General features: G+C 52.5%; 6 protein-coding genes across 27 annotated transcripts in view; 2 read left to right on the top strand and 4 right to left on the bottom strand.

The window, feature by feature from the left end:
• The window catches only part of SND1 (staphylococcal nuclease and tudor domain containing 1), a 242,458-nt gene extending 201,491 nt beyond the window's left edge, over positions 1–40,967 (bottom strand). Inside the window, exons 1-10 of the mRNA XM_048499490.1 lie at positions 40,761–40,967; positions 37,386–37,535; positions 34,258–34,378; positions 33,255–33,333; positions 32,156–32,316; positions 31,882–31,973; positions 31,204–31,362; positions 29,765–29,871; positions 29,198–29,288; positions 9,902–10,015 (exon numbers count right to left, since the gene is read on the bottom strand). Of these exons, the coding sequence (XP_048355447.1) occupies positions 9,902–10,015; positions 29,198–29,288; positions 29,765–29,871; positions 31,204–31,362; positions 31,882–31,973; positions 32,156–32,316; positions 33,255–33,333; positions 34,258–34,378; positions 37,386–37,535; positions 40,761–40,865 (1,179 nt within the window). The 5' untranslated portion in view covers positions 40,866–40,967. The remainder of the gene's footprint in view (positions 1–9,901; positions 10,016–29,197; positions 29,289–29,764; positions 29,872–31,203; positions 31,363–31,881; positions 31,974–32,155; positions 32,317–33,254; positions 33,334–34,257; positions 34,379–37,385; positions 37,536–40,760) is intronic.
• Positions 40,968–78,752: 37,785 nt separating this feature from the next.
• FSCN3 (fascin actin-bundling protein 3) lies at positions 78,753–94,052 on the bottom strand. 10 transcript variants are annotated; one of them, XM_048501270.1, is made up of 6 exons: positions 94,012–94,052; positions 92,304–93,410; positions 90,498–90,616; positions 87,751–87,910; positions 87,037–87,207; positions 85,626–86,106 (listed from the first exon to the last, which is right to left on the bottom strand). In XM_048501270.1, exons 2-6 carry the CDS (start codon positions 93,055–93,057, stop codon positions 85,901–85,903), a joined length of 1,410 nt encoding a protein of 469 aa, XP_048357227.1. In that variant the 5' UTR covers positions 93,058–93,410; positions 94,012–94,052; the 3' UTR covers positions 85,626–85,900. The 10 variants fall into 10 exon arrangements, with proteins under 10 accessions (XP_048357220.1, XP_048357225.1, XP_048357219.1 ...); XM_048501264.1 differs by lacking the exon at positions 94,012–94,052 and adding an exon at positions 93,819–93,999 and having other exon boundaries at positions 92,304–93,000; XM_048501260.1 differs by lacking the exon at positions 94,012–94,052 and having other exon boundaries at positions 92,304–93,000; positions 93,094–93,510.
• Positions 94,053–94,173: 121 nt separating this feature from the next.
• Positions 94,174–100,408, top strand: GCC1 (GRIP and coiled-coil domain containing 1). Its single transcript, XM_048502186.1, is given in 6 exon segments — positions 94,174–94,304; positions 94,654–94,812; positions 94,814–95,065; positions 95,067–95,405; positions 95,408–95,719; positions 98,331–100,408. Coding segments are annotated over 5 exon segments (2,355 nt in total). The 5' UTR covers positions 94,174–94,304; positions 94,654–94,674; the 3' UTR covers positions 99,645–100,408.
• A 7,044-nt stretch (positions 100,409–107,452) lies between these two features.
• On the bottom strand, positions 107,453–125,640 carry DENND6B (DENN domain containing 6B). Its single transcript, XM_048502233.1, has 20 exons — positions 125,472–125,640; positions 125,253–125,291; positions 125,117–125,159; positions 124,756–124,868; positions 124,423–124,503; positions 122,784–122,889; positions 121,993–122,072; positions 121,813–121,875; positions 120,669–120,724; positions 119,373–119,495; positions 119,085–119,180; positions 118,898–118,992; positions 118,587–118,652; positions 117,799–117,863; positions 110,243–110,332; positions 109,870–109,923; positions 109,349–109,458; positions 109,025–109,127; positions 108,799–108,873; positions 107,453–107,870 (listed from the first exon to the last, which is right to left on the bottom strand). The coding sequence occupies exons 1-20, from the start codon at positions 125,604–125,606 to the stop codon at positions 107,748–107,750; spliced, it is 1,716 nt and encodes a 571-aa protein (XP_048358190.1). The 5' UTR covers positions 125,607–125,640; the 3' UTR covers positions 107,453–107,747.
• A 2,804-nt stretch (positions 125,641–128,444) lies between these two features.
• Positions 128,445–202,390, top strand: PPP6R2 (protein phosphatase 6 regulatory subunit 2). 5 transcript variants are annotated; one of them, XM_048499449.1, is made up of 24 exons: positions 128,445–128,578; positions 133,463–133,588; positions 135,535–135,780; positions 137,143–137,329; positions 138,319–138,456; positions 139,622–139,687; positions 141,868–141,980; positions 146,084–146,197; positions 146,772–146,898; positions 147,480–147,632; positions 148,910–149,110; positions 153,794–153,858; positions 164,500–164,615; positions 167,813–167,898; positions 168,189–168,269; positions 171,935–172,032; positions 173,744–173,801; positions 177,845–177,978; positions 178,548–178,717; positions 183,109–183,271; positions 186,375–186,466; positions 187,865–188,075; positions 197,156–197,272; positions 198,978–202,390. In XM_048499449.1, exons 3-24 carry the CDS (start codon positions 135,554–135,556, stop codon positions 199,027–199,029), a joined length of 2,769 nt encoding a protein of 922 aa, XP_048355406.1. In that variant the 5' UTR covers positions 128,445–128,578; positions 133,463–133,588; positions 135,535–135,553; the 3' UTR covers positions 199,030–202,390. The 5 variants fall into 5 exon arrangements, with proteins under 5 accessions (XP_048355406.1, XP_048355407.1, XP_048355405.1 ...); XM_048499448.1 differs by lacking the exon at positions 128,445–128,578 and adding an exon at positions 129,100–129,582; XM_048499450.1 differs by lacking the exons at positions 128,445–128,578; positions 198,978–202,390 and adding an exon at positions 129,099–129,582 and having other exon boundaries at positions 187,869–188,075; positions 197,156–197,273.
• Positions 202,391–206,872: 4,482 nt separating this feature from the next.
• On the bottom strand, positions 206,873–281,347 carry SBF1 (SET binding factor 1). 9 transcript variants are annotated; one of them, XM_048499747.1, is made up of 43 exons: positions 281,160–281,347; positions 259,051–259,136; positions 248,451–248,588; positions 248,161–248,286; positions 246,344–246,454; positions 245,464–245,487; positions 244,802–244,907; positions 244,361–244,493; positions 244,132–244,240; positions 240,911–241,024; positions 238,718–238,795; positions 236,246–236,359; positions 235,624–235,752; positions 235,411–235,509; positions 235,009–235,213; positions 234,192–234,304; positions 232,257–232,406; positions 232,077–232,145; positions 231,756–231,914; positions 231,411–231,670; positions 230,941–231,113; positions 230,758–230,831; positions 230,328–230,523; positions 228,923–229,059; positions 228,568–228,743; positions 220,447–220,589; positions 219,926–220,133; positions 215,908–216,104; positions 215,664–215,801; positions 214,967–215,059; positions 214,704–214,781; positions 214,147–214,331; positions 213,838–214,014; positions 213,509–213,610; positions 213,222–213,407; positions 213,001–213,127; positions 212,784–212,917; positions 212,400–212,633; positions 210,467–210,580; positions 210,148–210,362; positions 209,933–210,020; positions 209,705–209,836; positions 206,873–208,112 (listed from the first exon to the last, which is right to left on the bottom strand). In XM_048499747.1, exons 1-43 carry the CDS (start codon positions 281,212–281,214, stop codon positions 208,014–208,016), a joined length of 5,784 nt encoding a protein of 1,927 aa, XP_048355704.1. In that variant the 5' UTR covers positions 281,215–281,347; the 3' UTR covers positions 206,873–208,013. The 9 variants fall into 9 exon arrangements, with proteins under 9 accessions (XP_048355704.1, XP_048355706.1, XP_048355707.1 ...); XM_048499749.1 differs by lacking the exon at positions 214,704–214,781; XM_048499750.1 differs by lacking the exon at positions 214,967–215,059.
• Between the last annotated feature and the right edge of the window lie 686 nt (positions 281,348–282,033).

Here is a 282,033-nt window from a genome sequence, read left to right as displayed (position 1 = left end):
AAGGACCCTTCATGGCACGTGTCCAATGAGCTTTCTTCCCTGAGCTGAAGGTCATTTTTTGGGACCTCCTAGAGTGATGTCCCTAACGTAAGGGTGGATTGTCATGTCTATAGATATAGAATGTGCTGTAATGCTCTACAGCTGAAGGCTGCGTCAGCAGAACTAAACCTATCAATCTTGTAGGGTCTAGCAAATGTGGATATCGAGGACCAGGTGGCCGATCAGCATATTTCTTCAACAGATGTGTTCTTGGTCATCACAGTGTTAGTGGCCGCTCCCCTGACCAAATGAGCTGAGATTCCTTCTGGAGATGTGAGTTTTAGCACTCTGTATGCCTCCGCTATGCAATCCCTACGGTCTGAGGTGAGATTTTTGCCCTAGTCTAAGTGGTGAAATGGATATGAATAGAGTTTCTGAACATCTCATGTTTGAAGTATGGAGAAGGTTAGGACTTGAGGGTCCTTCAGAAATCGAAAGTGTGCCAACCCTATTCTGTTGGATGCTTTGTGTTAGGACAGAAGGAGGGTAGGTAGATCTCTTCCTGCTTGTGAAACCTGGATTTTACTTTAGGACAGAAGAGAGGGTTAGTTCTAAGAACGACTTTGTCCTGATGAAAGATACAAATAGAAGAATCTACAGATAGGGCCCCAGCTTGGAGATCCTTCTGGCTAAAGTTACTGCCACCAGGAAAATAGACTTTAGCCTCAGTATTTCAGTGAGACATCCCTCAGGGGCTCGAAGGGTGATTTGGCGAGGTCTGTAAGAACTGTGTTCAGTTTCCAAGAGGGGAATCTGTGGCAAACACGTTTATCCTTCAGGATTGCACCCCTCAGGAAACAAATGAGGTGCGGGTATCTTGATGGCCAGTCATCGATTGTGGGTACCACTAAGGCAGTAGCGGCTAATTGTCTTCGTAGGGTCCAGGCTCTCAAACTGCAGAAAATGCAAAAATCGCCAGTTGCCGAATTGATGGTGTCCACAGACTTCTGGTGGCACCGTCCAATAAATGCCTTCCAGGCCATGTTGTAGACCCTGTTAGTTGATTGTTTTCTAGATCCCAGAATCATACTGGTGATTTTGCCAGCATAGCCTAGTCTGGAGAAAACGGTCTCTCAATTTCCATGTGGCAAGTTTCCACCATTCTGGTTCTGGATGTGACGCTGGACCTTGTTGCAGAAGGTCCCAACAGATTGGCAGACTGAAGGGAGGCCCCACCACCATCTCCTGCAGCGCTGAGAACCAGGGCCCCCTGGGCCACACGGGGGCCACAATTATAATCTCCGCTTGCTGTTCCTGCATTTTCCTCAGTAGTTTTGGTAGTACAGGTACTGGGGAGAACATGTACAAGAGACCCTTCAGCCAGTCCAAGGACAGGGCATCTGTGGTTTCTGCTCTTGGATGGTAGAACCTTGAATAGAACCGTGAAAGTTGATAGTTCATGTAGGAGGCAAACAGGTCCATCTCAGGAGTCCCCACCTATCTGCATAACAGGCAGAATAATTCCTACTTCAGGCCCCATTCTCCATCTTGTATCTGCTGGCGACCGAGCCAGTCAGCATGAATGCTAGATGTTCCCTTTACGTGTTCCACCCTGAGCGAGAGATGTTTCTCCACCCTTGATAGTCGGAGGATGGTCTCAGACACCCATGGCAGCATTGGATGTGGGGGTGAAAAGCTAGAAGGGTCGGTCAAATTGTCCTCAATTCTAGGCAACTGATGGGAAGTTTGGCTGACCAGCCTCCCTGGACTGGAACTCCACCTAACAGGGCTTCCCAGTGGAGGAGACTGGCATTCGTGAAGATTTGTTTCAGGTTCAGGGTCCAGTAGTATTTGCCCTGCTTCATGTTCTTGGACTTGGTCTACCAAAGGAGACTGACTTTAACTGGGATTGGTACTGTCAGATGGATCTTGGCAGCAATCCTGAACTGGTAAGGTTGGAGAAAGGAGAACAGTTTGGATTTATACCCTCTTTTCTCTCCTGTAAGGAGACTCAAAGGGGCTCGCAATCTCCTTCCTCTCCCCACAATAGACATCTTGTGTGGTCGGTGGGGCTGAGAGAGTTCTGAAGTGGCAGCCAAGAGAGCATCCCAGAGATTTCCCAGATTTGCAAATGAATTCCAGAGATCTCTCCCTGCCCCCAAGAGAATATGGCTACAGTGGAGGATAGTCTGTAAAATATCCAGGAATTTCCCAACCTGGAGCTGGCATGCCAGGTCTAGTCCCAAAATGGAAGTGGGAAGGTCCCTGCCACCTTTCTCTCTCTTTAATGACAGAACCAAGCCTTGGAAAGCTGTGGTTGTCTAGCAATGGCCACTGAGGGAATCCACTGCTTAAAGCTACAGACGTTCTTTTATAATTTTTTCTTTTTTTTATTTTTAAATCCCCGGGCCTTATTCTGCCCCCCACCAAAGGCCTTGTAGGGGACATGCCAGACTTGGCTGCCAGTGCCAATGGCCACATTTCCTTAGTTTTTTTAAAATTCAACTTTTTTTTAAGATTTCAGATTTTTCAGTAAACTCAGGACTTTTTCAGGTTTGTACAAAGATCCATCTTGCCTGCTTACTGCTCATCACTGGGTTTAAGATTTGGCCCCCTTACACGGAGATTTTCTTTTTGGGAACCACCCCATAAACACGGCCTGCCTAGTGAACATCAAGAGGAGACATCACTCCTGTAACAACCTGGTGCTTTGAAGCCGCCCTTCCTCGCCCTCCGCATCTTCTTCAACACACAAGTCCTGGCAAAGCTCCGGACTCAATTAACTCTGCCTCACGTTTTGCTGCGCCAATTAAATAGCAAAAGGAGAGAAAGGTGGGGCATAAATCCAAACTCCTCCTCCTCTTCTTCTTCAAAAACAGAGCCCCCTCTCATCAGCCAGGCGACAGAACTATCACACCTTCACATGGGCTTCACAACACCTCCCCCTCCCAGGCCTTCGGAGACCAAATGGACGGGGGCTCTTCAGAGGAGAGCGGGGCTGGATTTCTTCAGGGTGCAAAGACCAGCTCTTGAGCAACATACCCCCTCCTGCCCTCTCCCCACCTCTCCTGGGCTTCCTTCCGAGAACAGGCAGCCGGTGCAGAGAGGCTTTTCCTGGCATCCACAGGGTTTTCTGTGAAGAGGCCAAGAACCAGAGCAAAAAATTTCAGCATGCCAACTTCTACCACTGATCTATTGAGGCGGGGTGTGTGTGTGTGTGTGTGTGTGTGTTTTTTCCAGAAACCACGAACTGTCCTCAGATCACCTAACTGTGGAAGGGCCAGATGGAGCTGCCAGACACTGAGTTTGCTGGGTGACCTTGGCCCAGGTACTCTCTAAACTTAACCTACCTTGCAGGGTGGTGGTTGTTAGGGTACAGAATGATATCAGAAGCTGCTTTGGATCTGACAAGCAAAGTATAAATGCAAAAATAAATGCCTCCAGCCACAGCCTTGTTCAGTGAACAGTTGACCTGTCTGCGCAGCAACAGCCTCCCCGGGCCTTATCCTGCCCCCCACCAAAGGCCTTGCAGGGGACATGCTGGACTTGGCTAAGCTGCCAGTGCCAATGGCCACATTTCCTTAGTTTACCACACCATGGGAGCCCCAGAGGTGTGTGGCATGCCACTGGTACAGCAGCCCTGGGCTGGCAAGGCACAGAAAGAGAGACAGCCCTCTCTGTCACCAGCAGCAGCCTCTGGTCCCAGGTGAAGCCGATGACCAGGATGTCCCAACTGCAAGGGCCGGGCAGTGCACGAAGGGGAGCCCGAAGCCAATCCGAGCACTGGCAGCATTTTCCACAGAACCATCTCCAGTGAGCAGCAGGGAGAAGCCCCACAGAGTTGGGGTAAAGTATCACTGAGATCTGCTCACACGTGGAGGGCCAGTCTGGGAAACCACAGCCTCTGCGGAAGGCAGGCGGCTCCCCTGTTCCAAAGCAGTGGGCACACCGGGCATCTTTGGCACAGAACCAGTGCCAGGACCTCCTGCCCTCAGAGATGCCCTGATGCCCGCTGGATCTTCAGACAGGGGGGCAAGGCAGATAGTGCTGTAGCAAGCAGCAGTGGCGTAGGAGGTTAAGAGCTCGTGTATCTAATCTGGAGGAACCGGGTTTGATTCCCCGCTCTGCCGCCTGAGCTGTGGAGGCTTATCTGGGGAATTCAGATTAGCCTGTGCACTCTCACACACGCCAGCTGGGTGTCCTTGGGCTAGTCACAGCTTCTCGGAGCTCTCTCAACCCCCACCCACCTCACGGGGTGTTTGTTGTGAGGGGGGAAGGGCAAGGAGATTGTAGGCCCCTTTGAGTCTCCTACAGGAGAGAAAGGGGGGGGGGTATAAATCCAAACTCTCTCTCTCTCCCCTGACTCCAGTAACCAGCCAGCCCTGCAGGGCCCACAGATCTCTCTGGACACATGTCAAATGCAAGTCTGTTGACTTAGCCAGGGGAGGAAAGGGGAGCAATAAAAACAAACACCCCTCCAAACTTTTCAGTTTCTCCACTGGAAACATTGAAACGGTGCTTGGTAAAAATGGAGAAAACATTTAATTTTCCCAGTTTTCTAGCATTATTTCATGGCTGGCCGTCATCGTGGCTCGGACCAGCCAAGCGTGGCGGCTGAAGGCCAGCCAGGGCCCAACACCAGACACAAGTTCAAAGGCAGCCCCTGCCAGAGCTGGCCAGGTTCAAGCACGGCCACTCACAGATGCAGGGAAGAACCGGCTTGCATTTCTCCAGCAGCCAAAAAGAGAATTTACTCCATATTTGGTACTGTTTAATTATGCAAGCAGCGTGTTAATTCTCTGCTAATACTGCTAAGGGAAGTTTAGATTTTAAACCTTTTCCATCCTAATGCAAGCAGGATTACGCACAATCGGTGCAACGCCTCATCTCCTCCTCGTCTTTCCAGGGAGCCAAGAGGCGGCGGCTGCTGCTGATGATACGACTCAGTGACGTGAGACCCACTGAAAAGCCGTTCCAAAGAGAACGTAAGAACATAGAGCCTGCTGGATCAGACCAGAGTCCATCTAGTCCAGCACTCTGCTACTCGCAGTGGCCCACCAGGTGCCTTTGGGAGCTCACAGGCAGGAGGTGAAAGCAATGGCCTTCTGCGGCTGCTGCTGCTCCCGATCACCTGGTCTGTTGAGGCATTTGCAATCTGAGACCAAGGAGGATCAAGATTGGTAGCCATAGATCTCCTCCATCAATCTGTCCAAGAGGGCAGGCACTGCCCTTCCCCAGGCCTTCGCCAGACGCGGAGGATCCCTCAGACATCTCACAGCCCCGTCTCAGAGTTCAGCTCCACTTCAGCTCCCAGACAAAAGCGCGAGGAGATGCTCCTAGCTGAGCTGGCCCACAAGGGTCCCAGGGCCCCTCTTCCAGGCAGGCATCCTGGCGAATGCCCACAAACCAGGGGCAGCTGGCTACACCCCCCCTCCCAGTTCTAAGAAGGCAAAGCTTCTCCTCCCTAGCCAGCCAACCATTCAAAACTGGCTTGGTCTTACTGCTGCTTGACATTCGGGGGGGGGGGGGAGAGAAAAGAGTGTTTCAGGGGGAGGGAGGATTGTTTTATGCTGATTTATACTGGGGGGGGGGGGGGACCCAGCATCTTCCATAGCGCCCGCTCTCCAACCCAAGGTTTTCCTTCTGCTTGGCGAAGATCCACCCCCTTCCTTGCATGCACATTCTGTTGTGAACACTCCCGCCCCACAGCTCAGTGGGTTCTTAGGGCAGCCTACAGAATGCAGAAAAGAGACTGAACCACAACATGTGTTGTATTTGGGCTGCCAGATCAGGGAGGATCCCAGAGCAGCTTTTTCAAACGGCAGCAGGAGCACACGCGGCTCCTCCCTTAAGCAGCAGGCAGCTCAGGCAGGCGGCAGGCGGACCTTGGCTGGGAAAGCTGACGGGGGCCAAGGAGGACAGGAAGGATTGGAGGCCGGCCTCCCCATCTCCCTTTCTTGGCACCTGGATCCACCTGCCCTTGATCCATCTCCGGCTGCCTGGATCCCAGCCCAGATTGACACTGGAGGCAACTCTGGTTCAGCCAGAGAACAGTTTCTATCACAGCAAGAAGGGGGGGGGGGGGCGCTTCTGTTTTAGTCCAACTGGCACAGGTATTAAAGGGACGGCTCAAAACTTCATTGCCACCTTGGTTCTTTTCTGCTGTGCGTGTCTTGGGAGCAGCAGTGGCGTAGGAGGTTAAGAGCTCGTGTATCTAATCTGGAGGAACCGGGTTTGATTCCCCGCTCTGCCGCCTGAGATGTGGAGGCTTCTCTGGGGAATTCAGATTAGCCTGTGCACTCCCACACACGCCAGCTGGGTGACCTTGGGCTAGTCACAGCTTCTCGGAGCTCTCTCAGCCCCACCTACCTCACAGGGTGTTTGTTGTGAGGGGGGAAGGGCAAGGAGATTGTCAGCCCCTTTGAGTCTCCTGCAGGAGAGAAAGGGGGGATATCAATCCAAACTCTTCTTCTCTTTTTTTGTCTGGACGGACAAAAGATTTTCCGCCAGAGAAGCTGAGTGGGGCATTTGGGCCCCCATTTGTGCAGCAAGTCCGATTGCCGGACACTGACGCAGACACTGCCAGGTCTCTCTTTGCGGATTGACAATGCTGGGCCCCTTTCCATTGAAGGCACCACCTGCTGGACCGCTGGTACGTCCTCATCTGACCTGCTGATGTTGTGGGTTTTATATCACGGTTCCGTTTATTCATCTTAAAATCCTCTGAGCACACAGACACAGGAGCCAATCAGAGCAGAGCTCTAAGGAATGACAGGCTGGCCTAACAGGACCACGGACAGAGGACCTGAAAACAGAGGACCTGAGTAAAGATGCCCCCACGGGGGAGTCGAGGACACAACGGCCTCCCTCCCAGCAGGGCTTTGCTGGGTCTGGCATGTAACTTGGAGGCGGCAGCAGGCCGTGCTTACGCTGAGAGGAGTTCTTCCTCAGGCATGCCCAGTTTGAAGCTTAGCATGAAGCAATTCCTGCTTAAGTGGAAAGCTCTGCCTCCGTGGCATGCAGTTTTCTTGCCCTCACCGTCAGCTGCTCTTCGTTGTCAGCCTTCGCTCAGATGGGTTTCCTCTCAGGCCCAGATCCTGTCCTGTCAGACCTTTTCTGCTGGGAATTCTGGAGCAGTGCAGCAACCAGGAAACTGTGCTGAACAGAGGGGGAGACCCTGCAGGGTTCTCCCCTCAAGAAATCCCCCCATACTAGCCTTTCTCTCAAGGAGCCCGAGACTGCTCATAGCCGGCCACATGTAACCAACATGACATTAAAGGACACTGGCTTTAGATAACCTCAACAGGAATAACCAACAAGACGCTCACTGCAGAAAAGACGTCAACACTCAAAAGCTCCCACAGGCCTGAAGCTGACTCCTAAAAAGCACAACAAAGAAACAGGTGCCAAACAAGGTCACAGAAACCAGGAAGTGCACCCCACAAACGAGAATTACACCAAGTAAATATTGTCCGTTTCATTTAAACCACAGGAATTCCTCACTAGCAGGAGGAACTTCTTGGGGCATTTCATTCATTCAGCCAGCCGGAGTGAGACCCAACAGAGCCACGGGCTGGGCAGATGAAGCCCCCGCACACTGCCCAGGAGGCAGAGATGTTCCGAGAGAAACGGCTGGCATGCGGGGACTCGGTGGGGGACGGGCAGCTGGCCTGGGCACCCTGAAGTAGCCCTACTGAGCGTGTGCCAGCCAGCTTCCCGTGAGGCTACTGTTGCATGGATCAATGCAGCCGGGTCCATTTCTGATTAGCATCGGAGATCCAGCTGAAGCAGCACTCCTCGCAACAACACCGTTTCTCCAGCCAGGCGACACCAAGCAAAGCTGGAAGAGCCGTCCTCAGTGTTTCCAGAGATCTGCATTCCAGAACGAGCCGGCAGCCACGGCCTCCTCAAGCATGCCTGGCAGCACCTCTGTCCCGCCCGGACTGAGCCCCAGATGGCTCCGCCTCAGTCCGCTGCCCAGCACACCCAGTCCAGGCTCCCAGAGGCTTTGTAACCAAATGGCAGAGGTGCCTGACGTTGGCATAGGGAGGATTCCCCAACCCCAAAGTGGAGGCATTTTCAGCAAGCACCAAAAACGCCCACGGTCCAGTGCTGGGTGGACTGCTGAAGGGAAGAGGCCATGCAGTCTCAGGGTGCAAGGGCCAAGGTGCCCCCTTGTCCCACTACAGCCCCCACCCCCACCCCAGAAACAGGAAGGAGGCAGGATCCTCAGGGCCAAGACAGACAGCCTGCTGGGTCACTCAGCCCCAGGCTGCTTGTAGCTTCAAGGGCAAGAAGGAGGCCTTTGAGCATAAGGAGGCAGCAAACGCGGCTCTTCCGAGCCTGGCAAACTACGGGGCTCTTATAAGAGGCACCGCCCAGCAGCCCAACAGACACGCTGAAGCTGCCACACAGCCTGGCCTCTGGGGCACAGAACAGCCAGAACCTCATTCATTCCGCTCAGCCAGTCCAGAGGGAGACGACAAGAGAGGGCAAGAGCCAAGAGAAACAGGACCATGCTCCCCTGCCCCACTGCCAGCACAGGGTGGGTGCCCATTAGACGGACCAAAGGAGGCTGCCCCACATTCAGGACACGGCCAGGCTGAAACGGCCAAGAACACAACTGATCTCGCCCACGATTCAGATGCGGTTCCAGCTGCCCTCAAGCCAAACGGAGAAGGCAGAGGAGCCTTCTGTCAAGTTATGGGATGCTTCAAGAACAGAGAGAAAGAACGGAGGAGGACCCCCCCCCCAAGCTCACAATCTGTCCCACCTGCTCCGATTCTGTTTGTGACCTGTCTGTGCACACAACCCTCAAGCATACGAAACGCAGCAGCTCAGTCTACCAATGGTGCTGAACTGGCCATTCTCCCTACAATTTCCTTTGACAAGGAACAAAGATGAAAACATTGTGTGTGTGTGTGTGTGTGTGTGTGTGTGTGTGTGTGTGTGTGTGTGTGTGTGTGTGTGTGTGTGTGTGTGTGTGTGTGTGTGTGTGTGTGTGTGTGTGTGTGTGTGTGTGTGTGTGTGTGTGTGTGTGTGTGTGTGTGTGTGTGTGTGTGTGTGTGTGTGTGTGTGTGTGTGTGTGTCCCCAATCAGGTGGGCAATCTGAGCTCGAGAGCACACAACACGAAGTCACATCTTGGGGCCACATCGGTCGGGCACAGTCTGTTTCAGCTGAAACAAATGAAAACGGAACCAGAGGTGTTCCACACCTGCAGCGGCTGGTTATCAGCAGGGCCCCCAGGTACGACTATCCCGTTTGCTAAGGTGCCCCAATCAAACACTTCAAAATCTTGCAGCCCGCCCCCCCCCCAAAAAAAACCTTATTTTCAAACTCAACTTCTCATCCCCCAGAACATCACACAAACCACTGAATGGCAGATCAGTTCCTTGAAATGTCTATCAGAGCAGGTGCCACGTTACTTCTCCTCCACGGGAAAGGCAGGACTGAATATTCACCGTCTTCCTACCTGCCCTCCCCCCCGCCCCCGACAGACAGAACCACAAGTGGTCTCCCACACTCTCGGTTTGTGCCAACGCAGCACACAAGAGCATTCCTCTTTGGAACGACACTGCTGTGATCCAAAGGATTCTGCAGGTTACCATGGAAAAGGCTGCCCTGAGCCCTTGAAGGACAAGCGGGGACTGAAGACGATAAAGGAACCAGGTGGCACAAAGACGGCTGCCCGTCTCCAAGTATTCAGCTCAAGCCCACAACCAGCAGCCTTCACACAGAGAGGGAGGGGGAAGGCAGAGGAGGCACTCACTGACCAGCCCAGGCCCTTGGGGGGGGCTCACACCAAGGCCCACCCCGGTGCAAAAAGGGGATTTTGAACCAGCCAACGGCCATTACAACTGGGTCCCGCCATTCCCACCATCCGCCACACATTCAAACCACACATCACTGCCAGTGCCTTACCTGAGTGCCTTCGCCTTCGAGTCGAGGTGGGCGGATGCTGGAAAGGTGAACTGTCTTGTAGTCCCCAGAGTTGAGCTTCACCACAATGGCGTCTGCGTTGAGTACCTGCATCACCTGAGAACACAGGGGACAGGGATCAAAGGTAAAGACCTGCTCCCAGTGCCAGAGGCCATTCAGCATCTAATAGTTGTGCCAGAACTGCCTCCCCCTCACCCCAACCACCGGAGCCAACAAGACCCGCTTGTCACAAGTGTCAGGCAGCGACCAACCTGCCCGCCTTCCATCCATTCTGTCAACAACATTAAGAACATAAGAACTAGCCTGCTGGGTCAGACCAGAGTCCATCTAGTCCAGCACTCTGCTACTCAGTAGTGGCCCACCAGGTGCCTCTGGGAGCTCACGTGCAGGAGGTGAAAGCAATGGCCTTCTGCAGCTGCTGCTCCTCCTGAGCACCTGGTCTGCTAAGGCATTTGCAACCTCAGATCAAGAAGGATTAGCCCAGTAGAAGCAGCCGGCTGCCGCTTCAGCAACAGGCCTTCTCAACCAGCCGTGCTCCCTCTTAGCACCACCCTCCCCTCCTGCAGAGGAGCACATGCCGGGTTCTGACCCATGAAGGCCAGGAGGACCACGGACTGCTCCCAAAAGACTCAGGACAGACAAGTCTCGCCCACCCCTGCGTCAGACTCTTGCCAACGACGCACACGTGCCGGCATAAACCTTGACCTTCTTGGGCTTTTCCAGACCGTGACCTGCCCCTTCCACCTGGAAAGCATATCCTAAAAGGTCCAAACATCTGCACAAGTTGAGGGAAAAGCCAGCCAGCAGAGCCAGCCAGTCCCAGCAGCTGTGGAGCTCGGGAACGCTGGGAAGCCTCGCAGGGGGGAAAGCAGAGACAGCGCCAGGCAGCGGTAAGGTTGCTTCAGTTTCTTGACAGGCCCAAAGTTAACCTTGAGTCTACATTCCTTCCGCCGGGCGTTGTGCCCAGGTCAGTCTTTATCTCTGTCTCAACATAGTTGCATGCTTGCCATCTTTGGCTTCTGTTCTGTGTGAATCTCTATCTTGGTGGGAAAGCTGGGTTGTTTTGGATTTGGTTTTTAGCGGGAAAGGTTTCGCCCATAAAAGCGGCGGCTGCGGGGGGGAGTCTGGTCAGATTTCGCATTGTCCGTAGAAGATCATGATTGCCGACCAATAAATGAACTGTTACGGTCACTATTGGTCTGGACTGTACTGATTCCTTACAGCAGCAGAGGTAGGAAATCCAAGGGCAGGCCAATTGCCTGGGCAGCGACGCTACATCCTCGGACACCTCTGCTGTGGGGAATCTCCAAGGGCAGTCTGAGCTCTGTGGACTGGATGGTTCTCTCATTAACAGGCAGAACACCAAGGAGGCCCCCAAGAGCCCCCGTGTCCTGCACACACCTCAGGGCCCCAGATTCACTCCCTCCCTCCCAGCTGCCATTTTCTCCGCCACCCCTAGAATTTGGCTCTCCCTTGGGGCAGCACGGCCAGCCAGACACCCTCCGTGAGCCAGGTCAGCCAGCTGCTCAACACCCACCCTCTTGCCCCGTCCCTGGCAGCGCACCTCAGCCCCTTCCCCCTCCTCTCCAGAAAAGCTCTGTCCTCCTTCACCACCAGCTCAAATATCTGCAGCCTGGAGGGCCTGTTGCCCATGAGGAAGGAGCTCCCAGCCCCTGCAGCCCCCGGCGGCATCTGACTGCCAGCAGCCACACACAGGCATCGACAGGCCCAGGATGCACATGTGGGGCCCACAGCGAGAGAGACCTTCCTGTGGCAGGCTCCTGTGGGGCTCTGGAAAACACTGCCAGGCAGAGCTGCCACTCTGAGATGCTGCTGCCACCCCCGCCCCCCACCCCCTTTCCCACCATATGTCTGGTGGATCCAATACAGATTAAATGACGGGAACTGCTCTGGGTAGCCACCAGGGAGAAAGGGGGGGTATAAACAAGGGAAGTAGAGCATTTTTTTTAGTGAATTCCATCTCTGAGCCACTTAAACAAATTCTGCCACAGAACGGCCACCTGGTACCAGTGGGAGTCACCTCCATAGCAGGAAGTGCCAGAATTTGTTTAAGGGGCTCAGAGATGGAATTCACTAAAGAAAATGTTCCACTTCCCTCGTACAAGGTTGGGGGGGGGGGGGGAGCATCTCCCAAACAGGCCTCCAGGCTGCTGTGATGCTCTGCTGAAGTGGCCGGCCCCCACGGCAGCTCCTCCAGAAGAGTGGCTCAGCTCCTTCCGGGCCAGGCTGCAAGCGGAGCCATAGAACGGGAGGCCCTGCTGCCGCACTTGGCTGGAGATGTGATGTTCGGCATTTCAAAACAGCTCTCCGCGCTCTCCTGTCGGTTCTTGTTATGGCATCCTCTACAAATACCTATGAAATGTTTTCCTTTGAGAACGACTCCCTTAACGTAAAGGAGTACAGTAATTGAATACTTCAAAGTGCTCTGTTCAAAGCACAGCCAGGAATTCCTGCCGTTCTTAACAGTGCAGATCTGTCAAAGCACCAACAGACAGCTCGGGCAAGAGGAAAACTCTCCAGCACCAATCTGGGCAGCCCCCTCTGGCCACCGCCCAATCGTGAGGGGTCTCGCGTCTCTCTTCCCGCCCACACATCCTGACTTCTACTGGAAAGGCTCCAGACGCGCTTCACCCACCCCCCATCCAACCCCAAAATTCCCGAAGGACGAAGTGGACGGTGTGACCCACAAAAGCCCTCCTTATGCAACACACGTCATTCTCCAAGGCTCTGCTAGATTTTTGTCTGACGTGGCCCCTGAGCCCCATCGGGTCCAGGAGCACGTCTTGGGAGGAGTCACGACCTAGGCCAGTGATGGCGAGCCTTTTCGAGACCGAGTGCCCAAACTGCAACCCAAAACCCACTTATGTATCGCAAAGTGCCAACATGGCAATTTAACCTGAATACTGAGGTTTTCGCTTAGAAAAAACAGTTGGCTCCGAGGCGTGCATTACTCGGGAGTAAGCTTGGTGGTAGTCAGTGGCTTTGCTTTGAAGCAACCGTGCAACTCTTCCAACGGGTGAATCACGACCCTAGGAGGGTTTACTCAGAAGCAAGCCCCATTGACAGCAACCGAGCTTACTCCCAGGTAAAGGATTGCACTTTAGTTCTTCCCATGGAAATCAGAGGGGTTTAACAGCGCTTAACAGGGTGACCTACACTGCTTACCCAAAACTAGGCCTTAGGTTTAATGCTAATAATCAAACCCAGCGGCCCAGGCCAGCCTAGATGTGTGTGTGTGGGGAGAGGGCGATTTTTCCTCCACACGACGAACTCTGTTTGTGCGTGCCCATAGAGAGGGCTCTGAGTGCCACCTCTGGCACCCGTGCCATAGGTTCGCCACCACTGACCTAGGCCATTCAACTCTGTCACATAGGGGACCTACTTGGCTGCCCCTTCCCCCCCCCCCCACGCCCCCATGCCCCCGTCTCCACTCAACCCACCATCTGGCCCGGATGCAGTCTTGGGGGTGCAGTCTTGGGGATAACTGAGGGCACAATTTATGGCGGCACAATATCAGGTCTTGCCCCAGGCACCATTTTCTCTTGGTTCACCACTGATCAGGTCAAGACAAGAGGGGACAGCAGAACCAAGACAGAGCACCAGTCCAACTGGGACAGTCTGGCTGGGCAGGGCTGCTCCAAGGGCGTGGATTGAGAAAGGTAGTCTTCCTCAGCACCTGCTACTCGAGATCTTGCCTTGACTGGAGACGCCTGCATTCAGCAAGAAACGGACCGGCATGTGGACTGGACTGCCGGCAGAGCCTGACCAGCTCGCTGGGCACCAACAGCTTCATCGGACTCTATCAGAACACACTGGGGCAGGAAACCCATTCCCTGCTCTCTCCTGGAGAGAGAGGGTATGGTGCAGTGGTTAGAGCATAGGTGTCAAACTTGCGGCCCTCCAGATATTATGGACTACAGTTCCCATACACCTGTGGGTTAGAGTGTCAGGCTGGGGTCTGGGAGTCTCCAGTTCAAATCCCCGCTCTGCCATGGAAGCCTGCAGGGAGATCTTGGGCCAAACCCCACAATCTCAGCCTCACAAACTCCACAGGGGTGTTACAAGAATAAAAAGGAGGGGAGGAGGGAAGAAAGATGTCAGGCGCTTTGGGTCTCCACTGAGGGGGAAGAAATACTGAAATTAAATTAAAAATATATTCCTTCTTCCCTCCCTCCCCCACCCACCCCACCCCGGCCATAATATTAGGATGTCTCATTAAGGGGCAAACATTAAAAAGGGTGTAGATTCTCACCTTTTCAGTTACTGACACCAGGGGACTGCAATGCACATTCAACTGCAGAATGGATTGGGGGGGGGGGGTGTCCCCAAGCTAACAGGGAGGTTTTGCTTTATTTATTAATGCACTCACATTCGCCTTGCCTTTGTGGCTGAAGGCAGCCAACAATTACAGATTAAAAACCCAAAATACCATAAAACATCTCCAAGCCCTCTCTCTTCCCAAGAAAACGCTGACCATTTAGCTTCTCCTTCCTTGCCAATAAAAGGACTTCACGGTGCCAACGTCTGAAAATGCTGCCCTCCTCACCCACCCACCCCTCCCTTCTGGGCACCCAGCAGCACAAGCTGGGAGTTACTACAAGAAAGGGCTGGGGCTCCTTGATGCCAAACAGGCCACGTTCAACAAGGGAACAGCCAGCAAGTGAGCATGACCCTGCAGTGGCGTAGGAGGTTAAGAGCTTGTGTATCTAATCTGGAGGAACCGGGTTGGATTCCCCGCTCTGCTGCCTGAGATGTGGAGGCTGATCTGGGGAATTCAGATTAGCCTGTGCACTCCCACACACGCCAGCTGGGTGACCTTGGGCGAGTCACAGCTTCTCGGAGCTCTCTCAGCCCCACCCACCTCACGGGGTGTTTGTTGTGAGGGGGGAAGGGCAAGGAGACTGTAAGCCCCTTTGAGTCTCCTGCAGGAGAGAAAGTGGGGATATAAATCCAAGCTCTTCTTCTTATGTGGGCAATTATACAGATCAGAACCCCCAATTTGTGCACAGACAGACTGTGAGACCTTTGCCACCAGAGCTAAGAGTCACAGACCCTCTGGAGCGGAGTGTGGGGAGGGGACCCCCGCCCCCTTCTCCACGGCTTGCCAAGAACAGCAACAAGCCCTCCGTTTGTGCTGCACGCGCTTGCCCGGTCACAACAGCCTAACGTGCCGACACAGCAATTCGCATCCACCCCCCACCTGCACCAGCCCCACTGTCGGCCAGAGCCGAGGCTCCTGCCGGGCCCAAATTCCGGCCCCCTCCTTGCCCTCCTCGGAGGCGAAGGGTCTTTGGAGCGCATCACGCAGACGGATTCACGCTGATGGAGTCCCCTCCGCGGGAGGCTTCCAGAGAGCGGCGGCTGAGTGTGTGCTCATTTGCTCTCTCAGGCACTCAGACATTCCTCCTGGTTTTCCCTGTCGCTGGCAATTCAGCGTGAAGCAGAGAGGGACCCAAAATTGACGCGCAGAAATTAGGCCACCCAAGGGCTTCGCGGCGTCTCCTTCAGCTGCCGGCCTTGCCGGTTCGCTGCAAGCAGCTTTGAAAGTCAAGGCAGGCAGGCAGGCAGCCCCCGCCCCCAAGGGGGAGAACGGGGCAGGCGTGATGCTCCACGGCCCAGCCATGGACCCCTCCCTCCTTTCCCAGAGCAGCCTCCCACAGCAAGGCATGCATCGACACACTCGAGGAATCCAGGTACACAGAGGCCCCTCGGCAACCCACAGGACTGCCCCCCCGCACCCCCCAGTCAGCTGCACAACTCGGCCCAGGCTGACCCATGGCCAGCCACACACAAGGCCAGGCGAGGGGGGGGGGGTATCTCAGGGTAAGGAAAAGGCCTGCATGGAATTCTGGGGGCACCTGACAGAGGGACAGACCCTGCGCCACAAGCTCTCCAAGCCCACCAGCCCCAGTAATTGAGAACGATGGTCATGTGGGGGGGGAGAAGATGCGGACATGACAGCTGCATCAGGGACCATGGCAGGGAGGGGGGTCCTCAGAGGACAACCCACAGAGGTTGGGGCCCACCCCACCCGCCACAGAGCAGCCTGGCCCGGGGTCAGAAGGGGCTGCGGCCGGCTCTCCTCCCCTCCCGGGCGGGGCACTCCTGCCAGCCATTTGAGCAGCGGTGGGGGGGAGGAAGCCCTCCCCTTTGCCTGAGGGACCATATGGCAGAAAAGAGCTGTCCTCAGCAGAAGCGACAGGGAGAAGGAAGCGGAGCAGGCACACCGTAGCAGGAAGCAGAGCCCGAGACAAAAGTTCAGCTAATCGTTCTGAAGGTTACAGGCTGCCTGGCTAAGCTGAGAAGACAGGAGGGCCTCTCGGCTGGTGCGGAGTTCACCCAGACTGCTGGCTAAGCACAGCCGGTGCCCGCTGCAGCAGCCTCTGCCCGCCTGCCCGCCCGCCCACCCACCCAGCACAGCAGGCTCCTCAAGAGCCCCGGCACCTACACAAACGTCTGGGGAAGCAGAGGGCCCGTTTCCCTCGACCGCAGGCAGTGCCCCCCGGCCCAAGACTCAGAATGGCCAGGGGGGAGGGCAGGAAAGAGCCCCCCCCCCCCGTGGAAGCTGCGCAGGGCAGCAAATGGGAACGCCTATCAGGGTGCACATCAGCACGAGCGAAGTCCTGTGCAGGCCAGCCCCACTCCGGGGGTGGGGGGGAACAGCTCCCCTTCTCCTGAGGCAAGCTTAGGAGAAGGGGAGCTGCAGTCCAAGATGGAAACTCCGGAGGCCCGAGTTCCCTTGTCCTTGCGCCTGGCGCCTCCTGAGCTCCAGCCAAAGGAAGAGGAGGAGAAAGAGGGAGCAAGCGCCAACAGCCCCGTGGGGCCACGCCTCCAAGGCCACTTCATGCCAACCTGCTGGCCGAACAGCCAGAGAGACCCGGCCCAGCCCTTGCCGGAATCCCGAGGCACAGCCAACCCTGGAGCAAATGTGTAACAGCTCAGGTGGGCTGGGAACAAGCCAGCTCCCAGAGATGCCCGATTGCTGGAGGCATCTGAAGACTGCAAGCAACGCAGTTCTGCTGCATTTCACAAAAGGAGGCCATCGCCTCTGCCCCCCCCCCCAGCCTTCAGTCCCCCCATCTGACCCACCTCCTCACACCCCATTTGGCTCTTGCGTCTCCTGCAGATACACGCATAGAACAAATTCCCGCCACCCAAAAGGCTGAGAATGTGGAAAACCAACTCTCCGGGAGTGGGGGAGGGGGAAGAGGAAGAGGAGGAAGAGGAGGAAGAGGAGGAAGAGGAGGAAGCATGAGCGGACTCTGCTGAGCTCAGACCCGCCGTCCTGTCACGCATGCAAAAGGAAGCCATCCCAACCCACCCGACTGGCCAGTTAACACCTCCCTCCTCCTGGATAGAAGTGAGGGTAAAAATTAAGGTGCCAAATGTGCAGATCTAAAGCCACAGAGTAGCCCCACAAGACCAAACGAAGGATCCATCTAGCCTGGCCTCCCATTTCAAACAGCAAACGGCCAGATGTCTCACTGCATAGCCATGCCCACTGTCAGAGCAAGACGGATCCCCTGAATTAACCATGCGAGTGCCAGGGGTTCTGGCCCGACTCTACTGCGCACAAACTTCATGACACAAACCCACATTCAAAGGTTCTCACAAAGAAACTTCCATCACCTTCCATGCCCCCCCGCCCCGTGAGTGGCCTTTTTTCCTTAGAAGGCCCCAACGCTTCCGCCCTTCGCGTAGGGAAAGTACAACCGTTCCTTCCAGCACCTTTTTGCGTTCGACGCTGTCTTTTTGAGCTGGGGAGCCCAAGAGTATCCACAGGCACCATGACGGTTGCGAACACCTTTCGGCGTGGCCGCCAAGTGTTTTCAGAATATGGGTGGAGCCTCTGACCAGCAGGACTTCTGAATGGCGACAGGATGTCCAATGGCTGGCAGGTCAAAACAATGCTCTTCCAGTAGCAGCTGCCACCAGTGCTCTCTCCCGCACCCTTCCCAGGGTATTTTCCACATTGCCCTCTTCTTGCCTGCACTCAAGTTTCCTTGGGGTGTGTGGCTCTGCCTTCTGTGGCAGCCATTTTGTGGTTTCACCCACCACGGTGACAGAATGCCACAGATACCCCCAGGTGCAAAAAGGGAGAACCAGAACCTGACGCAGATTTCTGAATGTAGCTGCACCAAAAGCCACGATGCCAGGACCCGTTTCCTTGTCAATCGTGGAACTCGACTCGGGGAGCTGCATCACCACTGTTCTCAATGGACCAAATCCTGGGGGTTTCCTCCTGCAGTGAGCCCACAACCACCCCAGAGATCCATCTGCCTGGGGCAGCGACCACAGCTGGCAGCCTGGCCCAAGGGGAAAGCAGCCTGCTCTGCCCTCCCCTGCAGCTACTGGAGAAGAGTTTGGATTTATATCCCCCCCTTTCTCTCCTGCAGGAGACTCAAAGGGGCCTACAATCTCCTTGCCCTTCCCCCCTCCCAACAAACACCCTGTGAGGTAGGTGGGGCTGAGAGAGCTCCGAGAAGCTGTGACTAGCCCAAGGTTACCCAGCTGGCGTGTGTGGGAGTGCACAGGCTAATCTGAATTCCCCAGAGAAGCCTCCACAGCTCAGGCGGCAGAGCTGGGAATCAAACCCGGTTCCTCCAGATCAGAGTGCACCTGCTCTTAACCTCCTACGCCACTGCTGCTCCACTGAGAGGGATCCCCGCTGCCAAAGGCCCCACGGTTTGGCGGATGAGTCTGGCCAAGCCGCCACACAGCAAACATGTGGACTCCGGAAGAGGCATGGGCCCTGGGGACTACCCCCTGCTGCAGCCAAGCGGCTCTGAGTCACGTGGAGTCAAGACACAGCAACGGGCAGAAGAGGCCTCAGGAACGAGCAGCTTTCCAGGATGAATGAGCTGCCCAGAGAGAGGGAACCAGCCCCACCAGGCAGGGAAAGGGCAGGCACGGGGACAGCGGCCGTCTGGCACTCACCCACCCTAGTATGGAGAGTCACTCTTGGCACGGCACCATGACAGACCCGTGGCCTGCCCTGCCATGCTGGGCTTACAAGAGGAGAGCAGAAGCCCCTGCCCTGCCCAGCATCCCAGACCAGATTGCAAAGGCGTCGTGGGAGGCACCCGTGCCCTTCGGGGAAGGGGGGAGAGATCTGCCTGGAAGCCCCAGGCTAGGCCAGCCCCATCAGATCTCGGGAGTTAGGCAGGGCAAGCCCCAGATGACTTGACCACGAAGGAAGTGCAGGATCTGCACACAGAGGCAGGCGATGCCAACGTCTCTGGCCTTGAAAAGCCCAGGAGGGCCACCCTAAGCAGCAGCTGCCACTTGATAGCCAAAAAACGCTCTCAGAAAGGCAGGGGGGGCGGGGGGAGCACCTCCCAAACAGCCCCACTTCGCATTTCTTGAGTGCTTCAAACCAAGCCTCTCTTCCCACGGGTGCAGCAGGCGGGAGTGTCCTGACAGTCCAACAGCGCCATCTCGTGGCCATCCGGGAGGCAATCTTTGGGGCCATCATCACCCCTCTCAGAATCCGGAGCGCTCTGCGGCTTCAGGCACTCGCTGCTGCTGCTGCAACACCCAAAGGGAAACCTGCACAGCAGCGGAGACTCGGGGGGCTGGAAGCACACGTGCAGGACCCCCACTTTCCCAGGCTGCCCTGTGAAGGCTCCTACCTGGGCTGTTGCCAACATTCGCAGCTGTGCCAAGATGCCAAGCCTGGCAAGGCAGGGGAGTGACCCACAGTCCTGCTTCAGCCACACAGAATGAGCAGGGTGGAGTTTTGAGAAGCTAAATTCTCTCACACACACACACACACACACACGTGCAACCACCCCCAAGGACACAGGCAGGCCTCCAGGAGCCGCAGTGGCGTAGGAGGTTAAGAGCTCGTGTATCTAATCTGGAGGAACTGGGTTTGATTCCCAGCTCTGCCGCCTGAGCTGTGGAGGCTTATCTGGGGAATTCAGATTAGCCTGTGCACTCCCACACACGGCAGCTGGGTGACCTTGGGCTAGTCACAGCTTCTCGGAGCTCTCTCAGCCCCACCCACCTCACAGGGTGTTTGTTGTGAGGGGGGAAGGGCAAGGAGATTGTAAGCCCCTTTGAGTCTCCTGCAGGAGAGAAAGGGGGGATATAAATCCAAACTCTTCTTCTTCTTCCTCAGACACCCAGTGTTGCCACTGGAGATGCCGAGGCATGAACCCGAACCGTCTGCACGCAAAGCAGACGCGCAATCAGTGACCAAGAGCAACGCTCTGTGGGTTCTCCTCTACAAGGGAAACAGTGAGGAATCGATGCGCCTGGCCTGCCATGTGCAGAAAAGGCAGGCTTCCCTGTTTGTCCAAGTCAAAGCACTGATTCTCTCCTCATAGGAAACATCAGGCCAAAAGAAAGGCCACGCAGAACTGGTGAGAAAGTATCTCCAGCCCCCAGCCAGCCAAGTCGGGGCAGGAAATACATGCTGAGGTCAGACAGCCATTCGGGTTCCTGCCACCTCTTGCCCACCCGCCCGCAGCAGTAGACCAGCCACGGCCCAGTGACCTGCAGCTGGTCTCGGTGGTCCTGCAGTCAGAGACTCTCCGTTCAAACTGTTATTTATTGATGGTGTTTAAAACTAAAACAGATTGTGAAGAGCTCCTAAAGGACCTCTCCACACTGGAGGGAAGGGCAATAAGATGGCAAACGAGATTCAATGTGGCCAAGTGCAAAATGATGCCTATTGGGGCACACAACCCCAGTTTCACACATACTCTGAGGGGATGAGTGCCGGCAGCGCCAGACCAAGAGAGGGACTTGGGGGTGACCGTGGGCAGCTCTAGGAAGAGTGTCAGCCCAGGGCCCGGCTGCTGCAGGAAAGGCAAACTCCACGCTGGCCAGAATCAGGCGAGGAACCTGCTGCTATCGTACTGCCCTTACACAAATCTGTGGGGAGGGCGCACTTGGCGTACTATTGATGGTTCTGGCCACCACACCTAAAAAGAAATATTGCAAAGCTTGAGGAGGTGCAGGGAAAAGCAACCAAAATGATCAAAGAGCTCAAGCAACTAAAATGTGCTGCCTCTGAACAGCGTCCTTCCCTGGAGGTTTTTAAGCAGAGGCTGGGCGGCCGCCTGTCTGTCAGGAGTGCTTCGACTGTGTGTTCCTGCATGGCAGGGGGCTGGACTGGATGGCCCTTCTGGTCTCTTCCAACTGTGTGATTCTATGAGCTGCCCTAGGACCGTGATGGCGAACCCTTGGCACGGGTGCCCGAGGTGGCACACAGAGCCCTCTCTGTGGGCACGCGAGCGGCCATCTCCCCCTCCCCCTTCTCCTCGCAGGGAAGGGAAGCAGCAGAGGCAGCCCCTCCCCTTCCCTGCGAGGAGGCAGCCAGGAGTCCGGCCACGAAGAGTGTGGCCATGGTGTTGGGGCTGCTGCTGCTGCTACTGGAGTTCCTGCTGGGCGGGTGGCCGGCCAGCTGAGGAATGCAGGAAGGCGCACGCAAGGCACCGGGAGGGCAGGCTCTGCAGGTCGTGCAGGCGAGGAGATGCCCCCTGAAAAGGGGAAAGTCTCGCAAAAGTCTTCTCTGCTTTCTGTTTCTTGGACGGCGTTTCTGGCCGGGGGGGGGGGGCGGCTTTTTCATGTTGCGTTTGGGACGGACGTGGCTGGCAGCACCAAAACAATCACGCATCCCACGTTCCGTGGCAACGCAGTGGCCCAAAAATATGCTTCAAAAACATGGATCCTCATGATTTTTTCCCTTGGTCACCCCAAAATGACCACATCACAGCTCAAGCCCACTGACACGTGCCTGAACACGAGAATCACTCCTCCCACGCTCCGTGGCACCACAGTGGCCCAAAAATATGCTTCAAAAACATGGATCCTCATGATTTTTTCCCTTGGTCACCCCAAAATGACCACAACATCACAGCTCAAGCCCACTGACACGTGCCTGAACACGAGAACCACTCCTCCCACGCTCCGTGGCACAACAGTGGCCCAAAAACATGCTTCAAAAACATGGATCCTCATGATTTTTTCCCTTGGTCACCCCAAAATGACCACCACATCACAGCTCAAGCCCACTGACACGTGCCTGAACACGAGAATCACTCCTCCCACGCTCCGTGGCACCACAGTGGCCCAAAAACATGCTTCAAAAACATGGATCCTCATGATTTTTTCCCTTGGTCACCCCAAAATGACCACAACATCACAGCTCAAGCCCACTGACACGTGCCTGAACACGAGAATCACTCCTCCCATGCTCCGTGGCACCACAGTGGCCCAAAAACATGCTTCAAAAACATGGATCCTCATGATTTTTTCCCTTGGTCACCCCAAAATGACCACATCACAGCTCAAGCCCACTGACACGTGCCTGAACACGAGAATCACTCCTCCCATGCTCCGTGGCACCACAGTGGCCCAAAAACATGCTTCAAAAACATGGATCCTCATGATTTTTTCCCTTGGTCACCCCAAAATGACCACAACATCACAGCTCAAGCCCACTGACACGTGCCTGAACACGAGAATCACTCCTCCCACGCTCCGTGGCACCACAGTGGCCCAAAAACATGCTTCAAAGACATGGATCCTCATGATTTTTTCCCTTGGTCACCCCAAAATGACCACAACATCACAGCTCAAGCCCACTGACACGTGCCTGAACACGAGAATCACTCCTCCCACGCTCCGTGGCACAACAGTGGCCCAAAAACATGCTTCAAAAACATGGATCCTCATGATTTTTTCCCTTGGTCACCCCAAAATGACCACAACATCACAGCTCAAGCCCACTGACACGTGCCTGAACATGAGAATCACTCCTCCCACGCTCCGTGGCACCACAGTGGCCCAAAAACATGCTTCAAAAACATGGATCCTCATGATTTTTTCCCTTGGTCACCCCAAAATGACCACAACATCACAGCTCAAGCCCACTGACACGTGCCTGAACACGAGAATCACTCCTCCCACGCTCCGTGGCACAACAGTGGCCCAAAAACATGCTTCAAAAACATGGATCCTCATGATTTTTTCCCTTGGTCACCCCAAAATGACCACAACATCACAGCTCAAGCCCACTGACACGTGCCTAAACACGAGAATCACTCCTCCCACGCTCCGTGGCACCACAGTGGCCCAAAAACATGCTTGACAAACATGGATACTCATGATTTTTCCCTTGGTCACCCCAAAACCACAACCACATGATAGCTCAAGCCCACTGAACCGGGGCGCCTGTGCCTGGAACTCCAGAGGTGGGCCCTTAAGAACATAAGAACAAGCCAGCTGGATCAGACCAGAGTCCATCTAGTCCAGCTCTCTGCTACTCGCAGTGGCCCACCAGGTGCCTTGGGGAGTTCACATGTAGGATGTGAAAGCAATGGCCTTCTGCGGCTGTTGCTCCCGAGCACCTGGACTGTTAAGGCATTTGCAATCTCAGATCAAAGAGGATCAAGATTGGTAGCCATAAATTGACTTCTCCTCCATAAATCTGTCCAAGCCCCTTTTAAAGCTATCCAGGTTAGTGGCCATCACCACCTCCTGTGGCAGCATATTCCAAACACCAATCACACGTTGCATGAAGAAGTGTTTCCTTTTATTAGTCCTAATTCTTCCCCCCAGCATTTTCAACAAATGCCCCCTGGTTCTAGTATTGTGAGAAAGAGAGAAAAATGTCTCTCTGTCAACATTTTCTACCCCATGCATAATTTTGTAGACTTCAATCATATCCCCCCTCAGCCGCCTCCTCTCCAAACTAAAGAGTCCCAAACGCTGCAGCCTCTCCTCATAGGGAAGGTGCTCCAGTCCCTCAATCATCCTCGTTGCCCTTCTCTGCACTTTTTCTATCTCTTCAATATCCTTTTTGAGATGTGGTGACCAGAACTGAACACAGTACTCCAAGTGTGGTCGCACCACGGCTTTATATAAGGGCATGACAATCTTTGCAGTTTTATTATCAATTCCTTTCCTGATTATCCCCAGCATAGAGTTCGCCTTTTTCACAGCTGCCATACATTGAGTTGACATTCCCATGGAACTATCAATTAAGATCCCTTTCCTGGTCTGTGACTGATAGCACTGACCCCTGTAGCGTGTATGTGAAGTTTGGATTTTTTGCCCCTATGTGCATCACTTTGCATTTTGCTACATTGAACTGCATTTGCCATTTCTTAGCCCACTCACCTAATTTATCAAGGTCCGCTTGGAGCTCCTCGCAATCCTTTGTGGTTCTCACCACCCTACATAATTTGGTATCATCTGCAAACTTGGCCACCACGCTACCCACCCCTACTTCCAGGTCATTTATGAATAGGTTAAAGAGCACTGGTCCCAATCACGGATCCTTGGGGGACACCACTCCCCACATCTCTCCATTGTGAGAATTTCCCATTTACACCCACTCTTTGCTTCCTGTTTCTCAACCAGTTTTAATCCATAGGAGGGACTTCCCCTCTTATTCCTTCATTGCTGAGTTTTCTCAATAGTCTCTGGTGAGGAACTTTTGTCAAAAGCCTTTTGGGTATCCAAGTAGACAGTGTCGACTGATTCGCCCTTATCCACATGCCTATTTACATCCTCAAAGAACTCTAGTAAGTTTGTAAGACAGGATTTGCCTCTGCAAAAGCCATGCTGACTCCTTTCTCAGCAGGGTTTTGCTTTGTACACGCGTTTTATAATTTTATCTTTAATGACAGATTCTACTAATTTACCAGGAACAGATGTCAAACTGACTGGCCTGTAATTTCGGGTCCCCTAGATCCTTTCTTAAAGATTGGTGTGACATTGGCCATCTTCCAGTCTTCAGGGATGGAGCCTGATTTCAGGGATAAGTTGCATATTAAAGTGAGAACATCAGCAATTTCATGCTTGAGCTCTTTAAGAACTCTTGGGTGAATGCAATCTGGGCCAGGGGATTTGGTAACATTTAGTTTATCAATGGCTGCCAGAACTTCTTCCTTGTCTACCACTATCTTTGTTAGTTCCTCCGGATTAAGCTTCTCCTAAAGAAGCTTGGTTCAGGTGCAGGAATTTTCCTCACCTCCTCTTGGAGGTGAACCGACAGATGCAAAAGAATTCATCTCAGCTTTCTGGCAATCTCCTGCCATCTTTTAGCACACCCTTTGTTTCCTTTGTCATCTAACGGGCCTACCCGCGCTTCCCTTGCTTTGAGCTTCCCTAGCTTTTGATGTATGCTTGAAGAACTTTGTTTGTTGCTGGTTTTGATGTTTCACAGCCATGCGTTCCTCATAATCCTTTTTGCCTCCCCTTACAGCTAACTTTGCTTCTCTCTTTGCCACCATTTTGTGATTGTTCTCCTCTGGTATTCTTTATCAGTTAAGTTGGACTTCCATTTTCTAAAAGACATCTTTTTTTCCTCTCCCTAATAATTTCCTCAAGCGTCCCACTTGTTAACCACTTGGTGGCTTTCTTTTTTGGACTGGGCGCTGCCTTTTCCTAACCTGTGGAACACATTCCAGCTTCGAGCTTTTAAGACTGTGTTTTAAATAACCCTTATCAAGCATCTTGGACATTTTTTTGACTCCTCTCTTTGGATTTTCCTTTCAGCTTCCTGCGCACTATCCCCCTCATCTTTGAGAAATTTCCCTTTCTGAAGAAGCCGAGATGTAACTACATTAGTAGTTGTCACTTCTTCAACGCATGCAGAGATACTGAATCTGACAGCATTGTGGTCGCTGTTCCCTATCAGCTCAACAACACTGACTCTCCGCAAGCACCAGGTCCTGGGTCCCACATAGAATTAGATCTAGGATCACATCTCCCCTGGTTGGATTTCCTACAACCATTCTGCTGCTCCTTAAGCCACAGTCATTTTAGCATATCCAGGAATGTTTCTCTCCCTTACTATGACCTGAACATGCATTTTTCCAGTTTATATATGGGGATAGTTAAAATGCGCCCATTACCGCGACATTTTTTGCTTTTGTTGGCCTCTCTAATTTCTTTTTCCATCTCCAGAATCCTCTTGTGCGCTTTGGTCAGGGGGATCGATAATATATATTCCTAATGTTAAACTATGTTTCACCCCTGGTATTTATGATATCCACACGTGCTTCTGTAGAGGAATCAGCTCCCATTGTCTATTTTATGTGACACTATGCTCTCTTTGATGTAGAGGGCCACCCCACCCCCAATACGCCCTGTCCTATCCTTCCTGTAGAGCCTGTAACCTGGGATAACAGCATCCCACTGGTTCTCCTCATTCCACCATGTCTCTGTGATGCCCACTATATCAATGTCCTCCTTCAAAACTCTTGTACTCCAGCTCCCCCATTTTAGGTCGAATGCTTCTACTATTAGCATAGAGACACTTGTATACTCTGTCTCTGTCCCTAACCTGGGATTTATGTGTTTTGCCCTCTAGCCTTTTGTAGACACTATCACTTATCACATTGCTATGTTCCTCACTTGTATGTGGTTGATTTAAAAACCCTCCTTCTCTGTCTGCATCCCCATGGACTCTGTATTCCGAACCGAAGTCACCTCAGCTCCTGTCGGCTTTCCCCCATGAATCAGTTTAAGAGCTGGTCTGCCACCTTTTTACTGTTGGGGGCCAGCAGCCTGGGTCCTCTTTGGTTAAGATGAAGCCCGTCCCTTTTGTACAGGCCTGCCTTATCCCAAAAGGTTCCCCAGTTCCTGACAAATCTGAAACCCTTGCACCACCTTCTCATCCACGCATTGAGACCCTGTATCTCCGCTTGCCTAGCTCGCCCTGCGCGTGGAACAGGTAGCATTTCGGAGAATGCCACCTTGGGGGTCCTGGATTTTAACCTTTTTCCTAGCAGCCTAAATTTAGCTTCCAGAACCTCCCGGCTACATTTCCCAATGTCATTGGTACCAATGTGGACCACAACTGCTGACTCCACCCCAGCACTGTCTAACAGCCTATCTAGATGTAGCGTGACATCCGCAACCTTCGCACCAGGCAGGCAAGTCACCATGCGGTCATCACGCCTGTCACAAACCCAACTCTCTATATTCCTGATGATCGAATCACCCACTACAAGGAGCCCCCCACCTCCCCGAGGGGTATCCTCAGTGCGAGAGGATAGCTGATCACCAGTTAAGGAAGGGATCCCATCTAAGGGAGCATCTTCCCCCACCTCAGACTGGCACCCTCTGTCACCCAGACTCTCATTCTCCATGACATCTGAAGAGATGTCACCTTGGGAGTGGGACCCGGCTGCTAGGTCCCTGAAAGCCTTGTTTGTTGCCCTCTCTGCCTCTCTCAGCTTCTCCAGGTCTGCCACCTTGGCTTCAAGAGAACGGACACGTTCCTTGAGTGCCAGGAGCTTCCCTTCCCTGTGAGGAGGCAGGAGGCAGCCAGTCTCCTCACAGGGAAGGGAAGTGAGGTGCCTGGTGGGGGGTTTACTGGGTTTTGGAAAGCAACTTCCCTCTCCCAGCACACCCCTCCCCCTTCCCCCACCAGCCCCCAGTGTGATAATAATTTCATTATTTCAGGGAGATTATTAGCATTAAACCTAAAACCTAGTTTTGGGGAAGCAGTGTAGGTAACCCTTTTAAGCGCTGTTAAACCCCACTGATTTCCATGGGAAGAACTAAAGTGCTATCCTTTACCTGGAAGTAAGCTCGGTTGCTGGCAATGGGTCTTGCTTCTAAGTAAACCCTCCTAGGGTCATGATTCACCCGTTCGACAGGTTGCATGGTTGCTTCAAAGCAAAGCCACCAACTACAACCAAGCTTACTCCCAAGTAACCACGCCTCAGAGCCAGCCGTTTTTTCTAAACTAAAACATCAGTATTCAGGTTAAATTGCCGTGTTGGCACTTTGCGATAAATAAGTGGGTTGTGGGTTGCAATTTGGGCACTCGGTCTCAAAAAGGTTCGCCATCACTGCCCTAGGAGGAGCCATTAAAACGCTTGGGCTGCTTAGCATAGAAAAGAGGCAGGTGAGGGGAGACCTGACAGAAGTCCACATTGTGGAGAAAGTAGAGACTCTCGTGACACTAGAACGTGACAGCCATCTGCCGGCTGAAGGGCGAGACTTCAAAACAGACAAAAGGAAGTATTTCTTCACACAGCACAAACTCTGGAACTTCCTTTAGGAGGGGAGTGGGCAGGTTCATGGCGGAGAGGGCTCTCCATGAGCACTGGCCAAAGTGGCTACTAGTCATGATGCAGACCTCTCATCTCTAGTATCAGAGGAGCCATGATCATAACCAATAGTCATAGTCATGACTATTATATCAGGTGCTGTGGTAGACAGGCGGCAGAATGCTGCTGCGGTTGTCCTGCTTGTGGACTTTAGGTTGGCCACTGTGTGAACAGACTGCTGGACTTTGTGGGGCTTGGTCTGATCCAACAGGGGGATCACATAGGGGCAAAAAATCCAAACTTCACATACAAGCTACAGGGGTCAGTGCTATCAGTCACAGACCAGGAAAGGGATTTGGGCGTCTTAGTTGATAGTTCCATGGGAATGTCAACTCAATGCATGGCAGCTGTAAAAAAGGCAAACTTTATGCTGGGGATAATTAGGAAAGGAGTTGATCATAAAACTGCAAAGATTGTCATGCCCTTATATAAAGCAGTGGTGCGACCGCACTTGGAGTCCTGTGTTCAGTTCTGGTCGCCACATCTCAAAGACGTCTGAGGGAGGATATGATTGACGTCTACAAAATTATGCCTGGGGTAGAAAATGTTGACAGAGAGAAATTTTTCTCTCTTTCTCACAATACTAGAACCAGGGGGCATCCATTGAAAATGCTGGGGGGAAGAATTAGGACGAATAAAAGGAAACACTTCTTCACGCAACGTGTGATTGGTGTTTGCAATATGCTGCCACAGGAGGTGGTGATGGCCACTCACCTGGATAGCTTTAAAAAGGGGCTTGGACAGGTTTATGGAGGAGAAGTCGATCTATGGCTCCCAATCTTGATCCTCTTTGATCTGAGATTGCAAAAGCCTTAACAGACCAGGTGCTCGGGGGCAGCAGCAGCAGAAGGCCATTGCTTTCACATCCTGCATGTGAGCTCCCCAAGGCACCTGGTGGGCCACTGCGAGTAGCAGAGTGCTGGACTAGATGGACTCTGGTCTGATCCAGCAGGCTAGTTCTTATGTTCCTGATGTTCTCACATTCTCGTAACCTCTGAAGGGCACGGCACAACGGCCCAAGCGAGCACCAGTCACGGCTTTGGCAGAACTTGAGTGTCCCAGAAGTCTTCCAGTCCCGCGTCCACAGCGGCTCTGACTCACCAAGGGCAGTAGCTGGCAGACCGCAGCCCCGCCTGGGAGTCTCTCAGGTGACCTTCATCCGCACATGACTCACCTTGGCCACAAACTGCTTGTCCTTCTGGTCCAAGTTGGCCGTCGGAGCCACGTAGTCCCTCCAGATCCTCAGCTTGCGCTCTTTGGCATACCTGGCATCAGATGGGCACACAGAAAGAGAGAGGGCTTAACACAGGGACCACCACGGTCCCTTGAGGCTCAGGGATCCAACTGATGTCAGAAGTCCTCATCAGTCACCCCATCCCACCCGCCCCTCTAATCTTATCAGGAGCTCTTCCCAGCCTCACCCTTTGGGGCACAGAGTGGTGGCATTTTAAGTATCTACACAATTGGTGAATCTGAGCTCTGAAACAGAGAGGGCCTCTTGTGAGGGTAAGACAGCTACCAAAAGAAAACTCTGCTCCATGACCTCCTTCCTTTCCAACTGGGCAAGCTGGAAAAGGGCTGTATTGCAGCATCGTTCTCTAGAGCCGCCACCCCCCACCCCCCGAGGGGCCACAAGCCAAGTCTCACACAGGCTGTTAATGGAGGCATGCACACACACGCACAAACGGCTATCCCTCCTCCAAAACACTCAGGAAAGGGCAGCCAGCCAGCCAAGGGCTACCTTTCTGCAGCGCGCAGTTTCTCAGCTCCTCGGGTGTAGACGGCGATGGACCAGTCAACGCAGCGAGCAAAGCCTTCCTTCAGGAGCAGCTCCGTGATGTTCCCATTCTGAAGACAGGAGAACAGCAGTTCCTATCAACACTGGCCCCTTAAGAGCCCCTGGCACCTCCTACAGAGGACTCAGCGAACTGCACTCCCCACCCACCAGGCACAGGGAAAAGGTCCGTCAGCTAAACATTCAACACAGCTGGAATGGAAAGCGGGGGGGTGGGGGGGGGGTGGGATTTCTATGAAGGGCTGAGCTTGGCCCGTTGGGCTCTCCTCTCACGCCAGAACTGGGCCACTCAGCGAGAGTCCTGGCAGCGTCCTGTGCAGCAACCACACTCTGCACACAGCCTTCCCCTCAGGAGGACTGGCCACGGGCTTCTCGGAGGCAGGCCCACGCCTCCCAAATGGCCTCCCGGAGCAGGTGCTGAGCCCCCTCCGCTTCATCATTGAGTAAGGAATGGGGGGAAAGGGCTCTGGGGAAAGGGAAATTGTCTCGGCAGATCTGGTGGCCCCTGCAGTTTGTGCGCCTCTTCCAGCTCGCTCGTGGGCTGCCACGCTTGGTGTTGGTGCAGCCTGCCACATTAGGCACCCGCAGTCTGTACATTTGGTTCCCTGGCTGAAGAGACCTCAAAAATATGGACTGACCATATACATGTTGGGGCACCTGTGGAACGGGGGCACTGGAGCCCCTCCCTTCCCAGCCCTACCCAGGACCCTTGGCAGAATCCACATGATAAGGGCCAGCCCCTGAGGAGTTAAATTCCAACAGTAAGGAGGGGAGAAAGGCCCACGCTGCCCTGCACTGGACACAATGACGGGTGGCCCCGGTCCACAGGCCAAGCAGGGAAGGAGGGGAGGGCCTCAGAGCCAACGGTGGGGACAGTGGCTTGTCCTTGGTCCTTCTGGACATCCCACCCAGCGAGCCTCTCCCAGGACGGCCAAAGAAGGGCAGGGGTCCTTCCTGTCCACCCCATACAGCCAGCACGACTGCAGGAAGCACTGAACAAGAAGCAGTTTGAGGTGCTTCTAGAGAGTGCAGAGGCAGTGTGGGCGACTGTAGGTGTGCTGGCTGTATGGGGTAGACAGGAAGGACATGGACATGATGCCCCCTCCCCGGCTGCGGATCCCTCCTGAAACGCCCCCCCCCCCCACCTCCCTGGCAGAAAGGCTCGGCCTGAACCCCTGAAAGCCCAGAGGCCACAGGTAGCCTTCCTGCCTCCCCTCCACCCAGAGGGAAGGTGAGTCCCTGATTTCTCTTGCCAGACTCCCGGTGCCAAGAACACCAGTCAGCTGCATTCAGACGGTATAAGCTCAGGGTCATGTATAGGCTCCGGAGCGGCCCCCAGCCCTCCCCCAGCCCAGCCCAGCCCTCCCCCAGCCCTGCCCGCCTACCGGGTGCAGGATGGTGCCCAGGATGTTCTGGTTGTGGCAGCTCTCCAGGATTATCTGCACATCTCTTTGCAGCAGCCGGGACTCCGTGAAGAACTTGGCCTCTGCCGCAAAAGGCTCCGGGGTCTCTGTGCCGTCCGCTTCCCGCTTGAACGTGGGGCACTAGCGGAAGACCGGCCAGGTCAGGGAAGGGCCTCCCCAACACAGCCGCCGGCAGGAAGGGGCATCGCTGGGGGCTTCCCCCAGCCACCCGCCCCCTCGTGGCTGGAGCAGCATTCGGACAAATGCAGCTGGGCACATGTGCCACTAACACCACACACTCACACCTAATCGCCGCTAGTGAATGCATGAGCCCAGTCAGCAGGAAAGGCGGCCCCTGCCAGCCAGAGGGGTGGCCTCTGACACACAGGCACCTCGTTCTGCAGCGGGGCCAGAGAGGTCCTTTGCTTGGAAACTGGAATCAGGGTCAGCACCAGAAGTTTCCTCAGTGGCCTGAGCTGCCGGGTCCTTTGGGCACTGCCGAGTGGGTCCATCGTGCAGCAGAACCAGGAACTGAAGCAGCCCAGACCGCCCTCCCCACCCCCCATGGAGACGAGGACCCCCCCCTTTCCCCTACGAGGCAGTAGGCAGCGCCAGTCCAAAGAGCCACAGGAGAACAGAGCTTGCCCACGGGAACCTCACCTTGATGCCGGACAGCATGACTGTGACCAGGTAGTAGTCAGGCAGGAGGAGGGCTCGCACCACGCTGCCGTCCCGTACGTGTTCAATGATGGCTGCGGAAGAGGACCAAGCCGATCACCGCTCTGCTTTCATGGGGCTTTCCACCATCGCGCCACATCTCAGACCACGGGAAAAGCACCCACGGAGCGCCCGCATCTCACCGGGCCCGACCCCAACCACAGCCCACCAGTGCTGCCGCCCACCCCCCCCACCCCGGCCAGAGCAAACCACTCACCGTTGACAGGCTTCTGGTGCAAGGCATCGACAAAGTGCCGGGGGTTCTCAAGGGTGTATTTGAGGTCCCGGACGGTGTGTGAGCCGGTCCCGCCACTCCACATGCCCTTCTTGGCCACCCGGGCCTGATCCTCCTGCTCCGCCAGTCTGCTCTGTTCAGGGCTGGAGGAAGTCAGCTTTGGTTAGGTGGGGGATCCAAGCACACGGGGGAGGGGGGGAGGACACATTCCAAGCAAGCCGCCACAGGCCCCCACCTGCACCCGGAGACCTTCCTACCAGGAACTGAGCCCCAACAGCCAGCAGACCTCCACCCCACAGCAACAGCCCAGCCCCAGAAACCTAATACCTTCATCAAAGGAGTCCTACTCATGAATTCCCAAGGAAAAGGCAAGACCATGACAGAACGGCTGACCATTCCTGCAGGGAACCAGGCGGGGGGCCACCCCACCCCTCCCCCAGAGCTCAAGGCGGCTTACATGACAGAATCGCCCCCTCCCCATAAAAACCTGTCCCCTCTCGGCCATTCAACACCCAGGTGAAACAAAGCAGCCGTGCAGAGCCTCCAAAAATGTCCCCCACCCCTTCCCAGGCAACCCAGTCCTTCAAGCAGAAGCAGAGCAGGCGCAGGGCCTCAGGGTGCCCGGCTGAAGAGATCCATGTAGGAGCCAGAAGGCAGCTCTCTGAAGACAGCCAGTCAGCGCATTAGCATCCCTGGGAACAACTGAGCCACCCACTTCTGTGGTCCCCGGACCACGAAGGGCTCTGGTCAGAAATGGCGCCTTGAACCCAACTCAGTTATAAACTAGCAGCCAACGAAGCTGTTCTGAAATTGTCCCAGACGAGCCCCCAACCAAGACTGGGCTGCTGCCTTCTGGAAGAACCAGAACAGGCCGCACTGGAGCGCCGCAACCTACTCCAGGCCAGCCCCACTGCCAAGCCAACATCCCCTGGGGGTCGAAGTGGGAGAATTTCCACAGCCCAGAGATACCTAAGGAAGCGCACCACCTGCCTCAATGCAGGATCTTCAAGTCCCTCCCACCCATCCACCCCCACCACAGAACCCCCCCCCCCAGCCTGCTCCCAGCAGAAGAGGAACATACTTATTGGCACGGATTCCTTCTCTGCGATTGGCCAAGCCTTCCGCCACCAGCGACTCAGCAATGTTCTCCCCAGTCGTATCTGGCAAGAAAAGACAGAAGTGTTCACAGGGCAGTCGAAGGAGAATGGAGCAGTGGGACACCAGCAGCCACAATCCCACAACAGCAGAGGAAGCTCTTCAGCCAGCTCTTCAGCCTGCCCCTGGGGAGCCCTTGGAGGAGGCAGCCCCTTTCTCACCCCTGTCTGGAGTCCATGATGAAAGGGAGCCATGAGCTGCGACTCTGTGCAAAACCAAAACGCGGCTCTCCAAAAAGCAACAAACAGTTTTAAGGAAAGGAACAGCGGGGGAGGTGGGATGCTAGAGGCCCCCGCAGGCCAAGCCACCAGCAGGCAAAGGTTTGCACGGACGAAGAGGTTCCTACAAGAGGCTTTACGGAGCAGGAAATGATAGCAATCCCAGCACAAACCACGTGCAGACTCACGCCAGTGCCCTGAAACAATTGTGCAAGGTGTTCCTGTTTGTTTGTCCCGTATTGTGCAATCACACGGGGTGTTAAGCTGTGTACTTTCAGTTGCGCAAAGAGGCTCGCTAATGCCGGCAATCAGAGGAACTCTTTGCTCCGAATGTTTACAGAAGGCAGCTCTTCCATTAGATGCTGCTGCCAACCCCTGATCTAGAGGGAGGAGGGCTGGGAAGAGCTTCCTAAGGGAAAGGTGTCCACAACAGCCCCCCCCCTTCTCAAGGTACCTTGTGAGGTTAAGTCGGGCTGAGAGAGTTCAGAGACCACTGAGACTGGCCCAAGGTCACCCAGCAGGCTTCATGTGGAGGAGCGGGGAAACAAGCCCGGTTCACTAGACGAGAGTCCACTGCTCATGCGGAGGAGGGGGAATCAAACCCAGTTTTCCCCTGCTCTTGTCCGCTACGCCACACTGGCTCTCTCGAGGGAGGGGATCACAGCCAGACCGACGGAGCTCTGCTTCTCCCACCTGCCCAGCCACTCTCACCTTTCCCCAGGTACACCATTCCATATTCCCGGCCTTGGGCAGTCTTGTACTCGACTGTGAAGCAGACCTCCTTCCCAATGAGCTTCTTCCGCAGGAATTCACGGGCTGGGAAGCCCCAGGGCTGCGAAGGGAAGCAACAAGGCACGGATCAGTTGTGGCTGAAGTCACCGCCATGCTTGGACCAGACCTGGCTGCTGCTGCTGCAGAAAGACCCCCTGTGCCCCCCGGGGGCAGCATCCCCACCAGGAAGTCTGACTCTGGATCTGGGAGGGCCGACCTCCAGTGCAACCAACCCCTCCTTTCGAATCACCTGCTTCATAGGGTGGCTCGGCTATTACCCGACTGCCCAAACATCACCAGCACACACATACCCCACATACAAAAACACACAGAGTCATGCAGCAGAGGAGGAAGAGATGGATCCCCCCCTCCTGCACAGACAGATGGGCCCCTGCAGCATCCATAGGGATGAATGGGCCTGGCGTCACGCAGAATGTAGGGCCACGGAAGGTGCCTGTGCTGGAGAGTGCTGCGGGTTCAAAAAGAGCCAGACTCCCCCAGGGCAGGGCCATGGCCAGGAACAGCAAAATCAGCTCTTGAGTATCACTCGATTCCCAAACTGGTTCAGGGCAAAGGCTACTCCAAAGAGGAAGGCTCATCCTGCATTGAGCAGAGGATTGGACTAGATCAGTGATGGCGAATCTATGGCACGGGTGCCAGAGGTGGCACTCAGAGCCCTATCTGTGGGCACATGCACACAGAGTTCATCATGTGGGGGGGAAATTGCCCCCCCACACACACACACACCTATAGGCTGGCCTGGGCCGCTGGGCTTGATTATTAGCATTAAACCTAAGACCTAGTTTTGGGAAGCAGTGTAGGTAACCCTGTTAAGCACTGTTAAACCCCACTGATTTTCATGCAAAGAACTAAAGCGTGATCCTTTACCTGGGAGTAAGCTCGGTTGCTGGCAATGTGTCGTGATTCACCCATTCAAAGAGTTGCATGGTTACTTCAAAGCAAAGCCACCGACTACCACCAAGCTTACTCCCGAGTAACGCACGCCTCAGAGCCAACCGTTTTTTCTAAACTAAAAACCCTCAGTATTCAGGTTAAATGGCCGTGTTGGCACTTTGCGATAAATAAGTGGGTTTTGGGTTGCAGTTTGGGCCCTCGGTCTCAAAAATGTTCACCATCACTGGACTAGATGGCCTCTAGGACCCCTTCCAACTCAATAATTCTAAAGCCCAAGACAACTTTACTTTGCTAGACTGTGTAAATGCTTATTCATGTTCCTTTTTATGAGGTTGTGATTATTGATGTAATGGATGCTTAATTCTGTTTACCTTTATAATGTTATGATTACTGATGCTTTCCATATTGCCTGGATGTGATGTTATGATTACTGTCATTTATCTATGCTATTATTGTTATGCTATGATTACTGATGTTTATTCATGCCAGTTATTCATGATGTCATGATTATTGCTATTATGGTGATATTATTACTGATGTTTTGTTGTTCATGATTGCTGTTGTTCGCCGCCCTGAGTCCTTCAGGGAGGGCGGGATATAAATCGAAGAATAAAATAAAATAAATAAACAAAATAAACTACAGCTGGAAAAGCTAGATTGCAACTTGGCAAATGCACCCTCTCTGGGCTCTGGACTACCATGCTTGGCCACCAAGCCACAGGGCACATCACCGGTTAGGAGGGAGTCTGTCAAGCAAGACAAGAGACACCTCTGGCTCTGTCGCTACTAGCTTATTGCCTTCATCTCTGGCCCACCCACCTCCGTGAGAGTCAAGGCAGTACAGGATAACCTACAGGATAAGCTACAAGGGTCAGTGCTATCAGTCACAGACCAGGAAAGGGATCTTAGTTGATAGTTCCATGGGAATGTCAACTCAATGCATGGCAGCTGTGAAAAAGGCAAACTCTATGCTGGGGATAATTAGGAAAGGAATTGAGAATAAAACTGCAAAGACTGTCATGCCCTTATATAAAGCAGTGGTGCGACTGCACTTGGAGTACTGTGTCCAGCTCTGGTTGCCACATCTCAAAAAGGATATCAAAGAGATAGAAAAAGTGCAGAGAAGGGCAACAAGGATGATTGAGGGACTGGAGCACCTTCCCTATGAGGAGAGGCTGCAGCCGCTTGGGGACCTCCTTCCTTAGTTTGGAGAGGAGACGTCTGAGGGGGGATATGATTGAAGTCTATAAAATTATGCAGGGGTAGAGAAAATGCTGACAGGAGAGAAATTTTTTTCTCTTCCTCAGCAATACTTTGGAACCAGGGGGCATCAACTGAAAATGCTGGGGGGAAGAATTAGGACTAATAAAAGGAAACACTTCTTCACGCAACAACGTGTGATTGGTGTTTGGAATATGCTGCCACAGGAGGTAGTGATGGCCACTAACCTGGATAGCTTTAAAAGGGGCTTGGACAGATTTATGGAGGAGAAGTCGATCTCTGGCTACCAATCTTGATCCTCTTTGATCTGAGGTTGCAAATGCCTTAGCAGACCAGGTGATCGGGAGCATCAGCCACAGGAGGCCATTGCTTTCACCTCCTGCACGTGAGCTCCCAAAGGCACCTGGTGGGCCCCTGCAAGTAGCAGAGAGCTGGACTAGATGGACTCTGGTCTGATCCAGCAGGCTCTTTCTTATGTTCTTATGTTCTAACCGTTTGGTTCCTTAGATGCCCCCTACTCACCGCCACAAGCAGCCTTGTGCCAGAAACGATGGCATGTTATGAGCAGAATGCTCAGAGCTAAGGGGGTGTGTGGCAGGGAGTGACTACAAAGGATAGAATCCTCTAGCGGTGGTGTCAGGGGAGAGGGTCCCTCTATCTGCCATCTCTGCAGAAGCTAACAGCACTAAGCTTCTGCTTCTGGCAGGTGCTGCTAAACTCAGCAGCCCCCAACACACCCACCAGCACTGGGCGGGTCTTGCCACAAAATCCTTCTAGGATGCCACCTGTGCCCAGGTCACCTGTGCCTCGTGATGCTTGCCCATCTGAGTGACTTTTGCCCACAGAGAAAAGGCCACATGAGCCCAGCCAAAGCAGCTTCCTCTCTTGCATCAAAGGGTCAGTGACCGCTACCTGCACAGCCAAACGCCTACCTCATCCGGGGTATCCTTGGCCTCTGGCTGACCTGCAGCTGCCCGGCGGGCAAGGTTTCCAGCTCGTATGTTGCTGAGGTTGATCTGTCTCTCGGGAGGCGGTCCTCCACGGGGTTGGCCTCGGACTATGATGGCACAGCCTGAGAGGACCTGGAGATGAGATCGGGAGAGGGTCAGCTCCTGAGTCCGTTGCCAGCCCTGCCCTGCCCTGGGGGCAGCCTCCCACCAGTCAACAAGCCCCAGAGCCAAGAGCAACAGCGGCCCGTCCTGCTGCGACAGGAGACACTTCTCCTCTGGCCCAAGGACCAGTCAGAATCCCACAAGGAGGGCCGGAAGGCCATCAGGAAAACCTCCAGGGGCAGGAGCCCTTGGCTGGGAATACCCAGCAGCAGCAGCACCACCACCACACACTGGACACCGGCACTGCTGTCAAGGATGCAGTGTAACGGCCACCCCCACACCATTTCAGGACTTGGGCACAGCCCCCACCCCACTGACTCCCACCCCCTTCTGTCCCACATGCCAAGCTCCCCCTCAACACAGCTGCAACTAGGGTGTCCTGCCCCAGGACAGCCCTCCCATGGCTGAATGCAGCATGCCAACGGACGCAGGCAGCCATGCTCAGCAAAGTTCTGGATTAGACCCAAGGTCAACAGACAGCAGGTTTTTAAAGAGAAACAAAAGTGGTAAACAGAGGAACACTTGAGGCACTCGCACAGTGCTGCTGCTGCTGCTTCCGCTCCCACGGTTCTGAGGATTCAGTTAAAATACAGGCAACAGACCAGGCACTAGGTCTGCCACAAAAAATGACCCTACTTCGGAGGAGAACAAACCAGGGACTACGCAGAATGGTCACGTCCAGCCACGGAGGCACCACGCCAGGAGCTCAGCCTGGCCACAGACCCAGATGCCAACTCGGCCCCCACATACCGACTGCATTTTACAAAACGTACACCTTACTTTTCTGAGCTCATCAGGGCGGACACGATTGACATAAATAACGAATCCACACCTTAAAAACCATTAAAACCAACACAAAATATTACTAGTAAAACAATCACAATCAAAGCTAGAATACACACAAAATGTTCAAGGATCGATTAAATCAGTGGGCAGGAGAGAGGGATCCCTGAGGGAAGGCCAAAGAAGAAGAAGAAGCAGCCGTCTTCTCCCGCTGGCAGACAGATTTGGCAACAGAAGGAGACAGATGAGTCTCCCTAAGGAGAGGGTTCCAGACCGAGAAGGCCTTCTTTGTGGTTGCCACTGCCAGATCTCAGACGGGGGGGGGGGGGGGGGACCCAAAGCCGGTCCTCCAAAGATGACTATAATGGTTGGGAGAGTTCACAGGTGGCTTTGAAGATCAGCCCCAGATCTTAAATTGAACCCAAAAACAAACTGGTACCCAGTGCAAATATGCAAGGACGAGAGTGAGATGGAAAGCCAGCAGGGCATAGTGGTTACGAGTAGCGGATTTTAACCTGGAGAACCAGATTCTGTTCACCACTCCTTTGAAGGGTAGCAGGTATATTCGCCTCCACCAGGAAGAAAGGTGGGGCATGAATGAAGCAGAGAAAGTCAAAACCATCACTAGAAAGTGGGCAGGCTTAATACGCAGCTGAGCTGAGTGGCTAGTGGGTGAGGCCGGCCACAGCAGGAGCTGGCGGCAAGGAGGGGTACGGTCCTGCTTCAAGATCTGTGGGGGCTGCAGCAGGCCGGGGGGGGGGGGAGCTCTCATTCCTGCTCTTGTTAAGTCGTTGCTGCTGCTGCTGCTGCCGCCACCGCCGCCGCTGCACAGACGCCTCCTTGGAATATGGACTATACCCCACAACCACGGACTTCAGGCCCAAATTCATAAGAGTCAAATCAGGGGGAGGTACACGATGCTCGGCCTCAGCTCTCCATGTGCCTCTCCACAGTGCCTGGAAGTCAGGCCAGGACTCTGCCGCTGCATCTTTGCCTCAGGGCAACAGTCAGCGCAGGTGAACATAGTCTTGGGTCGGGGGGGGGGGGGGGGTGGACTTCACCAGAGACAGGAGGACGCACTTTGGCAACAGGGAGACGATGCACACACTGCGGGACAGGAGACCCAGCAGCATCACAACAGGCTCAGCCCTCACAGTCCTGAAGTTGCGGCTCCAGAGAGCTTTCGGGTCACAGGCAAAACCTCTCAGCCACCGTCCAGGGAGACTCCAGGGGACGTCTCCCCTTGTGGGCCCCCCCCCCCCCGAACATTCAGCAGGCCTCTCTGGCTCTGACCTGGCCCACGGGCTCCAGCAAGGATGCTTTGCTGATGGGGAGGGTCTCCTCATGGCTCACCTCCCCCCCCACACACACACAACCCCCCCTTTGGCAGAGCCCTCCTCTGACCTCTTCCTGCTGAGCCCATGGAATGGAGTCAGAAGAGGCCCGGCCTCAGACAAGCGCTGCCCTCTTGTGAAGCAAGACTACCGGGGGTGGTCTGCCCCACGCTGAATGAGACCCCTCCACCTCACCTGGACACCCACTGTCACTTGCTTTGGTCACTCAGGGAACAGGACGTCTGCACTGCTGCCAGAGAGTGCATTTCCTTTGCTCGGAGGGGTCTTGGGGACAGAGTCCACCATGCCGGGGAGGGGGGCTCGCAGCCCGGGCAAAAAAGGCACCCCTTCCCAGACACAGGCACACGCCCCCCTCCCCAAATGGCTGACAGCGGGAAATCACAGCCCCCCCCCCGGAACGACGCCAAGAGCAGAGCAGGGGCACAGTCCTAAGGGAAAGCCCACCGGGGCCCCCACCCAGGAAGGGGAGGCACACCCACCCTCCCACGCCCCAACAGATGCGGCGCCTCCCTGCGGCCGCCTTCCCCACCCTCCTCTCCCGCAGCCTGCCCGAAGGCCTGGGGGTCCCGGGGGCGCGGTCCCAAGAACCCCAGCCCCGCCCCCGCTAGCGGCCACCCCAGCTCCGTGCAGAGAGACGCTCTTGGTGGGTTCTGCTGGGCTAATGGGCAGCACTGGGGGGGGGGGATTGGGGAGGGGGCGTCTGGCGGGCCTGGCCAGCTCCCCCGCCCCCCCTCACCGCCTGCGCGGACCCCCGGTGCGGGGAGGGGCCTCCTGCCTGGGTCTCAGAGCCCCCAGAGAAGACCCCTCCCACACTCCGTCCCACCGAGCTCCCCCGGGCTCCCCTTCCAGGCGGCTCCGGTAGGTGAGACCCGGGCGGGGGGGAGCAGGGAGGGAGGCCAGCGCGCAGCTGCTGCATGCCAAGGGGGGCCCTACAGGCGACCCCCCCCACCACCACCACCACCGCCCTGCCGGGCCAGGAGAGCCCCAGGAAAAGAGCAGCTGGCCCGGGAAGAGCGAGGCACTCTGCACGCGCCCAGAGGCACGCCTGCGCGCTCACCATCTTGACGATGCCGCGCTGCAGAGCCACGGGGGCGGCGGCGGCGGCGCCCGCAGAGAAGGCGGCACCGGTGGAGGCGGCGGCGGCGGCGGCGGAGGCGGCCATGGCGAGGCGGGTCTGAGTCCGTCGCAGGACGCGGCGAGGGCTGGGAGCGCGGAGGGGAAGGGGGAGGAGTGGCGGCGCGCGGGCATTTATTCCGGGCTCCGTCGTGCGCACGCGCAGCAACCGCAGAAGCCCCGCCCCGAAGAGTCTCTCGACCAATCCGAGGCCGGCTCTGCGAGCCGCGCCCACCACGCCGCCGCCCGGCCAATGGGAGCTCTGGGCGGCCGCGGTGGAGGGAAGGCAGCGCGTTCAAACCACGACGTCGTGGCGGCAGGGGCGGGACTTCCGGGGCGCGTTGGCAGAAGGACACGTCGGCAAAGGGCCGCTCGCCTGGCCGACCCACGTGGGAGGAGGGGCGTGCGCTGCCTCGGGGCTCAGCGCGCATGCGCCCCGGAGGGGAGGGAATCCCTGGGAAATCCCCCGGCCAGCGCGCAGGCGGCACAGAGGCGGGGCCGCCCCTGACTGTGCCACGCCCCGTTGGAGCCCCGCCCTTGATTTCCCCCTCCCCCGCATGGCGGCTCCGGCGGGGTCTTCAACGGAAGCCGGGAGGCGCCTCTGGGCAAACCGGAGCCCTGGGACAGAACCCGGGTTTGCCCCTCCCCGCCCCCCCCCTGGGCGGCCACCCTCCCCCATCAGGACCTCCCACTCCCAGCAAAACACGCGCGGCTCTTGTCACCCGCGGATTCCCGGAAATCCGTGTCCTCTGGAAGATGCCTGGCTAAGCCTCGAATAGAGATATGTGGTTTTGTACCATTGAGAAGAATGCGTGTGAAGTTTGTGCTTCCCTCCTTTCCTCCTTGCACCATTTGTGAGCTCCCATCTGGAGTAGAATTGCATTAACTTTTGAATACGAACCCCTGAATGTGACCTAGTCAGACCTCTTATCCCACCTTTGCAGCACATGGTGTATTCCAAAAAGTTTAGTGACGTCATAGATTCTTTGATTTTGTATTAACCCTTAGCTATGTGAAAGCACACTTAGGTACGATGTAGATTTTCTGTTGTGCCATTATGGCCCCGTACGTGATATTGTTGCGGAAAAGGGAGAAAGGAAGAAAGTCAAAATATACTGTTCTTAATATACTCGTTTATTAGAAACTAGCGGGGCCCGGCCACGCGTTGCTGTGGCAATTGTCCTTCTCATCACAGTCCGCAACCCACACAGATGTCCATCCAGATCCAATGATCCGCAGCATAGCCTTTTGGGGTGGTCAAATGGAATCTCTCTTTCCCTTTTCAATGCACATTGTTATATGGTGGTGTCTTGCGTTTTTAGTATAAGGTAACCCTTTCCATTCCGCAACGGAACTGTCCAGAGTGCGAATCCCGCTGCCCATGAGGCTGGTTGACACGCACAGTCCTGGCTTGGGTAAGGCAGAACTGGGACGAGGAGGCTATCCCAGTCAGGCAGCAGAGGCAGGGTGGTGAGGCACTCAGATCGAGGCCAGCTCCCTAGGTTCTTAAAGGGCCACGTGCAAAAGAAGCGGAGCCAGTAGTGTTGGTTCGCCCCCACCCCATGGATTTTCTTAGAAGAAAAAGGCAAACTCCAGCTCACTTTTAGTAAAAGAGAGCAGTGGTGAATATGGGTGAGGAAGTGGGTAAGTGGTGGTTGGATGTGAGGGAGGGCAGAGCAAGGTGTGTGAGGATGAGCAGGATGTGTATGAAAGTATGTGTGTTATGTGGTAGCAGTGGGTGAGGCACAGAGAGTAAAAGTTCCCTGCGTGTGGGGAGGAACCCCACCTGGCGTCTCACGGCAAAGTGTGCATGTGTTTCACTTCCACTCGTATTACCTAACAGTATTACCTATTTACTATTTTCACTGCTCATCTCTGCCCATCTGCACGGACATCCTAAGCCCTCAGGCCACAGACAGACAGGCTGCATGAACATTCTAAGGGTGACAGTTGAACACAGGCAGCTGGCTCAGGTATGGACTTTCGGCGATTTGAACGTCCCATTACCTGCCTGCAACAGGGAGGAATGTCATGTGAAAATTTGGGGGTGATCCGTCCAGCCGTTTCGGCGTTAGGGAGTGACTAACAAAGTCACTGTTTGCTTTTTATATTTATAGATAATTAAGTTTTTTTGTAGAATAATGTCAAAGTAAAGGAAACAGAGAAAGCAAAGGTCCACTCCCCCATTCCACCGAATGAAGTCATTGACAAGAAAGCCAAGCCTTCGGACATGCAAAATTATTTTGACAAAGAAGATATCAGCCCGCCTCACCCAAATCCCATCAGGATGTTTTGTTTGAATGTTGGACACCAGCCCCAGGACACGGGTTGGTTTCATAAGAACATAAGAACTATCCTGCTGGATCAGTCCAGAGTCCATCTAGTCCAGCTCTCTGCTACTCGCAGTGGCCCACCAGGTGCCTTTGGGAGCTCACATGCAGGAAGTGAAAGCAATGGCCTTCTGCTGCTGCTGCTGCTGCTCCTGAACACCTGGTCTGCTAAGGCATTTGCAATCTGAGATCAAGGAGGATCAAGATTGGTAGCCATAGATCAACTACTTCATAAATCTGTCCAAGCCCCTTTTAAAGCTATCCAGGTGAGTGGCCATCACCACCTCCTGAGCCAGCATATTCCAAACACCAATCACACGTTGCGTGAAGAAGTGTTTCCTTTTATTAGTCCTAATTCTTCCCCCCAGCATTTTCAATGGATGCCCCCTGGTTCCAGTATTGTGAGAAAGAGAGAAAAATGTCTCTCTGTCAACATTTTCTACCCCACGCATAATTTTATAGACTTCGATTCCTTGGTGTGACATCAAATACTATGAATTCTTTGAATGAACTGTGTTCCCCGCCAAACCCCAAAGTCGCAAGAAGACATCCGGCAGCGAGATTTCCTATTCCATTCATAAAATTTAAACTAGGATGTTTTCTTTGTATTGTAAATGTTTCCTTTTGTTCTAAAGGTTCAGGGACCTGCCCCCTTTACCTTACTTTTGATGTTTCTGTATAAAAGGAGCCGACACACAGCCATGCGCGTGGCTCTTCTTGGAGAACTTTTGAATGCACAATAAAGAATCCACTTGCCTTTGAAGAACCCCGACTCCTGCTGTCTCCCTGTTCACTGCTTTTGCTGAAATCACTTAGAAATCACTTTTTGTTACCTGGGCAGTGGGTAACACTCTCCTCATCAACTCTCTTTCCCAATTTTGTCCACACACCAACCCTATGAGGTAGGTTGTTAGCCTGAGAAACAGGTCCAAGCCAGAGCAAGTGGGTATTAAACATGTAAATCTCTCACAAATCACCCCCAGCAAAACAGTTACCAAACAAATGTCAGCATCATCTGTCACGAAACACCTCCAATGGGGGGTGGCCGGGTACGTAACTGCCTCACGCACCTCCACAGGCCCCGCCCCATTCCCCAGGAGCGGCTGAGCAATGGGGTCATTGTCCGCATGTGGCTCTTCCGCCCCAAATCCCATCTCCATCACATTCAAGACGCACGTTGTTGTGTTGCCCATTTCAAAACTCTCCCCGCGGCCCATGGGAAGACCCGTCACCGGAACCGCCCCTCAACCGCCGCCGCTGCCTCCTCCTCCCAGCATAAGATCTGAGCTGCCGCAACCTGCAGCCCGTTTCTCTCCAACCTTCCCCATCCCTCAAAGGCCTCGTGCGGTGGGAGCTTCCCGGTGCCTCCAGATGGTGTAACAGGTGAACCCCCACAATTTATTAAAATATATTTTAGTTGACCCTGACCCTTCTCACATATAGAAATGTGTAGGCATTTGTATTAATAAAGGATTTGTTTAAGTTTCCCATGAAGCCAATCCACGCATCTGCCAGGGAGAATGTAAGTGTTTAGATATAGAAATAAGAATATTTTATTGATTGATTGATTGATTGAACTGATTGAATTGATTGATCGATTGATCGTAATTAACGTAATCGTAACTAACGGTAACGTAACGGCAATCCAGTAACTAACGAATCTTAACGGTAATTTAACTAACGAACGAATCTAACGGAATCAGAATCCAACTAACTAATCGGTTCCAGGTAGGTCAGCTCTCATCCCCCCGGCTGACTCGTGAGGCGTGCTCACACACGGGCTTGTTCTTATTTATTCAAAATAACTTTTTTTTCTTTGTCTTTATTTCTTTGATATATATGTATACCTCTAGAAAACGCTTTGTAGATCCCTTTGGCATTAAAATTGATATTGCTTCTTGTTTTGTATTATTACTCCTTTGCTTTGAGATATGAGCTCTTTTAGAAGTCAGCCAGGATATGTAACTGGACAACACCCTCCTGCCACTTGCCTGGCAGGTAAACCCATCAATATAAACAAAAGACTTTTTGTACTTACAAGTGATGGGATTAAGGTGTGCCTTGGCCGTCTGGAAGACGTCACCCTACTTCCCATTGGACTATTTGAACTTTCCACTGACAGAATCTCAAGACCTATTGGATAATTTTAATTTTCCTTTGACAGAATCCCAAGGAACCAGCCTCAGGCAAGAAGGTGCAGCCTTTTCCTTTGGGACTTCATCCCATCAGCAAAAGCAAAAGACTGACTTCCTCCTCTTTGTTTTAGATTGTTTCTGTACTTTGTGGCAGGGGACTGCCCCCTTCCTTGTTTGTACTATGGGGATGGGGACTGCCCACTTTCCCCTCTGATTGGGTAAAGAACTAATTAAAAGGTCTGTGCTTTGCTCTGTCCAGGGCGGTCTTGCCTGGAAAGAGCTTGAAATCCCAATAAAGAACCTCTGCTCTGAAGGCAGCCTGCCTCTGCATTCGCTCATTGCCGCCAAAGCTGAAATCACTATAAAAGTTACTGGGGCAGCAGGTAACAACGGCATCTCGGTTCCCCCGCAGTCCCACATGAGGGTCACCGAAGGCCTCGGCAGCCTTTGTCGCACCGCCCAAACTCTGAATCAAGCCCAGCCGACCCTTTAACCACCTGAAAGGGCATGAGCGACGATGGTTCCCGTCTTCGTGCTCCCACCCACCCTCACCCTGGTCACTTCGGATGGTGGCAGCTGGCGATTGAAAACTCCATGGCTCAGCCCTATAATTCCACAGAGGGTGAAGGAAGCCTGTTCGTTGACCTATGGCCACCAACCCCCCCCCCCACACCTTAACAAGGCACCAAAAAAATAACGAGGCAGTTTCAATAAACAGAAGTAACGCTTAGTAAACAGATGGGACAGAATAGGATAAAATGTCAATGGTGAAAAGAATACAGGAGATTAAATATATACAACTTCTGCTTAGATTTCAGTTTCTCGGGCCCTGGCACAGGTCTTGGTTTGGCTTGAACACAATGGTCCGGTGTGATATTTCCAATGTTACTAGCTAATGGATGACCACAGGCTGTGGGTCCTTGCAGGCTGGGAAACAGACAATCAAAGCACCCCTGACATATGATCATCCATTCTCTGTTTAAAAAACTCCAACGAAGAAGACTCCACCACTCTCCGAGGCAGTGAATTCCACTGTCGAACAGCCCTGACGGTCAGGAAGTTCTTCCTAATGTTTTGGTGGAATCTCTTTTCCTGCACCTTGAACCCATCACTCCTGGTCTTAGTCCCTGGAGCCGCAGAAAACAAGCCTGCTCCCTCTTCGACATGGCATCCCTTCAAATATTTAAACATAGCTATCATGTCAAGTAACATATCTATACCTTAACCTTCACTTCTCCAGACTAAACATCCCCAGCTCCCTGAGTCTCTCCTCTTGGGCATGGACTCCAGACCTTTTACCATTTTGGTTGCCCTCCTCTGGACCCGTTCCAGCTTGTCAGTATCCTTCTTGAATTGCAGTGCTCAGAACTGAACACAGTATTCCAGGTGTGGTCTGACCAATGCAGAATACAGCCATACAATTGCTTATCTCAATCTAGATACTGTACTGTTATTGATGCATCCCAGAATTGCATTGGCTTTCTTGGCTGCCATATCACACTGCTGACTCATGTTCAGTTTGTGGTCTAATAAGACTCCCAGATCCTTTTCGCATGTAGTGTTGTCAAGCCAGGTGTCACCCATCCTATCTGTACATTTCATTTTCTCTGGAAAGCACATATACTGGATGAGCTACCTCCAGAAAAACACTCGCCCAAAACAGGGAAGTACAACAAACTGATTTATAGCATGAGTAGCAAGTCTAAACACATCAATAGTATTGTAAACACATTCTTATTCAATAAATTGAATTACAGTGGAATCAAGTTCATTCATAATTCCCACAGACAGGGGACCATTCATGAGTAGAAGCAGCACTTCAATAGTCAGTTTGTGATGGTTTAGATAAATCACGTAGGCAAGACATGCGGGAGCCGGTCACTCACCAGCCGCCTGAAGAAGGTCATAAATAAGACGTGCTGGAGAAGTCGCATCACACCAACACCCAAAGGACAAAGTTTGATATATTCTTCTGCCATTGTTTAAATTTTAAATAAAGTATTTTTAACAGTATCAGTACTGCTTGAAATAAAAATAGTAATGTATTGTCGAAGGCTTTCACGGCCGGAATCACTTGGGTGCTGTGTGGTTTCTGGGCTGTATGGCCGTGTTCTAGCAGCATTCTCTCCTGACGTTTCGCCTGCATCTGTGGCTGGCATGATCCTCTGAAGATGCCAGCCACAGATGCAGGCGAAACGTCAGGAGAGAATGCTGCTAGAACACGGCCATACAGCCCGGAAACCACACAGCACCCAAAAAATAGTAATGTTGGTAAAACACTCATCTAAATCACTGAACTTCTTCCCAGAAGTGATAATTGAATATTATTCCATGTTGTTTAATTCCTTTTGACATAATTCCATATTTTAACATACTTGTTTTGAAATAACATACAATTCTTATTTATAATACCGCCACCAGTTATGTTTACCTTCTTTTCCACCATGAATCCTATTTCACTCATCAATTCTGTTTCCTCCTGTGTACTCGTATTTTAGTTGACTCAGCCCCCTTTGTAGAGTTCTCCAAAATCACAACCAATTCATCTGCAAATGCTCTTAATTCATGTGCGTTTTTTAATTCTTATACTCTCAATCCTCTCATCAGTTCTTATTTCTCTAATAATACATTCTTGTCCCTTTCAGTATCTCACATGTTTTTGTTAAATCTCCATTGATAATTATTTGTGCTGTTTGTGATGTATGTATAGATCGCTTTCACCCATTTCATAAAATTTCCTCCAATGTCCATTTTTTCCTAGAGCCTTAAAGATCAGTTCACATTGTCAAATGCTTTCTCTGCATCCAAGAACATCAGAGCCACCTTCCCTTTCATTATGTTTCCCAAGTATTCTAGCATATTTAATACAGGTCTAACATTCTATCTTGCCTATTATGCAAAACAAAAGATAACAATCTTCATGAATAACATTCTGCACCACAATTCCAATCTTTCTATTAAAATTGTAGCAAATGTTTTATAATCATTGTTCAATAATGATTATAGTTCTTAATTATAGTTCTTGACTTTCTTTAGGTATCAAAGCAATGTTGGCTCCCTTCCAAGACTCTTTCCTCCTTGTAGGATAGAGTTCAATGTGCTTTTTATACATTGTAAAATCTCATTTTCAAAACATTTGTAGTATGTATCTGAGAAACCATCTGAATCAGAAACCTTTCCTAGTTTATTTTTTTTAAATTGCATCTAATACCTCCTTTGTTGTAATAATCCCATGCATAATACACCTCTGCTCTTAGTGGCATTTACTAAGATACTCCTCTATTTTTACAGCTGGGGTTTCCTGTTCTTTATATAAATCCACACAGTAGTTATAGAAAACTTTTTGTATTTGCATGTTATCAGTCCAAAGATTGTTCCCTTCCTGTATTTTCAAAATCACCCTTTTTGCCATGAGCCAGTCCCCAGCCGGTGAGGACTCTGACATCGAGCCTGAAGACACCATGAGGCCAAACTGGTTCCTTGCAAGAAGATTCAAGCAGTAGAGCCAGCTCCAAGCTCTTTTCTGCCAGCTGAGGCTAAGCCAGATGTGGAGCAGCTGGGAGAGTCCTCTATCATGGCCCTGGACTGTTCAATAACAAGACTCTATTCAGCTGATTTCTTTATTATGAAACAGCATCAGGAATAAGCATTTAGACTTCTATTGCCAGAACGTGGGCCCACTCCACACGGGCATTAAGAGCAGCGGATTGGCATACTTGATGCCGGTACACCCCCAGGGCCGTTAGCACGCTTTTGTGTGCGCGACCCTTGAGCTGCTGCGGCCGGCAGAGGCACCTTCACATGAAGGGGCCTCTGTTTTGTCTGTAAACTTCTTCCCTTCCCCTGCAGAACTCTGCATGAATGAGGGGACACACCCCTGTGGCCATGGCAACGCCTCAGGGGACGGAGGCCAGGAGGCGTGTCCCCTCATCCATGCAGAGCTCCACAGGAGAAGGGAAGGGAAGTTTACAGACAAAACAGAGGTGCCCAAAAGTGGTGCCTCTGACCCTGTGCCGTTCTCTCGGCCCCAGGTGCAAAACAGTGTTTCCAAAAAGACTCACCAGTTTAGCGAGTCACAGAAACACCATTGTAACACCGGTTGGGGGGAGAAAGCATGGGGCTGCCTTGTTTCAGAAGCAGCGGCCGTGCAAATTTCTCCCGCCAACTGGTGTTTTTACTGGCCCCACACCTTGATTTGGGCCCATGCAGAGTGGACCTAAGTATAGCCAGTATTGCTGCCACCATTATACCCCACATAATCCCCCATGTCATGTGACCTCGCCCCAGCCTACCAGTTCCCAAGTGGGGATGGCACCAAGGACGTAGGTAAGGGGGGGTTCTCAGGTTCAAACCCCCGCATTGCATGTCCGAAACTCCGCCCCCGTTTGTGGATTTTTGTATTTTAAAGGGGTTTTTTTGTCCTTCAGCGGGTGCATTTTTTAGGCTAGCAGCACCAAAAATTCAGGCTATCGTCAGGTGACACTCCTTATGATATCAGCCAAGTTTGGTTCAGTTTGGTTCAGGGGGTCCAAAACTCAAAGGGGGTGCCCCTATTCCCCATTGTTTCCAATGGGAGCTAATAGTAGATGTGGCTACTCTTTTGAGGATCCATATCTTTGGATCCCCTGAACCAAACTTCACTAAACCTAGGTGGTATCATCAGGATAGTCTCCTTCTGACACCACCCAGGTTTGGTGAAGGTTGGCTCAGGGGATCCAAAGTTATGAACATCCAAAAGGGGTGCCCCATCCCCATTGTTTCCAATGGGAGCTAATAGGAGATGGGGGCTACACCTTTGAGGATTCATAACTTTGGACCCCCTGAACCAAACTTCACCAAACTTGGGTGGTATCATCAGTAGAATCTCCTAAAGATACCCTGAAAGTTTGGTGCTGCTAGCTTAACAATTGACCCCTGACAGCAGGCACCCCCCAAATTTCCCCAGATTCTCCTTTTGAATCCAACCCTTCAGCATAGATTTAAAGGGAGAAACTGAGGTCCCCAGATTAAACATTGAAAGTGATGCTGTTTCAGGGTGGGGGAGAATCCACCCCCAAACAGCATCACTTTCAATGTTGTTTTAACTGGGGACTCCAGATCCTCCCTTTAAGATGGATTTAAAAGGAGAATCTGGGCTCCCTAATTTAAACACCATTGAAAGTGATGCTGTTTAGGGGTGGATTCCAGCATCACAGCAGCCGCCCATAGGGGGGTGCAAACCTCAGGTTTTGCACCGGGCTCCATTTTCACTAGCTACCCCTCTGCCTGGAGAGGAGGGAGAAGGGACTGTCGGCTACCATCTGGAAGCCCAGCTGGTGGGGGGGGGCGGCGGGCAGGGCAGGGCAGGGCAGGGGAGTCTGCCATCTCTGGCCTCAGAGAGCTGCTTTCATAAGCACTGAGGCCAGGGGCGTGGCTTAGGGAGGTGTGGCCACACCCCAGGAATCCTCCCCATAAAAAATCTATACCTACGTCACTGGATGGCACCCCCCAGGCCCATCATCTGCTAGAAGAGGAAACCACCTTCCCACACCAGGGTCTCAACAACCTACGTTCTACACTACTGACAGAGCTACAGCATCAGGTGTCTGGTGAGCTGAAAAGGCCTGAGAAGGATCAGAGCAGAAAAACCAGAGGCATAGCGGGGGGGGGGGGATGAGAAAAGACAGGTTTCCACATCCCACACGAAGACCAAAAACATGGCAGGGTCAAACATGGGCTGATGATGACACCTCAGCAGCCCCAGGTGAGCTAAGTGATGAACCAGCTGCACAAAAAAGGCAAAGCGAGAAGCAGCAGCTCAGCAGTCAAAGGAGGAGTGCCCGCAGTGCAGCTCATGAGTGCAGAAGGTTTTGTGATATAGAAACAGCCCCATCAGAGGAGGACTGAGCCTTTGCAGGGTCTTGGCCTCGTTAGTACGGACATCCTGTGTAAACCTTGTCTTGGGCTCGGTTCTGCCTGGGTGCAGCGAGTGTGTTTCACGGGGAAGCTCCATGCACCAGGTCCCCTGCTCCTTGCCTTGCACCTGTGTGCCTAGTTTGCTTGCTTGAATTCCTGGACTTGCTTGACTCTGGACTCCCTGACTACACCTTTGCTTGCCACCTGCTTTGTACCTGGGACTGCCTGACCAGGCCGTAGCTTGGCAGCATACTCTTTTCCCTTTGTTTTCTCAATTTATGTGCCCAAAACACTATTGGGTGACACCGAGGGCAACGGAAGGAGCAGTGGACCCCACGCCGGACTTGGAAGCTGACTGATGAAAGAAAAGCCATAAAAGTGAAACGGGAGCAGGCTAAAGGCGCAGATGAAATGGAAGAAAGAAGCCGAAAGTATACAGAGCTTGACCGACTTGTTAAGAAAAGGTGCCAAAAGGACAAAAAGGATTGACCAGAACAGAAAGTCGCAGAAGGACAAAATACAGCTGATCGAAATGACCCCAAACCTTCTACTACATCATCAGTTAACTGACTGGAACCAGGAACAGCTCCAATGTCCCAATTGGGGACCAAATGGAAAGCTCCTAACCTCCCAAGATGGTTAGAACAAAAGGTTGCCGGTTGAGTTCCGGATCATTCATAAGGTGTGGGTGCTGACCTTTAAGGCCTTACGCAGCCTGGGACCTTCGTACCTTCGGGACCGTCTTACCCCATATGTCCCCTTGCGACCTCTGCGTTCGGCGGAGGCCAATTTGCTGGTGGTCCCCAGCCCCTCGATGATGCGGCTGGCCTCTACCCGGGCCAGGGCCTTTACAGCCCTGGCCCCTGCCTGGTGGAACACTTTACCATCAGCTATCCGGGCCCTGCGGGACCTTGGAGAGTTCCGCAGGGCCTGCAAGACCGAATTGTTCTGCTGGGTGTTTGGAGAGGCTGGCCGTTGATGTGCGCCCCCCTTCCTTCCTCTTTCTCCCCCTGTTTACACTCTGGGCCCTTAATTTTTGTGGGGCCCTCAGCTCTCTGGGTTTGTTTTCTTTCCAGGGTGGGTTTATTACATTTTATGAAGTTTATGCTGGACGCCGCTGTAATTTTGTTAATTTCGCTGTTTTAATTGGGTTTTAATGTAATTGATTGTATTATGTTGTTCACCGCCCAGAGCCCTTCGGGGGAGGGGCGGTATAGAAAATTTAATAATAAATAAATAAATAAATAAAATAAGGTGGATTGAACACTTTCGAGAATCCCTCAACCAACCAGGCATGACCACCACGTATTCAGAAGATGCCCAAGATGAGCTCCAAGTGAACACGAGATTGCTATCGAAGAAGTGAAGACAGTGATCAACAAGGCAGCTGTGTTGGATGAAACACCCACAGAGCTCCTGAAACATGGTGGGCAGGCAATGGCAGAAGCACTGGTGTCACTGTTCAATAACTGCTGGCAAAGGGGTGCAGTCCCAGAAGATTGGCGAAGAGATGCCATAGTCAAATTCCCCAAGAAGGGCAATATTTCTGAATGCACCCATTGGCAGGGTATCACACTCCTCTCGGTCCCTGGGAAAGCATTCTGCATGATCCTACTCCAGAGACTGCAGAGTGCCCTTGACTAACGCCTGAGAGAGGAACAAGCTGGATTTCACAGTGGAAGGTCCTGCGGTGAGCAAATCCTCACCCTTCAAAACATCACAGAGCAATGCACTGAATATCGACACCCACCGGCCATCAACTTCATCAACTTCAAGAAAGCTTTTGACATCATTCACTGAGAGTCCCTCTGGCAGATCCTGCATTTGCACGGAGTATCAGCAGCCTTCATCGCCATCTCCAAAGATCTGTACCTATGATCCAGCTGTTGCATAAAGGCAGATAAAGGCTGCACAGACTTCCTTGAAATCACCACTGGGATCAGAGAAGGCTGCATTCTGTCTCCACTTCTCTTCCTTGTTGCCCTTGACTGCGCCTTGCGGAGTACTGGAACACGCTCTGGCAACGGCAGACACCGGCCTGACCATGGCTGCCTGGGCGACTTGGCTTTTGCTGATGACATCACTGTGCTCAAGGAGGATGAGCCAAAGTTGCAGCACATGATGACTGACTTGGATAGAGAAGCGGGTAAAATTGGCCTCAGGATAAGCCCTGACAAATCAGAGATCAGGTATGTTAGCTCCACAGCCCAAACTCAGGGAATCATCACTGGATCGCAGCAGCTAGAGAAAGTGGAGAAGTGCAGAGGCAGATGTCAGGTGCCGCATTGGGAAGGCTGCAGCCATTTTGTGGAGAATGAACAAGATCTGGTGGTCACCAATCTATTGCCCTAAAGACCAAGCTTTGCCTATTCAGCTCCACTGTGATCCTGACAGCCATTCATGCTAGCGAGACCTGGAAGGCATCAGCAAGTACCAGCAACAGGCTCAACGTCTTCCAACAGAAGCGCCTACGCTGAGTCCCAAAGAGCCAATATTATGACCACATCACTAATGAAGAGGTGCTCCAAAGGAGCGGCATGTGCAAACTCCACACCATCGTTGCACACAGAAGACTTTGACTGGCTGGCCACATCCTTTGCATGGAGAATGGTTGGATCCCAAAGACGGCAATGGGTGGATACCTCCTGATGCCAAACGACATGCCCCAAAACACCTGGAGGAGAACATTTGAGCAAGACCTGAAGGCAGTGAATATTGCATGAGAAGAGGCTGAAACACTCACCCAAGACCGGAAATGCTGGAGAGCGCGTGTCGTCCCATTGCTACTTAGCATGATAGTGGTGGTGGTGAGGATGATGATGATGACGATGACACCAGAACATTCCCTTGGGAACAGTGGGGCGGAGTGGTTGCGGCACAGCATCCGGGCATCTGACTCTTTGAATGGGACGGCCCATCTCTTGGAAGATGGTTTATTCCTTAGTTGTTTCCCCAATCATTCTTTTTCTTCTTAATTTTCTCTAATATGTTCTGCTGTTCTCTTCCTTCTCAGTGCCAAGTTATACTTTGTAAGACAGCCTCTCATAAAAGCTTTACTTGCTTCCCATACCATTCTAATATCAGTATCTTTAATAATTCTCCGTTTTTCCTTAGTCTTGAACAACCGAGTCCTTTTGTAGCAACTTTTCATTTCATTTCCCTCTAAATGTAATAATTCTTTTCTTACATTCCATACTTACTAGGTTATGATCTGAAAGGATTTTTGTAAAATTTCTATTTTGATAGCCCTAGAGGCCAAGTCCTTCAACTCTCAGGTTGTGTCAATTCTTGAAAAAGAAGGTTGCCTTTCTGAGTAATATGTGCACTCTCTTGCATTCCCACTCCTCTGCCTCCATATTTCCACCCAGCCTAAAATATTTACCCAGTGGCATAGCACTCACGGGGTGGGGGGGTGATACCCTGGGTGCACCCCAGTGCGGGGGCAAGGAGGGGGGATTCTGGAGCGAGGCGGGGACAGGCAGCGCCCCGGCAGGGGCACAGGGCATGTGCGTGCCCCAGACGCGGTTCCCCCTTTCTCTGCCCCTGTATCCACCATATCAAAAAACATCTTGTGTATTTTTATTGCCTTTTTCTCGGTCTCTCCAATTGTGGGAATATCACCCCATTCCAATCCCCCACCACACACCAGCTTTCACGTTGGAGAACTGCTAATTTTTCTAAATGTTTACAATTTATAAATCTGCTTTATTTTCATTGGTGCGTAAAGCCCCAATGCCACAGTTTTTACCCACAACAGGTTAGTTTCCACCCCAAATATCTATCTTGTTCATTAGTTACAGTCAGTTTAGATTGATATTCTGATTTTGTATACGATGCTACCCTGTTTTTCTTTTTCACACTTGCTGATGTTTTATTTTATTTTTATTTTATTAGATTTTTATACCGCCCCATCCCCGGAGGGCTCTTTAATTCTTTAATTTAAAATGTTAATTCTTTACCCTAAAGGTTTTTGTTTCAAATATTTGATATGTGTCTCTTGTAAGCAAATTATATCCTGTTTTATTGTTTTTCAAATACTGAAAAAATGTTCTCTTTTGTGAGGCATTAAGTCTGTCTCAGATCAGTCAGGCTCCATCTAACTCACACCGTGGCCAACCAGTTCCTCTGGGAGGTCAACAACAGAAGAGCTTGAATTTATACCCCATTTTTCTCAACTAAGGAGTTGCACTTTTTCTACTCTGTACTTTTTCTATCTATCGAAGAGATAGAAAAAGTGCAGAGAAGGGCAACGAGGATGATTGAGGGACTGGAGCACCTTCCTTATGAGGAGAGGCTGCAGCGTTTGGGACTCTTTCGTTTGGAGAGGAGACGTCTGAGGGGGGATATGATTGAAGTCTATAAAATTATGCATGAGGTAGAAAATGTTGACAGAGAGGAATTTTTCTCTCTTCCTCACAATACTAGAACCAGGGGGTATCCATTGAAAATGCTGGGGGAAAGAATTAGGACGAATAAAAGGAAACACTTCTTCACGCAACGTGTGATTGGTGTTTGGAATATGCTGCCACAGGAGGTGGTGATGGCCACTAACCTGGATAGCTTTAAAAGGGGCTTGGACAGATTTATGGAGGAGAAGTCGATCTATGGCTACCAATCTTGATCCTCCTTGATCTGAGATTGCAAATGCCTTAGCAGACCAGGTGCTCAGGAGCAGCAGCAGCAGCAGAAGGCCATTGCTGTCACCTCCTGCACGTGAGCTCCCAAAGGCACCTGGTGGGCCACTGCAAGTAGCAGAGTGCTGGACTAGATGGACTCTGGTCTGATCCACCAGGCTAGTTCTTATGTTCTTATACAAAGCTGCTTCCCTCCCTGCCCCCACAATAGGGACCTTGTGAGGTAGGTAGGGTTGAGAGTTCTGAGAGAACTGTGGCTGGCCCAAGGTCACCCAGCAGGCAGCATGTGGAGAAGCAGGGAAATAACCGTGGTACTCCAGACGGGGGTCCACCCCTCTGAACCCTGTGCCACGCTGGCTCTCGGGGCATGGAGACCAAGGCCTCCACCTGCTAAGAGCATCATAAGAGCCCTTCTGGATTAGACCAGCAAGAGTCCATCTAATCCAGCAATTTGCCACTTCCTCTGCAGGACCAACAACAAGGCACAGAGGCTGTGACCTTCCCGTGGTGTTGCCTCCCAGGAGTCACGTAGCTAACCCTGGATGTGTGCCATTGGCAACACATGGGAGGAAGAAAGCCGGAGCAGCCTGGCAGGTGGCTGAAGTAGGGGGCAGGGTGGTGGGGCCACGTGTGGGAGGGGCCCGGGGCACCATTTGCCCCCCTACACCACTGCCTCCCAGCCTTGGGGTTCAGAAGTTGGCTGCCTGTGAACATGATGGAGGTTCCCTTCAGACACCGTTGCTAGTAGCCACTGAAGGATCTCTTCCATGAATGTATGCAATCCCCCTGTAAGGCCGTCTGCGCCTCTGGCTACATTCTCTGGCAGCAAATTCCACATTTGAATCACTTGCTGTGTAAAGGAGTATTTCCCTTTGTCCATCCTGCATCATTGGCTGCCTCTGAGTTCTAGCACTTTGGGTAAAGGAGGGGAAATGTAAGCTCTGTAACAAGAAGCAATTTTAAAAGTTGGGTGCGGAGGGGGGGGAGGTCAGCCAAGTTATGGCTTATATGTTGTCCCAGATCCTCGAGTCACTGGACTATTTGAAGTGATTAAAATGAAGAAACCTCTCTTGTGCCTGCCCTTGGTCATCTCCCCAGATGGACAAAGTTCCAGACTCCTCCTCAGCCTTTCCTCCGAGGGAAAAGTCCTACAACCCCTTGATGGGTTGCCGTCCTCCGTGTTGTCTTCAGCTCTGCAGGGTCCCTTTGGCCATGCGGGGACCAGAACTGAGCACAGTGCTGCAGGTGGGCCGCTCAGATCCTAGTCCCGTGCTGGGAAAACTCCCTTCTGCCGGCTCTCTGATGAACTGATGAAATTCACTTTCACAAGACACGGCAGTGGAATGAAATGTATTCCTGGTAGATAAGGGAGAACTGAATGAGATAAATGTTTCCACTGTTGGAAGAGAAGGACTTTATGCTGTTACGCTGTTTCCTGCCTGATCCTACAGAAGGGTTTTTACTATAGATAGCCAGTGGCTAGATAGGGACCTAGGAATTGACACCTTTACTCTATCATGCTGGCGCTGTCCCTTTGATGTTAGACTGATACTCTCAGGGACTTTGCTTTCTTCTGGCTCCTTCCTCTACCCCTCTCCATCTTATTCCTACCATGCCTAGAGAGAGGATGGATGCTCCACGCATCCATCTCCATCCAGCTAGATTAGGATAGCATAGTGAATCTATCTACCTATCTTTCTATCCAGAACGGAGTTCACTAATAAATACTCTTTTTATTAGATTAGAAACTACAACTGACTCCGACTTTCTTTTGTGTAAGCTTGCCGCTCATTGGGATCCATCACGCACACGCACACACGCACACGAGGTCAGGCTTCTGCTGTGCTCTAGCCACCCGTGCCGCTCTGCTAACTACGAATAGGGATAATCTCCAACTACCAGGAGCTCTTATTCCCAACATCCACAACAGGCAGCTCCTGACTTAGCAGCAGGAGCTGAGGAGCCCTCAAGCTCCGGGGCTCCCTGTTGCCTTCAGTGGCCCCCTCTGGTCTGGCGGGGGGGGGGCGAAGGCCACTGCCTCGAAGCCCACTGCTGCCCGTGGCAAGAGCCTCGGCCACTCCTGTCCTACCAGAAGTCGGACACGTCCTTTTCAAGGGCTTCCAAGCCACAAGCTGCAGCCAGACGTCGTGGCGGAGAATCCCATCGGCTTGACTAGGAGTCCTGAACCCGCCCTCTGAACGTGTGCCTTCCCAGGGACCGGGGCTGTCCTGGGATTCTGCCTCGGGGTGAAGGAAGTCTCTTGGCCAGACTGGCAGGCCCAGTCTCGAGGGGGCGACCCTTCCGGCCTGAGGGCAAGATGCTTGGGGGGGAGGCCACCGGGAGTTGCCCCCCAGCCTCCTGGGGCCCAGCTGGCCGTGGGAAGGAGGCCAGGCAAGGGAAGGGGGAGCCAGGCGCCATCTCCCCCTCCGGCGCGCAGCTTCCCTGTAAGCGGCAGGGTCAGGGCTGGACGGGAGTCCCCGGAGCCGAGCTGGCCTTCGCCCGGGCTCTTCAGTGCGCTCCGCCCGGAGTCGGGGTTGTGCCGGCGGCGCCTGGCGCTTTCACTGCCTCTTGGAGGGCCGGGCCGGGGGAAGGGGGGTCCTGAGCGGGCGGCGCGGTTTCTCCCTCCCGGGCTCTTCCTGGGGGAAGAGGGGTCCGGCCTGAGTGGGGCCAGGGGGTGGCAGAGGGGGCGAAGGCGCGGGGTTGGCCCGAGGGAGCCGTCCGCCTGCGTGCGCTCTGGAGCGCCCTGGCACGGCCTGGTTCTCTCGGCCCCGGCAGAGTTCTGGGAGGCTGCCCCGCTCAGCGAAGTCGCGGGCGGCTCAAGTCCTGAGGAGGGGGCCCCCGCCCCGTCCCCGGGACTCGCCTGGCCAGACTTCTCTGAGCAGGGCGGGAGGCGCTGGACCGGGCGGGCGGGTGCTGCTGACCTGGACCTGCCTGGCCCTCCTTGCGCACGCCGCCGTGCGACGGGGGGTTGCCCCCTTGGCCGCTCCTTGGAGAGGGAAGCGCCCCGGAGGCCGGACTCGAGCCCCGTGCCAGGCCGGCTTCGTGGGCGCCCCCGCCTGCCCTCTGCGGGGCCGGGCAGAGGGAGAGGCTGGCAGGCGCTGTGCGGCTCGCTCGCTCGCATTGTTGGGGCTGGTTGAGCAGGAGGGCGCCGTGGTTAATGGATAATTGGGACCAGATGGTCGCCCGCCCGCCCGGCAGCCTGCTCGGGGGAGAGCCCGGGCGGGGGCGCGGGGGGGCGAAGGGGGGTCAATTGCCAAACGCCCAGACCCAGGCCGAGCCGCCCGGGCCCAATATTTGCTCGTCAAATACTCTGCGGGCTGTTTGGCGGCGCGTTCCGGGCCTGGCGAGCAGGGGGCCATCTGGAGCGGCGGGGGAGCCGGGGGCAGGGGGGCCCCCTCCCCCCAGGAAGAGCCGCTTCTGTTTGCTCAGAGCAGCCTGGGCCCAGGCAGAGATCCCCCGCCGGCCGGCCCTCTTCAGCCCGGTGCCGGCCGCCTGGCAGATGCCTCCTGGGCGCGTCCAGCCCTCCTGCTGCGGCGGAAGGGCGCTCTGGCTCCGGGGAACGGGAAGGAGCCCGGCCGCCCCGTCCAGGTGAGCCTCTCTGGCCAAGAGCGGCGCGGAGATGCGGGCAAGGTCGCCCGAGCCCTGGTGGCAGGAGGCGCCAGTCCGGGAGAGGCTCCTGCCTGGCTGGCAGCTGCTGCCGCTGCTCGGAGACGGGGGGCGCTGCCCGGGGGCCCCTCGACGCCGCTCTGCTCTGCTGCGCGCCCCGCCGTCGGGGGAGGGGGAGGAGGAGGCGAGCGCGGCCGAGGCCCGGGAGGAGCCGCGCATCCCTGCGGTCGCTGTCCAGCCGCGCCGGTGCTGAAACGCCGCCTCGCCGCCCGGCCGCGGCGAGCAGCCTCTTGGCCAGGGGTGCGCAGAGAGACGGGTGCGGGCTCAGGCCTTGCCCACCCCCACCCCCACCCCCGGGACGCCACCCGCGGCTCACGCACCCCCTATGCCGGCCACAGGTGCGTGGGGAGGGGGGTGGCGCTCCCACCTGCCCCCGTCTCTGCTGAGCCCCAGGGACTCCCAGCGGCTCTTGGGAACAGGACTGCGGGGGAGGGGGGGGGGGCTTTGATTTGCTTCGATTTCATGGCGTGTTGCTGCTGGGCCGGGGGGTTGGACTGGATGGCCCTGGGGGTCTCCTCCAACTCTAGGAGTTCATGATTCTGAGTGGCACCCTCCTCTGCGCTGCCGGGGCATCCCTGCTGGCCCTCTCCCCATCCAAACCTTGGGTCAGAGCAGAGGTGGTGCTCGACAATGCCTTCTGCTTGGCTGCCAACCTGCCGTGTGGGGCGCCGCAGCGGTTCTCTTCTGCTGTGCCCGGCGCTCCCGAAGTGCTCCAGAGGGGCCTGCCTGGCCCCTATTCCGGCCAAACGAGGCCTCCGGGCGCCAGCTTTGCTGGAATCCCTGGCTGGCGACGCTGCTCCCCTCCCCCGGCAGACGTCTGGGGGAAACCTTTTGAATGCGCACTCAAGCGGGACAGGTTGCCTGACCCCCTGCAGGTTCACCTCCGAGAGCCTCTCTCTCTCTCTCCGGCAGACTCCCCGAAGACACGGAGCAGGTGCCCTGGCAGGACCTTCAGCGATGCAGCCCCAAGGTGAGCCGAGCCCCCGCCAGACCGCCTCCTCGCTGCAGCCGCTCCGTCTGGGAGGGGGAGCCAGAAAATGCGGGAGGAGGGGGCTGTGGGACCCTCCGGCTCAGCCCCTGTGTCCAGCTTCTAGTCCTGGCCCAAAGCGCCCAGCAGGCGGTTCACGGTGGCACGATTCCCCCCCCCCCCAACTGGCAATGAAGCCCACCCCTTTCCAGTCGGGGTTGATTCAGGTTCTTTTCCAACTCCAGCCTTCTCTCCTGCAAGCCCAGCGGGGATCTGTTTCAGGGACAGTCCTGGTGGCTGCTAGAAGGTCTTCTGGGGCTCCTCTTGCAGTTCTTCCTCCACCACAACCTCCTCTCCTCTCCTGTGCTTATTATTCACTCTTTTCTGCACCGTCAGGTTCCCCCTCCTCTTCCTGGCCTGCCGTCTCTTCCATGGTTTCCTTTGATTCCTTCTCCCCTACTCTGCTCCCCCATCGTCAGAACTTGGACGATGTTTTGATTCCTCCTGATAGTTGACTGTTGGGCCCAGCAGGTAGCAGTGATCTTGTCATTTGCAGCTAGCCAGTCCAACTGCGAGGAACCCCAGGCTCTCCCAACTGGTGTCCCCCCCCCCGCCGCCCCCCCCCCCACCACCACCACCAAGGCCTGTGCCTGGCTCCCTCTTCCCTCCTGGCTCTTCTTTAGGAGGCCAAAGTTTGCTTCCAGTTCTGGATTTGTGACTCCAGCCACAAAATATTGATTTAAAAGGTCTGCACACCAAAAATAAGATTAGACTACCCCAAATAATACTACCCCACCCCCACCCCAGATTCATGGGCTCTGCCCTGCCAAGGCATTTGTGCTGTTCCCTGGTTCAAAGACTGGTCTTAGAAATTAAATTAAATAAGACAGGATGCTGGACCACCGGTCTGATCCAGCGGGGATCTTCTGATGTTCTAGCGTGAATTTTGTTGCATAAATTAAGGGGCTTTGTGTTGTTTGTCAAGTGGCAGCTGGTTTATGGTGACCCCAAAGAGTTTTCAAGCCAAGTGGTCATCGGAGGCAGTTTGCCACTTCCTGACTTTGTGTAGTGATCCTAGTATCCCTTGGTGGTCTCCAGCCAACCCTTCTGAGAAGTGGCAAGGTTGGACGAGCCAGGGCTTTTCGGGTCAGAGCAAATAATTCACCCTGAATAGTTTCTTACAAGGAAAAATAGCCTGTTCGTCAGCACAAGGCCTGAGAAGTCTACTGTACACATAATATGTACTGAATTAGGAATTGTAGCAGCTGCATCCCTTCTGCACAGCAAATAAGCTCGGAACCACCCCCACCCCACCCCCTATCATCCATGTTCCTTCTCTGGGAATTGTGCCCTATGAGTTGACGTGGGCTATTTCCTTGACCAAAGCCTAGCTCCTATTGTGAATGTGATAACTACAAAAATGTAACTGTAGGGTAAGGTCATATCTTCATGAATAACTCCGGCAATGATCAATCATATACTGAATCATAAACACTGGGGTGGATCCTATCAATCTGACTCACTGATTGATTGAAATATTCACATAGTACTTTCCGTATTGGCTCAAGTCTGAAGCCTTTCTCCACCCTGAGGAGCCTCCCTCCAAGGTAAGCTACTCCTCTTCCATCGGACCAAGGGTCCTTACACTGGAGGAAGCAACTTGGAGGTTAGTGCATCCCACTCTGTGGTTCCCGACTCCAACCCCAGTGGAAAGCAGCCCCCGCATCCTGTGCCCCTGGTGAGGTGGCCACCAGGGGCAGAGGGTTGGCCATCTTATCTGCCCTCTTTCCCTCCTAGCCTGTGGATTAGATTGTTGTATTTCTGAATGTATGTAGTTATGGCATGTTGTTTTTGTATATTGTTAGCCGTTAGAGTGTTGCAGTTTACCACACAGAGAAGCAGCTAGCACACTGATTAAGAGGGTGCAAGGTAAATGTTTATTAGGAAGTACATTTAGGATAGGAAAGAGGAAAGGATAGCAGGCTGCTATTTTGCTAGCTAGGAAGAGACTCTTTTCTAACTTCAGAGAAGAAGCAGGATATTAGACCTGAGGGTATCAGTCTAAGGGCAGTCAAGAGGAGACACAAAAGCATGGAGCGGTCACTGACTTTACAACCCTCTCTAGCTGACCGCTTGCCCACTCCCTGCTGGGTCTTCTTCTCGGGTCCTTTGCACTTTAGACATTGCTACATCCAACATCAGAGGTCCACACTCAGTGGAGAAAAAGCAGGGGTGAAAACATCCAGACACTTGCCGTGATGTGGATGGCTGAGGCTAGCCTGCTCTCATCAGATCTGGGAAGCTTCATGTCAGGGGGATGTTATCTATGTGATCAAGATGCATTCTTAATTCATTGTAACTGTTTAAGACAATAAATCAATGCTGCTAGAAAGATATATGTAACCAGCCTGCTATATGTAACCACTGCCATCTGTGCATTCTTTCCTTGATCTTTACTTTATGGCTTCACATGCTTTGTAGACAACTTGGCTTTCCCTAGTACGCCTGTCCTATGACAAAAGAATTACATCATGGGGCAGAAAGCCAGGTGGCTCTCTCTTGCTATGTGCCCTGATCTTGGGGAGCCTCAGCTCCAAAGACGGTTTTTTTTGCAGACTCTTGGGAAAATGGGAGGGGAGCTTCCAGCAGGGTATGAAGGGGGCTTCCAGCAGGGTATGAAGGGGGCTTCCAGCCTAGACAGAGCTGGCTTTGCCAAGTACGGTGCTTCAATACCTCACCAACAAACACTACTAATCAATACGTCAGAGTCTGTTTATTGGCTTCAAGACCCAACACTTAAGCCGGGTTGGCCTGGGTTAGTACTTGGAAGGGAAACCCCCAAGAAAGCTGAGGATTGCTGCAAGGAGTCCGGGGATGGGAAATCCCCTCTGAATGTCTCTTTCCTTGAAAACCCTGTGGGGTTGCCATAGGTCAGCTACCATTTGTTGGCACTTCATGCGCACACACGCACCTGCGTGCGCGCACACACAGGGCCAGTGCTGTTTTTGTTTTTTGGAGGATAGCAAATTTGCCTTTTCACACCCTTTTCATTTGGGGCTTGAATACAACGTAATCTGAAGCAACCAAGCCTACTTTTGAACCAGGAATTCATATGAATTCAGCATGATTTGAAGCTTGAGCGCAGTCTTCTATGACCATCTTTTCACAGGTGAAGAGTCTGTCTTGAAGCAGGCAGACAGCTGCTGGCATTCCTTAACTGAGTGTGCACAAGTGTTGGTTTTGGGGATATGATTCAATATATGGCTGATCAATGCCAGTGTCCTGATTGGCTGTTGGCAGTGGTATTTCTGAGCATATGATCAAATGCTGCATTTGCGTGGTGCATTTATGAAACTGCATCATCACAAACGCCCAACAGTCGCTTTTGCCTGGGCTAAGGGGGGGTGCAGCATTTCAATATACTCCCCAGTACACCTATTTTGATTGTGCCACCCACTACCATCCATTGTCGTCATTTGCTTTCCTTGGTACCCCTCACCCCTGCTGCCCACCCAGCTCCCCACATGCCTCTGACCAGTGCTGGAGAGCTGGGCCCTCCTCGTCCTCCACCTGAACATGGAACGAAGCCTGGCAGGAGCTGGATGTAAAGAGCCCCCGTCTTCCTCCCTCCTGCCTTGGGAGCACTTTCCTCGCCCTTCTGGCTACATTTCTTTTCTAGCTCTTTGACTGCTTCCCTCTCCGTCTGATTGGGCGTAGCCTTCCAGCAGGGTGCAGGGTGGTCTCCCATTGTCCCACTTCCGCCAGAATCACCAGCAGGACCAAGAGCTGTAGGGGGCCCTCCCTCAACCTCCTCCTTTCTGCCACCTAATAATTTGAGGAGCAGACTCTTGGTGGCTGCTGGAATGCTGGGGTGAATTCTTGAGTGGAAGGCATTTATAAAACGGAGATGGCTGGATGTGGTGAGGAGTCTGCATTAAACACGTAGTAGAAGCTCTTCAACTATTGTAACGGCCTATCTAGGATCATGGCCAGCATTTCTACAACACTATGCCTGTGGCCCCCAAATTTTGCACCTGTCTCCAGAGGGCTCCTGAAAGGAATTTAACTCCTTGCCTGTCCTGGGTTGTTTGCAGGGGCTACTGGGGTGAACCAGCTGGGCGGGCTGTTTGTGAATGGCTGCCCCTTGCCCATCTCCACCCGGAAGAAAATTGTGGAGCTGGCCTCCCACGGATTGCGGGCATCTGAGATTTCTCGCCATCTGAAGGTAACAGTGACATAAGAGAAGGGAGATTGGGAGAAGGGTATTCATGGCGCCTTCTGGGAGATGTGTAAGAATAAAATAGAGCAAGGGTTGAAGCCAGATTTTTTTTGGGGGGGGGGACGGGACTTGCAGCACCCAGGCCAAAGAGAAACTCACTTGAGGAGCCTGGGTCAAGGGGGCAGCTGGAGAATAACTGGAAGGAAACCTTTGTGGGGTTCTTTGGCTGAGTGAGCCCAGGAGATCCCTCTTCCCAGTGCCTGTGCTGCCCCACACCTCCGTCCCATCTCCTGACACACAAACACAGTGTCTGTTTTCTCTCTCTCTCCACTCCAGGTTTCCAACGGGTGCGTCAGCAAGATCCTCACCCGCTACTACCAGAGTGGAATGATCCAGCCCAAAGCTGTGGGAGGCAGCCGGCCACGCACGTCAACCCCGCGGATGGTGGCCAGGATTGCCCAGCTGAAACGAGAGCAGCCGTCCATCTTTGCCTGGGAGATCAGGAGGAAGCTGAGTGTCGAGGGGGTCTGTGTTGCCGACAGGATGCCCAGTGTGAGTTCTTCCGTGCTTACCTGAATGGGTCTCTGGTTGGAATGTGGGCATGAGGGAAACAGGCCACGGGTCAGTGGCAGGACGTCCACGTTGAGTGCAGAAGATCCCAGCTTTATTTATTTTTATATTTATACCCTGCCCTTCCCCCAAAGGGCTCAGGGTGGTTTACAGGAGCGTAAAACCTAAAATCATACATAAAATTCCTATGAATAACACCCAATGAAACCAAATCATGAAACCATTTAAAATAATCCAGCTAAAAACCCCAGATGGCGAAACATGTTGTTTCTCCCACAGGAGGATCAGGGGAGATGTCGTAACTGGGAAACATCTGGCTGACTTGAGGGAAAGGCCTGGCGGAACGGCTCCTTTTGACAGGGTCAGGCTCTGCAGGGCCCTGAGGTTACTGGGCAGCATGTTCCACCAGGTCAGGCCCAGGGCCATGAAGGCCCCGGCCCTTGTTGCAACCAGCCGCATATCTCGCAGACCTGGGACCACCAGTAGATTCCCCTCCGCTGAATGAAGAGATCTCTGAGGGCAATGTTGGGAGATATGGTCCTCCAAGCACGTGGGTCCAAGGCCACTTATGGCCTTATAGGTTAACACCCAAACTTTGAAGATGACCCGGTACTTGATGGGCAGTCAGTGTAAATATTCCAGGGCTGGTGTTATGTGGTCTCTGCTGGCTGCTCCTGTAAGCAGCCTCGCAGCTGCATTTTGAACAATGTTTAATTTCTGGATCAGCGACAAAGGTCGGCCAACATACAGCAAGTTGCAATAATCTAGCCTGGCGGTGACCGTCACGTGGATGACAGCTGCAAGGTCAGATTGGGAGAGGTTGGGGGCTGACTGCCTAGCCTGGCGAAGGCGGACAAAGGCGTCCCCAGCAGGGCTGTGCCCTCCAGTTCCTGGGGCAGGCGGCTACCAGTGTTCAACTGCTTCCTAAGCTTCCTGCGCTCCTCCAGCAATAAGAGCCCACTTCGACATCTGCAGGAGTTCTGGGCTGGGGCCGGGCTGGGAGGCTGCTTGCTCCTCTCCTCTGAGGGAAGAAAAGAAGCGAGAGGGCTCCTTCCCCTTGTCTTCTGTCCTAGAGCTGGGGCTCCACAACCAGTTCCTGCCAAGCCAGGCCCGAGAGCAGGGATCCTGCCTTGGCCCTGGACTGAGAGGGGCGACTGCAACTCTGGCCAGCCCCCAACCATTCTCTCCAAACAGTCTCAAGGTTTGCAAGGGTCCTTTTGCCGCTGGCCCTTGGCCTGTTTCCTCAGGGGTCAGTCGGGCCTCCAGCGCAGCACTGTGCTCCAGTCTGCTGCCTTCATGAAGCAGGGAGGGTGAGCAGCCCAGCTCTGCCTGCCCCAACCTGCTCCCCCCTCCTCAGGTGTCGTCCATCAATCGCATCCTGAGGAGCCTGCAAAGGGACTCGGCTTTCCCAGACCAGTCGGCCATCCGGGCAGAGCCTCTGGCAACAGGTAATGCCTGCTGGGCAAGGAGCCGCATTGCGCCCCACCCTGGGGCCACGATCCCTTCCCTGCAGGTGGGGATGGCGCCTCTGCCTCCTGCAGAATCATCATTGGGACCACGCGTGCCTTTTCGGATCAGGTCCAGATCGGTCGAAGTGTCTTGGATCTTGGGTTTATCACTTGTGACCTGATCGGGCTACTTGATTTCCTTTGCAAAATCAAAAGGGGGTCCTCCGAGCTCAGAGCAGGGAAACCACACTGATGAATGGGTCATGCTGGAGGGCACCCGCTGGGTCACCAGGGGACCAAGGAAGCAACCCCAGGCAGACCTACCAGGAATCCTGCTCAGGCCGACTTAGCAGGGAAAGGTTTCTCTGGGCGGCTTCACAAGCTGCGCCTTTGATGGCAGCAAGCAGCGCCCTCCCTCGCCCCTCGCCCCACCACACCTCCTTAAACAGACAGGACCAGAAAGGCGCAAGAGATAAGTTCTTCCTCTTGAGTTGTGCTGCAGAGTTTCCCATCAAAGAGTGCCCTAAATGAAGGGTCTATATTGTTTCAAGGGTCTATGTATTGTTTAGTCAGATGGGCACATTCTGAAAGACTTCAGAGGTTTTGCTCCGTGCAGCAAAGGACAACACGTGCGCCACGGACAACAGGAGGGCCGACAACTTACAGCACAAGCTGTTTCCAAGTTGCTGGTTCATGTCTTCCGTGTGGCTGCAGGTGCCCTTGCTCAGCTGAGCGACTGCTCCTCTGGGTGGGGCGGGCCATTTGGGGCCCAGGTTGAAAGACTTTTCTGATCTGTTGCAAACGGAGGGGCTCTTGCAAGAGGCCGGGGAGCCAAGCAGGCCCCTCCTGATTGCTCAGAGGCAGCACCCAGGGGCTTTGCATGCCCCTCCCCTTCCAATCTGAAGCCAGAGTGAGAAAAGGAGGAGGAGGAGGAGGAGGAGGAGGAGGAGGAGGAGGAGGAAGATACAGTCAACCTCTCTCTTCCAAAGTTTGGGTGTGCGTTAAGTGCCGTTTGGGCACTTCTGACTCCTGGCAACCCCATGAATCAATGTCCTCCAAAACATCCCATCGTTGACAGCCTTGCCTTCGACTTCTCCCAGCATTATTGTCTTTTCCAGCGACTCTCGTCTTCTCATTATGTGGCCAAAGGGCCACAGCCTCAGATAAGTAATTTCAGCTTCTAGGAACAATTTGGGTTTAATATGCTCTAGAATCCTCCCCCCTCCCCCCTGCCAGTCAGGTGATATTGCCGGCATATCTCAAACTGTTAATGTCCCTCCCCGCAGGGTTCACTCCATCTTTTTCTAAATCTAATCTGCACTGTTGTCTGACACCTTTGCCAACTGGAAACCATTCTGTTTCTCTGTGTTCTGTCCTCACAGCAGCCTCTTATCCAGAGGTTGAGAATCAAAACAACCAGTTGCTGTGATGGCACACCCATTTCCTTTAAAAACAGACATAGTTTTTCATCCACACAGTCAAAAGCTTTGCTGCAATCTGTGAACCACAAGGTGATTTTCTTCTGAAATTCTCTCGTATACTCCAGTGACCAACATAAATTTACAATATGACCTCTTGTTCCTTGTCCTTTTCTGAATCCAGCTTGAGCATCAGGAATTTCTCGTTCCATAAATGGTAACAGTCTTTGTATTGTCGAAGGCTTTCATGGCCGGATTCAACTGGTTCTGGTGGGTTTTCCGGGCTGTGTGGCCCACCAGAACAAGTAACATTCTTTGTTGCAAGATTTTAAACAGCACTTTACTTGTGTGAAAAACTAATGCAATTGTCCCACAGTTGTTGTCATTAGGGTGTTGTGGGTTTTCCGGGTTGCTGTCATCTTTAACATCTCCTTTTTGGGGAACTGGAATATAAATTGACTGTTCCCAGCCTGTGGGACATTTTGTTGTTTTCCCTATTTATTGGCATGTTCTTGTCAAGGTTTTGATGTGTTCCGTTTCTGTGGCTGGGAGTAGCTCTAGTGATAAGCCATCTACTCTTGGTTATTTGTTTTCCCCAGTCACTCTCAGTGCGGCTCTTGCTTCACTTTCTAAAACGGCAGGTTCTTCAAAAGATTATTTTTGGAAGGAACCTGTCATTCCTTCGCCTTTTCTTTACAGTCTTCAGCATATTGTTCCCACCTTTTCTTTGTTTTATCCTGTTCAGTTAATGTATTTGTTGATCCTTCAGCCTGAAAACTGTGTTTTAAATTTCCTTTTGATTTCTTGAATCTTGTGTGACAGATTTCTTGTTCTTCTTTTTTGGTTGTTCTCTGCTATTTCTTTTCACTGGTTATTATAATATCTCTCTTTTTCTCTGTTTGTGAGTTGCTGAAATGCAATTTCTAGGCCGAGGGTACCCAGAATGTCGGGAATCTCACTGGTTAGGTATTCCCAACTCGCTGCCTGCTTGTCTCTTATACTTTGATAAGTGAGATCCAAATCATGAGACTTTTTCCATGCTGCAAAGATCAAAGAACTCCAGTTTCAGAAAAAGAAAATGTTATCTTTAAGTACTGCCAGTCAGTCTTACCTTCTTCCCCCAACTGGCTGGGCTCCTCCTTGTAGACTATGTCCCCAGGTATGTCTTCTTCCGACAGCTCCCACCTGTCTACCCTGCATCAAGAGAGATGCCCCCTGCAAGAAATGGCCCGTCTTCCACACATGCACCCTCAAAACCGCCCCCCCTGCAACATCACCAGGGAAGGAAACAAAGCAAGGGAAGAAGACCCAATGGGAGGTGGGCTGGACCTGCAAGGCAGCCGTGGCACTCAGTTTGCCAGACCTGAGCAAGGCCGTTAATAACAGGATGTTTGGGAAGACATTGATTCATAGGATCAGAAGTGACTTGATGATGGCCCTTAACACAACACACACACAACTGTGAGGCTGGATGGTCTGCTTTTGTTGTCACGCGGATCAGTTTATTTCCACAAACTAGTCCATTCTTTTGATTCAGAAGTTGATCTTGTGGCACCCCTGAGCCCCAGCACTGGCCAGTATTTACAGAATGCAAGTCCGGCATCCACACAGGAAAGTGGGAAATGTTCACAGAAGGCTCCTGCCGTCCCAGAGTCTATCTGGGAAGGTTCTCACAGGCCAGGAGATTTCCCCCTTGAGCAACCTCTGCTGCACGCTGCCTCTGCCAGGATCCAGACATTATTTGCATCAATAGAGCACACAAAGGTGGGCAAATTGGTCTAGTGTTTCAGTCAAACCAACTGTCTGGGGTCCCATTTGGGGGTGGAGGTGATAAGTGGCTTACAAATGTTTCTAACTTTCTTTCTGCAGGTCTCCCCTTGCTGGGGAGGGGACATTCCAAGGGCCTCTCAAAGGGTCTGGAGCCCCTGCCTGCCCAGGACTTGCCAGAGGGAGCCAGAGGGCAGAGGAGCAGGCGCAGAACAGCCTTTTCCAAGCAGCAGCTGCAGGCCTTGGAAGAAGGTGATTGAGAAGGGCTGAAGGTCTCACGGGCACAAGACGCAGCACAAAGAGAGGGCGGAAGGCCAGAGTTTCTGGGTGGGGTCTTGGAGGGCAGTTGGGCAGAAGGAGGAGGAGGAGGAGGAGTTGGATTTATATCCCCCCTTTCTCTCCTGCAGGAGACTCAAAGGGGCTGACAATCTCCTTGCCCTTCCCCCTCTCATAACAAACACCCTGTGAGGTGGGTGGGGCTGAGAGAGCTCCGAGAAGCTGTGACTAGCCCCAGGTCACCCAGCTGGCGTGTGTGGGAGTGCACAAGCTGGTCTGGTTCACCAGATAAGCCTCCACAGCTCAAGTGGCAGACCGGGTAATCAAACTCAGTGCTTCAGATTAGAGTTGCTCTTAACCACTATGCCACGCTGGCAGGATATTTTCCAAGTGTCAGCCAGGCCCTCTTGGGGGCCAATGATGGTGCGGGGAGTGTGCTGGCATGCTTCCATCCCAATGGGGTCGGTCTTCAATTGGCAGCCACCCGTTTTCCTGCAGTTCCAGACCACCCAAGCTGAACACTCTGTGTGTGTGTGTGTGTGTGTGTGAGAGAGAGAGAGAGAGAGAGAGAGAGAGAGAGAGAGAGAGAGAGTCGCAGAAGGGAGGCCAAGGACTTTGCAAAGAGGAGGACGGGGTTTTCCTGATGCATGTAGGCACTTGTGTTCCCTGAATGGGGACGAAGGGATTGGCTTGATGGACAGACATTCTCATGGCTCAGAATGCTTCTACTTCAGATCAGCCAGTGAAACAGGCCGGGAAGCCCACGGCCAGGGAGACCACGGGCCTCCTCCAGCAGGCTCTCTTCGGGTCCTTGTGAAGTGGTTCTTAGTGCTGCAAAGTCCCCCTCACCTTTGAGGCCACAGGATGCAGCCACGTCTGTTGGTTTCAAGGGGGGTTCGGCCAAGGATGTGGCTTCCAGTCTGGAGCACAGACTGCACGGAGTCCACGTTTGCAGTGACGCTCAGCAGGCTCCGTCCACCTCCTCTTCCATCGCTGCTCGAGCTCCATTCCTCTGTTTCTCTCGTTGTCCTCTGCCAGCCGGAGGGGGCTGCCTCGGGAGCCGTTTCAAACTCTGCATTTCAAACTTCCTTCCAGAATTCCAGAGAGGGCAACACCCAGGGACGGTGGTGCGGGAAACGCTCTCCGCCGAGACTCAGCTCCCCGGTGACACCATCCGCGTGAGTGAAACTGTCCCCAGACTGCTCAGACTGACATTTACGCAGCGGCGTATCAAAAGGGGGCAGCCAGAGTTCATGCCCCGGGTGCTTCTGGAAGGCAGGCGTCATCCCTGCTTGCCTGACTGCTGGTCACAGCTGCGCCCTCCCAGGAAGATTCTCACCTGGAAACAGGGCAGCTTTTTCAGTGTTTGGGGAAAGGGGGTTGTGTTCCTTTTTACTCACCTCCGGCCCTCTTCCCGTGATGACCTGCTGCCGCTGTGGGTGCTGAGTGGGTGCGATGTCTGGGGCCGGCCCTCAGGGCCCTTTTGGAAACATGGCAAGCAGCTGTGGTCCTGCGGTTGTTCTCCCACGGCGTTGCTGCCCTTCCTTCAAGAGCAGTGCAAGGGAGCGGCTGCCAAATGAACAGGGCTCGGCCGGGGGGGGGGGGGTCCAGCTGACGCCCTCTTTGATCCTTCCAGGAGTTGGAGGCTCCGGTCCAAAGGATCCAGTGGGGTGGGCCTAGAAGGAAGTGGGCTGAGCATCTTGGCCAAGACATCACCCCCTTGACTTCCCTGCACAAAAACCTCCTGCCCTCCCCAGAGCAGCTCTCTTGACACACATGCAGACCTGCTTCCAAACAGGCCCGTCCCTGTCTCTAGGTGAACCCTTGAGCTGCTCTTGCCTGCAACCAGAGGTGCATGGGGGGGAAGTGGTGCCCAGGGACAAAACATCCTCTGGGCACCCCCTCCATGGGTCACGTAGCCGTGCCCCCATGCATTGCATAACCCCACCCGCACAAACCCCAGGAGGGTGGAGCAGAGGCATATCTAGGGGAAATGGAGCCCAGGGAATAATCTGAGCCCCCCCCCCCCCCCGGCTCCATTTCTCCTTGATACAGTGGAGGGGGAAGAGAAATCAAGCTGTCTGCTGATCTCACAGAGGAGTGCCCAGGTGGGCAGACAGGAAGGGGCCCAGGTCTACCACTTGGGCAGGCAGCAAGGGGCCCAGGTCTACTGCTTGGGGAAGCTGGAAGGGGTTGAGTCGGCGTTTTGGCACGGGCTCTGGCTCTGCAGGATCAGTTCCCTCCCTCGACCTATGGAGCCCACCTTAAAGGGAGAATCCGGGGTCTCCAGTTTAAACACCATTGAAAGTGATGCTGTTTGGGGGTAGATTCTTCACCCTCCCAAACAACAGCATCACTTTCAATGTAGTTTAAACTGGAGACCCCAGATTCTCCCTTTAAGGTGGATTCAAAAGGAGAATCTGGGGTCCCCAGTTTAAACATTGAAAGTGATGCTGTTTAAGGGTGGGTGAGAATCCACCCCCAAACAGCATCACTTTCAATATTGTTTAAACTAGGGACCCCAGATTCTCCTTTTGAATCCACCTTAAAGGGAGAATCTGGGGTCCCCAGTTAAAACAACATTGAAAGTGATGCTGTTTTGGGGTGGATTCTCCCCCACCATGAAACAGCATCACTTTCAATGTTTAAACTGGGGACCTCAGATTCTCCCTTTAAATCCATGCTGAAGGGGGTGGATTTAAAAGGAGAATCTGGGGAAATTTGGGGGGTGCCTGCTGTCAGGGGTACAATTGTTAAGCTAGCAGCAACAAACTTTCAGGGTATCTTTAGGAGACTCTCCTAATGATACCACTCAGGTTTGGTGAAGTTTGGTTCAGGGGGTCCAAAGTTATGAATTCTCAAAGGTGTAGCCCCCATCTCCTATTAGCTCCCATTGGAAACAATGGGGGATGGGGCACAATCTTTGGGAGTCCATAACTTTGGACCCCCTGAACCAAACCTCACCAAGCCTGGGTGGTATCATCAGGAGAGTCTCCCAAAATATTTCTGAAATGTTGGTGCTGCTAGCCTAAAAACTGCGCCCCCTGCAGGCCAAAAACTGAAAAAACACTAAAAATACAAAAGAACATAAACAAACCTGAAGTTTTTGTGCCCGCCACGTGACCATTTGACTTCCTATGTCCCCATGGCAGATATGCCCCTGCCTGCAACAGAGACCCCTTGGCCATCAGACACCGAAAGAGCCATGTTGCCTGTCAAAAGGGATGGATTAGCTCCTTGAGTATCTGGCTGCCCCCAGCAAGGAACCTCGAGCTGACCTGGAGGCATCTCATACTTACGGGATCAGGGCCTCCTGTTCTTTACTGCTCCTCATTTCCCAGTTGTAAGCACTCACCAGGAGGCTGCCGGCTGCCCGATCCCCACTGGGCCACACTTCCCTCCCCCTTGAGCTTCCGGGAGAAGCTTCCCTGCCCTGAGCCAGCAACAATGCATGGCTGGCCAGCAGGAGGACCAGCCCCCTGCCGGGTACTCATGGGGCATGCCAATGCCCTGCTTCAACTGATATGAGGGTAACGTCATCTAAAAGGTCAGTGTCACGTGTTTGGACAGAGGTGCAACGTCAGTGCTTGCCATCAGCAGGTGGGTGCTGCACTGAGAGATCCTTCCGCATCTTGGTTGGTGCTGCCTGAGATACTTCCGGGAAGACATTTTCCATTTCAGGGACCGTGTAGGTCAGAGGGCATTGCCCATGACCCATAGGGATCTCATGCAGAATCAAAGCTTTGCCTGTGTTTGTAGAGGAACCCTCCCAAGCCCCCCACATGTTCACACCCCGTACGCCACCCTCCAGGTGAGCTTCCCCGCGGTTCCTTCCAGCACCTGGAATGTGACTCCAGCATTGTCTGGCCCGTCCTTCTTGAGGTTGCAACGTTCCCATTCCTGACACTTCTCCCGGCCAGGCTTTGCACCCACCTGGCTTTGGGGAAAACCCACATCTGTCTTCACTGGGGGGTGGCCCAGGTTGGCACAGAGGGGGATGAACAGGAAAGGAAGAGCAGGTCATGCATTGGAGTGTGTGCAAAAACACGGGGAAGGAGGGGGGTTGAACCTTACAGGCGGGGGGGGGGGCTTCTCCCCCAAGAGCCGGCTTCTGCCCTGTGTTCAATTTGGTCTGAGCGGGTGGGGCTGAACACCTTGGGCCGGCCTCACCTGCTCCCTGATGGCTCGTCTTCTCCTTCTTGCCAACTAGGTCTGGTTCTCAAATCGGAGAGCGAGGTGGCGGCGGGAGACTCTGGGAGCTCTGCATGCTGGCTGCACAGGTTCTGTCCTGCCCCACACAGCCCCAGGCGGCCAGGCTGCCCCAGGTTTTGGAGGGGGTGGGGGCTGAACATCCCCTTTCCTCCCCTCCAACCCAGAGGGCTGCTTGCTTAGGCCCCCACCTGTTTTGGAGACCTAGGTACAAGGCAGGGGCTGGTGCCAGCGATGCCCCAGTTCAGCTTGGCAATGCCCAGCAGGAGGAGCGTAATGCCCTCCCTGCGCAAGTTGGCTGGGGCGTCACTGTGCAAGATGTCCTTCTTCCCCTCTGTCTCCCCCCCCAGGGGCCTCGTGGCCACCCCAGGGGCCGCTCTCCCCCTTCACCCCAGCCACCCAGGGCTGGACTCCGGCACCATCGGCCACTTCAAGTGCTGCTGCCCTCTGTGACCAGGTAGGCAGAAACTCCCATTCACGTGGTTTGGGGGTGACAAGATCAGGCCCCCTGGAGCGCTGCCATGTCCCTCTCCATGGGGCAGCCCAAGGGGAAGGCTGTCCCCTCCCTCTGCATCTCCACTGGCAGAGAAGCCGCTCTTTCCTTTGCCCCTGCTTATTCCTGTCAAGGCATTTGCTACCTGGCACAGACTGCTGCTGGTGGTAGCCCGCCACCATCTCTCCTTTCCAAAGGGCCTGTACCACTTAGCCACGGCCACTGCTGTCCCAACCTCTGAGCCACTCCTTTCCTGCTCCAATGTGGCCAGGCTCAGCCCTGATGTGAGGAAAACCATCTTCCAGGGACAAGAGCAGGACCTCTGCAGCCTCAGTCAACTGGGGAGAAGGGGGGCTTCTGACTGGGGCTGCTGGTCTGGCCAGCGGGGGAGAAAGACCCTCCTTCCCATGCAAAAGCCACGGCAGCCGGTTGCAGCCAGAGCCAGCAGGAGTCTGGGAAGCCCTTGGAGCCAAGCACAGAAACCCCCTGGGGCCCCACCAGCTCCTGGGGGCTGCAGGTGCATGAGAGGCACAGGGGCCCTGCTCTGAGGTCCTCCCAGTCCCTGGCATCATCTGGTCCTCTTCTGCACTCTGGGAGTGCAGCTCTGCCCTCTGCCCTTGTCTGATCCTGAGCCACACTGAGCTGCCAGCTGGCCCTTGGGACCACCACCGCAGCCCCCCTTCCTGGGCAGCAGGGCTCAGGAGGCCCTGGCATTTGCATCATGCAGAGGGGGCGGGCCAACGCAGCTCTTTGTCGGGGCAAAGGGCACACAGCATGTAATGTGCAGACAACCTTGGAGTCGGCTCAGCTGCCTGCCATGGCTGCCTGCCATGGCTTTCTTCAAATGGACCCAGCTACGGTCATCTCTTAAGATCCCTGGGAGCCCCTGATGAGAGAACCTGGCTCCTGGGCAGCTGTGGTCCTGAAGGAGGACCTGGGTCAGACTCCCAACGCCAGCGTGCCCTCCCTCGGCTACTTTCCCCAGGGCCTTTGCCAAAGGGGTCTGGTCTCCCCCCCCCCCCCGTGGCCACTGCCGCCTCCTCCGGGCTCTGTGAAGCCTTCTGCTGTTTTCACCCTCTGCAGCTGAATCCCACGCCTGGCCCAGATGCCCGAGGCCCCCGTGCCTTCCAGCTCCAGCCGGGAACAGCACCTTGTCTGCACCTGACCCCCTCCCCACCTTGTGCCTGCCATGAGCCCTTCTGTGGTAAGAGAGGCTTCTGGGGTCTGTTGCCCACAAAGGGGGGGCACTATCCAGTGGCACTGGAAGGGATGGGGGGCAGGGCAGGTGATTGACAAGCTCCCCTTGCCTGTCGGGACACTTGGAGCAAGAGACGGCCACTGTGCCATTCTGCAGCAGAGCAGGGATAGCAGCTCTTCTCCAGAGCCTGAACCCCGACTGATCTCTGGTTCCCTTGTGAGCAGGACTGCCTGCTGGAGGAGCCCTGCCTCTCCCACCCAGGAGACCAGCCTTGGAACAGCCCTCCACGAAGGCCCCCCCTCCTCTGCTGTCCGGCGCCACGGCTCTCCCTATCTCACAAACTCCCTTCACTTCGGAAGCTCTGTGCAGGCTCCCGTTCCTATCCAAAGGCCAGATTTAATGTTCCACGGCTGCCCAGGCATAAAGAAATCTTTAAAACGCCTGCCTGACAAGAGAGTCTGTCACTCTGGATGCTGTGTGACAAGAGGATCTTTGAGATGAATACCTGCAGAATCTCAATCTACTACTTTGCATTAAGTCAGGAGGACTCTTATCGGAAGACAACTCGGGGGGCGGGGGTGGGGGGTGGGGGCGAGGTTCTCCAGGCCACTTCTCCAAAAGGTCCTCCTGGGCCTTTGGTTTGATTTGCACACTTGGCAGGCACTCAAACTTACTTCGTTGGCTGGCACTACCCACCAGCATGGCAGAGAAAATGGTTAAACAAGTGGCAGAGCAAACTGCACAAAGAAACACCAGGCCAATAAGGCTACCGCACGCATAAACAGTGAGAAGTATGTATAATAAATGTATATCAAGGTGCAAAATCACATAAATATGACTGTATCTGCATCAATGGACTTCACAATATAAGGGGAAGAACTCATTATCAGAAATAACTCCAAACCTAGTCCTTGCAATTGTACCATCAGAGAACAAAAATACTACAATCTTTAGCTCATGATAAGACCACAACAATAAAAGAAGCTGAGGAGGGTGGCAACATTGTCATTCTTGGTACAGCTGACTATATAACTGAAATTCACAACTCAGATCATTGATCACGATACAACCGATCACATTACCAGAATTATTAAAATCACGGCTGAGGAAGCCAATATTCTGGGCTGCATTCCAGAACACATTGCACAATTTCCGATTTGTCCCTTCCCGAGAGTTCTCGTTTTTTATGTTCTTCCTAAAGTCTACAAAGGTATTTCCCCTCCCCAGGTCGTGTTATTTCTGGGATTGTTTCTTTATTGGAACCCTTGTCTCAGTATTAAATTCCTTTCTCAAAACTTTTGTTCACAACATGAAAACTTATTTACAAAGTACAAGAGATTTTGTCAATAAAATAGAGAGAACTTCTTGCTCCCATGGAATGGTTTTGGTGACATTAGATGTGGAAGCATCGTATTACAACATTCCCCACAATGGTCAGGCTGGTAGTTGGCCACACTCTAAATGAAAGATGTCCCCTCTCTCCACCTACACATTTTCCAATAGAATTGCTAGAAATCACTTTGTTTTAGATTTGGGGGAAAATACTTATTTCAAATTAAAGGGGTCACAATGGGATGCTCAACAGGCCCATAGATCACTAACCTTTTTATGGAGGACTCTGAAACAAAGGAAATTGACAACCCTCTCAATCCTTATTGCAAACACATTTATTGCAAACACATTTGATCCGCCTCGATCTCAGATTGCAAATGCCTTAGCAGACCAGGTGCTCAGGAGCAGCAGCAGCAGAAGGCCATTGCTTTCACCTCCTGCCTGTGAGCTCCCAAAGGCACCTGGTGGGCCACTGCGAGTAGCAGAGTGCTGGACCAGATAGACTCTGGTCTGATCCAGCAGGCTAGTTCTTATGTTCTTATGTCTATATAATAAACAATCTATTTTTGTTGTTTGATGACCAGTTAATTGTAGATGACTTTTGTTAAATGGCTTAACACATCACACCTGAGCGTCACATTTTCCAGCAATGTGAGTACCACCAAAACTAACTATTTGGCCACCATGGTATACATCATGCAAGACAGTGGGTTAGCTGTAAGACCATTCTCAAAACCTACACATAAGAATAATGCATTACATTTAAAGTCCTGCCATCCACCTACTTTAAAAAGGAGCCTTCCAATTGCTAAGAGAGAAACAGAACCACAATTGAATTAGACTTCTTAACAAAAAGATAGAAAGTGGTTAAACAATATTACAACAGAGGCTATTCTAAAACACATACTAAATTTAGCTTGGAACAGAGTGGCTCATTGTTGCAAAACAGAAAGAAGGGGCAGGATGAAAGAATTAACTGGGGCTTAGATTTCACAACTAAGGCCAATGATATTAAACTGCTTGCACTGAAACACTGGCCTGTCGTCTCCAAACACTGATCCATTCTGATTGTCTACATATTCCCATAACTGAGGATAAAATAACAAGCCATTGTCCTTGTAGGCACTGATCCAAATGCAGTTTGTAAATGAACACCAAAAATCTCAAACACCCACTTAGAGAATTTGAATGGGAACTTAAAAACTTTACCACCGGTCTGACTAAAGGCTGTGTTTATCTCATAAAATATCCCTGCCCCAAATTATATATTGGAATGTATAGCAGATCATTGAAATTTAGAATTTCTGGTCCAAAATAAATCTTAACCATACTGATGCTCCACAAGTACAACACTTTATTGATCACAAACACAAGACAGAGACATTTCTTTCTGTTCTTTATTCAAATATAAAACACATTTTCATAATGGAGTGGATTTGAAGGGATTGTTGAGGCAGACTGAAGCTAGGCTAATTTTTCAGTTCCAGTCATGCAAGCCTTACAGTCTCAATCAGTTTGGATTTGTGTTGTTTTCAATAATGTCTTTTCCATTTGTTCAAAGTGTCTTTTCCATTGACCCTCTGGTCTTATATTGTGAAGTCATTTTGATGCAGATAATAATGATGTCAGGTCGCCTTTAATGAGCACTTTAGCTTCTATATTCTTGTAATTCTTCTTTCATATGTGTTGCGTACCTGTAACAAAACACACAATTTAGATCATGCCTTGTTACATCACATAGTAGAATTCTTTTCACCTGAAAATGATTCTAGCGTTGTATTTCTAGCATTGTAGCAATACTAACACACACGCACCTTGCATTTCATGGGCATGCTGTGACTTTCCAGATACTGGCCTTCAGTTTATGTTCAGAACTGCATATTTAGCAAATATGAATAAGATATATATTAAGCTTCATACTGGTCAGCACATAGTTCCATTTATTTTTTGGACTAGATCTGGAGAAGCACTTCAACAGCTATATTCTTGCACCTGACAGCATAGGTGGGTCATACAGAGCTACACAAATTGATACAAAGAAGTGTCATAGAATTCTTTGCTGAGGAAGACGAGAGTGTGTTTCCCAACAAAGCAGAAACTATTATCCGGAATACCTGTCTCTTGAACAGTGTGCTGAACTTTATGCACCAATTGTGATATTTGATGATTGTTGCATTTCTGATAATTTCTTCTTCCCCTTGTATTGTGAAGTCCATTGATGCAGATACAATAATATCTATTTACTTTTGCACCTATTTATTGTACATATTTTTTCTCTATTCATGTGTGTGGCAGTCTTGATGGTATCGTGTTTCTTTTTGCAGTTTGTTATTTCTCACTAGACCTCTTCTGTTTACTGCTTCATCAAGGGGCAGAGCTCCTGCTGGAGTTAACAGTTCTACCCCTCGTGTGATCTGTGATCCTGCCCCCGAAGACATCTGAGCACCAGCTGTCGTGACCCTGCCTACCTCAGCTCAGCTCCTGCCATCTTTCTTGTGAATGGGGCGCTTTCGGCCTGGGAAAGAAAGTGATCAAGTCAAGAATGTTATCTGCTTCTGGAATATGCATGTCTGGGTAACCTCCTTCAGCCCTCTTCCCATTTGTCCTCCCTCGTCCTTCTCTCCTTCACACCTCCTCCTGCATGGGAATTGTGTGTGTGCAGTGCCTGGGTAGTGTCTCGGGGTGGGGGTGAGGGTCTGACATATTTGTTGCTTGGAAGGGTCTGACCAGTTCAGACAATAGTGGTATCAGCTACTCCTACGCTTATCATGAATAAAACAAGAATTCTACTTTTAAAGTACTGTCTTTGAGCAAACCTGGGGCTGTGATACCAGCAGCCACCCGAGTTTCTGCTCAGGGACTCTTTTGGCTTCCCCAGTTCTCTGAGGGGTTTGCACTCCCTTTTTGGGTACCATTGCCACTAACTGGTCTCTTGAACGAATGATCTGCAAAGAGGGCCAGGACTCTCAGCCTCCCTCCCCTGCGTTGATGTTCTAATTTATTTTATTTTTAATTTTTTTTTCAATTTCTATACCGCCCCATCCCCGAAGGGCTCTGGGCGGTATACAGCACATTAACCAACATGTACAAGATAAAACAACTAAAAACTTATTAAAAGCAGTGGTAAAATAGAAAACTAAGCATACTAACTAGAATTAGTTTGCAGAATGGTGTCCGACGATTCAATTTCAAACCCTCTTTCAGGGGGGGGAAGCGCAACCAGTCCCAGGATGACAAGAGGCACAGATGTAGAAGGCCGGGGGGCGGGGGGGGGCACCACTAAGGCACAGGTGTCAAATTTGCGGCCCTCCAGATGTTATGGACTACAGTTCCCATAATCCCCTGCCAGCATAATGCTGGGAAGGGATGATGGGAACTGTAGTCCATAACATCTGGAGGGCCGCGAGTTTGACACCTATTTTCTAAGGCCTGACCTCATGCCTGTGTTTCTGGCTACACAGCAACTGGTTACCATACATGGCCCTACTCTGCTTGGGTGTCACTGGGGAATTCAGTGATTTGCAAACTGACCTCCGCATTTGCCGGAAGCCTTTTCAGTAGCTTGTTCAAGCACTGGAAGTCTATGGGGTACACAGAACTGTATCTCAAAAATATAAAATTATAAACCATGTATTCCAAATAAATTGTCCACGTGCATACCTTCAGCACATCCACCAGATTGAACAATGAATCCAAAAGGAAGGAGTAAACAAGCAATTCCTTTGTCCCTGGATCTGTACACGCCCTTGCTGATCTTATTCTAAGGCTGGTTCTTCAACTTAGAAGTCGCAGCATTCTCAGAGCCTCTTGGAGTTTTTGTTCAGGCAGACAACCCTTTGTCTGTTCCATATGGCAATGGCCACCATCCAAGATAGAGCTCAGGTGTGAGAGCCCTTCACTCCCAATGAAATCAGCCAATATTGCCCTCCAAAATGGACCTCTCTGACATTCTGTGCCAAGGGATCTTTTCTCTTTTGCCATGCATGTCCTTTAGCTGAGAAACCTGCTCTAGAGGAAGCCCAGTTCCTATGCTGAGGGGGCTGCTTGAAGATAGACACAGCCGTATATCAGCCCCCCTCCCATCTGCTTGAAAATAGACACAATAGAGGTAATTGTATCCCCCTGGTCTTAAAGCAGGTGAGGCAAGGGCAGTTTCAATCAGGGAAACAGCACATGAAAGGAGGCAGTTCCCTGGACCCGGCCCCCAGGACTGCTTCTTGCAGGTAAACGACAAACTTCAGAACTATTATCATCATCAGAGAGGACGGCCCTAGATGCCTGCAAGAGAGGCCCTCAGTTGGAGGGAAGCCCAGAGTATCCGTTGTCTGCCAGCATTTTAGAGATGCCACCAGAACAGTCTGTTGGGGGTGCTGAAGTTTGCTGGATTTAAGACCTGGCTGCAGGGAGCTGCACATGAGAGGCCCGAGGAGTCGGGCATCAGTTCAGGCCCATGGGTGGTATTCAAATCCTCTTCCTGACTTTCAGCCTTGCTGTATTGCCTCATTTCCTAGCGTGTAGTGATCACAAACAATTCTCTGCACTTTGGGCAGCATTCAGGAATCGTTCTGTACTAAAGCAACGTTCCATTTGGATAGCCGGCTGCCTTCTTTCAAATGTCACCATTCTCCTGAAGTTGGCTTAAGATCAGCTTCCCCTTGTAGGCCAAGGGCTGGGCGTCAGCTCAGAGCTCAGGGGGCTTTTGAGAATGAACAGGGGCCCACAGCCCAACTCAGCCGAAGCAGTTTGTGAATGTGTACATTTTGGAAGAGTGAAGATTTCTGGACATAGGGGACATTTCCTGTTTACCACAGCAGATGGCACGAACCTATCATTTAACACATTGATTGGTCTGTTGTTTGTAAGAGACTGTTTTCTTTCTTGTGTCTTTGGTGACACAAGAACACTAAGCAAGCACCAGAAGAAACTGCTCCCTCTGACACTGGAGCTGCTTCCAGGAGTTCTCTCTGCCTTGACTTCCCAACTGGAGGGCTCATTTTTGGCACATTACTCTCATCTTTATGGAAAGAATGCACTCCAAGCACTTGACTTCTGGAAGGACTGGGGACCAGCATCCTTTTACCATGCTATGGCCTTGCCCATATGGTGCCATTTTCCTGTGGCAAGCCCCTTGACAGCAACATTCCCACAGCATTTTTGACCTGCCTTGCCAGATTATAAAAAATGAGTAATTGTTATAATTATCTGCTGCTTCATCTGTTTTAAAACTTCATAACATCATGACAGCATTATATTGCCCTGGAGCGCCAATGTGGAGTCACGTGTGTGGATGGGGAAAGTCAGAAAAATGGGAGCTCCATCGCTACAGCACTCGTGCCTCTACTTTTACACGGCCAGTGGAAGCAGCATGGAGGAGCCTCACTCACCACAAGGAAGTCGGCCTGTCCTAAACAGATACAAGGAGGCAGCGTGGAAAAGAATCTATTATGGTGGGGAACCCAAACAGAGGGGAGCAGCACCAGATGGGGCTCCACTGCGGCAGGCGAGGCAGAGAAAGAGATCCATGCAGAAACTGGCTCAGAACACTGCAGAACAGAAGAGCCCTGCTGGATCAGGCCAGTGTGGGAATATGTCAAAACATTCTGGTAGACGATGGTTCCAGGGAACCCACGAGGAAGGCAGAGGACCTGGATGACAAGGTAGCACTTTGTGAGCGGTGCATTCCAGCAACATGCTGAGATTGTAATACGCTACATGAAGCACAATGGGCTGGGCGACCAGGAGGATTATCCCTGGGAAATAAGCCAGGCCTGCAGGCATTTATTTCCCTGATGAAGCTATTCTGAGATATTGTGTGCACATTTGGAGTGATTGTTTGTACTAATACATTAGTCGACAGCATCCGTAAGCGACTGCACTGATGTTGTTCTTTCACATTGAAAGGGGCATTTTTCTAATTGTAAAGGCACTGTGATAGATTTATGGATGAGAAGTCGATCTCTGGCTACCGATCTTGATCCTCTTTGATCTGAAATTGCAAATGCCTTAGCAGACCAGGTGCTCGGGAGCAGCAGCAGCAGAAGGCCATTGCTTTCACCTCCTGCATGTGAGCTCCCAAAGGCACCTGGTGGGCCACTGCGAGTAGCAGAGAGCTGGACTAGGTGGACTCTGGTCTGATCCAGCAGGCTCATCCTTATGTTCTTATGTGAGTTACACTTTAAAATTGCAAGAGATTTCATCTCTACTTGTAACAAGTGCATCGTAAGGAACTTGTTTCCCAAATAAGTTTTGCATATGCCAATGATTAAGGGTTTGCTTTCCTCCTGTGTGTGGAGTCTCCATTAGATGTAATTCATCTGTGGAATGGTGCCTACACACAGGTTGTCTTTCTGCACGCTACCTTAAGTTTTATAGTTGAAGCCCAGTGAGCTATTTGTCACATTACATTAAATTACTTATTTAGGCCCTTCTGACAACAATTTAATTTTGACCAAGGGCACCACAGTTGTTTTTGTATTTGGATGGTTTCATCTGTGCTTATCACCTCAGGTAATTGTTAGTATGCAAACAAGACGCCATGTTTCTGCCCCCCCACCCCCAATTGCAAAGGCACTTCAGGTAGGCGTGAAGCACAAGTTTGACAAGTGCCAGCAAAAGGCCCTTCCAATTGAGCCGCCAGTTCTGGGACAGCCCTCCTCAGCCCAAAGAGAAGAGGTCCATGGGGGGTGGACAAAACAATGCCCCCCACTTGCTCTTCCCAGGCCAGCAGTAAGACCCACAGGCCAAGTCTCAAGGGACTCCCTCGAAATGACGCCTACCCACGACCCCTCACTGCTGCCAGAGGTTCTGAACGTGGTGCGGTGGCGTGGCAGCCAGCAAAGGAGGTGAGCTGGCTCTGAGGTTGGACCGTGGACTTCTTGGGTGAAGAATGACCAGAGTTGCTTTCCTTGCTGGCTCAGCTGCTCCAGCCCAGACAGTAGCCTGACAGGCACAAGATCCGCAGGTGACGCTTCTGCATACATTTAAACCTCACCTTTCTTCCCATTCAGGATCCAAAGCAGTTTCCATTATTCTTCTCTCCTCTGTTTTATGGGGGGAAACATCACCTGCTTTCTTCCTACAAATTAAACTGCACAGAGGAAACAAAATGGGAGCGATCGACTCAGACTCCTGGGTCCCATGATCCTTTTTAGGAGACTTTCTAGCCCAGAATCCCCCCCCCCCAAGTGGTGGTTGTGGGTGCCAGGGTGTCCACAGACACCTTTTTGTGGCACCCATCCTGTGTTTTGAGAAATAGCGGGGGGGGGGGGGGATTTTGCCGAGTCAGGCTTCTGAGAGGCTGTGCACAATTTTAAAAGCATTGCTTTGGAAGCAGATGTGACTTAAGGCAAGCCATAGCAACGTTTTGTGGCAAGCGTCACATCTTCCACCAGCAATCTGTGTTTTGCAGAATTCCAAGAGCCAGAAACCCCTCCTTTAGTCTGTGCCTAGAGGGGTGTCAGCAGGACGGCAGTGAAAGATCAACAGGCATTTTACCCCCATTTTGCAGCAACATCCAATGGCCTCTGGGGAAAAGCAAAGGCAGAGGACTACGGCAAAGCACCTTTCAGGCACCTCCAAGGAACATAAGAGCTTGCTGGATCAGATCGGAGTCCATCTAGTCCAGCACTCTGCTACTCGCAGTGGCCGGCCAGGTGCCTTTGGGAGCTCACAGGCAGGATGTGAAAGCAACGGCCTTCTGCTGCTGCTGTTCCCGAGCACCTCCTTCCATTGGCGTTTCCCAGGAACAAATGCCCAGCACTGACTGGGGCTGTGCATTTTGGGGCAAGGACACCACAGGGTTTAGAGGGGCTATGGATGCCATACCACTTGCCCTCGCGTCCCAGATATGTGGGAAGAGGGCTGGGGCTACTTCCCAGAGTTGGTGGTACACTGTGTACATCCTGAGATGGAAAACTGGCCTACAGTTCATTTGATGTTCTGGTGCCCCAACTTCAGTCTTGAGTCTTCCAGAAAAAGGAGGGGTATAAATGTAATGTAATAAATAAATACATAAATATAAATAGAATATCTTCCAGCCCATAAGACTCCACAGTCTGAAGACATTGTCTTGCTTTATTAATTCTGATATTGTTGAAGGCTTTTGTGGCTGGATTAAACTGGTTGTTGTGGGTTGTAAGACTTCCCTCTGTGATATACCTCTGAAGATCCAACCACAGATGCAGGCGAAACGTTATGAACAAGATCCACCAGACCACGGCCACACAGCCTGGAAAACCCACCACAACCAATCCTGACATCATTTTTATTTTATTTTTAGATACTGATCTGAATGTTGAAAAGCAGCTCTAGAAATTTTGCAGATAATTTATATGCATATGTATAAAACTCATTTTTAACCCCCAGGCATTTGGGTAAGTTTTCCCACCAACCCAAGCTGGGTCGAGCCGAGTCTGGGAAGGCTGCTGTGAGAACTTGGTGGATCCGCTGGCCGCTCCGGGGGTGGGGAGTTCTGACCCCCCACCTCACTTGAATGCAGGAGAGGCAACTCTCCTTCACCCTCCTCAATCTAGAACTCCCAGAGGGTCTCGCTGGTCACTTCCTCTCCGTCAGCCTTGAGGGTGCCTTCGCGGTCCCCTCGCAGGTAGTACCCGTTGGGGGCCAAGATAGCCAAAAGGTTGTTCCCCCGGATCTCCAAGCAGAAATTCAAGGCAGACTTCCCCCCAGTCTCAAAGGTCTTCTCTGAAGTCAAAGACCAGAAGCTTTTGCCACGGGCTGCAGTGAGAAACGAGGTATGAGAAGAAAAAGAGAAGTCACTGCTAGCCTCACCTTTACCTGCCTGTGGTGGTCTTTGGCCAACTTTTAGAATCATGGAGTTGGGAGAGACCACAAGGGCCATTCAGTCCAGACCCCTCCTCCATGCAAGAACACACAATCGAAGCACCCTGGACAGGTGGCCACCCAGCCTCTGTTCAAAAACCTTCAAAGGAGATTCCATCACTCTCCAAGGCAACGTATTCCCTGACTGAAACAGCCCTGACTGCCAGGCAGTTCTTCCTAATGTTTAGGTGAAATCCCTTTTCCTGTACTCCGGGTCCTGGTCTCTGGAGCAGCAGAAAACAAGCTTGCTCCTTCTTCAACATGACAGCCCTTCAAATATTTAAACATGGCCACCATGTGACCCCTTAACCTTCTCTTTCCCAGACTAAGCACACCCAGCTCCTTGAGTCTCCCCTTGTAGGTTATGGATTCCAGACCTTTTACCATTTTGGTCGCACTGCTCTGGACCCGTTCCAGCTTGTGAATATCCTTCTTGAATTGTGGTGCCCGGAACTGGACACAATATTCCAAGTGAGGTGTGACCAATACAAGACAGAATGGCCCTATTACTTCACTCCATCTAGACACTATACATCTATTGATGCAGCCCAGAGTTGCTGGTGGGCAGGGAGTTCTTTCAAGGGCACCCCTTCAGTTGGAGCAGGAAGGAGGAGAGGGGCTGGACATCTCCAAAAACAACGACAAACAAGCAAACCCCTCTTGGGGCTTCTTTTGAGGGCCCTGGAGCAGAGGCCCCCTGGCTGCCAGGCTGCTTCTGGGGAAATGAAGCCACTGCAGAGAATCAGCCACCCCAGCCTGGGAAGGGCTCCGGGATTTTGCACTGAGATCAGCTGCAAAGGTGTGGGGGGGAGGGGGGCTCCTCACTCTGGAGGTGGTAGACGCCGTGCTTGCAGGGTAGCAGCTCAATGCAGTCTGGTTCCAGGAAGTTGCACTGCAAGACGCTGTGGCCAGGAGCACAACCCACGTAACCGTAGGGGCCACGCAGCAACACGAAGGAGCGGTTGGCCAGGCGCAGACTGAACTCCTCGTTGGGCCCTGCAGCAAGAAGAAGGGCCGAGGTCAGCAGGGGCCCCTGGGCAAGGGGACCCGGACGGACCAGAAGGAGCTGATGCTCCACCAGGCAGAATTCCCTCTCACAAGGTGGGACCGGGGGGGCGCCCCTCGCCTTTAGGGCCACCTACGTGGCACAGAGAGCTCAGAGGGCCCATAAGACGGAACCACCAGACAGAAACCCCAGGCTCAGAGGCAGTCTGGTTTGGATTACGACCTGCTGGAGGAGCAACCAACGCGGGGGGGGGGGGGCCTTTCTTGTGAGCTTCCTCAAAAGTATCAGCCTGGCAGTGAGGGCCCCTCTGGGAGGGCAGAGACCGGCTGCGGGCGGTTCTAGCCTTGTCTTGGGGGTGACATGAGGGAAGGAGGGGTAGGAGAGATTTCCAGATTCCTGTTGCAGGGAGTCCTGTGTAAGGTTGTCCCACTCATGCACGCACACCTCCCAAAGGAGGGGGGACTGGCAGGGGGAGGGAGGGAGGGTGGCAGGAAATGCCAGGCAGGGGAAGAGCTTGCTCCAGTTCCTCTCACCTGGATGCAGGGCTCTGGCTGCCACCAGCCCAACTGGGAGGCTGCCCAGGTAGCAGCCATTGGAAGCTCTCAGGCAGATTTTCCCACAATGCCACAGAACGTGGAAGTTGGTCTCTGGCTCTCCGCAGTAGCCATTGGCCACCACATTCTTGCATTCTCTCTGGAGAGAGGAAACAAAAGTCAGAGCAAAGCAAAGCAAAGCCTTTATTGGCATACATAGAACAACAGCAACAAAACACAACAAACAAAAATTTTAAAAGGCAAAAAGGATAACCTCAGATAAATACATATTATTACTGGCTCTGGATTATTTCCATAACAAAGCTTGCAACCTCTTCACAAAAAACAGAATCAGAGTTATTCAACAAGAGAAATAATCTAATCTAATCTGTTAACTCAGATTGGAAGAGAGGGTGTAGATTGACATATTTAGATCTAATTTTAGCAAATTTAGTGCAATGTAATAGCTGGTGAGCCAATGTTTCAACTACCTTAGAATTACAGCTACACAACCTTTTAGATTTTTCCAGGTTATTAAACCTGCCATGTAGTAAGGCAGATGGCATAACCTTGAATCTAGCAATTGTGAAGGCTCTCCTTGAGCAGGGGTTGGTTAGAAAATATAAGCAGTGGGCCATGCGACCCTGCTCAAATGGAATTAAAAATTGTGTGGGAGAGCAAAAAAAGTCAGAGGCAAAAGAGTGCTCCTTTTGGAGCATGGGGTCACCCCCACCCCCACCTCGCTCCCCAAATCACAATAATTTATTATATAGGGACGTTTACTTTATAGATAGTGCACCCTCCCCCTGAGGCTGAAGGTGGGGGACACATAAGCCAACGCAGTCAATACGATGGAACATCTCATAAATAGCACATTCAGAGCAGGGTTACAGAAATGTGAAATACAGCAAAAAATTATACATTATATAGTGCGGAAAATGGTCTTGTGTACGTAGTCGAACACCGTCAGAGCAGGATGATACAACTGACAGACAACGTGTACCTCACATGGCCAGGATGGAGGCCCATGGGGGGGGGGGGGTTCTCCACATCTTCCCATGAGCACAGGTGGACTGGCGTTCGCCACACGCAGGGGAGTGAAGCTTTCCTTAACTTCACAGCTCTCACTTTTTGTGGGACTGGACAATTCTACCCCCTCCTAAGAAGTGGTGTAACTAGGCAAACTGGAGCCCTGGGCAAAACCTGAGTTTGATGGCCCCCCAGGCGTGTGCCTGGTGCAATGCGCACCCCCCCGGCCACCTTGTAGCTACGCCCAGTGGCAAACTGGAGGCCCATGGGCAAGGGGACCCAGACGGACTAGAAGGAGCTGATGCTCCACCAGGCAGAACTGGAGTTTGGCGCCCCCCCCCCATGGGCAGCTGCCCTCCCCCACCTTGACTAAGCAATGATTTTTTTTACACCAGGTTGTTTCAAAGTCACCATCACATTATAGAACATGCCCCAACTCACAAATCTGAACACAGCAATGGGCCATGCTACACAACAGAAATAATTTTTTAAAAACATTTTCAAAATGCTTTCAAAATGTTTTATTACTGCTATGAAAACATTTTATGGTGTTGTATCCAGTCCTTCCAATTGGGGGAAACAGCATCACTTTCAATGTTATTTAAACTGAGAACCCCAGATTCTCCCTTTAAGGTGGATTTAAAAGGAGAATCTGGGCTCCTTAGTTTAAACGATGCTGGAATCCACCCCCAAACAGCATCATTTTCAATGGTGTTTAAACTAGGGAGCCCAGATTCTCCTTTTAAATCCACCTTAAAGGGAGAATCTGGGGTCCCCAGTTTAAATAACATTGAAAGTGATGTTATTTGGGGGTTGATTATCCCCCACCCTGAAACAGCAAAAGGAGGGGATTTAAAAGGAAAATCTGAGGACATTTGGGTGGTGCCTGCTGTCAGGGGTGCAATTGTTAAGCTAGCACCACCACACTTTCAGGGTATCTTTAGGAGACTCTCCTAATGATACCACCCAGGTTTGGTGAAGTTGGGTTCAGGGGGTCCAAAGTTATGGACCCTCAAAGGTGTACCCCCATCTTCTATTAGCTCTCATTGGAAACAATAGGGGATGGGGCACCTCCTTTGGGAGTCCATAACTTTAGACTCCCTGAACCAAACCTCACCAAACCTGGGTGATAGCATCAGGAGAGTCTCCCGAAACATCCCTGAAATGTTGTTGCTGCTAGCCTAAAAACTGCGCCCTCTGCAGGCCAAAAATGGAAAAAAACCGCACTAAAAATACTCACAAACCCCACACACACACAACAAATAAGCCTCCATTTTGGAAAGTGCCTCAGCCATACAAGGGGGCACCCTGGGCAACTGCCCACTTTGCCCAATGGGCATTATGCCCCTGCTCCCAAGAAGATGGTTCTCCTGCTGCCTTCCAAGCTCCCTGGACATGTGGTCTGGGGACCCCCTGGGCCATTACAGTGTGCTCTGGAAGGTGTGTGTCTCCACTCACCTGCAGATCCTGGGACTCTTTTGGTTTGTTCCAGGGCTGCGGGTGGCTGGATTTTGTGGAATGAAGGGCAGGTGTCCACCCCCTCAGCTGCCCTGAAGTTGTGGGGAGGGAGGCCCTGGAGAAACCCCTCTCCTCCCTCCCACTCACTGATCAACTCAGATCCCACACAGGCTGAACCACCCTGCCCTTTCCTGCCCTTCTGCTCCTGATGCAGCACCCCCCCCCCCCAATACACAGGAGTTGCTGCCTGCCTGACTTACCTGAGCCAGGTAACTGTCGTTGGTGCCTCTTAACTGCACAGTCTTGCAACTGGGATTAACTTCAAAGTGGAAGATGGACATTGGTGTCACCTTCTTGGACCCAGCAAACACATCTGACTCTGGGGGTGGGTGGGAAGAGAAGGCGTCCCCCTCAGCAGCCATCACAAGGTAGCCAGCGTGGCTCCCTCCACTACTCTTTGCACAAATAGATTTAATTGGTTCATTCATTGGTTGCAATTTAAAATGCAGGTTTAATTACAACTGCCCCATTATGGGAAAGGCAGTTAGATGCTCTGCTTCCCTACCAAACAGACACCAAATGGACACCTAATCCAAAGTAATGTCGTTAAAAAGCGCAACAAAAGGTATTTCTTTCTGCGCGCCAACTCAGGAAGCTCTCAAACTGCCCAGAGGCTGCTGATACAGTTCTACAGATGAATCATTGAGTCTGTCATCTGCACCTCTACTCTTTGTGGTTTGGTTCTGCAACCCACCAAGATCGACACAGACTTCAGAGAATAACCAGCACTGCAGAAAAAACAATTGCTGCCAACCTGCCTCCCATTGAGGACCTGTATACTGCACGGGTCAAAAAAAAGGGCTCAATGAAAATATTTACTGACCCCTTGCATCCCTGGACATAAACTGTTCAACTCTTACCCTCTAAGCATTCGCTACAGGCACTGAACAACTAGACATAGAACAGTTTTCCCAAAATGCCATCCTCTGTTAAACAAATAATTCCCTCGATAATGTCAAATATTTATTATATATTTATTATATAATTGCACTACTTTTCATCGTTCCTATTACTACCCATCTCTCCCAATTATGACTGTATGACTATAGCTGCTGACATTTCATTTTATTTTTATGATTTTACATTTATGTTTTATTACTATTGATTGTTTCCTGATTGCTTACTAGACCTATATGACAATCATTAAGTGCTGTACCTTATGATTCTTGACAAATGTATTTCTTTTATGTACACTGAGAGCATATGCACCGGAGACAAATTCCTTGTGTGTCCAATCACACTTGGCCAATAAAGATTCTATTCTATTCTATTCTTCCTCTTGAGTAGTTAAGAGTCCACAGTAAGCACGCTGGCCTAGGAAATGTAAACATTCAGAGCTGCAAAGAAGCAGTTACAGCACAAATTGAAAAGTGTCCCCACCAGAGACACCCATCAGTTACTTCTGCGAAAGGTGTGCCAAAATAAATCCACTTTGCACCTTCCCCAGAAGGAAGAGCTCACTGCACTGTGACTGGCAGCCTCTTTCAAAGTGAGGGCCCAGTCCGGCTGCAGCTGTAGGAACCAGCCAAATGAAGGGGGGCATCTCCATTAGGGAGGGGCACTTGGCTCAAGAGCTCATACAGGGCAAGAAGTGTGGAGTGTGCTCGGCTGTGAAGGGCTTTAAAAGTGACAGCCAGAACTCTGCAAAAAAGCAAAGCAGTTGCCCAGGCACAGTTTGGTTTGATCAAACTGCTGTAAACTGGCCAGTAATCCAGCAGCATCATCAATGTTTACCAGCTCACATTTTCGAGCAGCAGCAGCAGCAGCAGCAGCAGCCCCATCCATATCTCCACAACAACCCTACAAAGTTATCCAGAAGGTTCCTGGCTGAGTTGGGATTTGAACACGTGCCTCCACGCTTTCACTTAGTGGGTGCCCACTGATCTGCTCTACACTGGCCAGGGGAGTCCTGCCTGTCTGCATTCATGAATGAGGAAACACCCCCCCCCCCCGCTTCCTGCTGTCTCTTCCTCGCATGCCTGGACTGAGAAACGGAATTTACTTGCCATGTATGACGGTCACGTATCTCTTGGTTCTAGTCCTCAGACTGACCCATTGTGGGCATCTCTGGACAACAAACCACTCTCCACTGTCCACGGGGCTGTGTCCGAGGCACAGGAGGCCACGCTTCCCATGCGGATAGAGGACACGCCCCTGCCTGTCGGAAAAGAAGGCCAAGCATCCTGGCTTCAGGGTCAAGTGAAAGGCCGTCTCTGCAGACGGCGTCTTGACGAGCTTCTCTGACCTGGAGAGGAACTTGTGGTTGGCGGTCTCCAGGTGATAGACGCCGTCCCTGAACCTCAGGATGAAGCTGCACTCCTCCAGGTAAGGCACCGGTGTGTCCACCCAGATCCGCTTCAGCTCTGCATCGGCTCGGGCGTAGAGTTGCAAACTTGGGTTGAACAAGACCACGTGGACATGCATGGCCAGCCGGGGCATCCACATGTGGGAGGAGGTCAGGCGCCGACTGATGCAGAAAACATCTTCTCCATCAGATTCCAGGTACTTCCCGCTGTGCTCCTGCTGGAGTGTCCACGCCCCGCTCGGGTGCACCTCCAAGAGGAAAGGCTCCTGCTTTTCTGACGCGGGCTGAGCACACCGGACGGAGCCGTCAGGAGCCACCAGGAGAGCCTGTCCTTGACGCCCTCTCAGCTCCACCACAGTCTGGTTTTCCTGCTTCCTGGTGACCTTCAGCTCCCAGGTCTGCAGAGACCCAGAGAGGAACATCAGCAAAGTGCTCAAGAGCAAAGACCACATCATTGGCGAAGGGTGTGTGTGTGTGCTGCAGAAACTGACCTGCACGCCTGCCTCTGTGCATGCCCACTCCGGCGAACCAAAGGCCAGCTTTGCTCCTCTCCGACAGCATCCTCCAGTGGAGCCCTGGGGGTCCCTGGCAGGGGAGCTCGGGGTGGGGCTGAGAAGGACTCCCCAAAGAGAATGCCCAGAAGACTGCAGCCCCCGGCACTGCCGGGAGGGGCTGCCAAAGGCCCCACGTGTGGCCGAGCTCCTTGGCTTCCCGGGGAAGCCCCACTGGAGCCAAGTCGGGGAACCAGTGAAGGGGGCGGCTGGGGGAACTTCACTAGAGATTCCGGCCCACCGGCCCAAAGGGAGGGCCCCCATCCCCCCGTGAGTCCTGCAGGGCTGGCTTGTGGGAGGCGGGCTCCCAGGTCATGGAGTCATAGAGTTGGAAGAGACCCCAAGGGCCATCCAGTCCGACCCCCTGCAATGCAGGAACACACCGTCAGTCAGGAGTCCTCTGATTTTACGTTCCTGCATTGCAGGGGGTCGGACTGGATGACCTCTGGGGTCTCTTCCAACTCTATGAGTCCATGACCTGGGAGCCCCCATCCCCCTCAACCGGCCAGCCAGCCGGGGGGCTCAGCACCAGAGGCGGGCCGGATGCTCGGCGGGGGGGGGGCGCTTCCAGGGATCCAGCGCCGCTCCGGGCCGTGTTGGGAAAGGGGCCCCCCGGAGGGGAGGGGAGGGAGGGAGGGGGCGCTTCTGCTGCCGCCCCCGCTCACCTGCTGCGGCCCCAGCGAGCTGCCCAGGGCGGTCACGCCGCCCCCGTAGCGCTGGGCCGTCAGGCAGCCGCCCGTCCGGTCCGTCAGCCCCACCTGCATCCCTCCCCGCCCGCCTGCCCGCCCCCCCCCCCCCCCCGGGGCCCGCGACGCCAGCGACGCGCCGGGTCTGCTGAGCGCACAATGCGAGGGAGGGGGAGGCTCGAAACTCCCGCCCGGCCGCCCCCGCACTTCCGGGGCGCTCCTTCCGCCCCTCGCTGCACTCTATGATCCCGCCCCCGCGCTTCCAGCTACTGAGCATGCGCGGTCAGTGAGTGGCCACGACGCCCGGTCGCGTCTGCGCAAGCGCAGCGCTCACCCCGGAAGGGGCTGCTGGGCAGAGGTGGTAAAGCTTGGGGTGGACCCAGGGCGTCCCGCCCCCCCCTCCGAGTGCGACCCTTCCCACCCTCCACCCCCCGAGTGGACCTACTTCAGAGAAGCGGTGCCCAGGTAGACTGCCTCTGATGGGGAGGCTCAGCGGGAAAGAGACCTCCTGGTGGAGTTGGAGGTGGGGGATATTGTGGGGCTTAGAGGGGGCGCTGCGGGGGAAGGGGGCGTTTCTGTCCTCTGAACCCCCATCAGGAGTGGGAGCCTGTGGCTGGGCGGAGCTGTGTAGGAGGCCTCCCAGGCGGGCTGGGAGGGGCCCTGGTTCGGGCAACGTTCTAGGCGGGGCCGCATCACCCAATGGCTCACGGAGGCACCCCTCGGGCAGGGGGGCACCAGGGGCTCCTGCCTGGACTCCTGGCCGCCTCCCAACATCGTCCCTTCCGGATCAGTTCCCTTCTTGTTCACCTTCCAGGACTGCCAGAGCAGCCGAGACATGGAGAAGTTCGGCATGAACTTCGGGGGTGGCCCCAGCAAGAAAGACCTGCAGGAGGCGGTGGAGTCGCAGCGGAAGCAGCTGGCCCAGTACCAGGGGCGGCTGAAGGATGAATGTGAGGCCTACAAGGCCAGAGAGTTCATGCTCGAAGGAGAAGGAGGCCCTGGAGGCCGGCCTCAGAATCCTCTCCAGTGTCCCACCGAGGTGAGACGTGGGCGGAGTGTGTCCCAGCAGCCAAGGCTGGCGGCTCCAGCCCAGACCCCAGCGGCGACAGGACTTCCCGTGCACAGCGAAGACAGTGCGGGACTGGGCGGCCAGCCTGTAGCCAGCACCAAAGGGAGACTCCGGCCCCGAGGAGAGAGGGCCAATGGAACGCTTCTCTCACCCCTCGGGCTGGGAGGGCGATGGGCAGTTCGGAAAGCTCCGGCAGCATCGGCGAGCCCAGCGAAGTGGACCGAAGGGTTCTCCAGCTGAAGACGCAGCTAGCCACCATCACCAGCGCCCTGGCCACCGTCGCCCAGGAGAAGTCCCGCATGGAGGCCTCCTACCAGGCAGACAAGAAGAAGATGAAGCAGGATCTGGAGGAGCTGAGCAGGAGGGCGGGCGAGGAGCGCAGCAGCGGCCTGGAGAGTGAGCTGAGGGGGTCCCAGCAGCAGCTGGCAGAGACCAAGGCCCGCCTGATCACGCAGCAGCGACCCGACTGGGCGCCCAGGGAGCAGAGTGACCGCGCCGGGCCATGCTGGGGGGAGCTCAGCACCTGCTCCAGGAGAGCCAGAGAGAGCCAAAGCGGCTTGGGGGGGGGTGGGGCATGGAGTGAGACCAGAAGAGAAGCTGGCATGGGCAAAAGCAGGGGTGGCTGGACCAGGCCGAAGGGGCTGGCCGCCAAGCCAAGCAGCTGGCCCAGGAGGCAGAGGGCCTGAAGAGGGCGCTGCAGGCCGCCCAGGAGGAGAGCTGCAGGCCCAATCCACAGCTGCAGGAGCTGCGGGCTGAGATGGTGGCCCTCAGGAGCCATTTCCAGGCCCAGCTGCTGCAGGAGATGAGAAAGGTGCTGCTGGAGCCCCGGGCAGGAAGGGGGGCACCAGAAACCCCCGGGGGAGGTGGAGTGTGGGGTCCTGTCGTTCCTTGACCTTGGTTGTCTCCACCAGGCCTCCCTGCAGAGCTGGCCAATGACGACGGGCAATGCTGGCGTGTTTGTTTTCAGTCCTTGATAATCCCCAGTCTGGAGCTCGGCTTTTCCGCTGCTGCTGCTTCATGCAGAGTGAATATTTTGATGATAAGAACATCATCAAGAGTGCCCTGCTGGGTCAGACCAAGGAGGGTCCATCCAGTCCAGGTGCTGGTCAGCCATTTGCCCCACAGGGCCAAGAGAACGAGGGCTTGCCCTGATGTCACCTCCGAGCCCTGGGATTCAGAGGTTGGCTGCCTTTAAGCATGGAGGCCCCATTTAGTCACCATGGCTGGTAGCCCCCAATGGATTGCTCCACCTCAAATCTCTCTGATCCCCTTGTGAAGATGGGTGTGCCTGTGGCCATCCCCACATGGATAGGATGGCAACAAATTCTGTGTTTCAGTCCCTGTATGAGTACAGAAGTCCTTCCTTTGGCTCGTCCTGTACAAGGAGGAAGCACTTCCTGTGTCCACCCTGCGCACAATTGTAGAAACTTCTATCAAGTTCTCTCTTTTCTGGATTGACAATCCCCGGGCTCTTCGGCCTTTTCTCCTGGGAAAAAGTTGTCCAGCCCCTCGATTAACTGGGTGTGGGCTCCAGCTCTGCAGTGTCCTTTTTGTGACACAGGGCCCAGAACTGCACACAGCATTCCCAGTGAGGCTGCCCCATAGATCTACACAGGGGCATTATAATATTGGCTTTTAAAAATATCTGTCCATTTACAAATAACCCCCAGCACAGAGACTGCCTTTTTCACCCCTGCTGCAGTCTGACTGCAGTTGCGCCAACCTAAACTAATTGAACTCCTTGGGGTGTGTGTGTGTGTGTGTGTGTGAGTCAGTCAGTCAGTCAGTCAGTCAGTCAGTCAAATGCTCTCAAATAATTTCCAACTCAGGGTGATATCAAGTAATCAGTGTCCTACACAAGGTCAGCGATATCCTCCGATGGTGAGTAGGCTGGAAGTGAAAAAACTCCACCAAAGAAGAGGGTGGACACGTTGTCCTCGTGCTCTCGCCATGAGCCCCAGGGGTCCCTTTCCCACTTTCTCTTGCAGCCGTTCGGGCTGTGTTTGACATATCTGCTAACAACTGTCCTGAGCTTGATTTGCCACAATGTCTCCCACCCGCCCCATTTGTGGAGATGCGCCTGCAGCTCTTCGGTGTCAGTCTTGGTTTTCACCGTCCTGAATAATGTGGTGCCATCTGCACACTTGGCCACTGTGGTGCTCACCCCTAGTTCCAGATCGGTGGTGAACAATTTCAATAGTACCAACCCCAATTCCGATCCTTTATGGCAGTGGTGGCGAACCTTTGGCACTCCAGATGTTATGGACTACAATTCCCATCAGCCCCGCTAGCATGGCCAACTGGCCATGCTGACAGGGGCTGATGGGAATTGTAGTCCATAACATCTGGAGTGCCAAAGGTTCGCCACCACTGCTTTATGGGATTGCTCTGCTAATTACCCTGCATGGTGAGATCTGTGCATCCAGCCTTTCTCCTTGCTTGTTGCTGTTCATGACCAATTCTAAATCCATAAGAGAACCCGTCATTTTACCCCAGGGCTGCTCAGCTTTCTCAGGAGTCTTTGATGAGGTACTGGATCAAAAGATTTTGGAAGATCAAGACTGTAACGTCCACAGTAGCATTCATATCTACGTGCTTGCCTACTTTCTCAAAGAAGTCCCAGAGGCTGGTGAGGCCGGACTTTTCTTTGAAGAAGCCAATCTGATTTTCCCTGAGCAGGGCTCTGGTGGACCTAATAATTCTGTTTTTCATTATGGTGTCAACTAATTTGCCTGGGAGAAATGTTAGGCTGACGGGGCTGTAATTTCCTGGTTCTCCTCTGGATCCCTTAAAAAAAAAATCAGTGTAACATTTGCTGTTCTCCAGTCTTCTGGTCCAGCCGCTGAGTTTAGTGAGAGGTTGCGTACAGGGGTTAGTGTATCAGCTGTCCCAGATCTGAGTTCCCTAAGAACTCTTGGGCACAGGCCATCAGGACTGGGAATCTTGTCAGTTTTTGATTTCCCCAACAGGTCTAGAATTTCATCTCCGGTCACCCCAATTGTACTCAGTTTTTCAGACTCCCTTCCTGAAGATGGTGGCACTACAGAGCCGTGATCTCTTTCCCTCTCAGCCCCAACTCCAGCATGGCAGCTGTGTTCACACCCCATCAGTCCAGATGTGAAAGGGGGAGGAAGGTTGCCCGAACAGGCACTGCTCACTCTTCCTTAAACTCTTCCTGGGACGTTCTGACCGGCAGGCCTGTTGGCATTTGTAGAGCGGTCAGTGATGCTGACCGGAGGCTTTTGAGGGTCTTGATGAAGTTGCAGACAGCACATGTTTTCCTTTTCCAGATGCCTCGTTTTGTCTGGGGTGCGTGCGTGCTTCCCTTTCTCCCTGCCCAGCCTGTGCCCAGTGGAGCTGCTGTCCCCTTCCTGACAGGAGCTGAATAACACAGCAGCCGCTGTTTGCTCTGTTCTTTTCAGACTGCTCAGGCAGAGGAGCGGGTCCAGGCAGAAGAGCAGAGGGTGACCGGCCTGGAGGGCCAGATGTCCGAGGTGTCCGAGCTGCTGGGCACCTACGAGAAGGCCAAGCAGAAGGACCAGGCCACCATCCAGAAGCTGAAGGACCGCATTGCCCAGCTGGACCTGGAGAACAAGACGCTGGCCATGGCTGCCTCCGGTCGCTCCCCGCTGGATCTTGCCATCGAGGAGACCAACCTGGACGTCAACATCCTGAGGGAGAAGATGGAGAAGCTGCAGCAGCTGGTGCAGGTGGCTGCCAAGCACGGCCCGTCCCCGGTGGCCCCGGAGGCCCCCTGCCCGCCTGAGCTGCCCACGGGCGGCACGGAGACGGGGGACGGGGAGAAGGCCTCTGCCGCCTACTACCAGCAGGAGCTGAGGCAGCTGAAGGAGGAGTTTGAGCGGTACAAGCTGCGGGCTCAGGTGGTCCTCAAGAACAAGTCGGCCAAAGACGGCAGCCTGGCCAGGGAGCTGGAGGAGGCGCAGGAGCAGCTGGCGGAGCTGAAGGGGAAGTACGTCTCCCTGCGGCTCTCCTGCGAGGAGGTGGAGCAGCAGCACCGCCAGCAGCTGGAGGCCAAGAGGCAGGAGCTCTCCTGCCTTCAGCAGCTCCACCGGCAGCAGCTGGAGAAGTGCCAGGGGGCCTGCAGGGAGAGGGTCCTGCAGCTGGAGGAGGAGATCCACAAGCAGCGGGACCGAGCGCTGCTGGTGCTGGCGGAGAAGGACCAGGAGCTGCAGCACCTGCGGGTCACAGCCTCGCCCTCTGGCCTCCAGAGTGCCCAGAAGGCCCTCGGGCCGGGCCCCCAAGCCGACGGCAGCGACGGCAGCCAGGAGCCGCCAGGGGCAGAGTCCTTGGAGAGCCTCACGCAGGCCCTGTGCCTGACCGCCCCCCCCGGCCAGCCGAGCCTCCTGTTGTTCAGGGAGCAGCTGGCCCGGAAGGAGGTGGAGGTGGCCGCTCTGAAGAGGGAGAAGCACCGGCTGGAGGCCGAGGCCCGCCACCTGCGGGAGAGGCTGCTGGAGGAGCAGGAGAGGAGCAGGGAGGAGGTGGCTGCTCTCCAGGGCCACGTCCAGAAGAGCTTCCGGGACCAGAGCAGGGAAGGGGCCAACCTGGAGTACCTGAAGAACATTTTCTACCGGTTCCTCACCTTGACGGACTCGCTGGGTCGGCAGCAGACGCTGACGGCCATCCTGACCATCCTTCACTTCAGCCCAGAGGAGAGGCAGGTGGTGTTGAGACACGAGGCCGGCAGCCACAGTTGGTGGCCTCCTGGGAAGAGATGAGGCTGCCCTTCCTGGACCGGGGCCGAGGGGACGGCCGTCGCTGTTTAGTGCCAATAGACGGGGCGGACAGATGCTGGGACCCACCGACTGCAGCTCTGTACCCCTCCCCCAACTGCAGTTTGTGCTGCCTCCTGCCTATGGGGCAGGAGTACCTGGAGAGCTCGTTTTCCCCAAAGGGGGCTCTGCTCAGGGTCAGGTGGGATTTATTTTCAAGGACTTTTTGTTTCTTGCTTTGAATCCACCAGACGTGGAAGGGGCAGCGGGGGGGGGGGGGGGGTCTGTGATCCCGGATGGTGTTTCTCAATGCTCATGATTGGTTAATAAAAAGAGCATTAGCTGCCCTCCCCCTGGGCCAAGTCCTTGGTGCCCTTGGTATGTTCCAGTGCTCCAGGGTAGCCCAGGTGAGACAAGGAGAGCAGCTCCTCTGGGGTGGAGGCACACCTTGGCCACTGGGCTAGGGGTGCAGACAAACTCTGGCCCCAGCAGCAAGCGCTTGGCTGAAGGAACCCAGCCCGCTGCTTGCTACTCACGGGTCGTACGAACCAGGCTGAGACTGGATTCAGCCCATTTCTGGACCTCTGGCACCTGCTGCCCTCCAAGGAGATAGTAGCACTGGCCAGAGTGGGGCGGAGGGGTGCGTGTGCCAGGATGTTACCATGGTTGCAGGGAACAGGGCTGTGAAATGTGTTGTGTGGCCCATTCATTCAACCTATCCTACCTCACAGGGTTATTGTGAGGATAGAATAAAGAACTGTGTCTGCTGACCTTAGCTCCTTCGAGGTAGTTTGGGGATAACTGTGTGAATGATCAAGAAGGATAAGTGCCGAGTTCTACATCTGGATAACAGAAATGAGTAACACACATACTGGATGGGGGAACACACTTCTGGGTAGAAGCGTGTGTGAACAAGATCTTGGGGTACAAATGGACAGCAAGTTAAGTATGAGCAGTCAGTGTAATGCAGTGACAGAAAAGGCTAATGCGATCTTGGGGTGTATCAACAGAGACCTAATATCCTAATTGCAAGATGTAATAGTCCCACTGTCCACCGCATTGGCCTGGCTGCACTTGGAGCACCGTGTGCCAGAACAGAGCGGGTGCAGAGGAGAGCCAGGACAGCCATTGGGGGCTTGGAGACTGAGCCCTACGAGGAAAGGCTGAGGGGCTCGGGAACGTTCAGTCTGGAGGAGATTGAGGGGGGATGTGATTGCCCTCTTTAAGTCAGAGGAGGATCGGGAGCTGTTCCTGTGGGCAGTAAAGGATGATGGGATTAAATTATGGGCAGAAACAAGCGTATGTAGGGAAAATGGGGCCCAGCGCATGCTCTCAAACGAGCCCCCCCAGCTGCCACCTGCCAAACTCCTGCTGCCCCCATGATAAAGCTCCTTTTGGCAGGGTACCTACCGTAACTTTGAAATCCCAAAGTTGCTGGATTGTGGCGGCTGGCAGCTTACCTCCCCCCCCCCCCCACGAGAGGGGTGGAGTCAGGTCTTCCACCAGAATCAACAAACAGGCTCTGGACACTTCATCAGAAGTCTTTATTGAACACAGCAAGTGCCTAGTAGCTTCTGCAAAGCCCATTCTGGCGGGCTGCTTATTCCACTGGCATCAGTGCCTGGAGAGAGATGCCCGGAGGGGCTGCTCCCAGACCTGTCCTCCTCCCATGGACTGAGCCCCAGGCTCCGTCCGGGGCTTGACCTTCTGTTCACCCTGAGATGAGGCTCACATCCAGGAGGCCCCTGGCTTTACAGTTCTGGGCCCCGCGGCAGGTTCCCTCCCTGCTCACAGCACATCATGGTCTTGCTGGGTCAGACCCCGTCAGGTCTGCTGCTGTGAGCGGCCAGCCAGACCCCTCTTGTGCTGCAGGCGACCAATCTCCTTGCCCTTCCCCCCTCACAACAAACGCCCTGTGAGGTAGGTGGGGCTGAGAGAGCTCCGAGAAGATGTGACTAGCCCAAGGTCACCCAGCTGGCGTGTGTGGGAGTGCACAGGCTAATCTGAATTCCCCAGATAAGACTCCAGAGCTCAGGCGGCAGAGCTGGGAATCAAACCCGGTTCCTCCAGATTAGATACACGAGCTCTTAACCTCCTACGCCAGCAGCCTCTTGTTTGTGTTCCTTTCACAGGATTGGGTGGTGATCTGGGGAGGTGTTTCTTTCGGGTTCAATCTATATCTGGCACAATTTTTAAAATGCTGCTAATTTAAAAGCCAGTCCCCAAATACAACGCTGCCGTCAGGGCTCTTCGTCAGTGGACAGGCTTCCTCTGGAGGGGCTGGGCTCTGCCTCTGCCTTGGGGACGTTTAAGCAGAGGCCGGATGGCCCTCGGACAGCAAGGCTGATCTTGTGAGTGCAGTCATGACGGTGGGGGGGTGGGGAGGCACGAAGACACCATCCAAGGCTCTAAGGCCCTTTCTTGCAAGCCCAGGGGAATGCCAATTGATCACCCGTTTGAGTCAGGAAGGAATTTCCTTCCAGGACAGATTGCCCAGGGATCCTACCATTTTTGGGTCATCTTCACGACAGGGGGCAAGGGTCAGCGGGGCTGGTAGTTGTGAATTTCCTATATTGTGCAGAGGGTTGGACTAGATGGCCCCGGAGGTTCCTTCCAGTTCTGTGTTCCTGTGATTGTACAAATGATGCCCAGATTTCTAGGCACAGTTGTGTTAAAATAGGGAACTAGCAGAAAGCCTCTTCCCTCGTGGCTTTTGCACGAACCAGCTCAGAGTCACCAGCCTCTGCCTGGCCAGGAAACACTGCAGAGTCCTGGAGCGTGAACTCCTGAACCACAGGCAGCTTCTGCCCCCCCTTTCCCAGGCCCTACTTCTCACAATCAGGCGGTCCTAAAACAACATAAAGCCCTGCCCACGAGAGAAGCAGATCCTCTCACTCGCCCTTCACGAGGACCTAATTACCCTGCACGGCAGGTACACTAGAAACAGAATTTCCTTGGCAGGTGGATCTCTGGAGTGGGAAGTTTGGGAAGGCTGCGAGACCCAGCAGACAGCCTGCGAGGGCACATCGGAGAGCAGACGGTCTTTGGGGGGAATGCCAGCCTCCCCCTCCCTCCGTGGCAGTTAATTTATCTTTGATCAACAGAACTCAAAACTTCATCCCCTATCAAAGTTAAATGTGGCTGTGGCCACCCACGTTCCCCAGGGATAACTGGATAGGAAAAGCTAAACAAAAGGGCCGCTCAGCTGGGAGTCTCAATCACAGACTAGTTCTATTCACACCACAACGTCATGCCAGGCCCTGACCCAGCAGGTGGGGAGAGGGTGCCCGTACTGCACAGGCTGACCTCTGTGTGTGTGCGTGCAGAAGGTGGCTCTGCCTTTTGGCAGGAAGAACTGGGCTTAGGAGGTTCCCTTCCTATTGGGTCGACATGGAACAGATTTCATGCATGCTTTGGAAGTGCTTAGTAGTGGGACAATATTGGAAGCGAAATCAGCTATTTTGCCAGCTGGGTGTGTCATGCCAAACAACTCAAGGAGTTTTCCACCCGGACTCTTGCCAATCGCAGTCAGAAAATTCAGAAGGGCACAGCTCTTGAGCTTTTGACTGCAGCAGAAATGTTACGTGGCAGAGAACAGGGAAAAGACAGGAAGCCTGAATACTAAATCCTGGATAAACAAAGTCTGAGAGGGGGTAACATCATCTAAACTGACTGAGCTGATTTAGAGCAGAGAGAGCTGAGTCAACCAGGCCTGCCTTTCAGAGAGCTGGAAACCTTTTGCTGAATGTCAGAGAAAGGAACAACACCTAGGTCAGCCATTCTCAACCAGGGTTCCGTGGTACCCTGGGGTGCCGTGAGCATGTCCCAGGGGTACTGCGGCAACACTACCACCACCTCCTCGTTTTTGTGGTGTCTCCCACTGGCGCCAGCAAGGACATGGAGCTGGCCCATGGGGCAGGGCCTGCCACAAGGTCAGCAGCCACCCCCCCCATGCTTCCCTTCACCCTGGGAGGGGAAGGTGGGGGGTGTGGCAAGCAGGGGCAGTGGGAGGGGATGGTGGAGGGTGGCGGCAGGGGTACCGTGAGATATGAAGAGTGAGGTCAAGGGTACCCTGACCTCGAAAAGGTTGGGAAACACTGACCAAGGTGGATCCTGCATGGGGCAAAAACAGCGGTGTGAAATTGGTGTAAAAGGGCTTAAAATGGTGTAAAAGGGTTTACACCATTTTCACACCACTGTTTTTGGCCCATTTGGAATCCACCCTAGATGTGAATCTAGTCAGCTCTGCTTTTTGAGGAAGATCATGCAAGGGAAGGTGCTGCATGAAGAGGAAGCCACGAATGACGCGGTGACTCGGGAGCGAAGGGCTGATGATCCGTGCGTGGTGCCTGCAGTCTGCTTATCCGGCTGAGTTCTGCAGGGAATGCACTTTCTGATTTATTTACAGCTGACTTGAATTGCTGAAACTTGTCCATTCATCAGAGAACAGAAGTCAAATGGTTGCGACAGCTCTCATCCAAAAGCAGCAGATGGCCACAGAAGGGCTGCCGTATCTGGCCAGTGTGAACCGCTTCCCTGCAAAGCATTCTGGACAACCTTTCCAACCATCCCTTCACAAACACAGGTCCTCTAAGAAAGCCTGTCCAGTGCAGACGTTGGCCCAGAGACTTCCCAGTGGGTTCCAGCACACAGCTGAGGCCCGTTCCTTGGCCAGCTCCCCCAGAAACCTGCTCCCAAGCACAAGGGAGGCCAAACGTCCCAACTGGTGCCCAGAGATGCTCTCAATGGGGATCCCCCCACGCTCCGGTTGGTTCTTCCCGCCTCCCTTTCAGCAGGAGGATGGCAGAGCTCTTAGCCACTCTGAGCCTGGCTGCAGTCAGGAAGAGCAGGACACAAATATAATAATGTCGAATCCCCCACTCCCCCGAAATCTGGGTGCAAAGCCCATTGCCCTCTGCCAAGCAGAAAGGCGGGGTATAAATGTTTTAGCAAATAAACTCAGCAAAGCAAAGGGATGATAGAAGCCCTCCTCGTCGACAGCTCCCGACCCGTCCCTAGGCTGGGACCTGGGCTTCCAGCACAGCCTGCTCTACAGGGGTCTGAAAGGCTACTTCCACCAAGAGGTCATCAAGGATCTCCCCCCTGCCCACACGGCCAGGTCTCACAGCCTCTGAGGAGCAGCCGGAGGTTAAGCGGCCACAGTATCAACCTTAAAGGCAAGAGAGGGCACCCCTCCCCCTGCTGCAGAAAAGAGGAAGGGCTCGCCCATTCCCTCCCCCCCCACTGGTGCACCCAAGGGTCAAGGGGCAGCCCCCGTCCTCCCCCAGCCTCTAGTCACTGGGGAGCCAGAGCGGGTGGGCCAGAAGCATGACGATGACCACGGGCCAGAAGCCCCCGGGGCTGGCAGCTGCCTCGGCCCAGCTCAGCTCAGCAGAAGCGACCTGCTCTGCCAGACCGTTGGGGCTCTCGGAACACCTCCGCTCTGCTGCTTCCGCTCCCTGCTGGGTAGTACTGGGGTGCCCTGCCACTGACGATGGAGGCTCTGCTTGCACCCAACGCACCCATTCCTCATGCACCAAGTCCAATCACTTGAAACCACCACCATTTTATTAATGGCAAGAAGAGACAGGAAGCAACTACAAAGCATACGGAGTGGCCACCCACTCAGTGTTCCAAGGAGGGAGGGATCAGGCGATTTCTTAAGTGCCCCCCCCCCCCCCCCCCCCCGTGCTTGACACACTACCAACGTTTCCAGGCACCGCACAGGAGGCTGGCTTCCTCCCCACTTCTACCGTGGCCCATGAAGCCCCTGAGCTGTTTGAGCCATTCCAGGGGCAATGCCAGAACTACTCCTCCTCTGCATCTGAACCGGGCAGCCAGCACCCCATGGCCCGCCGGCTTCCCAGGCGCCTCTCTGGGGATACAAGTGATGTAAACATGGAACACAGCAAAACTCAGCAGCAAAACATTCCTGAAATGCAGCTCTACTGGCTGCTCCTGGGACCCTGCAGAGCAGAGGCCACCACGAAGGAACACTCAACGTTTGGGGCAAGGGGACAGCAGGCAGTCCCCACTTCTGCCCACACAGGGGCTATGAAGGACACTCCACGCCCCCCCCCCCCAGGAAGAGTGAACAAAAGACCGAGCCTGCTGGATCAGACCAGAGCCCATCTAGTCCAGCCCTCTGCTACTCGCAGTGGCCCACCAGGTGCCTTTGGGAGCTCACAGGCAGGAGGTGAAAGCAATGGCCTGCTGCTGCTGCTGCTCCCGAGCACCTGGTCTGCTAAGGCATTTGCAACCTAAGATCAAGGAGGATCAAGATTGTGAGCCATAGATCGACTTCTCCTCCATAAATCTGTCCAAGCCCCCTTTTAAAGCTATCCAGGTGAGTGGCCATCACCACCTCCTGTGGCAGCATATTCCAAACACCAATCATACGTTGCGTGAAGAAGTGTTTCCTTTTATTAGTCCTAATTCTTCCCCCCAGCATTTTCAATGGATGCCCCCTGGTTCTAGTATTGTGAGAAGGAGAGAAAAATGTCTCTCTGTCAACATTTTCTACCCCATGCATAATTTTATAGACTTCAATCATATCCCCCCTCAGCCGCCTCCCTCTCCAAACTAAAGAGTCCCAAACGCTGCAACCTCTCCTCATAAGGAAGGTGCTCCAGTCCCTCAATCATCCTCGTTGCCCTTCTCTGCACTTTTTCTATCTCTTCGATATCCTTTTTGAGATGTGGCGACCAGAACTGAACACAGTACTCCAAGTGCGGTCAGCTACTCACGGGCTTTATATAAGGGCATGACAATCTTTGCAGTTTTATTCTCAATCTCTTTCCTAATTATCCCCAGCATAGAGTTTGCCTTTTTCACAGCTGTTATGCATTGAGTTGATATTATCTCTCATGGAACTATCAACTAAGACGCCTTAAATCCCTTTCCTGGTCTGTGACTGATAGCACTGACCCCTGTAGCATGTATGTGAAGTTTGGATTTTTTGCCCCTATGTGCATCACTTTGCATTTTGCTACATTGAACTGCATTTGCCATTTCTTAGCCCACTCACCTAATTTATCAAGGTCCGCTAGGAGCTCTTCAAGCAATCCTTTTCATGGTTCTCACCAATTCTTACATAATTTGGTATCATCTGCAAACTTGGCCACCACGCTACCCACCCCTACTTCCAGGTCATTTATGAATATGTTAAAGAGCACTGGTCCCAAAACGGATCCTTGGGGGACACCACTCCCCACATCTCTCCATTGTGAGAACTTCCCATTTACACCCACTCTTTGCTTCCTGTTCCTCAACCAGTTTTTAACCCATAGGAGGACTTCCCCTCTTATTCCTTCATTGCTGAGTTTTCTCAATAGTCTCTGGTGTGGAACTTTGTCAAAAGCCTTTTGGAAATCCAAGTAGACAGTCCACTGGTTCCCCCTTATCCACATGCCTGTTTACACCCTCAAAGAACTCTAGTAAGTTTGTAAGACAGGACTTGCCTCTGCAAAAGCCATGCTGACTCTTCCCTCAGCAGGTCTTGCTTTTCTACATGTTTTATAATTTTATCTTTAATGATAGATTCTACTACTTTACCAGGAACAGATGTCAAACTGCCTGGCCTGCAATCTCCTGGGTCCCCCCTAGACCCTTTCTTAAAGATTGGTGTGACATTGGCCATCTTCCAGTCTTCAGGGATGGAGCCTGATTTCAGGGATAAGTTGCATATTAATGTGAGAAGATCAGCAATTTCATGCTTGAGCTCTTTAAGAACTCTTGGATGAATGCAATCTGGGCCAGGGGATTTGGTAGCATTTAGTTTATCAATGGCTGCCAGAACTTCTTCCTTGTCTAGCACTAAACAATGCTCCTAATGCCCCTTGGCCTCTGGACTGCTAGAGGGCATGGGTGGAATAGCCCCTTGGAGGCAGGGGTAGGCGGTCCCTTCCTCAGCCAAACAGGCGGAGGCCTCCCAGCTGCTGACATATCTTCCTCCTTCCTCCTGCGTAGCCTGGCAAGAGCCCTCAGGGCACCCCCGGCCCAGCCCACGCGTCACAGCAGGCAGGCAGGCAGGCAGGCAGGCAGGCTGGCCTCCCCAACGGCAACTGCGGCCCTGGGCAGATGGGCTCCACCGCCGCTGCTGCAGGCTGCTCACTGTGGACACAGCACAGCCTGGAGGTCCTCCGGCAGGGACCCGACGAGGGTGGTGATGTGCTGGCGCACACGCTGGGCCGCCTCCTCCTTCACCGGCAAGTGGTGGCCCTGGGCTCGCACCTGCAAGGGGAGACCAGAGCTGCAAAAGGAAGGCAGAGCCGAGCAAGGCGAGTCCCCCTGGAGCTGCTGCTGCTGCTGCTGCCTGTTCTGAAAACCCAGAACTCGGTCTCCCTCCCAGAGCAGAGTCCAGGCCCCAAGGCTAAGAGGTTAGAGCAGGGGCTGATGGGAATTGTAGTCCATGAACATCTGAGGCACCAGAGTTGGACACCCTGGGCCTCTGCAACCAGTGCTGCTCAGCAGGGGCCCACAGCCCCCTCCGGGATGCTTTTGCCACGGACGGGCAGCAGCCTTGCCAAGGAAGAGGTGCAGCTCAGCTGCACACCCCTCAAGGGCAGGGGGAGAGGAACACTGCAAGGCTGAGGCAAGGGCCACGCCCACCCGCCTCTCGGCATCAGGATTCCCAGAAGGCCACCGGGAGGCAGAGCCTTGACAGGGGGTCACATCCTGCCATCAGCCACACGGGGCCATACCACTGTGCCTGGACAGCCCCATGCCGGGGTATGTGTGTCCCATTTGTTTCAGATACCTGCAGGACACTCCAAGGTGTTCTCAAAGGGGCTGACTGGCTGCATCCTTGAATGAGGAGCACTCCCTGAACATGAAAAGCAGTCATGCCAGAGAACCTTGCTGATGCTGTCTTTCTAAAGGCACGGAAACAACTTCTCATCGGGTAGCCTGACGTGGTCCGATGCAGGAAAAGATTTCTCTGACTCTTCCAGGAACCAGGCTGAACCCAAAGAGCTGGGCTTCGGACTCTCACCTTTCAACTTTGCTCCCATCAACACCAAGAAGATTTCTCCCAGTGGGGAGAAAAACAGGTTATAAACGTCTGGATGAAACCAGCAGAACCCGGGCAAATCAGACCACCCGAGGTGAGGCCGTGGAGTCTGTCCCGGGGGGGGGGGGGGGAGAGCGGGAAGCAGCTCACCAGTTTCTCACGGAGTTTCAGCACCAGGTCCACAACTTCCACCTCGGATTTGTGCTTCATCCAGGCCCCAATGTTCTGCAGGAAGGAAGGAAAGACACCCCTTTGCCTCACCGCAAGATCAGGGGGCGGGGCAGGAAGTGCTGGCAGGGGAGCCGCCCGCCAGGGGCTTCGATGCCAGGGAGTCCTTGCACAAAGGGGCCGCCCTTCCTGCCCCAGCCTCACGTACTGCCTCCGAGATGGCCTCCAGGTGCAGCGCCTCCAGCTTGTGCATCATCTCCTTGTGCCTCTGGCGGAACCAGCCGTCAAAGATGGGGGACCTGAAGAATCGCCTGTCCGGGGGTGAGAAGGGGGGAGCAACTTACCCCTGAGGAGAATGCCAGATTTAACAGCTCTGTGGTTGTTATTCCCAACAGATGAGATAATATCCACTTGACACACTCGGCCATGAGCCATGCTTTGAACCAAGTCTGACTGGCTCTCTGTGTGACCCACTGTTCAACTTTATGCCGTTCAGGGATATCACAAGAGGCACAGTGCCAACAGGGCCTACCTGTACAGGCCAATCCAGTCCCCTTTGATCACAGAGGTGAGCTGAGGCCCAGCATTCTCGAGGGTCTTGAGGAATTCCTCCTGCTGGAAGGGGCGGATCGGAGGGGGGTTCTGTGTGAGGGGGAGACATGAGGGGTATGAACCAAGCTCGTGTGTGCTCAGCCTGCTGGGATGTCCCATGAGCAGACTTCAAGCAAGCACCGCTCGGCCATCCACAGAGCCCAGTATCCCGAGGGGTGCGGTCGTGGTGGTGGTGGGGGATGGGCAGACTGCAGACTAGCCCCAGCCTGATGAAGAGAACTCCATCCGTGCGCTTCAGCTACTGCCTGAGCGGCACCCCTGCCCACACACTGTGGGCAGCCAGTCCCAAGCAGGGCTTCCTGGGCTGAGGTGCTGGAGGGGCCAGCCTGTCATGGCCCAGAACTGGGCAGCTGGAGAGATGCCTCCACGTTTCCCCTGGGCAGGCTCTCTACAGCTGCAGTCGCAGCCACTGCAGCAGAGAGGAGAGTGGCAGCTCCGTACCCTCCACGGCGTGACGGCTCTTTGCAGCGGCATCAGGCTGGCCATGTAGTGCTCCTGTGGAAGAAGCACAGAGGAAGTCAGGCACCCTTCGGACCGATCTCTCCAGGATGCAGGGAAGCCGCTCTGCTTCTAGCACCAGCAGCCCTTCTCCTTGTGACCACATATGGTGCTCCTCGCAAGCAAGTAATGGGAAGGAGAAACTCCCCACAGCACAAGAGCAAACCCTTCTTGGTCACGGAAGGAGATGTCACCGAGGGTGGGGACCTGTCCTGTCCACGGGTGGTGGCCTCTGAGAGGCAGCAGGACGCCCTTCCCTGAGCATCACGGAGGGATACGGGCCAAGGAAGCAGCCCCCTTCCTGCCGGGAACTCACCAAGGGGATGATGAAGCTCTCCGTGAGCTCCAGGAGGTGCTGCCTCAGCAGTATGCTCTGGGCTTCAGACGAGCGCTTCTTGTGGATGCCCTGCAGGAGGGACGAGAGCAAGCGGAAGGGATGGAGTCATCTCGGGTCTGGCTCCTCTCGTGAAGGGCTCAGTCGGCCCCCAGCACCTGGCCTGGGGAGGCTTCAAGGCTCTGCTCAGTGTGGCCTGGCGCAGGGAGGGCCAGAGGCTCCCTGGGGCCTGTGCAGCCCCCAGCACCATTGGTTGGCCACTGCTGCCAGCTCAGGCATCACTCCAGCCAATGAGAATGGGGGAGGCGCTGCTGCTTCAGATCCAGCTGGCTGAGCCCGTGCCCACCCAGTGCGGAAGTGAGAGAGGCCCCCTCCTGCCAGACTCCTGCCTGAACTTCCTGGCTTGACAGCTTTGCTGCTCTGTGGGTGTTTTCTAGCTTTTGCCAGTTTCCTCTCAACCTCGTTTAACTAAGGGCAGACTCCTGCCAGGAGGCTGGCAGCCACCAACTGCAAGGGGAGGAACTCTGCCCTTATCTGTTCCTGCCTTGGCCTAACAGAAGAAGCCCGCCTCCGTTGCTAAGGAACATGATAATGGTCCTTCTCTCTCCAGACATCCCCTTGCCCTCGCCAGCCTTCCCGCCTTCCTGCCGCCTGGCACAGCCGGGAGAGGACTCAGCTAGCCCCGTATCTCCTTTGGCTTTTCCCACTTGAACAGTTTGGTGCCCTGCTTTGCTGAGACTTGTCAATAAAGACTACTGTTAGCGACATCAGGGCCTGGCTGATGTCCACGTACAGGCAACCTGACCCCTCCCCAGGCAGACACCTCCTCTGCTTCCGCACTATTTATTTTTTTATTTTTTTATTTTATTGAACTTATAGGCCGCCTTATCCCCGGAGGGCTCAAGGCGGCTCACAACATGGCTGTTACATCAAACAGCAAATCAACAACATAAAATACTAAAATCATTAAAACCTAAGCAGCAGTTTACAACGAGAAAACTGTAAGTTAACAACCCGATTTATAAAATTGTTTAAGACAGGCGCCCCGTCAAAGGCCAAAAAGAAAAAAGGAGGGGAGGAAATAGGCAGGGCCTGCGATGGAATTTATAAATAAAGCAGGCCCAGCCGGGTACATGGAACGGCAGCCCTGGTAATTTCGGGGTTTTAATTTCAGGTGTCGGTAGGGGGTAGTAGATCCACGGCTGGTTCCCCTTAAAAGCCCGGTGGAAGAGCTCTGGCCTTGCAGGTCCTTCAACACGAACTCATTAAGGTCCCCGCGAGGTCCGCGACAGCCGGAGGTAAAGCGATCTGACCAGGCAGGGGCCAGAGCCGTAAAGGTCCTGGCCCGGTTGGAGGCCAGCCGCATCACCGCAGGACCAGGGGTCACCAGTAAATTCGCCGTTGCTGAGCGCATTTATCTATGTGGGACATAAGGGGCGATGCGGTCCCAAGAGGGTATGTGGGCCCCATGCCGCCAGTAAGGCCTTAAACGTTAATACCAGCACCTTGAAATTTATCCGGAACTCCACCGGAAGCCAGTGGTGCAGACGGCAATAAGCATTGTAAGTGATATGGTCTGGAATAACTAATACTCACCTGTTGTGGAAGCCGTGCCGCTGCATTCTCCTGACCAGCTTCAGCCTCCGGATCAGTTGCAAGGGAAGGCCCGCGTAGAGCGAGTTGGCAATAATCCAGCCTCGAGGTGACTGCCGCATGGATCACAGCATGGCCAGGTCAGACTGGGAGAGATAGGGAGCCAGTCACCAGCTTCGGCTTAAGATGGAAAAACGCAGAACAACCTGGGTAATGATAGGCCACTCTGGCTCTCCATTGATAATGAAGAGTCCAGGCGGACCCCTGCGTCATGAAAGGCCAGAGATGTTAAATCAACATGACCCCCTCCAACTTAGGCGGCTGAAATTCCCTCGGTCTCTCCCCCCGGCCCAGCCAAAGGACCTCCGTCTTCGTTGGATTAAGCTTTAACCTACTCTGTCTCAACCAACCAGCAACCGACTCCAAACAGTGCTGTAGAGCTGCAGGGGCGGAGGCCGCTCCCCCCTCCATCAACAGAATGAGCTGGGTGTCATCCGCATATTGGTGACAAACCAGCCCAAAACTCCGCACCAGCTGAGCAAGGGGCCGCATGTAGATGTTAAATAAGAGCGGGGAGAGCAAGGCCCCCTGAGGAACCCCACAATTAAGTAATCTGTGGGAAGCCTCATCCCTCAAGCACTATGCCTGTTGGCCCCTAATTCTGGAGAAACGAGGCAATCCATTGAAGGACAGTGCCTCGTATTCCAGAGGCAGCCAGGTGGTGGATCAAAAGGTCGTGATCGACCACATCAAACGCTGCTGTAAGATCGAGCAGCACCAGCAGCGCCGATCCGCCTCGGTCTAGCTCAGGGGTAGGGAACCTGCGGCTCTCCAGATGTTCAGGAACTACAATTCCCAGCGTGTGTCACCGAAACCTGGGTGCGCGTGTGTCACCGAAACCTGGCGTGTGTCACCGAAACCTGGGTGAGCGAAGGTGAGACAGTCGCCTTGTGCGAGGTCACGCCGCCAGGTTTCACGTGTCTCCACCAACCGCGAACACAGGGCCGGGGGGGTGGGGTGGCTTTGTTCACCCGTGAATCTATCCCCTTTAGGGCAGTCCCCGTCCCGGAGATCGCCATAGCAGATGGAAATCGCGCCGGCCTCGAGTGGTTATCCGTGGAGAGGCTGGCCGTCCTCCTGGTGTACCGGTCGCCTAGCGCACCGGGAGACGGCCTGCCGCGGCTGCTGGAGGTGGTGTCGGACTGGGCGTTGCGGTTCCCCAGGCTTATAGTCTTGGGGGACTTCAACGTCCATGTTGACGCCGCCTCATGCACGGCGGTTGCGGAGCTAGTATCATCCATGGCGACACTAGGCCTCTCCTTAATAAACTCTGGCCCCACTCATGAGGCCGGGCATACGCTGGATTTGGTCTTCGGGTCGGGACTAAGCTTGGTCGTATCCTCTGTTCACAGAGTGCCATGGTCCAACCATTATGCCCTGAAGGTTCGGGTGGACGCACCGCAACACCCCTGTCTAGGCGACGGGCCAATTTATGCCCGCCCGTGGAGACTCATGGATCCACTTGGTTTCCTGAATGCTCTGCGGGACTCTGAACCCGCCGGCACACTCGATGAGCAAGTGGAGGACTGGAATTCCCGGCTCTCCGATGCCATCGAGGTTGTTGCCCCCCGGCGTCCTCTACGCCCCCGTTCTCGGCGTGCTCCCTGGTATACTGGGGAGTTGCGCAATATGAAACGGGTGCTTAGACGTCGAGAGCGAGTGTGGAGGAAATCACAGTAGCGAAGACTCTTGCGCGAACATCTTATAGAGACGTTTATGAAAGCTACCATGAAGTGGCGGCGACGAAGGAGAGAAGAGAACCTTCTTCTCCTCCTCTCTCGCATCCGCTAGCTCCCGCCCAGCACAATTATTCCGTATAATTCGGTCTTTAACCTCCCTATCGGAGAGGTCCTCAAATCCACAATTGAGCATTAGCTGTGAGGCTTTTATGAGCTTTTGCTTGCGGATAAAATTAAATCGCTCCGCCAGGAATCTCCCCCCACGTTGGCTACAATTAGTGAACTGGAGGCTCCCTTGCCGTCTTCAGGCCCTTGTTTGGCCCAGTTTTCCTTGCTCTCTGAAGCCGCTGTTGACAGGACCTTAGCTGCTGTTAGACCAACTACCTGTCCTCTGGATCCGTGCCCATCACGAAAGCTTGTAAAAACTTGCAGGGTGGAGCTACGACTATCTGTTAGGTAATATCAATGGCTCCTACAGGCAGGTAGTCTTTCCGGATGGAGTTGAAGGAGGCAGTGGTCATACTCTTAAAAAGACCACCGTTAGATCCGAGGGATCTGACCAATTACCGCCCCGTTCCGAATCTTTCGTTCCTGGGAAAGGTAATTGAGAAAGAGTAGTGTTGGAGCAACTTCAAGGTTTCCTGGATGACACATCGACCTTGGAAGCCCATCGAGTCCGGCTTCCGTGCTGGAGTAGGACAGGAGACTGTTCTCGTCGCCGTCAACGGATACACTCCGTATTCAACTCGACCGAGGCGGATAGTCGCGGCTGCTATTGTTAGATCTTACCGCGGCGTTTGATGATGGTCGACCATGACCTTTTGACCCCACCGCTTCCAGCGCCTCCGGTCGCGAGGGGCACTGGCATACTTCAGTATAGTTGCCTGGCGTTCCCTCCGGAGTCGAAGTCAACAAGTGAGGTGCGAGGACCGAACCTCCGCCAAGCCTTGATTGAAAAACTTCCAGGGGGCCCTACTGTCCCCGCTGCTATTTAATATCTATATGTGACCCCTTGCTCGACTGGTACGGAGTTTTGGGCTGACCTGCCATCAGTACGCTGATGACACTCAGCTCATTCTGTTGATGGAGGGGGGAGCGGTCGCCGCCCCTGCGGCTCTCCAGCACTGTTTGGAGGCGGTTGCTGGTTGGTTGCGGCAGAGCAGGTTAAAACTGAACCCATCGAAGACGGAGATCCTCTGGCTTGGCCGCAAGGGGGAGGACAGGATTTTCCAGCCGCCGGTGTGGGAGGGGGCCACTTTGGCACCGACCCCCTCCGTGCGCAGCCTGGGGGTCCACCTGGATTTGTCTCTCTCAATGGAGACCCAGGTGGCCCATACAACCCGGGCTGCCTTTTTTCACCTTCGCCAGGCCCGGTGGCTGGCTCCTTTCCTCTCCTGGGCAGACCTAGCCACGGTGATCCATGCAACGGTCACCTCCAGATTAGACTATTGTAACTCGCTCTACGCGGGTCTTCCCTTGCGTTTGCTCCGGAGACTAAAACTGGTCCAGCATGCAGCGGCGCGCCTACTTACAGGCAGCGCCATTTACGATCATATTCAGCCTGTATTGCGCCAGCTGCACTGGCTCCCAGTAGAGTTCCGGATCATTTTCAAGGTGCTGGTGTTGACCTTTAAGGCCTTACGCGGCCTGGGACCCTCGTATCTTCGAGACCGCATCACCCCATATGTCCCTGCACGGCCTCTCCGCTCGGTGGAGGCTAATCTATTAGTGGTCCCTGGCCCCTCTATGATGCGGCTGGCCTCCACACGGGCCAGGGCCTTTACGGCTCTGGCCCCGGCCTGGTGGAACACCCTTCCTCCGGCTGTTCGGGCCCTGCGGGATCTTGGTGAATTCCGCAGGGCCTGTAAAACGGAGTTGTTCCGCCGGGCCTTTGGAGAGACCAGCTGCTGAAATGGTGCCCCCAACTGGCCTTCCAACTGGCCTTCCATCCTGGCCATTATCAAATGTGACTCACCGCCCTCCTTCCCTCTCTTTTGGGGAGAATTTTAAAAATGGGGTTGGTCGGACGCCTCCATTATTATTACTATTGTTCTTGTCATCGTTGTTTTAATTATTTTATAATTTGTTATTTATATGTCATGTTGTACACCGCCCAGAGCCCTTCGGGGATGGAGCGGTTTAGAAGTCCAATAAATAAATAAATAAATAAATAAATAAATAAATAAATAAATAAATTCCCATCAGCCTCTGTCAGTATGGCCAATTGGCCATGCTGGTAGGGGCTGATGGGAATTGTAGTTCCTGAACATCTGGAGAGCCGCAGGTTCCCTACCCCTGGTCTAGCTGCATGCGGAGCATATCTGTGATGGCGATGAGAACGGTCTCCATCCCATGCCCAGCACGGAAGCCGGACTGGAAGGGATCGAGCGCCGATGTGTCCTCCAGAAAGCCCTGAAGCTGCTCCAACACCACTCTCTCAATTACCTTCCCGAGGAACGACAAGTTCGAAACGGGACGGTAATTGGCCAGATCTCCAGGATCTAAAGATGGTCTTTTTAAGAGTGGGCGGACCACTACACAGAAGCTGGGCATGGACGACGTCCCACCTCGCCATGAAGGCATGACTCCCGCTAGGTGCTCTCCGTGGGAAACTGCCTGCCTGCCTGCCTGAGTGCTCCGGGAGAACAGTATTCATCCAGCCTCACTGCTTGGCTCTCCGGGGCATCTTCCCGGCACCTATGGTCACCAGACCAAGTTTGCATGACAGTGAGCAGCCCCCCCCCCCCCGAGCCTCCTCCACAACACAGCCTCTCTGGTGGAAAGCCCATCAGCCTATACTTGGCCACAGCTGGCGAGGAGGAGTCCCGCCTGCCCACACCCTGCAACGAGACCTGGTTCCTGGACCTCTCCAGGCAACACCTTTCTGCACTTTTGCCCCAATGCCAGTGTGTGGATCCTAGTTCTGCACCACGCTGGGCAGCCAGTGGGATCATTCCCCTCACCCCCCAGCACCCAGGTGCATACGGAGGGCAGCTCAGCTCCTCCAGAAACACCTCCGGGTGTTCTGCATACGGGAGGGCTGGACCCCTCCCTTCGATACAGGCAGACTGCCCGCCTGCCTTTCCCCCGGGCTGCCTTCCACCTCATCTCACCCTCCATCCCTCCTTACTGTGGCCCCTGCTCCACTTCCTGACGGCCAGCCAAACCTCCCCCGTCACACTCGCCATCCCTGGCCAGGGACTCCTTCCTCGCGACCTCAAAGCGCTTCTCGGGTTTTCCCAGCCCATCTGCCAGCCCCTCTGGGGCACACTGTTTCTCTGAGGGTTGGTTTGCTCCAGACTAACAGCGTGGGAGGAACAGCGTTTGGAAGAACCCAAATTCAGCTGTTTGGTTAGAAGTACCGCACTGCTCCCTGGGGCGGTGCAAGCGTGAATGCCTGTTTGGGGACAGTCGTATCTCAGTTGCGGTGGCTGCAATGGAACAGTTCCGTCTCACCGTCTTGTGTTTCTGTCTGACTCCACTCTTTTGGCTGTGTCCTCTGGGTACAGCAACCGAGTTACTGACTGGTTAAGTACCCGCCTCTTTTCTCTCTTTCGCTCATTCAGGATTTATTGTGCCAAACTGAGGCCCCTGTACACAGCACGGTAAAAAGAATTTTTTTTGCCCTGGAGCTCATGTTCTAGCTCTTTGTGTCCAGGCCTGATGTAGGGCAGAAGGGACCTTCAGGGGCTGGAAATGCCCAGAGGCTACCAGTGGGCACGAGATGGTGGCTCCCGCTCTCCCGCTGAGCAGCAGTGCTGAGCTGGCCGGCAGTGTGCCATGCGCTGCGGGCCCACCAGCAGGCGCCCCTCTCAAGAAAGACACACCCCAGAGGCTGCCTTCCCTGGGACCCAGGACAGGGCCAAGAGCAGCCCCAGCCAGACTGCTCCGGAGGGTGAGAGGGCTGGCCCCAAAGACTCTGGCCAGGGAGCACCTGTCTCTGGATCTGGCCTGCCAGGATTCTGTTCCAGACCCCTCTGGGAGAAGCTGGAGACCAGCAGCGCAAGGAGTGCTGGAACGCAGCCCTGGCTTCACTCGCCCTGGCCAGATTCTGGCTGCTGCAGTCCTGGAAGAGCTGGGCTGGGCAACGGACGGCGCCAAGTGCTGCTCCTCAGAGTCGGGGAGGGGGGGGGCACAACTGCTTGAGCTGCCACGCAGGTCCCGGAGAAAGACACCAGTGAAAGCCCCCCTCCCCCCCCCGCTCACCTTTAAGAGTCTCTTGATCAGGGCCTTGTCCTTGTGCAGGAACGGTTTATACGATGAGTAAAGTCCTAGTGGGAGTGAGAGACAAACTGTCACCACCGAGGCTGGATGAGGAGCCCCGCCAAGACCGCGGACAACGAGAAGGCAAGCTTTGCGGCAGGCGGCCTGCCGCACCTATGCCATCCGGACGCAAGCAGCGGGTGCCCACAGCTGGCCGGCTGAAAGTCTTTGGCACCCCCAGCACCCCTTGAGGCCTGGCTACCCAACCGTTATGGGCATCTTTGGGGGGCCTGCTCCAGGTGCCCTGCCATCTGAGGCTAAACGGGTGGCAAACTGAGAAAGGGCCTTCCCAGTGGTAGCACCACAGCTGTGGGATTCCTTTCCCAGTGAGAGTAACCCCTCCCCCTCTATTGTTCTCATCCAGAGGGTGGTGACTTTCTTTGGTTTGGGATTCCCTTATCCTTCCTCTTTGTTTACATTTGGTATTTTATAAATATGCACTGTTTTCAAAGCAAATTTTAGCACCTTTGTAATACGGCACTCTGCTTTTGGAGTTCTAACTGGGCAGAAAAGCAGGACACGACTTTTCAAGTAGAAACAACAAACAACCCCACCGCAGTTGCTGATCAAGCCATTACTGGACGGAGAGAGAAGCATTTCCCAAGGATGGGCTGGGCCCGGCCAGGGGCTCCCAGAAGACCCCCTACACCAGCCGCGCTCTGCCAAGGTGAGTCATTCACAACCCTACATTGGGATGGGGGGCTCAACACTCTGCCCAAAGCAGGCCACACCTGGCTTGGCATCCAGGGACCTTAACCTGGCAGGTTTCTTCACCTTTACTTGCTTGGGCAGATCACCTGCAGGGGAAGATAGAGCAGGTGTTACAACCCCAGCGCCTGTGCCCCAAGAGTCACAAGAGCCAAGCCCCCTCCACCAACAGAAGGGGGCTTCCCCAGCAACAGCCCCCCCCCCCCGTGCTGAGGAGCCAAGGACTGAAGTCCAGCTCCCACCCCAGCTCTGCTCTCGCAGCCCCTCTTTGAGGAGCCTCCCCTGGCCTCCCTGCTCCCACGGCCCCCTCGGCCCCGCTGCTTCATCCCCTCACCCGCCATCTTGAGCTCCCCCAGGCGGAGGATGTGGGGCCACTGCTGCAGGATCTTGATGAAAAAGGGGTTGGTGACTCCCAGCACAACACTTGGCCTGAGGGGGAGAAAGAGGGTGGTCCTCAGCGGAATGCCCCCCCCTCCCCTCCCCACAGCACAGCCACAGCACAGGCACGGGGGAGCACTCACGGGGCCTGTGTCCGGGTGGTGTACTCTTTCAGCTCGCTGTCGTGGATGGTGAAATAGGGACGATAGTCGCAGCAATACTTCAGAGGAGCCAGGCAGCTGGGGCAGGAAGGAAGGACCACTTGTGTGGGGGCCGGCTTACGCAGAGAAGTCCCACTCGCTGGGCTGCGGGGCTGCCCAACCCCACCACCCCCGGCCCAGTCTGCCTGCCACTCCCTCACAGCAAGCCAAGACCGGTCCTCTGAACGAGGAAGGTGAATGACGGCCATGTGGCAAATCCAAGGAGTTTACCTGGTGAGCGCCAGAACCACTTCCGAGGAGACGGCGGGCGAGGGGGCCATGACCACGAGGGGCTCCGCCAGCAGCATCAGCTCCCACAGCATCTGGACGTGGGTCAGCACGGGCTGGAAACACCTGCGGCCAGACGCCGGGAGAGGCGGCGGGGATGAGGGGCAGGCCAGGCAAAGACACGCGGCCTCTCCACAGACCGGCCAACAGAGGTGGGGGTGGGCTGCTCACGGAGGAGAAGCGCCCCACCACCTTCAGCAGCGGCGCAGACACGTTCCATGGGGCTGCCCCCAGGCTCAAACCCTGCCAGCACCTCCCAGTGAAGAATCGTAGCGAGCAGGAACTGAGAAAGATCCTTCTCTGCCTGAGACGCTGGAGAGCTACAGCCACTCAGAGGAGCCAGGACCAAACCAGATGGAGGGAAACTTCACATGTCAAGGGGGGGTGGGTCACAGATGAGTGGTAGGACACACCTAAGGTCTCAGGTTCATACAATCATAGAGTTGGAAGAGACCCCAAGGAAGGGCCACCCCGTCCAACCCCCTGCCAGGCAGGAACACACAATCAGAGAACTCCCGACAGACAGGTGGCCACCCAGCCTCTCCTTGAAAACCTCCGCAGAAGGAGACTCCACCACCGCACTCCAAGGCAGCATCTTCCACTGTCCAACAGCCCTGACAGTCAGGGTTTTCCCCCTGCTGTTTGGGTGGGATCTCGTTTCCTGCACCTTGAATCCAGTCCAGTCTCCAGCATCTCGAGCTAAGCAGAAATCTTTGCCAGCCACCAGTCAGAGGGGATCGACCGAGCAAAACGGTCCAAGAGCCCAACCCAGGGTGAGGCAACTTCTCGTTTCCTTTGAGTGGGTGGGGCTGGGCTGCACGGGCTACACAGGGGGCTCTCCTGCTCCTGCTTCACCGCCTGGGCCCATGAAGGATCTCCAAGGAGGGTGCCGTGCCAACAGACCAGCCATCAGTCTAGCCGCCAAACAAGACCTTCTTGGGCATGAGCCATCCTGGCCTCACTCTGGTGGGCCACGGAAGACCACCTGGCCCTAGACAAGGACTCAAGTGCCCGCTGGCCAGACCAGACCGTTACTAGAGAACTGGCAGCCCCCCATCGCCTCTTGGCCCAATGTACCTGAGGAGGCCTCTCTGAAGAAAGGCGAGGCAGCAATCCCCGCTGCTGCTCTTCCCCCTTCCTCCTCTTGCTACCTGCCTCAAGCACCTTCAGCGCACCTGGCAGAACCTCCTGGTCTCCCAGGCCCTGCTCACCCGCGGGGACGGAAGGCAAAGGACTCACCGGAAGAGGTCCAGCTCAGAGACACTGCTGAGCACGAGGGGGGCTGGCGAGAGGTCCTGGAGGGAACAGAAAGGCAGCTCATTCAGCCCCACAGAAGTTGGGATTCTCATCCAGACCCACGACCGTTCCATTCAACAACAATCTATGAAGGTCACCCTGGGAAGCTGGTGGGGGCAACTCTAGAGGAGTCCTTGTTTTACCTCCAAAAAGAGGCTGACTCCCAGCCATTCAGTGAAGCGGCACTCACAGAAACCAGCTTCTCGGGCCTCGGCGCCCAGGGCGTGCACGGCAGCCGATGCGGCTGAAAGCCATTCTAGCGTCCCGTTTGTTTTCCTTTTATACCCCCACAGAAGCTCATTGGTTTACAAATCTTGAGCAGCAGAAAAGTTTTATTCATCTTTTTTTTGGTGCAAGGATTAGAACTGAAACAATTTTACTAGCACCGAAGTAACCTTCGGATCATTATCTCTAAACAAATAAAACGAGGTTTCCGAAGCACCGGGAGTAACCCTAACAAACCCCTTGATACAATAACCCCTGATAGTCTCACAAAACTAGCACTTGAGCAGGACGTGCTGATCTCACTGAGTCCACAGGGATATTCCGTCAGATCAAGGCCTATTCAGAATCTTCCCTGTAAGACCAAAGAGGCTGTAATATGCAGCCTCCCAAATGAAAAAAACTCTGCAATAACGTAGAACGTCCCAGTGTTGAATTTGTCAACCCCAGAAAAAGAAACTCGGGAAGGTCCTCCAGAAAACACTCCTGTGGCTTGGGCCTGAGTAGCCTTGCCGGGACCAGAGCCTCCATAATCAGAGGCAGTCAACCTCTGAATCCCAGTGCCAGGAGGTGACACCAGGGGAAGGTCTCAGCCCCTAAACCCTGTCGATGGTCCCCTGTGAGAAGCAGGAGATGGGCCCTCATTGGTCAGATCCAGCAGGGCTCTTCTGCCTGCCACCTACGGTCACCAGACCAAGTTTCCAGTTCAACAGTTTAACAAAAACTCGGCCTCCCCTCTAACGGCATGCTGTATGCAGGAAATGGACAGACATGCATGCACGCGCGCACACACACAGACACACAGAGCGAGAGACACCTGCCGGCTCAGAGCACCTTCTCAAGATCTGATCCAGAAAGTTCTCACCTCCTGATTCACGGGCGTGTCAAGGCTGGATCCAGGCTTGTCTGCCCTTGAGGGAACTCTCACCTGAGCAACAGAACACACCACAGGGAGTGGGGTGTCATGAGAATGCAGACATGCTTGCAAAACGTCCCCCCCTCCACACCCTGACCCAGTGGGAAGGGAAGAATCCCCGCCAGGCACCTGAATGACCACACCCATCACAGGCAGGTTCAGCACCCGGCCGGGCTCTGGAGGCGGCCACTGGTCAATCTCGCTGCACACTGGGAAAAAGCAAAGCATAAGAGGCAGCTTTGGACTCCCTCCAGCCCCCGAGGTGGAACCCCCCCCCCTCACCCCCGGCTCCACAGCAAGACACATCATTTGAACAACAAGGTGCTTTTGAAGTCAACCCAGCAGAAAAAAGGGCACAACATAAACACAAGCACCAGGCAGGTGACACACAGAGGCACAGCTGAGGCGGCCAGCGGTCTCACCCTCTGCCCTGCTCCACCCACGACGCCGGTGGGCCCAGCTGCAGCCGGGCCTTTTGCCCAAACTGCACCAGCCACAGAAGGGGACTCCTCCACTGGCCGGAGGCGCTGCTGGAGAAGGAGGGCGAGGCCTCGGAGGCAACACTTCCTTGGGCTGATCCCAGCAACCCAGGGCCCGCCCCAATCCAATTCTCCAGCAGTCCAGGAAAGTACCTGCTTACCCCTGAGCCCCTGGTGGAGGCCTCAACCTGCCACTGGATGTGAGAAATACAGCCAGCTCATCCCAACAATGGAAGCTCTTGCTTGAGTGGGTCATCATGGACCTGCCCCTCTGCAGCCACCCACAACCCGCTCTCCCGCTGGAGAGCAGCACACCTCTCCCACACAGAGAGGACAAGGATGTAACATCCACTCCACGCAGAGGTGGCCACGCTCGCAAGTGGGACGGTCCACACCCCCGCATTCAGAGCACGCCCCGAGCAACGCAACCGAGCTCCTCACCCGCCTCCAGACAGGGGTCCAGCTTGTCAAAGTACTCGGGAGCGATGAGCTGCAGAAGACGCTGGAAAAGGTTCACATAAGGCAGGCGAGATACCAAAACGAGGGACTGAAAGAGAGACAACACACACACACCCCGCCAAGAATGGGTGGCCTGCATGGAAACCCCCTGCCCATCATGACGCCACACGGCCCCAGTGCCTCTGCAGGTGTGAGGCTCACCGGCTGGGCTCCTTTGGGCCCTTCTGCAGCATGTCTGGAATATGCATATCTGACGTTTCCTTCTACAGCAGACCCCCTACAGCAGTGGTGGTGAACCTTTTTGAGACCGAGTGCCCAAACTGCAACCCAAAACCCACTTATTTATCGCAAAGTGCCACCCCGCAATTTAACCTGAATACTGAGGTTTTCGTTTAGAAAAAACGGTTGGCTCCGAGGCGTGCGTTACTCGGGAGTAAGCTTGGTGGTAGTCGCTTTGTTTTGAAGCAACCGTGGAACTCTTCAAGCGGGTGAATCACGACCCTAGGAGGGTTTACTCAGAAGCAAGCCCCATTGCCAGCAACCGAGCTTATTCCCATGTAAAGGATCACGCTTTAGTTCTTTGCATGAAAATCAGTGGGGTTTAACAACGCTTAACAGGGTTACCTACACTGCTTCCCCAAAACTAGGTCTTAGGTTTAATGCTAATAATCGAGCCCAGCGGCCCAGGCCAGCCTAGATGGGGGGGGGGGGCAATTCCCCCCCCCCCCACATGACAAACTCTGTTTGCGTGTGCCCACAGAGAGGGCTCTGAGTGCCACCTCTGGCACCCGTGCCATAGGTTCGCCATCACTGCCCTACAGGGATCTTAGAAACATACACTGAGGCACGTAAAACAGGGCGGAGCCAGGAAGCAACGTGGGGGGGGGGGGGAAGGATACCTGCGAGACAGCACAGCTCTCCGCAGGGGAGGCGAACAGAAAGCCCCTGAAAGAATATTCCCCGGGAGCTAAAGGCGTGGAGGGCTTCTTCTCAGTAGGCTCAATGGGAAAAGGGAGCTGTGGGATTTTGGGGAGCTGGAAGACAAGAATCCCTATTTCTCTCTGGAACGAGTGAGATGCTGTTGAAGACAAAAGGTGCAGAAGGAGGCCGTGGGTGCTGGGGTCTCAAGCGCACCCTCCCTGGAGCGGCTGAGCTGGGTGGGCCTGTGGAAGTGCTGATCAGGGGCCTCGAGGGAGGCCCAATAAACTGCACATCAGTCCAGACAAGGCTGGGGGACAACAAGGCTGCTCGCCAGCGGAGCTGCTGCTCAAAGAGGGAGGGTGGCTGGAGCTTGGGGAGGGGGCCGATCCTGGTCTGCGGGGGGCTCTCCAGTCTCCTCTGCAGCACTGTTGGAAGGAAGGCTGACGGCAGCCCTTCCTCGAACAGCATGAGCGGCCCGTGCTGACCCATACGTGCTCCAGCCACATCCAGGTTGGACTATCGTAATGTGCTCTGCCTTTGGAAACAGTCAGAAAAGCTGGTGACCACATGCTGAGAGCAGACGGCTGCGGGCCTGAGGGACTCCAGGCTTGTAATCCAACCCACGGGCACTCCCCGGAGGGAGGGCAGGACTCCCCGCGAGAGGGCCTTGTGCCCCACACCTCAGAGCATCACCACTCACCTTCTGGAAATAGCCCCTCTTCAGGGAACTGTCTTTCACTTGCCGGAAATACACGTAGCCGAAATAATGGGCAGGCTCCCGCTGTGGGGGGCGGGGGGGAAGCAGAGGTGGTCATCTGGAGAGCAGCCCCAGCGGCAGATATCCCGCCCCCATAATGCATCAGAGACATCCACACCTGCCTCCATCCCAGCTGCAGCCCCCACCCCCCTTGGAGGGCGCCAGAGGACCAGGCGCAGGAAGGGCACATGCCCGGCCAGCCGTCTCCAGCCAGCCAAAGCCCCGGCCCAGAGAGAGCGGAGCTGGACGCACACGGGGCCCCGCGTGGTCACTCACCTGCAGCCAGAGGGGGGCCGCTCGGTCGTACTCGGGGCCCTCCTTGTCCAGGGGGCTCCGCTGCCCGCCCGACCGTCGGAGGCGGAAGCTGAACTGGGTGTCGCCCAGGCGGCCTGCGAGAGAGAGAGAGAGAGGGAGGGAGGGGGCCCAGGAGCGGCTGGGGGGCGGGCGGGCGGGGGGGCAGCAGAGCCCCCACAGCCCCCGACGGCAGGGGCAAGAGCGCAGCCGGGCAGGCGCTCCAGAGACCCCGCCCCTCTCAGAAGCTGGGGCAGCCTCCTGGCGACAGGCGCCCCCCCCCCCCCCCCGGCCGCAGCCAGCCAGACCCCCGCCCGCCCGCCCGCCCGCCCGCCCCCCAGCGCACCTGAGTAGGAGTCCGGGAAGGCCAGGTAGCACAGGCTCGTCTTCTGCAACACACGCGCCCCAAACAGAGGGGTCGTCAGCGACTCAGCGGGGGGAGGGGAAGGGACCCCCCCCCCCAGGCCGCCCCCCCCACCTACCTCCTTCTCCGTCAGCGCGTAATCGGGGGGGTACACCAGCTGCGCCGCCCAAAGTCAGAGAAGGGGGGGAGAGGGAGAGAAAAGAGGGGCCGGCTCACATGGGGGACGGGACGGGAGCTGGTCCGCGCTGGGACCCCCACTCCAAGCCCCCCCCCCAGCCCAGCATCCCGGCTCCCCCCTCGTCCTCCCCCGCCCGCCCCCGCCCGCCCGCCCGCCCACCTCCAGCGCCTGGCCCAGCTCCAGGTCGAAGGTGACGGCGCAGGCACACTCCAGCCAGGCCGAGAGGCCGCCCCAGGGCAGGGCCGAGGGGGGCGAGCGGGGCCCCCCATCACGCCCAGGGACCGCTCGCTCCATGCCGCCGCCGCCCCCACCCCCCCACCCCCGGACCCAGGGCGCCTGCGCGGAGCACGGTCACGGAGGCCCAGCGCCCCTGGCGGCCGACGCGGGCGCCGCACCCCGTCTCGCACTGCCCCAGGAGGGCTCTGCCGCTCTGCCCCCCCCCCCCCCACCCAGCAAGCAAGCAAGCAAGCAAGCAAGCGGCATGGCTGACCAGATACCAGCAGCAGCAGCCCCCCCCCCCCGCCTCACACACGCCCAACGAACATGCCCCCTTGCCTGCACCCATGGGGCCACCTCAGCCCCCCAAAGGCTGCTCCCCTCCCACGAGGAACGGGCAGAGGGTGGGAGGCTGCGGGCTGCAAAGGAACGGCCTCCCCCCCCCCCCCCAAGCCCTCTCCCGCCCTTTGGCACCTCCTGGATATGCGGGTCCTGCGGGTTGGCCCCTTTGATTCCCTCGTGTTCAGCCAAGGACCACGTTGACAGTGCAGTCCACAGGGCGAGGCCCAAAGGGCTGTGGACACCCTGGCATGACCCCGGCACTGGCACAAATGCGGGTCTCACATCAAGAATCCTGCCTAGGTCCACATCACGTTTCTAGGCTGGCCAGCCCGGTGACTGTATGTCTCAGCAGGGTTCTTTTCCCTGGCTCCCAAGCTGACAATGCTCTGCCCAGGAGCTCCTCTGGGGTACCTACACCCAGTGGTGGGATCCAAAAGTTTTAATAACAGCTTCCGATGATGGTGGGATTCAAACAATGGCGCCGCCGCACACGCGCCCCTCCAGTCCCTATTGGGCAGGGAGGTTGCTTTAGTCACCCCTTCTCGGCACTCGGAAAAAATTAGTAAGCACTTCTAGAGAAGTGGTGAGAACTGGTTGGATCCCACCTCTGCCTACAGCGTCTCACACTCTGTGGCTCTTGAAGGTGTTGGGGGCAACACCCAGAAAAGCCAGTGAAGTGCAGAGAGCAGGCAGCTGCAGCCCTGCAGGGCTCCCAGTGGGCAGCTTGTAATTCAGACCACTCCAGCCTGGTATGACAAGAGGGAGGGCAGGACGGAGCGGTGCCCTTAAGTGCCTCCCCCCTGCCCTGAAAAGACTTTCCCCTCCAAAATTCTAACAGTCCATTATGCTTTGACCGAGCCTTCCTTTTGTTTGTCAATATGCAATGCAGTAGCGTGAATGTGGTAATTTAGACTTTCTGTATACACTTTGCATTTCCCCCGCTTTTATAAATTATATTAAACAGTAAGAATAGTCTTCAGTTCAACTGGGACACTTTGCAGACAGGTAGATTAGCAGCTCTGTAGGGACACCAAAATAAACTTTTACTTTCTGTCAGAAAAAAAATAATAAATTGGCACCAAAGGCTTGTAAAGTTTAAACAAAGAGTCAAAATGTTTTATTTACAAGAAACAAAATCAGGAAGTTTTTCTGAGAAAGGATGAAATTATATACAAGAAGATGGACCCACTAGGATAGGTGTTTAGTTTTCTGTTTGGCTCTCTAGTTCATGTACAAACAAAACCTTAATTTCTACTTTTAGATAAGAATAACTTACACAGTTCCTCACTAACTCTAGTCTCTCCTCTAGAGTGTCTATCTCACATTGTGCTTATCAGAGAAGGCTGCAAGGCTTTCCTACAGAAAACCCAACCTTTTCTCTTTTTACCAACTAAACCACCTCCAGGAGCTTCACTGCACCACAGCTGGGTGGGTTCCCCTCAGGGAAAATCAGCCAAGCCACCAGTGTGCTTAAGTAGTGTTACTGTGTTATGCTTAACTCCAGGACAAAGATCCCCTAACTTAAATCTACCCTTCCTAGCACTTAGAGTAGCTCAGTTCACTGGCCCTCAGCCTCCAGAGAACAGAGCTACAACCAAACAACTGTTCACTCTGGTGTTCAAATCTGTTCTCCCTCAAAACTCCCAGCGCTCTGGATAACAAGGCGAGGCCGTTCTTACTAGCCAATCAGGTGGAGTTCCATGTTAACCCTTTGGGCTCTCAACAAGCTCTGTTCTGGCTGGATCCTGCCATGACTCCTGGCCAGGATGTGGGATCCTCTCTCTGGGACTGCCCACTCTGGGTTCCTTCTAGGTTCCACTTTCAAGTGGAGAGAAACTGCTCATTAGACACTTGCTGGTCTAATGCGCTTCAAGGAGTTAGGGAGCGTGGGTTCTTTTGGTCCAGTGAAGGCCACGCCGTCTCCTTCCTGCGCGACTGGAGGGGTGTTCTCCCTTGGGAACTGGAACTGAGGGATGGTGTGATGTAATGTGGAAGCGGGCATGAAGAGTGGGTATAATGGAGTAGTGTTGGCGCTTAATCCTAAATGTTGGCAACGGCAGTCTAAATGGTTACTCCTGCAGCTGCTTTCGATAAAGGAAATAATTTGAACTCGAAGTCGCCTTCCTTCTCTGGGACGGGGCTTCTCCCCTTGCCACGCGCGCAGCAGCAGCACACAGCCCCTCCCTGGGCATCAGAGCAGCGCTCCGTGGCTTGGGCTGCAGAGCATGAATCCATCCTCTCTCCTGGGGAAAGTCCGTCCCGCGAGCGCAGGCGCTGCAAGCCCCCCCCCCCCGCCTCTGCCAGCGGTTCTGGCCTGGGAACAGCCGGAGGATGCACATCCCCCCCCCCACCCCCGAATCCCCGGTGCGGGACGCTCAGCCAGCGCGCGACCCACGTCGCCGCAAGAACCGGGCCAGTCCGCCAGAGACCCCAGGGAGGGAGGGAGGGAGGGAGGGGGCTGCAGCAGCCGGGCCCAGGCGAGGCCTCCCCCACCCGGAAGAGAGAGAGCGGAGGGGCGCCCCCAGACCCACGGACGGGAGGGGGGGGGACGGAGCGGCGGGCAGCGCAGGACCACGTGTCTGGGCCGGGGTGGAGGCGCGGGGCGCATGCGCGGGCTGTCCTCCGGCCGGCAGCCGCGCAAGCCCCGCCCCCGCCCGCTCCTCTCGGCGCCGCCATTTTGAAGCGGGAGAAGCAGAAGCCCCCCTCAGGTGAGGCCCCCCCGGCGGGCCGGCGCCCGCAGCGCCCCCGTCTCCCCCCACCCGGCCCTGCTGCCAGGGGACGGGCCGCGCTGCTTTGGGTCCCGATCTCGCCGGGGGGGGGGTCGGAGGAGGGGGGCGGGGGGAGAGCCAGGCCGCCCCCTCCCCCCTCCCAGCCCCCGCGGCGGGGAGGGAGGGAGGGAGGGCGGGAGGAGGAGGAGGAGGAGCGGGGCGATGGGCCCGGCCCCCCCCACCCCCCCCCACCCGGGTCTGGGCCCTCCTGCCTGCCTGGCGCGTCTCCTGTGCGCCCCCGCCCGCCCGCCCGCCCGCCCGCCGTGTGTGTGGGGGGAGGGGGCGCGCCGCGGGGCCTCCTCCTCCTCCTCCGCTGCTCGTGTGCCGTGGGGGGGGGGGTGCGTGCGCGTGCGCGTGTGAGGACGCCCCGGGCCCCCGCCCTGCTGCGGGGCCTGTGTGTTTTGCAGGGGGGGGGCTCTTTCCCGGGGGTGGGGGTGGGGGTGAGCCCTGCCGAGGGGGCGGGGCGGGGCGGGGCGGGGGGGCAGGTTGGCCGAGGAGGCCCCTCCCTGCTGCGTGGAGGAGGAGGAGGAGGAGGGGGGGAGTCTTCCGAGTCCGCCCCCCCCCCCGCCCGGGCTGCCCTGGGGCTGTCTGCAGGGTCAGAGGGGATTCCCCCCCCCTCCCTCTCCCATAATACTAGAACGTGCCCGGTGAGGTTGGTGGGCCGAAGACCCGGGAGGGGCTTCGGGGCAGAGCTCTTCGCCGCGGGCGGGCTGGAGTGGCGGCAGGTTCGGGCTCCCGGCGCTGGGGGCACCCTGGGAGGGAGGGGGGGAGGGAGGGAGGGAGGGGGGGGGCGGCGCGTGGGCGCCCTCCTCTTGGCGGAATGGGTGCTGGCCTGGGAGGACTGCCCACGCGGGGCAGAGAGAGGCCCTCTCCGCGCCCAGGCCACGCACAGTGGTTGTTGGTGCTCGTGTGGACAGGCCTGCTTGGACGGCCGCTGCCACGAGGTGAGACCCCTGCCCCCTCGCCTCCTGGGAGCCCGGCCGAGCCCAGGCCTGCTGTGCCAGGAGGAGCTGCGGCCCTGGGGGGACGGTGCTTGTGGGCGTGCTGGAGTTTGGCATCCCGGGTTCAGAGCAGGTCGCCCTCCGAGAAACGGGCTCCGGGGGACGCAGGGGGAGCTGGAAGGGCGGCTGCAAGCCCAGCCGAGTTTTCGTGCTTGAGGCATTGGGAGAGCTGCTCTGGATCAGGCCAGTGGGCCTCCTGATCTGGCACTCTGTTTCTCACAGAGGCCACCCCCACCCCCCGAGGGGGTACAGGAACCAAGTCATTGTCCTCTCCCATCCACTGCTTCTGAACATAAATGTTCCATTTCGCCGTCATGGAGAACAATAACGACTGATGGATCTGGCCTCCATGTTATCATTTAAACTTTCTGTGAAGCCAGATGCTCTCCTGGCCGTGGCTGTGAGCATGAACAGAAGTCCCAGGAGTTAGTTGTGTGATATGCAAAGAAACCCTTTCTTTTGTCTGTCCTGAAACTGCTATCCAGTGACATCTTTGGGTGCCTCTGTTTTCAAGTACCGTATATACTTGTGTATAAGTCGAGTTTTTCAGCACATTTTTTGTGCTGAAAAAGCACCCCTCAACCAGTCAGCTGTATTTTTAAAAATATTTTAGGGTTTTTATTTTGTCGGCTGCCAGGGGGCACGGTTTTTAGGCTAACAGCACCAAAATTTCAGGATATCATCCAGTGACACTCCTGATGATACCACCCAAGTTTGGTAAAGATTGGTTCAAGGGGTCCAAAGTTATGGACCCCCAAAGAGGGTGCCCCATCCCCCATTGTTTCCAATGGGGCTACATTTTGAGGGTCCATAACTTTGGACCTCCTAAACCAAAGTTCACCAAACCTGGGTGGTATCATCAGGAGGGTCTCCTAAAGATACTCTGAAATGTTGGTACTGCTAACATAAACATTCCTCCCCTGACCAAAAATCCAGTTTTGAAGGATTTTAACTCTTGTTTTTTAGCTTGGTTGCTGGTTGAGCTAAGGTTTTGGTACTTTTAAAGTTATTGTTGATACTATATTGTTCTTGTTGACCCTCTTTTCCACTTACAGAGCTAGTTTACTGTTTTTCTTTGAAATAAATATTCAAAAACATTTAACCTACTGATGCCTCAATTAATGTAATTTTATTGGTATCTATTTTTATTTTTGAAATTTACCAGTAGCTGCTGCATTTCCCATCCTCGACTTATACGCAAGTTAATACGTTTTCCCAGTTTTTTGTGGTAAAATTAGGTGCCTCGACTTATATGCGGGGTCGACTTATACATGAGTATATACGGTCATTTAAAATTGGAAGAAAACATTCACTGTGATTTCTCCATCATATGCACAATTTTATAAATGTCTACTATAACCCCTTGAAGTTGCCAGCGTGCTGTTGTGGTTAAGAGCAGGTGCACTCTAATCTGGAGAACTGGGTTTGATTCCCCGCTCTGTTGCCTGAGCTGTGGAGGCTTATCTGGGGAATCAGATTTGCTTGGCCACTCCAACTCATGCCAGCTGGGTGACCTCGGGCTAGTCACAGTTCTTCAGAGCTCTCTCAGCCCCACCCACCCCACAGGGCGTTTGTTGTGGGGGGGAGGGAAAGGAGATTACAAGCCCCTTTGAGTCTCCTTACAGGAGAGAAAGCAGGGGTATTAATACAAACTCTTCTCATCTTCTTTTCTCTTCTCTGAACGGCCACACACCTTTTCTTTGTGGAGGAAGTACCACAGTTGCCCTTTTCTGTATTTTTCCTCTCTACAACATCTTTCTTGAGATGGGATGGTCAGAACTGTGCTCACTCAAATGAGTTTTTTATTTTATTAGATTTGTACCGGCCCAATTCCCAGTCAGAGTCGGGACTCAGGGCAGCTGCAGTCAAAGATTAAAACCCTCCAATACAAAGCACCTCAAATTAAAACAAGATAATGTAAAGTACAATTCCAAAAAAAAATTCTGTGTAAATTTTAAAAATAATTCATATGTAGATGGAGGCCAATTAATAAACCCAAGCCCAGGCACCTGCCTCTTACTACTTTGTTGTGATGTATTGCGGGGGGAGGAAAAAGGGGGGGCAGATGTACCAGATGGTATTGGTGTAGAGATATGGGAGTTTGGCTATTTTAGATGGAATGCGCAACTCACAGGATGGCCTCAACCAAAGACTCAGTGGAATCTCTCTCTGCCAGCGGGCCCTGGTGTCAGCTCCACCAGGCTGGTGCCAGGGCCGAAAAAGCCCTGGCTGTGGTTGAGGCCACCCGGATATCCTTCGGGCTGGGGACCACCAGCCAATTACTGTTGGAGGACTGAAGCATCTCTGTAGGCGATACAGGGAGAATGCGGTATTGAAGATATGAGGTCCCAGACTGCTCAAGGCCTTAAAGGTTAGAACCAGTACTTTGAACATGATCCAGAACTCAACTGGTAGCCAGGGCAGTTGGCGTAATGCAGATGTGGTCTCCTCCCTCACTTCTGTCCTGGAGCCCCACTGCTGCATTCCGAACCAGTCTTAATTTCTGGGTCAGTCTCAAAGGCTGGTCAACGTAGAGCGAGACACAGTAATGAAGATGGGAAAGGTAGGAGACGGGTGCCTGGGCTTGGGCTTATTCATTGGCAGCCATCTACATGTGGATTATCATCACAAATTTACACAGAAATGGTTTTTAGAATTTCATCAGCCTTCAACACTGAGCACCAATAGAAAACTCTCCCTCTTTGCCAAAATGGCTTAAGCCGAGTGAGTTTTAGAAACCTTCTTTTATGTCTCTGTTTAACCCGGGCATCTCTCCGTTTCCTCCCCTGTGGTTGAAATAAGAAAAGTCTAAAATTTGGGCAAGACCCCCAGAAGATAAATCATTTCTAAATCTCTCACCATGGACTGTTCTGGCTTGGAATTTGTACCATCTGAAGTGTGTGTGTCTTCCGGTGGAAACTGGGAATTTATGGGAGAAGAGGAATTTCCCTTCCTAGTCTGATGCAGCTCTGGGAGCCGTTGCTCCAATTAGTTCAGGGAATAGTGGTTTAATTTTCTATGATGGTGGCCATTGCTGTTGAGTAAAGATCCAGAGAAAGACTGCAATGAAAAGTGTTCCTGGCACACTGTTACAGTATGAGGGACTGAAGCTCAGAGAGGTTTGGCTGGTCCAGAGATGAATTTCACCTGGGGAGGTCATGTTCCATGTGCCTTTTTCCATGGCAGTCTCAAGGAGAGGCTTATTTGAGTTGTTTCTACCTTTTTAATGGGCAGGAAGCCCTGACTGAATGTTCTAGGCATGCATTTTCATGGTGTGATGGAGCAATCGGAAAAGACCTTTTGGCTTCTTTGGTAGCCAATAAACTTTCCTTTGCAATGCTCAGATGTGTGCTCTTGCCTTTGAACTGGCATGAGGAAAGCTCTCAACACCTCGGCTGCCAGGCGCCTCATGTAGACTGCCATCCCAAGAAATCTTTCCTGGGAGCAAGCCCCACTGAATAGACTGGCTAGATTCTGAGTAGACCTGCTTAGGGTAGCTGCTTTCTTACCTGAATAATCCAGCGATTCAATTCTGTGCGCACTTAACAGAGAGGGCATCCCAGTCCAGTAAGCAAGACTGACTTATACGTTTGGACTGTCCAGTGCCAGAAACTTTTATACAGGTGGTGTGTTTTGCACTTATGTGTAGAGATATTTTTGCCCTGGGACCCTCCTCTCTTGCTTGGATCCATATTGCTCTTCTGTTTATTCCTGGTGCCAGGTCTTATGCTGATGAGTTTACACACAAGTGCCTTCTGCTACATTTGTGATTTGATTTCATTTGGTAGTAATGATGTTTTTAATCTTTTTTTAAACTCTTCAGGGAATGATTTGAGAGACACTTTGGATTAAATGGCCGTTTGCCTCAAGGCAGAGAGCACTGTGGGGGCTGGAGTCCAAATGTGCCTGTGGTGAACATCTCGTTTTTGGAACAGCATTTGTACAGGGGGTAAGACCTGCTCCAGTTTCCCTTTTTTGAGGCTTGAGGCAGGCTTGGAAGTATTATCCAGATGGAAGCATTAGAGATGTAACATTTCCAGGAGCTTTGAAGTCTGGGGTAAAATCCAGACAGTTTGGGTACCATCTAGATAGATGCAATGTTTAATTTCATGGTAAACCTAAACTTATTTTTCCTGATAATACCATAAAATACATCATTTATAACTTAGTCTGTAAAATTGTATTAATTGGAGTATTTATAGTTTATTTTTATATACATGACTTATTTTTCTATAAGTAAAATTGCATCGATTGGTCATGATTAAAAATGTAGTGGTCCATCTAGTCCAGCGTTCTGTTTAGCACAGCAGCCTGGAGGGTCAAAAGGGCAGAGAGGACGAGGCCTTCCCGGACACTGTGATTAAGAGGGTTGCTGCTCCTAACTGTGAGGGTTCCCTTTAGTCCCAGTGGCAAGCTACCATGGATGGCTTTTTAGCCACAAACTGGCTGAAAAGAAGCTTATTGCCCTGCCTCGCAGAAGGGAGGGGGGAAAAAGATCCGATCCGAGTCATGGCACCATTAGCCAGACGAAGCACCCTTCATTTTCATATTTCTTCTAAACATCCAGCCTGAATGTGTCTTGTCCTTTTCTTTTTGCATTGGCTTCCAAGATAGCACAAGGTGCATCAGCTTCCGCTGTTCCCTGGAGTATTGGCTATATGTAAAGTTTTGCTTGTAAAAAAGTCAGTTATTACTTTTAAAATCCATAAATATGTCACATACTGCAATTTTACATGTGAAGTAAGTTATAAATGATGCATTTTATGTTGTTAGATTGGTTATATTAGTTTGGTTTGATGGGACAATAAGTATATATCTAATTCTGAAACGAGCACCCTACTTGCAGATGTTGAAGCCTGTAGATGGGGAGCACACTTACTGCAACAGGTTTTTCTGCGAACCCCAACAAGTGCAGAAATTTTTGAAATTAGAAAAAATCCGGAGGATTTAAATCCTTCTGTTTCTTAAAAACTTACCCCTCATGGGGCGCTGTGTGGTTTCCGGGCTGTTTGTCCGTGTTCTAGCCTCTCCTCACATTTCGCCTGGATCTGTGGCTGGCATTCAGATCCTCTGAAGATGCCAGCCACAGATGCAGGCAAAACGTCAGGAGAGAATGCTGCTAGAACACGGCCACACAGCCCGGAAACCACACAGCACCCCAGTGATTCTGGATGTGAAAGCTTTCGACAATACATTACCCCTCATGGTTGCTTTCAACCCTTGCTGGCCCAGCAGGGCACAGGGTGTGCAGCCACTGTGCTCCTGTAATGGTGGAGCCCGTTCCGGGCCCGTCAGCTGCAGCGGCTGTACTGGGAGCCCCTGGCAGGCTTGTCTGACAGCAGCCTGGCTAGAAGGTGAGCAGGTGAAGGGAGAAGTGTGAGTTTTGTGGGCTCTCAGGAGTGACTTCAAACCATCTGGCGAGAGTGTGGGACTGGGGCGGGGGGAGGTGTGCGGTGACTTGTTCCTGTGTCTTGGGGAGAGAATAGGGGAAGGGAGCATTAGGCCCAAGAAGAAGTGCTAAGTGGAGGTTGGAAAGCAAGTGTGAAGCTCCTTCTGATGAAGGAAGTCCGACCTATAGGCTGTACTTGGCCATTTTTTGTCTTCACCTTGGTTAAGCTTGGGTTCCTGTGTAACCAGCAGGCAAGCAAGCGATGGTACTTCTTCATGAGGTTGGGTTCTTGTGTTCTCCAGTGTTCCTAGAGCAGGGGTCTGCAACTTCCGGCTCTCCAGATCTTCATGGACTACAAATCCCATCAGCCCCTGTCCTAGAGCATGTAGGATCTGCTGTCAGGGTTGACTTCTTAGCCAACATTGAGCAGAGCTTTGAATGTGGGGCATAAAGAGGACTAACCATAGCTGAGTGACTGGCATCTGTTTGCTGTTCTGGCCTTGCAGGTAGGTTTGTGTCCTCACCATGTTCTGGAAATTTGATCTGAACACAACTTCGCACGTTGACAAGCTGCTGGACAGGCAGGATGTGACGCTGACTGAGTTGATGGATGAGGATGACGTCCTCCAGGAGTGCAAAGCGCAGAACCGCCGGCTGGTGGACTTCCTCTGCCAGCAGTCCTGCATGGAGGAGCTGGTTGGCCTCATCACTCATGAGCCGCCCCTGGACATGGACGAGAAGGTCCGCTTCAAGTAGGTCCCTGGCTTCTGGACGTTCTGCTGGTGGGTAGCTGGTTGGAAGGACTGGAGAATTGGCCAACTGGTGACTGGGAGAGAGGTCTGTTTGTGTGTGTGTGTGGAGGGGGGGTTGTCTTTCAGCAGCTGCTTCACATCCTAAAAGCAGCAAAAAATATCAATATAATCGCTAAAACCACTACAAAACAGCTACAGGAAAGTAAGGTGGACGTGTCAGTCTTTCCCCCGACATCAGTTGCTCACCGGTGGCTGTGGACCAGTCACAAGGACAGAGTCAGCAAGAGATCCCTCCGCTTTGAGCCCTTTCTCAGTGGCACACTCCCCGCTTGGCTTAAGGTGAAAGAGAAGGATGACCACAACCCGCGGGGCTGTGAATGACCAACAGTCACGTGATTGAGGGCCTTGGATCAGTGGCAGTCCAAAGATGTATTCTGGTTACTTCATATCTACACCATCTTCTAAGTTATGTTTTGGAGGCAGTTTAATACAAGTTGAATGAATAGAAAATGTACAGCACATCTTAAATCACACAATTCAAAGTCATTGCAATAATTCAAGAATACAAGTCTTCAGTTTAAAGCTGAAATGATTGACTAGTATATTTTCTCTTGTATCCAAAATGCCGCCCTGAGCCCTCCAGGGATGGGTGGGGTAAAAATCTAAAAATAAATAAATAATGAATAATATGAGTCCAAGGAAGGAGATGAAATCAAGTGCTCACCTGAGGAGCCGCAACCTGACCTCACTGGAACTAAGGCAGATCTGATGGCTTGGGGTGTTTTGTGAGGTGACCCCACCACAAAAACGATCTTTTAATTCCTTAAAAGTAAAAGCCATCAGTTTGAATCTGGCTTGGAAGAGAACTAATAACGTGTACATGTCAGAATTTGCTGTATTCTTGCTTGCTCTGTCCTGTTCGCAAGTTGACAGTGGCTGAGTTCCTAGATCGTTTTCAGAGGCCATCGTACACATTTCAATACTCCAGTCTGGGCCAAAAGATGTTTCAAGGCCTCAGACTTCTAAAACCTTTAATTATTTTCCCCAAAGGTTGTGGGCAGGTATTGTTGCTTGTTTTAAAAATACTGTGTATGTGTTGCCTGGTGGATAAAAAAATAACCCATGCTAAAATGTGCCACCTCGTGGCTGAATGCCAGTGACCTGGGAACTCTGGGAAAAAGTAATGAGAGAGGTGGACTAGAAGAATGGAAGCCCAGCAAGGGCAGAGCACAGCAACTTGACTCTGGGGCTGAAGTGGAGATCAGGCCTCCCAGAAAGAAAGGGGGGGGGAGGGGAGGGACGTGTCACCACAGTGGCAGCTACAGCTGGCCCCCTGTGTCTGCCGTGGTGTGATTCCTGCAGGTATCCCAACACAGCCTGTGAACTGCTGACCTCTGATGTGCCGCATATCAATGACAAGCTTGGAGGGGATGAGACATTACTGGATATCCTCTATGAGTTCCTGGATCAGGAGCCTCCCTTGAACCCTTTGCTTGCCAGTTTCTTCAGCAAGACCATGGGCAATCTCATCGGAAGGAAAACAGAGCAGGTGAGGCCAGCCCTTGCTCTCGTTCTGAGGACGTAGCCTTGTCATTGTTCTAGAGCAGCGTCTCCCAACCTTCTCGATGTCGCGGTGCCCTTGACCTCCCTCTTCATATCCCACAGTACCCCATGGGCGGTACGCCCCTGCCCCCCCGCCCCTCCCAGTGCCCCTGCTTGCCACCCCCTAGAGGCGTATCTAGGGAAAATGGAATCCAGATTTTGCCACAGTGGGCTTTAGTGGGGCTGTCGCGGATCCTGCACTCCTTTCTCGTGGCGCAGCACTTCCCTGGTTCTAAGTCTGTGGGTCGGGGGTCGGAGAGGTGTGGTTTGGGGAAAGTTGGAAGGTGAGGATAGGGGGAGGGTGGAGAGGAGTGACTGGGATTGGCAGGAAGGTTGAAAGGGGAGGTTTGGGGCAGCAGATTGGGAGAGGGTGGAACAGAGAGGCTTGAGGTGGGGGAGGAAGGAAAGGGGAGGGTTCTGTTGGGGCAGGATGGCAAGGTGAGGCTTGGGGTGGGAGCAGAGGTGAACCGGGGGAGGGGGATGCCCCTTCTCCCCACTTACCTTAGCCAACGTAGGTTGGGCCAGGAGCCTGCCGCTGGCTGTCCTCCTCCACTGCCTGCAGGAGCAGCCTGGACGAGCCAAGCTGAACTGAGGGGCGGCAGAGGGGGAAGGGGGGGAGCACTCTCGTGGTACCCCTGGGAGGTGCTCATGGCAAACCAGAGTATTGCGTAACCCTGGTCGGGGATCGCTGTTCTAGAATCTAGCTGTTGTGGTTTTTCTGGGCTGCATGGCTGTGGTCTGGTAGTTTTTGCTTCCAGCATTTCACCCACATCTATGACGGATATCTTCAAAGGCATGTCACGATGAGATCTGTTTCTCAGCCAGCTGATTCCACTATGAAAGCCTTCAACAATATCCTTTCTGTTTTCCTGGAAATGGATGTCTTCCTCTTTGCTTCTTTTGTGTGGCAACTCCTGCTGTCTTTTATTCTTTCAGGTGATTTCATTTTTGCGAAAGAAAGTCACGTTTATTGACCTGGTGCTAAAGCACATCGACACGTCTGCCATGATGGACCTTCTCCTGCGAATCATCAGCTGCGTGGAGCCAGCTCAGTTGCGGCAGGAAGTTCTGAATGTGAGGGCTTGCAGTGTGCTGTGTTGCGCTGGGTTTTTTTTTGTGCCAATAAGAGTCTAGAACTTTTGCTTGAAGAGTTGCTTCAGGAATGCGGAGCGTGAGAGGGCCCATGGGCAGGGTCTATTCCAGCTTCTTCGTCTCAGAAGAAGAGCTTGCAAAGGGTTGGACTCTACAGGTGCTGCAGTCGGGGTTTTTCCCCACTTGATGGAGCAGGCGGCCCCTTGGGTCTCCAGGCAGCTTCCAAGCTGTTAAGTGGAGAACAGGAGGGCTGGTCTTGTAATGCGGCCTTTGGGTTCAGGAAGTTTGTGGGTGTCCCTCCCCTATATCGGGGCCTAGCTCTGTGAGTTGGGACACAGAATGTAATTGGGAATGTAATCCATCCGGCGGCGGGTGGTGAAATGCATCTCCGCCTGTTCACGGTCCGTGGCAGCTCCTCCACCCACGTCACATTGTTCCCGGGTCAGGGGAAGGCAGCATGCCGACAGGGTCCTGCGGGTCACCATCAGAGTTGCCTGTTCAACCTGCTCCTGCAAACCGAGGAGAGTAACGCTCTGGCTGAGGCGAGGTCGGGACATCGCAACCAACGACAGAGGCTCTGGTTCTGGGTCCGGCTCCAGCTCAGACTCCTCTGTGTGAACCAGGATTGGGGGAGAATTCAACAGTACATAGTTTCACACAGTCAAGCCACGATAACGCGAAAGCAAAAATCCCCAGTCCAGGCAGAGAGCCAGGGCTGACAGGCGGGAAAGATTCAAGGACAGAACACACACCAACATCTTCCTGACAGGTTTATCGGAATGAATTATCTCCAGCTGTTTGTCTTGCAAGCTTCCCGTTTGTTCCTGTCCGGTGTGTGTTCTCTCTGCCTGGGGCACGCTGGTCTTTGCAGGGTTTGAGTGGCAGGGTGATGGTGATGGTGGAGTTAAATTGTCTTTCTCTGGGGTGGAGGGTTGGACAAGTTGGCTTCTGGTCTCTTCCAGTTGACCTTATAACTTTTGTGATGGAGCCTCTGCTTTAGCTTTCCAAAAAATGAGGAGGAGGAGGAGGGAGAGAATCCCTGCGTGCGTGGATGAGCTGCTGAGAATCCCTGCGTGAAACATCGCAGTGGGCTTGGGGGTGTCTGTGGGGCTGACCATCTGGCCGTTTCTTTTTTTTGTCCCTCCAGTGGCTGAATGAAGAGAAGGTCGTTCAGAGGCTGGTGGAGCTGATCTCTCCCAGTCAGGATGAGGACGTGAGTATGACCTTGAGGAAAGACTGTTTGATTCCTAGATGAGCTTGGCCCCATCTGCAGGTACTCAACTCCCTGGATTCGGGCCACGCTGTCAGAAGGGAGATTCTTTTGCAAACATGGGTGACCCCACCCAGGCTTGCAGAAAACCCCAAAAAAGAAGGGGCGGGGCGGGGCGGGGGGGGGGATACAAAAACCCAAAACCTGAGAACAGTTGCCTGTGCAAGCGCAGAGAGCTCTTCCCTGGATGCTGGCAGGCCTGTGGGGAGGAAGAGGGTGGGAGACGCAGCCACATGCTGTGATTGGCAGGTGCTGTGGTGATTGAGCAGAGTGACGCAGCCTCCCCTGCTTGCCTTCTGTGGCCGCGCTGAGTGGAGAACCAGCAGCATCCCAAGGGGGGGGGGGGCGGGTGTTGGTTCTCTCCTTGCAGGACAAATCTAGGTGACCGGTTTCTCCATACTCAGGCATTTTCAGGAACTGACTGTTCATTTTGGATAGATACAGGTTGGGTGCCCGCCGGGTGCCAACTGGGCAGATTTTCGCCCGCTGTAACTGCTCCAAAGTGGAGTGTGTAGATGGGCTGCCTGACAGCCCCTCATCCGTCAGACCTGTCCCCCCCCCCAATCCTGAGGATTTCCAGGGCCATCAGGATGGGAAGGGGTAGGTTTCGCTTGTGTGACCCCACAGTGGTTGAAAAGACCCTGGGTTTTTTGAATGGAATGGAACACAGCCCCTGTGGTGGGTCAAGCTCCAGGAAAACACCTGGACCGTACGTGGTGACAGACAGTCAGGCACTTCCGCAGGGAGCTCTGCTGGACACAGCCGCCCAAAGGTGTTTTGCCTTGCAGGACATCTGCAGCCAGGCTGCACAGTTCCCCATGGGGAGCGATTTGTCTGTTGGTACAAGAGGGGTGGCTTCTCAGCCAGGGCGTCCCACGTGCTGTGATGAGCTGTTGCCAGGGCTGCGTCCTAGTACTTAACAGAGTCAGACGGCTACTCTGGCCCCAGAGGATCAACCACCCGCGTGGCGACATCCTCAGACACAGTGTTTTCTTGCAGATGCATTTCCTGTTGAACTGCCAGGCACTCGCTGTGTTCCACTGTGGGGATGACATATCGGGTGTGGAGGCAGAGGCTGAACTGCCTTTTGAGCCTCTCGGGGTTCTCTGCAGAGGCTGCTTCCTAAGGCCCCAGTCCTGATGGTGAGGGTGGTCGGAGGGCTGTTCATTAGACGCGGGCTGTGGAATGTGGCTGTCTTCTGAAGAGACCTTGGACCTTCAGATTTTGTCTCCTCATTGACTGACTGGAACCCCATTGTACAAAAGGGGGAAGTGGGGTCCCTGCTGGACTTGTGTAGGGTCCTAATCATGCACACCAGGTAGTTAGAATCCCTGTTGGTGACTTTCCATCTGGCCCCTAGGCAGAAAACATCTAAAACCCCTTGAGCAGAATGCCTGTGTTCGGTGAGCATTGTGTCGGACAGTGGGATTCGTGCACTTGTTGAGGGCTGCTGCCATGAGGGCCGCGTTGAATTAAAAAAGCACCTCTGTAGTGGGCACAGGCCAGGCACCAACTTAGGCTGTGGTCAGGTGGCACAACCTCAGGTGCCATCACCCTCCAGGACAGTTAGTTCAGTAGGGTTAACATCTTTCTGCGGCGGGTCCTCTCCTGCCCCCCTCCAAGGTTAGTAACTTTTAAGCATTCCATCTGTACCTTCTCCTCCACCAAGTGGGGTCAAATTGTGGGACTTGACTTCAAGCAGAAGGAACCTGGAAGGCTGAGAAACAGCTCTGGCTCCTGTGTTTCTGGGCGGGCTCCTAGAGCCAAAGGAGAGGCGTTGGGGGTGGGGCTCTCTGGCCTCTGAGCATTCTGGGAGTTGAGGAACAGCGGCAGGCCTGTGGGGAGTCTCTGAACGCTCCCTGGTCGAGGAGCCAGAAATGGTCACCTCTGATTCTTTCCCTCGTCTCTGGAGGATGCCCTCCGCACTGTCCAGTAGAAGGGACTTTCTTTTAACTTTGTTTTTAATTGAATTTGTTGATATAACATTGTAATAATTCATGTGTAAACACAGTAAGACAAATATACAAGATATACATTAATATTTCTTGGCTATATAGAAGGAGCTTTCTTGATGAGTCCGGTGTTCTGCAGAGCCTTTTGTCCTGACTGTCTCCTCCTTACAGAGACAGTCAAACGCTTCCCAAACCTTGTGTGACGTCATCAGACTCAGCCGAGATCAGAGCAGCCAACTCCCGGAGGCCACCGAGCCTGACCCACTCCTTGCAGTGTTGGAATCGTAAGTACCTTTTGTAGAGGCATTGATTGCTACTACTAATCATTTGGGAGGGACGAATGGCCTAGCACTGGTGTAAATGCTGTCTTTAGAATGGCTCTGATAATTTCCCGTGGGATGGGCTTGACATTTCATAGCTGCCCCTCCTTCCCAGCAAGATCAGCGCAGCCTTTTCTCTTGGCGTCTCTGAGCTGTGCCTCGCTCCCTGGCCCCTGTTGCCCCCTTCATGTTTATACCATGGGGGCTGGCATGCCTGAAGCAGATGACCATCCAGGCTGCATATGGGAGGATAGGTCCCCTCTGCACTGCAATCGCACGGGTGACTCCTGGTGTTTCCAGGTCCTCTTCCGGGTGGTGATTGTTTTCTACTTGCTTGCAGTAGGCTTCTTTCCCACTCAGTGAAGGGCTTTCTAGGTGATGGCCGTGTTGGCCTCATATAGCCCATTTCCTAAAGGAGGGCCACACTTTTTTGAATTCATTGGAAAACCTAGAAAGCCCATGAAGTACATGAACGTGTGATTTACTGTGTAATCACAACCAGAGTATTGTACACACCTGAATGCTACAAGGTATACAGTGGAACCTCGGTTTTTGTCCGTAATTCGGCAGGAGCCGGCGAAAACCAAGGCACCAAAGGGCCACCTGCCTTGCAGTCCTGGGTCGCCCTCTATTGACGCGGTTTTGATGGACAGCAGGCAACGGAAATTGACGAAAACCAAGGCCATCGATGAAATCCAAGTCAACTTTTATGCCTAGGCAGTTGACGAAAACCAAAATGAATGAAAAGCGAGGGCGATGAAAACTGAGGTTCCACTGTACTGCAAAAACGCTTGCAGCTTCAGTGTGCCCACTCTGGAACACCACTGGTGATTGCTTCTGTTATGAATCATTCCTTCATGGTTAATTAACTGTTTTCTTCAAGTTCTTTACAATCTGTTGTAAAGGAACAGACTTACAAGCCCCCCATTGTTTCTTCTTGGTGGTCTCTGGGAGGTCAGGAAACCCATGTGGCTGTACCGAGTCTCCACTCAGCACCACTGTCCCTTCCCCTTTCTCCCCGAGGGTGCCAGAAACAAGCAATGTCGCCCTTGCTGCCACCAGCCGCTCCAGGAACATCTCCTGCTGAATGGAGCCACCCCCGTAGGGCTCTGACCTGCTCTTCTGTGCAGAGATCCTGCCTGGGGACCTGTGCAACATTTGCGGCTTTGGGGCTGTTGTGCTGCAGGGAGAGTGAGCTGGCCCTCTTCTCCTCCCCATTGCTGCTTTCAGAAATAGCAAGTCCAAAGAGCTGCCTGGCAAAGGAAGCTTTGGGGTCTGACAAAAAAGCATTCACTCTTGAAGGCTTGCATCCTGAGAATGTTGTTGGTCTCTGAAGTGCTACTGGACAACAACAACAACAACACAAGCCTTTATTGGCATACAGGTGCTACTGGACTCAAATCTAGCAACTCCAAATAGGCATATGGCTTGTGACCCAGGATCAAACCTAGAGCATTCAAAATATTAACAAGTAAAATAAATAACTAAAAAGAACACCAGTGGTATGTTCAGGCATCCAAACAAGGGAACAAAGAAACAGAGAGGGTGCCCCGTCCTCTTTCCCTGTGGCAGGTGTCTGATGAGGACACGCCAGCAGGCATCTCTTGAAGCGTGATCATTTTTCTCTCCCCGCTTTCCTGGGGTACCTCCTTGGACCTGTGAGGTTGGTTGTTGCCCATCTGTCTGTTACCACCTTTAGAACAGTTCTTACCTTATAATCTGTAAATGATATATCATAAATGTCATAACGTTATATTGGGAACTACAGTTTTAAATGTATATATTGTTTTGTATTGGTTATATTGTATGTATTGGTTGTTGGAAGTTGCTCTGAGCCCAGATTTGGTGAGGAACGATGCAGGGTAGAAATCAGATCAATTAAAAAAACACACACTCATATATATGAGTTGAGAAGCTAGCACTTGTTACTATAGTTATAACTGAAGAGTAATAGTGACGACTGGTTGAAGTCTTAATAGTTGAATATATGTGTTATTATAACAAGACAATCCCTGGTAAGGGATATGAATATATTACTATTTAATTTTTTTAATGTTACCAGAAGGTCATTTGTATGTATTTTACAATTTGAAATTTAATAAGCATATTAATTTTAAAAAAGCACCCACTCAAGTGTAGCCTGAACTTGGTTATCTGGGTAGGGTCTTCTCCCCATTGTGTCTGCCCATGCAGACAAAACAGAGTCTCTGGGTAAAGCTCAATTGCCCGTGTTCCCTGGACAGCAGCGAAGAATTTGTTTATTTAAAACATTTCTAGCTGTCTTTCCACCCAGATAGGATCCCCAAGGTGGTGAGCGTTAAAACATTTCAGTGTCAAAACAGCGTGTAAAATAAAGTGTATGTAAAAATAATTCAGTAAGAGCATACAAACACACAATACAACAAAACAAGGAAGGGGGGTTAATAACAGTTATTGGGGCAATGCTGAACCAAACAAAAAAGTCTTCGTCTTCTGGCAGAAGACACCCATGGAGGGAGAGAGACACATTTCCCAGGGAAGGGAGTTGCAGAGTTTTGGTGCCGAATGTAGTGAAGGTGCAGAATGCATTTCAGCGATCTGAACTAAATGCTACAAGAGCCTGCACCACTGTGGCAAGAAGGGTTGCAGCAGCTGACGCTGGTGAAAAAGCTGCCCCCTGTTTTCCCCTCAGGAAGCCTGCATCCTGGGTTACTCCAAAGGAACCGCCCTGCTGCTGCTGCTGCTTCAGGGGACCTGCTTCCTCCTCCACAGCAGGAGGTGCCCCATTCCCTGGGCCAGGCTTCCTTCTCCCCCACCAGTAGCACCTTGCTTGTGTGGCATCTAAGGTAGCCCTCATCCCTTCCAAAACGGCCTCCAGGCACCTGCTCATGGTTTCCAGGGATTCCCTGGGATGGGCTGGAAGTCCGGGGGAGAGCAGAGTGCCATCAGCCGCTCAGCCCAAAGAGTGAGCTTCTTCCTCCCCTCCTGGGATGATCTTCCTATCCCCGAGGAAGAGTTTACATCCTGTCCAGCAGGGTTTGAGGTGGTCAGCCATTGTCCTCCTTAGCTAGGGTCATCAGCAGGACCAAGAGCTGGAGGGCTCTTTCTCCCAGCCCGCTCCTTTCTGCCAGCTACTAGTGTCCATCTGCACTCCTGCTCATGGGCAGAGGGTAGTCCAAACGATTGAAACATTGGGATGAATTCTTGAGAGGAGTGCATGGTATGGCTCCTCGTGTGTCAAAACTGTTGTTATTACTATTACACATTGTGTTAGGGTTACAAAAGAGCCCTCACTGTAAAAGCAACACACAACGTGCCTCTCAACCATTAAAAACATATGCAGGAAAGAGGGTCGATGAAGGAATGCCACGTAAGAACAGAAAGGTCCACTCCCCTGGCAGAAGATGGGGACAGAGGGCCACGTGGACTCTCTCTGGGGAGTGAAGTGCATAGTTTTGGCGCCACAATCAGGAAGGCTGTTTCTTGGTTTGTGCTCATAGAACCTCAGATGGAAAGGGCACCAAATGTGGGGTCTGCAAAGGTGATTACAGTGATCAGGTGGATTCATAGGGGAGGAGGTGCTTCTCAAAGTGTGCAGGTCCCAAGGCGTGGAGTGCTTTTAAAGGTCTATATCAGTTTCCCGAATTGGGCCTGGAAGCAAATTGGGAGCCAGCGTAGATGAAACAAGACAGTGTCCTTACAGTAGTATCACCTATGAAGCGTACTTTCTGGATACTCTTAAGGTGTAGCCCCCATGTAGACTGCATTGCAGTGATTTAATCTGTATGTTACCAGGGCACATACTACCGGGGGGTGGGTGTGTGTGGAAATGCCATGGCTTTCTCCCAACCAAAGGGAGTTTGAAGGTGCTTCTGGCTGCCGCCGCTGCCTGTTTACGCAGCGTGGGGATTGGGGCCAGGGCAGGGCTGGCCCAAAGGTGTAATGCCGCAGTGACCTCAGGGCGAGGGAGGAGGGTCAGCTGTGTGTGCCAGCATTGGGGGGGGGGTTGCTCAGTTCCTGCCCCAGGCGGTGGGGGGTGCGCTGTGCTGTTTTCTGCCTCTGGTGTGACTTTGACTTGGGTGTCTTAGGCAGGAATGTGTGGAGCAGCTTCTGAAGAATATGTTTGACGGAGAGCCAACAGAAAGCTGCCTCGTGAACGGCACGCAGGTTTTGCTGACGCTGCTGGAGCCAAGACGTTCTGGGTAAGGAGGACAGGGCTTGTCAGGGGCATCCTTGTGCCCCTCTCTGTGTGTGTGAGAGCCACGTGCGAAGGCCCTGGCAGGGACTGGCCCTCCCCCCTCCCCAGAGTCTTGGGGGCAATCAAGCCCAATAAGGGAACTCTCTGCTCCCCTGCCAAGGCCCTGTCGGGATAGTGGGCATGTGGCTTAGCTGTTAGAACCTCCTGCTCTTCATTTTACTCGACGCAGGCCCATCTCCCTGGTGGTGGCGCTGCCTTTCTGCAGCCGTGGGTTTCTGCAGAGCTCTTCAGCATGCTGCTGTGACCTGTGCTGGGGAACTTTGGGTTGGGAATGTCTTTAGGACATCATCATGGTCATTCTCTTGCAGTAAGGACAACCTGAGGAAGGGATTCCTATGTGCAGTGCCCTCAGCTCCTTGCAGGGAGGCATAAAACGTCCCATCTATCTCCTGGACTATGGCTGTGAAAATCTTTAAGGCAGCACCTTGTATGGGGCTGGCTTTGGCATAGAGCCAGGTAGGTCTTGGCCTGGTTTGGGTTGGTGGCTGACCAGTGTTTCCCTCCCTCCCTGCCGGCAGAGCGGAGGGGCTCGTGGATCCTGCCTCTCAAGGCCTCGACCGGTCCTCCGTTGTCAACCGCAGCATCTTGCTTGGCATCGAGTCCCGGCTGAAGGACTTCCACCAACTTCTGCTCAGCCCCCCCAAGGTAGGTGCCTTGACCAGCCTTTATTTTCTCCTTTGGGGCCTATTTCCTGTTGGATAAAGGTGGCGTGGGGAGATGGCTGGCTGCAATTGGCCATGCTGGCAGGGGCTGATGGGAATTGTAGTCCATGAACATCTGGAGAGCCGCAGGTGGCAGACCCCTGATCTAGCCAGTGTTGTGATGGTTGGGTGGGAAATCCAGAATGGCTTTGCAAATTGGGTGTGTGTGTTTTTTGTCTGGTTTGGAATGGAGATTCTTCGCCTGTGACTTGAAAGGTGCAGGAGAAGAGAGTGTCTGAACTGTCGGAATCTCACTGTTGCTACTTCTTTCACGATGCATAGTTTCAGAAGCCTCCAGGGGAAATTGGGCCAATGGAAAACACCACCTCCCGTACGTGGGGTGTGTGTTTTTCCTGTCCTGAGTCATCTCTTGTGACTCTGCTCCGTTGCCCTTTCCTTTGATGAAGCCGTCCTTCCAGGGCCCGTGCTTTCTGGCTCACTGATGGCTGGGGGAGTGAGGCGGGGGCCTTTGCGCTGCTCTGGCCTTGAAGCCCTGCCAAGGTGATTGTATCTTGTTTGTGACAGAGGAGCCCCATCCTGACAACCATTGGGGTCCTGGAGGAGCCGCTGGGCAACGCCCGTCTTCATGGGGCCCGCCTGATCGCCGCCCTTCTCCACACGAACAGTGCTGGCATCAACCAGGAGCTGTGTCGCCTGAACACCATGGACCTGCTTCTGGTGAGTCACAGGCCGGAAGGGGCACCTTCCTCAGCTGATATCTGGCTGCCTTTCGCCCTTGGTCCTTTCTGGCAAATGGGAATTCTCTGTTTGTTCCCAGAAAAGTCAGTCTGGAGGGAAAAGGCCCATTCAGCTTTGAAAATAACCTTTTTGGGCTGAAAAGTTTGCTGACCCTTCAGGAAAATTATTTTGGGTCCTGTGTGAGCCAGGAGGCTGGGCAAGGAAGGTGAATCCTCACTGATCTCATCCAGCAGGGCTCTTCTTAGATTCTCATGGCCTCTGTCCCTGTTCCTTGTCATTTGCCCTGCAGAGGAACTGGCTGGTCACCATGTGATGCAGGATCCTGGGCTAGATGGACCCTCCCTGATCTGACTCAGCAGGGCTCTTCTGCTCTTCTTATCAGGGAAAGGCCTCATTCTCCGTGCTCTGTTGGAGGCCCTGCAGGGGAACAGGTTGGCCACTACGTGAGATAGGATGCTGGACTAAATGGACCACTAAATGGACCAGCAGGGCTCTTCTCATGAAGGCCTTTGACCTCTCTAAGAACATCAGAACACAGAGCCTGCTGGATCAGACCAGAGTCCATCTAGTCCAGCACTCTGCTACTCGCAGTGGCCCACCAGGTGCCTTTGGGAGCTCACATGCAGGAGGTGAAAGCAATGGCTTCTGCTCCCGAGCAACTGGTCTGCTAAGGCATTTGCAATCTCACATCAAGGAGGATCAAGATTGGGAGCCATGGATCAACTTCATAAATCTGTCCAAGCCCCTTTTAAAGCTATGCAGGTTAGTGGCCATCACCCCCTCCTGTGGCAGCATATTCCAAACATCGATCATGTGTTGCGTGCAGAAATGTTTCCTTTTATTAGTCCTAATTCTTCCCCCCGGCATTTTCAGTGTATGCCTCCTGGTTCTAGTATTGTGAGAAAGAGAGGAAAATGTCTCTCTGTCAACATTTTCTACCCCGTGCATAATTTTATAGACGTCAATCATATCCCCCCTCAGCCATCTCCTCTCCAAACTAAAGAGTCCCAAACGCTGCAGCCTCTCCTCGTAAGGAAGGTGCTCCAGTCCCTCAATCATCCTCGTTGCCCTTCTCTGCACTTTTTCTATCTCTTCTGCTGTGTTGTTGGACCTGCTAAGGCACTGGCTGGCCACTGTGTGAGACGGGATGCTGGCTGAGAGGAATTCTTGCTGGTCTGACCCAGCAGCACTCTTCTTATGTTCTTCAAAGTCTAAGCATGTCCTGAGTGAACTTCATTCTCCTCCTTCAATTCCAGGACTTGTTTTTTAAATATACTTGGAATAACTTTTTGCATTTCCAAGTGGAATTGTGTGTGGCAGTTATTCTGGCTCACTCTGCAAATGAAAGCAAATCAGCCACAAAAGACACGGAGAATAAGGAGGGACCAGACGGGTGTGCGGCTTCAGAGGACCTGGAAGTACCAGTCAGCCCTCCTGAAAACATCATGGTGACACATGTAAGGCTCTTCATGTTGTTCTGTCAGAGCAATGACGTTGCCCAGGTTCCCTCAGATAGGCATGTTTCCAGTTATTTTGTCGTTCTGTGCATGCTACGCTGTTCCCCATCGTAGTTCCTGAAAGAGCAGTGTGGGTCCGTGGGAAACGGGGAACAATTTTATTTTAAGCTGTGGCATTGCAGCAGGTAAGAGTGTTAACTCCATTTCTCAGACAGAAACATGGACTCCTTGTGTGTGTGTGTGTGTGTGTGTGTGAGAGAGAGAGAGAGTGCAGGGGTGTGTGGCTCTACAGTTCCAGGTGCAAGATTTCATGGCACGTGTGAAGCCATCTAATGGAACACAATGGAAGTAGCTGTTTTGAGAAACACCATGAGAAAAAAGTTGTTGTTTCTGAATCCCCCCCCCCCCCCCCCCGTGTTTTGGCACCAGAGCTCTAAGGTGGTCTGTGCTGGGTTCCGGGCAGTCTCTTAGCTTCCACGCTGCGAATCCATAAATGCGTCACGGGCCTTTGCACCAAACCTGAAAACACGCTCAGGTTAAACAGCAGTCTAGGAGGAAAGGAAAGATTCCCTTTACAGAATTATTTGAGTTGTAGGTAGATCTGGAAATCTAACAGTAGTCTGCAGTTCCTCTCTAAAGTGCAGCACACATTCTCCATCACGGGAGGATGGTATCCTTGAGGCGAGCTGCGTCTCCCACTTGCTCTGCAGTCAAGGCTTATGCAGATCTCCTTTGCCTGGCTTCTGCATCCGGTTGGAGACAGACCCTCCGGCTCTTGGATTATTATGTGTCCTCGGTGGACAGATGAGGTCCCGTCTGTATGTCATGATCCAAGCCTCCATGTCCCTCCCTCTTGCTTTGAGCCCGGTGGTGAAGGCAAAACAGACTGAAGCCAGACACGGAGGAGGGGAAGCTGGCAGGGGCCAGCAGTTGGCTTTTGTGGAGCAGGTTAAGGGCCTGGGCTTGTTCATGGCTCTATCCTTGGTGCTCGAAGAGCAGATCGGCCCGGTGGACCAAGAGCGCCTTCCGGCAGCTGTGTCTCCCTTCCCTGCTTTCCACCTCCTTAGGCTCAGAAGATCTTGCCACACTGATTGATGCTTTTATGACCGCAGGTTTGGTGGGGACCTTTCCTTCTTTTTTAAGCTCAACTAAGGTCACATTCTGTCTGTGGGGCTGCCTGAAAACTACGGCTGGTTCAGCAAGCAGTTACTGACAGTGGCTAGATCTGGTGGGATGTGCTTTGCCCATTCTGAAAGAGTTAACTGGCTGTCGGCTTGATTCAGCTCAAGGGACTGCGTTACTCTGGGGACCCCTGCATCTCCTTTGGTCTGTGTCCAGCACCAAGTGTGAACTTTGGGTTGCCACCAGTGAGGTTTTCCCCCAGCCTCTGCTATAGCATGGGACTCCCACACTGTGGAGTGGAGGAGCCCTTGCTGGAGGGTCTCTTAAAAATTGGATCTGGTTTTTATTTGAAATGTCTTGATGATCTGTAAGCCTCCTTAAGCAGAGAGGAAAGGCTGAATGTCAATATTTTAGTTAATGAAATACTTCTCCTACACGATCTTTTCTTCTCTTCCCGGGGTTTCACCAATCTGGCAGCTCACCTCAGGATTCAGGGTGGGCCTGCACAGCCATGTTCAGAGGGCTGTTTCACCAGGCCCCCCCCAGGATCCTGGGCCCCAGAGATGCACAGGAGTCTCCTGCCCACTTCAGTGGCTCTGCCGCCCTCTGCAGGCAACGTCCTCCGATGGCTTCACAGGCAAAATGTCTGTTCCATGGCAGCTCCAGGACATCAGCCTGCAAATGGGTTTCCCCCTTTCCAGAACCATCCTGCCAGGGGGGTGGGTTGGGGTGGGGGTGTCTGCTTGGTTGAAGAGGCCTCTGCCTCCGTCAGGCCACCCAGGGCGAATGGGGGGACTCTGAGACCAACCCAATCACCATTTGACTTGCCACCCCTTCCACCATCAGGCAGAGGGGGCTCTCATCCTCATCTTCACAGACAACTTGCCTGTAAGGACCCATGTCAATCAGTAGGGAGTGGTCTGAAGGCGGCTGCTATCCTGCCTCCCTTGGCAGGGACTAGTTGGTTTTTAAAACTTTATTTTATTCTATTGATCTCCCACCCTCCCTGAGCAAAGCCCTGGAGGGCCGGCTAGAACGTGCTCTCCACCCTACCCCCTGCTCCTGTGCTGCTGCCGTCACTTCCCCACAGCTACTGTATTCTTTTCCTCCAAAGGAGCAGGAGGTGCAATTCAGGTGTGTCCCTCTGCTGCTCTGGGTGGGGGCACAGCAGCCCTGGGACCCCTCCCCCAGCTTAGTCACATGTGCACGTTCCTTACTCTGGCGTGGAAAGGAGCACACTGTTGGCAATCTGTGTCAAAGCAACCATGTTTTCTTCCAGGGAAAACGTGGAGCTAAGTGTGTGTGTCCCCTTTGTGGAGGGCAAGTTACAGTTTGGGGTGTTTAGTTTGTGTGTGTTTAGTTTTGGGGGGAAAGCAAAAGGGAGGTTTCCCCACCTGAACACAGCGGATCGGCTTTAAGACATCATAATGTTTGTGGCTGGTACGACGGATCCACCAGCCTTGTGGCCTTGCCGGTGACACTTGGTCTGCTTCTTGCCACATCTAGTTACAACTGGGAGACTGGTGATTGCTCAGAAGTAGAAAGGTTTGAAGTGAACCAATGAAAGAAGAATGGACTGAGAAATTGATAGATTTAGCAGAAATGGGCAAATTGACCAACAGAATAAGAAGACAGGACTCATCCTAACACTTGGAAACCATTTATCACCTGCCAGATGAAATGTAGAGAAGATTTATTAACTACAAGCTTTGTACATTAAACAGTAGTGAGTAGATTCAATTGTAGTAGAAATTAGACGTTATTATAAGCATTTTAGTACGGTGACAGCACATGGTGACTTAGAAAAAGAGATTAGTCCTGTCTTCGTGAAGAAGTGGGAAGTCTTTTTTTGAGTTTATGACAGATCATTTGTTACACTTGAAAGTTTTGACATCGCATTTTTAAAAAATTGTACATTAATAAAGTTGAAATAAAGAGAGAGAGAGAGAGAGAGAGAGAGAGAGAGAGAGAGAGAGAGAATCCCTCCCGCACCAGGCAAGGAGACTGTCAGTTTTCCTTCCGCTGGGCAGTCCTAATTCTGTTGTTGCAGGGGCTCTACTGGGCCTCCACAGGAGCTCCTGATGACAGGAGGGATCATAAACCGGATGGAAAAGGTAGAAAGAGGGCCACCTCATTTCCATAAAGGGTCACTAACGGTTCAGCAATTGTGAGGCATCATCGGCTTTTCTTCTGTTTGACTCATTGGTCCATAAAACTTGCTTGAGAACATTTGATGACAGTAATTCGGGGGGGGGGGGGCTGAGTGCTTCAAGAATATGAAACTGGAGTGTCCAGCGGCACCTTAAAGAGCCACAGCATTTGTTCTGGCATCCGCTTTTGTGAGTCAGAGCTCACTTCATCAGATGCACAGCGTGTCCGTTCAAAGCAGCGAAATTTATGCTGAGCCAGTTTGTATATAACTTCAGAGACATCAGTTAGAAATGGGGCTGCAGAGAGGGCCAGTTTGAAGTCTGCTTTGTTAATCAATCAATCAATCAGAAATTATAATCCTCACAATCATTGTGTGCTTGTCTGTAAGAACGAATTGGAATTCCCCAAGGCCCTGTCCCTTATTTAGGGAATGGTTGCCAAAGCTGCTTCCATAATATGGTTGTCTAGTGTTAGTCTGAGGTTTACTGTGTTTGCTCCAGCAGCATGTGGTAGTTGCCCTTTGTTTATCATTTTAAAGTTTCTGTTAAGACAACAAAAGACGGCTAGACAGTACCTTGGTGCAGTAGTAGCATCAGATCTGTCATTGTGGATTGCCATTTCAGCTGGTCAGTCAGTTGGAGGTCAGTTCATTGACTAAATCGAACTGGAAACTGTGTGTGTGTGTGAGGGGGGATTGCTATGGTATTTCCAGCTCAGTGCCCATTTCCCATGCACTTCATCCAAACCTTGCCACAGTCTTCCATGCCATCTCTCACTGGTGGTAACCAGGTCAGCAGTTCTGAGCGCTGAGCACCCTCCTGAGTAACGGAACATCCCCTTTTGCTTTTTTTTTGTTTACTTGTTTGTTTTGGGCACTTGGGCCTCAGTGTAGCGGAAAGTGCCCCACCCCCTGAGTCACCTGATGCCCGGGGCCCCCATGCGTACTGCTGAGGGGGGCGTGTGTCCCTTGGCCAGCTGAGCTGTTGGCTCCTGCTCCCTTCCCTGGAAGGACTGGAGCGACTGGCTCTTCTGCTCAGCTTTCCTGCAGCTCCCTTTGTGGTCCTTTGCACAGGAGGGTTGTGCCACTCGCTGTGGAGCTACTTCTGTTGCAAGGAAGCCTTCCTGGCCCAGCCAGGGCAGCCTGGGGTTTTGCCTCCCTGCTGTGGGTGGTGACGGAGTGCTGTTTCTGCCTTCCGCACGAGATGCTGCCTAAGAATCTCACCCCCACCCCTTCCCTCTTGGATCATCCAGCACACCTCTCCCGCGTGCTGCTGGGCACTCTGTGCAAGTGTGAACCGTTGTGTCAGAATGGAGATGCTCTTGGTGCTCGAGCCTGTCTTGGGCTGTGTCCTGGTTTGGTCGCGAGAGTGCTGTGCATTTCACGGATCTTGTGCTCCTCTCCCCCTCCAGTTATTCCAGACATGCTGCCTGGTGCAAAGGATCCTGGATGCCTGGGAGGCAAACGACAAAATACAGTAAGGCTTTTTCTGCTTGTGCTGTAGCTCTGGCCTGGAGTGTGAACTTGTGTCCCATTAACCTTAAACAGGTGTGGCTTCATCAAGTCAAAACATGCATGATGTGAAAGGGCAGCCCACAGCTGTCCAGATTGACTGGCCCAGCCACCTGTGGCCGACCCCCAAGCACCTGCTGGCTACTGAGATGTTTGTGTATCACAGAACTCTCTCACAACCAAAAGTGGTAATTAGGCATCAGGAGCAAGGCAGGCTTATTGGGGCCTAAACGTTCCACCATCACGTCTCAACTGACTTAGGGCAGCAACCCTTGGTGAGGTTTTCAAGGCCAGAGTTGTGTGGAGGTGCTTTGCCATTGCCTGCCTCCCTGTCACGGCCCTGACATTCCTTGGAGGTCTCCCAGCCAAATAGTAGCAGCCAGGGCCGAACCTTCTTAGCTTCTGAGATCTGACGAGGTCAGCCTCACCTGGGCTACCCAGACCAGAGCTGTTCGTGGGTTAGTGGTCCATCAGTGGTGTTTAAACTAGTGATTCGTTTAATTTAAAAAGTGAAAAGCTTTCCTGGCTGAACACTGGAAGTGCCTTTGTGTATCCACCGCTCTGTCAACACCTATTAAGGTCAGAAATGATGTTCTCCTGGAGGCGATCTCGGGCATCCTGGATGGGTGATTTCCAACCTATACTCAGGGAGGCAGGACTTAATTGATGTCACTTCCTGTGTTGGGTTGGCACCTCCCCTTGATCCCCAGTCTTCTTCCTGCCTACAGCAGGGAGTGCAGCGCTTGTTAGGAGCTCCAAGCCTAAGCTGTTTTTTCTTCAACTACCCTTCTGTTTCTTCCTGTCTTGTAAGTCTGTCTGCCCTGTTTGTCTTCTAACCCCAACCAGCCTAGCAGAGCAACTAATTGCGGCAGGCAGCCAAGGCAATGGCCGAGCAGCGCACTTACGCGCGCTCCTTCTCCCCTCCTCCAGACTCTTTCGGCAAATCCGCAGCCGAAAGCACCAGGGCAGCAACCCGTCGCGGTTTGCGAGAGCCCAACGTCGCAGAGCCCCTACAGGAGCCTCGTGCAGCCTCCTCCCAAGCCGCGTCGTGAAGAGGAGAAAAAAAAAACGAAAGCCCGGCGATGCTTCGGCTGGCGGCCCGGGGAGCCTCCCGCAGCCCAGACCCGCGAAAGGAGCACCAGCGTCCCACTCAGGGACGTGGCTGGCGAAGCTCCCTACAGCCCCCATGCAGCTAGAACGGAGTCGTTTCGCTCTCCTCCCATGGACTCGGGAGTCAGCCGCGCGAAAGCGAACGTGGCGAATCGCCAGCGCCATTGAGCAGGGCGCAGAAGCGATGGAATTCCCTCAGCCTGCGTCTCCAGCCAGGCAAGACCGAGCGGGGAGGGAGGGGCTCAATCAGCCTAACGTGTCTCCCAATATAGCTGATCCCTCTTCTTGGATCCACACTTCCCCAGAGTCCCTGATGGGAATGTTCAGGACAGCCATGAGGGAAGAGATTAACCAACATGAGAAAAATAAAAAAGCCAAACGCAAAGGAAAAAAGCATTCTCATCCAAAAAAGACCCACAGACCTAGACACCACTCCAGTTCCTCTTCTTCGCTTTTACCCCCCCAACCACCCCAACCTATAGGGACCCCCTCAATTTATCTGAGGAGGAGGGCGCTAGCGAGGGGGAGATCAGAGAGTCAGATCATTTTTCAGACGAAGAGACTCATGAAGAGCCCAATGAGCAGTGCGTCAGACTTTTCAAAAAAGAGGACCTTGCACCCCTTATGGCCAAGGCTATATCAGCCTTGGAGTTGCAGGACCCAGCAGACGCTGAGGACCCTGAGGGCCCCTCCACCTCAAAAAAGACAGTTAAAGGCGTCCCTAAGGGGAAGAAGGGAATCCTCCCTCAGTCCGAGGAGGCTCCTCCCGCATTTCCCCTGCCAGAATTCTTCGAAAGAAGAATTAAAAGAGAATGGCTCAATTTAGAGGCCAGCAAGAGCTGCCCTTCATTTCTCAAAAGCCTCTACGTGCTTCCCGAGCATATTCACAATATCATTAAAACGCCCCTGGTCGACGCCCCTGTAGTAGCTCTACAGTCGGGTGGCCTCGTCACCAAGGACGGGGAAGGTAACCTAAAGGACCCCATAGACCGCAGGGCGGATGTCTTCCTCAAAAGAATTCACGACAGGTTAGCCCTTTCCATCAGGGCCCTAGCACCCTCATCCACCATGGCCAGAGCCACCATTGTCTGGTTACGCCGCCTTCTCCTTATGCTTCCCCCCGAGGCACAGGGCCTCAGAGAAGGCGTGGAAAGGGTCCTGAGAGCAGTTTCCTACTGGGCCGACTCCACCTTTGACGCCCTCATGCTAAACTCCCGAGCCCTAGCACTGGGCACAGTAGTCAGAAGACAAGCCTGGTTGAAAGCATGGTCAGCAGACTTCCATTCCAAACAGGTAGTCTCCACCTATGATTACTTCGGCTCCCGCCTCTTTGGAAAAGAACTAGACGCTGTTCTAGTGGAAACCAAGGGCAATAAGAAGTCCATGCCAAGATACGTCAGGTCTGAACAGACATCGTCTTCCTTTAAACCATACACCTTCCGCACTCAGCGCACCCTCCCCAGGGCGCCTAGAGATGGTAAGCGCTGGTTCCCACAACAGCAACCACAGCAGCAACAACAAGCATTTCGCAGACGTAACACCCTTCCATTCGGACTCGCCACCGCACCCCGAGTTTTCTCGAAGGTCCTCCTAGCTCCCATCATGGCCCTCCGGGAACGGGGCATTCATATACACCCGTATTTAGACGACATCCTTGTCAGATCACGATCCAGAGAGCAGGCTCTACAGGATCTACAGATAGTCATGCACACTCTTCGCCAACACGGCTTCCTTGTCAACCTTCAGAAGAGTTCTCTGAATCCTTCAACTCGGATGGAACACCTGGGGGCTATTGTGGACACCCTCCACAATCGCCTTTTCATACCACCATCCAAGATAGACAAGATCCAGAAAATGGTCACCCCATTTCTCTCGACCAACAAGGCCTCTCTTCTACAACTGGCCAAACTGATGGGACTCTTCATATCAGTAATAGACATGTTACAGTGGGCCAGATTCCATGCACGGACGTTGCAGTCGTTCCTCCGCCCTTACCAATTCCAGATCATGCTAAAAAGGGACAGGTCCTTGCAGACCAACAAACAACTTCGCGAAAGCCTGCGCTGGTGGTCCAAGCGAAAAAACCTATCACAGGGAAAAGTCTACCTTTACCCACACCGACCGCAACTCTTCACGGACGCCAGCCTCCGCGGCTGGGGAGCCTCCCTACAAGGGGACATCGCACAAGGGATTTGGCCTGCTCCTCTCACCCGCCTGCCGATCAACATCTTAGAAATGAGGGCCATCCTCCTGGCCCTTCATCACTTCCAGCCGCAACTCCAGAACTGCCATCTTCTAGTCAGAACCGACAACATCTCCGCCAAAGCCCACATCAACAATCAGGGGGGCTCTCGATCCCGACGTCTTCATCAAGAAGCGACAGCCATCCTATCCTGGGCGGAGATACACCTGCAGTCCCTTATGGCAGAACACATACAGGGCATTCTCAATATAGAGGCGGATTGGCTCAGTCGTCAATCACTACTCGAGGCAGAGTGGAAACTACACCCCCGAATCTTCCTTCTGATAACACAGACATTAGGCCAACCCACCACGGACCTCTTCGCGTCTCCTCACAACTCCCAGTTGCCACATTACTTCACGAGGTACTTCCACCCGCGGGCACAGGGAACAGATGCGCTAACCAGCCCATGGCCCAAAGGCCTACTCTACGCATTCCCTCCAACTCCAGTTCTACCGAAACTCCTCAGAAAGATATGGATGGAGGAAGCAGAGGTTATCCTAGTAGCACCCTGGTGGCCCAGACGTCCATGGTTTTCGTCAATTCTGCAACTGGCAACTTCTCCGCCTCTTCGATTACCCACACCCAGCGACATGTTGTCACAAGGGCCGGTGCGTCACCCCAACCCCGCGTGGTTCTGTCTGACCGCCTGGCGGCGAAGGGCTATTCTAACCAAGTCATCACTACCATCATCGCCTCCAGAAGGGCATCCACCACGCGCATATATAATTCCTCATGGAGAAACTTCGCCTCCTGGGCACGGAAAAACCATACAGATCCACTACATCCTTCGGTTCCTCAGATCCTCCAGTACCTGCAGCAGGGATTCGACGAAGGTCTAAGGAGCTCTACCCTACGGAGAAGGCTAGCCGGCCTCTCCACCGTATGGCAAAAAATACAGGGACTACCAGTGACCAGACATCCGGACATTCTGAGGTTTCTCAAAGGAGTCTCTCAAAAACAGCCTCCGGTAGTTCATAGGTTCCCCGTCTGGAATATCAGCTCTTACTAAACCTCCCTTTGAGCCCATCCAGGACATTAACCTCAAGTGGCTCAGAATGAAACTAGTATTCTCGCCATACATCACTACCGCCAGAAGGATATCAGAGCTACAAGCTCTTTCAGTTAACTTCCACAACTGTGCATATTCCATAGGGACAGAGTAGTGTTTTCTTTTCCTTGGTGGAGATTTTCCACCATATACTAAATTGACGGGGAGTGTGAAAATCAGCTGGCTTAACTTGACAGTAGCCCATCTGCCAGATAGAGGAATCTAGGCCCTTTCCTGGACTCTGGTCTGGCTGGTCTGACATCCTGTTTTCCCCAGTGGTCAGCTGCAGGTTATGAAGACTCCAGTCCTGCTACCCACCACCCTATTTGCACCCCAGAGGCTGGTATCCAAACACAGAGGCTGGGAGCCACTGACGCCCCAGTGCCGTTCTGGCCTACAGCCTCTTATCACTGGTTTATGGAAATTCAGCAGATCAGGACTTTGGGTTGTCTGTTTCCATATTTGTTGCCCATGAGTTTGATTGGGTGATGTCAAGGTCTGATATTTTTGGGGAATTGGGGAAAAGTTGCCTTATTGAGTTGTATGGTAAATGTTACAGTTTAATTTATGGGTGTATTTGCCCTGTGTAGTGACAGAAGGATGAGTTTCTATTTCTTACCCTTGAAGCCCACATTGGATGGGCATTTAGCCTTCTAATGGGATAACCAGTCTCTAGGGCAGGGGTGTCCAATTCTGGTGCTTCAGATGTTCATGGACTATAATTCCCATCAGCCGCTGCTGGCATGGCCTATTGGGTGATGGGAATTGTAGTCCATGAACATCTGAAGAGCCGGAATTGGACATCCCTGCTCTATGGGCATTGAGTGACCTGGGTTTGGTGCTCACTCTCAGCCTGAAGCACTGGAAGATTGTTGGCATCCCTTTGGTAGAGGGTGACGGAGGCTGTGGTTCACCGACTGATGAAGGTGCTCCGATTCGTGTGTCGTAGCAGAGCTGCCCTGGGGGCTTCTGAATGCCTCGTGTGCCTTGACCCTGTTCAGTCTCTCTTCAAGCCTGGCTGTGGCCTAGAGATCGCTTGAGTGGATCTAGTGCTGCGTGGTTGCTGTGTTCAGGCAGACAGCACAAGGCTGCTATGTTAGGCCTGCTGGATCAGTTCAGTCCTGTGCCCCATGCAGTTCTTCTGAGGTGCCTGAGACACGGCAGTGGCATTCGCCTCCTGGAATGAATGTGCTTAATTGTGGCCGTTTTTCCAGGCCATCTGCAAAAAGTGGTTGCGGATGGTGAAAGTTCTGTGACCTGGGAGCTCTGGTGGAGAGTCTTGCAGAGTTCAGTATTGCGAGTAATGCTGTTCAGCATCTGGGTAAAACCACAGACTAAAATGGTTCAAAGCTGTGAAATGAGTTGTAATTAAAAATGTGAAGGCCTGGGAAAAAATAAGGGGTGGGGCCCTCCTGTTTTTCCCCACAGGGGCTCCCTCAATTTTTCCCCCCTAAAAGAAAAGTAGGACATTTGAGGCAGCACTGAAAAACTATGACCCCCCCCCCCTTCGGAATGTCTAGAATGAAAGACAAGATTTTATGCTATGTGAATATTTTAAGGCAATTCCTATGTGTTGTTGAAAATGTTTTCATTTTCAAGATTTTGTTTATGTGTATATAATGTGGACAACAACAACAACGCTGTCATGTGTTTCATGACTCCTACCTTTTGTGACTGTATCAGAGTGTTTCTGTCTGAAACATACTCTTTTTGCTACTCCAGAGCTCGTTTTCTATCTTTCAACTTTAATTTTTCCCTCACCTTTCAGATGACAAAAATGAGCAGTGATAACATAGGATCCAGCAGTTTGTAGCTCTCAAATATTGGTCATACTTGCAGTATTTCTTATAGAAAACAAAGACATTTATATTTTACGTTCCCTAAATATGTAAGAGAGTGCCGTACATGTAAGTGTTACATGCTTGCTGAGTTATAAGCAACATACTAGATTGTATTACTAAGAGAAATCTAAGTTTGTTAGAAAAATAGGTGACCTGGGGCTATTCTGATTTCATCTGATCGCAGAGGCTATGCAGGGCTGGCCCTTGCTAGTATTTGGATGGGAGACCTCCAAGGAATTCTTGTATCTTTATGGGAAAAAACCCTACAACCCAGCTAAACGAAAGGTAATGCAGTTTATAAAATAATGTCTGTTGTAACAAAAACAATGCAAATTCCACTTCACATGCAAACTATAATAATGCCAGCTCAGAAAACAGTCCTACAGTGTTGTTTCATTACTATCAAGATCAATGCTGTAACGTCAACAGAATAGTTCAGAATATTTTTAAAACTCCGTAGTCTTTTGTTTTGGAATCTTCATGAAGTATCGTCCAAATGCAGAAAACTGCGTGGAAAGAAGACAAGCGCCCCGGACTCTGCACAAGTTTCCTTGTAACTTGGTCACTATCCGGGGGAGGGCGGTATACAAGTTTAATTAATTAATTAATTAATATTTCTTCCCAGTGCTTAATAATGACATTAAATAAATATTTCATGGTTAAAACAACATTTAAAATATTATAAACATGATAACACCTTTGCAACATTAACTCATCTCAATAGTTTCTTAATTCTTTTCTTATGTAAATTCTTTCCTGGGATCCCAAAAACTACTGCTCTGAAGAAAAAACTGTCTTAGGTGAAGCTAGAATGATCTGCTGCCATCCACTGACTATAATTTGGCCTTAAGGAATCCCCATTCTAAATTGGTTTCAGCTGTGTAAAACATCACAGGTAACTTACTAGAGCTATAGAAACGAGAGAAAGTAATTATTGGATTATTCAAACCCCTTGGAGCATGTATTTGCCAGCAGGATATCTACCATTCTTCTGTCTGCAAAAGATATCTTTTTACACTCATTCTTTTGAAGCTACGTGGTTTATTTGTTTACAGTACAAAAAATTTTAGGTCATTCTTTGTTTGTTTCATATCAATATGCTTCATATCATATAAGCCCCTGTGACTTGATTTTTAATGTTAGATTTTTAGATTTTTTTGTTAGATTTTTTATGTTAGATTTGTGCTCAGAAATTCAGCACCAGACAGATCTTAATGTCATCTTAATTTACAGCAAATTACAAATGCAAATTAAAACATACACACATCTTTTAGTTTGGCATGTGGAAAAATGCCTGTGTTCCCATGTTTGCTGTTGAAAATGCTTTATGTGTAAAGAAAATTTGCGCATGGCACAGTGCCCACGTTTACTGTACAAGAAGTCCAACCCTTGCTATGTTTGAGAGAATATGACAGTGTCTATAAAGTATGTTTTTATAGGCTCTGTTATAGATGTAAAATTGAATGCACAAGTGATCTCACTGAAATTAGGTTTTGAATTCTTAGCAAAAAAAGTGTCTCCCTTCTCACTCCCAGGGCCCTATTTCATGCTTTATTAATTCTAGTAGATGGGTAGCTTCTGTTATTAAACTATTGAAAGAGCTTTTGTCCACCCTGTAAAAAATCACAATTAATGGAACTGTATTGTCGAAGGCTTTCATGGCTATTAGATTTCATTAGAGTTCGGTTGTAGCCAGGAGGAAGGAGTTCTATAGATCTTGTTCCTAACTTTTCACCTGCAGGCAAAACGTTAAGAACAAGATCTACCAGACCATGGCCACACAGCCCGGAAAGCCCGCAACAACTAATGGAACTGTGTTTAATGCATGATAGTTGGCTGAACATGAAATCATTTTTAGATGTCTAGGATTAAATGATTTGTAGTATAGAGGTGAATTTTTATCTGTAGGCATTATGTTTTAATGGTTAATTTACGTTCTGCATTGAGATGTATTTTAATATCTTGAAAACTAATGATGTCCTTATTGCTCAAACTTAATACTAGGAATGCATAATGTTAATCCACAGGAAAAATGCCTGTACCTCATTGCTGTCTTCAAAGATAAGAAAATACCATAAATGAAACACATATTTCACAATATGGTAGGGATTGATATCTGAAATGCAAATAATTCTGCTTTCTAGATCTGCCATAAAAATATTGGTGGCTGCTGGTGCACACTGCGAGCCCAGAGCCACACCTGATCTTTGGGAAAAAATTTTTTTAATCAAATTGAAATAGTTCTTATCCAGAATAATATCTGCAGGTTCCATTAGAAAAAAAGTTGGTGGATCCATTTTATCAGGGATGTTAAAAGTGCCTTCGAATACATTTCTACCTTCTTCATTGGGGATGCCAGTATATAGAGAATTTACATCTATCGTTACTAATACAGCCGTCTTTGGCACTCGCTCTTTGTTTTGATGATAAAGTCTCCTGTATCTTTTATAAAAGGTATATCATTTAACATGTCCGCTTAAACTTTTAGGGCCAAAAATTGCTGGACTGACACTCCAGTTCTGTTTTCAAAGTTTTGAAAACCAAACCTTATTGCTTTGTCTGTTGAATGTCTGATCTTGTTGATTGAGTTTGACCTCTGCTGTGTAATCCACTTTGAGTCTTGGTGAGAAAAGTGGACAGTAAAAGCATAAATAAAGTAAGTTGCCCTATCAGCTGCCCTTTGTACCCATGTGGAAAAGTTATGTTTAGCTCAACGGTCCAGTCTAGTTGTATATGCCCTTGTTGAAGCAGTCTTGGTAGATCAGTCTTCCAGAAGGTTCTTTTCTGGTCATTCCTCGTGGTCTTCCATCCTGGATGATGCAGCTTTCCCACATCTCACTGTTAAAGAAGACCTCCTTCCACTGATGGAGAATGAAACATTTGACCCATGAGGGCTTTTTTCTCTTCAGTCAATTGGAAGGTGTCTGTTCTTGCCCTCATTGGGACTGAGGCATTTCCATGGAACAGCCTTTGATTTAGACCCAGTGATGTTCCTAGTTGGCCTTGTCTCTCTCCCCTCCCCCACTCCAGTTCTTCCCCTTGTGTTCCTGATTGTTTCCAAGCTCAGCAGTGCTCCTGGGACTGGCTTCTCTGGTCATCTGATTTCCCACCTGTTGGCTTGGCCACCCATGAGCAGGGAGTCCACTTACAGCCAAATGTAAATACCTTGTAAATTCATGGGCATGTGCTTTGCCTCGTGGAGTGAGTATGGGGCACACCTCCCCATTGAAGGGTGTCTTCAATCTACTGATGAGAATTAAGCCTCATGGTTCAATGTTTTGTTCTGTTTGATCCGGCTGTTTGGCTAGAGAAGCGGATCACCCATCTGATTCATGGCCATCGGGATCTCCAGACGAGAGAAGTGTAACATGCTTTACCTGAGCCTGCCCTTGAAGGCAACGTCAAGCACAGCTACTGGTCTGTTTACAGGAGTTCAGTTTTCTGAACATATTGTCCTGAGTTCCAGATGGCTGCATTGGCTGCCAGTCTGTTTCTGTGCTCTATTCAAAGTTAACCTTGAAAGACCTTCGTGACCGGGGGCCCTCCTAGCTGCAGGACCACGTGCCCACAAGGCAACCATAATCATCTGAGCAGGGAGCATGTAGAGTTTCTTCGTCCAGGCTGGTGAGGATGGTGGTTGCCTGGACTCCTGGTTTCTCAGAGGCTATAGGTGTGCTAGGCGGTGGCTTCTGGAGAAAGCAAGGAAGGTTTCAGCCTTGCGGCAACACATTTTAGAGGCTCCATAAAGCAGACTTTTTGGCCCTGCTTTTGACTGCCCACGAATACGGCTTGTGGCCTCCTTCCTTTTTTGTATTTCTGTTGAAGTCTGCATTTGTTTTTAATTTCAGGTGAGCTACTTGGTGTCCTGTTGATCAGGAGAAAAATAAGATATATCTATTTTAAATGAATCAATGTGGTGCCAGCTGTCTCAAGCAAAGGTCTGTCTTGAGGCAGTGGCCTGCACACGTTTCCCCCTTGAACCTTCAGTATAGAACGTACCAGGGGCCCACCCTCTGTCTGGGAGGGACAGCCTACAGGGCACTCAGCGAGCCTTCTTCGTCTGCCGCCCTGAGTTCTGCACCATCCTGGCTTTGTAGGTGATTCACAGGTAGCACCATCCTGGCTTTGTAGGTGATTCACAGGTAGCATAGGTGGCAAGCAATATGGTGCAGCTCTTCCTTGCTTGGAGAATGTGCAGGCTGCCCCCTCCGTGTCCTTCTTGCAGATGACTTCCACTGTCTCCAGCTGGACAGGTCACTCTGTTTGGGGCGTGGTGCGGAAGATCACCTGGCTGCTGTTCTGAACCTGATCTGTGTCATAAATGGAGGACAGCAAGTTGCTTACGGTTGGCGTTTCTTTCAGGGCTGACGGTGGGATGAGGAGAGGCAACATGGGCCACCTGACCCGAATCGCCAACACTGTCGTGCAGAATATGGAGAAGGGCCCCATGCAGTCCCAGATCAGTGAGTTTGTTAGAGGTGAGTGGCGAGGAAGTTTGGCAAGTGGGACACCGTAATGTTGGGAGGAAGATGGGGTGGAGGCAAAGGGGAGCGACACGTGCCACTTGAGAGTGCTGCTGGGGCACCCCCTCCTTCTCTCTGGCCCACTCTGCACAGGCCAAAAACAGCGCCCCACGCACGGGAAAAACACCATTCCTGGGGTGCAGTTCACACGGCTGCCGCCTCCAAAACGAGGCCGCACCAGGCCTCCCCCCTCCCAGCTGGCGGGGAAACGCTGTTTTTGAAACTTGCTCGATGAGCGAGGCTTTTCAAAAACAGCGTTGTGCATCCTCTGCCGGGATGAGGAGGCACGCCCACACTGCCCTTCGACCACGGGGTGTGTGTGGCCGCGGGGGTGTATCCCCTCGTCCCTGTGGAGTTCCGGAGGGAGAGAAGGTAGGTTTTTTAAAAACAGGAGGTGCCTCCATATGGAAGTGTGCAAACGGTCCCGGGGCTCCACCAGCATTCAGCCACTTCACTGGCCTGTGCAGAACAGACCAAAGTTGCTTCGCAGCGAAGAAGAAGAGTTGGATTTATATCCTACCTTTCTCTCCTGTAAGGAGACTCAAAGGAGCTTACAAGCTCCTTTCCCTTCCCCCTTCACAACAAACACCCTGTGAGGTGGGTGGGGCTGAGAAAGTTCAGAAGAACTATGACTAGCCCAGGGTCACCCAGCTGGCATGGGAAAATAATCTGGTTCTTAATACCAACAAGACAAAGGAGCTTATAGTGGACTATAGAAGGAATAGCTCAGAAATTCAGCCCTTGACTATAAATAGAGATCAAGTAGAGCGGGTGGCTAGTTTTAAATTTCTGGGCTTATGATTAAAGAGGACTTGACCTGGGGCGTACAGACTGCCGTGGTGGTTAAGAAGGCCCAGCAAAGACTGTAGTATCTGAGACTTTTAAATAACAACAACTGAATGGAAAACTCCTGGTGTCCTTTTACCACTGTGCTATAGAGAGTGTCTTAACCTACTGCATCTGGGTGTGTATGGTTCTCCAGTTGCACAGTGGCAGATAGGAAGGTGCTCCAAAGGGTGATCACTACTGCACAGAGGATTATCGGCTGCCCTCTCCCCTCCTTGGAAGAACTCTATAATTCCCGAAGCCTAAAGAAAGCCCAAAATATTCGGAGAGACCCGTCTCATCCAGCACACTCTCTTTTTGAACTGTTACCATCCGGCAGACGATACAGGTCTATCAAAACTAGGACAAAGAGGCTTAGAGACAGCTTCTACTCTAGAGCTGTGGCTGGGTTGAACTCCATGGCTTCGTGTTGATGTGTTTGGGGCTGTGTAGGGATGGGTGGAGGAAGGGGAAAGGGAAGATGGGGTATGAGTCTGAAATGGTGTTCATCGAGGAATGCTGCTGTAAATTTCGTTGTGCGTGCACAATGACAATAAAAAAATGCTTATGGTTATGTGTTGGGAGTGCACAGGCTAATCTGAATTCCCCAGATAAGCCTCCACAGCTCAAGTGGCAGAGCGGGGAATCAAACCCAGTTCCTCCAGATTAGAGTACACCTGCTCTTAACCACTACGCCACCGTGCTGGAAAGAGGATCCCTGGGTGACACTCTGTGCACCATCATGGGGTGAGATCTTTGCCGTTGCTTGCAGAAGGAGTTCAAGGAGCCGGCTGAGGGATGCAGATTGGGGGATGGTTCTAGCTAGTGAGTAGAGGGGTGTGGGGGCTGCGTAGTTCAACTCCCTGTTTCTGTCAGGTGGGCAAAAGACTGATGTATCAAAACAAGTACCTTGGACTTTACTGCAGACATGCCACACTTGGCCTTTGATGCCCTTCTGGTGTTTCTTCTAGACAGGGGTGTGATATCTAGACACAGATATCTAAGAAGAGGGAGTAGGTGGTTGGGTTAGATCGCTGGTCCCTGGAGGTTCCCTTTCATCATCATGGCTACTGGCTCTTGATTCACCTTTATGCATTTGCCAGATTTCTTTTAACACTATTTATGCCTGTGGCCATCGTGGTCACGCCCACTGGCAGTGGCCCTTATGTTTTCATTACTTGTGGGTACAGAAGTTCTCCCGGTTGTCTGTTCTGACTCTATTACCCATCAAATTCATTGGATGCCCCCAAATTCTAGTATAATGAGAGAGAGAGAAAAGTTCTCCGTACCCCATTCTCCACCCTATGTGTCATGAATCTGTATATCTAATTCCCAAGTCTGCCCCCTTTTCTGCGGATACCTAAATCTGCAGATAAGGGACAAACTGCCCCCCAGCAGGTTTTCTGTTGGGGACTTGTAGGTTTTGCAGGAAAAAATCTGAAACTTTAAAAAGGAGGGGGAGGAGTTAAATCTTCTCAAAACTACAGGAAGTGTTCTCTGAGCACGGTTCCTCCCTTTGACTAGTTTTGTGACCTATTGGTTTTGGGATGCTACAAAATGGAATTGAATTAGTCAGAATGAGTTTGTTCATGGTTTAATGATTTTGTTTCCAAAAGTGTTGTAAGTCCCTCTAAGCCCGCCTTGGCAGGAGGAAAATCTTGCAAATAAAATAAGGAGCTTTTGCTGCTCAGTAGTTTGGCCCATCCAGAATCTCCCCACGTTCAGTACTGCCCGGAAGTTGGTGGAAAAGCTTCTGTTCTTGAGCTTCCCTCAAGGGGCTGGACCTAAGAACGTGGCCTGGAGGGCACCCTTTTGACTACTTGGTACAGCCAGCCCAAGGAGGTGGTTCTTCCAGTTAAGCAGGGCAGATCTAGTTGTCATGTCAACCTAAGACCCTGCAGGTGTCTGGACTTTAGTCTCCTGTTAGGGACACGCAAGAGAGCTGTGAGGGCTGCTGGGTTCTTCAGAATAAGAGGATCTGTATTAATGCACTCTGGCCTTTGCAGCCCTGTGCCCCTCCCTGCTTGGCTGTGCACGCCTTGGGGAGTCCTGGACCTTGGGGAAGGGACCTCAGCCTGCAGGCCAGATTCTCCCCCCAGGTCCAGCTTTGATCTGGACAAGAAATTGCAGATTCCCTTTCTTCTGAAACGGTTATGCCTGCAGCCTAAAAGGGCCACGCATTTGGTGGGGAGTCGTGGACTTCTGTCTACACAGAAACTCTGGTCTCATCTGGCTGGAGTGATTTTGGCTGTCAGGGGCCCGGACGTTTTCCAGAAGGGGCTGTCCTGCGCCTCTGGAGCCTTGCAGGGACCTCCTTTTTTTTCCAGGGCTTCCGGAGGATTGCAGAGGGCGGTGGGAGAGCTTTGTGGAGGAGACTTTGACAGAGGCCAATCGGCGGAACACAGTGGACTTGGTGAGTGTGGCCAGGGAATGGATGTCCTTGGGCAGAGCAGCTGCCAGACTTTGGGCGGTTGTTTTTTTGAGAGGCTCATTGTTTTGGGTGTGGTTTTGCACTGAACCACAGAGTTTGGGGCTCCCTTTTCAGTCCAGGAAGCTGGGTTTTTGCAGCCCCCTTGAAAAGAGCTGAGCCTCAACTTGTTTGTCTTGAGGCTACTGAGGCTGGGAGAGGGGCAGTGGTGGATTCGGGCTGCTAGCTGCTTCCCAGCCCTGGTGGGTGTCACTCATATCTTGTTTTCCTTCTAGATGAGCACTCACCACCTGCACTCTTCCAGTGAGGAGGAGGACCTGGAGGCAGCTTTCCCCAATGAGGTCTCTCTCCAGCAGGTAACAGGAGCAGCTCAGAGCAGTTTATGTTTGGACTCTGGTTGGGCAGCTGGTACAAGGTAGAGCCTGCCTGGGATTCAAAGCGGAGCTGGGCTGGATGCCATCTACAGGAAGCAGGGAACGTTCCCTAGTTCGCTTGCAGACGACAGATTCACGTAGATGCTGTTTTCGTGCCAAAGCCTGAGAAGGTTGGGTGGAAGGGCCGTCTGAGGGGACCCAGCCCTGGACTCGGTGGATTAACAGCAGAAGGCAGCTTTCTGTGTGGAGGGCATGATGGGTTATGCGTAGAGGACATGTGACACAGCTCCCTTGCTGAAGCCCAGCAGGAAGGGGAGAGGGGCTGTGGCTCGGAAGGAGAGCACCTGCTTTGCGTGCAGAAGGTCCCGGGGGCAACCCTTGGAACTTCCACTTGGAAGGTGGACGAGGCAGCAAACTGTGGAGAAGGCCTTCGTCTCCCTGACACCCGGCATGGGTGGCTGCTGCTAGGCAGAGGAGATGAGGCCCAGTGCGCTGACTCAGCAGAAGGTAGCATCCTGAGTGCATGCATATACCTCGACTTCCATAATGGAGGAGAGGGAGAATGGAACGTAATTATGACTAAGTGTTCGTAACCAAGCCAGTCCTGTGCTTTGCATGGATTTCGTCCAGAGAACAGTAAAAAGTAAGACCAAGGCCAATGGTGGAAAATAGCTAAAATTTTATTTTATTACTCATCTCAGAATCCAGACTGAGGAGAGGCTGTGGGGTGGAGGCAACTCTGACAGTTACTATGTGACACTATGGAGGGAAGCCATTGAAATCCACAAACACCAAGATTGTTTGCACAAAAAGGAAGAGCGTTTGAAAATTAACAAAACCTGGCTACTAAGAACATAAGAACAAGCCATCTGGATCAGACCAGAGTCCATCTAGTCCAGCTCTCTGCAACTCGCAGTGGCCCACCAGGTGCCTTTGGGAGCTCACATGCAGGATGTGAAAGCAATGGCCTGCTGCTGCTGCTCCTGAGCACCTAGTCTGCTAAGGCCTCTGCAACCTCAGATCAAGGAGGATTGAGATTGGTAGCCATACATCGACTTCTCCTCCATAAATCTGTCCAAGCCCCTTTGAAAGCTATCCAGGTTAGTGGCCATCACCACCTCCTGTGGCAGCATATTCCAAACACCAATCACACGTTGCGTGAAGAAATGTTTCCTTTTATTAGTCCTAATTCTTCCCCACAGCATTTTTAATGAATGCCCCCTGGTTCTAGTATTGTGAGAAAGAGAGAAAAATTTATCTCTGTCCACATTTTCTACCCCATGCATAATTTTATAGACTTCAATCATATCCCCCCTCAGACGTCTCCTCTCCAAACTAAAGAGTCCCAAACGCTGCAGCCTCTCCTCATAAGGACGGTGCTCCAGTCCCTCAATCATCCTCGTTGCCCTTCTCTGCACTTTTTCTATCTCTTCAATATCCTTTTTGAGATGTGGCGACCAGAACTGAACACAGTAGTCCCAAGTGCGGTCGCACCACTGCTTTATAGAAGGGCATGACAATCTTTGCAGTTTTATTCTCAATTCCTTTCCTAATTATCCCCAGCATAGAGTTTGCCTTTTTCACAGCTGCCATGCATTGAGTTGACATTCCCATGGAACTATCAACTAAGACGCCCAAATCCCTTTCCTGGTCTGTGACTGATAGCACTGATCCCTGTAGCGTGTATGTGAAGTTTGGATTTTTTGCCCCTATGTGCATCACTTTACATTTTGCTACATTGAACTGCATTTGCCATTTCTTAGCCCACTCACCTAATTTATCAAGGTCCGCTTGGAGCTCTTCGCAATCCTTTGTGGTTCTCACCACCCTACATAATTTGGTATCATCTGCAAACTTGGCCACCACACTACCCACCCCTACTTCCAGGTCATTTATGAATATGTTAAAGAGCACTGGTCCCAAAACGGATCCTTGGGGGACACCACTCCCTACATCTCTCCATTGTGAGAGCTTCCCATTTACACCCACTCTTTGCTTCCTGTTTTCTCAACCAGTTTTTAATCCATCGGATTAAGACTTCCCCTCTTGTTTGCTGAGTTTTCTCAATAGTCTCTGGTGCGGAACTTTGTCAAAAGCCTTTTGGAAATCCAAGTAGACAATGTCCACTGGTTCCCCCTTATCCACATGCCTGTTTACACCCTCAAAGAACTCTAGTAAGTTTGTAAGACAGGACTTGCCTCTGCAAAAGCCATGCTGACTCTTCCTCAGCAGGTCTTGCTTTTCTACATGTTTAATAATTTTATCTTTAATGATAGATTCTACTAATTTACCAGGAACAGATGTCAAACTGACTGGCCTGTAATTTCCTGGGTCCCCCCCTAGACCCTTTCTTAAAGATTGGTGTGACATTGGCCATCTTCCAGTCTTCAGGGATGGAGCCTGATTTCAGGGATAAGTTGCATATTAATGTGAGAAGATCAGCAATTTCATGCTTGAGCTCTTTAAGAACTCTTGGGTGAATGCAATCTGGGCCAGGGGATTTGGTAACATTTAGTTTATCAATGGCTGCCAGAACTTCTTCCTTGTCTACCACTATCTTCGCTAGTTCCTCGGATTCGCCTCCTAAGAAGCTTGGTTCAGGTGCAGGAATTTTCCTCACCTCCTCTTGGGTGAAGACAGATGCAAAGAATTCATTCAGCTTCTCTGCAATCTCTGCAATCTACTAATATTTTAAAAATATCAAGGCCAAAAACCAGGGGACCATTCAACAATCCCCAGATACTACAAATTCCTCCCTCCCTCCCCTGCCTCACCTCAGGTCTGGTTCTGAGATAAGTTACACACATTCAAACCACCAGGACACATTCAAATGTAACTCAAATGAACTCCATCCAGACACATGTCAATTCATTGTCAAAGGCTTTTACAGCCGGAATCGCTAGGATGTTGGGGGTTTTCTGGGCTGTATGGCTGTGTCCCAGTAGTATTTTCTCTGGACATTTCACCTGCATCTGGAACACGGCCATACAACCCGGAAAACCCACAATATCCTACATGCTAATTCAGTTGCAAGAGCTAATGCAACTGCAGATTAAATCCACCCAGACACATTTAGCCAGCTTCAGCAGCCAAAAGATTAGAAATGTGCTTGTAGAAACCACTCTGCTTGCTGAGTTCTTTGGGATGCCTGATGCTGCCCCAGTTCTGCATTTATAAGAACCCCATAATGGACTGGTGTTGTATGTGTAATACAGCATCCCTTTTTGGGGTATTTATTTGGAGTCATCAGCAGGGTGGCTACTGCTCTGACCACAGAACAGCCAGTGTGGTGTAGTGTTTAAGAGCAGGTAAACTTTAACCTGGAGTACTGGGTTTGATTCCCCACTCCTCACATGAGTAAATAAGGAGTTTTATCTAGTGAACCAGATTTGTTTCCCCACTACTAAATTCCTGCTGGGTAACCTTGGATTAGTCTCAGTTCTCTCAGCCCCACCCACCTCACAAGGTGTTTCTTGTGGGAGAGGAAGGAGGAGGAGATTGTAAGCCCCTTTGAGTCTCCCTACAGGAGAGGGGGGGGGGGTAGGGTTAGATCCGGACCCTTCTTCTTTATGAAGCTGCTCAGCAAGACAGGGAGGCTGGATGTGGTGGCCCCTGGCCCTGTCGTGATGGGATGATGGTTTCCTCAGGCGTTCTCCGAGTACCAGATCCAACAGATGACGGCCAACTTTGTGGATCAGTTTGGCTTCAATGATGAAGAGTTTGCTGACCAGGATGACAACATCAAGTGAGTTGTGCCTCCATCAGGGGTCCCTCTAAATGCCAACCTGCCTCCAGGTTCAGGAAATGCAGAGGGCGGAAGAGGGGCCTGGGTGTTGCTTGGTCTGGTTGGGCCCCTCCTTGAAGGCAGAAGAAGTGCAGAGCTCCTGGCCACGGGTGGCGAAAGGTTGCCTGCCGCTTTTGCCCAGATGGGATCTCTGTGGGGAACGGGCCGTCTTCCGATGCCGGAAATGGGATGTGACCGGGGAGCTGAAGGGTTCCCCCCCGTTTCATCACGTCAGAAGGCCAGAACGGCCGGGGAGGGGCCACCTGGTCCCGCACCTTGTCTCACGTGGTGACCCACCAGTTCTTCTGCAGGGCCAGCAACATGCCCGAGGCCTTCCCCTGAGGCTGATTCCTGGCGCTGGGATTCAGAGATTAAACTGCCCCTGAATGTGGAGGCTCCCTTTAGTCATTATGGCTGGAAGCCACTGGTAAGAGCTCTCCCCGTGAATCTGTCTTGCCCTTTGGAAGGTGTCTCTGCCTGCAGGCCATCCCTACAGCCACAACAGTGGCCGCCACACCCAATTACGCCTTGAGGAAAGGAGCATTTCCCTTTGTCCTGAATGTCCCCCCTACCCCCCCCCCCCATCAGCTTCATTGGCTGCCCAAAAGTGCTAGTGTTTTGAGTGATGGAGAAAAAGTTCTCCCTGCCCCCGCCGCCGCCGCCGCCGCCGCCGCCCTGTGCATAACTGTAGAAACCTCCTCTCTCATTCTCACCCCTCATTATCTTTTCTATACTGGAAAGTCACAGATTCCTCCGCCTTCCCTTGTTAGAGACTCAGCCTCTGGGTCGTCTTGCTTGCCCTCCTCTGCACTTTTCCCCGCTCTGCATTGGCCTCTTGGAGGTACAGGGATGAGAACTGCACCCAGTTTTCCAAGTGCACCTGTGTGGGTGCAGCATAATGTTGACTGTCAGATGTTCAGTGCCTGACTCCATAATCCCCAGCAGGCAGTTCATCTTCTTGACTAATAAGGCACACCAGGTTGGTACCTTTTTGTTCCCAGCTGCTCACTGCAGCCCTGCTCAGTTGCAGCCAGTTCAGGGCCTGTGAGCCTGCGCTGGAGGCTGGGAATGCTTTGCTCCCTTGTGCAACCCTTTCAGCTCACCTGCATTGGACTTGGACTGTCCCATTGCATACACACACACACCACTCACTCACTCACTCACTCACTCACTCACTCACTCACTCACTCACTCACTCACTCACTCACTCACTCACTCACACACACACACACACACACACACACACACACACCACACACACACACACACAAACGCACTCACCTAGCTTGTAGAGATCCTCCTAGAGCTCTTCACGGTAGGCACTGGGTGGGAGCCTGGCTCAGGAAGGGAAGTTACAGTGAGAGCTCCTTGCATGGTGGTTTGAACTCGACTCTCCTCAGTTCAGGTCCAGCTTCCGGGCTGCCACAGAGAGGAGTGCGTGCGTGCGGTCGTGCGTCTCTGTCTCTGTCTCTCTCTCTGTCTCTGTCTCTGTCTGTCTCTCTCTCTCTCTCTCTCTCTCTCTCTCTCTCTCTCTCTCTCTGTGTGTGTGTTGATTGGTGGCTTGCTTGGCAGTGCTGACGAGGACAGAAGCGTTTCTGCCCCACTTTTCCGGTCCACTTTCCTCTTCTGGCCCTGCTGCTGCCCCTGACGGGTGTTCCTTGTTTATTTCTAGTGCACCTTTTGACCGCATTGCAGAGATTAACTTCAACATCGATGCTGATGAGGACGGCGTGAGTATCTGCTCTGGGTGGGCACAGGTTGTTCGGTTGTTGGAATGGCAGCTTTCTTCATTAGAGTCTGCAGCATGGTGAGCAGGGGGGGGGGGGCAAGCATCTCTCTGTCAGTCAGGGCAGGGCTGTTGTGCCTTTTGCCAGGATGCAGCTTTGGTGTCATGAGCTGAACTGCTGGCACAAGCTCTCTGTCTCCTCCTGCTCTCTCCTCCACCTTTTCTTTTGGGCTGGATGTGGAGCACCAGACAGTCAGCAGCAGTGGCCTAGTGGTTAAGAGCAGGTGCACTCTAATCTGGAGGAACTGGGTTTGATTCCCCACTCTGCCACTTGAGCTGTGGAGGCTTATCTGGGGAATTCAGATAAGCTTGTGCACTCCCACACACGCCAGCTGGGTGACCTTGGCCTAGTCACAGCTCTACGGAGCTCCCTCAGCCCCACCCACCTCACAGAGTGTTTGTTTGTGGGGGGGGGGAAGGATTTTGTCAGCCCCGTTGAGTCTCCTTACAGGAGAGAAAGGGGGGATATAAATCCAACTCTCCTTCTCCCTGCACAGTAGAACTTGGTTGGCTGCTTTGCTGGAAGACCTGGCTTTTTCTGTTTTTCTGAAGCCCCGGGATGTTTGATGTACCGCTGTACAGAAGCCACAGGGGCAGAGTTCGGAGGAGCCTCAGCTGCTCACTCGGGCACAGTAAACAGCGTAAACAGCGGCAGCGGCAGAAAAGGCATCAGGAGAGAATGGGTTGTGCCAGAGTCTCTGCAGGAGAGGGCAGAGACCGAGGAGCCTTTTGCCCAACCCCAGTGGCCTTCAGGGCAAGGCCTCCACTGCCGTTGTTTCACCCCTTCTTTGACGTAGGACCTGCCGCAGAGAGGGTTGAGATGGTTGCCACTGATTACCCCAGTCCGAGGCCCCCCCCGCCCCCACCACCTGCAAGCAGGCGATGAATGTGGAAACACGAAGGCCCTCACCTGGCAGAGAAGCCCACAAAAGAATTCCAGCCCACCTTTGCACGGCTGCTTCAGGCAGCTCACGCCCGTTCCAGGCCTGTTGCTTTTGTGCTAGCTTCCCCCTCCTCAGAGGAGGGGCAGTGGAAGGGAAGAGCTCAGGCGTGCTTCCCGAGGGGACCAGTGGGGGGAGAGGCTGCATCAGGGCTCTCCGGGGACGAGAGCCGCTTGTCAGAGAGCAGCAAGCACTGGTGCAGCCAGTGGGTTTTCTTTATCAAGCAGGTGGCCTTTCATGGTCTGGGTGAATCAAGAGGGGGAGGTTGCATCTCCGGTCTCTGGAAGCACTTTCTGTGTGGGCTGAAACTCAGAAGTAAAAGGAGGCAGTGTAATCCTTGGGGGAACGGAGTGCCCCTCTGCTAAAGAAGAAGGCACCAAGTACACTGGGAGGCCAAGTGGCACAGGGGCTGGTGGCTGCCGTGTGGAAATGGCTGTCCTGTTGGCAGTGGAGAGACGGCCACCTTTTTCTGTGTCTGAGCAACTTGAGGGGCTTCCCTTCTTGTGGCTTCTTGGTCTCCGTGCATCCCACTGATGGCTTTTGGGCCTTTGCAGAGCACCAGTCTGATCTGGGCAGAACTTGATGTTGTGGACCCTGAATTGGTGCAAAGGTGGAATTAAAATGTTTTAAATAAATAACTTCTAGAGCTGCAAACATGGTGTGAAAGTCCCCTCCTGGTGTGGGGGCGCACTGCGCATGCTCAGCGTGATCAAGGGGAGGAGTTCTGCCTGTCCCGCGCAGCTGGGTGGACACTCCCGGAGCATCTTTGTTTTGTTGTAGTGAGTTCGTTGTTACGGAATTTCCCCCCAAAGGTTGTTCCCCCAGAGCTTTTGACGTTTCGTCCCCCCCCTTTAGCCTGTGACAAAAACAGTGTTGTTGATGACTGTGGGGAGGAGTGGCCACCCATCCATCCACCCATGGGCTGGCTGGCCGGCCTGCAGTCTCCCGGGCCTCGGCAAGGCTCAGGATAGGGAAGCTACAAAATTTTTCAGAAGAAAATCAACGTGAGTTTCATAGATTGCAGCAAAGCTTCTGACTGTGTAGATCATGAGAAGCCAAGGCTGGTTTTGAAGGAAATGGGTTTGCCACAGCATCTGATTGTTTTGATGCATAACCTGTGCTTTGGACAAGAGGCTATTGCGAGAACAGAATATGGAGAAACAGAATGGGTTTCAGTTGGCAAAGGTGTTAGATAGACAAGAATGCATTTTATCTCCCCTGCCTCTTTAATCTGTGTGCAGAACATATTATAAAGAAAGCTGGATTAGATTTAGAGGAAGGTGGAGTGAACGTTGGGGAGAGGAAGATTCACTGTTTGAGATATGCCGACGAGACTACCTGACTAGCAGAAGGCAGCAAAGACTTGAAACGGCGACTGCTGAAAGTTACCAGAGAAAGAGCGAAAACTGGACTGTAGCTGAGCATCAAGAAGAGAAAAGCCATGGCTCCTGGAGAGCTGCTTGGGTTTAGGGTGGATAACGAGGAAGCCGAAACGGCCGAAGGCTTTGCAGACGTTCGCTTCATCATCCACCACAGCCAAGAAGTCAGAAGGAGATGGAGGCTGGGAAGGGCAGCCAGGAAGGAGCTGGAAAACACTCTTAAGTGTCAGGCGTGTCACTGGCCACCAAGGTCAAGTGAATTTATGCCAGAGAATTCCCTGCTACTATATACGAGTGTGAAATCAGGATAGTGAAAAAGGCTGACAGGAAATAAGTAGATCCCTTTGAAATGTGGTGTTGGAAAGGAGTGTTGTGGACACTGTGGACCACAAAAAAACCCCCAAATAAGTGAGTTCTAGATCAAATTAATCCTGAACTATCCCTAGAAGCAAAAACGGCAAAACTGGGGCTGTGGTACTTTGGTCACATAATGAGAAGACCAGAGTCCCTGGAGAAGGCAGCCAGGCTGGGAAAAGTGGAAGGCCTCCCCTGAGATGGATTCTCTGTCATGGCCGCCGTGGCCCTCAGTTTGCAAGACCTGAGTAAGGCTATTCATGATAGGATGTTTTGGAGGACCTTGATTCATAGGGTTCCAGGAGTCAGAAGTGACTTGACGGCACTTAACACAACACACACAAAGTCACTTGGCAGGACAAGCATCACGGGCAGTCATTTCTCCGTCTCCTCCTTTGGGAGCAAGCTTTCTTGGAGGCTAAGTTGACACGTGGGGCCACTTCTGATACCATCCCCATTTGTCCCATTAAGACCGACATCGGTGCTGACCACCGCATTGATGTTAGCGCTGAGACTTCCACAACTGGACTGGAGCCAGCTCAGGCTTCTTTATCGCCCTGCTTAGGAAGGAGGAAGTTCAAGCCACTCAAAGATCAGGTAGTTCTGGGAACGATGCAGAAGAAGCTTCACCTCCTTCAAGAGCTTTTGCCCAGTTGTTGTCGCTCGCTATTCAAAGATCAGCTGGAGGACTTTCTGAAGGGGTTACTCACGGCCAGTACAGATCAACCCCTCTGCAGGCAGCAAGATATCCTTTGCTGTTGGCACTGACTATCTGGTTGACCATTTTCTGCAGACTCTCAAAGCCACAGTGATGGCTCCTATTGCCAGGGGGCCACTTCCTCAGCCTGGTAGCCCTTTCTGCTCTCGCTCCCTCCCCTGGTGGTGCAAAAGGTGCTCTAGTTCCTCAAATTGGGAGGCACTGAGCACAAGAGGCACGACTCTTCCACTTGAGCACGTGTTCTGTTCGGGGGGGGGGGGGGGCCATACTTTTTTGTAGTCTAGGGAGTTTCTGAGATTGTGTCCTGAGCATGCACAAAGCCCATCAGTGTGAATGCCCAGATGTCACTTGCAGGACAGTGTGAAAGTGACTTTTTCCTGAGACAGGAAATCGTGGAGAGGCTGTCCTTGATCCACGGGTCTTCAGGAGCTCTGCGAGGGCCCGGCTTTGCTCTTTCCGCCAGGGCACATAAGGGGTTAAGAACTACTTCACAATGACTGATCTCTTTAAGCCGCAGTGGTCAAACACCTGGTTCTGGATGCTTTCCCTTCCCCAGAAGGTCTCATCAGCTGTGATGCTTTATTGACCTTTGTAGCCCAACGCCTCCCTGTTTGAAGCTTGCTGCAATGAACGAATCCAGCAGTTTGATGATAATGAAGAGGAAGAGGAGGAAGATATCTGGGAGGAGAAAGAAATCAGCTATGCAACCCAAGTCAAGGCCAGGACACGGTAAGGTGGGATAGACGTTGTACGCTCCATTTTGGGGGTCTTTCCTGATCAGCTGCCAGACAAAAGTCTGTGGTCACTTGATTTCCAAGTTGAGCTGTGCTGAGGACTGGAGGGTCTTGTGCACTCAGAGACCCCGGGCATTCAGCATGCCTTTTTGGCTTGATCATTTTGTCTGACCTGGCGGAGGCAGTCTTGGCCTTGCTGCTGGACTGATGAGTATTCTGTGGGACTTCATGCCCAGGACTCCTTGGCTTGTCTTGGTTTGGGTGGCCTCCTTGGTGACCATAAGCGCTTCACAGCTTGTTATGGGCCCCGGCCTCTGTGGGGGAGCTGGTTTGGGGGCTGGAGGTTCAGCGAGTCTGTGGTTTGACTACCACTTCCTCAAGGCAAAGTGAATGTGGTACCAATGCTCAGCAGGGAACCAGTTACAGAGGTCTGTGGCCGCCTCCCCTGAGCCCTGTTGTGCTCATCATGATGGTGTACAATTAAATTAACCAATTCTCAGTATGACAAAATCCAGCCATTGAAACAAGCCTGATTCTGCTGCTGTCCCCAATTGTGTGCTTCAGGTTTGGAGTGTCTCATTCCTCAGAGGGGTCGCCCAGAAGTGGCTTGCAGAATGGCGACCGTGAGGACCACGGGAACTTGGAAGGAGTGGAAACAAAACAGGCACCTCGCTCAGCGACGGACGACAACGGCAGCCCTTTTGAACAGAGGAGTTCGGGTCCCTCTTCTGAAGGTAATGGAGGCTGCTGCTGGTCTCTGGGAACCTGGCCCAGGCAAGAGTTTCCTTCTTCTACAGATGCTCCAGGCATCACCTCTGTGTTCTCTTGCCTCTGAAGCATTGGTAGCTGGAAGACTCTGACAGGCTAGTGAATGCCAAGAAAGGGCAGCGTGCTGCCACCACAGCACTTTGGGTCTCGTCCTGGGCTTCCACGCAGCGGTGGGAATTCAAGACTTCTTATAAATGGTGCAGTAAAATATAAAGTAGACAAGACAGGTGTCTTGTGTGTGTTGCAGCCGAGGGGCCCTGGGCCAACCCAGTCACACAGAGGAGCATTTTCCTTAAAGATCTGTTGTCCCAGGAGGATGCCCAGGTCTTGCAAGAGTCCACAGGGAGGCCTGGGTTCACTGACCAGTCATTGAGAGCCTTGCTTGACCAGAAACTGCCTCCATGACGGAGTGTGATCAGGCACAGCATAAGGAACTGGTACCTTATTGCTGCTTGTACAGAGAAATCCTATTGGGCTCATGCTGAAAGGTGAAAATCTTGCCTCAGATTGCAGGTGACATTCTCTTTCCCTTGTTGTTTCCCCTGGCAAGCAGGTGGGCCCCTCGTGGTCAGTCCAAGGGATGCTGTGTAATTAGCCTGCTTCTGGGGGGGGGGGTGAGGGGGCAGCAGCACGACGCTTCTTCTGCCCTTTCCCATGAATCAAGAGGACCAGACTTCACCTGGCTTTGAGGTTTTGAGAGTTCTAAGAAAAGCAACTTGTGGCTTCTTTATTCATCGCTGCCACGCTTAGGAGGGTGTTGCAGGTCTTCTATCCAATTCTTCCTCCCCGCAGAGGGCGAGAAGATGTTCAGGGACTCTTGGCTTTTATGGGAGCCACCATCTTGGGCTCACCCCCTTTTCAGATCTGATTTCTCCAAATTCCCTCTGCTTGGCTCCTTGAGTTCTTCATTTTGATATTGGAAGAACCTATGGAGGGAAATTGGACCACGGGATTCACATCTCCCTCTTCTCATGTAACAGACTCCACCCTCTGGGACTGAGGCACCCACTCCAGCATAGACCCCACTCACCAGAGGAGCAGCTCCATTGCTGACAAAGCTCTGTCTCCTTGGATGGGAACAGCCCCTGCCCCAGGAGTGCCTGACTCGGGGGTTCCTGACCTTTTGAGGCTGTGAGCACCTTTGGAATTCTAACACACTGTGCTGGGCGCAGCCACGAAATGGCTGGCACTGAAGGCCGAGCCAGCCACAAAGTGCTTGCCACAGCTTGACTTCGGTCACACAGGTCCTTGGGTATTATCTACTATTGTGGAGATGTACAGTAACCAGGTGACAGAACTTCATGTGGTTCTTGCCTTCCTCCTCAAAGAATTCTGGGGAAAGTCAGGTTCAAACAGGTAGCATCACAGAGTTGGAATGGGCCATGCAGGCCACCTAGTCAAGGCCCCTGCTGAATGCAGGCTCCGCGGAGAGCATCCCAGACCAGTGTTCAGTCACTGCCAGTGAGAGGATGCTCACCACCTCACTTGGCAGACAATTCCACTGTTGCACAACTCTTACGGTAACATTTTTTATCCTAATATCCACTTGGAACCTTTCCGCTCATAATTTAAACCTATTGTTATGAGTCCTGTCCTCTGCTGCTGACAGGAACAGCTCCCTGCTCTCCTCTAAGTAACAGTCTTCAGATACTTCAAGAGAGCCTCATTCTCCTCTCCTCCGGACTAAAGGTTCCCAATCTCGCAGCCGTCCTCCTAGGGCTTTGTCTCCCAGCCCCTGATCTCCCTTGTCACTCTCCTCGGTATCAGCTCCATTCTGTCCACATCTTTTGGGAAGGAAGGAAGCTCGTCACTTGATCAAAGAAAGAAACGAGATTGCTGTGGCAGGACCTGTTGGAGACCAATCCATGCTGACTTCCCCAGATCACCAGGCTGTCCTTCAGATGCTTGCAGAGTGACCCTTTTAAAATCTGCTCTGCTGTCTTCCCTGCAACAGGGGTCAGGCTGATTGGCCTGTAGTTTCCTGGGTCCCCCCTCCTCCCTTTTTTGAAAATGGGGATAATGTTTGTCCTCCTCCAGTCTTGTGGCACATCTCCCCTCCCCCAACTGGTCTGGAAGATGATGGATGAATGCTCTGCACGTTCTCTTGAAAGTTCTTTGAGCACTCTTGGGTGCACACCATCTAGCCTGGCGGATTCACACTCATCCAGTGCAGCCAAGTGCTTCTCAACTACCCCCCTGTCCATGTCAAGCAGATGCTGTGCCTTCCCTACTGGCACCTCTAGACGAGCCTCTTCTCTTATTTGATATGGACAAGCTGGAACAGGTCTAGAGGAGGGCAACCAAAATGGTAAAGGGTCTGGAGTCCATGTCCTATGAGGAGAGGCTTAGGGAGCTGGAGAAGTTTAGTCTGGAGAAGCGTAGGTTAAGGGGTGACATGATAGCCACGTTTACATATTTGAAGGGATGTCATGTCGAGGACGGAGCAAGCTTGTTTTCTGCTGCCTCAGAGACTAGGACACGGAGTCATGGGTTCAAGGTGCAGGAAAAGAGATTCTACCTAAACATTAGGAAGAACTTTCTGACCGTCAGGGCTGTTCGGCAGTGGAATTCACTGCCTTGGAGAGTGGTGGAGTCTCCTTCTTTGGACGTTTTTAAACAGAAGCTGGATGAACATATGTCGGGAGGACTTTATGTGTTCCTGCATTGCAGGGGGTTGGACTTGATGGCCCTGGTGGTCTCTTCCAACTCTATGATTTTATGATTTTCTTGATTTCTTCTTCAGGGAACAAACCAGTGGAAAATAAGCATCAAGCCTTTCTGCTTTCTGTCAGAATTTCTCCCTTTTGATCCAAGATTGGTCCTAGTACTTCCTTGGTTCCCCACAGCAAAAGGACATCTAAGAGGACATGGTCACTTCCCCCTAAGGTCCCCACCACCTTCACCTATCATCTCTTGTCTGTTGGTCAGTATTAAATGAAGTGGTCAGCCACACAGGTCAGGAATTTGTGTAACTGTGGATGTCTTGTGGAGTTTGTCTCCCAGCACACATCAGGGAATTTGATATCACCCATAACTACCAGATCATGTTTGGATACCCTGTCAGGGAGGGCAGCATCCACTTCTTCACCCTGGTCAGGAGGTCTGTAGCAGACCCCAAACACATTTCTGTGCGCCCTTCCTTCCCTTATCTTCTCCCAGATACTTTCCGTTGGGCTGCCCCACTCCAGAAGAAGAAGAAGAAGAGTTGGATTTATACCCCCCTTTCCCTTCCCCCCTCACAACAAACACCCTGTGAGGTGGGTGGGACTGAGAGAGCTCAGAAGAACTGTGACTAGCCCAAAGTCACCCATCTGGCATGTGTTGGAGTGCACAGGCTACTGTAATCTGAATTCCCCAGATAAGCCTCCACAGCTCAAGTGTCAGAGCAGGGAATCAAACCCAGGTCCTCCAGATTAGAGTGCACCTGCTCTTAACCACTGTGCCACTGCTGTTCCTGCCGTATTTCCTGACAAGCAAACCCTCTTGTCACATACGGTGCCATTCCGCCTCCTCTTCGAACTGTTTGTTTTTTCTTGACTCTCTTTATATCCATCTGCTACTACATTCCAAGCCTCCGTAATGCCTTTTAAATTATATCTGTCTGTCTGTATTAGAAGCTCAAACTCTTTATTGCCCAAAGTTTGGTCACTGGTGCATCTGAAGGCCCGCACCTTTAGATGTGGCCCTTCCAGGTGGGCCTCTGTTTTTGGCGCACCTTCATTTAAATCCCTGTGTTGGTTGTCTCCCCCCCCCCCCAGCAGTATCAGTTCAGAACCCGCCTGATGGAGCTCCCCAGGTGTCTCCCAAGCACATTCTTCCCTGACCTTGTTAGGTGAACTGCGTTGCGTGGAAGTAGGTTGTCATTCAGAAACCCCAGCCCCTGGATTCCACATGGCTCCTGCTGGCCCCACAGAGGCAGCCAGGGGTTCACCTTCCTTAGCTTCTGTTCCCATTGTGTTCCTCTTCCTCTGATGGGAAGGATGCAAGAGCGTGCCCCCTGCGCCCCCGGTCCTGTCAGATCCCCCTCTCCCCCCCAGGGCTTCACAATCAGCCTTGATGCTGACAAGGGTGTTCGTGGCCGTGGTGTTGGTTTCCCATCTGTAAGTCTGATCAGCTTTGGGATCCAGCATACAATGCCTGCAGTTTTTGCCCCTGGCAAGCATCGCAACTCTCGGGCCGGGGGTCAGGCCTGGGCACGTGGCGTTCATACGTCTCAGCAGGGAGTGACCTGTGGCCAACACTTCCCCTTCCCTCCCAGTGGCATTTCCTTGTGTCCCTCTGTCCTGCTCCCTTGGCCAACACGCTGCTCAAGGATGGGTGCAGACTCAGAGCACTGCTGTCCTTTGTGTTTCTCCAGGATCCGAGTGGACAGCTGTGTTTGAACCGGTCAGTGGCGAGCCTGCAGCTTCATGCGTGGCCATGGATGTCGGCTCCAGTGTGTGGGACTCCGCTGCCTCGGACCTCAAGGCTTCAGAGGAGAGAGGATGGGCCAAGTTTGCAGACTTCCAGCCGTTTTGTTGGTAAGTGGGTCAGAGGGCACCCATTGCTCTTTTCTGAAGCCTTGAAGTAGTGATGGCAGCACGTGTATGGCCATTAGAACTGCTCTGTCAACTAGAGGTCTTCTTTGCCTCTTGCCTGGGGCCAGACTTGACTGCCGGAGAACTCGTAAACTGGGCATGATGAGAAAAGTCCATCCTTTGAATAATGAAAGGGGTTCTAAAGGTTCCATTTGTAGCTTTTGTGGCTAGTCACGCCATGCAATATATGTAACTATCCTACTGAATTTCATGTGCTGCTCAGTTAAGTTGGTTGCATCGTCTGGAAAGAGCTTTTCAGAAAATGGGAAATTTCACCATTCTGAGTGATGTGGTGTCAGCTGGAACCTGGGTACCTTTGCTGCCCTGCCCCACCCCCAGAGCATCCATCAACAAACAAAGAGATGGAGACAGTGCAGAGAAGGGCACCGAGGATGATTGAGGGACTGGAGCACCTCCCTTATGAGGAGAGGCTGCAGCGTTTGGGACTCTTTAGTCTGGAGAGGAGACATCTGAGGGGGGATATGATTGAAGTCTATAAAATTATGCATGGGGTAGAAAATGTGGACAGAGAGAGATTTTTCTCTCTCACACAATGCTAGAACCAGGGGGCATCCATTGAAAATGCTGGGGGGAAGAATTAGGACTAATAAAAGGAAACACTTCTTCACGCAACGTGTGATTGGTGTTTGGAATCTGCTGCCACAGGAGGTGGTGATGACCACTAACCTGGATAGCTTTAAAAAGGGGCTTGGACAGATTTATGGAGGAGAAGTCGATGTATGGCTACCAATCTTGATCCTCCTTGATCTGCGATTGCAAATGCCTTAGCAGACCAGGTGCTAGGGAGCAGCCGCAGCAGCAGAAGGCTGTTGCTCTCACCTCCTGCCTGTGAGCTCCCAAAGGCACCTGGTGGGCCACTACGAGGAGCAGAGTGCTGGACTAGATGGGCTCTGGTCTGATCCAGCAGGTTCTTTCTTATGTTCTTATGAAGCAGGCCTGGCCCAAGTGTAGATCCCTCCCTGAGAGCAGGGTGTTCTCCTAATGATGCCATTGCTTGAGAAGGACTGTACAGGTGTTGCATTGCAGTCCTTCCCTGGATGGCCTTGGAAAGTCACGTCTGTATCAGTGGGTTTTCCTGAGGTTTGGGCTTCCAGGGCTGCTCTGCCCAAGGGGAAGCACAGAGATTGATTTGACGTAAAAGGAAAAGAAGTTCCGAGGAATACAGGTCTGAGGAGGAGAGTCCCTCGTGTGGACCGTCCTTTGTGTTCACGTGCCAGGTCTCTGCAGAAGCCTTTTTACTTGTTGACTTTGCTTTTTTCCACGTAGTGCATGTTTCTCTCTGTGCAAGTAATCCCAGCTATTCCTGAATATGCACTTTGTGATGAGAACGCAATCGTAGATCAGCAATGATTTGTGGGGCGCATTGCTGCAGCTCTTCCAGCTGCTGCTGTTCTCAGTAAACGTCTTGCCAATTAGGCCTGTGTTCTGCCCATCCACATACTGTGTTTCTTCACATGACTTCCTGTTTGAGATAAGTGGGAACTGTTTTTCTTTTCTTGCGTGGAGGAAAACATGGCAGCCTGTGGAGCCTAAGCACAGACTCAGCTGTGGGTTGAATGGCTTCCTTACATGCTTCCTTCTTTGCTGCGGACTTGTCTTCTGGGTCTCTCTCTTGAAGGTCTCTTGACAGAATTGTACTTGTGTTGTTCCAAGTAGGGGAGTCGAGTCCGGCGTGAAAATGTTCTCTGATCCGTCACTGGGAGTTCTTGTGTCGATTACTATTCCCTTCCTATCCTAGACCTCAGTTTGTGATTCCGATGGCTGATGGAAGTGAAGTTTTGGGTGGTCCCTTAATGGGGCCTTTCCCCTTAGCAATTACTGAAGAATGTCCATGTGCAATAAACCTGCTGATTATATATACTGATGGTTATGTGGGGAAGCAGATTGCAAATGCCTTAACAGACCAGGTGATCGGGAGCAACAGCCACAGAAGGCCCTTGCTTTCACCTCCTGCCTGTGAGCTCCCAAAGGCACCTGGTGGGCCACTGCGAGTAGCAGAGAGCTGGACTAGATGGACTCTGGTCTGATCCAGCTGGCTTGTTCTTATGTTCTTATGTAATGCACTGAGGTAAATTGTAGATCAGGGGAGAGCAACTTCTGCTTCCTGAGGTAAATTATTCTTCCTCTCTCCTCACTGGTGACTCATGCAGGCATTTTTAATTTAACAAAACTACAAATGTATTGTTACTTCCAAAGAAGGGTAAAAGTTGTGGTGTTGGTTTTTTTTGCCATACAGTATAACTGAAGGGTGTATTTGCAGCTTAGTTGGATGGCAGTTCCTTCTCAAGTCTTGTCGTATTGCATTATGTCTCCCTCCCCCTCAAATGACTCACTGCTTTGCCCTGGGGGCCAGGCTAGCTTCCTTCTGGCTCCTACCTTGGCCCCGGAGCTCAGAGGAGTTTGCTGCCCTTCACCCAAGAGGGGAAGCCCAGAAGGTTGGGCTCGATTGGCTCCATCCCCAGTTCCCCCGCTCCAGTTGACCTTAGGACTTGGCCGGGGGGGTGGGGGGGGCAAGCTAGCTTCCTTCTGGCTCTTACCCTGACCCCAGACCCCAAACCTAACCTCCTGTCTCTGTAAGATCACCCACTTGGTTTAACCTGGGACATCTAGCCCTGCTCTTTCTCTGTGAAGCCCTGTATCTCCTCATCCCTTAGGACTGGCCAGGTCCTACCTGGGGCACTGAGTGCCTTTCTCAACCCCCAAACTCCCCTGCCCCCCTACCCCACCCCCCAGACCTTCCACGACCTTCCACTAGCTGATATCTGGGAATTAGGATGCTCCCCCTGTAGGCAGGGATTGGCTGTGGCGCCTGGAAGGTGGAACAAAAGGTCGTCTTTCACCAGCTGGCCCCTACCTCAGAGCCCCCATGTTGTGCTTTCCCCCAAACGCTTTGTGTGGCCAGATCTGCACTGGGGCTCGTGCAGCCTCCCCCGGGGCACGCATGGGCTGCTTCCCCACAGCCACCGTGCTGGCAGGGCTTGACAGAGACCCTTGGATCGAGGCTGAGGTGCCCTTTCCCTTCCAGCTCCGAAGCAGGCCCCAGGTGCAGTTCTCCTGTGGACACAGAGAGCAGCAGTGACTTGGAAGCGAGCCCCAAGCAGAGCCAAGACAAGAACTGTAAGTGGGGGTCCCCTGAACCTTTCAGGAAAGAGGCGGGGTCCAAACCCCAGGGAAGCTGGTGGCTGGAGGGGGAGGTGGGCTGAGAACTCACTGGGGCACTGCTCTTCTGGTGGAGGAGGCAGGGCAACGGGAAGACTTCCTGGGAATGCCTCTCCTTCCTTGCTGCCTTGGCAGGCTGCTGCCCCTGCCCCCTCCGCTCTTTCCTAGCCTCTAGGGGCGTCACTGCAGGAGACTTATCCTGTAACGATGGTCAGTTTACATGGTGCAGAGATCAATTCCTAAGTCCCATGAAGAAATGATAAATGCTTTGGAGGCAGCATCAGTCTTCGTAGCAGGAAAGGAAAATGGCGCCAGGCTTCCCTGCAGTGCCCTGGAGGAAATGTCCGTTCTGAGCCATGGCAAAGGCATCAGCCACCATCCGAGCATTATGGAAACACAGAGCTGGAAGGGACCACCAGGGTCATCTAGTCCAGCCCTCCTGCACAGTGCAGAAATTCACATCCTCGTGCCCCCGGTGACCCCTGCTCCAGGCCCAGAAGACGGCACAAAAAGTCTTCCAGGGTCCCTGGCCGGTCTGGAGTGGAATCGTCCTGGACATGCAGGGAAAGGGCCACGAGAGCCAATCAGGGATGCAGCCCTGTCTGCCCACCAGCAGGAAGCCTTTGGGTATCTCTGGGTCATCAGAGCCTTGCTCTACCCTTGCCTGATGCTGACTACGCAGCTCTCCCTTGTAGGGAGGACTCCTCATCTCTGGACCACGGGGGTTGGGGGACATCAACATTGGGATCCAGTAGCACCACAGAGACCAACAAAAAACCTCCAGGGCGTAAGTCTCCCTCAGTCAAAGCTCACTTCATCCGATGCAAGTCAGAATGAAGATCTGTCAGATCTGTTCTATCCAGGTCAGGTGGTGGGAGGGGCCAGTTGGGAGGCAGGGATCAGGAGGTGAGGAGGCCGGCAGAGAGGCTGGAAGAAGGAGAAGAGGAAGTGGTGCCGAAGAGCAGCATCTCTGCGGAGTTCAGGGTCCTGTTTCCACCCCACCCCCAACGCAGCCCTGGGGAGTCCTGAACTTCCTGATGATCTCTAGTTCAGCAACAGGTTCAGGACAAGGACCCCACAGACACACAGGGAGTGTTGTAGCCCTCCCTCCCCCTCCCCCTCCCCACAGCTCCAGTGCAGAGGTGTGGGGGTTGCCATCTTCTAGAAGGGGTGGTCTGGCAGTGTGAAGTCCTCGCACAACACGCGCGGGCTGTTCGGTTGAGAGGTGTCTGAGTGCCAGAGAAGATTCCAGCAGGGCCCCTTCTCAGCGGAGGGGAGTCCTAGGCCCAGAGAAGCCTTTCTATGTGTGAACTGGTCCCCTGTGGAGGACATAACGTGCTTTTCTCCCTGTGCCAGTCAGCGCTGCCTCCCCGTGTGCCTGGAACGTCTGCCTGGCTCGGAAGGCGCCTCTGGTGGCCTCGGACAGCAGCTCATCTGGCAGCTCAGACAGCGAGGAAGAGGAGGAGGAGAAAGCGGAGGTTGTCACAGAGACGCTCAGCACAGGTTCAGGCCAGGAAATCACCCAGCTGACGGTGGATGCTCAGGCTGAGGAGGCTGTGCTCACCAGGTGCGGAGGGCCTTGGCCCCAGGCGGGAGAGGCAGGCTCCAGCTAGGATGGCCCGTGGCCAGCAGGGACTGTCCTGTGCCAGGCCGGAAGGCTGTTTGTGGGGGGAGGAGGAGGAGGAGGACCGTGGCTGCCCGTTCATGTTCCAGAGTCTCCTCCCTCCCCCCCCCCCCCCCGGTGAGAGTGCCACGCTCGAGACCTCGGCCTCGAGGATCACGGATCGTTCTGAAAAGATGCTGTGACCAGATATGGAGCTTCGTTGGAACCCGGTTGGGGGAGGGGGAGGTTTCAAGGAGAACAGTCGTTTTGCCTCTCAAGGCAGAGCAGGCAGCCCCCTCGGCCAGCGATGGCTGCGCTTTCTGCTGCGCGTGGTGTGAAATCTTCCGGAGGTTTCCCAGAGACTGGCTGGAGTGTTCAGAAGCTCCTGGGGGGCAATGAGGGTGCCCCCAAACCCCCCCCCCCCGGTTCTGCTGAGATGAGGTGTCTGTCAAAGAAGAGCACCTTTGTTGGAGGATGTGAATAGTTGACTCTTACTAGCTGATCCTATCTGAGTTTGGGGTTTAATTGCTGTGGAAAACAGAAGGGTCTCCCGTTGGAGGGAGGCAGCCTTGCCGTTGGCCGCGCGTGTGTGTGTGTGGGTGGGAGAGCATCAGTGTCCAGCGTGGGCCATGCTAGTGGCCGAGGGAGTTGCCGCTCTCGCTTCCTTCCCTTTTTCACACTCCCAGTGCAGTCACTGGGCAGCATGTTTGTCTCCTAAGCCTGTGCTGCCAGACCTGCACGTCTGGTTCTGGGGGGGGGGGTGACTGGGAAGTTTTGAGATGCTACCCGTTCCCCCCCCCACCCCCCACCCCAGCAGACTACAGCAGGCCAGGGGCCAGCAGGGCTTGCTTGTTCCCATCTTTGCAGAGTGTAGCCAGCAGCCCAAGCCAGACTCTGGAAGGGCCAGTGCTTGGTATTCATCAGAGGAGGAAGTGATCGGGGGTATCTGGTGTTGGATACCCACCTCTTCAGCTGCGGCTGCGGTTCTGTGGCTGCCATCCATGCCAGCCCCCTGTACCACGTAGGATGACGGAAGACATCCGTGGCAAATACATGTCCAACTTCCTCTTCAACACTTCCAAGTAGGGAGAGCCTGCAGCATCCCCCAGCATCCAGTTCCACCACTGGACCACCCTGATACTTAACAGGTTCTTCCTGCTATTCCACCAATATTTCCCCTCCTGTGATTTAAGCTGTTACTACAAATCTTAACCTGCACTTCCAGCTGAAATAGCCCCGGACCCTCACCTCCGTTACAGACCTCCGAAGCTTTCCAAGAGTGATCGTGTCCCTCCTCAGCCTCCTCTTCTCCCGGCTGAACATGCCCAGTTCACACAGCCTTTTAGTCTCTAAACTCTTAATTGTCCCCATCCCTCCCCTCTGCACCCGCTCCAGATGTTCTATCCTTCCAATAAAAAGGCTTCCAGAACTAGACCCAGGACGGCACATTTTGTGTCCTAGATCCTCGCCTGTGTTGATAACCATCTTAAGATTGAATTTGCCTTCTTTGTTGCTGCGCTACACTTGCTACTCATACTCAGTTTGCAGTCCACCAAACCCCCGAGATCCCATTCATACATTCCACGTCCCAGAAGAATAGTCTTCATCTGGTTTGTGCGTGAGTGTGTAAAGTGCCATCAAATCATCGCCAACTTATGGTAACTCCATTGAGATTTCAAGGCAAGAGACTAACCAAGTTGGTTTGCCGTCACCTCCCTGTGCACAGCGGCCGCCCTGGAGTTTCTGGGAGGTCTCCCATCCAAATACTCACCAGGCCAGCCCTGCTTAGCCTCTGAGATCTAATGAGATCTGGCCAGCCTGTGCTATCCATGCCAGGGCACACTTTCAAGTACATAGATGCAAAACCTTGCATTAAATTGAATTTACATTAAACCATTAAACTTCTTGTTCACACATGAGCTCATTTTCCAGGGCATCCAGGTCTGATTGCATTTTAGTATTCGCTACACTGCCCAATTTGGCATCAACTATACATTTATGAAGTAGCCCCTTCACATCCTCATCTAGGCTGTTGATATTACAAAGCACAGGGCCCAAAACCGAGCCCTCTGCTCCTCATTAGCTACTGCCCTCCAATTATACCAGGGGGACATTAACTACCACTCTTTGGATGTAATTATCCAACCAATTGTGCGTACCCCTATCCATCCTAAAATTTAATCTACAGCCCTTCAATTTGCTGATCAGAAGAACATCATGAGGAACATTACAGATGCCTCACTAAAATAAAAATATTCAAAGATAGAAAATATTCAAACCCAAAGATAGAAGAAGCGCAGAGAAGGGCAGCGAGGATGATTGAGGGACTGTAGGAGACAGGGGATATGATTGAAGTCTATAAAATTTTGCATGGGGTAGAAAATGTCGACAGAGAAACTTTTCTCTCTTTCTCACAATACTAGAACCAGGGGGCATCCATTGAAAATGCTGGGGGGAAGAATTAGGACTAATAAAAGGAAACACTTCTTCACGCAACGTGTGATTGGTGTTTGGAATATGCTGCCACAGGAGGTGGTGATGGCCACTAACCTGGATAGCTTTAAAAAGGGCTTGGACAGATTGATGGAGGAGAAGTCGATCTATGGCTCCCAATCTTGATCCTCCTTGATCTGAGATTGCAAATGCCTTAGCAGACCAGATGCTTGGGAGCAGCAGCAGCAGAAGGCCATTGCTTTCACCTCCTGCACGTGAGCTCCCAAAGGCACCTGGTGGGCCACTGCGAGTAGCAGAGTGCTGGACTAGATAGTCTGATCCAGCAGGCTCTTTCTTGTGTTCTTATTCAATATCCGTGGCATCCCCACAATCTATCAAACCCGTTAACCTCATCAAAAAAGGAAATGAGATTAGCCTAACAAGAACTGTTAGAGACAAATCCAGGCTGACTTTTCTTATCACCAGGTTATGCTCTAGATGGTTACGCATCAGCCCTTTTAAAATCTGCTCCAAGAATTTCTCTGGGACGGAGGTTAAACATGACTGACCGATGGTTCCCTGGATCACCGTCTTTCCCCTTCTTGAGATTCAGGAAAACCGTCGTCCTTCTCCAGTCATCTGGAACAACACCAAACCCCCAGGAGACCCTGGTGATCATGGATGGCGGCTGGGCCAACTCCCCAGCTAGTTCTTGAGGCGCTCTTGGGTAGACACCCAGGCGAGTGGTTCTCGTCCAAAGCATCCAGATGCTCATGAACGGTCTCTGTATTCATATTCGCCTACCAACCCAAACCTTGCACACTGCAGCCCCAGAAGAGTGGGGCACAACAGGCCCTGAAACCTCTCTGCCTCTGCTTTAGCCTCCATCAAGTGGCCTCTTAGTTTTTCCACCGGTGGTAGAACTGTCCTTTCCTGCCCTTTCCACTTCCTTCTCACATAAACAAATAGCTGGAGCCCCACTGCAGCTTACATTTAAAATGAACTTCCCTTTCTGCTCCAGTGCTCCTCCCCATGGAATCTTTCCCATCATCCCTTTACATTTACTAGATCAGTCCTACTAAAGTCCAACATACACATCTGTATAAAACATCAAATATCCTAGGAAAAGGGAGGATTATATCAGCACGTGATCGCTTAACACCCCCCCACCCCCCCCGGGTGTGCTCTCACCTCCTGGCTATCCCTTCTCCTTTTTGAGAGAGGACACAACTCTGCAAACAACGCGAGAAATGTTGTGGCCGTGGGCATTTGACAGAATAAGTCTCCCAGTACCATCAGGGAAATCAAAATGCCACCGGATTGTATTATTTAGATGCACTGGACCGTTGTTCCAAGAGGAGAGCACCCTCCTCCTCCTCTTCTTCAACTATTCTCTGCTGCTGCGATACATGCCCTGCACCATCTCTAGAGATGTGAAAGCGGGGGAGGGGGAGTGTGTGTGTGTGTTTGTCCCCTCTCCCATTTTTCCTGAGATCTTTTCAATTGGAAAATTTGGGGGAACCCTGAAAAAAAGTCCATGAAATGTTTAGTTTTTTGTATTGTCGAAGGCTTTCACGGCCAGATTCAACTGTTGTTGAAAGGTTTTCTTCGGAGCTGTGTGGTTATGGTCTGGAGTTCAGATCTTGGTTCTTGAAATTCTCGCTTTGCAGAGGTTGTGGCTGGCATCTTCAGAGGTGCAGTATAACAGACTTCTCTCTGTGATGCACCTCTGAAGATGCCAGCCACAGATGCAGGCGAAACGTTAGGAACAAGATCCACCAGACCACGGCCACACAGCCCGTCAAACCCTTACGCTGCTTTGGGATTTTTCCGTTGCTTTGCTTTCAAATGAAAGGGCCTTACCTGAGAGCCAGCGATGAACATGGAAACGGTTCCTTGGCATTTGTCGTGTGCTGGCTGAGCAGAAGCTGCTCTGCGAGGGATGGAGCGTGCAGCTGAGGGGGCGTCACTGCCACGCTGCTTTGGGGTTTGTCATTGGCCTGCTCTCTGTCATGGGATGCTGAGGTCCGCTCTCATCCCAGTTCCGCCAGGTCCTGAGCTGCTTAGCCTGGTGCTATTCAGAGCCCCTCCAGCTGTTCAGGGCCGTGCCTACCAGTGAGAAATGACTTGGGGGTGTGACTGCTTTTCTGCGAGAGTCCATAGCACCAATCATAAACAGCAAATCCCCTGTCTGGCTCTAATGCAGAATTGAAAACTCCATTTTAATATAAACATTTTAAAATACATCAGTGAACGACAAGGGGTAAACTATACAGTAGCGAATGGACAATATTGGAATTTGAATCCCCGACATATATTCATGCACAAGGCATTGTGTTAGAGAGAGAGGCATTCTTCTGGACTATCGTATACACAACACATCTCTACCACAAGAACATCATATTCAATGGATTGCGCACGGTTGTGAGGTGAACAAATTGGCTGGTGGCCAATCTCCGATGAAGGTGGTAGTATTGACCCGGGATGGATTCTATTCCAATATACAACTTGTACCAGAATGATGTGAGTGGCTGAAGACTTTTTAGTCGAAAGTATTGAATTCATCCCGGGTCAAGACTACCACCTCCATCGGAGACTGACCACCAGCCAATTTGTTCATTGAATATGATGGTCTCGTGGTAGAGACGTGTTGCGTATATGTTGGTCCAGAGAATCTCTCTCTCTTTTTTTGTGCATGAGTGTATGTGGGGTTTCGAATGGTTGTTGTTGTCCATTGTATGTATAGTTTATATGTTCATTGATGTATTTTAAAATGTTTATTTTAAAATGGAGTTTTTAATTCTGTATTAGAGTCCGTAGCATCCCCTGGCTGGGCTTCTGGTTGTGGCAGTCACATTGTTTGACTGAACAGAGAAGGCTTGAGGGAGGGAGGGGTTCACCATATGAGTTCCATAGGGCAGAGAACAGGAGAGGAGGCTGCATATTCCTGATGTGAGCGATCTGGAGGCCAGATCCTATGAAGACAGGTTGAAGGACCTGGATTTGTTCAGCCGGAGAAGTGAACAAAAGAAAGAGCCTGCTGGATCAGGCCAGAGTGCATCTAAGCATTAAGCATTTTTAAGCATTTTTTTATTGTCATTGTGCATGCACAACGAAATTTACAGCAGCATTCCTCGATGCACACAATTTCAGACTCATACATCATCATCCTCCACCCATCCCTACACAGCCCCAAATACATCAATATGAAGCAGCGGAGTTTAGCATAGCCACAGCTCTAGAGTAGAAGCTGTCTCTAAGCCTCTTTGTCCTAGTTCTGAGGGCCCTGTATCGTTTGCCAGATGGTAGCAGTTTAAAAAAGAGAGTGTGCTGGATGAGACGGGTCCCTCAGAATATTTTGGGCTTTATTTAGGCTTCGGCATTATAGATTTCTTCCAAGGAGGGGAGAGGGCAGCCGATAATCCTTTTGTGCAGTGGTGATCACCCTTTGGGAGCTCTCTTCCTATTCGGCTCATACTGTGCAACTGGAGAACCACATACACAGATGCAGTAGGTTAGGACACTCTCTATAGCACAGCTGTAAAAGGGACACTCAGGAGTTTTCCATCCAGTTACAGCTGCTTCCTTAAAAGTCTCAGATAGTACAGTCTTTGCTGGGCTTTCTTTAACCACCGCTGCAGTCTGTACTCCCAGGTCAAATCCTCTTTAATCATAACGCCCAGAAATTTAAAACTAGCCACCCGCTTCCACTTCTTGATCTCCATTTATAGTCATAGGGCTGAATTTCTGAGCTATTCCCTTCTGTATAGTCCACTATGAGCTCCTTTGTCTTGTTAGTGTTAAGAACCAGGTTATTTTCCCTGCACCATGGAGAGCAGTCGGTCCACTTCTTTATTCCGATAGGGCAGATTCATCCTCCAGAGATGAGTTCCCCCCACCACCAAGTTGTGTCATCAGCAAATTTGATAATGGTGTTACTATGATAGACAGGGAGTACAATCATATGTATAAAAGGGTGAACAGTGTAAAGGACCTCAACACACAGCCCTGTATGCGTTCCTCGGTTATTTAGAGTAAGAACTGAGGAAACCCGATTTCCCAGTCTAACCCTTCTGGGAGCCGCTCCAGACAAGAAGCAAGTCCCTAATCCAATAAAACAGATTGGAATGTGTGAGTCCAAGATCCACTAAAAGTTCTTTTGTCACCAGTCTTTGTGGCGAGATTATATTAAAGCCGCATGGAATCTAAAGTCCGCAAAGAGCATTCGCGACATAATTCCCCTGCTGTTCCAGATGCTGCCAAAGCTGTGTGGGAGGCTAATGGGTAAATGGCATGCCCTCCGTAGATCTATTAGTCCGATATGCGAACTGATGTTTATCAAATGTATCTGGAAGGCAAGAACTAATATGCCTATGGACCAGTTTTTCAAAACACTTCATGATGATGGGGGTGAGTGCCACTGGTCTATAATCCTGAAGATTGTTAGCAGGAAATCTCTTTGGTAGTGGAACAATGGTGGAACAATGAATGGTGGAATCTAGTCCAGCATTCTGCTACTCGCAGTGGCTCACCAGGTGCCTTTGGGAGCTCACCTGCAGGAGGTGAAAGCAATGGCCTGCTGCTGCTGCTGCTGCTCCTGAGCACCTGGTCTGCTAAGGCATTTGCAACCTCAGATCAAGGAGGATCAAGATGGGTAGCCATAGATCGACTTCTCCATAAATCTGTCCAAGCCCCTTTTAAAGTTATCCAGGTCAGTGGCCATCACCACCTCCTGTGGCAGCATATTCCAAACACCAATCACACGTTGCATGAAGAAGTGTTTCCTTTTATTAGTCCTAATTCTTCTTAAAGACATAAATCGAGATGAATCTAATTTTGCCTTGACTAATGGAAAGGCCATGATTTGTCAGCAAGTACTTTATGGTGGCACTCATCTGCCTGCAAGCGCCTGAACTCAGATGGAGGATAGCTCTGCCTTCGCTGTTGAGTGCTGATCTGTGCTCGGCAGCACAGGTCTTCCTTTGGGAGAAGATGTGGGCAAGACAGAGGGCGGGGCTCTCCTTGTCACCTGTGGACATTTCCCCCTCATCACTGAGCACCGAGCCTGTCGCTTTCTTTCTCTTCCTTTGAATGTATCTGGCCTCATGGTCCTTGAGCTGGAGCCCCCCCGGCACTGGCCCCCCCAGTCCAGGCTACTCTTCAGCTGGAGCCGCCCCAAACACACCATCTCTCCTTCCATTCCTTGGTCATCCTCATCTCTTGGAGTTTGATTTCACTGTTGAGCTCTTGATGCAGTCACAGGGCCTTCTGAGGGCATCGCCTTTTTTTCTTTGTGATTGGCATACTCGGTTTACCTTTAAGAATAGCCACTGCTCTTGGGGTGGGGGTGGGGGGGATTCCTTTCTCTGGCCGATTTTCTAGACATGGAATCCTCCCTAGTAAAGCTACCCAAATCAGCTCTCCTGAAGTTTCCTTATTTCATGCAACTGCCTGCCTGCCTGCCTGCCTGCCTGCCTGCCTGCCTGCCTGCCTGCCTGCCTCCCTCCCTCCCTCCCTCCCTCCCTCCTTCTGGGGAACCAAAGTGGCTGACGTTGTTTTCCTCTCCTTCCCCGTATCCTCACGACCAGGCTGTGATGCAGGTTCGGCTGAGAGAGCGGCAGGCCCCAGGCCATCCAGCTGGCTTTCCTGGCAGAGGAGGGATTGGAAGCTGGGCCTCCAGATCCTCTTCCAGCGCTCTGACCACGTGGTGGGGTTGTCTGCTCATTCTGGAAGAAGCCATAGAGAGGGTCTTCTTTTAGAGGACAGTCCCCTTTTTTCCAGTTTACTTCTGCCTCGTGGGAGGCTGTTGAAATCTTTGCCCTCACAGTGCCTCCAAATCCTGTGCACCTCTTTGACCGAAGCCCCTCGTAGCTGCAGAAGAAGTCCTTGCTGGCTGGCATCCTGTTTTGCACAGAGGCCGGTCAGATGCCGCTAGAAAGCTCACAAGGGGCTGACGGAGGCAGCCGTCTTGCAGTGTCCCCCTTGGTTCCACGTAGCCCATTGCTACAGACCAAGCGGTTTTCTGATGAGGGCTGAATGGACCCCCATGGTGCTGGGGTGGGGAGTTTCCACAGATGTTTCCACTGGAGTTGCCTGCCTCAGTGGAGGCATGGAGGAGGGAACAAGGTGCTGGGCCTGTGGGCTGGACCACTTCCCTGCCTCTCCCTCCCTCCCCCCCGTCCCTGTGCAGGGTTTTACAGATCTATAGTAGCAGCTCCGAACGTGGGGGTGGGGTGGGGGGTAGGAGAGGTGCCTTGCCAAACCTGTGCTTTGGTTCTCCAGTTGATGGCCCGGGTGAGTTGTGCTGTTGGTTGGGCAGCCTTGAATGGCCGGCTGTGGTGAACTCCCCTTCTTTGAAGGTGAGGGGGTGGTGTCGTGGGCTTGTTCAACCTGGAGCTAAAATGCTTCTTGTGCGCCAAGCGGCTTTTTTTGTGCTCTCGGTGCCCAGGTGTGTGATGTCCTTCTGCCCTCGCTGGTCCATAGTTGTGCCTCAGATGAGTGGGACATGCAGTTGCCAGCTGGAAGAGTGGCATTTCTTGTCCTCCTCCCTGGAAAGGTGTCGCAGCCTCTCTGTTGTCGATTTAACCAGAGCTTCGGTTCTCCCCACACAGCGCTGCTGACTCCCTGGCTGCTGACAAGCTGACCATCCTGGAGACCGAGTCCTGCAAGCCCCAGTCTTGCGCTGACCCCCTACAGGCATCAACCACCACAGAGGCCCGAAGAGACAGGTGAGAGGTAGGGCGGGGCCTCTATTTTGAGCCATGGGCTCGGTCATTTGGAGCCGAACAATGTCTGATTTTTCCCCACACATTTTCACATGCAGCTGTCAGGTCTCGAACCTTGAAGCAATAAACGGACTCTGTATCAGTAGTGTTTATTGATCGGCATCGAGGCACCCAGCTTGGCAAAGCCAGTTCTGGGGGACCTGGCTTTTGCTACCCGTTTTATTACAGTGTTGATCCCCCCCTCCCTTTTCCCCAAGGAATGTGAGAAAGAGATAGTTTGGAGCCGAGGCGCCCCGAGGTCGGCGATAGATAGAGATAGAGCCACCTGGCATCCTACCCCCACAGGAAAGTGGAAACAACCCTGTTTCCCGTGGGACTAGTGTGTCAGGGGAAAGCCTAGTTATTTACATGACTTCCGAAGCCGTAAAGCAAAGATCAAGCAAAGAATGTCCCAGAATAGCAGCGATAAGATGTAGCAGGCTGGTTACATATATCTCATAGCGAGGTAGTTACATATATTGTGTGTGATTGCTGCTGGAATTGTGTGTGATTGCTGCTGGAATTTTAAATGTGTTAAGTTATGTTATGTTGTTTGAGTTGCTGTTGGAGAACAGCCATGTTGGGAGCCGCCTCGAGCCCCTCGGGGAAGAGGCGGCCTATAAGTCTAAAATATAAATAAATAAATAAATATATCTTGTGGCAGTTACATTGGGTTAGGAATGCATCTCAACCACCAGATACAACCCCCTGACAGCAGCCACACAGAAAATCGTCTCTTCACCATAGCTGCAAACTTGGCTGCTTTTTAAAGCGGGTGCATGAGGGCTACGCGTCTGTGCTGTGTGCTGGCTCTGCACCTTCACCAGATCGCCACATCATGAGCCACCCACAGCAAAGCACAGAGCAATGGAGGAGTGAACTTGCAGCCTGTGTTGTGGCCGCAGCATCACCTCAGCGGGTGCCTGCCTAGTGTTGTTGAGCTGGTACCACAAACACACAAAGGCTGTCAGATTCAGTATCTCTATACATGAGCTTAGAGGTAACTACTAGTCAGAAGTTAAATTCCCCACGGTATGGGAAATTTCTCAAAGATGAGGGGGATAGTGCACAGGAAACTGAAAAGGAAAATCAAGAGAGTCAAAACTGTCCAAGATGCTTGGAGGTTATTTAAAAACACAATAATAAAAGCTCAGCTGGAATGTGTTCCGCAGGTTAGGAAAGGCAGCGCCTAGTCCAAAAGAAAGCCGCCAGGGTTAACAAGGGAGGTTGAGGAAATTATCAGAAAAAAGAAAATGTCTTTTAGAAAATGGAAGTCCAGTTTGACTGATGAAGAATACAATAAGGAACACAAATCTCAGCCCAATCTACCTCACAGGGTTGTTGGGAGAATAACAGAATGGTGTCAGCTGGTTTGGCTCCCCATTGGGGAGAGAGGTGGGGTTTAAATGAGTCAAATAATATGCTGAATACTGGAGGAAGGGCGGATGTGGAGTGGGAAGGAGCAAAGGATGGGGGAGGGGCTGTCCGGAATGTACAAAGGAACATGTGACCACGGTCCTTGGGAGATCGAACAGTAGGTGGGCGTATCTTGACAAGGAGCCCTCAAGCAGGATCTTTCCCCTCGCTTCTGCAATGCAGCCGTGTGCTGTCACTTGCAGGTGAAGATGATGTGATAAAGACCATCTCTCTCTGTTCAACGTTTCTGTAGGAAAAAGGATCTCCTGCCTGAATCAGAAGCCGCCCTGAATGGCCCCGCGTGACAAAGCGACAAGGCTTGGAGGTTGTGAGCTTGGTGGAGCTGCCGGCCCTTTCCAGACATTGAACTGCCTTTCACCGACTGCTGCCTTGCTGAGAGAGCCGAGACGCTGATGCTGCACCAGGACCCTGTCTGGCAGTCCTGCAGCGCGGGTGTGTGGCAGCAGTTCCCCCCAGCCCTGAAGGAGGACCTTCTCTTCAGAAAGGTGGCAGGCTGCAACTGGAACAGAGCCCAGCATCACGGGTGGCAGTTCTGGACGGACAGCACTTGGCCCCCTTTTGTGTGGCAATAACGCCTTATCAAAGATGAGGCAGACAGAGGGTGGGGCCGGGCAAGGACCTCCGGAGTGAGTCACCTGAAGGCGGCACCTTCTGGTCCCACTGTGTGGGTTTGCAGCAGCCCAATGCCCAGCCCTGCCCTGCAGCTGACGTTCCAGGCCCTGGACCTTTGAGGATGCAAGGAATAGAGGAGACAGCTGCTGCTGCTGCGGGGGGCAACGTGTCTTTAGGTTCTTTTGGTTTATTTTATTTTCTTAAGTTTGTAATGAATGCTGGAACTGCAGCACTTTGCACTTTGTATCTGGTCCGGGCTGGAAGTTGGAGGAGATGGTGCCATAGACGGCCCCTTCCTGCTGCAAGGACTCTGCAGAAGGGCAGAGGCTGCCCCCAGAGGGCCCTGGCACGAGGCCGGCTGGGACTGGCAGCCGTAATCGCTCCGGGACAGTGTCCTCTCCGGCCACCCTCGACGGGCCTGCCTTGGGCAACCTCTTCGGCCCAGCCGTGCTGCAGGAGGCCACCGGCCACCCTCCTGTTTGGAAGCACTGGCTGAGGCCATGCTGCCGTGGAGGCCCACTGGTCGCTGTGGGGAAATAAAGCTCTGTGCTAATGTGGCTTCTGGGCTGGCTGAGGAAGTGCAGCGTGGAAGTCTGGCCTGCCCCCCCCCCTTCTAGGAATGCTTCCTTACACTGTATGATGGTGACATCTCTTGTCCTGCACAGAAAGTGTGTCCAGAGTGACTGTCCAGGCTTGGGAGAGGCAGCAAGGGCTGGCAGCTGCGGGGGGTGTTCCCTGGACTCGCTTGTTAGCCGCCGCCCCCTCCCCCGGGTGCCCAAGGTAGAGAAACCACAGCCGCAAAGCTGAGTGCCCTCCCGCAGACTTGGCTTTTTCTTGAGGGGGAGCCTTGGGCCTTCCACAGCCAGTATTATAAATCACAGCATTATATGACGATGCAGCAGGCCCCTCCCGCCTCTGACGCCTCTGAGAAAAGGTCCCAGAAGAGGGCAGATCCAAATGGGTGCTGTCCCTTCATCCGAGGTGAAGCGTGCTGTTTAGCTAGAGAGAGGCCACGAAGAGCACGTGGGAGGGTGTGGTCAGGGAGAAAAGGTTTCTTTTCACCCATCGTGCTCAGATGTGGGGTTTCTTGATGTCAGTGAAGAGGGACCGTATTTGTCCTCCAGGCGACACCATCTGTATGGCAATTAGCGAGGCCTGCCAGTGGCTGGCCATGGAGCTTCCGTGTCAGAGGCAGTGTACCCCTGGGTAGCAGGGGCTGGGGAGGAACTCGCTGGGCTTGGCAGTGCTGGGCTAGGTGGGCCCGCAGCCAGGACATTTGGCATTTCCTTCCTCTGGATTGTCCTGCGCGCCACGTAGCCATGTTTTCCAGTTTTAGAAGTGGGAGCAGCTGTGAGGGGCCCGCCATGCTGGGGCCTCAGTTGCATCCTCCTGCTGGCATGTTAAAGGCGTGGGTGGGGGGACACTGGAGTGCCCCAAGGCGAGCCCCGTTGTTTCCCTGGGAGCAAGAGTGGCTGCAGCTGGTGGGCGGGCCTCTTGGGTGGCCCAGACCTGTCCCACGGGGAGCCCAAAGGGAAGGGAGAGGCGGCAGGAGGCTGCACTTCTCATCCCAAGGAGGCTGGGCCATAGAAGCATTTCTTGGGTCTTGCTGAGGGGCCCAGATTGAGCTTGCATTCAAACAAGCAACTGCACTGAACAAAAATGCTACGAGGTACTTATATTCTCAGACGAAGGAGCTTCTGGGCAGTACAGGAGTCAGTGACATTAAATGTGAGCGGATTAGGAGACACTTAGAAGTGCAGCCTGTCAGATCAGCTGGAAGTGTAAGGTGGTGTTGAATGTCAGCCACAGATCGGTCCAGCTTTCCTGATGACCTCACCCCACATATTCATATGTTAAACAGCACAGGCCCACAGGGGCTGAGGTGGGTCTTGCAGAACCCCACAGGCCACAGGGCTGAGCAGCACTCCCACAGCACCCCCACTCGACACCTGCCCTCCAGGTAGGACTGGAGCTGCCACGGAGCAATGCTACTTGATCTTAGCCCAGAAAGGCCGTCCAGAAGGATTCTGTGATCAGTGGTATTAGAAGCTGTCAAGAGGATCGACAGAGTGGCTGTGGCCAAATTCATGATGGCTGCATTGGTGTGTGGGTCAAAAACTGGTGACGTAGCAGCCCCATGGATGGAACATGCTTGTCATGCTGGTTGTTTTGGGGCACTGTAGGCTCGAGCAATGCGCTCTTCAGTTTGGAAGTAGACCTGGATACCTTTTCACAGGTGGAGGTTAGGATTCAAGCAAGGTGCTCTAATGGTATTCCTGGCATGCCTGTCCAGTGTGTGTCGAGACTTGTGTCTGGCATGATTTTGCCTCCGGCAGAAGGAAGAAAGGCAATAATATAATTTGTATGAGCAACGAGGGGTGGGGAAGGTCAGACCGATTCTGAGACCATCGTTTCCAGAGTCCCCCTCCGACTAGGAGGGCTCCACTAACTTGGGATGTTTGGGGCAGGCTCAAAACCACATGAAGTCCCTGGGGGTGTCGCTGAATAGCTGCCAGATTTGTAACCATCATCTGCCTTAGCCTTTGCCGCTGACAGCAGGAGGCCTCTGTGGGGCGGGGGCACTGTTGGGGTGTTTGCTTTTTCTTCCCTGAGTTTTCTCATTCATCTGGGAAATGGGAGGAGGAGAGCGTGCATGAAGCCTGGAGGCTGGGGAGAGGGCAGTCTGCAGGTGCGCTTGAGAGCAGAGCTGAGCACTTCCTTGTTTGGGGATCTCAGCTTAAGTTTCCTCCCCCCTCTTCCACCCCTTACTTGACATGTGCCATAGCAGCTGTGTGTGGTGTGTGCTGACAGTGGAACAAGGAAAGGAAACGGTTGACAGTCAGTTGGATCGCTCCTAGCAAGCCACATCCAGTTTATGCTGCGGAGGGCCAGAAGGAAACACACCAGACAGAGTCCCGCCCCGTCCCCCGGCAGCTGGCACGTGTGGTCACCTGTGTTTGCATTTGTGTTAAGAAAAACTTTCCTTCTGAAGGAAGGGGAGATGTTGACTCAAAATAAACATTTATCCATGAATCTTATGTTGATAAGAGAATACTGTCCGTTGTAATGACTTTGCACGGAATCTTGCCCTAGCACTGATTCAGGGCATGCAACCATTGAGCTCTGGAGACATGCTGAAAATACTCGGCCCATGGATTTCAGCCTCACCCCTTAGAAACGTAAACAACCTTTGCTACATCAGACTGCTGGTCCATCTAATCCAACATTGGGTCTCGTACAATGGCCAACTGGTTCCCTTGTGAGGTCAGCAAACAGGGTGGAAAGGCCCTGTTGTCTCCAAGCACTGGGTTGTCAGGAGCTCACTGCCTCTGAACATGGAGGTTCATGGATCTATTCTCTGTGAACCTGTCTAACCCTCTGTTAAAGCTATCTCTGCTTGTAGCACCACTGTCCCATTGGCAGTGAAGTCTACAATTCAGCTACTGTATGAGTAAAGACTCCCTTTTGGACACACACCTTAATGTGGTGGGGGGGGGGATGTGTGTTAATCAGCGAAGCTGGGAGCAATACTGTACGGAGTCTAAGCTCTATCAAGACTATTTTGTGGACAACAGCAGTACCACTCTATTCTCCATGGGTCAGACCTCGCCTGCTGTGTCCAGTTCTGGGCACCACAATTCAAGAAGGACATTGACAAGCTGGAACAGGTCCAGAGATGAGCGACTAAAATGGTAAAAAGTCTGAGAGCCATGCCCTATGAGGAGCAGCTGAGGGAATTGGGGATGTTTAGTCTGGAGAAGAGAAGGTTAAGGGGTGTGACATGATAGCCATGCTGAAGTATTTGAAGGAAGCTTATTTTCTACTGCTCCACAGACTAGTGCACGGAGTAAAGGATTCAAGGTGCAGGGAAAGAGATTCCACCTAAACATCAGGAAAAACTTTCTGACTGTCAGGGCTGGCATTGACTGCCTTGGAGGGTGGTGGAGTCTCCTCCTCAGGAGGTTTTTTAAGAGGCTGGACGGCCATCTGTCAGGAGTGCTTTGATTGTGTGTTCCTGCCTGGCAGGGAGTTGGACTCGATGGCCTTTCCAGTCTCCTCTAACTCTATGATTCTATTTTTCACTTCAGTTAGCCCTGGATCATCATCTGTGGCTTCTGTGCCATCTCACATGGAGAGCGCTCATGCACCGGCCAGCTGCAGAAACGCTTTCGAAAGCTTTCCAGTAGACCTGGACCACCACCCTTCCCTCTGGCGCTTTCCTGCCAAAACAACCACATGCTACTCCCTCCGTTCTCTTTTTGCCACTGCAAAGAGAGGATCTCCATTGCTGTTGTGTGTTTTCCTCACCTCATTCTTGAGGCTGAGATTTCTTTCATCAGTGTTCATTCTAGTGAAAAATAAACTACATTTAAAGAAGAAATATTTCTGAATTTTTCACTTTGTTGTTATGGCTCAAGTGTGGCCTCTCAGGTTTGTGCCGACTGCGGCTTTAAAATGTATTTAGACTCCTTATGGTTGAGAAAAGCAGGGTATAAAGCCAAACTCCTCTTCCTTTTGCCTCCGGCTGTTCTGAGACAACGAAGAGGCGTGAGATCTACTGAGCTTCATTTTACTGCTCAGCGTAGGAGCCTTGGTTTTACTGCCCACTCTCAGCACTGATACTTAACCCCAAAGGATTTTTAGCACAGGTCCTGTTTCAAGAACAGGCAAGGCTTGCTGCCGCCGCCTTCTCCATGGGGAGTTCAAGACTGATCACCAAGAGCAAACCTGGGCAATTTGCCTCTCAGTTCAATGGCAGCCTTCATAACCATCATTTAATTCAAGTTGCTATCCTGCTCAGGGTGTCTAGCACACCTATTAAAACACATGATGTAACGTTCATAACATCTTTAAAACACTCAATAGTCACTTTCTCCAAATGGTGATAAATCAATATTGCCTAACACCTAAGAGGGGGGAACAATCAAGGGGCCAGCAGATCTCAACAAATCTCATATGGCCTTAGTGGTGAGCCTGGTGGAACAGTTCAGTTTTACATGCTGTCCAGAACTGGTTAACGTCCCAGCAAGGCATTCCACCAGGTAGGAAGCAGGGCCAGAAAAGGCCTGGCTCTGGTGGAAGCCAGGTGTATATCTTTGGGGCTGAGGACCACCAGCAAGTTGCTGTCAGAGGACCAGAGTCCTCTGTGGGCAGTATGGGGAGATCTGGTCCCAAAAATATAAGTCTCGGACTGCTCAAGGCCTTGAAGGTTGGCACCAAACCTTGACAACTATATATAATATAGTTGCTGTCACTCACTGCATTCTGGACCAGCTGGAGTTCCAGAGCAGTCTCAGGCAGGCCAGCGTAGAGTGAGTTACAGTAATCTAGCCAAGTGTATGGATCACTGTGGCTAGATCTGAGTGAGACAGGTAAAGGGGCCAAAACTCTATGCTGGTGGAGATGGAACAAAACTAGTCTGGCTGTATGTGTGGCCTGAGCCTCCACAGACAAGAAGGGCTCCAGCATCACACGCACTAGGCACATGGGGACAATCTACTGCTTGGTGTGCCTCTGGAGGAATAGCTGCTTGCCAATTGCCAGCTTTCCCCTCTTCCCTGGCACCACCTCCTTTAAAATAGCACGTCCAAGATAATGGGAGTCTGGATGGGCAGAGTTAGGAGAACAAGGAAAAACTGAGGACCACTGAGACCAGCAAGCTAGTTGCGGGGCAGGCAGAGAATGGCTCCTCACATGTAAACAGAGAAATATGAGGAGACTACAGCCCCACTGCACAGCTGAGAGACACGAGGTAAGCGTTTTATGCATAATGGGCTAATAGAATGGAGAACGTAACCAAGATATCAGAATGAGATTGAGACTAGGAAGGGCCCTGGAGGTTTGAATTCATTTAAAGTAGCCAGGAATTCTGTACTACCTCTTCTGTACTGAATTTCCCCCATTGCAGCTTTTGTTCCATTTCCCCCTAGCTGAGCAGTTTTCCTTTTGAGAGAAGACCGAGGCAAAGAAGGTGTTGAGTAGTTCTGCCTTTTCTCAGTTCTCTGTATTAGAATATAGTCCTGAAAGAATATGAGAATTATTCATTTTTACCCACTGCCTTTGTCAAAACTATTATTTGATACATTACTGAACATGATACTTTGATACAAGAGCATTTATAATTCATTGAACAACTATATCAAACTTTTAAGTGAATGGAGAAAGGAGGGCTAGGTAGGCACTAGGACCAGGTGCAGCATTTTACAACAAAAAAGTTCTGGAATGCTGAGTTCTGTGGCAGACAAATATACAGTCTACTAACATCTTTTTGTGAGACAGAGTATAGCATTTTGCCATCTTCTACACACAGTGACTCTATCACATCATTTTTCTTCCTTTCACTACAGACATGACAAAAAAGAAAATAATTTTTAATTGTTTTTAACCTCTCTGGCCAGCCAGAGCTCGTTCTGCGCTTTAGCTTCTCTGACTTCCTCTCATCATGGCTTTTTGTTGGAATCCCTCTTTGTAATTTCCCACTTTTTCTATTTCTTTTTCATGTCCCTTTTAACTCTTAGCCCAGTTGAAAGGCCTTTAGCCATCCATACTGGTTTCCTTAAGCACCTCCCATTTTTCCTCCTCATTGGAACTGTTTAAAATTGTGTCTTCCAGACCTCACTTTCAATAAAATTCATCATGCACTCTTAGTATTCTTAACCACAGGATCACACCCAGCAGTTTCATAAGACCACTGAAACCAGCATGATATAGTGGTTAAGAGCAGGTGGATTCTAATCTGGAGAACCGGGTTGGATTCCCCACTCCGCTTGAGTGGCAGAGATGTATCTGGTGAACCAGATGTGTTTCTGCACTCCTGCATTCCTGTTGGGTGACCCTGGGCTAGTCACAGTTCTCTCTGAACTCTCTCAGCCTCACCTACCTCACAAGGTGTCTGTTGTGGGGAGAGGAAGGGAAAGGACCTTGTAAACCACCTTGAGTCTCTTTACAGGAGAGAAAGGTGGGGTATAAATCCGAACTCTTATTCTTTCTTAAAGTCTAGAATGTTTGTCTGACTATGCTTTCCACTATATAACAAACTCCAGGCAAACACGGGCACTCCCACCAAAGGATCCTGCCACTTCCACCCCATTAACCAAGTCATCATTATTGGTTAGGAGCAGATATAAACTAGTCGATCCCTTTGTTGCCTCTTCCACCTTCTGGACCATGACATTGTCTGCAAGGGAAGTGAGGAATTTGTTGGACCTTCTAGTCTTGGCAGAGTTTGACTCCCAACAAATATCTGGAAAATTGAAACGATTACTATTACTTTTCCCCTTTCTGAAAGTTTGGTCATCTTTTCCAGGAAGGCATCATTCGGCACTTCAGTCTTGCAGGGGGTCTACAATAGACTCCCACCATGAGATCACCATGAGATCACCCTTAATTTTTACCACATGCTCTCCACCTGGCTTCCAGGATTTCAGTCATGTACCTGCATGACTCAAATTCACAGAGAGTTCCCTCGGGCAAAGGGGCCCAGAGAAGGAAGATAGTCACACCTGACCAGACTCATGGTATTTATTTTTTTTATTAAATTCAATTAAGTTTTTTTCCTCTTCATATATTTTTCCTCTAGGCACAATACAATACAAGGACTCTGTAGGTTTGACACAATGTACAGAAACTTCAATAATCTACAACCGCTCCGGTAAGTTACAAAACCCTGCAATTCACAACAGTCCGCATTACCCGGCCTCCGCCTTTACGGTACGAATTTAAAAAGTGGGAGAAGGGGAAGGTGGGGAAGGTGGCAGAAGGGTCTGTACAATGCCTCAGGGCTTAGAATAAACCATTCATGTAAACGGGGAGATTGTACTGTTTGCCAAACCAGTACTGCAATCAATAATGTGGGGTGAGGGAGTTCCTCAACCCATGAAGAGAGGCGTGAACATGATTTGCTTTGGGATGATAACCTACTGTACAGGGAAGATGGAGAAAGGGAAAAACCATCCTGGGGCCACCAGTTGCATTGCGTGGCCAACAAGACATCCGAGAGACAGATGGCCGTTCTCCAAGGATGCCACCGGAGGCTCCAGTGTGTTGGCCGAAAATAAGTGGCATCAAATGAGGGATGGGCAACTCAAAGCTGATAATCCCCACCCCCACCCATTTTCATACTGCCAGTATCTGGCATTCTTCATCTCTGGTGATGTCTCGTTCTCCGTCAAGGGCAGTTACTCTCCTGCATATCAAAGCCAGGAGCTGTGGGCCCAAGGCCCTGATGCTGCCACTCACCAGGCCCCAGCGCTGGCGGACTCTCTGCCGCTCCGCCATCTCTGCCCCCACCCCCACTTTGGCAGCACAGGGACTGAGCACCGGGCCCATTTCTCTTTCCCTACCAGAGCAGAGGCTTCTCTCGGCAGAGAGACCAGCAAGCGACAGGAGGCAACCACCCCCCCCGCCCCCTGCGAAAGTGTGGAAGGTGAAATCTCTAGGGCAGTTATGGGGGTGGTGGAGACTCCTCCTCTGGCACTTCCTGGCACTTTGCTCCCCCAAGCTTATCCTGACCACAGTGCAACAGACAGACTCTGACCCCACAGGGACAGCAGCCTGGGGCCACAGGGAGGGGCGCCTGCTCCCGATGCACCCCTCCGTCAATCCTGCCCGGACCTTGCCACTTGCTGAGGCCCACTTGGGCAGCCATGGGGCAGGTTCAGGCATCAGACAAGCAGCTCTGGATGCGGTCAATCCACTGCTGGGCCAGATGCACGTCCTGGGCGCAGAAATTGTAAACACGCTTTGTCGTCTTCAGCTGAGAAGAAGAAAGACAGACATCACGAGGACGATCAGCAATAAAGCCACGAAAACCGGACAACACTGAGCAGCCTAAAAGGCTGTGGGTGCAAAGTGAAAGAGTTAAAAGATGGAATCCCTCCTCTCATCGCCTGGGAATGTAGAGAACCTCTTTTGGCCTGCAAACCCGGTAGCGGTGAGGGGCCAGGCAGGCCCTCAGGGGGAGGGCATCTCTACTCACTGAAAAGCGCTCTCGCTCTCTGCTTGCAGATCAGCTGGGAGGTGCCAGCCGGCCTCCTGGTCTCCATGTTCTGGGTGGAAGCCATTCCTGAAGACAGTGGCATTGAGCATATTGAGTCACGCACTTGGACTTCTTCATGAAAAGTTCCAGATCAAACTTGGCTGTCACGGGATGACGATGTGTCCTCTCACAACTGAGAAAGTGGTAAAGCAGCTGAAAGCGCAGCCATAGAGGGAGAGTTCTCACAATGGAAGGAAGAGAGTAGCAAAAGTCCAAGAGAACTGGATCCACTTCAGTGGCTGACAAATGATTCTAAGTTGGGGCAAACTCAAAAGTGTTCAAATGCACAGATGCCATCACTGATCAAAAGGCAGAAAACCAGAGGATTGTGCAGCCCTCAAAACAAAGTATTTTTTAAACCGTGTATTTATTTATTTTATTTATTTATTTCTTAAATTTATATACCGCCCGATCCCCGAAGGGCTCACTAAACTGTGGTGCTCACAGCCGAAGGACGTGTTGATATCCCTCAACTCAGATGGCTTTTACAAGAGGATCAGGCAACTGGCAGAAGACATAACTGTCAATAGGTTTGACAGCCGAATGTCCCCACAGGGTCTTTCTGAAGGAGCTGCTTCTGTTTAGCTAGGAGGGGAGAAGCGATATGAGAAGCGTCTTCAAGTAATTGAAGGGTTGTCATATAGAGGATGGAGGAGAGCTGTTTTCTGTTGTCCCAGAAGGTCGGACCAGAACCAACAGGTTGAAATTAAATCAAAAGCATTTTCAGCTAAACGTTAGGAAGAACTTCCTGACAGCCGGAATGGTTCCTCAGTGGAACAGGTCTCCTTAGGAGCTGGTGGGCTCTCCTTCTTTGGAGGCATTCAAGCGGAGGCTAGAGGGCCATCTGACAGCAAGGCCGAGTCTGTTCACTTAGGCAGGAAGAAGTGAGTCAGTGCTCGGCTCTTATGGCCCTATCTTGTGCACCCAGGGGGACGCCACTGGCCTCTTTGGGGCCAGGAAGCACTTTGCCTCCAGGCCAGACTGGTCAGGGATCCTGGAGGGAGGCTGTTTTGGTGCGATCTTCTGGGCATGAGTCACTGTGAGAGGTATGGGGGGAGCAGTTGTGATTACCCTGCACTGTGCAGGGGGTTGGACTAGATTACCCTTTATGTCTTGATGACTCTTATATGATTCTAGGTCTGGGGCACACCTGTGGGAACCGGGATGCTGAGCCGGGCAGCTCAGAGGCTTGATCGAGCCGGGGCTTCACCATCCGACACCTTCCGAAGCAGCAGCAGCAGCAGCAGCTGAACGCCCCGGCCAACCCTGACACGGGCAGAACTAACCAGCCACCCACAAAGAAGACTTACATCGAAGAAAGCCTTTTCATCCACCATTTTGGGAGCACCCATGGTGGGAGTGCCTGGAGTGATGGACTCCACCTCCGCCAGGTCAATGACCCCCTTGCACTCCGTGTCCAGGCGGCTATCGTAGTACCGCAGCTGCAAGACAGGCATCGTGAAACACCCCCCTCTTGGAGGCTAGAGCTCCACCCCCAGGCAGGCAGGTAGGCCCTCCCCTCCTGTCTGCTCTCCTACCTGGTGCTTGGTTTTATCCAGCACGAACCACCGTGGCTTCCAGGGCTTCATGAAGGCTCCTTTTTTATAAAGCGTCCCCTCGTAGGATCTGCACGAGACAGAGGAGACTCAGCACAGAGAGCGGGCCTGGCAGGGCAGCAGAGCCGTGGCACGTGGCCCCGCCGCCTCTGCCCAGCCAGCCCTGTGCCACCCCCCAAGGGGAGCTTTGCCCACACCGGTTTTCGCTCTCTGCTGTCTGGAACTGGCTGTAGAGGGTGCTGGTGCTTCGGCGGCCCCCCTGCTTCCCACTGGACGGGGTGGAGGTGCTGCTGGCATCACTGTCCAGGCTGAGGTTGATCGTGGAGCTGACCCCGCTCTCTCGCAGGCAGACCCCCAGAGAGCGCCGCTGGTGCGGCAGGCTGGCGGCCATCAGCAAGGAGCTGGCTACCACCTGCAAGGGGACGGATGACAGGGAGAATCACACACACGAAGGGAAGGCATCCCCTGGCCAGCCCCGACACTCCCTGCCAAGACCTCCCGGCTTCCGACTCTTACTCTGCTGCTGGAGTCTGACTGGGCCTCCGACCGCTGGAAGGCCTTCACTTTGTCCCACATCTCTTTCCAACGTTCTGGGACCTGCCCCAGCTCCATTTCCAGATTTTGGAGCTCCTGCAAGGTGGAAAATGTCATCATGTAGAGTTCTCAATGAGTTCTCAGCAGACTGAGGGTTTTGTGGCTTTCTGCTACTTGTGTGGCCTTTGGGATTCTGCCTCTCAGGAGGGGGGCAAAGTTCTTCGGGGTACTGAAGTCATCCCTGCTGACAGTTCAGATCAAACCCAGCCTCTTCTTGAACTTTGAAGCAGTAAACAAACTCTGCATTGTTGATCAGTAGCGCTTATCCTGGCCCCTCAAGATAACGGAAACAATCCTGGTTCTCATGAGACCAAAGTGTCAGGAGGAAAGACTAGTTACCTACTCAGTGTGTGAAGCCATAAACTAAAGATGCCCCAGAATGGCAGTGGTGACATATATCAGGCTGGTTACATATATCTTGTAGCAATTACACTGAGTTAGCAATGCATCTCAATCACCTAGATACCATCATCCCCCTGACACGTGCTTCACTAAGCACTGCCTGCATCTGTCCTTTCCCCTTAAAATTTGTACACCAGGGAAGCTTCCACATTTCGGGTGCAGAGAACCACTCAAATTGGGAAGCAGGGCACCATCTTCTGGGACTCCACCTTTAGATTCTGCATCCCTGCTGGCCCAGAAAAACACACACACCAGAATTGGGGGGGGGGGGGAGAAGGGCAGTTTTCCCCCGTTCAAGACCCTTTTCACACTTTTGGGACAGACAAATTGGAAATTTTGGGGAGTGCTCAAAAAACCTCCCTTCTGGAATCAGTGAACTGCTTTTAAGGACAGGCCGTGCGTGCTGCAGACCCATGCAGCTCTGACGTGAAAGGCCTTTCTGCACCTAGAGGGGAGCATGCAGGGCTTTCACTGCCTCTCAGCTGCCGCTGCTGCTGCGCACTTCTGAGACCCTTCTGGCCTGACTGGTGGCTGCCCTTTCACCGCTCCCTCCAGGCGCTGCCACAGACTGGCTGCAAAGGAGCTGACTTGAGGCGAGGAGAGAAAAGGTCAGGAGCAGGTTGGGGAGAAAATGCACAAAAGTCTCAGAGGGAAACCGGGAAAGCTGCACTCAGGACTGCGACGCTCTCCCTAAACGGACAGCAAGGCGTGAGAGAAGGGGTGGGCCAGCTCACAGTCCTCTCGCAAGTATTTGGGTTATGTGCAATTTTGCTTGTAGAAAACCAAGGCATTTATATTAACTACGGCCTTTCGTAGATTCTATATGCTAAGGAAGTTATAAATGATACACTGTAGAAGAGAAAAGAAAGAGCTGGATTTTATACCCCACTTTTCTCAACTGTACAGAGTTTCAAAGCGGCTGACAAACTCCTTTCCCTTCGTCTCCCCATAGCAGACACCTTGTCAGGCAGGTGGGGCTGAGAGTTTGGAGAGAACTGTGTCTACTAGCCCAAGTCCCCAGACACAAACCATTCAGGTTCTTAAAGGTCAGGACTGGCCTGGGAGCAGCCGGTGCAGGTGTTCCCAGCACAGGGGTGATCTGAGCCCTGCCTCCAGCTCCTGACAACCACCTGGCCACAGCATTTTGGGCCAGCTGAAGTGGCCAGAGAGTTTTCACAGGCTGCCCTGTGGGAAGGGCATTACAGTTCTCTAACCTGGACACCATCAGCATGTGGATCACTGGGGCCCGATCACGCTTTTCAAGGAAGGGACATAACCAGTGTTGCAAACAAAAACGGAGCCAAGTTTTCAACAAAGCGCTGCTGCGGAAGTCAGGTGTTTTGGACTGGATCCTTTCCGCATCGACCAAGGACAGAACTGTCCCTGCAAGGGCAGAGGCCTGGTCTGTAGAGGCCGTGGGAGCCTCCTGAGAAGTGCCTCTCAGCCCACCCACCTCCAGCAGCCGAGAGATGGCGTCGGGCTCCCAGCGGCTGCAGTTGTCATAGCAGGGCCAGATGACCTTGCGCCTGCTCTGGGGGGCAGCGGTGTCCTGCTGCCCGGCCTCCTCGCTGGGCTCCACTTGGCCCTGGATCAGCTCCCAGTCATACGACGGGCCCTCCGACAGGGTCTCCTGTGTGTAGTAGTCCCACACTTTGAGGTTGGAGATGTTGCTGTACGGACGGAGCACCTGAGGACAAAGCCAGAGCCTCACTGTCTGCCTGGTGGGCCAACAGGGTGAAGGTGCCCAAGGTGGTGGCAAAGGAGCAGGAAGGGGAGGGTCCAGGCCCTGGAAGCAGCCGGCCCCACCTCCTCTCCCGCAAGGGCGGCTGCAGCTCACCTCCCCATCCTCAGGGGCATACATGTAATTGAAGAAGACGGGCGTTTTCTTGTTCAGGCGGTCCATGTAGTCCCAAACAGACCTGAAGAGCTGGGGCGACCCTTTCCGCTCCCCCTTCTCTTCATATAGGAGGCCTGCCAAGAGGAACACGTGCTGGGGTGACGCTGCGACCTCCAGACTTGCCCCTTCCCACCCCGCCCTCAACCCCAGCCTTTACCCAGCTCTAGTCGCTCGTAGTCAGAATCCAGCAGGAAAGTCCGGAAGCGAGCGGACACAGCGTGGTAGCTGAGAAACTTCAGGTAGTACTGGCTGAACTCAAACTCCAGGGGGAACTGCGCGTGGATCTGCGGGGCGGGGCGAGAGACACCAGGCTGAGAGCTGTGCCTGGGGAGGCCGGGGATTTCGGGCAGGGCAGCTGGGCCTCTGGCCGGCTCTCACCTGATGGACACAATCCAGGAACTGGATGAAGATGGGAGTGAAGCCGCTGCTCTGGCTAGCCAAGGTCTGCGCCCCTCGATGGCTGAATCGGTGCCCAAAGGACAGCCACTCTTTCTCAACCAGCAGCCGGAACCCCTCCATGGTTCGGTAGTAAGGGTCTGACAGCAGCTGCACCAGAGACACCACCTGCGGAGGAGGAGGAGGAGGATGGGGCAGACTGCGGGATGACGACCATCAGCTTTCACCTCTGGGCAGAGGCCCGTGGGGAGAAGGGGTTAGGGGCATACCTGAGTCGTGATGTCCCAGCCCTCCTCCAGGCTGACCAGCACCGAGGAGCCCGTGTCCAGCAGCTCCACCACAAGCACCGAGATCTGCAGGATCTTGTGGATCTGCCAAGGAAGACGGGGTACGGAAGCAAGGGAAGGGCTGCCGGGGCTCCGGCGGAAGCTCCCAGGCCCGTGTGTTGCGGGTGGGTGGGTGGGTGGGGCTTCCCCCCTTCCCGCTCTCCCAAACCCAGCAGCCAGTGAGGTGCTCGTGACCCACTTTGGAAGACCCCCAAAGGCCCTGGTGATGGGGAAGGTCTGCTGCTATCGCCGCCCCCTCCACAACCACTGACCTGCACCAGCCACTCGGACTCCTCCAGGGAGCGCAGGAAGGTCACGCCGGGCTCTGCAGTGGGGTTGCCCGGCACACAGGCCTTCATCAGCTTCTTGAAGCTGGTCTTGACCTGCCGTGCCTCGAAGACCTCAATTGGCACCACCTCCCAGTGCTGCAACGGATCAGGCTTCACTCCCTGTGTCGGTGGGCAGCGAAGACGGGCGCAGCTTCAGCACACAGCCTCTCCAACACCACCCACTGCTCTGCCCCAGGCACCACTCAGGAAGCGTGGCCGTGGCCGTGGCCTCCGTGCCCAACAGAACGGCACCTTGAGCTGGGACTTGTCTCCAATGATGTACAGCAAAGCCCGGTGCTGGCGCAGGAAGCTGGCCTCGGAGGGGGAGCCGTTCGGCTGAGCGCCCAGCAGCTCCTTCCCTGCCAAGCGGGAACCGACGTCCATGTTGAGGGCATAGCTGCTCATGCGCCCGCTGGCTCGGATGCTGCCCCACTTGCCTGCGAGGAACAGCAGGTCGATTCAGGCGCTGAAGGGGGGCTCTTGCTCCCTGACCTGCATGCCTCCCGCCCAACCTGCTGCAGAACGGCAGTCCAGCCTCGGCCCCGTCACGTCCTCCTGGGCCGGGCCACCATTCCATGCACAGCCAGCCCACCAGTCCTTACCAGAGAGGGGCTGCGAGGGAGGCACGCCACGCCAGGCAGGGGCATGCTGTAAGGTCTGCAGAACGGTTAGTGCAGAGGGGCGGGTTAGTCTGCCTCAGTGCCTGCCTGCCTGCCTGCCTGCCAGGGGCTATGGAGGGAGGGAGGGAGGGGATTAGCAGTGTGAATGTCGCATGGCGAGGGTTAGTGCCTCGGGAGCCCTCACTGTACCTCGGGGGGAGTCACGTCCCTTTGCCGACGGGCTCTTGGGGCTGGAGAGGGTAATGACCCTAGCTCGGTGACCTAGTGCTGAGAGAGGACAGGATGACGGAGAGACAGTGATGATGGCACGGGAAGGGGTGGCATGAAGGACGTGCAAACAAGATGGATGAACAGACCGTGCCCCCCCCCGCCCCCCCTCCCTGCCACCACCCTGGTCCAGGGAAGCAACAGCTGCTCATGATCTGCTCTACCAGCGGCCAAACGCAGCTCACCTCCACGGCTAACAGTGCCGGGCCCTTCGTCCTTCCCTCCCATCACCTGCTTCATCAGGGATCCCAGCTTGGGCTGCCGCTTCTCAGAAGAATCTGTAGCACCAACAGAACGGCGACATTCCAAACTAGCCACTGGGGAAAGAAACGGGCCCTGGCCTCGGGGTGGCCGGCCGGCCGGCCAGGCAGAAGGGAAGCTGGCTTCCCCGCACCCACCCCCGTCTGGGAGGGAGCAGGGCCACTCACACATCTCCTTGCGAAGCCCTGGGGCAAACCACTCCAGGGGGGGGCAGGGGGCCCGCACCATCCAAGAGCCACGGCACTGCCCACTCACTGGCAGCCGCTCTGCAAGGTCTTGGGCAGAAAAGGGTCTTCCACGTGACCTACTGCCTCATCCTTGGCCCTGGAAATGCTGCCACGGATTGAGCCTGGGCTCTTCTGCATGCCACAGCCCCTACCCCCCCCACACCCCCACCCCCACACCCCGGTTCAGACAGACAATGAGTGAGGGTGGATATGCTCAGCTGGCGATGAAGGGAGGGCAGAGCTGCTGCCCGGGAAGAGTGATGGGGGGGGGGGGGTTGGGAAGATGGCGCCAGACTTACCTGGAGGCGGCTTGACTGGACTGCACAGCCTCTGCTGTCGCTCCCCACCCCCCAGCCCCCACCCCCGTCCAGCGGGCGAGAAGCTTCCGGCTTACCCGAGCTGCTCATCTGGGCTGAAGTGAAGCCGCTGAGAGTGTTGCGGCCGCCGGCCTCGGCATAATGGGGCATGGAGTTGATGACGGCCTGCAGGTACTTCTCTTGCTCCAGGCTGGTGGAGTCTGCTTGGGAAGGGCCTGCAGAGAGAGACAGGGCGGTGCCGGTGGGGCACCCTCAGCAACACCCCGGGAGAGGGGGCCCAATCAGCACTGCCGCCCCACCTGGCCCTTCGCACGCAGGTACCTGTGGCAGGAGCATTCTGCGACTTGAAGAGGCCCGCCACACCTTTGCCATGCAGCCCGCCCGAGCGGAGCAGGACGGCCTTGGTGCGGGAGCTGCGCCAGCACACCACGGGGAAGCGGTTCTGGCGATAGCAGCGCGAGATCCGCTGAATGGTGTTGTCTTGAATGCTCTGCGGGACAATCAGCAGCCCCGGGTAGCTGCAGGGAGACAAACCACAAGGGCTGCAGGGTGGAGGGAGGCAAGCAGGCACCACCTCTCCCATGCAATGGGCAGAAGCCAGACCACAAAGCACCCAAGCCCAACATGCCCACACCCAGCTATAAGGCACCCTGAACTGCAGCGAGCAGGGCTGACATCCCACGAGACTCCTTTGTCTGTGAGCCCCCATCCCTTCCTGCATGTGACACCCAGAATGCTTTGGGAGAGCTCTCCTCCACACACACACGCACGCACGCACGCACACGCACTTGTGAAAGGAATGGCCTGCTGCTGCTGCTGCTGCCCCTGAGCACCTGGTCTGCTAAGGCTTTTGCAATCTCAAATCAAGGAGGATCAAGATTGGTAGCCATAGATCGACGTCTCCTCCATAAATCTGTCCAAGCCCCTTTTAAAGCTATCCAGGTGAGTGGCCATCACCACTTCCTGTGGCAGCATATTCCAAACACCAATCACACGTTGCTTGAAGAAGTGTTTCCTTTTATTAGTCCTAATTCTTCCCCCCAGCATTTTCAGTGTATGCCCCCTGGTTCTAGTATTGTGAGGAACAGAGAAAAATGTCTCTCTGTCAACATTTTCTACCCCATGCATAATTTTATAGACTTCAATCATATCCCCCCTCAGCCGCCTCCTCTGGAGAGTCTGCTTGGGAAGGGCCCAAACGCTGCAGGTCCCAATAGGTCCCAAACGCTGCAGCCTCTCCTCATAAGGAAGGTGCTCCAGTCCCTCCTCATAAGGAAGGTGCTCCAGTCCCTCAATCATCCTCATTGCCCTTCTCTGCACTTTTTCTATCTCTTCGATATCCTTTTTGAGATGTGGCGACCAGAACTGAACGCAGTACTCCAAGTGCGGTCGCACCACTGCTTTATATAAGGGTATGACAATCTTTGGTTTTATTATCAATTCCTTTCCTAATGATCCCCAGCATAAAGTTTGTCTTTTTCACAGCTGCCATGCATTGAGTTGACATTCCCATGGAACTATCAACTAAGACGCCCAAATCCCTTTCCTGGTCTGTGACTGATAGGACTGACCCCTGTAGTGTGTATGTGAAGTTTGGATTTTTTGTGCATCACTCTACATTTTGCTACACTGAACTGCATTTGCCATTTCTTAGCCCACTCACCTAATTTATGAAGGTCTGCTTGGAGCTCTTCGCAATCCTTTGTGGTTCTCACCACCCTACATAATTTGGTATCATCTGCAAACCTGGCCACCACGCTACCCACCCCTACTTCCAGGTCATTTATGAATAGGTTAAAGAGCACTGGTCCCAAAACGGATCCTTGGGGGACACCACTCCCCACATCTCTCCATTGTGAGAACTTCCCATTTACACCCACCCTTTGCTTCCTGTTCCTCAACCAGTTTTTAATCCATAGGAGGATTTCCCCTCTTATTCCTTGATTGCTGAGTTTTCTCAATAGTCTCTGGTGAGGAACTTTGTCAAAAGCCTTTTGGAAATCCAAGCAGACAATGTCCACCGGTTCCCCCTTATCCACATGCCTGTTTACACCCTCAAAGAACTCTAGTAAGTTTGTAAGACAGGACTTGCCTCTGCAAAAGCCATGCTGACACTTCCTCCAGCAGCTACCCAGAACCACCACCAAGGACCCCCATTCACCTCTCTCCCGCCATTTTCCAAAGGAGCTCAGGATACCACACACAGGACGCACCTGCCTCCTTCGGCTGACCAGGACGATCCCACAGCTGCCCAGTCAGCTTCCCTGGCAGAGTGGGGAGTCCCTTGTGTGGCACTCTAACCATTATACCACCCTACATCCTTCAAGCTGCATCCCTCATGCCCTCTGCCGCCAGAGACACCTCTTCCCCACCTGGTGAGGCTGAGAATTTGGTGCCACGCCTACAAGGTCTGGGCCCTGAGTTCAACATTCTGACCATAAGGTATTTCATCCAGGTCAACAAAAAGGGACAGGTGCAGTGGGATGGGGGCCGGGGGAGGGGGGCAGGTCTAATTTTGCAACAATCAGCACAGCCATCATGCCCTGCAGGGAAACACGTGAGGGCTAGTCTCAAAAGAAGTAGCAGAGGGGGCAGGAACAGGAATGGTGGAAGTGGAAGCGGGTCTTTGGTTGGCCAAGGCTGGAAGCCCAGGGAGTTTTGGATGAGACGGCACCACTTTCCTGTCCAGGAATAGGCAGCAGGGTCAGGGTATTCCAGAGCTTCTGGAAATGGCTGTGGGGGGGAGGAGTCTCTCTGTGGACTCCCCCTCCCTGCTTCCTCCTCCAGCTCTTCTCCCTTTTCCTTGGCTGAGAGCTTTGAGGCTGATGGGAGAAGCAGATCTACAGTCTTTTGAGCTGAGAGATCCTCTGGGAAAAGACCGTCCTGCTGCCCCCCTCCCCACAACTCCTGTGGGCAGATAAGGACTCCCCAATAGGTCAAGACTGGGCAGTAAAGAGGGCAGCCCTTCGTGTCCCGTGCTTTGTAGAAGTAAGAGGAAGGCTGCAGAGGTTTGTGATTCTGATTGTTTTGTTCCAGTGCTTAGCTGGGAAACGTTAAAGCCAGGAGAGATCCGAGAAGGAGCTTCTGTGGTGCCTTCCGACAGGACCTCTCTGCGCCCTCTCCATGGGCCCCACATGCCTGGCCGAGGCAGCAACCCCAAAGCGTGCAACATGGGCCTGGACAACATAGGATATCCTAGGGTATGCCACGGCAGTTTCCACACCACAAACTCTTGAGAGGGTTCTTTCTTCCTCTGGGAGAGGTGGTGGAGCATGGCTGGGGCCCCAGATTCACTGCCTCGTCCTCCCAAGGTTCCCCTTAGGGGCCTCTGCAAGGGAGGTGCAAACAGACTCTGGTAGCCCTCACTCAAGAAGGGGCAGCCAAGGGCTTGGGAGACACAGGGTCGTCCCCACCCCGAGCAGTAAAGCTCACCAACGTTTCCTGAGGGGAACAGAGTCTGTCAGCTACTGACCTGGCTCCTGTCTTTGGCCAGGCCAACCCTTCCCTCCAGCCTGATGGTAGCGGGGGAGGGGGGGATGGGGGCACAGGAAAGGAGCTGCACCAAAGCCTGGCCTTGAGGCGCCTGCTGCTGCCGCCGCCGCCACTGGAGGCTTCTCTTCTTGGGGGGATGCTGCACTGAAGACTGCAGAGGCCACCTCCAAGGCCAGCTGTTGTGGCTCTGCCTACTGCCCCCTCCCCTGGATGCGGCATTCCCTCCAAGGGAAAAAGATGACGACACGTCCGAGGGGGCTGGCCTGGGGGGAGCAGCGTGGCCTGGCCTTCTGCAAGGCACTTGGGCAGCCTGGCAAAAGGGGTTCCAAGCCAAACAGATGCTCGAATCCCCACAGGCCAAGTGGAGTCCATCTTCACACAATGCAGCCAGCTCACAGAGAGATCCATCAACACATCTCAGTGGAAGTCTCAGGTTCCAATGCAGTCCACCTCTTAATGTTGACTGGGGGGAGCTGGGGGGGGGGGTGCCTGAATGGGAGGGATGCTGTGGGGAACAGGATGATGCTGGGCCTGAGGCAGGGGGGTTCTTCGCGCATGAGCTTGCACCAGGGTGTCAGGCTGGCTGCTGGCAAGCAACAGAAGTTGGAGCTCAGGAACGTGGGCAGATCCAAAGAGCAGGCCCCCTGGTTCAGAGTGCTCTGAAGACAACAACCCTGGTGGGCCCCTGCGAGTAGCAGAGTGCTGGACTGGATGGACTCTGGTCTGATCCAGCAGGCTCGGTCTTATGTTCTAACAAGCCCATTGGGATTTGGCTGGTCACTCTGCCGTACAAGCAGGGCCAACCCTCCTCGCAACATCACCCACACGCACTCAGAGTCTCTCTTACCTCCGGCAGACCGCATACATCCGGTTGACAGTGGAGATGCGGAAGGGCTCGTTCTTGGAGCGGGTGAGGCTGCTGCTCAGCGTGCCCAAGCCCAGGCGCTGGTAGTCCCGACAGCAGGCCCGCTCCACCAGGTGACTCATGGTCATCTTGTCCGAGGGCCTGATGGTGGTGGAGGGCGTCAGGGTGCTTCTCTCCACTTCCTCGGACACTGCCGTGGCCAAGCCCAAAAGCAGGGAACATTCACTTTGGCCTTTGGCCTTCACACCCAGGGACTCAAAGCGGCCGACAACCACGCCCCCCACCCCTCCCCTCCTCCACTTTATCCCCACACAACCACTGCAGGGCAGAATGGGCCTGTCCCGAGGCCACTCCGTGAGCCCCTAGGGCAGAGTGGGAATCTGAACTCAGGTCTCCTTCTGTTTTAACCACTGCAGCCTGCTGGTTCTCCCGTCTTCCCTCCAGGAGCCCTGTGGCCAGGGTCCCTGCAAGACTGACATTGCCTCTGGCTTGCTCCAGTATACCTGAGATCTCGTCCTCCTGATCCTCGGGGAAGGGCTGCTGGGTGCCACGCTGCTCCCAGGGAGGGGGAGTGTATTTTTTGCGGGTGACATACTGACGGCCAATCGTCTTCTTCGCATTCTTCACCAGGATCCTGGAGATGGTCCTGCAAGAAGGGAGGGCTTGTGAGGTCTGGTTCAGAGGCGGCACTGGAGGAAGGAGAAGCGTTGCTGCCCATGTGCAGATTGACACCCCAGGAAGAAAAAGGGGTCTCTGACACAGCGCACACTCTTCCTCTCTCCTCCAGGAAATGCCGCTGCCGTGTCAAAGGGGGGCTCTTGCAGCGCTGCAATGGACAGAAAAAGCTTCCCAAGCAACCAGTGGGAAGGAGAAAAGGGCCGTACAAGGTCTGCCAGGAACCTGCAAGGCAGAAGCTACCAAGAGAGCTGCCCCTGACTGGCATCCGGCCACTCCAGACTTCACAAACCTCCCCCAGCAGTAGCAAAACAGGGCATCCCACCACCCCCACCGGCAACTAGCCAGCAGCTGCAGCTCACACAGGGAGCAGAACTGTTTGACTGCAAAGAGAAGTTGCGTAGTCTCAGCACACACACTTTGCCAGGGTCAGTGGGGGGCTGGAGAGAACGTGTGCTCAGGCCCTGCAGAAAGGAAGGCGCTTCAGAAGCACTGACGTCTATTGCATGACTCGGGCGCCGCCTCAAGAGCCACCCCAGGGCTGCCTTACGCCACGCCCTAAGGAAGGGGCCCATCAAGAAGACTGAGGAACACAGAGCCCAACATCTGCCAGGAGTTGCTCACAGAAGTGCCACAGATGGGCCCTGACTCCAGTGCTCACAACACCCCCTCCCCTTGCCTACAGGTGCGGACGGCCAGGATTCCTTTGCTGCTCCACTGAGCCAAGGCCCCAGGAGTGTATGCGCCCCCCCCCCCACCCACACAGGCAGTGGACGACCCCAGCACTTGGCCAGCTGCCTCAGGGGAGGGTGGGAGGAGAGGAAGAAATGTCTGGGCAAAGAAGAGGAGGCCAAAACCAAGCCAGACAGGAGCTTCCGGGGGGAGGGGGGAGGGGGAATCCAAAGACCGGGTCCTGCTTCCTCGGGGTCACCCACAAGGACTGCAGCGGATGATCGCTGTTCATTTCACTGCAGACCACTTTTCTCACTGGGACTGAAGGCAGATTGCTAATATGACAAGAACCAGCCAATCCATCAGGCAGAAGGGCCTGTCCGAAAGAAAGTGGCTGTTTAAGCAAGTGGGGAGGGGGTGTCCCGATCACGGAGGGCTTTAAGAATCTCCCACTGTACCCAGAAACAAACAGGCAGCCGGGGGCATTCTTCTGTGGTTGGCACTTTGCCTTCTCAGTATCAAGCCGTGGCCACTGCATACCCGCTGGACGTTCCGAACTGCTTCCAGGGGCAGCCCAACATACAGCACGTGGCGAGGACCCAGCGGATGATCAACGCAGGCACAGCTGGGGCCAAACCCTTGCTTGGAGAAAGGCTGCAGCCACCAAAGCGAGGTGAAAGCACAAACGTTCACAGAGGAGAGCTATGCTCCCTTTTGAAGGTCAGGATCTTGCAAATTTTAAAGGGATCAATCTGCAAGCATCTGAAGGACAACTTGGTGATCCGGGGAAGGCAGCATGGACTTCTCCCCAACAGGTCCTGCCAGACCAACCTCGTTTCCTTTAATTGAGTGACCAACTTACTGGATGAAGGGAACACTGTTGATGTTTTGTCGAAGGCTTTCACAGCCGGAATCACTGGGGCATTGTGTGATTTCTAGGCTATGTGGCCGTGTTCCAGTAGCATTTTATCCTGTCGTTTCACCTGCATCTGTGGCTGGCATCTTCAGAAGATGCTCTGAAGATGCCAGCCATAGATGCAGCGAAACGTCAGGAGAAAATGCTGCTAGAACACGGCCACACAGCCTGGAAACCAAAAGAGGCTTCGAGACAGCTTCTACTCTAGAGCTGTGGCTATGGTAAACTCCGCGGCTTCGTGTTGATGTGTTTGGGGCTGTGTAGGGATGGGTGGAGGAAGGGGAAAGGGAGGATGGGGTATGAGTCTGGAATTGTGTGCATCTGAAGATCCTCTGAAGATGCATTCAGCCACAGACGCAGGCGAAACGTCAGGAGAGGATGCTGCTAGAACACGGCCACACAGCCCGGAAACCACACAGCACCCCATGGCTGATAGTGTTGCTGGAAATGCTCCTACCCAGGCTGGAAGGGGAAATGGTTATGAACATAGACTTGCATATGGGTTGAGTTCAGATGAAGTAACTCTTTAGGGCTCTCCTCATATCCAAGCTATGCCATGTGACCTCTGTTGGGTGTTTAGCGCATGGACAGAAGGACGGCAAACACAGCTCCTGTTGCTTATGAAATCTGAAGTTAACTGTGGGTTGAAAAGATGGAAGCATGTGGAGGACCACCTTGTCCTTATAGAACATGCAGAAGTTTGGCTGAACTGACAGCATACTAAACTCAGACACCTGACATGCTGACGTAATGGCCACCAAGAATATAGTCTTCAGTCTCAAGTACTTCAAAGGACAGTTCAAAGGGAGACTCTGTGAGGGCATTGAGAACCACGTTTAGTTTCCAAGTGGGAAAGTGGTGTGCTGCTGAGTCCAGGGCCTTAGTCCCCTTGAGGAACATAACCCCCTGCAGATGCTGGGAAAGTGGCCAGCTGCCCAAGCGAGGAAGCACAGTTGAGAGGGTGGCTATCTGGTGCCTGAGGGTGGCTAAATGAAGGCCTGTTTTGCAGGAAGGCCAAGATGGTAGGAATCCTTGTAAGAGGATTCAGTTTTTTGCAACAAAACCAGTGCACGTCATAGGCCTTCCTGGTTGTATTGTAGATTCAGATAGTGAACTTCCTATGAGAGGCTGACATGGAGTCAGTTACGGCCTTTCTGAATCCTTCGCTAATCAAGGCTCTCCTTTCAACTGCCACGCAGTCAAGTTCAATCTTGTTGGACTGGGGTGATGAATTGGCCATGATGTCACGTATCTCTGCTCAGGGGCAGACTGAGGGGTACATGTGTTGACATCTGCAGAAAGGCAGAGAACCAGAGGCCAACAAGGGGCAACCACGATCACATCTGTTCTCTCTCACTGGATACTGCATCTTGGGAGTACTGGTAAGGGAGGAAAGGCAAACAGAAGTTCCTGTGGCCTGAGTGATGTCAGAGCCACCAGGTGGTAAGACCTGTGAAATATTGGTCAATCTGTACATTGATTGATGATGCAAATAGGTCCACTATGGGATGGCCCTGATAGTGGGTTATCCAATTGAACAGAGATGTTTTGAGGCTCCACTCTCCCTCTTGGGTGTCCTGACAGCTGAGCCAGTCTACTTCTGGTTCCCTGGATGTGTTCGGCATGCAACTGTTGCTGGTTCCCTGGATGTGTTCGGCATGTAAGTATTGCTGGTTCCCTGGATGTGTTCGCATGCAAGGAGAACAGATTATTTTCTGCTCATCTTAGAACTTTCAGTGCCTCCTTGTGCAGAGCTGAGGAATAAGATCCTCCCTGATGATTCAGTAGGCGTTGGGTCAATGTTGTTGGTTCAAATCAAAACATGGGAATGAGAGATCTTTTCACAATGCTTGTAGGGCCGGGAAGACAGCCTTCATTTCCAAAATGTTTATGGGCAGAGAGGACTCTGAGGCAGACCATCTTCCCAGGGCTGAGATTCCTTTCAGCATTGCCCCCTGCCCCCGCCCCCACACACCTGACAGGTTGGCATTCACAAAAATCTTGTGGGAAATCGATGTCCAATAGGACTTGCCCTGGAGGACATTTGACAATTTAGTCTACCAGGAGAGGCTCTGTTTGATGTGCACCGGGACTAGCAGTGCCATTTAGCACATCTGAGAAATCTCCTCCTTATAGGGATGCAGGAACTGTTGTAGGGGCCTGCAGTGAAGTCTCCCCCACTGAATGGCATTCATGTTGGACACCAACAGTCCCAGCAGAGATGAGATCTCCATTAGTTGCAAAGATTTCGAGGTTATGACTGATGTAACCTGGCTCTTGATCTTCAAGTTTTTCTGACTGGGTACAAACAATTTGTTCTTCCTGGTCTCTATGATGGCTCATAGATGTTTCAACCCTGGATGCAGGGAACTCTTTCGGGGGTTCACCAGGAACCTATGGGATTGAAGACACTGCAGGACCTTCTGTGTGTCCCTCTGTGATTGTTGGAACGACTGGGATCTCACAAGGAAATCATCCTTAGGCAAACCACCAAGTTTTCCAGAAGCTTGGTGAAGACCCTCAGTGTGGAAGAAAGTCTGAATGGTAGGGCTCGTGACAAGAGTGATCCACCCAGAAGCTTAAGAATTGCCTGTGACCTTGAAAGATGGGGATGTGGAGGTAGGCTTCCGTCAAATCTATGGAGGTTAGAACTTCGTTTGGCTGGAGGGACTCCACAATCATCCTGAGGTGAGTCCATGCAGGAATGCTGCAATTTCACAAACTGATTGATGAATTTTAAATTGAGACTGGCCCTCCAGTCCCCGTTTTTCTTGGGCACAGTGAAGAATGTTGAATAGATGCCAGAGCCAATTTCTGATTCTGGTACTGGTTCTATCAGTTGACCAGGTGTTAAAAAACTGAGGGAGAGGGAAAACTTTCTTTCTTGGTCCCAGGCTGGAAAGAAATTCCCAGTATAGGTGGGTTTTCAATCAGCATTGAGGTTCTCCTCATCTCCTTCAGCACTTTTAATCTTTAGGGCTCCTAGGATCCTCCGAAGGAGGTACTGATAATCGTGCTGCCTGCTTCATCGGCTTCCACGTCCTCTGAAAGGAATTCTCCTTCCTCCCTAGAGTCTGAGTCACTGTCTGGCTTCCAGCGCTGGTGAGGCATCTTTTACATCCAGCCTGAGTCAGCCAGGGCCCGTGCCCTTTCCCATAGCCCCAAAGTCCTTGGTGGGGATAGGGGGAGGGGCCCGGCTGTGGTCTCTCAAATCAAACCCAAGGATGCCCTGCTGGGTGAGAGGCTACACTGGCTCCAGCAAGGTATCCCTCACCAAAGAGTAAGATTCTGGGGGTCAAGAGAAGGAACCAGCCACCAGTACATTACCCCCATCTGAGCTGGCTGCAGTTCATAGAGTCATTGAATTGAAAGAGACCCCAAACAAGGGCCATCAAGTCCAACCCCCTGGAATGCAGGAACGCATAATCAGAGCACTCCTGACAGATGGCCATCCAGCCTCTCTTTAAAAACCTTCAAAGGGGACTCCACCACACTCCAAGGTAGTTAACTCCACTGTCGAATAGCCCTGACAGTCAGGAAGTTTTTCCTGATGTTTAGGTGGAATCTCTTTTCCTTCACCCTGAACCCATTCCTCCTCGTCCTAGTCTCTGAAGCAGCAGAAAACAAGCTTGCTCCCTCAACCGCATGACATCCCTTTAAATATCTCAACATGGCTATCATGTCACCTCTTAATCTTCTCTTCGCCAAACTAAACATACCCAGCTTCTTAAATCTCTCCTCATATAGGGCATGGATTCCAGACCTTTTACCATTTTGGTCACCCTCCTCTGGACCCATTCCAGCTTGTCAATATCCTTCTTGAATTGCAGTGTCCAGAACTGTACACAATATTCTAGGTGAGGTCTAACCCATGCAGAATAGAGAGGTACAATTACATCCCTCGATCTAGACACTATACTCCTATTGATACAGCCCAGAATCGCATTGGCTTTCTTGGCCACCGCATCACACTGCTGACTCATGTTCAGTTTGTGGTCTGCTAAGACTCCCAGGTCCCTTTCACATGTAGTGTCATCAAGCCAGGTATCACCCATCCTGCATCTGTGCATTTCATTTTTTCTGCCTAAGTGTAGTATCTTACATTTATCGCTGCTGAAATTCATGTTGTTTGTTTTGGCCCAGCTCTCTAATCTGTCCAGGTCATTTTGAATTCTGACTCTGTCCTCTGGGGTATTCGCTACCCCTCCTATTTTGGTGTCATCTGCAAATTTGATTAGCATGTCCTCTATTCCATCATCCAAGTCGTTGATAAAAATATCGAATAGCACTGGGCCCAGGACAGAACTCAGTGGCACCCCACTAGTCACTTCTCTCCAGGATGAAGATGAGCCATTGATGAGTTTCGTCAGTCAACCAATTACAAATCCATCTAATTGTAGAACTGTCTAGTCCACATTTCACTAGCCTTCTTGAAAGAACATTATGGGGCACTTTGTCAAAAGCTTTACTAAAACCAAGGTATGCTTTGTCCACAGCACTCCCTTCATCTACCAAGCTTGTCACTCTATCAAAGAAAGAGATAAGATTGGTTTGGCATGACTTGTTTTTCAGAAACCCAAGCTGACTTTTTGTCTTCACAGTATTCCCTTCTAAGTGCAGGTGGACCTGTTTGACGATCTGCTCCAGAATCTTCCCTGGTAGTGATGTCAGGCTGACCGGATGGTAATTATTAGGATCCTCCTTTTTGAAGATGGGGACAACATTAGCCCTCCTCCAGTCCGCTGGGACTTCTCCTGTTCTCCAGGAGTTCTCAGGGTTTATAGCAAGTGGTGCTGAGATTACTTCTGCCAGTTCTTTTAATACCCTGGGATGTAGCTCATCAGGGCCTGGAGATTTGAATTCGTTTAAAGTAGCCAGTGTTCCTACACTAATTCTTTTTTTATTCTGGGCTGAATTTCTCCTACTATATCTTCTGTTTCATTTTCCTCTGGATGAGCACCGTTTCCTTTTTGGGAGAAGACAGAAGCAAAGGTGTTGAGCAGTTCTACCTTTTCAGCTACTCATGAGGAGACCGAGGGTCCTTGTGCCGCCTCTCCAGGGAGAAGTGTGGTTGCCCCACTGCTGCTGGGGTCCGTGGAGGCTCCTATCTCAGAGTTAAGGGTGGCAGCGGCCATTTTTGCAGAGTGCGAAATTTTGGCACGCTTGTTTGCTGTTCCCCGCCATGAGAGCTGATTTGCTGCCTTTCCCAGAGACCATAAATAGATCAGCCAGAGAACACTTGCTCCTCAGGTTAGCATCATCCTTGGCTTGTAAGGAAGCCTGCAGATCGTCCTTGGACAAAATTATCTTGCTATCGGACAGCTGCATGTTGGGGTGCCCAGTCAGAGCGTCTCACAAGCTGACTATGGCACGGCGTCTCTCGTCAGCCAAGGGCAAAGGGAGGAGGGGAAAGGTGAGTGGCAGGGTAGTCAGAAGGATCAGAGGGTGGGGGAGAGTAGGAGCAGGAGAATTAAATACAGAAAAGCAAAGACAACCTAAGAGCTGCTCTCCCCTGGCAAGGCAGGAAAAGAACTGAGGAAAAAGGCCGGTCTCATCCCAAACAGGAAGGAGAAAAAGTTATTTCCTGCCTCCCCAACTGGATGGTGAGAAACACCCGCAAGATGTTCTCTGTTCAGTGGGAGAAGAAAATGTTCCCTGTGTGGCAGAGCAGCCGTAGGTAATGGGCCTATCTTTTCTTTCCATTCTTTCATAGTTGTACTATCGCTTTGCTTCTTATTTTCCTTTCTTTTTAAGGATTCCATCTGAAAACTCCACAGGATGATGAAGTAGCTATGAAAAGGATTTAAACTGCATTAGAAACAGAAGATGGTTTAGAGGGTACAGCTCAGCCTTTCACAGATGGGCTGGAGATGATGGAGAGCTGAGGCTATCACACATTTTACTCTTAGGTAATCAATTATTATTGGTTCACATAACTGTCATTTACTGGAGTTTTCCCGTTTACGTATTTCGTCCACCCGTGGTGGTGAACTGCTTTGCCAGAGCTGTGTCAGCAGTCTGTGCAGTGTACCCTGGCCGCACGCTGCTACTGCGTGTTTCAGTATCTTTACAGGGTTTAAAGAGTTCATTGTGATATGTGGCTCCACCTCTTGGGCTGGGCATTGTGCTTAATAAATCTTTGCCATTTAGTTTGATCAAGTAATGACTCTGGGCGCTCCTTCCTTGTCAATGCTGGCCCAACAGACCCAGACTTCCAGGGGCAGCACTGGAGGCAGATGTTCAATTTAAAGTAGTTTCCCCTGCCCCGGACCCTCCTCTGCACACTGATCCTCTGAAGAGGGCCAGCCCCCTCTCATCTCTGCCAACATGGGGAGAAAAGTGGCCCTGATCCAGTCCCTACCTGAGCGAGGGGTTCTTCTCCTTGGCCTTGGCCGGCACGGCCTGCTTGGTCAACTGGCCCGCTGTGAAAGCGAAGGAGTCAGAGACGTGCTGGGGATAGCGCAGTTTGCTCAGGTGTTTCCTGAAGATCTCTGCACTCTCAGAGGCCACCTCCTCATCGAAGGCAATGCGCAGCAACTGAGGAAGAAGAGCAGAAGCTCGTCTCTCGCGCCAGGTGCCCAGGGAAGCCTCTGGCCCAGGAGGAGGAGGAGGAGCACTAAGACCCCTGGAGACACCCACCCTGCAAGGACGGGGCACAGCACTCCCTCTTCCCCGCTGGTCCCAGCAGAGGCCTGCTTGGCCCTCTCTTATCTCACCTGGAATGTACAGGAGCGCAGCTGGAGCTGAGCACAGCCCTCCTGGATGAACTGGTCCACCTGAGCCTGGACCGCGATCTTCTCCTCCTTGGTCAGGGAAGCGATGGGGAAGGAGCGCACCACCACCTGCTCCCCAACTGGGAAGGGGCAAAGCAACAGAGTGGGTCAGCTGCGTCCCAGATCTCAGTGGGAGAGGGGAGGGGGAGAGTCCACCACCACCACCAGGCACGCACCAGAGCCCCTTCCCCCAGGTGGCTACATTCAGCTACCAAAGGGCTCCCTGCAGAGGAGACAACAAGCCCCTCGTGGGCAGAGCTTCCCTGCAGCCCCTTCCCAAACCAGGGGGGATAAAGATCGATTTTGTTTTTTAAAAAACACAGATTTTTAAAATAAAATGATTTTTGAGGGAAAATCTATGTAAAAGATCTATCTATTTAAGATCCATTATAGTCTAAAAGTAATTCATAATGAGTTTTAATTAATATAACATGAGGCTGCATATTCATGCAATATTTAATGTTTTTGGTTAACAAATTCTATCAGTTTATTCACAGCGTTGTGCTCTTTCAGAGGCTGCTGTTAAATTATTTTGGATAGTTTTTCCATCTGGAAGGTATTGTCACAGGTGCTTGGTTTTACAGCTTCCAAAGCTGACTTTTAGGTCCGCAAAGGTAACAAGCTTCTTCTTCACAGAGAAAAAGTTACAAAATAAATATCCAGGGTGGAGGAAAATACCTTAATCCCACTGTCCCTTTGCACACCATGTATACAAAATCAGCCCCTGACCTCTTCTGTGCAAAGCTTCAAGAAATTCAATAGATAGAAGATTGTTTGGAGTGGAATAGATCTGCACAAGGAGCCAAGTGTGAGGAGGCGGAGTGAGCAGTAAAAATGAAAGTGAAACCTTCTTAGCAGAATATCCCACACATTTTGGGATCTTCAGGTGTTTAACCTGAGGTTTATCATATTATTATCTCCCTGGAGGAGAAAACCTATAATGGCAGTAGGCCGCAAAAGAGACCAAGCTTGGGAGTATTTTAATGAAGTTCCTCCACCTTTGGGTAAGAGAGGCATGTGTGCAAAATGCAAACACTGCACCAAAAAAATCCTAGGTCTGGTGACCCAAATGAATTTGGAGATAATTATGAAATTATTGCAAGGTGAATTATCTATATCTGTTTCTAATAAAATTGTAAAACTAACCTGAAAAGGTATTATTCTAAAAAATAAACATTTACCTGGTTGTAAATATTAAGATTATACCAGCAAGAATTAGTCTTTATGTAGAAAACCATGATTTAAATCAAAGTTGTATTGACTAATGATTCAAATCGTGTTTTAAATCAATTTAATTTAAATCAAATCAACCCTGACCCAAGCGTATTTCCCCAGAAAAGACCTGCACCTAAGGGGTCCGTTGGGGTGCCCTTGAAAATGATGCGGTAGGTGGTGAGGAAGACGGCTCCTTCCGCAGGGAGCAGAGCGGGGCCACCCATGTTCCCCCCAGCAGCTTCTTCCCGCCCGTCAGGCATGAGATACACACGGAGGCCGTCCATCACGCTCTCTTCCCCGATCAACAGGCTCGGCCGGAGTAGCTTGGGCTGCAAGAAACCGACGTGAGAGAGAGTGCCTGGCCAGGTGGGAAGCAGAGGCACTCTCCACCCCATATGCAGAAGCCCCCTTTCAGGGCAAATGCAGCCACCTCTCCTGCCCCCTTCTTGCCAGACCCAAAGGGCCAGGACGACTCACTTCCAGCCTGAGGGGCTCAATATCTTGGCCCTGCCCCGAACACGTATGCCAACGGTGGCTCCCCTGAATGGTGGGCCCACTCTTACCTTCTGTATCGGGGGCAGTCGCTTGCTCTCTCTGTGCACAGCATCAAGGGTCTCAATGTGCATCTGGACAATGTCTGGTGGGCGGGGGGAGCAACCGAAGAGTCACTCTTCAAGGTAACGTTCAGAGAATCTGAGCCAGACACCCGCCCTCCCTGCCCCCTCCCTCACAATGCAGAGACCTACCAGGGATCATGACGTGCAGCCCCTTGAGGTGCTCGTTGGTGACCCCACTCTCGGTGCAGACTTTGTCCACAAAGCGGTTGATGAATCGTACCACGTAGTTGGCCACATCAGAGCTTTCAGCCTCCTCGAAGCCGCTCTCCGTGTCATAGCTGTCGGCCACGCTGCCGGCAATGCTGGCGAGGAAGCGACAGGCATGAACCTCTCCAGGCTCTGGGCTGCCCGATCCCTGCCTGCCACTGCTCTGTGAGTGGGCTCGCGTTTCCCCACACAAGCAACGGCTGCTGCCCCAGAACAGGACTGCGGAGCAAGCAGCATTCCGTCACCCGGCTCAAGGGATGGAGATCTTGCCAAATCCTTCTACCACGGATCCCAGAAAGCAGGTGAACCCCAAGGACCTGACGGTGCAGGGACGAAAGAGCTGGAGAAGCCCAGAAGACGCTCGCAGGCGGCTCCACCCCTCGGCAACACACCTGTTGGTGATGAAGCTGTTGCTGACGCTCTCCACATCCGCCAGGCCTGAGCCCCGCAGCAGCCGACTTTTGCTGGTGTCCAGGGGCAGCAGCAGGTAGCTCATGCGGTTAGCGTAGTGAATGGCTTGGCTGAAGACGGTGCTCTCCTCCTTCTGAATCAGCTCCTGCTGCTTCTCACGGCTAAAGGTTGGCCAGTAGCAACACTGTTCCGCGGCAATCTCCAGTGCTGACTTTTCCTTCTGTGGGCCGTCTTCGCCTCCCTGGCCAGGCCAGAGAAGAGAAGAAACCTCAGCCTGCAGCCAGGACCTCGTGGCAGCCGACCACAAGACAGCTTCGCAGCCTTACCTTCTGTGCACCATTCTCCTCCGCGCCCTCCAGGTACAGAGCCCGGATGTGGTTCTGCACATCACAGTAGAACATGGCCTCCCAGAACTGGATATTGGTCCACACCAAGTGCTCCTGCACACAGCTGTAGGCAAACTGCGTGATCCCAGGACTGAGTTTCTGGGGAGGAGGAAAGCAGAAGCCCTTGTGCCCAATGGCCCCACTCAGCTCGCTCCAGCCTGGTCCGTCCCCTGGCATGAGGACCCACGGGGGACAACCACACGGGGACCGAGCCCTTCTCCTGGACCGGCCCTACTGGCCCTGTGCCCGCAGACTACTCACGCGGCAGAAGGCAGTGACCAGTGGCAGAAGCGCTGCAGCAATCCCGTGCTCGTCTGTGGCACTGCAGTCCTGTGGGCGGGCAGGTAGGCAGGAGGGCATGTCAGGGAAGGGCAGCGAGAACAGGGCCACAGCCTCCCACGACCATTCCCAGGGAGCCCAAATCCAGGCAAGCCTCCAAACCTGCAGACAGCAGTTCATCATGCGGACGATGAAGTCGAACTGCTGGTGGTCCAGCACGGCCCTGTTCTGCTGCACGTGCAGGTTCAGCTCCTGAGTCAGACACTGCCGAGCGGCCCGGCTCTTCATGGCCCGCAGCACAGCAGGGAGGAGCTAGGAGAGGCCAAGGACAGCATGTAGAGAAGACCCGAGGAAAACAAGTCCCCTCTTTTCTTCATCTGTCGCCTCTCTAGCCTCCTAAGCTGGCGGCTCCCAAAGAAGACTGTAATGATCAGGTAAGGCCAGATGGGAATAGACCGATCCCAAACCACACAAGGCTTTAAGGTCCTCTCGAATTGGACCCAGAAGCAAAGTGGGAGCAGCGTGGATGAAACAAGACTGGAGTGACCCAGCGCCTGCAACACACTCAGTTCAATAACCTTGCCATAGCACTCTGCACAAGCACTCTGCAAGGGCAGCCCCACGCGGAATGCACTGCAGCAATCTAAGCTAGATGGCAAGGATGCACTCAGCTGATCCTGCACCGGGCAGGGGGAGGGTGTACTAAAGGGCTAGCGTGGCCCCTTCCAGATGCCGTGACCAGGGGATGCAGCCTAGAAACAGAGGCAGTCGGCTCACCAGTCATTTCATTTTGAAGCCCGTCCCTAATAATCCCCAGCACAGAGTTTGCCTTTTTTCCCACTGCTGCCGCACAGTGAGCTGACGCTTTCATGGAACTGTTGACTACACCCCCAGCATATTTTTTTCCTGTCAGCATCAGCAAGTTTGGATCCCATCAGGTTTGTGAGGGAATAGCTCCCCCCCACCCCCCCATCCACGCTTTTGGAGGGAAAATGCTAGAACCAGGGGGCATCTGGAGGGAAAATACTAGAATCAGGGAGCATCCATTGAAAATGCTGGGGGGAAGAATTAGGACTAATAAAAGGAAACACTTCTTCACGCAACGTGTGATTGGTGTTTGGAATATGCTGCCGCAGGAGGTGGTGACGGCCACTCACCTGGATAGCTTTAAAAGGGGCTTGGACAGATTTATGGAGGAGAAGTCGATCTACAGTTCCCAATCTTGATCCTCCTTGATCTGTCTACGAATTCACCCCTACATCCCAGTGACTGTGACTGCTGCTCTCCCTCTGTGGACTGGAGCAATTACGCGGAATGACAGCTGAGGCAAGGGTGGGTGGGTGGGCGGGCCGGGGGTTGGAGCCAGTGAACAGTCAAGCTCTCAGGTAGGCTAATAGATTCTGACGCCACCCCTGCTGGGGAGTCTCACGTGGAGTCATAAAGTTGGACGATTAAAGTGGTAGAAGGAAAATGGGGGCAGGAAGGTCTTGTGAGAGAGCAACAGAGGTGATAAAAACTCGGGGCCTAGAGAAGGAGGGTCTCTTCCATTTCGGGCAGCTCCTCAAGTTACAAAGCAAGTTCAGCTTCATGTGATGCAGAATTTGTGGGAGGGGATTGGTTCAAAGTGCAAATATTATTGGTTTATTCAATTAATGTGTACTCTGCCTCTATCCCGTCCTCACCTCGACTTTATCCTCACAGCTACCTGCTGAGGTAGGTTAGGCTGAGTGTGTGTGGTGGGGCCAAAGTCACCCAGCGAGCTTCCGTGGCAGAGTCAGAGGCCCTCAGATCCTAGCTCAATTCTCTAACCACGACAACACGCTGGCTCTCCAGCTCATGCTTTGGAAGGGTTTTGTTGCAGAGTGTTGTGTGAAGGGGTTTCACAATTCGCAGAATGGCAGCTCCACTAGTGGCCACTGCCCAATACAAGACGCTGCGTTCAGAGTCAGGGCCCCTCCCTCCCAGAGGCCAGAGATCAGCAGGGTTTGGTGGGGCCAAATGGCTGCTGCTGCTGCTCCGCATTGTTGCGAACAAAGCCCATGACCAAGGAGCCCCCACAAGGCAGAGAAGTCCTTGCGCAGTCCCCCCCCCCCTCACCTTTTTGGCCTCCAGCATCTTGCCCTCAAAGACGTACGTGATGCAGTTCCTCACCACCTCCAGCCGACGGGCACTGTTGGCCAAGACAACTCCGTTGCGCTCCGTGACGGCACCTGGCCAGTATTGGGGGGGGGGGGGGACAAGAAGAATGCTGCTGCTTGCTATCCACAAGAGCGTTGCAGCCCCCTGGGGCAGGAAGGCACGGGAACCTTTGACACAAAGCCCTGCTGGGACCAGATCCCCCCACCCCCAGATCTTGGCAAGGCAGCTGCTAGTAATGGTCTTGGACATTCCACCCACCCCCCACCCCGTCTTGCCAAGGTGGTCTGAGTAACTGTCCCTTCCTCTTTTTGTTCTCAGAACAACCCTCTGAGGTAGGCTAGACTGAGAAGGTCAACCGGTGAGCATCACAGGAGTGGAGGGATATGAACCCAGTTCTCCCATGGCCCTCGTCCAGCACTCGAGCCACTGGACTGGACTGGACTCAGAATGGAAAAACCTGCTCTGTCAGGACAGCCCACCCCACCCCAGCCCACGGGTTCCTTGCCCCTGAGAAACTGGATGGATGGGCTGAGCCGGCAAGCAGAAGTGAAGATGGGGATGTTTGGATGCTGCTCAAAGGAACACCCCCCCCCCCCAAATACCCCCTGCTTCACTTCCTGGCCTAGCTGACTGGGAACAAAAGGGGGGAGGGAGCTGTTCTCGGGTTCACAACGATTTTCAGCCGTGTCCTACCTGGTAAACAGCCCCCACAAGCCTCACCACTAAAGGACAAAGACAACCACAATAAGACAATGACCCTCTCAGGACACCGTACCAAGAGGAGGCCCGGATGGCACCATGCACTTCTTCTCCGCTTTCACTGCTGGGGGAGCCATCTGGAGTTTGGCGGTGGCCTGGTCAACGATCCACTGGATAGTCCCCTCGTCCAGACGAGGGAAAGGCCTCTGGTGCAAGCGCAGGTGGCAGCCCTCGGCGGGCTTCTGCACTTTGTGCATTGTCACGGCAGGATACGGGTTCTCCTGCAGCAGGCATAATGCCACAGGTTAGCCCCCTCTCCACTGCTGAGCGAGTGGATCCCAAGGCCCGGCTCCTCCCACGGGACTCCTCCAGCGGCCACGTCGGATCGACTCACTTCCCACATTCAGGGCAGGCTCAGCACCCACCGGCACCCCCTCCCCAAAAGGAAAGGGCCCACACCCACATCAGCGGCTCCTACGTTTTTGTACAGCTGCTCCGCCAGCTCCTTGATATGGCGCAGAACCCGAGCCCTGCTGCCTTCGTCTGCTTGCATCCGCTTTGCTTCATTGGCAACCAGCTAGGGGAAAGGAAGGAGACTGCTGGAGGGGGGGAATCTCAACTGACACATGCTCCCCCCCCCCACAATGTCCCCTGAATGGCAGAGCACAGCATGCTGCAGACAGCCCCTCACCTCGTCAAATAGGTCAGCAGTCCGGTAAGGGGGGCCCCGCTCGGTCACAAAGCCCGCAAACGCCATACCCTCCAGCACCTTGGGGAGGAAGTCATCTTCCACCAGTCCCCTCTGCCCAAGGAAGGCTGCCTGGAAAAAGCCAGAGACCCCCTCAGAAATCTTTGAAGGGTCATCATTTGGAGGTACATATGGGCCACAACATATGGGGCAAGTCATAATTAAGGGCTGACCCCTGGTGGAAGGGGCTGGCATTCACCAAAAGCTCCCCCCTCCCCCCATTAACCACACATGCACACCTCTGCACTCCTCTGTGGGTGCACACACAAAGAAATGTGCCTTGCTCCTGCCCTGGGGCATAGAAGATGGCTTGACTGGCAGCCCACAGGCGCCAGGAGACGAAAGAGCCTGCCCCAGCAGCCGGGGTTTCTCCAGCACAGGCCCGGCTCATCAGGCATTTCTGCAAATGGACGGAGCCGTCTGGAAAAGCACCTGCCCCGGTCCTCCTCTAACGAGGCTGGGCTGAGCAACCCTCCGGCTCCACACACACACACACCGCCCCCGCCACGCTGGCTCCCTTGGCTCTGTGTCCAGAAGCCCAGCCACCAGGGCTGAGCAGCCTTGCCTTGTGGAAGCGGATGACGGGCTCTGGGTGTATGCGGATGATGTGCAGGCACCAGCGATAGCCTTGCAGCAACTGTGCAAACAAGCGCAGGAACACGGCCCGGATCTCCTTGTCCTGCAGGTCAGGAAGGAAGAGTCAGCGCCCTGGGAAGAGTCCGAGCCCCCGGGCCATTCGAGCGCTAGGCAAAGATTTTCGGGAAAGTCACCAGTAGCCTGGCAGTTGGCTGCCATTAGCCATCAGGCAACCCTTCTCCAAATCTCTTGGACATGCCAGGACACAGGTCGGCAGCGGCGCCATAATGGCCGAGAGTCAAACGGAAGCTGAGTCCAGCCACACAGCTGGGAAGGCAGAGTTCTGTTCCTCCCCTTCAATGGGGTCCAGCTGATCCCCAGTAAGGACCTCAGAGTTATACCGGACCCAGCATTAGCGCGAGAGAAGCAAGAATTCAGGCAGCTGTAAAAATGCATTCCTCCCGCTCAACTGAGCCTGGAAGGTGTCTTTCTATCTGGACTCAGTCAATCTCTCCACTTGGATCCATGCCACAGTCACAGCCAGGCTGGGCCAGTCTAACGTGCTCTACCCTGGGCTGCCCTCCGAGTCAACTCAAACTCCCACTGGCACGGAATTCCACAGCTCGATTACTATCAGGAGCCACGCTGAGACACAACAGTTCAAGATGCCGACTGCTACATACAAAGCACTTTGTGGCCCTGGATTCTCGTATCGGCAAAACCAGCTCTCCTCTTACGTTCTGTCACAACAGCTTCGGTCATTCAAGCAGGGCTTTCTGGGGGTGCCTCCCTACCAGTGGGCAACATCGACAGCCACCCGTGGTCCAAGCGCTTTCTCTGCTGGGGACCCTGCCCTGCAGAACAGCGGCCTGAGGAGGTCAGGAAGGCTCCTACGCTTCTGTCATTCTGCAAACTGTGCAGGAAGGCAAATCTATAAAGGTAATAGGACTATACAATAAGGAAATGGTTCCGAATGCTAAATGGAGCACAGACTAGACGATGGTGTACAGTACACATTGCCTACTTGCTGAGCACATTATCTTGTTCCCAATACCTTGCTTTCTACTTACACAAAAATCACAACCAGTTCCAGCTGGCACCTCAGCTGCGCCTGATCCTAGATCCATGCCTTAGTGACATCTGGACTAGACTGCCGCAGTGTGCTGTACCCAGGGCAACCACTGAAAGGGGTGCAGAAGCTGATCAGGGCTGGTCATTGGGAACATGTGACTTCGATATGACTGATCTGCTCCAGAGCCCAACTCAGAGGGGTGATATTGTCCTCTAATGCCCTGCATGACTTGACGCTAGGACATCCGAAGGACTGCATCCTCCCAGGTGCTTCACTGGGTCTGATAGACAGGAGGCAGCTCCTGCTCTTCTGTAGCCTCACCTGCCTTCAGCATGAGACCCACACTGGGAGGGGGCGAAGAAGGGATCATTTGATGCTGGGACTCGCTTCTGTCATTTGCTGGCGGGAGGGAAAGAAGACTCCTCAGGGGGCACAATACCCCAAATCACTGCTGGCATTTTATAAGCCACGTGGCATGGGAAGGGAAGGGATGATTGCTGCTTTGTATAGAAGCAGGTAACAGCAGTCCCTCTCCCTGCAATAGGTGCACAATGTTTGGTGGCCTGCTAACCTAAACTGTTGGTACAGGGGAGAAGCCACTCGTAAGGGATTGAGTTTGATGGCACAAAACCCACGCCTGCCTGTGACTCTGTTCAAGGCTGCCCAGCAGCTGCCTCCGTGTGGGGACTGAAATGAGTGGCTAGAATCTGCTCTGCCCACCCACTTCCAGCAGGTGATGCCTTTGTCTGTGCTGCCACCACAGCTGCAGGGAGATTCCCAGCGCTCCGTGCTGGCGTGCCCGGCTGCGTGTGTGCTCAGAAGACCACCTCCAAGTGCATGAGGCGCAGGTTCTGCTCTGGGCTCTTTGTTCAGCTTTGCTGTTGATTGGCCTGCAGCTGCTGGCCATCATCTAAACACCACCTTCCTGCCAGCCTTGCCCCTGGCAGAGGTCAAATCCAGGGCACAAGCATTTACTGTACTAAAGACTGCTTGGTCAGGAGACTCAGACATACACTCATCAAGGCAACTGGGTGGATGATTCGAGTGTCAAGTTTGATTCGACGGCGTTGTCAAGAACACAGCTTTCGTCATCACCAGTTCTGTGGATGTTCTATGCGCAAGTGTAGCTGCAGGCCGCTGACGGTTCCCCCCTATGCAATGCCTTTCATTATCAATTGTTCTGTCTCACAGTACGGCTTGCGAGATTCTAACATAAGTGCGTGCGCACTTCCATGATACCTTAGTTCTAGATGGCTGCCAGCTTCCCATCTACTTTCTTGAACACACCAAACATTTGAACAATCCCCTGGAGAGGTGAGGCCACTTTGCGCTACCTGAACCCCAACCCTGCCCCCCCGCCCTCTAGTTTGGAAGCTCAGCCCTTCTTACCTGCATCTTGAGGGAAGAAGCAGAGATGGTGGAGGGGGGGAAGGCCAGATCTGCAATCTCCAGCTCGGGGTCTAAAACCTAGTCACAAGACAGAAGCATGGCAGAGGATTATCGGCTGCCCTCTCCCCTCCTTGGAAGAACTCTATAATTCCCGAAGCCTAAAGAAAGCCCAACATATTCTGAGAGACCCGTCTCATCCAGCACACTCTCTTTTTGAACTGTTGCCATCCGGCAGACGATGCAGGTCTATCAAAACTAGGACAAAGAGGCTTAGAGACAGCTTCTCCTCTAGAGCTGTGGCGATGCTGAACTCCGCGGCTTCGTGTTGATGTGTTTGGGGCTGTGTAGGGATGGGTGGAGGAAGGGGAAAGGGAGGATGGGGTATGAGTCTGAAATTGTGTGCATCGAGGAATGCTGCTGTAAATTTCGTTGTGCGTGCACAATGACAGCAAAATGCTTATGCTTATTCTTATTCTAGTAATGGCTCACTGACTCTGCTTATTAAACTGGCCTCTCTTTCAGTCTTATGGCTCAGATTCAGTGAGGGTGCCCTCCACTGGCACAAGCAAGGAAGGAGACTCAGAAGCTGGGCCAGTCCAGTCTGCTCTCACTCGCAACCACTTCAGATTCATTCCTTCAGAGCAATGGCACAGCCACGAGCCCCACGGGGCACCACAATAGGTCAGCATTTTGATGGCTGACCTGGAACAGAACTTCTTCAGCACCCGTCTGTTAACCCCTGAGGTTCACTGAGGCCTTTCCCATCATTTGCACACACGGGACAGAAGCACGGGGGGCTGGACTGGGTAGCCCGTGTGGCTCCTTCCAACTCTACGGCGGATTCCCAACGGGCCAAAAACAGCGGTGTGAAAATGGTGTAAAATGGTTTAAAACGGTGTAAAAGGATTTACAACATTTTCACACCACTGTTTTTGGCCCATGCGGAATCCGCCTATGATTCTAGGATAATCAAGCTGATGACAAAGTGCGTTGAACCTCTGCCCGCCCAAACAAGGCCCCTCCAACTTCTGACTGGAAGAAAAGGGCTCCGGGATCTTAATTCCTATTCTGAATTTACTGATGGTCTCTGAGGTGCTTCTGGGCTCCAGTCTAAGTGTTGTAATAGAATTCTTTTAGTGGTAGCAAGGGCACTTGCGCCACCAACGTTTGCTGGGCGACCTTCGACGAGTTGCACTCTCAGCCAGCCAACCTCACAGGATTGCTGTGAGGGCAAAATGGAGGAGCGAAGGCTGATGTTGGCTGCTCTGGGTCCCCACTGGGATGGAAGGCAGGATATAGATACAGTCAAAACACCTAATAACAACGGAGGGTCTGCTTTCACTGACCACTGGTCAGCCTCCAAGAGACCGGCAGAACGTCTGCAAGGACGCGAGCAGCTTCAAAAATGAACGTCCAAAGACAAAACTAATGTCAATAACTTCTTCCCAGAAAAACCAAGTAACTGGATATGCTCAAGAGATGCAAACGTTGAGATCCTTCCCAGACCTGTGTCCATTCAGCCCGCCTTTCTAGAACATTCCAAAAGAAGGTTCCTCCTTGGCTCTCTTTCCTTCTTCAGCCATATATTACTATGTACAGGATTGTGGCTAAGACTGATGCACACACGCACACACACATACACACACACAGAGCACAAAATTTCTCACTTGCCTATCTGCAAGCACTGCCAAATATAGGGCCATTTTCTGCATCCTGTTAGACTATTACGGAGGACACTCGTTTCAGTAAAAATGCACAAGAAGAAGAAGAAGAGTTTGGATTTATACCCCACCCTCCTCTCTTGCAAGGAGACTCAAAGGAGCTGACAAACTTCTTTCTCTTCCTCTCCCCACCTTGTGAGGTAGATGGGGTGAAGAGAGTTCTGAACAAACTGTGACTAGTCCAAGGCCACCCAGCAGGAATGTAGGAGCAGGAAAACAAATCCTGTTCACCAGATAAGCCTCTGCCACTCAGGTGGAGGAGTGGGGAATCAAACCTGGTTCTCCAGATTAGAGTCCACCTGCTCTTAATCACTACACCACGCTGGCTCAATTTATTTAGGCACAGAAACTACAAAGTGAAATTCAGCTGCTGAGGGTTCTTGGATTGCTGTTTCAAGAAGTCCTGCCCAGACCTCCGATCCCACCTGCTGGCTCTGGCACCCAAGTCAGAGTTTGGCAGTACTTTGCTCACCATCGACAGGGCGCCTCGCGTCTGATGGAGAAGTGGCTCAGGCAGCAGAGAGATGTGAATGCACTCAGGGACCGTGACCGTCCCGCCATCCAGGTCTGCTACAATCACGTCCAGCTGAAAGAAAACAAAACAGTCTTTGCTCCAACAAGCCTGGGAAAGAGTCAACAGGGAAAGAACACAAATCTGGCAAAGGCACCCTTTATTGACTGATGAAAAATATCAATGGCCCCCATTAATAACAGTGAAAATAATCTGTCTACTACTAATAATTATAATAATGATGTCAGAGCTCCAGGCGCCAAGACAGTGGCTCCCAGGGGAGCGGGCGACCAGGCGAGTTCCCTGTTGACGTGGAGCAAGAGGCAGCGCAGAGGAGGTCAGGGTGCCCCTTTTCCTGGGCCCCAATCTGCGTGTCTAACTCCTGGATTCAGCTTGTAGCTCAGGGATCCAGCTATAGGGACACCTGCTGATGGAGGCGAGTCACCTGACAGAGCCGCATCTCTCAGGGCTGAGCAGAGTCCAGGCTCTGAGGAGTCTGACGGCGGATCTTGAAGCCACGCCAGCAGGAAAGTTCTGCTGGCGCAAGGACATTGCAAGATGATGCATAATTCAGGTAAACAGCTTCCTTACCCTCTTCACCCTTTAAAGTTTTTAGGAAGACTGAAAAGCAAGCGGGGTGGGGGGCGCGGCAGTCAAGTGTTTTTCCAAGAGTGCCACAAGTCTGCTTAATTGCATTCTGGATGGAAATGGTGGGTGTGGTGTGCTTGATGCAGGCCACTCTTGGCTCTCAGGGAGCAGGTAAATCCTTGATGGCTGGGGTTGCCAGCCAGGAGAAGATGAGGACAAGAGAGAGGTGGACAAGGCCCTCAGACACCTGCTGGAATTCTCTGACTCCTGTGCCGAAAGTGCCCCTCATGTCATGGAGAGCAAGAGTCTCGAAGGTAGAGGCTATCAGGCTGAGAGGAGCAGAAACAGCCCCTTAGAAAGGACCCCTTCATTGCACGATGAAGGTAGTGAATGTAGCCCTCTCCGTGGTGGTCAGCTTTTGGTAGTGGCTGATTTGATTATTAGGAATATCAAGAGGAGTCTATGACAGGCATTTTGACCATCTGGTGGCTCGCCTGCCTGGCGCAAAGTGTATGGACAACACAACCTGCTTAGGCAGGCCTACAGCGTAGGCAAGAATTCAGCTATTATGGGACCCTTCCTCCCAACACTACTACCTACCTCATTCACACACAGACCCCTGATCTGATCCTGTCTATCTGGCCCTGTGCATTAAACCAATAGCAGTTCTGAGAATGTTACCTTGGAGGTCCTGGCTTTCAGCCTTCTGCCTCGAGACCTAAATGTTTCCTTTGGAACCACACAGCTGCCTTTCCCAATGGCACTGGTGCAGTGAGTACCATAACTTTTCTTCTGGGGGTTCAATTTTATGGGCACTCAAAAGGCTTATTTTGTTTCCCTGCTCCTGCACATGAAGCCTGCTGGCTGAGTTTTCTCTGAACTCTCTCAACCCACCCCTCACCCCCAGAAGCAAAGTTCGCCAAGCCTGGATGCTATTACCAGGAGGCGTCCTGGAGCCACCTTGAAAGTATGTCACCTCGATCTTCAAAAATGTGCAGTCAATGCCTACACACTCAGAAATTCCCCAGAATCTGCCAGACCCTTCGGCAAGTTCTATGGTGGGAAAAAATAACTTTTCCCAGCAAAAACTTCAATGGGGCTTGCTGTTATTCCCAGCTGGCTCTGTGGTAGAGGTTTCAATGGGGGCACTCTGGTGGGGGTCTTGCTCTGGGTAGGGGCACTTATTTCCTACAGGGCTGATGGCATGAGTCTCCTGAAAGGAACCAGCCAAATCTGCTAAAGTTTGCTTGGGAGGGGCAAATGCTGAGGGGACCCAGTTGAAGGTGCACCTGGTGCAACTAACTTTAAAAATGAACCCCCTGCAGGCCAAAACGTGAAAAAAAACACCCAAAAATACAAAAAAATTCCAACGTACCTGAATTTTTCAGATATGTCATTTATCTTACTCGGGCATACAGATAATTTTATGCCCAAATAAATCCGAATTTTACCGAATTTCTAGGGTATTTACCAACCCTACTGCCAAACTCTCGAAAAGTCGCTTGAGCACACCCTGTTTGTTTGCCTGAAATTTATGGGATTTAGACCCAACTTTTTTCTTCTGGCCCCCACTTTGGCAGGCCCTGTTCTCTTAATTTTAAACTGAACTACCTCTTGAATAACCAGGATCCTGTGATATTGGAAATGGTGGCCAAGTTTCTGACCAACACTCTGAACTAATCCCTTGGGGGGTTGTTCTTTTTTCCCCTGTTTATTTTACCTCCATGAATGTTGTGTGTGTGTGTGTGTGTGTGTGTATAAACCTACTTCATTTTGTTTGTTTCTACTCTGTCAATTTTCTATTTTGATGGCTAATAAAGGTTTCTGATCTGAATGATAATTTAGACTAGAACAGTGGTGGCGAACCTTTGGCACTCCAGATGTTATGAACTACAATTCCCATCAGCCCCGGCCATGATGGCCAATTGACCATGCTGTCAGGGGCTGATGGGAATTGTAGTCCATAACATCTGGAGTGCCAAAGGTTCGCCACCACTGGACTAGAACATCAATCTCAAATGGCCGCCTGGAGGATAAAAGTGGGACATAGTTACTCCTGGACATAAACTCCACAGATAGGACAGGGAGGGTGGTGTTGCTCTATTTATCAAACAGGGTGTGGAGAAATTCCTTTCAACCGCAATAATTCGTTGATATTTCAGTGACTGGGGCGGCCCTTGGTCCAGGTGCAGAAGCTTCTAGCGGGCAAAGCAGAACGGTAGGAGGGATAGACTCCCAAAAGGAAATGAGCAGCTCTTTCTCCTTGTTCTTCTTCCTCCAACGGGCACAAACTTCACCTCGGGATGGCATTTTGACCACGTGGGGAGCTGTCCCAAATTCTGAGGCAGGGGAGGATTTTAAATGCTGACACTTCAAGAGATACTAGTCTATCCTGATTTAAGGGTTTAGGGACTGCCTTGTGTTTGCTGCTGTCTGTAAACACTGCACGCCTCGTTTGGTCCCACTTTCTAAAGGGCAGTAAAAGGAGGGGCAGTGGTTGAGCTCACCATCCCTGAAGTATGAAACCACGACAGACAGACAGACAGACAGACAGACAGACAGACAGACAGACAGACAGACAGACAGGGGCTCACCAGTTCCTGGGTCTCCGACTGAAAGGCGGAGCTAACCCCAATAATGAAAGGGGTGGGTGTGCTGAGAACCTCCAGGAGCTGAGCCGGCAGGATGGGCACATATGTGAAGCTGAAACCAAGAAACCAGAAACAAGGCTTAGTCCTGAGCCCCGGACACCATTGTTCCCCAACCCAGGCGAGCCAACCAGGTCCCCTATGCAGCAAGAGGGACTCTGCCCTATCCACTCACCTGTACTTCAGGGGGAACATGAGGGCAAGCAGGCCCCTACAGGCATCCGCCAATCTCTGGTAGCTGCTGGACAGAAACAGGATCTTGTGCTCCGTCAGAGCAGCACAAAAGAGACAGAGCACGTTGGTGATCCCTGGAAAAGAGGTAGAGAAACACTGAGCATTACAGCCAGACTTCCTTGAAGGAGCCCAAGGAGGTGGTCCAGATCTCGTGCCAGAGCCCTTCACAAACCAAGAACATGGCTGCAGAGGGGCTGGGGCCACAGGCGGCAGCCAAAGGGGGAAGGATCCTTCTGCAGAGCTTGGGCATGCTAACAGGGAACAAAAGCTCCCACAGAAATCCTGGATGTCCCCAGCAAGTCAGGGGGTGGAGGGGCAGGGGGAGACCCGTGCAGGGCCGAAGGGCCCAGAGGAGGAAGGACTGGCCTGGGCCAGCTCTCACCAAGCTGTCGGAAGAGGAGAGCCACACTGCAGTTGCTGACTGGCAGGGAGTCGGTGATGGGCGTCTGGATTACTTGCCTGTCCCCTGCGCCGAGAGAGATGGTCCTCTGCAAGAGACAAAGGACAAGCCCAAGGCCAGGACTCAGCCAGGTGCTGGCAGCACGGGGGATGGAGCTGGCTCCCTGTCGGAAGAACATCCCTCCTCACCTCTCATCTCTCCAAAACAGCGACACTTTTGCAGGAAGGCCCCCTACCCACTCTGAGAGGTTTCCCCGCCTCCTAGGCCCTGCTGCCAGAAAAGGGTCCCTGAGACGCAAGCACCCAGGAAAGACACAGCCCCAAATTCTCAGAATCCATACAGGAGGAGGTGGACACTTCAGGGCCCCTTGCCTGGCAATGGAAGCCGTTTCCAGAAAGAAGGCAGCTACCAGGGAGCAGACAAGCACCCTCCAACTGCTACTCCCAAACCCAGACCCGGGGAGCACACTTTTGTTTGTGAAGTCACCCACTGCCTGTCTCAGATGCTGCGGCTATTCGTGCCACCAGGGGCAAGGAGGGGCAGGCTGCCTTCTCTCGGGAGGAGCACTTTGAAGGCATTCTCAACCCCAAGCCTCCTCCCATGGAAGGAGAGAAAAGCCCCCCGGAGAGAAAAGAGGTGCATACCGCTCCTTCATCCTCTGTGCCAGGCTGAGAGAGAGACAGACAGAAATCACACAGTCAATTAGAAACACAGTGCGGCACGCAGACAGACGGCCAAACCAGCGGGGAAAGACAAGCACACTGAGAAGCAGAACGCCACAAGCCGACAGCGCCCGAGAGCAGGCCTTGAGACACAGCAGAAGGACAAGGAAAGAGACACAGACCTGCCTGCCTGCCTGCCTGCCTACAAGCACCACAGAGCCCCCAGCTGCCCCCAGCCTGCCTACCTACCTGCCCACCACGGGTCACTGTTGTGAGAAAACAGAGGGCCAAGCAACAGGGAAACAAACACGCTCAGGAACAGAACGCAGCAAGCTGATGGCACCAGAAGGGAGACCTTGAGACACAGCAGAAGGACAAGGAGAGACAGACCTACCTGCCCGCCCAACACAGCCCCCAGCTGAAGAAAGCCTCCCAGCCTCCCGGCCCCTTGGGCACCTCCGTCTTCCAAGAATGGGCCAGGCTGGCAAACGAGTGTGGTCTGCCTCAGGGATGGTTAAACTGAGCATTTAGAAAGGCAACGCCGTTTTGAAGGCCAAGATGCCCGTGGGTGGAAGGTCCCGCTTCCTAACACACAAGCTGCCCTACGCAGCCCTGAAAAGCTGCAGGGCTCGCTGCCTCCCAGGCAAAGCCAGCCCACAAGCAAGCAAGCCCACAGCTCTGCCTGGCCTCCCAGCGGCTGCCCCCCCCCCCCCAGCACTCTGGGAGCAATCCAGCACGTGAGCGTGGAGACGCAGAGCAGAGCAAGGCCTCCTCCCACCTGACAGTCTCTGCTGCTGCTGCGGATGAAACAAGGGCTGGAATGCAACGGGCCACAGAGGGCAGGGCAGCAGGGCGAACCCACCTGGGTACCTCCTGTGATGGGGATGGTGCAGGTCAAGAGATTCCCAATGACTGTCTCCAAGGAGGTGCTCAGTCCATCCACGTAGATGGTGTAAATCAGCCCCAGGCAGTTCTGCAGGTGAAGTGGGACAAAGGGCAGTTCAGGTGGAGTCGGCTGCCAGCCACACGGGGGAGCTGGAGGCACAAGAGCAGAGGACTGATCCGGCAGGGCCTCAGCCCCGCAGCTGCTGATCTGACCCTGCCCACTGCCACTGACAAAGGGGGCCTCAGGAGGGGGCCGGTCCTTCCAGGAGACGGGGCTCGCCCTGAAGAAGGGGTGATCCAAGCTGCCAAGGTCGTGAGGGGGCCCTGATGGCTTATTCCCCCCCCCCCCAGTAAGGGCAGAGTGGTGCTGGGAGGTAGATTCCTAACGACCTTATAGCGAGGTCAACGACACAACCTGATGCTGAGACGGCTCTGCCCCTGCCCTTCCCTTTTGTCTAGTGGAAGCAGGAGGCCCATAGCCTCGAACAGAGGGGGTACAAAGCTCTGAGACCCCCCAGCCTGAGTCTGACTAATCCTTACCCAGACACCAGCCTCACAGGAAGGCAGCCCTTAAGACCCCCACTTTCCAGGGCACGGCTCAGGGGCAGAAGGGCCCCCAGCCCTGGACCTCAGTTGCTTTCAACGCTGCTGACTCGGGACACCCCTGGATGGTGGCTCCACTCCTTCCTGGAGGGCAGACCCCAGGAGGCAGAACTCTCTTCCCCATGGGAATGGACCAGTGAGGTCCACAGTGGGCCTCTCCCTTTGCAATATCTGCCTGAGGCCAGGGGTGCCTGGACCCATCAGGCGCAGAGCCAGAGACACCAACCCCAGCCTTTCCTTCCACTGATGAGGCCCTTCAGCCCAGCCCCGTAATGGACGGAATGAGAGTGAATGAACTTAAACAGCAAACAAGGCAGGGGCGGGGAGCCGGCTTCGAGGGGAGCAGCCTGTCTGAGGTGGGGCCACGCCTTCTCAGGAGGGTCAGGCTTGCTGCTAGGAGCCTCTCCGAGGCCTGTGCTGCTCCTGGAGCCTCAGGGGCCGGCTCTGACTCAAAGCGCCTTTCAGAGGGACCCAGTGACTGCCACTCAGATCCCAGCTCTCTTGCACTCGGACGGGGATGCCCAGGAAGGCCCTTCAGAAGCTCCAGCGGGCAGAGAATGTCTCCACTGGCTCAGGAAACCACCGCACGGACTGACAAGGTGTTTCCAGTCCTGGCTGATGGTGCCGGTTTTGGCCTAGTCCACTCTGGACAGTGCCAGCCCAGAGCACCTCCAGGCATTCCCACTGCCAAGGCCATTTCCCAGCGCAGGTGCTGCCTCACCATGTGGCTCCTGCAGGAGGGGGGCCTCCTTCACCCTTGCCCCGCCCCCACCCCAGCACGATCAGCTCTCCTGACTCCCCTCCCAGAGGGGGACACTGTTCTGCTCCATGTTGCCTTCCACAGACTGCTCTGATGGTCCGTTTCAGAATTAGCTTCCTTTTCCCCCTCGTCGGACTAGCGTGATCTCCAAGGCAGTCTTGTCGTCTGACTAAAGCAGTTCCTTATGGGGTGACCTCAGGACCCACAAAATATCCCCAGAGGGGAGCAAAATCCACGCAGGCAGTCCTGGGCTCATCCGCAGGATGTGCGGGTGAGGTGAGGCATCCAAGGCCTTCCATGGCAGAGTGGGCTGCCGGCCTGCCTCCTTGCTGAGCACCCGGAGGCCACAGACTCCCAGACTCCCGGCTTCTGCAGCCACCCGCAGGACAAGGGCCCCCCGAGACACACGTCCCACCCAACGAACACCTTACCCGGAAGACATCAGCATGATCCAATCTGGAGACCAGCACCAAACTTTTAGGGGCAAATAGCTGAGCAGGCTGGATGAGGGCTGCCGCCGCCACCTCCTCCTCCTCTTCCTCATTCCTCAAACGGTTCTGAAGGTGGGGGGTGGGGTGGAGGAGAGAGGGAAGAGTCAGATGCTCCCGTGGACTGATAACCCGACAAAGCGGCTGCCACAGCTCAGAGGCAGCAGGTGACAGTCGGGGGCCACTGTGCCCCCTCCCCCCCCCCCGGGGCAGCACACCCTCAGCCTGGTTACCTGGGCACTCTCCACGGGCTCCCAGAATGTGAAGCAGGCGCAATAATGCCGCTCTGAGTTGATGTCTGTCAGGACAGCAATGAAGAAAGTGGGGGGGTGCCTCTCGCTGAAGAGCTGCCACCCACTTGGCTGGCAGAACTGTGGGGGGGAAGGCAGAAAGGCAGTTACAAGGCAGAGCAGGCCCTGCCGGCGAGGGGAGGCCAAAGGCAAGCACACCTGAACCCCGCGGCTCACGCAAGATCGGAGGCTCCGTAGGACAGGACTGGCCTCTGCGCTCCCAAATACATGTTGGCGTGAGAGCAGAGCTCTGGGTGACCCCACAGGGATTTGGGCCATGTTTTTGAGGCTGGCTGTGAGGCTGGTTGTGACCAGAGGAGCAAGGCAAAGGGCTTGCAGCCTGGACCTTGTCGGCTTTGGTCTTCAGGAAGCCCGGCCAGGCGAGCCAAGACTGAGCTAGGGCCCGGCACACGGCATTCTCTGGCTCTATTTAAAGCAAGAAAGGGAACAGTCACGAGGGATCACGTTGCAAATTTACGTTGGTCACTGTATATGAGACAATTTTCACAAGAATATCAGCTTGTGTTTCATAGATTTCAGGAAAGCTTTTGACGGTGTCGACCACGAAGAGCTGTGGCTGGTTGCAAAGGCAACGGGTGTCCTGCAGCATCTGCTGGTTCTGACGTGCGACAAGAAGCTACTGTCAGGACAGACCACGGGGGAACAGAGTGACTTCCAGCTGGCAAAGGGGTCAGACAAATCGGTGTGTTTTATCTCCCAATATCTTCAATCTGTATTCAGAACACACCACAAGGAAACCTGGATTGGGTTTAGCTGGAGGTGCATAGAAAACTGGGAAGAGATACATTAACACTGGCATTTCAGCACTCTTTTGCACACTGGAATCTCTGCGGCAAAGATGAACCAATGCTCTGCACCCAAAGAAAAGGGGGCAGTTTGGCAGACAGAGACAAAGTGAGTCCCGGCAATTACCCTTTCTCAGGTACAAAGTTGGGCTGCCTTTATAAGGTTCTTTAAATGCCGCCCCCTCGCCCCCCCACCAGTGCAGCCCTGCCCATTTGGCTCCAAAGTGTTTAGTATACCAATTACATGAATGACCAATAGGAGGCTCCCTGGCACAAGCTCTCCCCAGCAACCAACAGTGCCCCCCCCCCCCCCCCCGCCAGTCCTTTAAAATCCTTGGCCAGGACACCATACAACTCCGAAGGCAGCGAGCGAGGGACAGGATGCTGCCTGATAGTATTTTACCATGCAGATACAGGATGGCGGGAAAAGCATACAGAGAGCACAACTTTGCACCAATACCTAGATGGGAGAGCAAAGTCCACATATGCTATGACTGAGCCCCCACCACCACCACCCCGCAGTTCAGAGCCCTCACAGGTACTCCAGTTTCTCATTCAGGACACAGTGGCAAGTAAACTAGGCACGAATGCCCCAATCTCCTCTCCTCCCCTCTCCTTCTTGCATGGCTACTAGCCACCCCAGCCATGGCAGCTCTCCCGCCTGTGTCTGGCTGCCAGCAGGGATGGCGGGAGACCCAAAACAAACCTGTACCCCATGGCGGCCATGCACCAGGTGGTGTGGTGTACTGGGGTTGAAGTGGAAGCATCACCTGAGTGGGGATTTGCGAAGTGCACAGCTACACGCAGGGCTTTCTGCTCTTGCAACTGCTGGGCATCCCCAATGGACAGGGAGAAATGGGGTGGGGACACTGACCACTGCCCCACCCAGTGCCGTGGGTGACTGAGGACTCCCTGGACCTATCCCTGTGGTGGCGAACCTATGGCACTCCAGATGTTCATGGACTACAATTCCCATCAGCCCCTGCCAATAGGTGCCATAGGTTCGCCACCACTGACCTATCTCCTTGCAGGAAAAGATCCCACCTCTAATGCAGCATGTGCCAAGGAGGACTCCTGAGTTACTGTGGGCACTGCCAGGAGATACAGGTAGGTAATGGGGAGACTTGGACATGGTGAGTCTGAAACTGGCGGATTGGGGGGCGGATGGGCGTTTGAGATGCTAACGCTGTAGCCGTAAGGGCTGCCATCTGGACTGTATGGAACATGTTCCCAACATGGCCATTGCTCCTGTGAGCCTGACGGACCCGCGGGAAGCACCTGTTGTCAGATGGTCAGTGTTGGTTGAGCAGGGGTGAGTGGTGCTCCTGGGCTCAGGCCACCCAGGATCCTAGTTTACCCCCCCCCCCCCCCCGCACAACACCAGGCCTTCTCTCACAGGGGGATGATGACACATTGCTGAGTGGAATCAGAAGCCTTAAAATGTTTGACTTAAAAAAAACCCTACATTCAAATCATACACCCACTACACATTATAACTAGGGATACAGCGCTGGGAAAAACACCCCAAACAAATTCAGGGGGGAAAATATGGGGGGGGGGGAATCTATTAGGCAGAAATACTGGGAAATTTGGCAGCACACAGAAAAAAATCCTGCGAAATACTCTTTTTTAGTAACATGATTTCTAAGGCAAGGAGGTCTTTCACACTCAAAATATGTAGCTTGAAAAAAACTCCAAGGACTTTTTCAGTTTTTCAATGAAAACACTGGGGAATATGGAAGACAACTGATCCCATTTTGTCCAAAACATTTTTAACTTCTTATTTTATTTCCCACTTAACTGGATGGAAAGGTGGCATAAAATGTTTTAAATCATAAAAATAAATTTAACGAAGCCAATTTTAGATCAAGTATTTAACAATATGTTAAAAGTGAATTTCTCTCATCACATCATGGGGGCATTTTTTAGCCCCTAGGCTATCATACCATCTCCAACATAATAAAGATAACATATGTATAGTTAAGTGCTATTGGCATGAAATGTGCAAGACCATGTTGAAGAAATTAATTTAAAGCAAGGTGTCTTCCTGACGTCTTCCCAGTCCTATATTTCTAAGCCCAAATCTCCTTCCACTGGAGCAGCAGTGGCATAGTGGCTAAGAGCAGTGGCTAAGAGCAGGTGCACTCTGATCTGGAGGTACCAGGTATGATTCCCAGCTCTGCCACTTGAGTTGTGGAGGCTTCTCTGGGCAATTCAGATTAGCCTGTACACTCCCACACACGCCAGCTGGGTGACCTTGGGCGAGTCACAGCTTCTCAGAGCTCTCTCAGCCCCACCCACCTCACAGGGTGTTTGTTGTGAGGGGGGAAGGGCAAGGAGATTGTAAGCCCCTTTCAGTCTCCTGCAGGAGAGAAAGGGGGGATATAAATCCAAACTCCTCCTCCTCCTCCTCCTCTTCTTCTTCTTCTTCTTCCCCTTCTTCTTCCCAAGAAGAGTGCAATATACTACTCATATCACCATGCATAGTTTTGAAACCTTGAAGGACCCCTTTTGTATGGGTTGAACTGGACCAAATAAATTAAAAACTTAAAGGGCATTCAATTCGCGGTGATATCACTGTTTACTGTAATATTTTGCAGCTTATCTTGTTTTTGGGTCCCTTTGGGAAGTTGATTAGAAAGAAAAAATTTCAATCTATACAGACCATTGCAATCCAGGTTCTGCTATTGATTATATTTGTCTTGACTGTTAAAAAAGTGATCAAGAAATTTTTCAAAGCAGGACCTCTCAATAAGAACCTAAGAACATCAGAAGAGCCCTGATGGATCGGACCAGTAAGAGTTCATCCATTCCATATTTCCTTTTCTCTGTCCACCAACTTTGTTGGATGTCCTCAAATTCTAATATTTTAGGAAAAAGTGGACAAGTTATCTTTGTCACCCCTCTCTACCCCATGCATAATTTTATAAACCTCTATCATGTACCCTTGAAGTTATGTTATAGGAACGGGGCTCCAACCACCTAATATCTTGATTGCCTTCTTCTATATTTTTTCCAGTTGTGCAATGTCCTTTTGGAGACATGGCGGCCACAAATGTACAGAGTATTTCAAATTAGGCTGCACCTTTGTTCTATACAGGGGGATTACAGGGGTACGGGAAGTCAGTGTTGTTGAGCCAATAGGGAACAGCGACCACAATGCTGTCAGATTCAGTATCTCTGCATGTGAACAAGTGACAACTACTAATGTAGTTAAATTCGCCTTCAGAAAGGGAAATTTCTCAAAGATGAGGGGGATAGTGCGCAGGAAGCTAAAAGGGAAAATCAAGAGAATCAAAACTGTCCAAGATATTTGGATGTTATTTAAAAACACTGTAATCAAAGCTCAGCTGGAATGTGTTCCGCACATTAGGAAAGGCAGTGCCCAGTCCAAAAGAAAGTCACCATGGTTAACAAGGGAGGTTGAGGAAATGATCAGAATAAAGAAGATGCCTTTTAGAAAATGGAAGTCCAGCTCTACTGATAGAGAATATGAGAAGGAACACAAATGGTGGCAAAAGAGAAGCAAGTAAGGGAGGCAAAAAAAGGATTATGAGGAACGCATGGTTGTGAACGTCAAGACCAGCAACAAACAGTTCTTCAAGTATGTGGAGAAATGGCTCCTTCCCCCCTCCCTTTTCTTTTTCCCCCTTCTCTTCCTCTCCAATCAGGTATAATAGATTTGGAGGACTTAAATAATGCCAGAGGGACATCAGGAAGAGCTACCTGACCTAGGGGGGAAAGATATCTTGACCCAGCCTGACCAGGTCAAAGGAGGGTGGGGTCTGGGATCTGACAAAACTCTGGGAAGAGAGGGGCATGTGCTCTTTTCTCTTGCTCTTCCTGCTGGGTCACTGAATGGGGCAGGCCTCTTGCCGGGGCTGTGCAGAGAGCAGCCATTTTTGAACCATGTGCTCATCCAGAGAGCTCACTCAGCCTGCCAGGTAATGAGAACTCTTTGAGAATTGCAACCTTCTAAGCTTTATGGGCCTACCCGATCTTCAATATGATTTGCCCTTGTCCAATACTGTTTGAATTTTATGTTGTACACTGCCCGGAGCCCTTCGGGGATCGGGAGGTATAGACATTCAAGAAATAAATAAATAAATAATAACTGCTAGCTAGGGAATAAGAGGGGAAGTCCTCCTATGGATTAAAAACTGGTTGAGGAACAGGAAGCAAAGGGTGGGTGTAAATGGGAAGTTCTCACAATGGAGAGATGTAAGGAGTGGTGTCCCCCAAGGATCCGTTTTGGGACCAGTGCTCTTTAACTTATTCATAAATGACCTGGAAGTAGGTGTGGGTAGCGTGGTGGCCAAGTTTGCAGATGATACCAAATTGTGTAGGGTGGTGAGAACCGCAAAAGATTGCGAAGAGCTCCAAGCGGACCTTGATAAATCAGGTGATTGGGCTAAGAAATGGCAAATGCAGTTCAATGTAGCAATATGCAAAGTGATGCACATAGGGGCAAAAAATCCAAACTTCACATACATGCTACAGGGGTCAGTGCTATCAGTCACAGACCAGGAAAGGGATTTGGGCGACTTAGGTGATAGTTCTATGGGAATGTCAACTCAATGCATGGCAGCTGTGAAAAAGGTAAACTCTATGCTGGGGATAATTAGGAAAGGAATTGATCATAAAACTGCAAAGATTGTCATGCCCTTATACAAAGCAGTGGTGCGACTGCACTTGGAGTTCTGTGTTCACATCTCAAAACCACATATCAAAAAGGATATCGGAGAGATAGAAAAAGTGCAGAGAAGGGCAACGAGGATGATTGAGGGACTGGAGCACCTTCCTTATGAGGAGAGGCTGCAGCGTTTGGGACTCTTCAGTTTGGAGAGGAGACGTCTGAGAGGGATATGATTGAAGTCTATAAAATTATGCATGGGGTAGAAAATGTTGACAGAGAGAAATTTTCCTCTCTTTCTCACAATACTTGAATCAGGGGGCATACACTGAAAATGCTGTGGGGAAGAATTAGGACTAATAAAAGGAAACATTTATTAATGCAATGCGTGATTGCTGTTTGGATTATGCTGCCACAGGAGGTGGTGATGGCCACTAACCTGGATGGCTTTAAAAGGGGCTTGGACAGATTGATGGAGGAGAAGTCGATGTATGGCTACCAATCTTGATCCTCCTTGATCTGAGATTGCAAATGTCTTAGCAGACTAGGTACTCAGGAGCAGCAGCAGCAGCAGCAGCAGCAGGCCGTTGCTTTCACATCCTGCATGTGAGCTCCCAAAGGCATCTGGTGGGCCACTGCAAGGAGCAGAGACCTGGACTAGATGGACTCTGGTCTGATCCAGCAGGCTCTTTCTTATGTTCTTATTATAATGTTGGCTGTTTTATTTTCAACCTCTTTCTTAACACAGAATTTGCCTTTTTCACCACACTAAATTGAGCTATTATTATTATTATTATTATTATTATTATTATTATTATTATTATTATTATTATTATTATTATTATTATTATTATTATTATTATTATTATTTAATGCTATTTATAGATTATTTACAGGGCAGCTTTCAACAAAAATAATACCATAAAATCGATCATTCATCCAGCCAGTATAAAAACTAGCAATTTATACAACCAACTGCTGCACTACACCTGCCATATCAATGTGGGTAACCACGTCACTGCTGACCACATGCTTGCTTACTTTCTCAAAGAAGACCGAAGGGCTGGTGAGGCAGGACTTTTCTTTGAAGAAGCCAAGCTGATTTTCCCTGAGCAGGGCTCTGGTGGACCTAATAATTCTGTCTTTCATTACGGTGTCAACTAATTTGCCTCGGAGAAATGTTAGGCTGTGTAGCCTGTAATTTCTTGGTTCCCTTCTTGACCCTTTTCTAAAAAAAAGTGTAACCTTTGCTATTCTCCAGTCTTCTGGTCCAGCAGCTGAATTTAATGAGAAGTTGAATACAGGGGTTAGTATATCAACTATCCCGTATCTGAGTTCCCTAAGAACTCTTGGGTCCCTTCCGCACACGCAAAATAATGCGTTTTCAAACCACTTTCACAACTGTTTGCAAGTGGATTTTGCCATTCCGCACAGCTTCAAAGAGCACTGAAAGCAGTTTGAAAGTGCATTATTCTGCATGTGCGGAATGAGCCTTGGGCACAGGCAATTAAGACCTGCAGACTCATTGGTTTTGAATTTCCCAGATAGGTCTAGAACTTCATCTCTGGTCACCCTGATGTGACCCAGTTCTTCAGACTCCTTTCCTGAAGATGCTGGCTGCTGCATGTGTACGGAGGATATAGAAGCAAAAAATTCATGGAGTTTTTTGGTCATCTCCCTGTGTTTCTTCAGCAATTGCCTTTATTCCTTGGCCATCCAAAGATCCAATTGCTTCTTTGGCTGCTTTCCTACTCTGAACATATTTCAACAAAGGTTCATTGTCTGTCTAGTGGATTTCAGCAACCTGCTCTTCAAATTCTCTTTTTGCATGCCTAGTTAAAATCTTAAACCATAAAAAGCGGGGGGAGGGGTTTTTACCATGGTTAGGTCCATCATTTTTCCAGTGTCTGCGCAAGGGATAAAGGGAATTGGATGGTGGGTACAGAAAAATAGGCACAAAGTGCCGGAGGAACAGCCACTTTCATGGTGATGCAGGAGGCAATTCCCACTTGAGGGGGATCTGTGCAGAGCTCTATTTCCACTCCACAGCTACTCAGAGCCTGCCCCCACAGCGGCTTGTGCAAGCACCCCCTCCCCTCCCCCACCACTCCAGTCCTTGCCATGCTGCCTCTGGGCCATACTGTGCTCTCCCATGAGCAATATGATACTGGGGTCATAAATGGCCTTTTGGTACGAAAGTGACAATCATAATGTACCCAGTGTCCCTAGGTCAAAATACTGCATGAGCACACTGCCCCTCCAGGCTTCCTGGCACAGAATCTGCCCAGATGTGGCAGAAGTGGAAAAGGGCCGTGGCCGTGGCCTACTGGGCTTCCGTGGCACTCTGCAGAATCCCACATTGGACACTGGGGACCCGAGACAGTGATTTTATTTCCCCCACCAGATGGCCCAACTGTCTCCCTGACTGAGGTGGTGAAGGCACCCTCCGATTCAGCACAGAGGGCCTGGAGGTTTATGCTCCTCTGGAAATGCAACTTGAACACACAGGTCGTCGTCGTCCTAGCAGAAACAGCTTGTGACTTCATAGCTGCCATGACAACCATGGGGCTCTCAGAGAACATTCTGATCCTCACACATACGGCGAGGTACTCATTCGCCTGATGTGCTGTTGACAACGCAGAGCTCTGTGCAATGGGGAAATTTCCCAATCCGCTTTTGTCAAGGACCATTTCCCAATGAGGACCAGACTCACAATCAAAACCTCTGCAAGGGTGAAGGGCTGGTGAAGACCGCTGGCTCCTGGCAGAGAGAGCGGCCCTTCTCCCATCACAGCCAATCTGGGCAATCTGCGCAATGCAGAGGGGACCCAGACTGCAGGACGGGGCTGCTCCAGAGGAGCCAGAATGTTCTTTGGGTACCAAAAAATTTGGGATGATGAAATGGTCGGGGAAACATCTGGAGTGCACGTGGAGAAATGTAGTGAATGTAACCAAATATGAGAGAGCATGCAAGATCATGCCTATCCCATAGTGGCAACAGCGACAAAAAATGCTTCCCGATGCTTCTGCTGTGACCACTGCATCCACACGATCCCATTTGGAAGTTTTCAAGGTGGTTGGGAGGCTTTTATGCCTGGTCCTAGAGGATGTAAATCCAGAAAACGTACAGACCTGTTGTGATTCTCCTGCCATACCCATTGCAACTGACACGCCACAATTGGTGGCTCCATTCAGTAGCAGAAACACACTGAACTGCAGGCTGGTCCCATCCATAGAGACGACCTCCAGTTAGTGAGGCTGGATGAAGCAGCTGGGCTTCCTGAGAAAAGCCCACCACATACAGGCTGAGCCCATGCCCTTCACGGACAGTTGTAACAAGCTGGGCAGGGACAGCGTAGGAGGGGCAGCCGCTTTGAGAAAAGTGCTTCTGAGCCCTGATGGGGTCCCGGGACACATATAGCCCAAACAGTTCTGGCCCAGCATCCCCCTTAAGCAAGGCACTCAATGACAGACGATCGAGACTCATTTCCACCTCTGGGGTGCAAACGCTCTTGATGGTCTTCACTAATGAGCTTTAGCAGGAGAATGACGGGGAGAGGGTGGCCATGTTCATTCTCCCAGACTTCTCAGGAACTTCTGACCCCATGGCATCCTTCCAGGAAGACTGGATGAGTAGGTGGTGGAGCACAGAGTGCTTCACCTCTGGGCTGACCAGTTCCCATCTCCAGAGCTATACTCTTTTCCACCAAAACCGCTAAGTAGAATGGTAACGTCATCCGCCACAACTGTCTTTGTTTTAGAATGCTTTGTTTGGGACCTAATGCCTACCTAGCAGAACTAGGTAGGCACTAGGACCCAAGCATTTTAAAACAAAGACGGTCCAGCATGTGGCGGATGAAATTACCATTCTACTTAGCTCTTTTGGTGGAAAAGACTATAATAACCCTCTGCCTGTTAGCGCTAGGAGGCAGAATCAGGGGGCAGACTGGGCCTAAAGAGCCACAGGGGCCCCAGATCTGATCACTCCATTGTGCTGCATGCAGGGCTGTATCCAAGAGCTGTCCAGGGGTCTTCCGCTCGTCCGTGAAAAGAGCTGCTCTGGCTGGCTGCCTCTTTCCAGGCACAATTCAGAGTGCTGGCATGTCTTCTCCCGCCCTGACCCACTGGCTGAGATCCTGGCCCTGCCCTCTGCACCTCCTCCCGGTCGAAGTGGGGCGGGTGGTGACCAGGCACAGGGGAGGTGTCTTGCCTTTGGACTCCACTTTCCCTTGAGGCTGGCCTCACTGATCTTGAGAGAACAACTCTCCTTCCTCCTCCACAGCCTCTGTGCTCTCCTCCCCCCACCCCACTGACTGGTCACACAGAGCAGAGAGATTCAAACCAACACCCTGGAAACCCCCCAGGAAAAAGTCAAGCTGGCCCCCATGGGACTGGAGTGGCCAGCGGCCCCAGCCTCCATGGCCAGCTGGCTGCGGAATGCCTTGGCCCCCCCACTCTCTCACTGGAGCAGCAGCGAGGCCTTCCTTCTGCTGAGAGCGGAGGGGAGGGGGTGGGGGCAGAGCTGGTTCATTAAATTCAATGTATTAGGCTTGATAGGCTGCCCCTCCACTTCTGGGCAGCTTGCATCATGATACAAAATATATGTAATGAATATCTAAGAAATGGTAAAACCGTTTCAGTAAGCCAGTCTACCCAACGGTTTGACCCAAGAAGCAACAACAGTCTTATAGGGAGGGGTGTGAATATCCACTAATGTCCCAAATCAAGGAGAAATAAACAATAACAAAAAGGACAGGACAGGACAGGGAAACCAAAAGGAAAGAAATTGGAAAGGAAAAAAGGAAGAGGAAACAGGGAACTGAGGAAGGAAAAGGGGGCTCAGCAGTGATGGGGAGAGGCAACCCTGCGTGCTGAGGAGTGGTCTGACGGTTGGAGCTCCTCTGAGATGCTCACGCTGGCAGGATGCTGCTGCCCTGGGGCAGAAAGGGGAATGGGCAGCACAGGAATTCGAAAGGACGACACAGAGATTGGAATAAAAACGTGAAACCACAATTTTCCTGAGTACTACGAGTACACACACACACACACACACACACACACACCCACCCACACCCACCCACGGGTTCCACAGCCAGGTGACTCACCAGTTCAATGCCCTGGGGGAAAGGGTTGTCCTCCCAGTCCTTCTCGGGGAAGCGCTGGAGTATCTGCCCTTGGCCATCCCCACTCCCTGCCAATGGAAAGACAAACAGAAAAGATTCAGATCATGACATTTGGGCCTTCCGTCCTCTCTCTCATCAGCTCCCCCTTCGTAATGGCAGGCAACGTGGGAATCTTTCAGTGGCCTGACCAAGCCCACCAGCAGAATCCTTCCAGGCAAAGGACACGAAAAGCAAGACAGATTCATCTGGCCTGTGGAGCTGGAGCCACCGAGATTTTTCACTTCTGATTTCTTGGGCACCCTCGTGCTCCCACAGATGGTTCCTCTTCCCCACCTGCCTCACAAGGTGTCTGTTGCGGGGAGAGGGAGGGAAAGGAGTTTGCAAGCCCCTTTGAGTCTCTGTACAGGAAAGAAAGGTGCGGTATAAATCCAAACACCACTTCTTTTTATCCGCACATACTAAGTTCCCAAGGGCCATGGGCGCTTCAGAAGGACACCCTCCCCGTTGCAGACCATGAACATGCTTTTCACGCAGTGTGTACCATCCAGAAATGCACCGACTCCCTTTGCTTTAAAGCAATGGATCAAGGAACTGAAAAGCCGCCGCAGGAGGGCACTGCCGAGCCCGCCTGGCCTCCCGCCCCTTCCTTACTCAGCTCTGGCGGGGTGGGGGGGGAGGGGAGGTGTTACATAAAGAAGATTCCAGCTTCAGTTCCAGACATCTCTACTTAAGGAATTTCAGGCAAAGACCACACCCAGGAAGCCACCCATAACAGTTGACCATTACGGGTAAACAAGTTGAAAGGGACAGGTGTTTAATGGGATGGGCGCCTACTACACCAGACTTTGCTAACTCTTGCACTTGAATGAAAGGCTTATTTCACATCCACTGCATTTTAAAAGACAACATGCCCTGCAGAAACTTCACACCCCATATGTTTTCCTCCGGCAATTCCTAGCCACGTTCTCAGGATCAAAACTTACTAGCTGAAAAAAACGGAAAGGACACAGCTCTCAAACTCATGTTCCTGCTGTATTTCGGAAGAGAAGGGTGCTGATTTACTAACACCGGTCCAGTCAGGCAAAGATGTGGGTGTCTGTGGGCCCTGGCAAGGGGGCCCAGAGAGGTAGCCGTGTTAGTCTACTGTAGCAAAACAAACGTCCAGCGGCACCTTAAAGACAATCGGTTCATTTTGAACATTTTTATGCCGCCTTTTAACTTGATCAGGGTCCACAAGGCAGCAAACGTTTTTTAAAATTTATTTAAGCAAATAAAATTATAAAATAATGCAATAAAAAAAGAAACCAAAAAGTCTTCACTTGCTGGTGAAAGACACCGGTAGAGGGACAGGTGAAGCTCCCTGTGGAGGTTTTTTCAAAGTTTTGGTGCCATGACTGAGAAGACCCTCTCTTGGGTTGCCATCCCAGCTTCAGATGTCAGGGCAACCAAAGGGGTAGGTTCATATGGGAGGTTCTTTAGGTGTGCTGGCCCCAGGTCATTCAGGTCAATGCTAGCACCTTGAATTCAGCCTGGAAGCCAGTATAGATGGAATAAAACCGGAGAGATACGGTTCTTGTAACCCACTCCAGTCAACACTCTGGCCAAAGCATTCTTCACCAGTCTTCAAGGACAGCCTCACATAGAGCGCCCTGAAGTAATCCAATTCAGATGTTCCCTCGGCATGCTCTGCAATGACTGTCTTGAGTCTCTGTGAGTCACGGCTCACTTAATACGGTGTAGCTGAGGAAGCCAGCTCAGAATACACAGGCTGGCAGAGATTTCCCCGTCCTGTCCTTCAACTTTCCAGAATTTAGAAGTAGAATAGCCCAGATAGTAACTGCAGTAAAGTCCCAAAGCTGCAGGAGACAGAATGTCTACATGCAGTCCAAACAGGGCCCTGTGAAACAGTTTGAGCAATGCTAGGATACAGCAGAAAGAAAGAAAGAAAGAAAGAAAGAAAGAAAGAAAGAAAGAAAGAAAGAAAGAAAGAAAGAAAGAAAGAAAGAGAAAGAAAGAAAGAAAGAAAGAAAGAAAAGAAAGGAAGAAAGAAAGAAAGAAAGAAAGAAAGAAAGAAAGAAAGAAAGAAAGAAAGAAAGAAAGAAAGAAAGAAAGAAAGAAAGAAAGAAAGAAAGAAAGAAAGAAAGAAAACAAACCCCATTAGGCCTTATTTCCTGGAGCGAAGAGGGAACATCCCAACCACAGCCACCCTGCTCTGCCCCTTGAATTACATTCAAAAACTCAGAGGATCTTTTACAAGGCCTCTGACCTCCTCCTCCTCCTCTTCTGCTCTGATAGGACAGTTCTGCTCACCCAAGCAGGGTCTTCTGGGGGTGCTGCCTTACAAATGGATAAAATGAATGATTGCACACGTATGTTGTCTACTGCAGCACCGACTCTCTCAAATGGCTTGCATGAGGTGGGGAATGCTCTTCTCTGTCCTTCCGCAAACTATGTAAAATAGAATGGTTCACTCATGAAGGCATTTCTCTAAAAGTAACAGAGCTGTCGCCTACACCTACTAGCTCCTACCGGCAGGTTATCCTGGGGACCTGCAGCACTGGGAACAACCGTGACTGCTGGGATCCAATCCCTGGCCAAGGAGCTGGGAAGAGGGAGAAGAGGGCCCAGCATGGCCAGCCGGCCACATGGCGCTGTGGAAAGGTTAGGCACTCACAGGCCCAAGACGCATGCGGCCCCATGAAGAAAGGCAGGAGGGTGAAGCAACGGGGACAGAGGTCTGGCAGAGGACCCCATGGGCACCAATCTGTGTCACTCCTCAGAGTCCAGGACCTTCCTGTCTCCAGAGAGTCCCTTAAAGGGTTGTTCTGGGGAGGAAGAGCCAGACCTGTACCCTGCTGCTTGGGAGAGCACGCAGCGTGAGCTGGAACCCTGCTTCCCCGCGAACTGAGGCACAACAATGGGATGTTCTGAAAGGACGCTGGATGGTGCACCGGTTCCATGCTCCCACCCACAGCTGGGGAACTGTGACCACCCCCAAAACAGAATGCTTCAGAAAAATGCTTTCACAACAGGATGGGATTGTGGGCTGGACCACAGGCTGTGCACAGTACACAGCAGATGTTTGCTGAATGTATCGCCCTGCTCATGCAGCCCTGGCTCTGTCTGTGTAACGCCATTTTCTGTGCTGTTTATAATATGCTGTTTCAAGTTTCCTTCCTATTCCAGATGGATTGATTGGCTGTCACATCCAATGACTTTTACTGGGTAACCTGCCTTCAGTCTCAGGTGGACACTAAATGAATGAATGAATGGCACAATCAATATGGAGAACAAACTCTTCTAAGGAAATCCAAGTGCTACTGCCCCCCCCCCCCCAAAGACAACTCGACTTGGAGAGCCACAGAACTCCGCCACCCCCAATACCCATGTGCTTGCCAGTCTTTCTCACTGTGGCAAATGCTTTTATCTATTTCAATGTGCACACACCCTCTTTCTCCCCGAGAGGGGATCCAAAGCGTCATCCTTCTGTAGAGCTTGAGTGGCACGCAACCAGCCAGCCAGCCAGCCGCGCTGAAAGGGGTAGCCGCATGGCTTCCTTCCCAAGGGAGCTGGTCAGACCCAAGACCACTGGCTCTGCAAAGGCACAACAGCCTCAGGGCTCCCCCTCCCCACTGCAGGGCAAGTGCAGAACATTCCAGAGTGGGTGGATTCAGACATGCCACTGGTTTCTGAGGGCTCCCTCCCTCGTCAAAGTCTGGTGGATTGCCACCTTCGTCAGCCAGCTGCACGGGAAGGGGGCAGGGGGAGGCACTCCACATCTTCCTTTCCACCTAAAGATGTACAATTCCTGAAAATTTTGAAACCACAGAAGAAAGGGTTTCCTTTGGAAAAAGTCAAAATATGCAATACTAACTGTCCTATCAGTGGTCTGAAGAAGAGACGGAAAGGTCAACCACAAATCAGGTCAAAAGGACAGCAGAAGGGATGCAACCGCTGAAACGCTGCAATGAAGCGCAGCATCTGCGAGGGATCCCCAATCCTTCAAGTACAATTTCCAATTCAATTCAAATTTCAATTCAGTCCCACTGAAACCAGCAAGGAGGCAATTTACGGTGCTAAATATGCGTTTATTTAATATGGCTTCAAGCAAGCTTCAATGTTTCCAGATGGCCCCTGTCAAGTTTACACTCAATGGGCACCCAATGGGCCCCGGTCAAGTCTACACTCAATGGGCACCCACTTTTTCATAATGTGGCCCAATGCAGCAGAGGCAAATATGTGAGTGGCGCAACCGTTCTGGAGCAGGGCCCAGCCAACCATCTCTGCAGTATCTGTTTACTTGGATTCTGCAAAAGAAGCACCCATTGTATTTCAACACAATGAAGACTTTTATTCAGATCTAGGAACCAGATTCCTTTTCTCTCCACCCACTCCAAGACATCACTAGTTGTTTCTGCAGGCGCTGAGGTGTGTGACTGCTAGATTGTCATCCTAGGAAGACAGGAGTATGTCGGGGTACGGGGAGACCGGCCACCCCGCTGACCTGTCGTGGGGGAAAGGAATGGTTCGAGGGCAGAGCGCCACTTTGGCACGCAGGAGGTCCCGTGCTTAGTCTCCAGTCCTTACAAATCACAAATAAAAACACACAAACCAAAGTCCCAAGTAGCCTCCTCACCCAGCAAAGGTCTTCTATTCCACTGAATGGATAAATTGAGTATGCAAGGAGTGAGTAGGCCCCAGCAAACATGCAGCGCCAGCCCACCCACCCCGGCCAGAAGCCGGTTCCTCTAAGAGGGAGCTAAGGGCGGAAAAGGCACCAGTTCTGGCAGAGGATACCAGGAGGCAGGCCACTTCAGGTGGGTGGGCAGCCCCTCCTCAACAGCAGCCCGAACGAACCCTCTGCCTGGAGCCCAGAGCCACAGAGAGAATGGGAGACACTGCCTGTTGCTTCTTCCTGTTCAGCTGGCCTTCTCTCTCTCTCTCAATTTTGCAGTTAGTCTCTTTTCTGTACTGCATGCGAGACTAGGTTCCCCACCACACCCCAGAACGCCATTCATCAAAACAAGAGAGGATCACGTGACATTAATGTACCAGTAACAGTTAAGTCCAGTAATAAAAAGATGCGTATGCATAACATTTTAGGGGGATCGTCCAAGGACTGTGTTCAATTTTCCTTTTGAGTAAACACAGCAGCACTAATAAAGTTTTGCTATTAAAAAGCTGACGGTTAATGTTCCACGCCCGGCTCAGTTTACGTGTGGGACTGGACCCAGGGTGTGCAGTTACTTCAGTCCAGCTAGCCTCATTGATTTCAGTGGACTTCAACTGGAGTAAATCTGGAAAGGAATGCCCTTCCTAAAGACCACCTTTCTGGCAATTCCCAAAGCAAAACAGAGTTTTCTAAAAAACGTATTTACCTGTTGTGCACATGCCCTCTGTTTTCATTGAAAGAAACGTATCCTCTCACAGGCACAAATTTAGCTGGGGCTTAGCAGCATCCATTTGATTCTTTTACACCCCTCCTTTCCCTAATGGGGACCCAAAGTGGCTCACGCTGTTCTCCTTTCCTCCATTTTATCTCACAACAGTCCTGTGAGGTAGGTTAAGCTGAGAGTGTAACTGGCCAAGGCCACTCAGTGAGCTTCCGTGGCACAAGAGGGATTCAAAGCCAAGTCCCCCAGGTGCGTCCCACGCTCTTAACCACGACACCACGCTGGCTCACCAGAAAATTCAGCTGGAAAAAATCAGGACGTGTCTGTGCCACAAGGACTTTAAGATCTAAATTTAGACGGTGGGACAGAAGAGACCCATTGGATGGAAAGCTAGAATGTTATGTATGCAGAGCACAACCCTTAAAATCTGAGCAGCATCAAAGGTTATTCAAAGTTATTCATCATGCAGTAAGGAGTAGTTTTTCATTATGAAGCATGAGAATGTATGTTTAATTTTGGGGGGTAAAGAATTCCATTAATCCATTCACCATGGCACGTTCTTCCAGAGATTTCTATAAGATTATTTTGGGCAGTTTTTTATCTAGAAAATATTATTATGGATGCAGTTCTCAAAACTGTGAATTTGCGTCTGCAGAGATAACAGGCCTCTTTTCCATAGTAAAAATGTTATCAAATAAGCATCTAGAGTTTCAAAAAGGCCTTAATCCCGCTGTTCTTTTGCAAATCTATGTACACAGAATCAATCCCTTACCTCTGAAGTGCTAAATTTCAAGAAGTTCAATGAATAGACTGTTTGGAGAGGAAAGGTAACTTAAAGTGATTTCAGCTCCTGGCAGCAAAGCAAAGAGGAAAGGCGCTGGAGACCGGAGATTCTTCGAAAACAGGGAGATTCTTTATTGGCAAGTGATTCCTCGAAACAGCTCAGCCCTGGCTTCAACAGAATACCCACCTTTTATATCTTTCCCCCAGTAACCCAGAAAGGGGTGTAGGGCAGTCCCACCCCACAGACACCAAAAGGAAAGGAAAGGAAACCAGGAAGGGGCAGCAGTCCCTTCCACACCTAATACAGAAGAAAATATCCTAAAAAACACCAAAAGGGAGAAAACAGTCCTTTACCTGTAAACTACAGATGAGATCAAATCCTAGAAGAGAAAGGTTGCACCCCTTCTCTCACCTGAGGAATGCTCCCTTGAGAGTGTTAGGACATACTTTAAGCATGAGGAAAATATGTTTAATCCTATACTATTTCTTAAATGAATACACAGGACACATACAAAAATCAAAGAATCTACAATGTAATAAAGACTGCCTGCATATATGTTGAAATAAAGTAGAGGAAAGGATTGTTTGAGCAACGTTTGTTTCCAATGAGTGGTTTTGTCACTGACACACACACTCTTTCATTTTCTGGCTCCATGGAGGGTGTATTATGGTGCTAAGAGGTTCATTTATCTTAGACAACATAATTTTCAATCCTCCAGCAGTAACAAAGAGGGATATGTAAAGTGTGAAGAGGGCAAACTGTAAAAATGAAAGAGTAACCTTTAGAACAGAATACTCCTCTTGGGATCTTTGCACGCACAGCCTGACAGAATTATCAAATATCATTGTCTCCCTGGAGGAGAAAATCTATAACGACAGCAGGCCATAAAAGAGACCAAGTCTGGAAATATTTTAATGAAGTTTCTCTACCTAAGGGTAAGGAAGGCATTATTCTAAAAATCAAACCTTTATGTGATCGTAAATATTAAGATCAAACCAGCAAGAACGAGTCTTTATGCAGAAAACAATGATTTAAATCACGCCTTCCTATTTAGTGATTTAAATTGTGATCTAAATCATTTTAAGTTGAATCAATCCACCCGGGTAACATCATACTTTTATGGTTACTGTCCCCAAAAGCAGTCCTCTGGGGCTCGCTGGAAGTGGAGCGGTGGGTGAAGTTCACAGTCTGACCCCCACTGAAGGGGAAACGGGCTTCTGGCTGAGGCAGAACAATCCCAGCCTCTTCCCCTTTATTCAGAAATTAGACTCCTGGGGGCTACTGAGGTTTACTCCAAAGCAAACATACATAGGCTCTGGCTGTAAATGACATAAGACTCTAATGCTTGAATCCTGTTTGAAGAAGAAGAGTTTGGATTTATATCCCCACTTTCTCTCCTGCAGGAGACTCAAAGGGGCTGACAATCTCCTTGCCCTTCCCCCCTCACAACACACACACTGTGAGGTGGGTGGGGCTGAGAGAGTTCCAAGAAGCTGTGACTAGCCCCAGGTCACCCAGCTGGCGTGTGTGGGAGTGCACAGACTAATCTGAATTCCCCAGATAAGCCTCTACAGCTCAGACAGCAGAGCTGGGAATCAAACCCAGTTCCTCCAGATTAGATACATGAGTTCTTAACCTCCTATGCCACTGCTGCTCTCCCTGTTGCTTCGTTGCCTTAATTCTAGCTGCTTTTGGGACAGAAAGTGGTTTTAGAATAATACAAGGGGGACGGCTCTTCCTCCACGAAGCTGTGCACCTAGTGGCGTTTAATCCCCTTAGCAATTCCTGAAATGTTTAGCTCCTTCCTTTCTAGCTTCATATATTCAGCCATAGCTCAAACTATGGGACATCAATGTACGTAGATTCTCCTTTTCTTCTTCTTTCTCACCAGGGATGGGGTCAACATGGCCGGTAAAGTCACCAAGCAGAAGAATCTGCAGTTAATTAATTAACCACCAACTCAGGTCCAGCCCATGCATGGGCCCAGCAGAGGTGGTTCCCCCTCGCCTTCCCCTTCTTCCTTGGAGGTCTCCCTCCTAAGTGCCAGTCAGGGCCAACACTGCTCAGCTCCCAAGTCCTGAGAAGCTGCTGCAAAGCCACCTGACGCTCCTCAGGTCTCAGGGAGATACAAGGGCACAGCTCCAGCCGTCTGGTGAAGGGGCAGACTTTAAGTATTGCAACATTTCTGAAAAGTTGGGGTGCAGTTTTCAAACACCACAGGAACGTGACTAGGGATGCATTTCGCTCCTGCTTTTGTTTACCAAGGAAGAAAGAAAAGGGGGCTCCCCCCCCACCCCCACAAAGTGGAAGCCAGACTTGCTGCCAATTTGATTTTTGTTAACTGTTCTGTGCCCAGTCAGCGAGTTTCAGTGTCCACTTCCAGTAATAGTGCGGAGGCACCGGATTTTACAGCTGGCTGGTAGGAAATCAGAGATGGTGGACACAGGGGGTGCTGATGCCACTGCCTCCTTAGGTCTATGGTGAAGCTCATTTTGAAGACTGCATATAGTTCCAGTCACCAAACCTAATCAAAGATGCTGGATAAGTGCAGAAGAGGGCAAGCAAAACAATTAAATGGTTGGAGCCCCTTTCTCAAGAGGGAAAGCTAAGATGCCCGGGGTTTTCAGGGTGAGAAAGGGTGGGTGGGTGGGTGGGTGGGTGCGTGGGGAGACATGATGGAGGTTTACGTGATTCTGCTTCGGGTAGAGGAAGTAGATACAAAATGTACGCAACACTAAAACCAGCTGTGGGATTCGCTGTCAGAAGATGCAGGGACGGCCATCTGCATGAATGGCTTTACAAAGGGACTGCACATATTCATGGGAGTGAGGTCTATCCACGGCTATTAGTCATAATGATTGAAGGGAACTTCAACATTCAGAGACAGTCAACCTGAATGCCAGTGCTCCAAGGCAACATCAGGGGAAGGCCTCTGCCTCCATGGCCTATTTGCTGGCCCTGCTGGACAGCCAGGTTCCACGGTGGCAAACAAGATGCTGCCCACGAGGGACCACTGATCTCAACCAGCGGAGCTCTTGTGTCCTTACAGGTGTGCTAGGTTTCTGACCACGTGCCACTCAAGGCTACAGCCCAAGGCCCAGAGACAATGGGCCCCCCTTCCCTGGCCCAGAAGGGAAAGGCCAGGCCAGCTGCCAACACTGCAGTATGCAAATGCGCATCTGAGGCCTGGCCACACGGTCATGAGAGTATTTCAGTGCCATGCGCGGGGCGAGCGGTCGGCGGCCGAGGCTGAAGAAATAGAAGGCTGGGTCCAGCTTTGGCCTAGTTAGGAGGCAAACCTTTAGAAGAATGTCTTGCAGAAAGCAAAAACACAACAGGGCCATGGATCAAGTGACTGAACGGTGGATCTGGATGGGCTAGGATGAGCCCCCAAGGAAGGGCCTTTCCCCGCACGGGAAAGGGAAGGGCCACCACATCTCTCTCTCCGGTGCCCGGCCTTCCCTTCCTGCCGCCAGCTCTCTTCCACAGCATGAATCACTTGACTCAGAGGCACACAGGGCACTAGTCTTGAAACTGGTCACCCGAGTGAGGGAATTTAGTGCCAGCAGCTGCTTCCACACAGAACACGCGTACGACTGGCTTTGCCAACCACAATATATATTACAGAGAGAGAGCGCGTGCGCTATGCTGTGCTAAAAGGTTTGCAGTTTCTCAGGGGCTCCTGAATAGAGTATAGCACAGACCTGGGCATTATACGGCCCGCGGGCCACATCCGGCCCACCAGATGACCCTGACTGGCCCCCCTGCCGTGCTGGGGAGCGAGGCATCTTTGAAAGCCCCGCAGAAGCTGGTTGCCTTGGCTGCCGGCTTCTGTGGGGCTTTCCAAAGCGCCTCGCCCCCCTGCCTTTTGGCCCGGTCCTCCACAATATTTTCTGTTTCTTATGCGGCCCCATGGAAAAAATAATTGCCCACCCCTGGTATAGCAGGTTGCATTTCATTTGAAATGTTCTCACAATGATATTTGATTCAGAAGGTTCTCAAAAGAGTTAGCAATTTAACACAAGAACCACCTAAAAAGAGCTCTGCTGGATCAGCTCAGTGGTCCACCCAGTTCCACATCCTGCATCAAACCATTCTCAATCATCTTGGCTGGTCTCATCAGCACTTTCCCAGTTCTGCAGTAAACCTTTGAGATATCAAAACCAGAACTGTGCACAGTATTTCAAATAAATCTGCACCAAAGATCTATGCAGACGCATTACAACAGTGACTCAAAATCAAACATCTGATTTTATTTATTTATTAGTTTGTTTAGAAACACACACAAAATACAGATCTTTGAGTAACGGGATCGCAGCGCTGGAAGGGGGCATAAAGGATCAGCCTTGGTCAGGGATGCTGTTGTGTTCCCCCTGCACCAGGGGTGCTCAAGGCTGATCCTGCATCCATGCCTCTGTTGTGTTTCCCCTGCACCAACCTCCGTGCAGGATCAGCCCTGAGCACCTCTGACAAGTGTTCGTCCAGCCACTGCCGGTGAGGGGAAGTTCACCACCTCCCTGGGCAGCCTGTTCTACTGCTGAACTACTCTCACTGTAAAAAGAACGCCCTAATGTTCAGCCAGAACCCTTCCACCTGTACTTTAAACCCATTGATGTGAGTCCTGTCCTCTGCTGCCAATGGCAATGGCTCTGCCCTCCTATAAGTAACAGCCTTTCAGAGACTTCAAGAGAGCAATCACGTCCTGGGTCCCCATCTCCTTTTCTCCAGACTGAACATTCCCACATCCCACAGCCTTTCCTCATAGAAGTTGGTCTCTAGGCCTGATCATCCTCACCGCTCTCCTCTGCACTCACTCTATTCTGCCCACATCCTTCTTGAAGTGAGGCCTCCAGAACGGTGCACAGGGCTCCAGGTGAGGCCTGACCAATGTGGTGTACAATAGAACTATGACAAGTTGTGATTTGAATATTATGCCCCTGATGATACACCTGAAGAAACATTAGCCTTTTTTGCCACTGCATCACACTGGCTGCCCATATTCAGCTTACAGATCACCCACAAGAAAGAGCCAGCTGGATCAGACCAGAGTCCATCTAGTCCAGCACTCTGCTACTCGCAGTGGCCCACCAGGTGCCTTTGGGAGCTCACGTGCAGGAGGTGAAAGCAATGGCCTTCTGCTGCTGCTCCCCCCGAGCACCTGGTCTGCTAAGGCATTTGCAACCTCAGATCAAAGAGGATCAAGATTGGGAGCCATACATCGACTTCTCCTCCATCAATCTGTCCAAGCCCCTTTTAAAGCTATCCAGGTTAGTGGCCATCACCACCTCTTGTGGCAGGATATTCCAAACACCAATCACACGTTGCGTGAAGAAGTGTTTCCTTTTATTAGTCCTTATTCTTCCCCCCAGCATTTTCAATGTATCCCCCCTGGTTCTAGCATTGTGAGAAAGAGAGAAAAATTTCTCTCTGTCAACATTTTCTACCCCATTTTCTAATTTTATACACTTCAATCATATCCCCCTTCAGATGTCTCTTCTCCAAACTAAAGAGTAAACGAGTAAAAGAGTAAAACTCACACCTTTAGTTCTCGTTCACACTCAGTGTTACCCAGAAGCAAATCCCCCATTCAGATCATTTATAAAAATGTTTATAGAATGGAGCCCTGTGGCACCCTGTGGACACCTCCTTCCAAGTAGACGAAATGCCACTGACAAACTACTCTTTGGGTGCAGTTCTTCAATCAGTTCCCCATCCATCTAAGTGTCCTAGAGAGCCTAGTCCACAGTGCTCCACCTTGCCTGTCAGAACATCATATCAGACTCTGTCAGAAGCTTTAATGAAATCCAGATAAACAATGTCAAGGGTGTTACCACAACCTAGTAAGCTCATCACTCCATCCAAGAAGGAAACAAAGTGGGTCTGGCAAGACCTGCTAGGAACAAACCTGCCCTGGCTTCCCTGGATCACCAAGCTGCCGTTCCGATGCTCACAGACTGAGCCCTTCAAAAACTGACCACTCCAGTATCTTCCCTGAAACAGAGGTCGAGCAGACTGGCCTATGGTTTCCTGGGCCATCCCTCCTTCCTTTTTTGAAGACTGGGATAGAATTTGCACTCCTCTAGTCTCGTGGCATGTATCCTGTCCTCTTTGAGGAGTGGATTCAGTAAGACACAACGGCTACAAAGAATAGTCTGACTGGGGGGCTGTGTGGTTTCCGGGCTGTGTGGCCGTGTTCTAGCAGCATTCTCTCCTGACGTTTCGCCTGCATCTGTGGCTGGCATCTTCAGAGGATCTTCAGATGAATATTCTGATTCATAATTCAGTGGGATAAGAAGATTATAAGCAAAATTTGCCAGCTCACTAAATTATTATAATACAAAAGATACATCATGATTAGCTCACCCAAACAGACAACAAGAAAAATTAACATGATCCTATTATCATTAACAACAAAAATCTCATAGCTGTTCCTATTTTCATGAGAAAATAATGATTTATAACAATTCTGTCATTCCTCAAAAGACAAATGACCTTGACAGATTAGAAAGTTGGGCAAAAACTAACAAAATGAATTTCAACAGGGAGAAATGTAAGGTATGACACGTAGGTAGAAAAAATGAAATGCGCAGATAAAAGATGGGCGTTACCTGACTTGACAACACCACAGGTGAAAGGGGAGTCCTGGTAGACCACAGGCTGGAAATGAATTAACAGTGTGATGTGGCAGTTAAGGAGAGAAGCCAACATCACGATTCTGGGCTGCAATTCAATAGAGATCTAGTGTCTAAGGATCAGTTGTTTCCCAGCAGCTTTCGAGGAGTCAGGGTACCCCTTGATAACTCATCTTCGCGTATCTCACACGGTACCCACCTGCGCCCCCACCTTCCCTCCCATTGAGCCTCCCCCCTGCTGCTTGCCACACACCCCACCTTCCCCTCCCAGGGTGAAGGGAAGCACTGGGGGGGTGGCTGCTGACTTTGTGGCAGGCCATGTCCCATGGGCCAGCTCCATGTCCTTGCTGGCGCCGGTGGGAGACACCACAAAAATGAGGGGCACACCACGGAACCCTGGTTGAGAATGGCTGGTATAGATCAAGGGAAGTAATAGTACCTCTCCAGCCTGCATTGGTCAGACCTCATCTAGAGTACTGTGTCCAGTTCTAGGTACCACAATCAAGAAGGATATTGACAAGCAGGAACTGGTCCAGAGGAGGGCAATCAAAATGGTAAAGGGGTGACATGATAGCCATGTTTAAATATTTGAAGGGATGTCATGTCGAAGAGAGAGCAAACTTGTTTTCTGCTGCCTCAGAGACTAGGACCCGGAGTAATGGATTCAAGGGGAAGGAAAAGAGATTCCACCTCTCTCTCTCTCTCTCTCTCTCTCTCTCTCTCACTCTGTGTGTGTGTGGATGGGTGGGTGGGTGGGTGGGTGGTGGTGGAGTCTTCTTTGGGAGTGTGATGGGAATTAGTGTGATGGGAATTGTAGTTCATGAACATCTGGAGTGCCATAGGGTCGCCACCACTGGGATAGACCCAGCAAAGCTGATGCTGTGACACGGAGTCCACCCTCCCCAGTGACCGTGGTCAGCACAGCAGGAGCAACATGCATGGGCCGCTGCTCTCCTTCACACTAGGACCAGCGAAGACCACTTCAGACAACCAAACTGATCAGAGAAAAGTGGTCCATGAGCTGTTCACACATTAGAGAGAACTCAGGGCTCAGCGGCAGGTTGTGTGCTGGGCACACAGAAGGTCCCAGATGGACACCCCAGTGTCTCCAGTTTAAAAAGATCTGGCAATAGTGATGAGAATGACTTCCACCCAAAAAACTGGACAATCACTGCCCATCTGAATTAAAGATGTGAAAGCCCAGGGGGAAAACCCTTTCCCTGGCTCCCCTCCCCTGTGGTGTCCCCCCCCCAGTTTTTCCAATTTAAAAAATGGAAATTTTGGGGAGGACTGAAAAAATCTTTCTCTTTTACAATCTGTGAAATAATTTAAAGACAAGGGGGGCACGCTGTGGACCCAGAAGGACGCCTCCTCTTCCTGCTTCTCAGCAGCTGCGCACCTTCCTATAGTTCCTCTGGCCCAATGTGGTTGACCGTCCCACCTCTTCCCTCGGACTCCGTCACCCACAGGCTGTGTAAAAATTAGCTTTATTGCCCTACCGTGAAGGAGAGAGAGAGAGAGAAGATCGGCAGGAGGTGGGGCAAAAGCTGCACTAAAGCCTCAGAGGGAAACAAGAAGTTTCACTGAAAACTGAACTCCCTCGAACGCAGAGCACAGGACTCATCAGCTTGCAGTTGTCCCCCAAGTTCTGGGTATATTTGCAATTTTGCTTGTACAAAACTAAGGCCTTTGTAACTTCTAAGTTCCACAAAGATGCCCTTCTTTATTTTACCCTCACAACAACCCTGTGAGGTAAGTTAGGCTGAGAGCACATCACAGGCTCAAGGTCACCCAACAAGTTTTGATGGCAGCCTGAGGATCTGAACCCGAGTCTCCCAGATACTAGCCCAACACAATCACCATTTGACCATGCCGGAGTTTAAGCCACACTAAAGCCCACCAGAGCAGCCATAACCCAGCTGCCCATCAATACCAGCAGCCTCTTCATGACAAGACAGCACAACGTCTGCTGCCACACCCAGGTGGCCCTCCCACGAGAAGGTACACTGCTTGCCTATTAAGCCCCCCAGGGCCGGGAGGGAGCTGGCGTGCACTTTACAATAGCATCCCTCTGTCCTGCCAAAGTGCAAGAGGGGAGAGGCCTGCAGGGAAGCTCCTCTGCCCAGACAAGTCCAGCACAGCAGCTACAGCCAGACATCAAAGGTGGGTTTTGTCTACAGTTGGTGCTGCGGGCCTCCTGTGCATTTGAACCTCAACTCATTCAGGTATTTTGGGACCTCCACATAAAACCCCACAAAGTGCCTTTCTTACCACCCACCCTCAATGGCCCTCATGCATCACATTATCTTTACCACGGACACGCAACTCAGCTGTTGTGGAGTAGAAGCTGGTGGGAGCTCCACTGAGGGAGTCTCTTAATTTCATGCAGATGTTCAGCAACGAAGCTGGGAGAACAGAAGAGGTCTCTGTGCCAAGCAAAATGCTGGGGAATTTACTGCGAAGTAATCCTGTTACCTACTCTCCCCACCATCCCCCCATCCTCCCTAGCCTAGAGATCAGATTGAGTGCCACAGCCAAACAGAGGGTCAGCTGGAGTCGCAGGCTACATAAACCCTCCGCCACATGCCTCTTTGCTGCAGATGTTACTTCACACCATCTTTCATATCCATCAAAGGGAAATAAAAGGCCAAACTCAAGTAGCGGAATTGGGTCCCCCACCGGACACACAATGGCTCGCTGAATTCCATTAAAAGCTGAATGACAAAGCTGAACACTGCCCTACAGAACTCACCAAGACAGCCAAGTCCTGGATCACGCCAACACACCGAGTGGGCATCCATGGCAGAATGGGGATTCAAACCTGGGTCTCTCGGATCCTAGTCTAAAACTCTAACCACTATACCACACTGATTTGCAGGGAGTTGCTGCTATTAAACAGCAGCAAGCAGACAGTCCCGGGTGAGTCATACAAGTCACATGGCATAAATCCTGATGGTTGTGATCAGCGATGGGTCCCCACAAGTCCTCGTTCAGAAGTGAAAAGAGCCCTGAAGAGGCCCTGTCCCTCCCGCAGTCTTGTGCTGACAAAAACCAGGGTCTGAAGACTGCCAACACGGTCGTGATTGCCCACCAACCTTCACACTGGCCACTGAGGGGGCATTCATTTCTGAAGGGTGTAAGAACAGTTTCTATTTCATGTCTTTATAGATGCAGAGAAGATTGAAGACAACAAGCAGTGATGGTGGTTTCAGCTATCTTCCTTTATAAACACAGTACAAGGTCTGATTTATCTAGGAATTAAGGTAAAGTTGTGGCGGGGCTGACTAGAGGAAACAAAAGCCATCTACCAAACCCAGTCGCAAGTTGTGCATGCCTAGGGATGTCTAAACAGAGCCCCAGGAACAGGGCATCATATTCCAGAAGACTGGGGCCTTCATCCCTTGAAGACTGCTGAACCCATTTTGGCCTGATCCAACAAGGCAGCTCCATGCTATAAACTTTCTAGAGTTCACCATAAATCCCAAGCGATTCACAGTGACAGTGACCACAGCCAAAAGGTTGTTTCTATATAAGGGAAAAAGCAACTGACTTTATGCTCACCTCAAAAACGCTCCACTTCCTGCTCACTCTGCTCCTCACAACAATGCTGCAGCTACAACGTCAGCAAAAGAGGCAAGTCCCCAGTTACGTCCATTCCAGCCGCACAGCCAATCCAGAAAAAGCTTCCTAATGGAGCAAAATTTCAGGTAACCAGTTTACCAGCTGAGATAGCACATTTATAGCCATCCTTTGCTATCAAACTAGGATTGGGTGCTTCTGATGAAACAGGGGGGCTCCATAATCATGCTGGAAGTACAGAACAACCATAAAATGGCCTTGTTTCATGTGGAAGTACAGGATGGAACCGAGATCACTGTATGGTGAGAGCCAGGTGCGTAGCTTGCAGACTAAAGAACAAAACTTGAGAGCTACATCCAGCCGCGAAGCTACAAGGGGGAGGGGGTGCGCTGTGCACCGGGCACACGCCTGGGGGCGCAGAAAATCACCCCCAGGCCCCTCCCCCTTTCCCCGCCCCTTGGGGCTCACAAGGTCTCCTGGGAAGTATAGTTCCCATCAGGCCGTTTTTACTGAGGCCTTTTGCAGCCTGAAAAAGTTCTGGAAAAGGAAAGGAACTGAGGTAAGTGTGGGAAGGGGGGAAGGGGGGCGCGTAGGGGGTGGGGGGCGGAAAATTAGAATGCGCACCGGGCACAGTTTGGCCCAGCTACACCTCTGGCTACATCATCTCCAACACAAAAACTTCCAATGAACCTCCCAACAGTTGCCGAGACAACAGATGGTATGTGCATACAGGTTTCCAGCCCATTAAGCTGGCTCCAGTATATTTTGCTGTGGGGTGCCACATTAGGGGGTTTCCACAAACCCAGAAGGCACATTTCCAGACTGACAACTTTGATGCAAGACCACCTGGATATGCCACCTATCTTAGAACAAGAACAGACCCCATCAATAACTGTACAACATCTACCCAGCAGAGAGGACAAAGCATCAAGTAGCTAAAATGCAACCCTCCTCTAAATCCTTCCTTCAAGTCTGTGGCCTTTCCAGAACCATACAGGTCAACTCTACATCAATCCCTGTCCTGCCCTCTGGCTGTGCTTTTTCATGTCCAAATTCCTTAGACAGTAAGCCAAGAGAAATACCTGGAACAGCCACCATTAATATTGCAAACAATGCTTCCTGGTTCCATACAATGTAAGATATACAATTCAGGACTTGACTGTGGATACCAATTAACATTCATTGCCAACTGGGCGAGAATCAGGATTCTTGGCACTGGCTACACAGGATCAGGCACAAGCTGGAATTACAAGAGACCAGGATGTAGGAATTGCCCGAGCCATTCAGTGGGGTGCATAACATTGGCCCAGCAATATATAATGGCATACTCCAGGTCACGTCACAACAAAATGTGACTCCATCTGTCCTTGAACAGAGAAGAGAAAAATCAGACACTCAGTGGCAACAGCACATCTATGGCAATAGCAGGTAAATGACGACAGCAGGAATGACTGGCTTAGGGGTGACACACATTGTATTGAGTTTCCTTTATTTATTTATTTATTTATTTATTTATTTATTTATTTATTTATTTATTTATTTATTTATTTATTTATTTATTTATGCTTTAAATTTCTATCCCGCCCCGTCCCCGGAGCTTGGCAGCTATAATTCAGCAAAGTCTCCCTTTGAAATCCCTTTGGAGGAGAACTCCTACCCTTCAGTCAGCCACCGAATGTCCTGGGAGGTACAAATGTCGTTGCTGTCCCCCCGCTAGTTTATTTAATATTGTGGTTTCTGAGGTCAGACTTATGCCTATTGAATCTTTGCAGCAGGGAATGGCCTGTTTTTCCAATGTAGAGGATGGAAGGGCATTGCTGGCATGAGATGGCACAAACCACATTCAAAGGTGAGCAGGAGTATGAACCTTGATATAGCCTAGCATATGTCGCTGGGCCCAGTGATGGGTTGTTAACATCTATATGAGACTACCTTCCATCCCCACCCAAATATATGAGAGAGAGAGAGGGGGGGGTGGCAGCTAGTGCCACCGCAGTACAGCAATCTTCGCTGTATGGCCTGCATTCATCACACCATCAGAATTCCACATGTGCTCAAAGACTCAGATAGGTTGGAGACTCCTGATTCAGACATTTCTCAAAGAGCACACACAGCGACTTTTCCTCACATACAAAACCACTTTTACACTCAGTAACTCCCCTGCTGAAGCTAAGTGGGTTGGGGTCTGGTGATCATGGGGGAACCATAAATAGGCCACAGTGGATTCCAGAACAGAAGTGCTTTAAATACAGGTAATTATTTTGATTTAAATGCTTGGTGACATCTTCTCCTTAAAGGTTTTCAGAATAAGTTTATAAGTGTAGTCAGATCTCAAAAAAAGATACCTTGTCCGGAGCTTGGGATAGAATTAATGACTCACTAACCACCGTTCAGATCTGCAATTCTACACCATTTTCAGCATCACTGATGTTTCTCAAAAAAGAAGTCTCAAGCAAGAAGTCACTTTCACTTGTGTAGAAAAGGAACTTGTAGGAACAGATGTGTGTAAAACTTTTTCCACCAGAGCAATTGCAGCAACAGGAGCCTGCACTGAATGTAGAGATGTAAAAACCCAGGAATTGTTTTTTGAGAAATTGCGTAGGGATTCCCCCCACCCCCAGAAATTTTGATAAGCACTGAATATGTATTAAATGAAAAAGTGAGAATTTTCACATTTTTTGCAAACAGAAAAACTGAGAATGTTTTGGTTTCACTCCTGTGAAACATTTTTTAAGTCCTCCTTACTTCAGTCAGGACAGCCAGCCAGCCAGCCAGCCAGTGCAGTGGTTAGCAGCAGCAGATTTTAATCTGGAAAGCCATGTTCATAACCCCACTCCTCCACATAAAGCCTGCTGGGTGACTTTGGGCCAGTCATAGTTCTCTCAGAACTCTCCCAGCCAAGTGCAGGCAGGAAATGGCAAACCACCTCCAAACATCTCTTGCCTTGAAAACCCTATGGGTTCACTGAAAGCCAGATGTGACTTCATGGCATACACAGACATACAACTTCAGTCAGTCCAAATGTATAGCACCAAAAGTCTGAGGATATATGGAAAACGCTGAAAAAGGAGTGAAATGAAAGATAGGGCTTATTCAAAATGTGTAAACATCTCATATAAACTGGCTGTTGTGGTTTTTCTGGGCTGTGTGTCTGTGGTTTGGTAGTTTTTGCTCCTAAAGTTTTGCCCGCATCTATGTCTGGCATCTTCAGAGACATGTCACGTAAGATGTGTTTTTCCTTCTCTGTGTGACAAACACATCTCATTGTGACCTGCCTTTGAAGATACCAGACGTAGATGCAGGCGGAATGTTAGGAGGAAGAACAATGAGACCACAGCCACACAGGTCAGAACACACACAACAGCCAGTTGATTTCAGCTGTGAAAGACTTGGCAAGACATCTTATGTAAAACCTATGGCACTGGATAATAATTCATCTATATAATGTAGCCTTACATGCAACATTGTCAATAATCTTTACAGTTTAAATGCAAATAATGTAGGGAATAATTAAGGTGCTATAATGTGTCTGATAATAAATTAATGGTGTGTTGTGTGTTTAATGAGTTCAGTATTTTCAATGTAATAATATATAACAAAATAGCCATATATTCTGCTACCTATGGTAATAGAATAAGAATGCTTCTGTTCAAATAATACACTTTCTTTTGCTTTTTACTTTCAGCTTAAATTTTTCCTACCTGTTAAATTAAACATTAAGGTAGGCATTCTAGAGTAGGACAGGGACAACAATTTTCATCTGTTTCTCAGAGAACCTCAAATTTTGCCCCTCAGCCTTCAGTTCATGGCCGGGACCCGCAAGTGACAGCTTGCAATGCCCTGCCAAGTGCTGGGAGACAGAAGGCAAGCAGTGAGTTTGAGAAGCCTCAGACTTCTGATGAGTTTGAGAACTGCCAAGCCTCAGAGCCACTAGAATACAGCAGTAGGGTACAAAGGAAATGGAGGAGGCAGGCTTAACCAGACACCTTTAAAGCCCGGGAAGGAGGGAGACCAAAGGTCAGGCAGGCCAGAGAGTGGGTATTCACCCTCCTTTTAACACTTTCAGGACAAGGCAGGGCCAAACTCTGACTGACACCAAGGACTGGGGAGGGGATGGGCAGGGGGTGTATAAGGGAGTCTTCCAAGCCAGGCCAGTGAAGAAAAACTGTGTGGAGAACACCGGGCCAAATAACCAGAGCGAAGGGAAAGATGAGAACCTGCCCCCTCCTTCCCATTCTGAGGCCGGCAGGTAGGCTGGCCCAAACCCACCCAGGATGCTGAGCAGGAAGAGCAAAGGGGGTGAAATCGGTGCAAGACACGGTGACTGGACCAGGTCTCAGCAGAGGAAGTTTGGGCACCAAAGCAACACTCCGTCTGCTACATAACTTGCTGAATATTCTCAGACCTGAAAAACATCCTCAGCCTCCACTCCATTTTCAACTTCACTCACAGCCCACTTTTTCAGTGCGACCAACACGAGGTCACTCAAGACGAACACCAGGGGAGCAGCCCACTTTTCCCTAACTTCTTCCTCCTCGCCCTCTTCCAAAGTGACCCCCTCTCTTCAAGGAGACACACACAGGAAACGTGGGTGACTCTCTCACTGAGTTCGGCGCCATCTTAAGGCTGGGACGTGCCTCCCCCCGCGCTGAGGACCAGCACTTCACGCCGCCCGCAGCCACATCAAGCCGCCACGAGGCGGAGTTTGGCCCAGGAAACTCAATCCGCAGGCGGCCCCTTTGGCTCCAAATGTCACTGAAGAGCAAGACGACCCGAGTCTGCTCGGCCTGCGCGTGGCCCGGCGGGTGGCCACCGAGTGAGGCTGCGCGTGGACCCCCAGGGGCCCGACCCAGCAGGGCTCTTCCGGGGTGCCCGTCAGGAGGAGGAGGAGGAGGAGGAGGAGGCCGCCTCTGTGCCCGGTGGCGGCCCCCTCCGGGGAGCCCGACTGGCGGCCGCTGTGCGGGGCAGGCAGGAAGCGGCCACGCTGTTTACTTTCTGCCTCTCCTGCTGAGACCGGAGGAGGAACTCATTTGTGGCGGCGGCGGCGGCGGCGGATAACACCGGAGCCCTCCTGGGAAGGGGCTCCCCCGGCGGGGACTGCAGCCAGCGGCCCTCCCGTGCCCACAGGCCAGGAGCGCCCCCCCACCCCCGCCTCCGGGAGGGAGGGAGGGAGGGAGGGGAGCAGGCGGAGGCGACCCGCCCCCCCAACCCCTCCCAGGCCGGCCCGCCCGCCCGCCCGCCCGCCCGCCCGCCCTTGGGGCCCGGGGGCTTCGGCGGAGCAGCTGCCGAGCTGCGTTGTAGGGTGGCTGCCTCGATGCAGAGCCGCTTCTCCGCCCTCCTCCTCCAGGGCCCCGGGCGGGCGGGCGGGCGGGCGCCCCCAGACAGACAGACACGCGCGCGCCCGCGCCCACACGCCCACTCTCTCTCTCTCTCTCTCCAGGCGGCGGCGCACCAAAGGCCGCCCGCCCGCCCGCCCGCGGCCTGTTCTCCGGGAAGCCGAGGCGCCTGGTCCGGGTCGAAGCCGCGCCCGCCTTCCGCCTACGGGCGCCGCTGTATCGCCCGCCTGCCCGCCCGCCCGCCCGCCCGCCCGGTGAGCCGGGCCGCCCCCCTTCCTCAGGCGCACAGGGGCAGGCCGCCTTCCCCACGACGGAGCCACCGGCGGCCTCCTCCTCCTCGCCCCGCCCCGCCCCCTGCCTGACTCACCGCGCTTGCCCGGCGCGAAGGCCACCACCAGGAAGTAGTCTGCCAGCCGGGCCATGGCGGCTGCGGCCGAGCGCGGCGCCGCGGCTCATCCCCTCCGCGCCAGACCCGCCGCCGCCGCCGCCGCTCCGTCACCCGCGGCCGCCGCTCCAGCCGCCGCCATCTTGCCTCGACGGCGGAACCCGACCCAACCCGGCAGCCGCGCGCATGCGCGAGCCTCCGGCAGGGAACCAATGGGAAGGAGCCCCGCCCCTTCAGCGCTTCCCCCCCCGCGGCTTCTGCCGGGGCGGGGCTTAGTCCGGCGCCCGCCGGGAGAAGGGGCGAGGCCTGCGTTTGGCCCGCCCCTCCGGCCTGGGATTGGGCGAGAGAGGCGCGCCACCGCCCATCCGGGAGGAGGAGGAAGAAGGTGCCTGTGGGGCGCGGCGGGAGTGGGCGGGGGAGGCTCTCGAGGGGAGGTGCCGCTTCGGAGAAGGAGTCGCAAGGTGCGCGCCCGCCCCCCTTCCCCGCCCTCCCTCCAGAGGTGCGACGACGACGGGGGTGCGCCTGCCTGCCACAGGCTTTCCTGTGCAGGAGCGGGGAAACAAAATAAGCCTTTTGGGGGCCCATAAAATTGAACCCCCAGAAGCAAAGGCCTCCAAACCTGGATGCTATTACCAGGAGGGCTTCCTGGAGCCACCTTGAAAGTCTGGCGCCTCTATCTTCAAAAATGTGCAGCCTGCCTCAGAAATTCCTCATTAGCTACAATGGAGCAAAGTCACTGCAAAACAAAGAATCTTGGGCAAATTTCTTGGGGTGCCTGGAAGGTTTTTAAAGCTAGTGACACCAAATTTTCAGGGCATCATCTGTTAACTATTCTTATGATGCCACCCAAGTTTGG

This window comes from Sphaerodactylus townsendi, linkage group LG06 (assembly GCF_021028975.2).
Source record: "Sphaerodactylus townsendi isolate TG3544 linkage group LG06, MPM_Stown_v2.3, whole genome shotgun sequence".
NCBI classification, from domain to species: Eukaryota; Metazoa; Chordata; class Lepidosauria; order Squamata; family Sphaerodactylidae; genus Sphaerodactylus; species Sphaerodactylus townsendi.
This window is presented reverse-complemented; position numbering and strand designations above follow the sequence as displayed.

Excerpts from the sequence above, each read along its gene's own strand:
- DENND6B (XM_048502233.1), bottom strand. The coding sequence starts at position 125,606 with ATGGAGCGAGCGGTCCCTGGGCGTGATGGGGGGCCCCGCTCGCCCCCC. Across the intron at positions 121,876-121,992 it reads TGATGGGTGTGGTCATTCAG|GTGAGAGTTCCCTCAAGGGC; the intron begins GTGCCTGGCGGG and ends TCTGTTGCTCAG. Across the intron at positions 120,725-121,812 it reads ACACGCCCGTGAATCAGGAG|GACCTCTCGCCAGCCCCCCT; the intron begins GTGAGAACTTTC and ends TGTTCCCTCCAG.
- FSCN3 (XM_048501259.1), bottom strand. The coding sequence starts at position 93,417 with ATGGGGGCCCTCCCTTTGGGCCGGTGGGCCGGAATCTCTAGTGAAGTT. Across the intron at positions 87,911-90,497 it reads ACGACAGTTACCTGGCTCAG|AGAGAATGCAAGAATGTGGT; the intron begins GTAAGTCAGGCA and ends TCCTCTCTCCAG. Across the intron at positions 87,208-87,750 it reads AGCCAGAGCCCTGCATCCAG|GGCCCAACGAGGAGTTCAGT; the intron begins GTGAGAGGAACT and ends TTCTTGCTGCAG.
- PPP6R2 (XM_048499449.1), top strand. The coding sequence starts at position 135,554 with ATGTTCTGGAAATTTGATCTGAACACAACTTCGCACGTTGACAAGCTG. Across the intron at positions 139,688-141,867 it reads CTCCCAGTCAGGATGAGGAC|AGACAGTCAAACGCTTCCCA; the intron begins GTGAGTATGACC and ends TCCTCCTTACAG. Across the intron at positions 172,033-173,743 it reads GACCAGGATGACAACATCAA|TGCACCTTTTGACCGCATTG; the intron begins GTGAGTTGTGCC and ends GTTTATTTCTAG.
- SBF1 (XM_048499747.1), bottom strand. The coding sequence starts at position 281,214 with ATGGCCCGGCTGGCAGACTACTTCCTGGTGGTGGCCTTCGCGCCGGGC. Across the intron at positions 215,802-215,907 it reads GCAGAATGCTCCTGCCACAG|GCCCTTCCCAAGCAGACTCC; the intron begins GTACCTGCGTGC and ends CTCTCTCTGCAG. Across the intron at positions 214,015-214,146 it reads GAGACAAGTCCCAGCTCAAG|GGAGTGAAGCCTGATCCGTT; the intron begins GTGCCGTTCTGT and ends CCACCGACACAG.